The sequence below is a fragment of the Electrona antarctica genome (assembly GCF_951216825.1).
Source record: "Electrona antarctica genome assembly, chromosome: 22".
In the NCBI taxonomy this organism is placed as follows: domain Eukaryota; kingdom Metazoa; phylum Chordata; class Actinopteri; order Myctophiformes; family Myctophidae; genus Electrona; species Electrona antarctica.
In genome coordinates this window covers 20,547,568-20,818,940 of record NC_136805.1, presented here as the reverse complement: position 1 = coordinate 20,818,940, position 271,373 = coordinate 20,547,568, and the positions used below count along the sequence as shown (strand labels likewise).

General features: G+C 42.1%; 14 protein-coding genes across 16 annotated transcripts; 8 read left to right on the top strand and 6 right to left on the bottom strand.

Moving 5' to 3' along the window:
* Positions 1-1,909: 1,909 nt before the first annotated feature.
* LOC306915952 (liprin-alpha-3-like) lies at positions 1,910-30,921 on the top strand (the record flags this gene model as incomplete). Its single annotated transcript, XM_079493635.1, has 31 exons — positions 1,910-2,242; positions 6,647-6,748; positions 7,373-7,537; positions 8,000-8,074; positions 8,209-8,268; positions 8,561-8,692; positions 9,454-9,546; positions 9,918-9,970; positions 10,859-10,952; positions 11,833-11,967; positions 12,783-12,866; positions 13,372-13,503; positions 13,608-13,670; positions 14,134-14,216; positions 14,895-15,081; positions 15,263-15,450; positions 16,189-16,432; positions 17,549-17,688; positions 18,807-18,955; positions 19,766-19,862; positions 19,994-20,075; positions 20,177-20,377; positions 20,612-20,674; positions 21,127-21,153; positions 22,142-22,317; positions 23,152-23,249; positions 25,375-25,550; positions 26,649-26,717; positions 28,381-28,546; positions 29,141-29,208; positions 29,899-30,921. 30 exons carry the CDS (start codon positions 1,910-1,912, stop codon positions 29,191-29,193), a joined length of 3,720 nt encoding a protein of 1,239 aa, XP_079349761.1. The 3' UTR covers positions 29,194-29,208; positions 29,899-30,921.
* Positions 30,922-91,873: 60,952 nt separating this feature from the next.
* Positions 91,874-93,544, top strand: fgf21 (fibroblast growth factor 21; the record flags this gene model as incomplete). Its single annotated transcript, XM_079492276.1, has 4 exons — positions 91,874-92,018; positions 92,150-92,227; positions 92,842-92,945; positions 93,251-93,544. 4 exons carry the CDS (start codon positions 91,874-91,876, stop codon positions 93,542-93,544), a joined length of 621 nt encoding a protein of 206 aa, XP_079348402.1.
* An 8,298-nt stretch (positions 93,545-101,842) lies between these two features.
* Positions 101,843-107,739, bottom strand: LOC306915955 (potassium voltage-gated channel subfamily A member 1-like). The gene is made up of 3 exons (XM_079493648.1): positions 107,431-107,739; positions 105,108-105,812; positions 101,843-102,892 (listed from the first exon to the last, which is right to left on the bottom strand). Exons 2-3 carry the CDS (start codon positions 105,738-105,740, stop codon positions 102,035-102,037), a joined length of 1,491 nt encoding a protein of 496 aa, XP_079349774.1. The 5' UTR covers positions 105,741-105,812; positions 107,431-107,739; the 3' UTR covers positions 101,843-102,034.
* Positions 107,740-112,491: 4,752 nt separating this feature from the next.
* LOC306915956 (voltage-gated potassium channel KCNC1-like) lies at positions 112,492-161,339 on the bottom strand. Of its 2 annotated transcripts, XM_079493650.1 has the most exons (5): positions 160,704-161,339; positions 134,979-135,963; positions 133,009-133,218; positions 131,596-131,727; positions 112,492-116,529 (listed from the first exon to the last, which is right to left on the bottom strand). In XM_079493650.1, the coding sequence occupies exons 1-4, from the start codon at positions 161,322-161,324 to the stop codon at positions 131,606-131,608; spliced, it is 1,938 nt and encodes a 645-aa protein (XP_079349776.1). In that variant the 5' UTR covers positions 161,325-161,339; the 3' UTR covers positions 112,492-116,529; positions 131,596-131,605. The 2 variants fall into 2 exon arrangements, with proteins under 2 accessions (XP_079349776.1, XP_079349775.1); XM_079493649.1 differs by lacking the exon at positions 131,596-131,727.
* A 14,861-nt stretch (positions 161,340-176,200) lies between these two features.
* LOC306915029 (calcium channel flower homolog) lies at positions 176,201-178,785 on the top strand (the record flags this gene model as incomplete). Its single annotated transcript, XM_079492275.1, has 5 exons — positions 176,201-176,315; positions 177,266-177,338; positions 177,498-177,623; positions 177,807-177,914; positions 178,223-178,785. 5 exons carry the CDS (start codon positions 176,201-176,203, stop codon positions 178,302-178,304), a joined length of 504 nt encoding a protein of 167 aa, XP_079348401.1. The 3' UTR covers positions 178,305-178,785.
* Positions 178,786-180,545: 1,760 nt separating this feature from the next.
* rexo4 (REX4 homolog, 3'-5' exonuclease) lies at positions 180,546-184,846 on the bottom strand. The gene is made up of 8 exons (XM_079493651.1): positions 184,331-184,846; positions 183,892-184,217; positions 183,391-183,543; positions 182,761-182,954; positions 182,360-182,448; positions 182,199-182,273; positions 182,020-182,094; positions 180,546-181,624 (listed from the first exon to the last, which is right to left on the bottom strand). The coding sequence occupies exons 1-8, from the start codon at positions 184,544-184,546 to the stop codon at positions 181,484-181,486; spliced, it is 1,269 nt and encodes a 422-aa protein (XP_079349777.1). The 5' UTR covers positions 184,547-184,846; the 3' UTR covers positions 180,546-181,483.
* Positions 184,847-185,074: 228 nt separating this feature from the next.
* On the top strand, positions 185,075-187,128 carry pigp (phosphatidylinositol glycan anchor biosynthesis, class P). Its single transcript, XM_079493662.1, has 5 exons — positions 185,075-185,264; positions 185,433-185,517; positions 185,688-185,760; positions 186,267-186,385; positions 186,688-187,128. Exons 2-5 carry the CDS (start codon positions 185,433-185,435, stop codon positions 186,801-186,803), a joined length of 393 nt encoding a protein of 130 aa, XP_079349788.1. The 5' UTR covers positions 185,075-185,264; the 3' UTR covers positions 186,804-187,128.
* A 521-nt stretch (positions 187,129-187,649) lies between these two features.
* LOC306915960 (putative nuclease HARBI1) lies at positions 187,650-191,982 on the top strand. The gene is made up of 2 exons (XM_079493654.1): positions 187,650-188,542; positions 190,500-191,982. Exons 1-2 carry the CDS (start codon positions 187,774-187,776, stop codon positions 190,778-190,780), a joined length of 1,050 nt encoding a protein of 349 aa, XP_079349780.1. The 5' UTR covers positions 187,650-187,773; the 3' UTR covers positions 190,781-191,982.
* LOC306915028 (receptor-type tyrosine-protein phosphatase H-like) lies at positions 190,992-204,358 on the bottom strand (the record flags this gene model as incomplete). Its single annotated transcript, XM_079492274.1, has 18 exons — positions 190,992-192,292; positions 192,944-193,079; positions 193,430-193,590; positions 193,815-193,937; positions 197,580-197,714; positions 198,578-198,654; positions 198,881-198,971; positions 199,146-199,227; positions 199,351-199,401; positions 199,516-199,609; positions 199,787-200,071; positions 200,178-200,414; positions 200,593-200,856; positions 201,036-201,290; positions 201,951-202,208; positions 202,813-203,088; positions 203,434-203,706; positions 204,052-204,358. 18 exons carry the CDS (start codon positions 204,356-204,358, stop codon positions 192,143-192,145), a joined length of 3,255 nt encoding a protein of 1,084 aa, XP_079348400.1. The 3' UTR covers positions 190,992-192,142.
* A 7,451-nt stretch (positions 204,359-211,809) lies between these two features.
* Positions 211,810-215,620, top strand: LOC306915964 (ferritin, lower subunit). 2 transcript variants are annotated; one of them, XM_079493660.1, is made up of 5 exons: positions 211,810-212,053; positions 212,617-212,723; positions 213,360-213,506; positions 213,882-214,007; positions 215,077-215,620. In XM_079493660.1, the coding sequence occupies exons 2-5, from the start codon at positions 212,622-212,624 to the stop codon at positions 215,224-215,226; spliced, it is 525 nt and encodes a 174-aa protein (XP_079349786.1). In that variant the 5' UTR covers positions 211,810-212,053; positions 212,617-212,621; the 3' UTR covers positions 215,227-215,620. The 2 variants fall into 2 exon arrangements, with proteins under 2 accessions (XP_079349786.1, XP_079349787.1); XM_079493661.1 differs by lacking the exon at positions 211,810-212,053 and adding an exon at positions 212,219-212,363.
* Positions 215,621-216,989: 1,369 nt separating this feature from the next.
* On the top strand, positions 216,990-222,418 carry LOC306915958 (synaptotagmin-1-like). The gene is made up of 9 exons (XM_079493652.1): positions 216,990-217,144; positions 218,004-218,201; positions 219,601-219,776; positions 219,918-220,016; positions 220,284-220,451; positions 220,863-221,030; positions 221,121-221,238; positions 221,346-221,479; positions 221,597-222,418. Exons 2-9 carry the CDS (start codon positions 218,009-218,011, stop codon positions 221,804-221,806), a joined length of 1,266 nt encoding a protein of 421 aa, XP_079349778.1. The 5' UTR covers positions 216,990-217,144; positions 218,004-218,008; the 3' UTR covers positions 221,807-222,418.
* Positions 222,419-222,749: 331 nt separating this feature from the next.
* Positions 222,750-228,157, top strand: dnaaf3l (dynein axonemal assembly factor 3 like; the record flags this gene model as incomplete). The annotated part of the gene is made up of 11 exons (XM_079492273.1): positions 222,750-222,831; positions 223,305-223,411; positions 223,765-223,858; positions 225,199-225,353; positions 225,729-225,929; positions 226,267-226,389; positions 226,598-226,720; positions 226,850-226,943; positions 227,113-227,227; positions 227,556-227,630; positions 228,013-228,157. 11 exons carry the CDS (start codon positions 222,750-222,752, stop codon positions 228,155-228,157), a joined length of 1,314 nt encoding a protein of 437 aa, XP_079348399.1.
* An 863-nt stretch (positions 228,158-229,020) lies between these two features.
* LOC306915448 (troponin T, slow skeletal muscle-like) lies at positions 229,021-234,913 on the bottom strand. The gene is given in 9 exon segments (XM_079492773.1): positions 229,021-229,191; positions 229,373-229,413; positions 229,938-230,028; positions 232,091-232,200; positions 232,638-232,751; positions 234,195-234,247; positions 234,250-234,262; positions 234,639-234,755; positions 234,850-234,913. Coding segments are annotated over 9 exon segments (642 nt in total). The 5' UTR covers positions 234,907-234,913; the 3' UTR covers positions 229,021-229,145.
* A 5,005-nt stretch (positions 234,914-239,918) lies between these two features.
* On the bottom strand, positions 239,919-269,106 carry LOC306915673 (carnitine O-palmitoyltransferase 1, liver isoform-like). The gene is made up of 19 exons (XM_079493175.1): positions 268,874-269,106; positions 260,599-260,744; positions 257,327-257,466; positions 256,519-256,690; positions 255,109-255,210; positions 254,537-254,674; positions 254,043-254,120; positions 253,160-253,267; positions 252,115-252,202; positions 249,131-249,326; positions 248,478-248,666; positions 247,717-247,822; positions 246,812-246,928; positions 245,180-245,344; positions 244,922-245,050; positions 244,580-244,735; positions 244,354-244,467; positions 243,519-243,611; positions 239,919-242,626 (listed from the first exon to the last, which is right to left on the bottom strand). The coding sequence occupies exons 2-19, from the start codon at positions 260,737-260,739 to the stop codon at positions 242,501-242,503; spliced, it is 2,358 nt and encodes a 785-aa protein (XP_079349301.1). The 5' UTR covers positions 260,740-260,744; positions 268,874-269,106; the 3' UTR covers positions 239,919-242,500.
* Between the last annotated feature and the right edge of the window lie 2,267 nt (positions 269,107-271,373).

Sequence of the window (271,373 nt, the reverse complement as noted above, 5' to 3'; positions counted from 1 at the left end):
TACAGATCAGTTGCAATACGTGTTAAGGTTAACCACTTGAACCCTAGCGTATACCTATTCTCAAAATGTCATAATTTGCATTGTGACAGATGTGAGCTTGTAGTGTAGATCATCAATTGTTGGCGAAGAGATTTGGTGTAGAGGGAAAAAGTAGAGGGCCAAGTCCGGACCCCTGGGGTACCACATCAACAAAGTAGGGTATAAGTGGTTAGGTTCTAAGCTATCTTTGGCATAAATCTGTACTTTTGACTACTGTATGTCATCATAGCATCGCCTTTTCAAGTCTACCTCTTTGTTAACTTATGTTGTGATGATGGCAGATGATAATGATATGTAGCAATTGAGCAGCAGTTGATATTTCACAGAAGTTTAAAACGGCTCTCTAAACTGCATTCCCTTTCAGCATTTAAAAAGGAATATGAACGAAAGCAATACCGTCAGTCTTGCACGAGTAATTATCCATCAGGGGAAGGAAGCACGTTTATAAGTATTGAGACACTGTGAGGCTGCCAAATGCTGCCAACTTCACCAGCAATGAGGAGCTAATTCTGAACCACATCAAAGCGAGGTCGCTTTGAAACTGGACAAGGCATCTGATTCCTTTCGAGGTAGCAGTCCTTAAATTAAATCCTGGAAATCCACATGGTGTGCAAACCCTCTGCATTTTTTGTTGGCAGCTGTGGTACACTTAGTTTGTACAGAATACTTTTGATTTACAAAACGGATGATTTTGATTGGAGGAGAAAAAGTTTTTCATTGCACCACCTTGGCTTCACAAGCACAAAGAAACCCACATGGGCCACTAAATCAGACCTAGCCATTTTAAAGTAGAAAGGCCACAGCAAGCCCTTGAGTGCTATAGACTAGACAGGGAAGAATAGGGCATGAGAGAGTGGTACATCAGGGACAATAACAATAGTGGTTCTCTGAATCAGTGCAATTGTGGCCCACAACTCACAAGGTGTCCTTATACACAATGGGCTAATGAAGTATGTGCATGCCTTATATCCATTAACAAACAATAATGATTAAAAGTTGTAAAATGTTGCTTTCTGGAATCACAACAAATACATTTCAGCTCGCTAGAAAAAGACGTGGAGCTCATAATTTTCTTGATTCGTATGAGCCTGCCTTTTGGTTTGGTTGGTTTTTACTGTCATTTGTTAGACTGTCATTGACGTAGACAGGCAGTTTGAGTCTTGTTTATTTGTATTGAGTTCCATATAGCTCAGTGTTTAGGCCTCACCTTAATACCTGCACTCTACTCACTGTAGCGGAAATCCTTCTATTCGGATGTGAATATACTATACAGTATATACAGTATATATATCTCAGAAATGCACAGTGATGTTTATTGAGGTGAGTCTAATGTGATGCTTGCTCTGTTTTCCAGCTATCTCCTGGTGCGTTAAGGAGCCTGGCCTAGTGGACCAAGATTAGGAGCACCAGTTCTATTTCATCCCCTTCCGTCCCCCACAGCCCCTCACCTTCTTCCCCCTCTGCCAATCCTAAAACTTCCCCTTCCTCTTCCATGTTGACACATGACGCAAGAAGAGCATTGAGACAAGACATGGCGTGAAGACGTTGGATTTGGTAAAGCATGAAGGCAATAATAGGAGGAACCGCGAAAGACATAAACGTGACCAAATGAGTGATATTTTTTTGAAAGCCCGAAAAAATAAAGATTTATATTTTGTACATAGCACTTTTAGTAAAACGTGAAGTATCCTTGTTACAAGGACTGTTTGTTGAAGGCTGAAAACACATGCCTCTGTAACATAAAAGACCACCTTGGATCAAAGAGAATCCTTGAGCACGGAGACGAGCGCTTGGCACGTACAATCCCCCATTTAGTCATTTTTGTTTTCTATTTTTCTCACTGAACTCTGACACACGCCGCAGTTTCATGATGATGTGCGAAGTGATGCCCACTATTTCGGAGGATGGACGCAGCGGGGCCGGCGGGGGTCCCTCGTCTCCCGCTGGAGCTGGGATCAGTGGTCCGGGAGGCACCGTAGCAGGAGGGAGCTATGGCGGCAGGGAACCCAGGGTTGGGGGAGATGAGGGGGGGAGCACAGGGAACCTGGAGTCCTTGATGGTCAACATGCTGACAGAGAGGGAGAGACTGCTGGAGAGCCTGAGGGACACCCAGGACTGCCTCGGCACTGCCCAGCTTCGCCTCAGAGAGCTGGGACATGAGAAGGACTCACTTCAGAGGCAGCTCTCCATCGCTCTGCCACAGGTACAGTGTGTGTGTGTGTGTGTGTGTGTGTGTGTGTGTGTGTGTGTGTGTGTGTGTGTGTGTGTGTGTGTGTGTGTGTGTGTGTGTGTGTGTGTGTGTGTGTGTGTGTGTGTGTGTGTGTGTGTGTGTGTGTGTGTGTGTGTGTGTGTGTGTGTGTGTGTGTGTGAGATGGACATTTAGTTATGTAAATGGGGGAAGTACAATATGTGTGTTAATATAAGGTGAAATTGTTTGTGTTATGTATCCTGAAAGCATAGCACGCACGCACGCACGCACGCACGCACGCACGCACGCACACGCACACAGCAGTTACAAAGAAACATCACAATGCACCCCGCTCAGCATACTTAAGAACCTTCTACACAAATATAAGGCCTTAAGGTTTATGCCCTGTTTATGTTCATATGTATTCTGTGGTATGCTGCTGTTTTCTGTTTCATTTGGCATGCTATTCTTATAGATAACTTCACTTGTAGATTCTGTAAGATTAACAGGCACTATTTATACTAGAAGGAGGTCAGAGATGCATTGAAGTGTAAATGCATCTCCACTCCCCATAAAAAATAAGACAGAAATGGAAATTAATGTGTTTATGTGTAGAAAGTAGAAACCAATTCCAAATGTAAGTAAATTAAGTAGCCCTGGGGAACCAACGGTTCTGGAGCCATAAGACCCATAAGGTCCTGTTTCTGTAGCGTGAGCATGATAAAACAAATGTGAATTGAATTGTGAATTGAAGGCCAATATTAGTCTGAAAAAGTGCAAGGTAGGTTCACCCCTACATGACACAGGACCCTGAGTCCAACCCTTGATGCTGAGTGCCAAGCAGGGAGGCATTGGGTACGGTTTTTATAGCCTTGGCTGGGGATTGAACCCCTGGCCTCCCAATCTCATGTTGGACACTCCAATCACAAGGCTGCTGAGCTGGACCCAAGTGTAGGTACTGTAGGCTTTTATACACCAATGATAAAAAGCATATCATATCCTGGGAAATCATATTTCTAGTGGATGTGGAAATGATGCGCAGCAGTCTTCATTTGTGCGTGGGAAAATGAGTTCAATTTCAAAGTGAATGCCAGGGACACATTTTAACGGCAGGTGTAAATGCAATCCAGCTGAATAAGTCAGTACTATGTAGATAATATGAAACATTTGAGATCATTTTAAACATTAAATAATGTTGAAAACAGTACAAATTTTATAATTCAGCATTCTCATCAACAATAAGTATGTTATGTATATTTTGGTCATCATGCATGGTTGAACTGCTAAATCAGCCCCTAACCACATTTCCCATAGTCAATGGCCCGGTTTCCCAAAGGACACATGGTGTAGAGCTGTAGCCACATCTAACAGAGAGCCACGGACGTTTTCTGCTGTCTCCCAGCTTCTTTTCCGCGTGGGTGGAGCTTAATTTCCATCCACCAGCTGTCTAAAAAAACGGAAAAGAAGCTGTCCGACAGAGAAAACGTCCGTGGCTGTCTGCTCAGGTGTGGAAACCCTGTAAGAGGTATGGTGTTGCACATGCTCAGATGCCCTCTAGGCCGCACACAGAAGCCTTTGAACATAGACATTCCGTGCATAGATGTGCCACGCAATGGTAGGCCTCAGGCCTGAGGCCTGGTATGGTAGGCCTCAGGCCTCAGGCCTCAGGTCTACCATTCTGAAATTTAATTTAATAAATAATATTTGGACTGCTGGACAGCTGACAGTAGGCTCTCTTTACTCTTAAAAAAAATAATATATATATATATATATATATATATATGAGGCCTACCATTGCGTGGCACATCTATGCACGAAATGTCTATGTTCACAGGCTTCTGTGTGCGGCCTAGAGGGCATCTGATTTGATGTCCACCCTGGTAAACTCACCCAATTAGCTCCATATAAACAAATACAAGGAATATTACTTACATCATACACCTTTAATTTTATAACGCAGAGGCAAAGAAACAAAATTAATTATTGGATTAATAAAGTATCTTCTCCTCTTTTGCCCGATAACCTTTAATTTTATATTGTAACCTTAGAAAACACTCAGAAATGTGCATGGGGAGGGGCAGATTTAGCAGTTCAAACATGATTTCCAAAATCCATATCTTTTTTTTTAGAATTTAGATCACTTTTGTCTGATTGAATGCAAATAGCAGTTGGCCTGAGCGGAATTCCTCAGGTCTCTATAGTGTGCTTTCTGTTAAAAATCCCGGAAATCGTTTCACAGTATCTCTATAGTCATGTGCTCAAGACGGATCTGTCAGATATTTCATATTTCATGCTAATTGGCTTCCAAAGTTTGCAGGTCTGACCTGTTTTGAACAAAAACCCTCAAATCATGAACGCAGCGTGCAATTTACGTGAAATCCCTCAAATCATCCAATTGCCATCAAAGGTGTAAGAAGAAATGGCAGCCTTTTCACATTGGCCTATTATAGCGCCACCATGCAGGAGGCCACAATAACCTGACCTGGCCTGGTGCAGACCTGTGCCCCGAGGGGCACTCTTTCTAGTTTTCACTACATTTACGTGCATTCCACATAATATTGAGTACATGCTAATGTTTCAGCCACTATCTCAGTTTTGTTGACGTTTGTTTTACCCTCTCTTTGATTTTTCTTTTTTTAGTATTCATATTAACACCTTCCACTGTGTTTTCAAAAGAAAGATACTAGCGGTCACGGCGGTCACGGCCACACAGCCAACTCAAGGTACGGCCACGGAGCCGACTTGGGGACCCAACACAGCTCCTCCAAGGAAAACAAACAAATGAACGGAGCTGAACGTGAATCCCCCCCACCGCCCACCCCTTTTTTTCCCTCACTGTATATGTTTCTTTTCCCTTTTTACCTCCTTTATGATGAATTCCTGTTCTGTCCTTTGTCTATATAGAAGTGTCTATTTGTACGTCTCTAAATGTTTTTGATGATTTGAACATGGTGGACCCTATTGGAAACAAGTGTAATGCTTAATTGGGTCGTCCACTCACAGTTAACAGCCTTTGTATTGAGTTTGTGCTTGAAATGTACTGTAATTCTGCAAACTGTTAATACATTTTTCAATCAATCAATCAATCAAAAAGCCTACTATCATTTAGATGAATGAAGGCCTACCAGCCCACAGAGCCTTTCTTTTTTCAGAGATGAAATGGAAAAGAATCGACAAGGGAACAAAGAGAAGCCAACTGAGAAGCCGCCCTTATCCAAACAAGGAACAATCCCACAAGGCCATGAGCCAATGGACCCACTGTGTCACCATCTGTATCTGTATCTCTCTCTCTCTTCTCTCTCTTCTCTCTCTCTCTCTCTCTCTCTCTCTCTCTCTCTCTCCCCCTCCTTGCTCACAGGCCCATTATGTGAACGTATTTAGCTGTTTGTATTTGTTTTGATTATGTAGTAATGTCACTGTCATTCATAGCCAGTCAAAACAGAGTAGTTTCCTCAAACCTCAGAATCTTTTGTGTTGCTGTTCTTGTTTTTTTGTTTTGATGACTATAGATAGGCAACGATAAAACAAGAAGTGTAAGTATAAGTTAAGAGATCATGAACATGACATCCACTGAGTTGTGTGTGTGTGTGTGTGTGTGTGTGTGTGTGTGTGTGTGTGTGTCTGTCTGTCTGTCTGTCTGTCTGTCTGTCTGTCTGTCTGTCTGTCTGTCTGTCTGTCTGTCTGTCTGTCTGTCTGTCTGTCTGTCTGTCTGTCTGTCTGTCTGTCTGTCGGTCTGATTTGTATTTAGTTTTTCACAATGTAAGACGAGCTTTCCAATTTGCTCTCCATTACTGTGCACTGGTTGCAAATGCATCCGTTAGTGTTGCAAGTGACATATCGGCGCTATGCTTTCAGGCCTTCTCTTGTGTATTCTCGTGCAGTGCCATTGTGTAATGGTGTGACGTAATCTCTCCATGAATGTTGTGTTCACAGAGGAGGTTGGGCTGGAGAGTGATACGGGAAAGTGTGTCAGTGAGCTACGTGATTGTTAAGTGTGTTTACGTCAAATGTAGAGTACAGCACATCTTCCCGCACTATACGGGTCAGAAAGTGTCTTTCTGCAGCGGGATTTTGGACAAAGTACGCATGTTGTGCGTGAGTGCGTGCGTGCGTGTGCACGTGTGACAATTTCAACCTCACCTCACTATTTTGAGTATGTCATTAGATGAACATTTTCCATAATTTGGCAAAACTATTAAAAAAAAGCTATTTTGTATTTTGAATTTCAGTTTTTCATACATGAAAATAGCAGATCTACAAGCCATCTGTAGATCATGGTGAAGTATACAGGGCTTATGGGACATTTTTAGGCATAGCTACAGCAAGGCAGTGTGGTGTTCCTGAAGAACAATATCAGGTCAAATAGCTGCACCTGATGCGGAGTCACCCCTGAACGCATGTTGCATGTGTGTTCCACAGGAGTTCGCTGTGTTGACTAAGGAGCTGAACGTTTGCCGGGAGCAGCTACTGGAGAGAGAGGAGGAGATTGCTGAGCTCAAAGCAGAGAGGAACAACACACGTGTAAGATGTTATACAGTAGCGGCCATTTTGCCTATTAGCAAAAAAACCTGTCTTCCTGTCATTATCTTCCTCATCCATTGTGCTGTGACTTCGTGGGTAGGACGGCGCTCCCTTTAGTGTGTTTTTTGTTTTAACTTCCTCTCGTACCTCTTCCGTTTTCGTTTTCCTTCACGTCTCTCCCTCTATATCGCCTTTTCGTTTCTTATCTCTCCAACCATTTTGTCACTTTGTGCTACCTCATGCTCTTCTAGAAGAAAAAAATCGCAATCCTTCAAATTTGCTACACCTCTCCATCTTCTATTTTCTCCGTATCTCTAGATATCACCCACATGGTCCCTCCATTTCTCCCTCTATACCCCTGTCTTTCTATCCCCTCTCACCCCATTGTTCTCCTCTACCTCCCTCCTCCTTTGCTCTACAGTACGTCATCACTCTTTTCTTCTCTCCTCTGCCTGAATTGCTGATGCTTAATTAATGCTTCATGGAACGACAGTGTTTCAGACTAAAAATAGCAGATCTACAAGCTCATGATGTCCCGCAAGTTTGCAGATCTGGTATTTTTGCTACGCGGCACATCATGTGACGAATTATAAATCATGCTTTACGCCATCCTGCCCTCCCCAGTTACTGCTGGAACACCTGGAGTGTCTGGTGTCACGTCACGAGCGGAGCCTGAGGATGACGGTGGTGAAGCGACAGGCCCAGTCCCCAGCAGGGGTTTCCAGCGAGGTGGAAGTCCTCAAGGCCCTTAAGTCCCTGTTCGAGCACCACAAGGCGCTGGACGAAAAGGTTGGTGACATGTGTCATTTTTGTTTGCCTTGAATTTCCGTAGAGACCGTTGTCAGCAATAGAGCCTCTCGGTCTCACTGACAGACAACCGGTCCACCAGGGCTGTCCCAAAAGTGCAATTTGCACATGACATTTCCAGTTCAGGATGAGAGACGACAAATCAGTACTGCGGGGGGTGGGGGGTTGGTGTATAGAGTAGGCTACTGTATGTTTCAAATGGAGAGGTAACAGTTGTACCCTATAATGTGTTATAATCTGCGTTCTGTAGTAGAAGTAGAAGTAAAAGTACAGAAAATTGGAATCATGTCCTATTAAAAATACCTCAAAATCTCTCTCCCCCGGCGAAAGCCGAAAAAAAAAAACATTAAAAAAAAGAAGAAATTGTCGCTAAGTAGGCTATAGCACTTGAGCAAATGTACTTTTTACACCACTGGTTGCCTCCTTCCTCTGGGACCCCTGCAGGTTCGAGAGAGACTCCGCGTGGCCCTCGAGAGGGTATCTGCATTGGAGGATCAACTACAAACGTCTTCTCAAGAGGTAAAAGTCCAGTCTAGAAACTTTGCCCGTTTTCGAATGTCTGAAGAAGCACAGAACATTCAACTCAACTTAGAACAATGACAGAACATTGATGCTATTGTCTTGCTTGTCTATTTTGTCTCCGTCCTTCCCAGGTAATCTCTTTAAGAGACCAAATTAAAAGACGTCAACAAGGGTTGGACATCGGGAAAGATGTAAGGGAGGGTTTTATGCATGTTGGTTCCAGTGTGTGTGTGTGTGTGTGTGTGTGTGTGTGTGTGTGTGTATGCGTCCGTGCGTGCGTGCGTGCGTGCGTGCGTGCGTGCGTCTTAGCACCAGAACAGTCAGTAGAGTAGTACTGTAAATGTATGGGTATCATGGCGTTTTGTAACATGTGCTTACCATACCTTGCCGAAATCTCATTCATATTCACCTGCAACCTCAACTGGTTCTAATTGATTATTTTTCTCTGTTGCTCTCATTCTTTTCCCGTACGCCGCGGTGAAGCTGCGCCTTCCCAACGGCCCGTCGTCTGGCGTGGACGATGGCGAGCTCGACAGACAGAGAGAAGGAGAGATAGAACGACAGAGATCTGAGCTCTCCCAGCTGAAAGAGAGACTGGCTCTCATGTGCCGGCAGGTGTGTGAGTGAGTGAGTGAGTGAGCGAGCGTGCGTGCGTGCGTGCGTGCGTGCGTGCGTGCGTGCGTGCGTGCGTGCGTGCGTGCGTGCGTGCGTGCGTGCATGGCAACTAAATGAATATATGATAAGGTGACTTACTGTAGTAGTGCTGGGCTAAACCAGAAGTAAAGGAACTCCAAACAGCACAGCAGGGGCATTTAACAAGGAGAGCCCAGACTGGAGGAAGCTGTGTCCCCTCCTCCCTCTTGTGGCTAATTAGAATAATGCAACTGTTTTGGCAAGCCTCATTATGTAGTGCATCCTTTTAGTCATTGACCAATTATTGTGTAATCAATTCAAATTGAATAGACGGTGGATGATTGCTAACTAACTGCAGTACCTAGCTTTTTTATTTGGCTTACACAAATTCAACATTTCATAGGCAAAGGAGTGAAGGAATGAAGTTATGCTCATGAATGCTACTAATATCCTATTTCAGCATTTATACAGATTTTTGACAAAATGATATGTGCACATTTACAACGACACATACTTAGGACATAGGACAACATACACACAAAAAATACAAGAAGACAGAATCCACAACAAGAATGAATGTTTTACACGCCTCCATACTCATATTGGGCTTCTGGTGCTCTTGATGAGTTCCCAATTCAGCTTTAAATGCGAATATTCTGATCAGCCATTTCCAAAGTGCACATTTAGGATTTAGCGGTGAGTAATGACGGCTCTGTCTGTGTCGTCTTGTGGTGTCGTGTCAGGTTGGGGAAATAGAGGAACAGCTTGCGGCCGCCAGGAGGGAGGTGACGAAGTCAGAGGAGGCCAATCAAAAGCTCCAGAGGGACGTAAAAGAGGTCTGTTGGGCCGATCTGTTCCTTCCTGGCCGAGGCCCTCAGTTCTCTGGACAACATTGTCTGTTAGAACATAACATGCATCTACTTGAAAAGCACAGACGGAAAACATTTTGTTTCGTTTGAGAAATTAAATAAGAAGGGGTGACATAACGTTGCGCCCTGTTTGGGCTGTGTAGCTTGTTGTTAAATATATAACACAGCACTGTTACCTCACAAGGCAGAACATGCCACCCCACTAACAGATACGTGTCCATCAGTTACTTATACAGTGTAACATGATATGTTATGAGAGCAGAGTTGCGTGTTCAATGATACATTATATGAACGTGTTTATCGCTATGCGTCATCACAATGATTTTCTCTCCTTTCAGGCCCTGTGCCAAAGAGAGGATATGGAGGAGAGGATTACCACACTAGAACGCAGGTAACCTGATCCTGTCTCGCTGCCTTCAGAATAATATCACGATTGTAAAGATCTATTCTTACCCATGGCGATTTCTCTCTCACACAGTGTGAGACATGTATCATAATGCGTATGGGTAATGTTGGCTTGAAAGATGTTGTGAAGGCGTAATGCGTAATTTAAGCAGTCACTGGCTTTTTTCATCTGGTGACGTCTGTGCTGACGCTTCTAATTTATAATTAGTGTTTCAACTTCTGGAAAATCCGGAAAAAGCAGTAGAATTTTGCAACGACAGTATTCCTCACTCGCACGCAAGTGTGAATCCTTTTTTAATTAAATAGTGTGTGAACCCTGAATTATTAAAGTTGCTCTGTGCCGTTTTACATACTGTAAGTAGGCAATTCTTGAAACCTTTTGTAAACTAAAAAATTAAGGGATTCTTTAAGTGGGATCCCTGGCACAAGCTTGGCACAACCTCACTCCCACCACCAATGTTGAGAAAACTCGCCTTTACTGTTGGTTCACTTTTCATCAAAAAACTGTTTTTCTTTTCTTTTCTTTTCTTTTGTTGATGAGTTGAGCATTCAAATAAGTTGTAGACATCTGTCCCAAACTGTAACATTCTTGGGTAAAGACGTACCTTTCAGTTTGCCTATTGCCACACGTCATCTGTCGTACGACGTGTTGCGTGCTGAAAATAGCAGATTTACATGTTCACAATGCGTTGCATCATTGTGAGCTTGTAAAATTGGCTATTCTTGGCAGGTGACCTCCGCACGTCGAAGTACACATCAGGTTTCAGCCTTCCGCTGCAATATTCATAGTCATTCCTTCACCTCCTTAATGTACCAGACCAGCTCTGTCAATCACGCAAAATAATCTCACACTGTACCATGGTGGTGTGCGCAGGTACCTGAGTGCCCAGAGGGAGGCGACGTCTCTCCATGACACTAAAGACAAGCTGGAGAATGAACTGGCCAGCAAAGAGTCTCTGCACAGACAGGTGGGGGGGAACAGCTAAAACCACATACCGCTCTGGTTGTATTGGTATAGCTCTGATATGTGTGCCTGCATGAGCATATGGCAGTGGTTCTCAACCCGTTTCATTTCATGGCCCATTATTTAATCGGCTTTTGAGCCACGGACCACCATTTGATGAGATTTAGCCTCCCAGACCCAAAACTAAAGAATATTTTGTTGTCGTTGGATAAGATTTTGTCTACAATTACATGCTTTTGGCAAACGTTTATCAAAATAACAATTCTTCTCTAATTGTGTAGACTTCTTGTAAATGAAGTAATGCAGATGTTTAACAATAATGTAACTCTTGAGAGTTAACCAAATGAGAGAGAACCAAATTAACTGGTTTCATTTTACGCTCTCAAGAGTAAAAAATCTATAAGGGTCAATTTGGTTACCAACTCTCCATCAGTCAGCTGGGGACCACCTGGAACCCTCTCAAGGACCACTGGTGGTCCCCGGACCACTGGTTGAAAACCACTGGCATAGGGCATTAGGCTTCCATTGTGCATGAGAGCTCTATATGTGGCAGCGGTGGCCGAACGGTTTGCGGAGTGGTCTTGATACCGGAAGGTCGCCAGTTCGTATCCCCGGACCGGCACGTTAAAATTACCACCGCTGAAGTGCCCTTGAGCAAGGCATTGAACCACTACCATGAAATGTTCTATGAGCAGGGCCTGCCTGTAAACAAGTATCTGATGCTTAGTCCAGTTACCCTGGGTAAATATAGTAACTTTGCTTTGCTTTGCTTTGCTTTATAAAAGGAATATTGCAGCCACCGAGAAGGGCATTCATTATGAAATAATTATGAATGAATGAATGGTTGAGCATCAAAGTTGTGTGTTTTACCTCCCTGTGTCCAGAGTGAAGAGAAGAACCGGCTGCTCCAGGAGCGACTGGACGACGCCAAACAGAAGCTCCAGCAGACCCTCCAGAGGGCCGAGACGCTGCCCGAGATCGAGGCCCAACTCGCACAGAGGGTAGCTGCCCTCAACAAGGTACTGCTTGGACTGTTGGTAACTCACAGGTCATCCTTACCATATTACTTCATATTGTTATGCAATAATGTTTTCTAATAAACTTGAAACAAGAAGAACACAAGGACTTGACTACAACCACATATTGTGCAAGCATGTTATTAGTTCAATTCAATTCAATTGTTATTGTTATGTTATTAGTTAACGTTAGTCAACCATATATGTAGGCCTATCTCCAAATTGTCAAGCACACACAACTAGGATGTAGGAGCACAATATACACTACAGTACACTATTGTATACCCTGTACACTCAAGACACATGTTCTGACATTCCAAATGTTGATCTGACCACATCAAACCCTGTACACTCAAGACACGCTCCATATATGGCCAGTACAGAATTCATTCCATATGTTGATCTGACCCCCCATGCCAAAGCGCCAGCAGTCTGATGTCACCTATGCGGATGGGTGCACCTTTAGGGCCCTCAGGCGTCTTACTGGTACTAGGTTGGTTGTGCATCATGTTGCCAATCTACAAGTTCACAACTTGTAGATCTGCTACGTATAAACTAGGTCATAGAGTGTACAAAATAATGTAACCAAATGGACCCGTAACACTGACGATTTTAAGGTCCTCCTGGGGTCCTGAAAATAGTTTATACAAAACAGACATGCAAGAAAGTACAAGACACAGTCAAGTATAAAAACAATCCAAAAAGTAAAGCTTTAAGACCCATTAAGATATAGAAAATAAGCCAATGAAAACAGATACACCCATTTAAGAAGTTTTTATGAATACGGATGAAGTAGTGTACACTTCTCTCTTATTTAGGCGGAGGAACGCCATGGAAACTTTGAGGAGCGGCTGCGGCAGATGGATGCTCAACTCGAAGAGAAGAACCAGGAGTTACAGAGGGTAATGCTGCATGTCTCTCTCTCTACCTGGCCAGCCACATCCCCATATTTTGGCATTTTGGTCCAATTTTACACCAGGGCTACATTTAAAAATACTTGCCCACCAGCAGAGATGTAGGTTCAATTTCCAACAGCAGTTCCCCAGGCCTGTCCGGGTGCCTTGACGAACACAGTTGGCAGTATTTGTGTGTCCTCATTGCTGCATTAGCGACCCCAACATTGTGTGAAATCACTGTTGAGGAAGGAGGCCACATCACAAAAAAGTGCTGGCTCAGGCCAACATCACAATATATGCAAAGTTGCAAACAAAATTATTGGTGTCACTGCCATATATCAGCAGTTTGTGCGTACTCTGTAATAGCATGAACTTCCGCATGTTTTGTGCTCTCCCGATGAAAAAATGGCGGCTGTACACTTTCCCCAAGCCAAGGGAGGACGACAACATCATCTTTTTGTTTTTTTATATTTCTCTGCCCTGAATCCCTCTGTCATATTTTTAAATACAGGCAAGGCAGAGGGAAAAGATGAATGACGAACACAACAAACGCCTCTCAGACACAGTAGACAAACTCCTGTCAGAGTCCAACGAGAGACTGCAGCTCCATCTCAAAGAGAGAATGGCTGCCCTGGAGGATAAGGTAATGAGATATATCTCGTCAGTGCTTTGGTCTCATAAAGGTCTGTCAACTATATCAGCAAGAAAAGTACATTGCATATTCATTCTTCCCTTCTGGCACTGTAGAATTCTCTGTCAGAGGAACTATCCAATATGAAGAAAATCCAGGACGATCTTCTAGCAAACAAGGTATTTCCATAATTAATTTAATTGTTTGTTTTTATTTAGCATTTACACGTTTCAAATTTTCACACTGACACTTTTAACAGCATTATGCTGCCTCAAGTCACACATGCACCAACACGTGACACTTTTTCTAATTTGACTTCATTCCAACCGCGCCGTTTCAAAAATAGCATATGTACAAGCTTGCATCGCGTCACTTCATGCTTCACGCTGTGAGCTTGTACTGTATCTGCTATTTTTGAATATCCAACGGCTAAAATATGTTTTCCTTTGACGGTGTAATGAGATAATCCAAGACTGGAAAAAAACTATTAATGAACTAGTAAACTAGTAATGACACGTAATGACTTTGATTCAGAGACAATTTCCACAATTCTAAATTTCATTTCAAGTAAACAAACGCTGTGCTGTTTCAGAGTAATCAGTCATTTTCCTTTGACCTTCCCTCTCCATCGTTGTCCTGTAGGACCAGCTCCTGGCTGAGCTGGAGCGCATTCAAGTGGAGCTGGACCAGCTGAGAGGCCGGCCCGGCTCCTCCTCCTATTCCAGGTTAGTCACAGTGGACCTCCAAGGGTATTTATTTATATATTCCACATAAAAGGACTAAATAAACAGTCTAAACTGTCCCGGGGGAGATTTAATGCGCGCCCCTGCTCTGCAGCGCTCGCTCAGACTAGCTGACCTTTGTTTACCCCCCAATTCCCCCTTAAACCTCGAGTTCTCTTGTGATGTTGTTTTACTATGAAAACAGAGTTATTTATGTGTTGCCTGGAGGAGGAGGAGGAGTGTGGTGTGTTTGATAAAGAAACATGCACATGATCTGTCATCTGAACACAATCGTTGTTACTCTGTTTACCTTGGGACCTTGTAGCATGGTATTTCTTACACCCTTCCTTTGTCATTTTCAAGAACTGTTCCATAACACAGTGTTTCTCAAATTTGGGTATGCGGAGGTGCTACACGCGATGTGCTACATGAGAGAAAATGTATTTTACTGTTGTTTAATGATAACACATTGACAAACGTTGTGCAAAGCAGCTGTAAAGTTTTAAACCAAATAAAATCAAAAACTTGACTAGCCCAATTATTATATACTTGTTTACTTAATATACTTATTTGCCGTTATTCATACTGTAACTCAGGGAAAGGGGTACTGAAGCCAAAAAGAAAAAGTTTGAGAACCACTGCCATAACAAATGAATTCTGGATCTCACCAAACCTCCATAGGGCGGGCAGCGTGAGCTCACTTCCATCCACCCTTTTTCGAAGATCTCTTCCAGGGAGTGCCTCGGAGCTGCGGTACCCCCAGGGTGGTGGCTCACTCCCGTCCGGCTACAGCAACTCCTCTAGTGGGGTGGTGGTCAGGCGGGCACACCGTGGCCGGTGGGGGACCCCTCGGGATGACGGCAACAAGGTGCGGATCACATGTTATGACTGGGATGATGATGATGATGATGATGGTGGTGTTGATGATAATGATAATGATCATGAATTTATTCCTCTCATCTCCTCACCTCTCTCCTCCTGCCTCTCGTCTTGTCTCCCGTCTCGTTTCTTTTCTTCATTCCCCATGTGTTCGCTCCCTGTCCTTCCAGTATGGCGATTGGGACAGCGGCAACATGATGGGTCCTGGGTTCGATGGGGAGGGAGGCTGCTCTGACGACGAGGATGACAGAGAGACTATGTTTGGCTCTGAGCTTCTGTCCCCCAGCGGCCAGACGGACGTACAGACCTTGGCCATTATGCTGCAGGAGCAGCTGGAGGCCATCAATAAGGAGATCAAGTAAGTGCTAGTCTGTTCCAACTCGTTCTCACTCTCAAGTCCCAAGTCGTCACATTTTGCAGCTCTGTCAGAATGTCAAATGAAATGTCAAGTTTTGACATGACGGGACACCCTGAAACATCAAGTGTTTTGTGAAAATGTGTTGACTGTTCTGCTCCTCACAGACAAGTGCAGTTAGGGCTGCATGGTTCTGGCCAACATGAGAAACAGGGATAGACAGTGGACGGATGGAGGACTGAAATACAGCGCTTCTGAGCCAGTCCTTCCACATTCACATTGATACATAATATTATCGCTGTGTATGCGTGCGGGAATCTCCCTCATTATCAGTGCGAAATTTGAGGCAATCAATTAAATAATCATAATCCCCGCAATACACAGAAATTCAAGCCCTGAAGGTAGCAGTTTAGGGAGTGCTTGACTTGTATTGCATTGGAGCGTTTGATGGGCACAGCACTCATTTTCAATGTCAATAATCGGATGACCGTCCAATATTTGATTAATTTCTTCTATTTTTGAATATGTATGTATATTTGTATGTGCCTTTTATTTCAATGTATCTTTGTTAATGGTACAAGATACCGGGGTTGTGACTCTTTCCCAACAATTTTTGTATGCTAGTATTGACTCGTATGTGACTTGAAAAATTAATACAAAAAACTTTGATAAAAAAATAATAATAATCGGATGACCATGATTCTTTTTGTCTTTTTTGTCTCTCCTCCCCTCTCCCCTCAGGCTGATACAGGAGGAGAAGGAGAGCACGGAGCTGAGGGCGGAGGAGATCGAGAGTCGGGTCAGCAGCGTGGCCCTGGACATATGTGGTGTCTCGTCCTCGCTGGGTGGAGGTCGGGACAGTGTGGGACGGGGGTACATGACCCCCTCACTCACATCCTCCACCTTGGCTTCCCCTTCCCCGCCCAGCTCTGGACATTCCACTCCTCGCCTACCGCACTCCCCTGCCAGGGAGTCTGACAGACAGGTACCGTACAGAAATGCTCTCAGACCTGAGAGCTGGTGTTTTGCAGTAGTTTACATACAGTTATCAATGGGGGTGGGGGCGGGTACGGGGGTGGGTTGGCGAAAGGGTTTGATTGGGTTGGCGAAAGGGCCTTTCTGTGTGGAGTTTGCATGTTCTCCCCGTGTTCCCTAGGGTAGGTACCCTCACAAAAACATGCAGTAATCCTGGTCTCTAAACTACCTCCCCCTGGCCAGCCGGGGCGCCTGATGCGGAGGGGAAAGGAACTGTTCGGAATAAGGTGTTCCTTCCACACGCTACGTCCGGCCGGGGAAACTCCACAGACCTGTTGAAAACAGGTCTGTGGAGTTTCCCCGGCCGGACTTTCCCCGGCCGGCCGAAGTATTGCAAGTGGTCTCTGACCATTCATTTAGTAATGTAGGATTTGTTGATTTAAAAAAATTGCTTTTCACTAGTTGCGAAACAGTGAACTGAATGACCTGGTGACCTATGATGACCGTCCACGTCCAAGTTGGAGTTCAAGAAATTCAACGGAAAAAAGGGAGTTGGAATCTCAAGAGGGGAAGTGCACCGGATTATAGTGGGGTGTATACACATGGGATGCATAGCAAGTGTTACGAAAGCACTAATCTTAGCCCATATCCCCATCCAACACAACAGTGGTCCCCAGGTTGATTCTAAGGGGGTGGTGGTCCCTCGTTCACAATCAGTTGAAAACCCCTGCATTAGATAATTGACACAAAAAATGCGTTGCAATTCTTTTTTTAAGAAATAAAATACAGTTATTCAATGACAACAGGATATGTCATGTGATTTGTTCTGATATGATTTAACCAAGCTAGCACCAACCTAGCATCCCTATACAGTATAGGGATGCTAGGGTTCATGTGGGTAACAAATAATCATATTCAACATAGCCAAAACAGAGGTCTATTTATGTGTATAGGCTATACTTCAACAACGTATAAATGTTAGAAAAGCCTCACAAAGGCTAAGTAGGAGTTGAAGTTTTTATTGCAGGTGAAGATGACATCTTCATCACAGTCCAAGTACTGTCAGATGAGACTGGTGCTGCATGCTTATGCTAACTACATGCATCTTTTCCCCTCCTAAATGCAGAATAGCACAGAGGGCGTAGAATGCAGAGCACTAGCCCTGATTGACCCCAACCAGCCCCCTGTTCCTCGTGCCCTGCGATTGGACAGAATGACCCACACTCACCCAGGGGCGGGGCTTGATGATCACCGTGAATTCCGCAGGTACAGTATTGTGATTGCACTTTTAGCACGAAAGTCAATGAATAACTCCATAGGCTCACAAAGGAAACTATGAAGTGAACGAATAACCGGATAAGGCTCACAAAAGCACCTTTAGAACACTTTCCTGGGGGTCTTTATGTGTGTAATATGTGGTTTTAGATAGTTTTGATTTTAGCAGTGAGCCCAGTGTCTCTGATGTCATGGACACTGGGCTCACTTCCTTCCTGGACTACAATTCCCATAATGCTTTGGTGCACTGCTCCTCCTTGTGGATAGGGGGAGGGCTGTCTTACTGAGACAACATGTAGTCCAGGAAGTAAGTGAGCCCAGTGTCCATGACATCAGAGACACTGGCTCACTGCTAAAATCTAAAATATCTAAAACCACATATTACACACATAAATGTTTACATGGTCATGTTTCACCTTTGTTCTCTGGACTGGTTGATAGACTTCCGAGCTCTGCAGAGCAACCACACGAGCAACCACACGAGCCTCAACAAGTGGTAACTGTATTGTTCCCAGGTGTAACAACTCATTCGGACAGTCTGCCTTCTCAGTAAAGGGAGCAAACCTATGGAACTCTTTGCCTACGGTTCTAAAACTAGTGACGGATGGTAACGTGTTCTACAGAGGACTCAAACTATGGTTGAAATCAAATCAACTGTGTTCACATGTATAGCTTGACTGGTTACTAGAGTGATTATGTTTACTTGTGTATTTGAGATTATGTAATGGGTACTGTAATGTTGCTGTAAATATGATTAGAATGTATAATGTTTTGTATTTGATTGGGTGTTTTTTTAAACTATAGTGTCACTGTATTTTTTAGAAAAGTCTCCATGGACAAGTGGTGAAAATTAGCACATGTGCTAACACACTGTAAATGATGCATCTACAATTTGTACAACTGTGCAATGAGCAATGCAATTGTTATGTCCATATCAAATAAATAAACACACACATAAAGACCCCCAGCAAAGTGTTCTAAATCTTCTAAAAGTCATTAACATATATTTTTTTTGCAAAAAGCGTGAAGTTTCCCTTCAAGAATTGGTTTAATTCGCTTTCTATCGACATACTGTTGATTTTCCATTTTTTGGTCTATTGTCTTGTCAGTATGTCCACTGATGGAGCAATCACTGCTAGCCAGGATTCCCTCCACAAAGCCAGCAAGAAGAAAAGCATTAAGTCATCCATTGGCCGTCTCTTTGGGAAGAAGGAAAAGGGAAGAATTGGTGGGACTGGACGTGAATCTCCATCACTGGGTCAGTGAATAGACTCATACATGATTTATGTTGTACTAGTCCTTACCCGTTCCAAGATAGATCATAGCCTATTATTGATACATGCATTTTGAAGCAGGTGATCTGCAGACCCCCAAGTGGTCCATGAAGCAAGCAAAACACTGTCTCTGCCTCTCTCTCTCTCTCTCTCTCTCACACACACACACACACACACACACACACACACACTCAATGGCTAACATGTGTCGCGTCGGCACAACGCACGCATGCATGACCCGGTGCTGGACGTTGAGCTACTAATATTGCGCTGTTTTTATATCAAAAGTCTATAAAAATCCAATTTGAATTACTTCCTTTGAACGAAAACGTGCTGTGTGATGACGTGTCAAGGCTCACATGCATATTAATGAATCTTGATTAAATTCACTCATTCATTCATTCCTGCGTCATCCTCCAAACACAGGTGGTTTTGATTTCAGAACTACTCCGTTTTTAATCTCATTCAAGATGACATCCAGACAGTGTATTACTCGTTTTAAACTTAATCATCACGCTAAAATATGTATCTGAAAACATTATAGGTTAGAATCTCTAGAAGTCTCTCTCTGACTTTGTTTACAATCAATCTGCATGTGCGTGCACGCATCGCACACGTAGCAAAGCAACGTCCCATAGCCTGGAGGGATGCGACGTTCTGAAAACGCACATCTTTCCGTTTGAGAGTGAAATAAAATGCTCCAAATAGCCATTTCACCCCGTCTTTAATAAACAAACAGGGCTCATATTCTGGACAACACTCTCACTATACGTTTGTACATTTGCCCTCTTCAGCCTCCACACCCTCTGATGATTTGGGTTCAGCTGACCCCCTGGGCCTGGCCAAACTCGGGACTGGAACAGTGGAAAAAGATCGCCGCAGCAAGAAGAAGTTAGTCATCCCTTTACTCATGCAACATTCATTTTAGAACATTTACAAATTGTGTTTAATATGACATGCTCTCCCTACCCTCTCGGTCGCCATGTGTGTCTATTCTGAATCTTCTTCCATTTTCATCTCAGGCACGACTTGTTAGAGGAAGCCTGCCGTCAGGGACTGCCCTTCGCCTCATGGGACGGCCCAACTGTGGTCACGTGGCTTGAGGTAGAGCGTTAGGCAATCATTTCCAGTGATTAGGTTCAAATCGGGTCGTTCATTGCAACCCAATTAAACTATGTCCTGTGTGTCTTTCTGCGTTGCGCCAGCTGTGGGTGGGGATGCCGGCGTGGTACGTGGCAGCGTGCCGCGCCAACGTGAAAAGCGGTGCCATCATGGCCAACCTGTCGGACACAGAGATCCAGAGGGAGATCGGCATCAGCAACCCTCTCCACAGGCTGAAACTCCGCCTGGCCATCCAGGAGATGGTGTCCCTCACTAGCCCCTCTGCACCCGCAAGCACTCGCTCAGTAAGACTCGGCATCACATATACGTCTATACACGCAGTGACATGCAAACACAAATTATATACCCTACAGCAGTGGTTCCCAAACTTCATCTTTTACTTTCTCTAATAACAACCTAAAACATGAACCGTGGTTGAAAAAAACTAAAGTTGTCCTTTAACTACTTTTTTAACTAACTATTTGTGTGTTTTGTTATGCGTTTTGGTAATGAATTTCACTTGTTTTTCATCATTGCAGTCAACCAGTAACATTTGGATGACACATGCTGAGATGGAATCCCTCACTGCTGCCACCAAGCCAGTAAGTTTGGAAGTAACATTAAGAACATTTACGCCTATACAAACCAACCTTATTCATAGATAGTCATCACGGCACAACCCCCCTACGGTTCTCTGTATTTGATCACAGTGAATTCATGATTTGCCATTTATTAATATTTAAGCGATGTCATGAATATGCCGACATTGATGAACTGTTTTGTGTTTTTTTTGTTTTGTCTTCTGATTAGGCATGTATGGCTTCACCTCCCCCCTACTATTCCCTCAAAATCTGTTTTGATGTGGTGTTTCTCCAACTAATTTCTCACTCACTAACAACACTATTCCTCCTTGTATGCCTTTCCTCTTCTTCTCCCCGCCCTCCTCTGACCACTCATTTATGGTAAAACGCACACGCTCATCCTGGCAATCTTTCCCTCTTCCTTCCACCTCCTTCCCCTTTCTCTCTCTTTTCCTCTTCGCCTCAATCCAAAGGAGCAGAAGGAGTTTAGCTGGGACCAGGTGAGTTGCCGTCACCACACAGTGCTGCTTCAACTCTAAACACGGGCAACCCAGAGGCATGCATAGTACTGTAGTTGAGCCGCCAGATGCCAAACTTCAATGTATCTCAGTATCTTATGATGACACATACAGGGAAGTTGTGTGGAATGGAGTATGTGGTGTGTCAAAATAGGCCATGATGTCACATGATCATGTTCATGTCTGTAAGGTAATTACTAGTCACACACAGGTTACAGACAACCATTGAGCTAGTATCTATAAGATCATGATGGTATCATTTAGTTTCTGTAAGACCTGTTGATGAAGGTCCAGAGGGACCGAAACGTTAAGGGTGTGAAAATTATGCTAAATTCTGTGCTGAGCAAGAGCAGTGTGTAGGATTTTTCTTCATGACTTCATGACAATGAATAGTTGAGAAGTTACAGTATGTATGAGTGTTAATCAAGTGTTAATCAATAATTGGCGTTCTTCAGCTTGAACGTTGACCACCAACTTCACCATATTTCAACATAATATATATTTTTCCCAGCTTTCTGATGTGGTTTTGACAGTGTATTGAGTGAGTCAATGTAGATAAGGTACATGCATATACACAAAAAAAGACCACAGGATGAACCATGTTAACATTTTACAAAGAAGATTTATGATTCAGGCTAACTATGATACACTAACGGGAATACTTTCGCAACACATTTACTCATATTTTTTGACTCATACATCCTTCAACAGATTTATAAAACTTTTCATCTTTCCTTCTGTCCATTTTATACACCGTTGCACATTCATCTAGTGTTGCTTTATATGGATATGGACGACTTTGTTCTTACACAAATTACAAAATTACAAATCACACAAGGGTTTATCAGTATCATAGAAGAATAATGTTCTATTAGTCATGCTTCAGATACAGATTTTAGGATGTTGCACTTTGTAAAGTCTATCATCTCCTCATGTATCATTAAACAACGTCTATATCCCTTCCCTCCAGATTCTAGCCTATGGGGACATGAACCATGAGTGGGTGGGCAACGAATGGCTGCCCAGCCTGGGTCTTCCCCAGTACCGCTCCTACTTCATGGAATCTCTGGTTGACGCCCGCATGCTCGACCACCTCACCAAGAAGGAACTGAGGGGTCAACTCAAGATGGTGGACAGCTTCCACAGGTCTGACATTGGTTTTCCACTCTGTGTGTGTGTGTGTGTGTGTGTGTGTGTGTGTGTGTGTGTGTGTGTGTGTGTGTGTGTGTGTGTGTGTGTGTGTGTGTGTGTGTGTGTGTGTGTGTGTGTGTGTGTGTGTGTGTGTGTGTGTGTGTGTGTGTGTGTGTGTGTGTGTGTGTGTGTGTGTGTGTGTGTGTGTGTGTGTGCACGTGTGCGTGAGTGTTTTTTTTATTGTTTCTAAGCAGAGAACATATTGTAATAGGGAATAATCCTTGGGTGTTCTTCTCTTTCTTTATTGTCCCAGACTAAATATCCTCTGTTTACACTGGAATGTATTGATAGTATATTTTTGCACACAGGCACATATGTACACTGCACACTGTCGGTGTATACACAGTATTCCACCCTTCCACCCCTGAAAAAATACGTCTCTCCCAGAACGCCACAGTGTAATTCAAAAACTGGTTTTCATCCACATGTGTTGCAAATAAAAAGCATACAAGCATACAGCTTCATACAAATACAATGCTAAAAGGATTGAACCCATGAAAGCACTATGGCTTGTTTATGTTCAATTTCATACCCGGCATTTCCAGAAGGCGTTTACAGTGGTTCCACTCAACACATTACAAACACACATTAAGACTGGTTTAATATAATATCCTGAATAACTTCATCACTCGCCTCAGCTGAGTTGCCACTTCCTTGTATCTGTCATAAAAAGCGATGTAGCTTTTCATAAGAGGTCAAGTCATATACAAGGCTTGGCCTAGTCTTTTTCCCCCCCTAGTCCTCTGTCGAATCACATGGAAATTGTCTGACGTTTTTCTTTTCTGATAGGGTCAGTATGCACTATGGTATCATGTGCTTGAAGCGCTTGAACTATGACAGAAAGGACCTGGAGAGGAAGAGGGAGGAGAGTCAACATCAGAGCCATGGTGAGTGTAAACCTACTTTTACCAGTCCTCATAAACCTACAGTACTCCACCAGTCCTCATAGTAAGTGTAAACCTACTTTTACCAGTCCTCATAGTAAGTGTAAACCTACAGTACTCAACCAGTCCTCATGGTGAGTGTAAACCAGTGCTGTAGCCTAGGGCCTCACTCAGACCTTTACTGCATTGCTGTATGCTTGTTGGATGAATGTTGTGTAGTGCCATGGCCGCCCCAATGCATTTCCAATGGGAGTCACATGGTTTGACACAACATTTGTGTTGTATGAGGGGGAGGGGCGCAGTCGAAACACAGCCGAAAGCCATACAACAGCTTGTAGTCCAAAATGTGGACTACAAACCATGTGACTTCCATTGGAAATGCATTGGGGCGGTCATGACCCTACACAACATTCATCCAACAAGCATACAGCAATTCAGTAAAGGTCTGAGTGAGGCCTAGGTGTTTTGCAGACGGTATACCATAATTATTCCCAGCGCGACATGCACACGTATAGGCTAGACGCTCGCGCGTGTTCAATGGATGAAATTAATAGCAGACGGTATATGCTTTTCCCCAAAAAACGTTGGTACGGCATACCACGTATAATAGTGTATAATGGCGTAAACCTACTCTACCTGCTGGTGCTCCGGCATCTGCCATCAGACCTCTGGAGCTTGTTCAGAAAGCTGCGGCTCGTCTGGTGTTCAACCGCCCCAAGTTCTCCCACACAACCATCCTTCTCCGTTCTCTACACTGGCTCCCCGTAGCGGCTCGCATCCAGTTCAAAACCCTGGTGTTAGCCTATAGGGCAGTGAAAGGAACAGCTCCTTCCTACCTCCGGGCTATGGTCGATGCCTACACCCCTGCCCGACCACTTCGGTCTGCCACCTCGGGGCGACTGATTGCCTCGTCACTCAAGGGTCCTTCTGGCCGATCCACACGGTCACGACTCTTTTCTGTTCTGGCCCCACAGTGGTGGAATGAACTTCCCACTGATGTTAGGACAGCAGAGTCACTGCCCATATTTCGCCGCAGGTTGAAAACCCACCTCTTCAGGAAACACTACCCTTCCTCTCTGCCTGACCTACTTGTTGTTAACTAGTTGTACGAACGCTTGTTTTCTATTGTTGTATTGTTTATTGGATCTTGTTTAGTCGATACACTTAATTGTTTTAGCTCATGCTCATTTGATTTAGCTATTTTGTCTCATCTGTTTAAGGAAATAGGTAGCTGATATATTGCACTTTTACCTTAGCGCTAGGTATACTCTTGGTTGCTTGTTTTTGCAGAAAATGCACTAAAGACTTCTGGTGATTAGTAGTTTTTGTTCCCTACCTATGTTGAATACACTTATTGTAAGTCGCTTTGGATAAAAGCGTCTGCTAAATGACTGTAATGTAATGTAATGTAATGTACCAGTCCTCATAGTAAGTGTAACCTACAGTACTCCACCAGTCCTCATGGTGAAAGGGGAATTCTACATGATTGAATATTAGATAATAGAGCAGTGCTTCTCAAACTGGACCCCAAAATGATTTGGCTGCGGACCCCCATCTGAAAAAGGTTTTGTGCCAGGGGCCCCCAGAAGTATTTTCCTTCATGATTTTGACTTTTTATTCTTTAAAGAAATAGCAGATGTACAAGCTCACAGCGTGAGAACAGTAGAACAGTAACATACAAAGCATGCAGTACAGTACAGTACAGTACAGTACAGTACAGTACAGTACAGTACAGTACAGTACAGTACAGTACAGTACAGTACAGTACAGTACAGTACAGTACAGTACAGTACAGTACATCTATTTGTGTGTGTGTGTGTGTGTGTGTGGGGGGGGGGGGGGGGGGGGGGGGGGGGGGGGGGGGGGGATCACAATGGTATTATAGTCCTGCTGGGATTCCTGACCATGTGGGGAGGGAGTTGGCTGAGAACACAGCAGGTTCCGCTGGCAGCCTTTTGCATGAACCTGTGTTTCAGTTTCCTTTACACCTGGGTGAACAACCGGATTCTACCAAACCATCCGCACTTAGCCGTGTTTGTTCAGGAACTTCAGGGTGATATGGTGAAGTCCTTCGTCAGTGAGGTCAGTCACTTTCCAAGTGTGGTGATAACTCTGTCCCTCTCCGCAGATGTGATGGTATGGTCCAATGAGCGAGTGATGTGTTGGGTGCAGACGATTGGTCTGAAGGAGTTTGCAGACAACCTAACAGAGAGCGGGGTCCACGGGGCCCTCCTGGCGCTAGACGACACATTTGACTACACTGACCTGGCCCTCCTTCTCCAGATTCCCAATCAGAACATACAGGTAACACATCCACATTATTATTTTATCCCAGCAGCCAGATTTTGGAAGATATCCCAGATATCCCAAATGTGCTATCTGTCCCCATAAGATGTTCTAAAAACTGATTAACTAAGATTCTATGTGAATATAGTAGCCCACGTTAAATCAGTTTAGACTTGGACATATTGATGATTAAATAACGTGTGTTCCCATGCTCAATATTATTATTAAATATTATTTTCAATAACTGTCTTGGTTGATGGGGTCTGATTTGGGAATCATTTTGCCATCTGTTATTTCTCCTTTATCAGTGTGCACAGTGCAATGACATTCACATTCACAATCAGGTCATTCATAACACCTGTGGAAAAAAATACAAGATCTTCTCTATAAAGACAAGTTTGAATAACTATGTCACAATGCCAAACCAGTAGGCTGTAATAATAATTTAAAAAAACTCTGACGGAGGAGAAGCAAACCACGCCCACTTAGCTCCAACTGGGATCGATTATCTTCAGTATATTAAAAATCTTTGACTTAGATACATACCCACTCTTAACACACAGGTAATCCGTCCACATACCCAAATCACAACACTCAGGTTGTACAATACATACCCAATCAGAAGACACAATCCTATCTACATACCAAATCATAGCACAGGTATCCCTCAGGGTCTGGGCACACCTAAGATTCCATGCGCGGACAGAAGAAGCTGTCTTTTGCATCATTTCCGGGTTTTTAGACAGCAGGTGGATGGAAAAGACGGCCAGATTCCCGGAAAGGTTTGCCCCAGCGGCATTCTGCCACGTGGGTGGAGCTTCATTTCCATCCACCAGCCGTCTAAAAAGCCGGAAATGACGCAAAAGACAGCTTTCCTTTGGCCGCGCATGGAAGTTCAAGTGTGCCCAGGATGTCAGTCTTCCACAGGCACAATACGCACAAGCTACTCAACACGACATGCCGACATATCATTTAAGGGCTTATCTCACGAATGCTGTCAGAAATCCACATTACCACGCCTGCTGTTTCCCTGAATGTCGAGATTATCGCAATCTTCAACACCCTCTTAATTATCTTAATTATGATCTTAAAACACTCCATGTGTATCTGTCGCAGGCAAGACAGCTCCTGGAGAAGGAGTACAATGCTCTCATCTCCATGGGAACAGAGAGGAGGCCGGATGAGGTAAGACAACTCAGACTTGTCAGTTGAAATAAATCAATCAAGATAATCACTCCCACTACGGGCAGGAGCATCTTTAGCCTGATAGTGCCAAGGCTGAGACTTTCTCTGGATTTTAGCTTTTAAAATTATCCTTTCATGACAAAAAATTTAACTGGGGACCTCCCACCATGACAAGCACTTACAGTAGAATTGTAGGATTTGAGACATTACATTTAGTAATGTGACTTGGTTCCACAGATAAATATTGTGAAAATATCCAATCTACAGGCGAGCCTGTGAGATTGAAGATGTCTTATTTTCACAATTTTAGCGTCTTTCTTATATTATTTGACAATTTAGCTATTGTTTGACCAGTTTTATAGTAGCCTACAGTTTGTTGATTACTTTTGATGCAGTACTGGTCTTCTTTCTTTCTTTCTTTCTTTCTTTCTTTCTTTCTTTCTTTCTTTCTTTCTTTCTTTCTTTCTACTAAAAAGTATTAAAAAGGCTTAAATTGCCCTCCCCCAAATGATATGGGCCCCCCCTGGCCAGGGTCCAGAACTACAGGTTGAGAATCACTGAGCTACAGCATGAAATTAAATATGTCGTTTTTCATGTTTTTTCAAAACTGAATATTTCAACGCTTGATTTTGACCACACGAGACCTACACCATTCGATTTGGCGTGCTCCGAATAGTGGGGGAGGGCTAAAAAAACTTTTTTAAATGATGAAAATCATGCTTTTTGATGACATAATGCATGAACACTAAACTAAGTTACTATAGGTAGCCTCCCATTTGAGCAGTGTTGACTGCAAATTTAGATTTTAGTTAACAGCTACACTGTAGTCTTTTAGCCTGGGTTCCAGCCTGAATCCCTGCGTTCCCTGAATCTGTTTTGTCACTCGCTACTCAGTCTGGAAAGGGTCCTATCTTTAAGCTACTGCTGTTGCCCTGCAACGTCTCCTTTTCATTCACTAAACTCACCCCACATAGCCGTCAACCGTATTGAATCAAATTAATGTTTACTTTTTACCGCAGGTTTTTACTCTCGAGTCTCGAACTGGCACTATTTTTTTTCAACAGTGAGAAGCATGGATAGAGTGGCGCTAGCTGATGACGTATCAGCAACAACGGGGCTATGTAACAGCAGGTGATGTTAGGAAATACGAGTCTGCTGCCTGCTGGCCAGATTGAGTAGCGAAGTGACAATACAAATCCACGGAACGCAGCGAATCAGGCTGGAACACAGGCTAATAGTTTCAAATAGTTTTGAATAAAATTCCATTTAGTTTTAGTAACATTTTAGTCATCTGACATGTTTTTGTTTTGGTCTAGTTTTAAGCGACAATATCATAAGATTAAATCGACTAAATCTCAATTTTTTGTTTTGTTTTATGATGCCTTAATGGCATCGTAATGCCTATTTTTACACTTGGTTGGATGCTGAAAATAGCTGATCTACAGTAGATCTGCTATGTTCAGAGCGCAACTCTCTCTCTAACACCCAAGCACAAACAAACATAAAATGACTTGCCTTTTAAATCTACTGGATCTCTTCACCACTAGTCCCTCCCTATTACATTTTAGTCTAGTTTTTATTTGTTGACGGAACTGTCAATATAGTTAGTTAATTTTAGTTATCACATAGCTTAGTTTTAATTTAGTTTTCTGTGTGTTACCAGTTGGACGGCACCAAGACGTTCACACGCTCCCCCTCATGGAGAAAGATGTTCAGAGAGAAGGATCTCCGGGGCGTCACCTCAGATTCCTCAGAGACGTTGCCCGCCAACTTCCGTGCCTCTGCTATCTCCACCCCTTCTGTCACCCTGAGGAAAGTCCAGAGTGAAGGTACAGTATGGAGCTCGGCTGAACACTGGACACACGCAGGCACCCACAAACGCAGGCATACTCTCGCACACAATGTTTTTCAATTCAAAGGGCTTTATTGGCATGAGAAAACATACGTTTACATTGCCAACGCAAAAAGTGGAATCAAACAAATTGAAATTCAGAATCTCCAATAAATCAATTTCTATGTACCAAGATCACTCGATGCAGATAGTGGAGGAATACGCACGCACAATGATTAGTCTTTAGTGTCTCTCACACACACACACACACACACACACACACACACACACACACACACACACACACACACACACACAGCTTAAATACGCAAATACAATTACAATACATAAAAGAATGCCATGTTACACTATGCCGTCAATGTAAAAAACATTTAAAAAATGCGATGTTGCACTCTTTGTAATACGCTTTGAATAATCCAACCAATTAGGACTGAGACAGCCTTTGAATGATCTGATACCTTCCTAATAAGCCCTCATCTTTTCTTTTAGTTTTGGCACTTGTATGTGTAACATATTTCTTTCTGTTCTTGATATAATGTTTTATTTAATATTGCTCTGTCCTTTCTTTCAGTGAGCTCTGGTCCAAGGGGTGAGTCGGGGTCTGTGAGAACATATTCCTGCTAAAAGATAAGCACACAGGTGAGAAAAGCACCTGTATTTACACATTCTAAATGCAAAATGCCTAATAAGTCTTTGTTGTCAGGTGAAAAGAAGCAGCTTACAAATCCATAATGGCACTGCCGTCAGAAACCTTAAGCCAACATACATTAAAACTAATAATAATAACTGTTCCAATGGATCTAATGGAGTTATGAAATTCTTAGTAACAAGCTCTAAATCGTTTCCTTGCCTAATCACTTTCACTTAGTTACTTAGTTTTTACTTTTTAGATTTTGATTATCACAAAAAATACAGTAACCACTTCAGCCCTTTATCTTTTCAGCCATTTGAAAAGAGCCAATCTACAAGCTCACAATACGTCGTGATGTGACACATTGTGAGCTTGTAGATCTGCTATATTTGGTACTTTAAGTACATTTTCATACCAATACCTTTGCACTTTTACTCAAGTACATTTTTAATTCAAGACTTTTACTTGTAATGGAGTATTTCTATATTGTCCTCAGGCTGATAGTCAGGGTTTGCAGTGAGAGCAGGGACATGGGGAAATGGCAATGACTAAATCAGGGGGAAACATTTTTTCCCTCGATTTATCCACGTTACTGCTGTCGCAATTTTATCGCAAGCTACGTACATGCACATTAGCTTCTCATTGTGTCATCACATGAATGTTGATTTTAATTTCCGTGTTTTGTCGTCATTTTATAGAAACCCCCCTCCCCATCCGAACCCAAGAAAGAAAATGAAGATACATTTTGAAAGGGAAAAAAGTGGATCTACGTCAAGATGGACACTAGAAGATGACCAACACGATCCAGGCCAGACGTCTCAAAGAATCAAAGAGAAATGAGTGAATGATATCTGACAAGATGACAATGTAGAATAGAATGAGTGAATGTCTGTCTGTCTGTTCCCCTCTCCCTCCATGGTCCACAGTTGTGGCATGAAGCTGTATGACGCTATAGAAAGTGACTCCATCAACCCATTGTGAGTTCATCTTCGGTTCCGAGTGTGACTGTGTGAGATGGCAATATTGACACAAGGTGTCCTGATTTTTTTATTTTATTTTTCCATTGAAAAATACATTCCCCAGTCTAGAGAATGATGCCCAATCCCCCCACGTTTGTTACTATACTCTACAAAGTAACATCAGTAAAGTACGGATAGTAGGACAGAGTGAGAGGGAGGTTGCAAAGGGAGCTATTAGAGGAGAGCGTACATGGGTAGCGTGTACACGGGTGAAGTGAATTATATGTTCTTAAGCCATAACAGACACTATGAGATGCACAAATGTGAATAAGAAAGATTATGGGACAATTAGTGAAGTGCATTATGACAAAAATCCTGTTCAAACAAAAAAAAAAGTTAAGCGTTTGTGTTAATATGCATGCTAAAACAAAACCATTTTAGAGTGAAAGTCATGATGTTAATCATCTAACGATGTGGAAGCTTGGGTAAGGAATTTGTAAAATGTGTGTATTTTATTTGTATCATTTTTTATGATAACTACTATTGTATGTATGTACAGTATGTATGTGTGTGTATGTATTTGAACTGTACGTTCATTTCATACTTAGTTAAGACTGAGTGTAATTTCATTTTAGGTTGGAAAAAGTAAATATGTTTTAAATTATGAACATTTAAGATATGCTATATGTGTACATTTTGACAAAACAAATTGTGTTATGATTTAAATTAATATTATTAATGGAGAGTAGTGATGATAATTGAATATAATATAACAATAATGATGATTGTAAAAGCTGTAATTAAAAAAAAGATACCTGTACAATGCTCTCCCAGTATTTATTTCACAATTTCCCTTCATAACAGTAAATACTTAGTCTGAAGAATCACCTCTTCAGACTCCACCCTATATCCATAGCACCCCTGCTGAAAAAGAAATGAAAAAAAAACAAACAAACAGCAAAACCCAGTTTATGATGGTTGCTGGTTTTAGCTTGTCTTAGGCTGGTTTATCTGGTTTACCAGGCTGGTCAAACTGGTTGAAATGACCAGCAAAGTCAAGCTGGTAAACTGGGCCTTGCTGCCAGTCCAAAAGAACATTTCAAACACAATGGAAGACAACTTCTATACAACAAAGATGTCCCAGATAGCAACATTTGACTGGACCGCATCCGGTCCACATGCACTGTATGTACATTAGAGGTCCACCGTCCAGAACACTTTTGTTTTACTTTGCAATGTTTTGTAGTTTCTGAGTTATTTCACTTAAACGCCCAATGCATTTGGCATGCTACTAGTCCTACATACTTACACCTAGAAACCCCATTAAAACTTTAATAGGTTAATCTTACGGTGGACATGTTTGCCTGAAAAGGAATCTTCCAGTTTATTATACTCGACCATGGGCTATATATAGTCCATGGTCTCGGAGTGATTTTCGTAATTTCTTTTTTAAATCCTCGTTTTTCATCATCTATAGCCCATGGTCTCGGACACCATACTATAGCATGCCATTTTTCATAATTTTTGAGGATTTGAAAAAAGACGAAAATCACTCCGAGACCATGGACTATAGCCCATGGTCTCGGAGTGTTTTTCGTCTTTTTTTTTAATCCTCAAAAATGATGAAAAACGGCATGCTATAGAATACTATAGCATCATCATTTATAGCCCATGGTCTCGAACGCCATACTATAATAGTATGGCGTCCGAGACCATGGGCTATAAATGATGAAAAACGAGGATTCGAAGAAAAAAGAAAGACGAAAATCACTCCGAGACCATGGGCGTCCATGGTCTCGGAGTGATTTTTGTCTTTTTTCAAATCCTCAAAAATGATGAAAAACGGCATGCTATAGTATGGTGTCCGAGACCATGGGCTATAAATGATGAAAAACGAGGATTTAAAAAAGAAATGACGAAAATCACTCCGAGACCATGGACTAGGCCTATAGCCCATGGTCTCGGAGTGATTTTTGTCTCTTTTTTTTGTATCCTCAAAAATGATGAAAAACGGCATGCTAGTGTGAAGCGTGACGAAAAAGCGTGACGAAAAGCGTGACACAAGGCTACTGTACTTTATACCTCATACTTTAATGCTTAGTATGAGGTATAAAGTACAGCAGCCTTGTGTCTCAATATTTGGCCCTATATTTCTACAAAATACAAAGCCTGTCATTTCGGGGATAAACAAGGAATTGAAGGGTCAATAAAGTTGTTTTAAATATGTACTGGGCATGTTCAAATCATATACATTTATTATTCCAACCATTTTCCAAAGCATAGACTTACGTTTTGGGGATGGTAATTTAACATTGGGGTGCCCACTGGCACTAGACCTGTATCCGTCGCTGAGTGTGGCTGATGATGGGTTCCTTCCATCACCTCCAGACTCCAGAGAGTGGATTGTCACATACATCCATACAGCTGAGGGGAATGTGACGCCATGGCTGCTGCCTCCTCCTTTTCACCTTTCTCTGCTTCTGACCTCCCCATGGATGGATGCCAGGATGGATGTCCTCCAGGGCCAGGCTCCTGCTCAGCTCAATCAGCATTCAGCAGGACCACACATGACACGAATAGCCTACATTTTCTTCCAGTTCGTCGTCAGATCGTCTTGGTGCAGAGCGCCCCCTGGTGACTGTAATAATGTCTATGTTGAGACTGTAGACCACTGTTAATGAACTCAATTAGAACTTTTAATGATTTGCGAGTTCAAGGACACTAGCGCGTCGGAGCGGTCAGGCTGACCGATTTTGAAATTTTGAAGTGGATTTTCTTTGCCCATGAAGTCCTGAGAAAGTTCCCCTTGCATGACTTTTTCTAAATGTTCGATTCAAACCATCTCTGTTTTTTTTTTCATCTGAAACGTTTTGGAAATATGATTTTAGACATAATTCTACTAAAATGTCTGCTCTTTTTCGGTCCGTGGGACCGCTCTTAGAGCCCTCACCCTTTCTCCCCCACAAGCAGTGCTTTTCACACCTCCCTCCCGGCTGGAGACGGGCATTGTTCAAGCTAATGTGTCATTTGCATTCCAACTAGCCTTCCACATGTAGGCAAACTTACATTACAAACTTACATAAACTAAATGTTGTTTTAGATGTTATATTTGTTATATGCGGTGTATATAACGATGTCTGACTTTATTTCTCGAAACGGAAAAAGAAATATGGTGTGTGGTATTGTTTCCACCAAGCGCATAGCTCAATAGATATAAATACATGTTGACTATACACGCCATCTTTAGCATAATTATGTTGGAATAATAGTTTATAGCATTGTGACTATGTCGCGCATATTCATTTCATATATCAGCGCATCAAAAATATGGTGAAATATGGTGTATTGACTGACTGGCGTATTGTTTCAACCAAACGCATAGCTGAGCTCAATAGATATAAATACATGTTGACTTGACTATACACGCCATCTTTATAGCATAATTATGTAAGGTGGCGATGATAAAAATGAATCAATTATCCTGGAATAATAAAGTTTATAGCATGGTCTGTTTGACCCGACCGACATTTCCTTGGAGCGAGAATGTTCGCCGATGCGCGAATCAGCGCGATGCCAAATAAAAATGACAGTGTTTTAAATCAGTCCAACCCGATAGACGTCCCGAACTTCTAAATGTTTTGTCAGTAAGAAGAACAGTTCTGTCCGTCCTTCGTCTGTAAACTTTTCTGTACGCGACCAGTGGAACTGATTTCCACGCATCACGGCTCTCTTTTTTTCTCTCCCCCTCTCTCTCTCTCCCTCTCTCGTGGAGAGGGAGAAAATATCCAAGTAACTGACGGTGAGGTATGCGGAAGTGCATTTTAGATAACGCTGTAGCACTATTTGTGGCGGTGATGCGTCACATGACTTGATCTATCCTATGGTGTATATATAAACCGTGCTGCTGCTACGGACCTTTCTGCTGGCACAATAAATCAAATATATATAAATGACATCGATCATAGGCGGCGGGTATGTAAGGCTAGGCCAGGCTTAGCCTTCCCAAAAATTATGCTGGGTATTTTTAAAATATATATAGGCTAATATGTGCGCAGCATTATATAGAAGGCTAGCCGCTCCCAAACTCCCAACTCCTTTGTCTGTAGCCTAAACTTTTCTGATTTGCACGCACGCACGCACAGCTCTTTCCTTTTTTTGGCACAATCAATCAAATATATATTAATTACATCGATGTTTCCCCCTCTATATAAAATGACAATATATAACTATATTGTATTTCGTCTGAGCAATGTGCCTGGCTCTGGCAATAACGTGTGGTAGCCTATTGTATTGGCTCAATACAAAGTCGGACAGTGTTTGCTGCGCAAGGGTATTCAATAAAGCGCTCACACCGTCACTATAATTATAGTTTGGTAAACTGAAATAAAAAATAACTTTGAGTTGTCCTGTCTAGTTGAAACTGCTGCCTTGAATTCTTTGGAATGTAACATTTAGAAGACAATGGCAAGCCGTCAACGGGTGCAGAGAGAGGTGTGAAGATCATTAGACAGTGGGGGAGACAATGGCCAATCAAATAGCACGAAAAACACCGGTCAGCCTGACCGTTAGCCGTCATATTAGTAGTGCATTTTTTTTCAGACATCCTAGTGTTAAATGTTGTTATCTAAATTGCCTAACAAACACCAACGACAGAAACATCTAGCTGCCCTCTGAACACTAGCCACTTTACACAGAGAGTGAGCTGTAGTATAGGCCCTACATAGGAAATGCATTCATTCATTATTTGATCCCTGCGATTAAATCCAACTGGTGTCGTCAACATAGACATTATTACAGTCACCAGGGGGCGCTCTGTACCAAGACGATCTGACGACGAACTGGAAGAAAATGTATTCGTGTCATGTGTGGTCCTGCTGATTGAGCTGAGCAGGAGCCTGGAGGACATCCATCCATCCACGGGGAGGTCAGAAGCAGAGAAAGGTGAAAAGGAGGAGGCAGCAGCCATGGCGTCACATTCCCCTCAGCTGTATGGATGTATGTGACAATCCACTCTCTGGAGTCTGGAGGTGATGGAAGGAACCCATCATCAGCCACACTCAGTGACGGATACAGGTCCAGTGAATGTTAAATTACCATCCCCAAAACGTAAGTCTATGCTTTGGAAAATGGTTGGAATAATAAATGTAAAGTATATGATTTGAACATGCCCAGTACATCTTTAAAACAACTTTATTGACCCTTCAATTCCTTGTTTATCCCCGAAATGACTGCACATCACAGGTTTTGTATTTTGTAGAAATATAGGGCCAAATATTGAGACAAAGCAGCGAAAGGTCCTGAAAGATACATAACGTCAGTCTTACCCAATACCCAATCTTTCTGTTTTAGGAACACAAGGCTGCTGTACTTTATACCTCATACTAAGCATTAAAGTATGAGGTATAAAGTACAGTAGCCTTGTGTTCCTAAAATCGTCACGCTTTTTCGTCACGCTTTTTCGTCACGCTTCACACTATAGCATGCCGTTTTTCATCATTTTTGAGGATAAAAAAAAAAGACGAAAATCACTCCGAGACCATGGACTCGGAGTGATTTTCGTAAAAAAAATGTAATCCTCGTTTTTCATAATTTATTGCCCATGGTCTCGGACGCCATACTATAGCATGCCGTTATTCATCATTTTTGAGGGGGAAAAAATGACAAAAATCACTCCGAGACCATGGGCTATAGTCCATGGTCTGAGTGATTTTCGTCATTTTTTTCTTCTTCCAATCCTCGTTTTTCATCATTTATAGCCCATGGACTCGGACGCCATACTATAGCATGCCGTTTTTGATTGATTGATTGATGGTGGGTTCAAACCCCACTGAAGTCTTTACTTTCAAGACCAATTTAAAGTAGAACAAAACAAACAAAAAAGCCGCGTGAATTGTTTGGAACCAGTGGCTCGTGTTAGAAAGCTGGCCACATGATCGGGAGATGGTAAGTTCAAACCCCACTCAAGTCTTTACTTTCAAGACCGATTTGAGAAGAAGAAAACAAACAGCAGGCTTGATTATTGTAATACTCTCCTGTCTGGCTTACCCCAAAAAACTTTTGTTTTTTTGCACTACTGATTGTTACCCGTTTTCTTTCTTGTCAGTTAAAATCATCATTCATCATCCATCTTGTCCATCACCTAACCCTAACCCTAACCCCAACCCTAGTTGTCTGGTACCAGATGGTACCAGAACAAAACAAACAAAAAAGCAATGTGGATTGTCTGGAACCAGTGGGACAGTGTGTTAGAATGCTGCCACATGATCGGGAGATGGTGAGTTCAAACCCCACTCAAGTCTTTACTTTCAAGACCGATTTGAGAAGAAGAAAACAAACAGCAGGCTTGATTATTGTAATGCTCTCCTGTCTGGCTTACCCAAAAAAACTATTGTTTTTTTGCACTACTGATTGTTACCCGTTTTCTTTCTTGTCAGTTAAAATCATCATTCATCATCACTTCCATCTTGTCCATCACCCAACCCTAACCCTAACCCTAACCCTAACCCTAACCCTAACCCCAACCCTAGTTGTCTGGTACCAGATTGGTTACCAGATGGTACCAGAACAAAACAAACAAAAAAGCAATGTGGATTGTCTGGAACCAGTGGGACAGTGTGTTAGAATGCTGCCACATGATTGGGAGATGGTGAGTTCAAACCCCACTCAAGTCTTTACTTTCAAGACCGATTTGAGAAGAAGAAAACAAACAGCAGGCTTGATTATTGTAATGCTCTCCTGTCTGGCTTACCCAAAAAAACTATTGTTTTTTTGCACTACTGATTGTTACCCGTTTTCTTTCTTGTCAGTTAAAATCATCATTCATCATCACTTCCATCTTGTCCATCACCCAACCCTAACCCTAACCCTAACCCTAACCCCAACCCTAGTTGTCTGGTACCAGATTGGTTACCAGATGGTACCAGAACAAAACAAACAAAAAAGCAATGTGGATTGTCTTAAACCAGTGGGACAGTGTGTTAGAACGCTGCCACATGATCGGGAGATGGTGAGTTCAAACCCCACTCAAGTCTTTACTTTCAAGACCGATTTCAGAAGAAGAAAACCAACAAAAAAGCAGTGTGAATTGTCTGGACCCAGTGGGACAGTGTTTTAGGAAGCTGCCACATGATCGGGAGATGGTGAGTTCAAACCCCACTCAAGTCTTTACTTTCAAGACCGATTTCAGAAGAAGAAAACCAACAAAAAAGCAGTGTGAATTGTCTGGACCCAGTGGGACAGTGTGTTAGGACGCTGCCACATGATCGAGAGATGGTGAGTTCAAACCCCACTCAAGTCTTTACTTTCAAGACCGATTTCAGAAGTAGAAAACCAACAAAAAAGCAGTGTGAATTGTCTGGACCCAGTGGGACAGTGTGTTAGGACGCTGCCACATGATCGGGAGATGGTGAGTTCAAACCCCACTCAAGTCTTTACTTTCAAGACCGATTTCAGGAGAAGAAAACAAACAAAAAAGCAGTGAGAATTGTCTGGACCCAGTGGGACAGTGTGTTAGGACGTTGCCACATGATCGGGAGATGGTGAGTTCAAACCCCACTCATGTCTTTACTTTCAAGACCGATTTCAGAAGAAGAAAACCAACAAAAAAGCAGTGTGAATTGTCTGGACCCAGTGGCTCAGTGTGTTATGACGCTGCCACATGATCGGGAGATGGTGAGTTCAAACCCCACTCAAGTTCAAACCAAAAAATAAAGTTCCAGGGTGCAATCCCACCCCAGTCTTTACTGTGACACTTTGCTTTCCACACTGACATCAAGTAGCACAGAAAAGCTGTGTTGTAGTAACCAGCAGTTAGCTCAGTGAGATGAGAGCCTGTCCTTGGGAGCCACAGGTCCAGGGTTCAAATCCCACATTACTCATAACTGTGACACTTTGCTTTGCACACTGATTTCCAGAAGGACAACTTTAAAGCAGCCCAGAAATTCACCATGATTGTGTGCCGGTAAGTGGCCCAACGGATAAGTCCGATGATATCCGTAGTATACCTAGTAGAAGTGTGCCGGTTCAAACCCGACATACTCCTAGTAGGCGGTGATGGTTCAAATCACTGACACCTAGAGTAGGAGAGGCCCAGTGGATAAATCAAATGATATCCGTAGAATACCTAGTAGAAGTATGCCGGCCGACATACTCCTAGTAGGATGGTGCTAGTTCAAATCACCTACAGTAGGTAGGAGTGTGTGCAGTTAAGTGGCCTGGTGGATAAATCAGATAATATCCATTGAATACCTAGTAGAAGTCTGCGGGTTCAAACCCGACATAGGATGGTGCTGGTTCAAATCACCATCACCTAGAGTAGGTAGGACCGTGTGCCGTTAATTGGCCTGGTGGATAAATCAGATAATATCCGTAGAATACCTAGTGGGATGGTGCTCGTTCAAATCACCATCACCTAGAGTAGGTAGGACCGTGTGCCGTTAATTGGCCCGGTGGATAAGGGGGTCAGGTAAGAGAATGTAGGGGCAGAGTAGGTTGAGATGTAGATAGGGGGAGAGTAGGGGGAGGAGTATGTCAGGTGGGTCAGGTAGGGGGAGATTAGGGGGGGGGGGGGGCAGGCGAAGTGGAGAGTAGGCGAGGGGGGGCCATGCAGGGGGAGAGTAGGCGAGGGGGTGGCAGGCAGGGGGAGAGTAGGTGAGGGTGGGGGCAGGCAGGGGGAGAGTAGGAGAGGAGGGAGGCCAGGCAGTGGGAGAGGGGGAGGCCAGGCAGGGGGAGAGTAGGCGAGCGGGGAGGCCAGGCAGGGGGAGAGTAGGAGAGGGGGAGGCCAGGCAGGGGGAGAGTAGGAGAGGGGGAGGCCAGGCAGGGGGAGAGTAGGAGAGGGGGAGGCCAGGCAGGGGGAGAGTAGGTGAGGGGGTGGCAGGCAGGGGAAGAGTAGTTGAGGGCGGGGGCAGGCAGGGGAAGAGTAGTTGAGGGCGGGGGCAGGCAGGGGGAGAGTAGGAGAGGAGGGAGGCCAGCCAGGGGGAGAGTAGGAGAGGGGTAGGCAAGGCAGGGGGAGAGTAGGAGAGGGGGTGTCTAGGCAGGGGGAGAGTAGATAGGGGAGCGTCTTCCTGATTTTTATTTTATAATTACTAAATAATAAAATATTATTTTATTTTTATTTATTTTCCTAAAAAAATTAGGAATACCCCCCTATCTACTCTCCCCCTGCCTGGCATCCCCCTCTCCCTGCCTGGCCTCCCCTCTCTCCTACTCTGCCCCTGGCTGGCCTCCCTCCTCTCCTACTCTCCCCCTGCCTGGCCCCCCTTGCCTACTCTCCCCTTGCCTGCCCCCACCCTCACCTACTCTCCCCCTGCCTGCCACCCCCTCGCCTACTCTCCCCCTGCCTGCCACCCCCCTCGCCTACTCTCCACCTCACCTGCCCCCCCCCCCCCCTAATCTCCCCCTACCTGACCCCCCTCCCCCTATCTACATCTCAACCTACTCTGCCCCTACATTATCTTACCTGACCCCCTTATCCACCGGACCAATTAACGGCACACGGTCCTACCTACTCTAGGTGATCGTGATTTGAACGAGCACCATCCCACTAGGTATTCTACGGATATTATCTGATTTATCCACCGGGCCAATTAACGGCACACGGTCCTACCTACTCTAGGTGATGGTGATTTGAACCAGCACCATCCTATGTAGGGTTTGAACCAGCAGACTTCTACTAGGTATTCTATGGATATTATCTGATTTATCCACCAGGCCACTTAACTGCACACACTCCTACCTACTGTAGGTGTTGGTGATTTGAACTAGCACCATCCTACTAGGAGTATGTCGGCCGGCATACTTCTACTAGGTATTCTACGGATATCATTTGATCTATCCACTGGGCCACTCCTACTCTAGGTGTCTGTGATTTGAACCATCACCGCCTACTAGGAGTATGTCGGGTTTGAACCGGCACACTTCTACTAGGTATACTACGGATATCATCTGACTTATCCGTTGGGCCACTTACCGGCACACAATCATGGTGAATTTCTGGGCTGCTTTAAAGTTGTCCTTCTGGAAATCAGTGTGCAAAGCAAAGTGTCACAGTTATGACTAATGTGGGATTTGAACCCTGGACCTGTGGCTCCCAAGGACAGGCTCTCATCTCACTGAGCTAACTGCTGGTTACTACAATACAGCTTTTCTGTGCTACTTGATGTCAGTGTGGAAAGCAAAGTGTCACAGTAAGGACTGGGGTGGGATTGCACCCTGGAACTTTATTTTTTGGTTTGAACTTGAGTGGGGTTTGAACTCACCATCTCCCGATCATGTGGCAGCGTCCTAACACACTAAGCCACCGGGTCCAGACAATTCACACTGCTTTTTTGTTGGTTTTCTTCTTCTGAAATCGGTCTTGAAAGTAAAGACTTGAGTGGGGTTTGAACTCACCATCTCCCGATCATGTGGCAGCGTCCTAACACACTGAGCCACTGGGTCCAGACAATTCACACTGCTTTGTTGTTGGTTTTCTTCTTCTGAAATCGGTCTTGAAAGTAAAGACTTGAGTGGGGTTTGAACTCACCATCTCCCGATCATGTGGCAGCGTCCTAACACACTGTCCCATTGGGTCCAGAAAATTCACACTGCTTTTTTGTTTGTTTTCTTCTCCTGATATCGGTCTTGAAAGTAAAGACTTGAGTGGGGTTTGAACTCACCATCTCCCGATCATGTGGCAGCGTCATAACACACTGAGCAACTGGGTCCAGACAAATCACACTGCTTTTTTGTTGGTTTTCTTCTTCTGAAATCGGTCTTGAAAGTAAAGACTTGAGTGGGGTTTGAACACACCATCTCCCGATCATGTGGCAGCGTTCTAACACACTGTCCCACTGGTTCCAGACAATCCACACTGCTTTTTTGTTTGTTTTGTTCTGGTACCATCTGGTAACCAATCTGGTACCAGACAACTAGGGTTGGGGTTAGGGTTAGGGTTAGGGTTAGGGTTGGGTGATGGACAAGATGGAAGTGATGATGAATGATGATTTTAACTGACAAGAAAGAAAACGGGTAACAATCAGTAGTGCAAAAAAACAATAGTTTTTTTTGGGTAAGCCAGACAGGAGAGCATTACAATAATCAAGTCTGCTGTTTTTTTTCTTCTTCTCAAATCGGTCTTGAAAGTAAAGACTTGAGTGGGGTTTGAACTCACCATCTCCCGATCATGTGGCAGTGTCCTAACACACTGAGCCACTGGGTCCAGACACACTGCTTTTATGTTGGTTTTTTTCTTCTGAAATCGGTCTTGAAAGTAAAGACTTGAGTGGGGTTTGAACTCACCATCTCCCGATCATGTGGCCAGCTTTCTAACACGACCCACTGGTTCCAAACAATTCACACTGCTTTTTTGTTTGTTTTGTTCTACTGTAAATTGGTCTTGAAAGTATAGACTTCAGTGGGGTTTGAACCCACCATCAATCAATCAATCAATCAATCAATCAATCAATCAATCAATCAATCAATCAATCAATCAATCAATCAATCAATCAATCAATCAATCGATCAAAGCCCAAAGTGCTTTACAGAAAGAGGAAAAATATAACAAGAAAGAGCAAAAAAACGTGAAAAAACTACATGCTATAGTTCATGGTTTCGGAAGACAGACTATAGTCTGTCGTTTTTCATGATTTGAGGATTTCAAAAAAATTTAAAATCATGAAAAAACTACATGCTATAGTTCATGGTTTCGGAAGACAGACTATAGTCTGTCGTTTTTCATGATTTGAGGATTTCAAAAAAATTGAAAATCATGAAAAAACGACATGCTATAGTTCATGGTTTCGGAAGACAGACTATAGTCCATCGTTTTTCATGATTTGAGGATTTCAAAAAAAATTGAAAATCATGAAAAAACAAGTGCTATAGTTCATGGTTCCGGAAGACAGATTATAGTCTGTCGTTTTTCATAATTTGGAGGATTTAAAAAAAAATTGAAAATCATGAAAAAATGCTATGGTTTAGGAAAATCCTTGACAATGTATGCCTACTGAAAAGTATCTACACTAGTGTGCCTATTAGAGCACCAGGACCAGACTGGCTTGAAGTTTCACAGCAGTTTATTCATGTAGTTTATACAGGTGATTTGAACATGGTGAGAATGATGATGGACAAGATGGAAGTGATCTGATAATTTTAACTGACAAGAAAGGAAATGGATAACAATCAGTATAGTGCAAAAAAACAAAAACAAAGGCATAATCAGACTTATAAGCCAAACGAAGGTACAAACTAACTTAGGCATAACAATTCAAACTATAAACAAACTTAAACAAATCAAATACTAAAAAGGACGTTCTGGTAAACAAGGAGCAAACTTACGAATAATGCATCAACATCAAACATAGCTGTGGTGTCCCCCAGCACCTCTCCAGTGAGAAAAGCAAATGTTTCTGTGGCTCATACTAGGCTTATATAGCCCCAGGTGTGCCAAATTAGTATTAGCTCCACCCACCACCAAACAAGGCAAACAAGTCAATCTGCTCTCACAGACTCACACCACCACTCTCAGCTAAAGAGTGGTGGGGCTTTTTACTAACCTGCTTTCTACAGCCGCTCCATCAAATATCTACTGTATTTGATAACAAGACACAGAAAACAAACCAAAAACAAATTGCCACTGCCCCATGTCGATTTGGGGCTGGCTATACTGGCAATATCTATCCTTAGCCGCCCCATGAGAGCTCACAACCCAGGTCTGGTGGCAGAGCCACCTCGGATGAAGGTCTGGGGGCCGACCAGGGGGATGGGTCCAGTCAGGGAACCGGTGTTGGTGGGGAGTTAAGGACCACGACTGCTGCAGAGGAGGTGCTGGGTGTGCATGGATGTGCTGCAGAGATGGGGATGGCACTGGGTGCGTCTGGACGTGCAGCAGCGATGGGGGTGGTGCAGGGTGCGCTCTGTCTGGGGAGGTCTCTGGAGGCACCACTAAGAGGGTACTCAGGGGAGGCGTGGTAGGAGCCTGGAAAGGAGCTGGTTGTGGACAGGGTTGAGCAGGCACTACTTGGAGGGGAGGCATATAGGGGCACTTGGAGTGGAGGCATGGGAATGCCTGGAGACTAACCGCTGGGTAGAGAGGTGACGGAGGATGCACTGGGTACGGCTTGGCTTTAAGTCGGGCTGGGGGCTGGGCCGGGTAGCGCTGGACTGGAGGCTGTTCTCTGGGAGGAGGCCGGCTGCTGGGGCGAGGTGTAGGAGGAGGAGACTGGTGGCTGCTGGGAGGCACAGGAGGCCGGCTATAGCCCATCTCAAACGGCATACTATAGCACGCCGTTTTTCATCATTTTTGAGGATTTGAAAAAAAGAAGAAAATCACTCGAGACAATGGACTATAGCCCATGGTCTCGGAGTGATTTTCGTCTTTTTCTCAAATCCTCGTTTTTCATCATTTTTGACTATGGGCTGTAGCCCATCACAGACAGTATACTATAGCACGCTTTTTTTCATCATTTTTGAGGATTTAAAAAAATTACGAAAATCACTCGAGACAATGGACTATAGCCCATGGTTTCGGAGTGATTTTCGGAGTGATTTTCGTCTTTTTTTCAAATCCTCGTTGTAGTGGCACTCCGTCTAAATGTTCTTAAAAATGTACCACATGTTCTTAAAAAGGTTTTACTGAGAAAAAACACCAAAAGTTACAGAGTCCAATGTATGTGGAAACGTACGCGTTCATTGATCCGGGAAGCACCGGAATGTTCTGCACGGAAGCTCTGCAAAAGAAACTGAACGTTAAGGGGAAGCCAACCCAAGTACTTCTCAGCACCATGGGCCAAGACACGCCTGAAGAACAGAAACTCCTGAACAGTTGTGTGATATTGGATCTTGAAATATGTGGGCTAGAAGAGAACAAGTATATTGAGCTTCCGAAGGTGTACACCCACAGCTACATACCTGTTCACCCTGAAAACATACCGAAGAAATCTGATATCCAGAAGTGGCCGTATCTCAGCGAAGTTCACCTGCCAGAAGTAGAAGCAGACGTTGGCCTACTTATTGGAGCGAACTGTCCATGAGCAATGGAGCCATGGCACGTTATCAATGGTCAAAATGGAGGACCGTACGCTGTGAAGACTGCCATCGGCTGGGTCGTGAATGGACCTATAAGGAAGGAAATGAGCAACACAGAGATAAAACGTCCTCAATATTCATTGAACAGACTCTCTGTGGTGGAGATTGAGAAGCTACTGGTTCAAGATTTTCCAGAGCGCAACTATGACGACAAAGAGCTGTCCCAAGAGGACAAACAGGCTGTGCAGAAAACCACAATCTTTGAGAACGGACATTGCAGCATTGAATTGCTGATCAAGAAGAACGCAAAGCCTACTAACCATGTGGTTCAACCTACAGTCAGTTTGCTTAGGAAGTTCAAGAAGAAGTCTCACGGCAACGGCTTCAAGGACACCATTATTGGCAAAGACTGCACTGTTCAAGTTCCAACAGATGAACCGAGTCGTGATGACTGTACCATGATCTACATACCGCACCAAGGGGTGCATCACCCTAAAAGGAAAAGGATACGAGTGGTCTTCGACTGCACAGACTCGTTTCAACCTGTTCAACTGAAAGAAACCCTTCAAGATGATCCTGAGATCAAAGTCAAAGCTAACATGGAGCCAAGGAACGAACTGATCGAGTACTACTCAGACTGGCACAAGCTCGCCTGGATTCTAAGGCTGAAGAAAACTTTGCAGCAACTGAAAGAGAAAAGAAAGGAGTTATCACAAACAATCAGGACGCGAAGATCATCAGTGACATTTAAAAAGACCCTGCAAAGCAAAGGACGAAGATAATCCATGACTATAGACTCTGCTCTCTGTTGCAAGAAGCCAGGCCAGAAGAAAAGGACCTAACTGAGAAGAGGACAGGAAAAATGAAGATTTGATTAAAAAGAACATGTTTACGTTTTTGATTGTTTATGGACATGAACAGTAATGTGGCTCTGAATGTTTAAGTATGATAATTGCTTAGCCCCCCTGCCTAACCAATTAGGGGCCGGGTAATGTAGGTGCCAATTGTCAATGTTTTATGTTTAAGTAAATTCATGATTTAGATTAATAATTATTTTGGTTAAAAAAGGTTAAAAAGCTATGCTGGTTATTTGATTGCATTTCATGAGTGTCATGTGTGTTTAAAAAGGTCTAGCTGACCTGACCTGAGTGTGACCTATTTATCCTTTGATGTTAATGGGAGCCAATTTGGACCAGTTGGAGGCACCTGTGTGTATTTCTGTTTGATGTCACAGTCTTGTAGTCAGTTGGAGTCAGACATAGAAGGAAGCAACACAGTTTTTTGACCATACATTGCACGAAAAACACTCCTTGGGGTAAAACGGCCATGGCTGTCATCACAGCTGATGAGGTCATCACATTTGGGCAAGTGGCTGTTGTTGTTGTTGTAAAATGAGCGTATGTCCCCTTTAAGAGCTGTCTGAGCGTAAGGTATGCTGGGAGACAGACGGGTGGAGTGAGAGGAATGTTTGAGGAAGGGAACTTGAAACGTGTTTGATATTGCTAGTAGTGAAAATAAAGTACCAACCTGCCTGAAGAAACGCCTGTTCATTCACCATTGCACCACGGGAATATAAGTACTAAAAGTATACAAGTTGGGTTGTACCCCGAAGTTAATAGGCATCGACGCAAGTATTAATTTCGGCCGTGGAATTGAATGGAATTCATTTCTCCTGTGTCCACCGGTTATGATAAGTCCGGGGACGAAGACAGGAAAGGTTACACTGGGGGCTCGTCACAGGATTCTTCTCGTCTGCAACAGTGAGTGAACGGAGGAAAATAAAATTGAAGACGTTATTTTTAAAGGAGACACACTAGCCAGCGGGTGGCAGCAGCACGTTACAAACTAAATGACATGGCGACCGGCAGCTGGAACAACGTGGATGGAAGTGAAAGAAATGATCAAGCGAATGTGACCAGCTATTCAAATCCATTCATGGACATGACGCCTGCTAAGTTTGCTAACCTAATGTTAAACACACGTCCAAAATCACAGATGATGCAACAGGGGACGTATGCAAATACTGACAGTTATGAACATTCTAAAAATGCCAATCTGAATCCTTTCATGTCTGATGGTGAGGAATTCACGTTTGTCCCACCTAATTACAGCACCCCAATGTATGTGCCTTCTGTTAATTACCCATTGCCACAGCCACCAGCCTCATGCACAAACCCATTTCTACAATATGGGGGAAATGAAACTGTTAGTGGAATTGACATGCAGAATTATCATACACCCAGCTATATCTGCCCTATGGAGAATGAACCCCTGTCAGTGGGCCAACCCAACACAAACCCCTTCATGTCTGAATTGCCCACAGGCTATGCTGAGAGCACGGCAATATATCCTAATCCATTTACCCCACGCCCTGAGCCCTCCACTAACCCATTCATCCCAGTTATGCCCAGTGTGCAGCACCATTATATGCAACCTCAGATGGTGATTGGAGGTGCATGGCAGCACTCGCCTCAACATAGGCTTGATGTTACACCTCAACGTGGGCTTGATGTTACAACTCAACGTAGGCTTGATGTTACACAACAGCATGGATATGAACATTCTCCCCAGTGGCAAGACAGGCACAGCAAATATGTGCGCTACGACCCGTCCCCGGACAGTGAGGATGATATCGACCAACGTGAGCGCATCCCCACTCTGCGGCCTGGACAATACGATGGCACCACATCATGGAGAGAGTTCATACACCATTTTAAGAGCTGTGCTGTAGCTAACCATTGGTCAGAAAATACAATGGCTGTTCAGCTGAAATTCTGCCTAGTGGGCGCTGCAGGTGCTGTGGTCCACAGGAACCCCAGATCTGCTGGATGGGACTACAGTCGTATTGTGGAGGAGCTCGAGACCATCTATGGCCCCACGTCGGAGCATGCTGCTGCAGTGGGCATCGAGTTGAGGCAGCGTGTCCGTAAACGGGGTGAGCCACTACATTCTTTGAGAGATGACATATATGAAAAGGTGTCAATTGTGTATGCGAACAGAGCAGAGGAAGAACAAGATGCGATTGCAGTAGAAGTGTTCACAAATGCTATGGGAGACGCTGGCATTGTTCAAAAATTGTTAGAAGAGCGTCCCAGTACTTTGGCCCAGGCATACAAAATTGCACATAGGTTTGCAGCCACCAAAAAGGCAGCAGAGAATGTAACACAGCTCATGTTAGCCGGGGCCCGTACCATGGCAGAGCAGAGACCCAGAACTGCCACAGTGCGTGAGCATGAAGAGGAAGAATTTGAGAGCAGAGTGGCAGCCAGAGGCACACCTAGCCGGAGTCCCGAATCACCTAACTCTCGCTTTAAGCCAAACAAAAAAAAAGATAGTATCAACTGGGAGGAAGTTCGCTGCCACAATTGCTCTGGCATAGGGCACATGAAACGTAGCTGCCCCTCTCCAAGGAAGCCAACCACAGTCAGAACAGCCCTAATGCCCCAGGCCATAGAGGACCCAAATTCAACCAATGTATTGCATTTCAAGGCCCAGGACCAAGAAATGAGCATTCACATACTAATGCATGATATGGAAATTTGTGCTCTCTTAGATAGTGGGGCACGAAGAAATGTTCTCCCTGAAACACACTACAATGCTCTTGACCCTGAGGTCAGACCCCCACTTCAGCCATCCGTGGTGAGGTCGCTACAAGGAATTGGACCAGAGAGGGTGCCGGTGCTTGGAGAAGCCCACCTGCCCATCCAAGTCGCCAGTCGAACAGTCAATGTCAATTTCCTTGTCGCCAACATAGCGGATACAGAAGCCATCCTCGGTCGCCCATTCTTGGAGCAGGCACGAGCACGCCTGGATTTTGGCCGCCGAAAAATTGAGCTTTACGGGGAGCAGGTGGCCTACTTTGACCCCAACCAAAGGGGTGCCGTGCATGTGGCCAGGATAGCCCGCACTACTGTTTTGGAGCCAGGACAGGAGTATATGGTTCCAGGCAATGTACATTTCCGCAGTCATGTTCAGGGCAGCATGATGATAAGTCCCACCAAGGGCTTCGTGGAGAAACACGGAGTGTTAGTGGCACGGGCACTGGTCGAGGCTAAGCCTATGAAATATTTCCCGATCCGAATGTACAACCCCGGAAACACAGCTGTCACCATAAAGAAGGGAGCAGTGGCTGGGCTCCTGCAGTCAGCCGAGGCGATACAAACCCCCACCCCTGACACTGAACCTCATCAGCCCGTTACAGGGTGTTCCACTATACCAGAACATCTCCAGGCCCTGTATGCCCAGGGTTCAAAAGAACTCAACATGGAGCAGCAGCAGCAGCTAGAACGGCTACTGCAGGCCTACAGGGATGTATTTTCCACTGGTCCCACCGACTTGGGCCGTACTAATCTGGTCCAACATGATATTGTACTCCAGCCTGGCACCCCAGTGAAGCAACAGCCACGGCGAATGGCCTCAGAAAAGCAACAAGATGCTGACCGGCAGATACAGCAAGGCCTTGAAGCTGGCTTCGCCCGCCGCAGCCACAGCAGCTGGGCAGCTCCCATCATAATGGTCCGCAGGAAGGATGGGGCCTACCGCCTTTGTGTGGACTATCGTGCCCTGAACGAGCGCACTATAAAGGATGCCTACCCACTGCCACGCATCCAGGACACACTCGACACCCTGTCTGGCGTGAGGTGGTTCAGCACCCTGGACCTCGCATCAGGGTATTGGCAGGTCGAACTCACTCCTAGGGCACGCAGGGCAGCGGCGTTCTGCACTAGGAAGGGCCTTTTTGAGTGGAATGTCATGCCGTTTGGTCTTTGCAACGCGCCAGCGACATTCCAACGACTGATGGACCGCGTCCTGGCTGGCATGCAGTGGGAAACCTGTCTAGTGTACTTGGACGACATCATTGTACTGGGCAGAGATGTTCCGGAAATGATACAGCGCCTTGAAGGAGTGTTCGACCGGCTGCGCCAGGCCAACCTGAAGCTGAAGCCAGCCAAGTGTTGCCTCTTCCAGCATCAAGTCGCCTACTTAGGGCACATTGTGTCAGAGAAGGGTGTTGCCACAGACCCACAGAAAGTCTTACAAGTACAACAGTGGCCAACTCCAACTACGGTCACTGAGGTCCGTCAGTTTGTAGGCCTGGCCTCTTACTACAGGCGTTTTGTGAAGGACTTCGCTACTATGGCAGAGCCCCTCCACGCCCTTACTAAGAAACATGCACGTTTCCACTGGACCGAGAAGTGTGAAGAGGCATTCAAGGGACTCAAACGATCACTCACCAGCTCACCTATCCTTGGTTATCCCCTCGACAGCGGTGACCTCATATTGGATACCGACGCAAGTGATGTAGGAATTGGAGCTGTCCTCTCACAAATCCAGCATGACCATGAAAGGGTGCTGGCCTATGGAAGCCGGAAACTGTCCAAGACAGAGCAGAATTACTGCACCACAAGGAGGGAGCTTCTGGCGGTAGTGGAGTTTACTCGGCACTTCCGTCAGTACCTGTTGGGCCGAACCTTCATTGTGCGCACTGACCACAGCAGCCTCCGCTGGCTTACCAGGTTCAAAGAACCAGAGGGGCAGCTAGCCAGGTGGCTCGAGAAGTTAAGTGAGTATGATTTCACTATAATTCACCGTCCTGGCCGTCTCCACTGCAATGCTGACGGCATGTCTAGGAGGCCTTGTCGTGAGTTGTGCCCCTGTATGGTTCCTGAAATGCCCCAGTGTCACGACCAGGGAGTGCAGTGCGATTTAGACTACATTCATATATTGTCAAGCCCAGTGGGGGTAGTGGAGACTCCACTCACTGCGACGAAAGAGGCCTAGGCAGAGAAGATCTGTCTGGTCGACACTGCTACACCTGCCCTGTTCTCTGGCTGGACACTCGAACAGCTGCGCGATGCTCAGTTGGATGACCCTGATATCGCTCCCCTGAGGGGATGGTTGGAGTCAGGCGGAGAGCGTCCCGTTTGGGAAGAGGTTTCATCATTCAGCCCCGCTACAAAGACGTACTGGGGTCAGTGGAAACGAATATACTTTAAGGATGGCATCTTGGTGAGACGTTTTTACTGCACAGACGATAGTTTGTTCTACCCACAGATTGTGCTTCCCCGTGCATTCAAGTCAGATGTGCTAAAACAGACGATGGACCTGTTGGTGGCCACTTTGGGGTCGAACGTACCCTAACCCGCATACAAAACCGCTACTACTGGTACCAGATGCGAGAAGATGTCACTCTCTGGTGCCGTACCTGTACCAGTTGTGCCGCTAAGGCCAGGCCAGCCAAGACACCCCAAGCCCCAATGGGAACTGTCCGAGTTGGGACCCCTATGGAACGGGTTGCCCTGGACATCATGGGGCCATGGAATGAGACAGAGCGCCACAACCAATATGTGCTAGTAGTACAGGACTATTTTAGTAAGTGGGTGGAGGCCTACCCCTTACCGGATCAGAAGGCGGTGACAGTGGCTACGGTGTTCACCACGGAGTGGGTGTGTCGTTATGGAGCAGCATATACTCTTCACAGTGACCAGGGTGCAAACTTTGAGTCAGAGGTCTTCCAGAAGATGTGTGAGACACTTGGAATTGAAAAGACACATACAACATCTTTTAGGCCGCAGTCCGATGGCCAAGTCGAACGTTTCAATGCAACTCTTCAGAAAATCTTGGCCACCACAGCAGAGCGTTGCCACTGGGATTGGGACCTCATGATCCCCTACGCGGTCATGGCTTACAGAGCGACACGGCACAGCACAACTAGTTTCACCCCTAATATGATGCTGTTCGGGAGGGAGGTAACAGAGCCCATTGACCTCGTGGCTGGCCTGCCCCCAGACTCTGACAGTACCGATGACCCTCCACAGTACGTCACTAAGCTTCGTGAGCGATTGGAACTCGCTCATCAGATAGCAAGAGAGGCCATTCGTCAATCCGTCACTCGGGCGAAGAAACAGTACGACAAGAATGTCTGCCGCAACAGATACAGCATTGGTGATGCTGTCTGGCATCTTGTTAAGGGGACGAAGAGAGTCAGGAACAAGGTGAGGAAGTTACTGCCTTCATATGAAGGGCCCTACTTCGTCCTGGGGCAACTGGACGACCTGGTGTATCGCATCCAACAAGGGCCCCGGACAAGGGTGAAGGTGGTTCACCATGATAAGCTCAAACCATACCGGTCCCGCACCCCGCTGGACAACAGCTGGGTCTTCAAACGGGCACAAGCCTGGAATCCTGTGGAGGTTTCACCGCCGGATGTGGACACAGATGGAGCCGAGCCTGACCTAGGAGTGTCCGGCCTGTTCTCGGACACCTCTGCTGGGGAACACGACAGCCAGCGACCAACAGCCGAGCCTGACCTAGGAGTGTCCGGCCTGTTCTCGGACACATCTGCTGGGGAACACGACAGCCAGCAACCAACAGCCGAGCCTGACCTAGGAGTGTCCGGCTTGTTCTCGGACACATCTGCTGGGGAACACGACAGCCAGCGACCAACAGAGCCGGACTTAGACACTTCTTCCTTCTCAACCCCCCCTTCCCCTGCTTCTCCGCACACAGACTTGTTTCCTCCAAGTAGAGGGGATTCCGGGGAGGTTCATGCCAGTGGGGGTAGGGCAGCGCAACCAGGACAAGAAGGGACTATTGTAGATTCAGTGCAGTGCCAAATACCCACCACTAGGCCCAGCCGAAGAAAGAGGGCCCCTAACAGGTACGGGGAGTGGGTGACACACTGACATGGACTGTTTAAAAAAGAAGAAAAAAAAAAGAGGGAAAAAAAAGAAAGGCCTTGTGTTGGAATTATTTGTTATTGATGTTCAGCTATTTTGGTTGGTGATTATTACAGAAGGGATTGCACAGATTGTACATACAAATGCTTATTAAACATGAGCAGTGTTATTTGTAGCCTGTGTTGCTTGAAATTGGTGGTGGCGAAACGAGGTGCAGCATGCCTATCCAGTATCGGTTCAGTACCCGCTGGTGTTAGTTGTGTTATTGTTGATTCATATGCCACTTTACTAAGTTTACCAATGAAGCAGTAAAACAAATTTAAAAAAAAGATCTACCATGTTATCTACTGAGATGTTGATGATGTACTGCATTGATGATGGAGTGGAATTGTTATACATTGCCATCCATAGTGGGGGTAGTGTTGTAAAATGAGCGTATGTCCCCTTTAAGAGCTGTCTGAGCGTAAGGTATGCTGGGAGACAGACGGGTGGAGTGAGAGGAATGTTTGAGGAAGGGAACTTGAAACGTGTTTGATATTGCTAGTAGTGAAAATAAAGTACCAACCTGCCTGAAGAAACGCCTGTTCATTCACCATTGCATCACGGGAATATAAGTACTAAAAGTATACAAGTTGGGTTGTACCCCGAAGTTAATAGGCATCGACGCAAGTATTAATTTCGGCCGTGGAATTGAATGGAATTCATTTCTCCTGTGTCCACCGGTTATGATAAGTCCGGGGACGAAGACAGGAAAGGTTACATTGTGATAAGACTGCCCCCTGCGGGGAGGCAGGGTATTCTGAAATAAAGATGGCTGACTGATAACACCAGAACCGGCGTCTCTCTGAATATTGATATAATATTGCAGAGAGACGCCGGTTCTGGTGTTATCAGTCAGCCATCTTTATTTCAGAATCCCCTGCCTCCCCGCAGGGGGCAGTCTTATCACGACATGCAATATTATATCAATATTCAGAGAGACGCCGGTTCTGGTGTTATCAGTCAGCCATCTTTATTTCAGAATCCCCTGCCTCCCCGCAGGGGGCAGTCTTATCACAACACATCTTTATTTCAGAATCCCCTGCCTCCCCGCAGGGGGCAGTCTTATCACGACATGCAATATTATATCAATATTCAGAGAGACGCCGGTTCTGGTGTTATCAGTCAGCCATCTTTATTTCAGAATCCCCTGCCTCCCCGCAGGGGGCAGTCTTATCACAACAGCTATGGCCTAATTTAGCTCAAGGAGTGTTTTTCCTTTGTAGTTTCTGTAACAATAGTTTTTTTACAGGGTGGCAAACAGAAGGGGGCTAAAGAATGGATCTCGGCAAACACCTGGCAGAAAATTGAAGAGAGGAAGCAGTTGAAGGCAAAGGCTCTGAACACCAAGTCCCAACGACTCCTTGAGAAAGCCAACATGTCCTATAAAAACAAGGACAGAGAGGTGAAGAGGAGTGCCAGGAGAGACAAGAGGGTCTTTGTTGAACACCTGGCAAGTGAAGCTGAGCGGGCTGCAGCCTATGGAAACCTTGGCACAGTGTACAAGATCACCAAGCGACTCTGTGGCAAATGCACAAACCAAACTGCCCATGTTATGGACAAGAATGGCAACATCTGTGCAACAGAGCACGAGCAAGCAGCCAGATGGGTTCAACACTTCCAGGAAGTACTCAATCTCCCTGAGCCAGAACAACCAGCCAATATCACAACAACAGACAATATACTGGAAATCAACATCGACCCCCCTGACTCTGCTGAGGTTAAAGCCGCCATTCAAACCCTGAAGAGTGGCAAAACATGTGGTATTGATGCTATTCATGCTGAGATGCTGAAGGCTGATATTCCTACATCAACACGAGTGCTGACGGACCTCTTCCAAAACATTTGGAACAGTGATACCATCCCTGAAGACTGGTCCAAAGGCCTTATTGTTAAAATCCCTAAGAAAGGCAACATCAAGAACTGCGACAACTGGCGTGGAATCACACTCCTATCGATTCCAAGCAAGGTGTTCTGCAGAGTCCTTCTCAACAGGATGGAGACAGCCATTGACAACAGGCTCAGGCAGGAGCAAGCGGGCTTCAGGAAGGGAAGAGGATGTATGGACCAAATCTTCGCACTGCGAAACATTATAGAGCAGTGCCTGGAATGGAACACACCCCTCTACATCAACTTTGTGGACTTCAGGAAGGCCTTCGACAGTGTCCACCGAAACACCCTCTGGAAGATACTACACTCCTATGGAATACCATCTAAAATAATATCCATCATAAAAACATTTTATGAACAGTTTGAGTGTAGTGTCATCATGGGAAACAGCCTCTCTGAGTGGTTTCCTGTGAAATCGGGAGTGAGACAGGGGTGCATAATTTCTCCTATTCTCTTCCTTGTCACCATTGATTGGATCACTACCAACACCACATCTGACAGGCCTAGAGGCATCCAATGGACTCTATTCTCCCAGCTGGAAGACCTCGATTTTGCTGACGATCTTGCTCTCCTATCAACCAACCACGACAACATGCAGACTAAAACTGACAGGCTTAACAATTTCGCCAGACAAGTCGGACTCAATATCAACAACTCCAAAACACAAGTGCTTTGTGTCAACTCCACCCCCACACAACCCATCATTATTGATGAGGAACCACTTGAGTTTGTGGAAGACTTCACATATCTGGGCAGCCTCCTCAGTAAGGACAGTGGGGCATCAAAGGACATAAAGGCAAGACTGGGAAAGGCTCAGGGTGCCTTCTCCCAACTCCGTTCCATCTGGAGGTCAAAGCAATACAGCCTTAAAACCAAGATGCTCATATACAACAGCAATGTAAAGTCTGTTCTGCTGTACGGCTCCGAGACCTGGCGAGTAATTAAATCAGATGTGAGGAAAATTGAAGTGTTCCACAACCGATGCCTCCGGAGAATATGCCAGATCTTTTGGCCAAATAAAATCTCTAATAATGAATTGTATAAACAAACAGGGAGCCATAGCATCACCAAGGAGATTACACATCGACGCCTGAGATGGCTAGGACATGTGCTGAGAATGAAGCAGGACCACATCACAAAGGTGGCCTTAAGATGGACACCACCAGGAAAGAGAAAACCTGGGAGGCCCAAAACCACCTGGCGCAGAACTGTGACGCAGGAACTGGAACAGATGAACCTGTCCTGGGGAGAGGCGAACCATGCTGCCAGGGATCGGATGAAATGGAGAGCGCTCATTGAAGCCTTATGTCCCATAGGGGACGAAGAGGAGTAAGTAAGTAAGTAAGTAAGTGTTTTTCCTTCGTGCAAAATGCTTGGAATTGATTCAGAATCATGAATATCCCCTAGTTTGACATGCTACTTAAAGCCTAATTAAAATGAGACATTTTTACCTTATGGTTTTTAATGGTACCCCAATTTTCAACCCCTGAATTTACCATGATCCAAACATTTTCAATCCATCAATTTTTAATATGTTATTTGGATGACCCTAAGGATGATTAAAAAAAACCTTGAACAATTACTTTTGCAATTTATTTTAGGTCACGCCCCTTTTTAGCGTAGATTGACTGGCCTAAAAAACTGCAAGCAACTAAAAGCCATGTTCATGACCTCCCACGTTTATGGGGTCAGTGGTGGAAGACGTTCAAAAAATGTAAAAAAACACAGCTCATCTGCTGAAAAAACGTAAGTAAAGGTGCTGGAGTCACAGAAGGATAATAAAAAAATTAAAGTGGATCTGTGCACAATCAATGTATTTATTTGCAAGCTTTCGGTCTACTGCCTGAAGAAGGTCAGTAATAGTATAAACCGAAAGCTTGAAAATAAATGCATGAAAATAAGTGTGCGGAGCTTCCCTTTATTTTTTTCACTTAGGTAAAACCGTAAAAGTAGCAATAGCCTACCACAATGTAGAAATACTCTGTTATAAAGGTCCTGTATAGTACAAAAAGTAAAGTAAAAGTTTTTTTTTACTTGCTCACAAGTTGTGAGCTAGTATCTGCAATGCATTGTGACTCACAACGCATTGCATCGCGATTTGTGAGCTTGTAAATCTGCTATTTCCAAATACCCAAACTTATGTTTTGTATTAATAATCTAAAAATTTAAAGTCTAACTGAGGCTGTCAAATAATTTGCAGTATTTAATAACTGAGGTGTACCGCTGCAAACCTTTAAATTATAAAATAGGAAAGTACATTTTGTACGTACCTCAAAATTGTATTTTTGTACAGTAATAGTAAATGTACTGTTACTTTCCACCATGGCCGCCTGATATGTTTGCAAGTAGTAATAAAATATTGTGATTTGTATGTCAACATGTTTGGTATGACTCCTACAGTCTGCCACTGGAACACTCTGCCAATGGAAAGCTGTGATCACGTCCTGAAAATCTGCTTGCTCTTTGTGGATACTGATAACAGTGCACTTTGATGCAGGGAAGACTGTTGTTTAACCCCAAATAACAGTTACTCTGGCTCCTAGCCGTCATTTATAGGAGGCTAATATTCTTAGCTGCTATTTTTTAGTTTGATCAGTTTATTATTTGGTATCCTATTGTGAAGCACTTGTCTTAGCATAAATAAAGCTTTGCTTTGTATTTACTTACTAACGTACTTATTTTTTTACTTAATATTGTTCCATCCATAACCTTTACTTTGCTGTGGTGCTACTACAGGGGTACTGTTGAGTGGTTAGAAAAAACAACATAGTGGCACTGCAGTCAATGGTTAGAGAAAGCAACATAGAATTAACATTATTTTTATTTTATTTTTTCTTCCCAGACGAGTCACTCTGGAACGTGGGCTGCTGTGGGGTAAGTGAATGAGGTATTTCTCATCTTTCAGTAACTGTTGTTGAAGTGCCCAGTGTTTGTGTCTAGGTAAATGTTCTCTCTAAAGTGGTCGCACAGGATGTAATAGCATGAAATAATCAGGATTTAATCTTAATACTTTATTTTTATTTTTGTGAAGATACCAGGTACCAAGGCCTACCACTATAATCTCTAGTCTTGAGTTTATTAACCCATTTAGGACTAAGGCCGATTCTAAAAACACCTTCTAAATCACAAAATTAAATAACAGAAGATGTGCTTATGGAATAAAATCTAAAGAAATATCTTTAAAAACTCCAAGGTAAATACAAATGTAAGTGAATGAGTGCCTAACATATGAGTATGAGTATCATATTTTATAATTCCAGTATTTCAGTTTGGTCCACATTTATTTACCTTTACTTCCTTCTACTGTTTCCTCATTAGACAAAGTTATCTTTAAAACATTTTATTGCCTTCTCTGACACATATAGTGGGTGTAATAAACAAGTTCAATGATATTAGGCTCTGCTGAAATATGTTGAGAAATGTAAACAAAAATGGTAGGCTTCTTTGAATAGCGCTCAGAATCTTAAAAGATAAGCTAGCTATTTTAATAAACAATTAAGTTTAAATGAATTTAACACTATATAGCTTAAGTAAATAATATAAAATCCCGTTCAGGACCCTGTGGAGGTGTTCGAAAATGCTTATCTTTCTTTAGTCACAAAGCTAATTACAAGCTTGCACTTTGACAGAGCAATACAACTGTTATGATACTTTTACTGGGCTGAGATACATTTCACAAGTGGCAGGCCATCAAAGTTACTAAGGAAGTACCAGGCGGGGCAAAGGTCTCTGTGGTTTGTACTGGGCTGAAAATGAGAAGTAACAATAAATTAGGTCTCCATGACAGACAGCCATGAATGAGAATCAGAGGTGGCAACGAGGACAAGTGGAGGTTAAAAAAATTGGCACAGGTGGACTGAAGTAAATAGTGGACTAGTGTTGATTTTTTCCATCATATGACTGTTAATAGCCCGTAGAAACCTGGAATTGTTTCTTGTTGAAGTAAATAAAGGGAGGTCAGCAAGCTTATACTGTAGTAGCCTATAGCTTAATAACTACAGAATATGTAAGATGACTAAGTCTGTATCTTACAATTTTAAATTGGCTGCCTTGCTGCTGGGCCTCTGTCTAACTCACGTTTTGGTAAGTTTTATTTATCTTACATTGATTGTCATTGGATTGCATAGTTGTACTTTCATTATCAGTTACGAAACAATAGCCGAGTGTCAAATGACAATGAAGATAATGTGTAACCCCCTTGCACAAGAAAGGGAGTAAATTAGACCCCGGCAACTACCGCCCTATTTCTATTCTTAGTTCCATCTCGAAAGTGATGGAAAAAATAGTCTATGAACAGGTTGAAAAGTATCTTGCCACTAATAAATTATTGTACGAGTTCCAATCTGGCTTCAGAACATCCCACTCCACTGACACATGCCTTCTCTATTTGAGCGACCACATCAAACAAGAGGTGGACGCTGGCAAATACTGCGGCATGGTCATGCTGGACCTCCAAAAGGCTTTTGACACCGTGAACCACTCCATACTGGTTAACAAGCTAAAAGCAATTGGTTTCGATAGCACATCAGTGAGCTGGATGCAATCCTACCTGGAGGGGAGAGAACAGATGGTGGAAGTGAACGGAACACTGTCCCCCCCCCTCCCAGTGAGCTGTGGCGTTCCACAAGGAAGCATACTAGGGCCTCTACTGTTCCTAATATATGTAAACGACATGACTTCAGCTTGTGACTGCAACTTGTTCCTGTTCGCAGATGACTCAGCACTGCTGGTCTCGGACAGGGACAAACTGCAGGTTGAAAATGCCCTCAGCTCTGAACTCGGTAGAATCTGCACCTGGCTCGCTGATAACAAACTATCTTTACACCTGGTAAAAACTGAATCCATTCTCTTTGGCTCTATTAGTAATCTCAGCAAGGCAAATGGCTTCTTGGTTAGAGTGGGTGACAATGTTATCACACGTAAAGATGAAATTACCTACCTAGGTTCCATCCTGGAGGCTAATCTTTCCGGTGATAAAATGGCCACCAACGTAATCAAAAAAGTCAACCATAGAACAAGATTCCTCTACAGGATCTCCTCACTGGTCAACAAAAACACCTTGAAGACCTTAACAGGAGCCCTTGTACAGGGTTTCTTTGACTATGCATGCACCTCCTGGTACCACAGCACCTCAAAGGCCCTTAAAACCAGGCTCCAGACTTCCCAAAACAAACTGGTCAGGCTCCTACTTGATCTAGCCCCCCGAACCCACCTCACCCCTGCCCACTTCGACAGGCTGGAATGGCTTAGGGTCGACGACAGAGTACAGCATCTTGCAATGGGTCTGGTCCACAAGATTCGATACACCACCAAGATACCCATGTACCTGTCTAGATACTTCCTTAATGTTAACGAAGTCCACACCCACAACACCAGAGGGAGTGCAACGAACCATGTACAACCCAGATTCGGCACAAACAAGGGACTAAATTATTTTCGCTCCTATGCCACCAAAATGTGGAACGCCCTACCAACTGTCATTAAGACATGCGAATCCCTTGACTCCTTCAAAACCGCTCTCAAAGGGCACCTACGGATGGCTGCAATTCGAAACTGGCCCCCGTAAAATCTGAATCCCCCCCCCGCCCCCCCCCCCTTTTTTCCCCTCACTGTATATATTTCTTTTCCCTTTTTACCTCCTTTATGATGAATTCCTGTTCTGTCTATAGAAGTGTCTATTTGTACGTCTCTAAATGTTTTGATGATTTGAACATGGTGGACCCTATTGGAAACAAGTGTAATGCTTAATTGGGTCGTCCACTCACAGTTAACAGCCTTTGTATTGAGTTTGTGCTTGAAATGTACTGTAATTCTGCAAACTGTTAATAAATTCTTCAATCAATCAATCAATCAATGATTGTGAACACATATTTTGAAAAGGGGAGTAGAATATAATTGTTGTCTGATTGTTACAATCAGGTTGTAATTGTAAGGTTTTATAGGTGAGCTATATAGGCTACTTTGAAACATGGAAATGCCTTTTTTAACGTGGTCTCCAGTAATGTGCTGTCACCAACTTCCTCATGGAAACTACAGCAGTAACATAGGAAACAACCCACTCTTAAGATAAAGGAAAATGTGCCTCAAATAATCCATTCTGTGCATACCCTAATGTAGATAGTGTGTAATTGTGTTGCTGTGTACTGCTCCATGACTTTATCTGTTAAAATAATGTGTAATGTAATGCAATAATAGAAGATGCCCATAAAAGTTATTTTAACTTAAAGTATGTTGGGGTCAAGATTAAGAAGCCCTTGTTGTGTGTAGAATCTGAAGGAAAATGTAGAGTGTAGATGACTTCATTTTATCAATATATTTAATATTTTCTCACTAGCATGTAATTACAGTGTAATAGTACAAAATAAAATAAAGTAAATCGTACCATTAGGCTCTGACGCAAAACCTGGACTGCACTATATCCTTTACATCACAATTTATCATACTATTATAATGATGATGTTTCTTGGCATCATCAATGTTAATACATATGTCTATTTGTTTTCATTACCGAGGCACTTTAGTGTCATTTGTTATTTCACTTTTTTCTTTGTGAAATTAGGTTGAGGTTAAGTAGGATCACACGAAGAGAAGGATTAAGGCAGACACAAAAAAGCCCCAAAAATACTTTTAATAAGAGATAAGAGATGTTTTTATTCAGAATTGTGGTTAATAGCTCATCAATACATACTGTAACTCATTCAGTGTGCATCATTCTACAAAATGATTGGAGATCGGCCTGTTAATAATAATATTATTAATAAGGATAAAGCATGGTTGGTAATTATCAGTTAGGGTAAGTCACGTGGCATGGTTTAGTATAGCTATTATTAACTGACAACAGAAAAAAGGAGAAATGACCCTGCTGTATCCGTACGAAAAGATTGCCTGTGTCAGTGTGAAACCACTGGGCCAATTTTCTTTTCAATCAATATCCCCAGTGTTCATTTAACTTTAAATATATGTTTTCTTGTGTCCTAACAAACTGTATGATTCGATCTTCAGTGTGAAACCGAAGCTTATTGGACACTCTCACACACATCTCTGCCACATCCAGAGACAACCGCAACAAAAGCAGAACCTGGTAAGCAACCATGATATGCATCTGTGTCAGTCTGTGGGTAGTGAGTGGTACATTGTCTGTTTACTTGATTTGGGAATTGTAATACAAGAATCGACTATTAAATCATTATTAAGGAACATGTTCAATTTTACAGCATGGCAACTTTACCAAATTTACAATCAGAATTCTTTCCTATTTGTCATTCACCACTTGTTTTCTCTCCATTAATTGCCAATTTCTTTCCTATAGCTACCGAAAATGTGCATGATGTGATGGTGTTACGTGAAAATGTTACAGGTATGGAGTCTTTTGTTACAGATTGGGGACTATATACGTATCAGATTGCTTTTTATTAGTTCCCATCTTAATATGATAAATATAAGTAAAGTTTGTTTAAAGCATTGCAATGAATTCGGCAAAAACATACAATTGAAAAAAATCACATAAACACTGACATTTATAATTCCTGCCTGTAATTTTATAATTGCATATTTTTCTTTCTTTCTTTTGCTTCAAACATCAAATTAAAATATCCTAGCCTACTGTATAACGATGACTTAAAAGAAAAAATCCCTTATCTCTTTGTCAGCTCCTCATAATGTAGATAGCAAACTGAGAACAACATAACTCTGAAATGGAGTACGGTGGATAACATTCTAACATACAGGATACAATACATTGAAAGTGGTTCCATTTGCACACTCTCAGTGTTACAGACCTGTAAGGGTCCTTTTGGAACCCACTCAATGCACGCTGAGGGTCCCTGGACCCCACACCAGAAAACAGCTTTATTTAATATTAACTATATTTGCATCTAGTGTAAATTTAACTATTGGGCTGACTGTGCAGTTGATACTCTTTGTACTATAATCTAAAAATAAACACAATTTGTACAATAACAGCATGTCTTCTAATGGTGACAATTTCTCCACACCAGCTCCTGAAAATGTACATAACGTGACGGTGTTACGGCAAAATGAGATCAGCATAACTCTGCAATGGAGCACGGTGAAGAACATTCTAACATACAAGATACAATACATTTCAAGTGGTAACATCAACCCCACTGAGGAAGAAGTCAGTGGATCAGCGGGACAAACATCAGTTGAACATGTGGTCTCAAATCTCATTAGTGGGACTACATATAAGTTCACCCTCTTCACTGTGTCTGGTAATGCCAGCAGCTCTGGATTGGACTTTACAGCTGTTACAGGTAGGGGAGCATCTAATTACCATATCTTACTATGTATGTAGTTAGAACAGTGGTTCTCAGACTTTTTAATTACAAGGACCACCATAACTCTGAGCGTGTCCATTTGGTTCCATTTGCACACTCTCAGTGTTACAGACCTGTAAGGGTCCTTTTGGAACCCACTCAAGGCACGCTGAGGGTCCCTGGACCCCACACCAGAAAACAGCTTTATTTAATATTAACTATATTTGTATCTAGTGTCAATTTAACTATTGGGCTGACTGTGCAGTTGATACTCTTTGTACTATAATCTAAAAATAAACATAATTTGTACAATAACAGCATGTCTTCTAATGGTGACAATTTCTTCTCACCAGCTCCTGAAAATGTACATAACGTGGCGGTGTTACGGCAAAATGAGACCAGTATAACTCTGCAATGGAGCACGGTGAAGAACATTCTAACATACAAGATACAATACATTGACGGTGGTTTGAATCACACGCAGAACATCACTGGGGAAGAGGGACAAACATCTATTGAGCATGTGGTCTCAAATCTCACTAACGGGGCTGTTTATAACTTCATCCTCCTCACCCTGTTCAGTTATACCACCAGCACTGGATACCCCCTTAGAGCTGTAACTGGTAAGTGACTCTTTTTTGAGACATGTGTTTCATCGACAAGAATTGATATCTAAAGAAAAAGCACGCATGAACCCTAGAAGACCCTAGTGTCTGTCCCACGAACAAAAAAACCCCAATCTAAATTGGCTATTTTCAGCAAAGATATTTAGTATAAAAGGAGGAAACGAGGGGGTCTAATAATAATATGCCGGGGGGGACTCTGTTGTAAGTAAAGTTAAGGCCTATATACTTTGTCGTATACAAACTATGTGTTGTAAGCTTGTAGTTATATTAACTTTTTTTAAGACTTTATAATGAAACAAAATATGGACACCAATGTGGTTAAAGTTTTGAAATATGAATTTGTAATCTAATCAATACATCTGTAAGTGCAATATCCAGTGGTTGGGTTTTTTGTATGTTTCCTTACTTTCTTAGATTTAATGTAGTCCTACCGGTATGTACTTATGGGTCATAAATCATGTAACATATGACTAACCTAACTGTTTATTGTCTTATCATAATGTATTTGTATTTGTATTTTGTATAATGCAAATATCTTATTAGACTGACTAACCATCTGTTTCCATTCCAGCTCCTTGCAATGCACTGGATTTCAAAGCAGTTGACCAAAACGAGACCAGCATAACGCTGCAGTGGAGCAAAGTGAACAACATCAGTAATTATGTACTTAAGTTCAATGGAAATGAAACAGCTGTCAACGCATCAGGCGGAAGTGAAAGTGTGAAACTCCCTGTCTCGTCACTCATGATTGGAACTCTGTATAACTTCACTCTCTTGACTGTGTTTGAAGACGTCAACAGCAGTGGAGAAAACATTAGTGCAGCCACTGGTAAGATATCTTATTAAGTAGTTATATATTCCACGATTTCTAGTATCACAGTGAGTATTATTACTATTAGTAATAATTAGTTTTAAAGGTGCTGTAAGTGATATTTTATGGTTAAGATTGAAAGTAGAAAGTTAAAGCTCTATATTCTGACAGTAATTGGATCGATATACACAGACATTTTATTATATGAATTGGCCTTGAATTAAACTTTTAGTGTGTGCCTCTGACACACTTTAATGGACAGATTTTCATGTGATGAAATACTGTACACCATTTCAAAATGCACAGTATGCTGAACCTGTCCATCCATCAGGTCTAAAGTATTACTTGCTTTATTAGGGAAATTTACATGTAAGCTACTTCAGCTTATTATGGTAGGACTATTATTATCACTTTGTATTCTATGATTAGGGATACTATCTCTCTCTCTCTCTCTCTCTCTCTCTCTCTCTCTCTCTCTATATATATATATATATATATATATATATATATATATATATATATATATATATATATATATATAAAATAATTTCTAAATACAGACCTCAGACTAATGGCCATGGCCATGTGTGCAATACAATATAATACTACCCTTTTCCTAATTTCCCTTTTTACTTCTATAGCTCCACGCATGGTAGATCAATTCAAAGCAGTTGGGCAAAATGAGACCAGTATCACTCTACAGTGGAGAAAAGTGAACAAGAGCGACTATGTACTTGACTTTAATGGAAGTGAGACATACCTCACTGCAGAAGATGAAAGTGAACTATTTACATACACTGTGTCACCTCTACATGCTACAAATGAATATGATTTCACTGTCGTCACTGTGCTGAACAATGTTAACAGCACTGGGCAAACCATCTCAGCAGTCACAGGTAAGTAAGATGTGGTTCTCATTTTCTTGTCAAGGAACCCAAAGCGATATGTAATTGGCCATGAACTGAACCCCTATTTGAAGACATGTTCCGTGGCCATGTACTTATGAAAGTGAATTGAAAGCTTGCGATTACTTTAGTTCAGTTAATGACTTCAGACTTTCCTTATTCTCCTACCAGCTCCCTCAAATGTGCCTCGTGTCTCCACAAAACGCTTTTTGACCAATGTGACCCTGCAGTGGAATAAGGTCCATGAAAACACCACTTACATACTAGAGATTAATGGGAGCAGTATACCCATACCCAATCAGAGCTCAGTTGTGACCAGTGGTGAGCTGACATACACAGTCAAGCATCTCAAGCCTGGAACAGAATATAATTACACTCTCTACACTGTGTTCAAAGATGTCAACAGCAGTGGCTTTGAAGATGTCACAGTCACAGGTATAGTACTCATAATTATTTGTATATAATATAGGATATTGATTATGTTGCGACTAGCGTTTTGTTTAGGCGTGAAAGGATTACTCTGAATGTCTCATGTCATGTTCACAGTAGATGGTCATCAGTTCAAGTCTTATTACACGTACAAATGTTTTTATTTATTTACCACTCTTCATAGTCATAGACTGTACCGCATCACATTGGATTTCTGACAACTCATCAATCAAAGCAACGATTGAGGGTGTATTCTCATATGGAAACGCCACTAATGGATCAGGAACGCATCTGAGTCCAGGAGGTAGCAATGTGTCCTTTACTGGCTTGTACCCTGGCTCTACCTATGAGGTGGCTCTGTGGTACAAAGCGGAGGGACTTTCAGAATCATATCTACAGTGTGAACACAGCATAACCATAAGTGAGTCTAACTCTAAAATATCAAATTAATTTGTCCACATTATACGCTGTTTTAGAAGTTAGTACTGACATGAGCCTATTAAGGACAGTCGACTTGTTTTGTTCAGTTCCCCCAGATATTCAAGTACACTGTGACCAAGGGGCTGCTGCTTATGCTATTTTTCTGAGCTGGGATGTGCCGGAAGGGCGGTGGACCCAAGTGGAGGTGAATGTGACCGGAGATCATTACACTGTGGGACAGAACAACGAGCTCACAGCAACTATTACTAGGTTACAACCTGCCAAGACCTACAAAGTGTCTGCAGTGTTTGCAGTGCAGTTCACAGATTCTGGGATCTTGCGGAAGTTGCAGAGTAAAGTCGCGGAGACGACTTGCTCCACTTATAAAGGAGGTGCGTGACAGACAGACCTATTGCATTACATTATTTTCTGTCATCAGTTTAGACTAAAATCACACCCTCACTTTATCTTTTATAATTTCTGAAATTAGATGAATATAGTACATCAACTTAGTATTTTATGCAAATCTCAACGCAGAGCACCCCTAAACCAAGATTCATTTCTTGTAGGGGTCATAGCAGGATCTGTGATGGCCGTGCTGCTATTCTGTCTCCTGGTTTGTTTGGCTGTCTTCATTTGGCGCCGGAAACCAGATATTTTCAGGTTAATAATAGTTCATAGTTCATAGTTAATAATAATAAAAATAAAAACACCTCAAATATACTCTGAGAGAATACATAAATGGTTAATTGTCTCCACCAGGCCGAAGGCATGGGGAGAGAGTATGTTTTGCACTCCGTCCGTGTGTCCGTCCGTCCTTCCTTCCGTCCGTCTGTGTACAGCTAATCTCCGCCACCGTTAACCCGGTCGATGCCAAACTTTGCACACACACTCCCTGGATGCCAACGATGAACCTCTGCCCCACATTTTCCAGAACGGCCTGTTATAGCGCCACCATGAGGCAGCTTTTCACATTTTTTACCTAAAACTGCACAGATCTGCGTGAAACGTTGCATGCACACTCCCTAGAGGCCAAGGACAAACCTTTGACCTGCATTTTCCGCATCTGCCTTTTATAGCGCCACCAGGAGGCCGACTTTTGTAAAACACATTTTTTTATATTACTCCTCCAGATTCTGTCCAAAAATCTCACAAATCGTTACACAGTATCTCTATGGTCATGTGCTCAAGTCGGATCTGTCTGATATTTCATATTCCATCCTAATTGGCTATAATTGGCTTTCACAGTTTGCAAGATTGCCCCGTTTTGAACAATAGCCTCAAATCATGAACGCAGCATGCAATTTACGTGAAATCTTTCACACATTTTCTTACTAGGCTGAGGAATATATCCCACCCTTTTCACATTGGCCTGTTATAGCGCCACCAACAGGTTGATTTTTGCAAAACACATTTTTGGACAAAATGCCTCAAATCATCCAATTGCCATCAAAGGCGTATGAAGAAATGGCAATCGGTACACATGATCTCTGTAGTCATGTGATCAAGACGAGTCTGTTGGATTTCTCAGATTGTACACTGATTGGCTAAGATTGCCTTCCAAAGTTTTCAGGAGTGGCCCGTTTTGTACAAAATGCTGCACATGTCTTGCTCATCCAGAATTCTATCCTCAGAGATGCTATGAGTGATCTGGCTCTGCATTTCCTCAACAAAATGAAGCAAATTGTTGCAAAAACAAATACAAAAAAACATCCTCCTAAACATTTTGCCAAACATCACACACACTCCTATCCTCCTGGTGGAGACCTGTGCCCGGAAGGGCACTTTTTCTAGTTCATATTGTTTCCTTCTCCCTCCGCAGGAAGGAATCATCATACATGGGCAGTTCCAAACGATCTAGTGTAAAATTCAAGTATGTATATGTATGCATGAGAATCAACGCTTTCAGTGTGGTGGAAAACACAAAAGCAGGGAAAGGCCTATGTAAGTCAGGGATACAAATTCACAAAAAATGATCCATCCATTGTTTTTCCAGTGATATTCCTGTGGAGAAGTTTCCGGATTACTTCTATGAAATGAGTAGGGATGAAGACAGAGCATTCAGCGAGGAATACGAGGTACTGTTCTGGACGCTGGTAATATAATACAGCCAGGTGACTCTGTTTGCTTACTGTATTTCTTCCATGTGTACATTTTGCTGTTGGGTGTACAGTTGATCTGTCTTTTGTATGTAGATTTAAATGCTAATTGCTAAATATATATTTCAATTATTATTTTCATGCAGAGGTTCATTCCAGTGGGAACGGAGCAGACACAGAAAACAGCAGATCTCCCAGAGAACAAGTCAAAGAATCGCTTCACCAATGTGCTGCCATGTAAGTCGGTCACATGAATGCTTGCTACATCATTCTATCAGCACTGCAGCTATATGAAGGCTTATAATGTTTTTGTCTGGTTTTAAAAGTGACTTCCTACTACTATGTAACCAAATAGTGTATTATGCCATTTGACTACACACACCCTACTTAGCCTGGTTCTTCATTTGTCCCACAATGCAATGCTGGACTTTGATTAAACCAAACTATTGGTTTCTCATTCTAGATGACTGGTCTCGGGTGAAGTTATCTACAATGCAACATGATGAGACCTCTGACTACGTCAATGCTTGTTATATGCCAGTAGGTGGTGGAACTTGACATCTGATCTGTTCGCTTAACCTTAAACTCTCTAAAAGTGCATTGTCCCATGATCTTATTTCCAGTTTATCTGTAAGAGAGCTAAATTAATGTCTATTTACTATCGGCCAGTTTGCCAGTAAGATAGGGTTTTCCATCCAGAGATGAAAGATCATAATGACCACTGTGTGAATGTGGCTAATTAGTTCAACTGCCGTTGTCAGTAAATTACCAATAATAGTATATGCTCGCATTCTAGATATTATCGTTGCTGTCGGGCAGAAACTTTATTGTAAGGGAAAATAACCAATCTACAAGCTTGCAATGCATTGTATCACATTACGTTGTCAGCTTATAGGATCTGCAATTTTCAGTGTTTATGAACATAAATGTGAGTTTTTAGAGCTTGTGACAAAATCATAAATAACTACTTCCATTGGAGCAGTTTTTTTTTCCTTTTTCCTTTTCTGAAAAGTAACAGTTTACAAGATTTCTGCCCGACAGCAATAATATGTGCATATGACTTTAGATGTTTTTTGTTCTTAGGGTTATGGCAGTACCAGACAGTACATTGATGTGTTTTGTTCTTAGGGTTATGGCAGTACCAGACAGTACATTGATGTTTTTTGTTCTTAGGGTTATGGCAGTACCAGACAGTACATTGATGTTTTTTGTTCTTAGGGTTATGGCAGTACCAGACAGTACATTGATGTGTTTTGTTCTTAGGGTTATGGCAGTACCAGACAGTACATTGATGTGTTTTGTTCTTAGGGTTATGGCAGTACCAGACAGTACATTGATGTTTGTTGTTCTTAGGGTTATGGCAGTACCAGACAGTACATTGATGTGTTTTGTTCTTAGGGTTATGGCAGTACCAGACAGTACATTGCTGCTCAGGGTCCTCTACCCTCCACAGTCAATGAATTCTGGAGGATGATATGGGAGCAAAGCGTGAAGGGCGTGGTCATGGTAACCAACTGCACTGAGGGGGGACGGGTGAGTTTTCAAGGAATGTCAGATAGTCCTATATTGTCACATTTATATCAAGAAAGTAAAGATTAAAAACTCAATAATCCATTGAAAATAATCGGTGCTCATGTTGTATTAGCTGACATGGAATGTTTTACATTTTTAAAATAATCAAGACTTTCTGGTTGGCTTTTAAAATCAATTTTTTTCACCCAGTGTTGGTAGGACACTGGGTGAAAAGTAACTGAAGTTAATTTGCAATTATCTCCCCTGAACACTCGTTCAGTGGTAGAAATGTAGTCTGTCATGCAGCTGGGATTCAGATCTCAGATAGGACATACAGTAAAAGTTTATTACAAAAATAACAGCTCACTGAAATGTTGTAGGCTGGATTACCTATCTCAGTCAAGCCAAGCTGATTTTCATACATAGAAATGAATTGAATCTAATGGCTTCATTGAAAATAAAATGGAAAAACAACTATAGCTTTGGGAAATGGTCGCGAGTAATGTCAAGTATACCATCAGTTGTACACTACAGTCAATGGGCTAAACACAGCGGTGTGTTGTACCTTTATACGCTATATACATAGTATGCTGTGCCAAAGTTTGAAAAAAAGCATATACCGTCTGTTTCATCCATCCACGTGCCACGTATAGCCTATATGTGCGCATGTCGCACAGGGAATAATTATGGTATACCGCCTGAACAAAACTAGGTTACAGCATTGGCAAAACATGCCATACCATCGTTATGTTCCTTGGTTCGTTATAGTGTTGGTACCCAGATTTTGACTTTTAAATCAGTTTATAGCTTAGTTCATAGCTGCTTGGTCACATTTTATTCCACACATTGATGTCACTTGTTATAATATTCCTAATAATTTCAAAAACAACTTAATTATGTTACGTGGTGTGAACGCATAATTCTGAATCTGCAAATGAATATATACTAAACATGTTAATTAGATGATGAAATCATAATTTTCTGTTTGTTCACCCACCAGAAATGAACAGTGCTGAACAACAGTGTCAGCATTATGTTATATTCATATTCAATATTGTCCATCGTGCTTTTTGAATCCTACAAGTGAAGCCACAGTGGACAACTAGAAAGGTCGCAATTTAAAAAAATTGCAAAGTGTGGTTGCCGCAGTCGCTTACATAGTCCAACTCAAAAATACTTGAGTTGGACTTTTAGATCTTCCCATCTTAAGTGAATGGGGAAAATGAATTTACTAATTAATTAATATCAATTAAACTATACAACATTTCTCTTAGCAATGAGCAAGCACACCATTCCCGATGAAGTCGTCGATTTGACATATGCCTCAAGTGCGTACAGTCAAAACTGTGGGAGGAGTAGCGTTTCAAAAAAAGTCTTACTCCAGTAAAAATAAAGTGTTACAATTACAATAGTCTGGCAACCACACTAATAATAAATAAAGTGTTACAATTACAATAGTCTGGTTGCCCACACTAATGAATGAAAAGAAAAGGTAAGGGGAACAATAGTATGCCCATAGGCAACCACACTAATAAAGTGTTACAATTACAATAGTCTGGTTGCCCTTTGGGCAACCACACTAATAATAATACTAATAATAATAAAGTGTTACAATTACAATAGTCTGGTTGCACTAACTAGCTTTGGGGATGCGTCAGAGCTGGATTCCTGAATGGGAAATTCTGGGCACAAGCCCTGCAGGGCCCAAAGAGCAGGGTGGCACTGTAGAAAATTAGGCCAATTAAGTCAGAGGCATTCACCCTGGAAATCTTAATTATAGCGGCTCTCATATAATGTTATGTATTGTTACATATACAAATAATAAAGTGGTGAAAGAACATAACCAGCTGATCAGTCAGTCTATCATATGATTCTAAAGTAAAGGGCCCCAGCACGAAAAGCTACTATAGTGTACCCACATACGGCCTGTTTTGAAACCGAATATACAAAAGATATTTTGACACTACTTTTCTTTCACTTAAAGGAGGAAACTGATGACAAAAAGATACAAAAAGAGAGAACTATGACTCATTTCGACTTCATGTTGACATATCCATGGTGCAGTAGATCATATCATGGAGATGCGGTCCGGTACGCTCTTAACCCATTTAGACCTGAAGACGTTTCTGCAAATGTCTTCTAAATCCTGACAGTTTTCTGAAAAGCCTATGTTTCTATGTCAGTCGTTCTTAAAGTTTTTCATGTCAAGGACCCCAAAAATATATGTAATTGGCCGCCGACCCCATCTGAAAATATGTTGTTCCAGGGATCCCCCATGAAGCAAAGATTGAGTTAAAAACGATCGCTCTGACAGAATATATATTCAAAGATTTGCACCACATTTTCTCGATTTTTCAAAAATAGCAGATCTACAAGCTCGTAGCGCGGCACTCAGTGCCGCGCTATGAGCTTGTAGATCTGCTATTTTTCAATAGCTAAAGTATAACATACAATTTGATAGCATACAGTAGATCACCCAGGTTTTATGGTTTTTCAATCCCCACACGTGTATGTATAAGTGTTGCAACACTTAAAATGCAGAATATGAAATTTTAACGGTAATATCGATATCGCATCGATATCGCAATATTTGGCATAAATACAGAGATATGAAATGTTGTCCCATAGAGTAGACAGAGTTACGACAACTCCGTTCACTTCATGGGGCCAGTCCTCTTCTACATAGACTTCTATTGGCGAATAGGGACACCGGAAGTTTACAGAATCTATTGTAGTCGATAGGGCTCGCGCGAGTACATGAACCACGTGACCGGGCTGTTTTCTGCCCCCTCAATGTCGCAACTCTGTCTATACTCTATGGCTCTGTTGTAATCCAAACGTACATGCGTGTGGGGATAGGGTGGCCTGGCTGGGTGTATGACTTGACTACCGCGGCCTGAATGATTCAGCCCTGCAGCCCTGGTGTGAGATATGATCTGGACAACAGATGTCAATATGAAGTTGAGGATAACATTGACAACTTCTGTGTCTTAGTCATACTTCTCTCTCCTTTCTTTCGTAATCTTTTTTGTCAGACGGACAGCTTGGTCAAATACTTCTCTCTTTGTTGACGTTTTGTTAACTCATCCTCCTGCCGTTAACCCAGTGGTGGAAAGTAACTTTACTTTAAGTACATTTACTCAAATACTGTACTTAAGTACAATTTTGAGGTATTTGTACTTTACTGTACTTTACTTGGACTGTATTCCATTTGAAAATAGCTGCTCTACAAGCTCACAATGCGTCGCGATGCGATGCATTGTGTGCGACCTCTCTTTTCTATTCAAATATGAATATAAACTGAAAAAGTGTAAAGTGTGGTTTCCGCAGTCGCTTACATAGGCCCATCCCACTAATATTGCCAGCCAATTACAATGTCGCGTCACCCCTGTGATCATGTGTAAGTAATTCGAGGGGATTTATGCCCCCAAAAATCATGTTTTTTAAATTTTTCGCATTTGTGGCGCCCCCTATGGATGAAAATGGAATTGCTTTTGGCTTTTGGTTGATTAAACCACCCACGACATTTGATTCAAATTTGGAGTTGATTGGACGTTTGGTTCGTGATTTGTGGCATTCTTTGTAAAATAGGCCCCTCCCACTAACTTCGGAAGCCGATTACGGCCGAACGATACGCACTATCAAAATTCCGCCTATGGTGTTTTCATCGGAACAGTCCAGAGATTTGGGCAAAATCTGTAGGAGAAGAAGCAAAAAGTGTGTTTTGGAGAAAATTCTAAATGGCGGAAAATCTATCATGACGCAAATGGGCGTGGCCTATATGGGGAGATGCGTCATGACCCAAGAAAGCCAGGGAAAATATAATTTTGATTTTACGACCTACGGTTCAAGAGTTATAAGCCAAAACGTAAAGTGGGCTGTTATAGCGCCACCATGAGGCCGACCGATAACATTATAAGTTGATTAATTTTAGTAATTATTATGAACCTACCCTCCAAGTTTTGTAACTATAGTGATTACAGTCTCTGAGGAAAAAATACTTGAATGTGAGAAAATGCAAAAAATCGCATTTTCCCATTCATGTCAATGGGGAAATTGAATTCACTAATAAATTAATATCAATTAAACTATACAACATTTCTCTTCAAAAAATACAAGCACATCCTTCCCGATGAAGCCGGTCAATTTGAGATATGGCTCAAGTGCGTGCTGCCAAAACTGTGGGAGGAGTAGTGTATCAGAAAAAAGGTTACTCTAGTGGAATAAAGAAAGTGTTACAATTGCAATAGTCTGGTTGCCCTTTGGGCAACCACACTAATAAAGTTTCTATTTTATTCTGTTTCCAACATTTCCATCTCCCAGGTCAAATGTGATCAGTACTGGCCACTGGATTCCACTCCTTGCCGATACGGAGACTTAATTGTCACCATCAATTCTGAGCACAGGGGAACCAACTGGACAATCAGAGAATTTGGAGTGAAACATGTAAGAGACATCTCAAACACTATTGAGCAGATGGTGACATTATGACACAAAAATATGCTATTGTTACAGACAGAATGAATGAAAGTTGCAAACATCTACTGTCATAGTCAAAATGTTTGGATTTGTTTCAACACTTTATTCTGCTGGTATCGGATACTGCCGTTATTGCTGTGGTAGCATTAAACAGGAACTTGTGAATGTGTGTGTGGGATTCTTCATCACAGATGGAAACCTCAGAGGAACGCACAGTGAAACAATTCCACTTCACAGCCTGGCCAGACCATGGAGTCCCAGAGGGAACAGAAGCTCTAATCCAGTTCAGGGGGCTGGTCAGGCAGCACATAGAGAGCGAGGGGGCCAGGGCACCAACCGTGGTTCACAGCAGGTACACTACATTGACTACAACACTGATATTCCTGTTGAGGGCATAGCCATCATTTTCCAAGAAGACCAGGACAAGGAGCCTATATGTATAACAATCTGTGTGAAGTCAGTGGTGCAATGAGTGAGTGAGTGAATTTTAAATGCTGGAAATGCAAATGTGAAACAGTACCAATGTATAATTTGGCATTCTCGTAATGCTAAATATGTTATACATTTTCAGTCCAGCCCACCCCAATATTCGCAAAATCTAGTAAATAATCTTGTGTCATGTCAGGAGTGGAAGAGGTCCACCCTGGTAAACTGCTCCAAGCTCTGGCTAAACAAATACAAATCATTCTGTCTCTCTGTCAGTGCTGGAGTGGGGAGGACCGGTACCATTATTGCCCTGGATGTGCTTCTCCAGCAGCTAGAGCAGGAGGGGAAAGTGGGTGTAGCTTCCTTTGTTCACAAGATGAGACTGAGTCGGCCACTCATGGTGCAGACAGAGGTAAGACTTTAACCACTAAGACCCTTGCTTAGTAAAACCTTGAAAATGACAGAACACGCTTACCGTCGCCGAAAAGTGTCTGTGCCCCAAGATTGTGTTAATAGTTGTCTCGATAGTTATAGATCACCAATTTTAACATGCTCAGGGACTATAAATGCAAATTAGCTTTTTTGCAATTCTCTCTGGCTCATTTACATTGATGTGTGAAATGTTGATTTTGCACAATCCCTGTTAAAAAAGGACGCTGGAGTTCAAGTGGTTAACAGAGCTGTGCGAAATGACTTAATCACAATTATTTCAAACTTTTCCCTCTATTACGATTAATTAATTATTTAATTGAAAATAGCAGATCTACAAGTTAACAGTGCATCGCACTGTGGCCTTGTGAGCTTGTAGATCAGCTGTTTTGACTTTGTACACCACCATTGTATGACATATAAAACTAGTTTAAATGGTCAATCATGATTTGTCAATTCATCCATATAAGAAATACAATATATACACCTGCTTTTCAATTCTTAATCTACAAGCAATATTAAGTTATTGGTTCTAAATATATATTCACATATACCATGAGCTATGTATACACTTGATGCCCAGGTGAAGCTTATACAAGATTTCTAGTAACTCGGGTCTATTCTTCCTTTCAGTCTCAGTATACATTCCTGCACCAATGCATCTTGAATTTCCTGGAGTCAAAGTCAAGACCTGAAGAACCCCTATATGAGAACGCAGAGATGATATATGAGAACGCAGAGATGATATATGAAAATGCAACAGCACTTAAAGAGTTTCATCAATCGACCAAGACAAATGTTTGATCATTAAGTAATAAACTCTACATTCAGATATGGTACCACTGTATCAAGTTAACTATAATGTAATTCACATCTGTATAAACTATTGTTAATATTGCTTTTGTAAGTATCATTCTAATATAATTTGAATTTTAAGTATTCTATAATATTTTGTGAGCGTATACTCAGGGAAATCATGGCACTTTTTTATTTACAATAAAATGTAAATTACATGAGAATAAATAATTGTATGAAAAAACAAAAAACATTTTTGGACAAACTTTTCCCCCCACAAAACCTGCAAAGGAGATGAAACATTCCATCTCTTGATACATTTCAGTTTAGCATACCTCTGTGGCCTACTGGCAGTGTTCATACAAAGGTTAGTGCTGATCTGTCCAGCACTTTGCAAGATTATCTCCGTGCACACACCGGCCCACCATGGCAGGACCAATGCCATTGGTTCCCAAGGCTATTTACACACACCAAGCCTCTGACAGCTAGCCTCCTGCAAAGCCACACCATAAAAACCTACACAGTGGAAAAACGGCTCTCTGTATCTCTGATACATGATCAATTAACTTGATGGCTTCTATTCCAAAGCCTCAGTGTTGAGGGCCACTCTGAAACAACCTTTGAGGGTGCATACGGCATAGACTGGTTGTGTTTTAAAATCCCGAGTTCAGTACTGTAGTTGATGAACTGCCTGAAGACTAAATAGTCCCAATATTTCGCTACAATTTACAAACCTAGGCACCGGAAGTTCAACTCCCAAGAAAATTCAGAGAATACAAGGTATATATATATATATATATATATATATATATATATATATATATATATATATATGTATGTATGTATGTATGTACATATATTTATATGTATAAATGTATGTGCAGAGCAACTGAGTCAGAAAATGACATCATTACTGCTGTGACTAACCCTGTATACTATTGGACTTTTGGTGTTTTTTCTCAGTAAAACCTTTTTAAGAAAAGTTATTTTTGTCTTGTCGTTTGCGTACAACTACTGTTTTGTGTTTTTGTGAGGTCTACTCCACAAAGTGGTACATTTTTAAGAACATTTAGACGGAGTGCCACTACACTCGTTTTTCATAATTTTTGACCATTGGCTATAGCCCATCTCAGACGGCATACTATAGCACGCCGTTTTTCATCATTTTTGAGGATTCGAAAAAAAGACGAAAATCACTTGAGACAATGGACTATAGCCCATGGTCTCGGAGTGATTTTCGCCTTTTTTTCAATTCCTCGTTTTTCATCATTTTTGACCATGGGCTATAGCCCATCTCAGACGGCATACTATAGAATGCCGTTTTTCATCATTTTTGAGGATTTGAAAAAATGACGAAAATCACTCGAGACAATGGACTATAGCCCATGGTCTCGGAGCTATTTTCGTCTTTTTTTCAAATCCTCGTTTTTCATAATTTTTGACCATGGGCTGTAGCCCATCTCAGACGGCATACTATAGCACGCTGTTTTTCATCATTTTTGAGGATTTAAAAAAATGACCAAAATCACTCGAGACAATGTACTATAGCCCATGGTCTCGGAGCTATTTTCGTCTTTTTTTCAAATCCTCGTTTTTCATCATTTTTGACCATGGGCTGTAGCCCATCTCAGACGGCATACTATATAGCACGCTGTTTTTCATCATTTTTGAGGATTTAAAAAAATTACCAAAATCACTCGAGACAATGTACTATAGCCCATGGTTTCGGAGTGATTTTCGTCTTTTTTTCAAATCCTCGTTTTTCATAATTTTTGACCATGGGCTATAGCCTATCTCAGTTGGCATACTATAGAACGCCGTTTTCATCATTTTTGAGGATTTGAAAAAAAAGGAGAAAATCACTCGAGACAATGGACTATAGCCCATGGTCTTGGAGTGATTTCCGTCTTTTTTTCAAATCCTCGTTTTTCATCATTTTTGATGGCCCATGGTCTCGGGCGGCATACTATAGCATGCTGTTTTTCATCATTTTTGAGGATTTGAAAAAATCCCATCATAATACACATAAGTAAAACAGTATATAAATAACGATACTAAGTCTAAAAGTTTTAAAAAGTTTAAAAGAACTAAAAGAGTTAATCAAAAATCAATCAATCAATCAATCAATCAATCAATCAATCATAGCAAAAATAGTTGAAGTGAACAGCGCCAATGTTGTCCAGTTGAAAATGAACTACGCCGACACGCCACCCATACGACGTTGATACGCCGTCTCTCTCTGGACGGCGTATCAACGTCCGCTCACGCCGTCGGACTGTTTTTGTCCAAAAACTGTTTTTTGTGTGATTTCAGACAGTTGAAAGTGAGCTGAAAATGAACTACGCCGACACGCCGTGCACACGACGTTGATACGCCGTCTCTCTCTTGGACCGCGTAGTAACGTATGGACGTCCGCTCACGCCGGAAATGTAAGAGATTTTCTCAGTGATAGAATGAATAAGTTACAGCTATATCTTTAATGGATTTAACAGATGGAATGAATTATTACAACTAGGCCTAGTCTTTAGTGGATTTATATGGGCTATAGTCCATGGTCTCGGAGTGATTTTCGTCGGCGTGAGCGGACGTCCATACGTTACTACACGGTCCAAGAGAGAGACGGCGTATCAACGTCGTGTGCACGGCGTGTCGGCGTAGTTCATTTTCAGTTCACTTTCAACTGTCATACGCCGTTGATACGCCATCCAGAGAGAGGTTGGCGTATCAACGTCGTATGGATGGAGTGTCGGCGTAGTTCATTTTCAACTGGACAACGTTGGCGCTGTTCACTTTCAACTCTTTTTGCTATGATAGAGTTGTAATTTATTCATTCTGTCACTGAGGAAATAAATGCATACATCCATGCAGCTGACCTCCCCATTGGTGGATGTGATCCTGGCAGCCAGCCCAGGTGTTGGCTCCTGCTCAGCTCAATCAACGGGACCAGAACACACACTCGTTACTTTTCTTCCAGTTTATTATACTCGTCGTCAGACCGTCTTGGTACTACAGACTACTACAGAGCGCCCTTGTGACTGTGGATAAACGTGTTCTTCTTCTATGATGTTGGATTTCAGGGATCAAATAATGAATGCATGTGTAGTGGGTTGAGCTTCACCAGTTGCCCCTAGCAACGCAACGCAGCGCAACGCCCTCATCATCATGTTAATTAATAGGAGCCGTGCGCAGCTGGCATGTAGCTGGCATTGTTTGTCTGTCTGTGCAGGGTGGTTGCATGCGGGAGCGTCTCGTGATTAAGGTGCTCTCCGTAAACCCCCGCTTACCTGTTTGCCGTGCCGTGGGCACGTCTGCCCTATATGTTTGTACTGTTTGACTGAGAGAGCTATGTGGTCCATGCCGGGTGTCATCTGCCTAACCTATATGAGTGTGTAACCTTCGATAGAGGCGAAGCCCTGGTTTGCCTTGCTGCTGCTGTTTTTGTCCTCCTTTATTTTGGTTATGATTTCGTTTTGTTTTGGTTTATTTTGTTTGGTGCAAACCTATACTCTCATGAATTGATGCCATAAGGCTTGAACATAACGTTATATTGGGCTCTGCCTCAGTTTATAGTAGTGCCAGTAGCTAAGGGTGCTGTAGTTGTAGTCCCGACAGGTGGTGGGTCACGTGGTCCTGTAGGCTGTCTTGGGGTTTTAGCTATAGTGCATGATTGTTTAATGTGAGACCAGTGATGTGTGTATAATTGTATTCTCTTTTCTTGCAGTGTTTTATGTGAAGTGTGCGCTCTTTTGGTGGCGGTGACCCTTCCCCTCACTCCCTCACTCCCTGCCTTCCTCCTGTCAGCAAGGACACCTTGGCACCCCCTGACTACTGGTAGTTTTATGATATTAGGCTCTGCCTTTTTTAGATCCTTTTGATAATGACCTGTGATAATAAAGTCACTTTTAAATAGCATTTTGTATTAACTTACAACATAATTAAATAAAACCATATATTACTTTAAACTGGAACTGCACGTCTCTGCTCCCATTCTTATATCTGCCCAGTGGGCTTGAAATCTGTATTGTGTATTATATTCTCTGGGTGAAATTCCCATTGTGGCGTAGTCTGGCTCTGTTTCCGGGCCTTAGTGCCCAGGTTACAATTGGCGTATGTCGGCAGGACGAACTAACTGTAAAGCAGAGACGTGTCATTCCAGTCATTTCAGTTGGTTTGCACTTTGTTTTGTTTTTCTTTTGATTATATATGTTTATGAGTTTATTTAAAGGTAACCATTGTTAGTTTAAAGGACAAAAACAGCAGTTGGCTTTGGCTAGGAGCCACCTGTGGATATCGGCCTGGTCATCATGAGCGACGAACAGGAGCTGCGGGACCTGGTGATACAGCTCAGGGCCGACAGGGAGAACCTTGTACAGGAGCTTGTGTCTGTTAGAGCTGTGAACTCTACCTCTGCTCCAGCAAATGGGGACTCCAGCCCTTCTGGCCGCCCTGACCCACCTGTTGTGGTCCCTGACCGTCTGCTCTATGCGCCCAGAGAAAGGAAGTGCCCCATGTTTCGCGGGACAATGGGGATAGGTATAGTAGAGTGGATCGAAGAGGTCCGTGCTAGCATGCGGGCCCGACGTCTAGCCCCAGTAGATCAGGCCTACTTCATTTATGACCATTTGGAGGGGCCTGCCAAAGACGAGATTAAGTATAGGCCTAAACAAGATCGTGAGGATCCGGAAAAAGTCTTATCTATTTTGCAGGAAGTGTATGGATGTGCTTTGTCTTATGTTGCCCTGCAGAAAGATTTCTTTTCTAGAAAACAGCTTGATGGTGAGTCACTGCAGGAGTACTCTCATGCTTTATTTTAACTTATGGAAAAAATCATGAGGAATGCACCTCAGGCCATACCTAACTCATCTGTCTTATTGAGAGATCAATTCGTTGAGCATGTTAATGACCCTGATCTCCGCAGGACTCTAAAGCAGTTGGTCCGTGCCAAACCAACAGCTACGCTCCTGGATGTACGAGGTGAGGCCATCAGATGGGAGAGGGAAGGTACACTGCCAGAAGGTAGGCCACGTAGCTTTTCAGTCCCCACAATTTGTGCCACCCATACAACTCGGGTGTTTGACAAAGCTAATGTGCCACCTCAAAATGAGCTGGCTGAGATAAAATAAATGTTTAGAAAACAACAGGAACAACTCAATCAATTCTCTGAGCGCCTTCTGCAGTTACAGAACCCTCCCAGATGGTCTCAGTCTCAGAATAATGGACCTGTGATTTGTAGACGGTGCCAGAAACCAGGCCATTTCGCTCGTGATTGTGACAACGAAAGGGCCCCTTCTCAGGGACCACGCCCCCAGTATCGTCCGGTGCAACAGTTTGCCTCAACCAACCAGCCATCGGAAAACTAACGCCTTCTGTTTTACAGAGCCACAATTCAGAAGGGGGCATTACAGGCTCAGATGAACCGGTCGTTTCTCAACTTGTACGTCCATGTCCACATGTCACTGTAGATATGGTGGGAATAGAGGTAAAATGCCTCCTTGACACAGGGTCTATGGTCTCTACTATCAGAGAGTCCTTTTTCCGTGAGCACTTTAGCAACTCTACTCACAGCTGCCAGTGGTTGCAGTTGACAGCAGCCAATGGACTTAGCATTCCATATGTTGGCTATGTAGAACTTGATGTTTGTGTACTGGGTATAGGCATTCCTAAGAGGGGCATCTTGGTTGTAAAGGACCCCCCTGGGTCCTCTGAAAGGGATGTCCCTGGTGTACTAGGCATGAACGTAGTCCATGAATGCTATGCTGAACTGTTTGGTAAACATACTTCCTCCTTGTTCGACATTCCACTGGTGAAAGAAGCTCCAGAAATATGGCAGAAAGCCCTACAGCAGTGCCATGAAGCACAAGACCAACCAGCAGCACGTGACAGCGGAGTTGCTAGGGTGAGAAGGAGACGGCCAGTGTACATACCAGGGGGGACAGTTAAGTTGGTAGCAACAACTTGTACTCAAAAATGCTTCCCCTTTCCTCATGCTCTGTTTGAACCCTTCACTAATTATGACACCCTCCCCTCAGGCGTATTAGTATCTCCTACCATGGTCACAGTGCATCGTGGTACTGCATATATTCCAGTGATAAATGTTGGAACCACTGCTGCTAAACTTTACCCCCGTTCTGCCCTAGGAATGCTGGTCCACGCCCAGATAGTGAGTTTACCTGCAGGCATCAGCGAGGCCCCCCAGGTGCCAGAAGGGTTGCGTACTGAGGTCACCATGAGTTCTCAGGCAGGGCAGGTGAGCAAAATATCAGATACCATACAGTCCCTTGAGTTAACAAACGTCCCAGAGGCAGAGCAGGTTAAGGTCAGGTCCCTGTTAACCACATATCAGTCTGTCTTTTCAACTGGGGATGGGGATTTGGGGTGTACAGACCTTATAGAACATGAAATACCACTGCTAGATGAGGTGCCAATGCGACAGCGCTTTAGGAGAATCCCCCCCTCAGATTATGATTCTGTGAAGGCCCACATTAACCAGCTGTTAGAGGCCCAGGTGATCCGGGAGAGTTGCAGCCCATATGCGTCCCCCATAGTCCTGGTCAAGAAGAAGGACGGCAGCCGGATGTGTGTAGACTACCGTCAGCTCAACAGTAAGACCCGCAGAGATGCATTCCCACTACCTCGGATAGATGAATCCCTGGATGCCCTGTCTGGTGCACGGTGGTTTTCAACACTGGATCTGGCGAGCGGCTATAACCAGGTACCCGTAGCAGAGAAGGACAAGTCAAAAACAGCCTTTTGTACTCCCTTCGGCCTGTTCGAATTCAACCGCATGCCCTTCGGTCTCTGTAATGCACCAGGTACATTTCAGAGGCTGATGGAGCGCATCTTCGGTGCCCAACACTTTCAGACTCTCCTATTGTACCTAGATGACATCATTGTTTTTTCATCCTCAGTAGACGAACATCTGGAGCGCCTGGAGTTGGTGCTGTCCCGTCTACAGCATGAGCAGTTGAAGGTAAAACTGGAGAAATGTTGCTTCTTCCAAACGGAGGTAAACTATCTGGGACATGTGATTTCAAACGAAGGGGTGGCCACAGACCCAAAGAAGATTGCAGCAGTAAAAGAGTGGCCAAGGCCCTCTAGTGTGAAGGAATTGTCCTCATTCTTGGGATTCTGTGGCTACTATCGCCGATATGTAGATGGCTTTGCCAAAATTACAGCCCCCCTCAACCGTGTAAAAGCAGAACTTACAGACCCCCACACAAAGAGACCATCTCGCAGGTTAATTGGAGAACTGTGGGACGAACAATGCGAGAAAAGCTTCCAGGAACTTAAGTCCAGATTAGTTAGTGCCCCTGTGTTGGCCTATGCTAACTTCTCACTGCCCTTTATTCTGGAAGTAGATGCCAGTTTTAGTGGCTTGGGAGCAGTGCTCTCCCAAGAACAGGAGGGGAAAGTAAGGCCTGTAGCCTATGCCAGCAGATCTCTGAGTCCCTCAGAAAGAAACATGTCGAACTACAGTTCAATGAAACTTGAGTTTCTCGCCTTAAAATGGGCCATGACGGAAAAGTTCAGGGAGTATTTGATAGGTCAAAAATGTGTGGTATGGACCGACAATAACCCACTCAGTCATCTGAACAGTGCAAAGTTGGGTGCAGTAGAACAGAGGTGGGCCTCAGAACTGGCAGTGTTCGACTTTTCTATCCGCTACCGCTCAGGCCGTTCTAATACTAACGCTGACTCTCTCTCCAGGCAGCACCCCAGCACTCTTCCAACTCTCTGGACCGCTCTCCCTGATTCCCTGAGGTGCCGAGACACTGAAAGGCCATTACAGGTGACCCAGAAGTCGATATCTGTCCTCCCCTCTCACTCCCCTGACCATCTGATGTCTCTCCAGCATGCAGACCCAGTGCTGGGGGCCTTCCTCCCATTTTGGCGCCGTGGCAGTGTCCCAGATAGGAGTGAACACCAGGCCCTTTCAAAACCAGCACGGGAATTAGTACGGCAGTGGAAGCGGCTGGTTGAGAGGGAAGGGCTCCTGTACCGCCGTGTCTGGCGTCCGGATGGTGGCGAAGAAGTCTACCAGCTGCTGTTACCCATATCCCTGAGAGAGGAGGTCCTCCAGCAATTACATCAGGGCCATGGACATCAGGGAGTGGAGAGAACGACTGCCCTGGTGAGAGAACGGTGCTTCTGGCCGGGTTTGTACCAAGATGTGAAGGACTGGTGTAAACGGTGTGACAGATGCACTTTAGCTAAACCTACACACCCGACTGTGAGAACACCGATGGGACACCTGTTGGCTTCCAGACCAAATCAGATTCTGGCCATAGATTTCTCCTTGTTAGAACGTCCCCGTGATGGAAGAGAACAAGTCCTCGTAATGACTGACGTATTCTCCAAATTCACACAGACGGTACCTACCCGGGATCAGCGTGCATCCACAGTAGCAGGGGTACTGGTCCGGGAGTGGTTTTACCGGTTCGGCGTCCCGTCCCGCATACACTCAGATCAGGGCCGTAACTTTGAAAGTATGCTGATCCAACAGTTATGTAGTGTATACGGTATCCAGAAGACCCACACCACCCCGTATCACCCCCAGGGTAATGGCCAGTGTGAGAGGTTTAACAGGACATTGCATGGACTGCTGCAAACACTCCCACCTGACAAGAAGCTGGATTGGCCCAAATACCTCCCACATGTCACCTTCTGCTACAATACCACCATCCATCAAACTACTGGTGAGTCACCACACTTGCTGATGTTCGGTCAAGAACCCTCACTACCTGTCGATTTCCTCCTTGGCAGAATCCGGGAACCAGCTGGTGGTGCCGTTAACGACTGGCTGCGGGAACATCAAGCACGTCTACAAACTGCCTTTGATGGTGCTAGGGAGCGGATCCAAACGGCGGCTCGCCATCGGAAGGAGCGGCATGACCAGCATGTGTCCGGTGGCAGTTTGGCAGAAGGCGAAGTAGTCTATCTGCGAGACAATACTGTGCGAGGAAGAGTGAAGATCCAAGACACCTGGGGCCCCCTGAAGTATCGGGTCATTAAGGCTCCTCTTGATGGGGGAGCAGTGTACTCCATTGCCCCGACGGATAACCCAGCAAAGGTCAAACATGTCCACCGAATCCACCTGCGGCATGCCCCTCAACCTGCTTCTCCCGATGAGGTCGACCCGATGGAGCCAGAGACAGCCCCCCCTAGAGAGGAGGGTGAAGACCAGAGTGGAGAGTGGTGGATTGCTCCCCAACCGACCATGGAAACCGTGACCCCAGTAGCCCCTGATCCCCCGGTTGTCTCCCCTCAGCTACGTACACCAGCAGGGCCGGCCGCCGTAGCCACCCCGTCTGAAAGCACGGATGCTGATCCCATGGAAGGCTCCAGTGGCATAGGACCGAGTGCAGTACGAAGAAGTCAACGTGAGACAGCTGGGAGGCATGCTAACCCTCACCATCTCCCTGTAGCGGCAGGCCAAAGATGGACGACAGCTGCAACCTCTCGGGTCCCTGGGTCTGGTAGTATGCACTCTATGTTTAGGTCCTGGAAGTAAATGCCTTTAGATTATCGTTGGGACACCGATAAGAAGTAGGGGGTAGATTGTAGTGGGTTGAGCTTCACCAGTTGCCCCTAGCAACGCAACGCAGCGCAACGCCCTCATCATCATGTTAATTAATAGGAGCCGTGCGCAGCTGGCATGTAGCTGGCATTGTTTGTCTGTCTGTGCAGGGTGGTTGCATGCGGGAGCGTCTCGTGATTAAGGTGCTCTCCGTAAACCCCCGCTTACCTGTTTGCCGTGCCGTGGGCACGTCTGCCCTATGTGTTTGTACTGTTTGACTGAGAGAGCTATGTGGTCCATGCCGGGTGTCATCTGCCTAACCTATATGAGTGTGTAACCTTCGATAGAGGCGAAGCCCTGGTTTGCCTTGCTGCTGCTGTTTTTGTCCTCCTTTATTTTGGTTATGATTTCGTTTTGTTTTGGTTTATTTTGTTTGGTGCAAACCTATACTCTCATGAATTGATGCCATAAGGCTTGAACATAACGTTATATTGGGCTCTGCCTCAGTTTATAGTAGTGCCAGTAGCTAAGGGTGCTGTAGTTGTAGTCCCGACAGGTGGTGGGTCACGTGGTCCTGTAGGCTGTCTTGGGGTTTTAGCTATAGTGCATGATTGTTTAATGTGAGACCAGTGATGTGTGTATAATTGTATTCTCTTTTCTTGCAGTGTTTTATGTGAAGTGTGCGCTCTTTTGGTGGCGGTGACCCTTCCCCTCACTCCCTCACTCCCTGCCTTCCTCCTGTCAGCAAGGACACCTTGGCACCCCCTGACTACTGGTAGTTTTATGATATTAGGCTCTGCCTTTTTTAGATCCTTTTGATAATGACCTGTGATAATAAAGTCACTTTTAAATAGCATTTTGTATTAACTTACAACATAATTAAATAAAACCATATATTACTTTAAACTGGAACTGCACGTCTCTGCTCCCATTCTTATATCTGCCCAGTGGGCTTGAAATCTGTATTGTGTATTATATTCTCTGGGTGAAATTCCCATTGTGGCGTAGTCTGGCTCTGTTTCCGGGCCTTAGTGCCCAGGTTACACATGCATTTCTTTTGCCTACCACTCGCTGACCAGTGTTGTTCAGAGCGCAGATGCTTCTATCGTTTTAGCCTGTATAGTTAGGTTGTCGTTAGGCATTCCGCATTTTAGATAACAAGATTTAACTTGAACTCTCAAAATCATTAAAAGTTCTTCCTAAACAACGGGTGTTGGCGTGGTTTCAACCCCTTTTGCTATTTTGCTTTTGATTGCTTATTTTATTTTTGTGTCCTGCACACAGTGCCCAACCCTCATTAGGTATAAGACACCATTTTACATGAACGTTGCGTGGCCATCTGCTAATTGTGCAGAGAGAATATTAACTTATCTGTGCAATTTATACATGCACTTTACTAGAAATATATAGCCTATATTTCAAAGTTCTCCAGAATTGAACTAGAAGACATGGGAATCTGGGACTTGAACATGGAACATCTGTGTGGAACATCTGCCTGATCATCAGACCAGTACACCATCTCTCATAGTTGTTGAAGTGTTCTTTTGTATTTTAGCCTTCAGTTAGGTAAAGTTACTTGAAAATCATAAGTGTATGAGAGGACTGGGATTTGAACATGAAATATCTGTGATGAGAGTCCGATCATTAGACGACTACACCATATCATTCATTCAGTAGCCTACTGTTGAAGTCTTTTGTATGTTAGCCTTCAGTTAGTAAAGGGAATTTGAAATACTCCAGCATTGAACTATAGGAGCACACATTTTGGCATGCTACTAGTCCTACAAACTTACACCTAGAAATATCAAACCTATTTAGGTTCATCTTAAGGTGGACATGTTTGCCTGAAAATAAATCTTTGAAATGTTTCATAGTTTTAGAAATATAGTTAATTTGAGAAATTTAGAATGTAGGGGTCAATGGCAGATTTTGGCACAAAACTCACTTTCACCTAGAAACTCCATTCACTTTTTATAATTCAGCTTACTGTGGGCACACATGCTGGAACTTTTTACTTTGAAATGTTTGTAGTTTCTGAGTTATTTAACTTAAACGCCCAATGCATTCTCAATGGCACAAACTTTGGCATGCTACTAGTCCTACATACTTACACCTAGAAACCCCATTCAAACCTATTTAGGTTCATCTTACGGGGACATGTTTGCCTGAAAAGGAATTTTTGAAATGTTTCATAGTTTTAGAAATATAGTGCTTTCAAATTTGAGACATTTACAATGGGGCTCAATGGCAGATATAGGCACGTCAAAAAGTCACTTTCACCTAGAAACTCCATTCACACTTTTTTAATGGAAATTGGAAATACTCAAGTAAAGTACAAATACCTCAAAATTGTACGTAAGTACATTACTTAAGTAAAAGTACTTAGTTACTTTCCACCACTGCATACATCCATGCAGCTGACCTCCCCATTGGTGGATGTGATCCTGGCAGCCAGCCCAGGTGTGTTCTGGTCCTGTTGATTGAGCTGAGCAGGACCTAGAAACCTGGCTCCTGCTCAGCTCAATCAACAGGACCAGAACACACACTCGTTACTTCTTCCAGTTTATTATACTCATCGTCACGCTACTAGTCCTACATACTTACACCTAGAAACCCCATTCAAACCTACTTAGGTTCATCTTACGGTGGACATGTTTGCCTGAAAAGGAATCTTTGAAATGTTTCATAGTTTTAGAAATAAAGACAACCTTGAACCTTGAAATAGTGCTTTCAAATTTGAGAAATTCATAATGGGGCTCAATGGCAGCTATTGGCACGTAAAAAAATCACTTTCACCTAGAAACTCCATTCACACTTTATATAATTCAGCTTACTGTGGAGACACATGCTGGAACTTTATACTTTGAAATGTTTTGTAGTTTGAGTGATTTTCGTCTTTTTTTCGAATCCTCAAAAATGAAAAACGGCATTGCATAGTATGCCGTCCGAGGCCATGGGCTATAAATGAAAAACGAGGATTTGGAAAAAAAAAGACGAAAATCACTCCGAGACCATGGGCTATAGTCCATGGTCTCGGAGTGATTTTCGTCTTTTTTCAAATCCTCAAAAATTATGAAAAACGGCATGCTATAGTATGCCGTCCGAGACCATGGGCTATAGTCCATGGTCTGAGTGATTTTCGTCTTTTTTTCAAATCCTCAAAAATGATGAAAAACGGCATGCCATAGTATGCCGTCCGAGGCCATGGGCTGAACTTGAACCCACGACCTGTGGCTCACAGACAGCAGCTTATCACAGAGTGCCACCATGCTCTCTGAGAATCTCCTCAGCTATCCATCTCTTTCTAGTGTTCTTCTGGATGTTATTATCCAAAACATGCTGCAGAGTGAAAGGAGGAGGAACTCAGCTGGATTTTAACTCACAATCTCTGGCTCACATGGACTTCATCTTAACAAGGGTGCCACTAGCTCTGTGATTTTAAGTTGTTCTTCTTGGTGTCACTTTTCAAATGGGGCCATGGGATCATGTACAGAGCATTTGAATGGTGCTGTGCATCAAAGGTGTCTTTAGTGCTTTTAAGTGTTATCGTGGATGTTAATCAGATAATACAGAGGAGAAACCATGACAGGACACAGAGAGACTGGTAGCGCAATGTGTTAAGTGGCTGTCCACATGATCCAGATGTTGTGGGTTCAAATCCCACTTGGTCTTTACTATGATACTTTACTTTGAAGAAAGATAAAAGCCCCCGGAAGTCTCACTCAGTCAGGCTATAAGGTAGTGATGGTGAAGTTGGTAAAGAAAATCACTTTCACCTAGAAACTCCATTCACCCTTTTTATAATTCAACTTACTGTGGAGACACTTTTTACTTTGAAATGTTTTGTAGTTTGAGTTATTTAACTTAAACGCCCAATGCATTCTCAATGGTGTTACAACCCGGCCTAGGGGTCACCAGGGGTAACACAAAAATGGTCTCCCTCCTACCTGGTTCCCAAATATAGTCATATGTGCATGTCTTTGTACCTTTTTCATGTATCCCAAATATAGTCAGCCAAAACCAGTGGAAAAGCCAAAGTACAGTGATTTATTTTACAAGTTATACAGTCACATCAGATACATGGGATAAATTACCTCAGGGTGGGCACCTGTACAGAACCTTTCTCAACTAAAAGAAAACATATGCTTACCTTCTCCTAACACAAAACAAACACAGGTAGCTTACCTAACAAACTAAAGAAACAAATGATTAACAATGAAACCAATGTTGACAGTGAAACTTCCTAAAATACTGGTATGGCTAACTAAAAGCACTCAAAACACCAGACTGCCTGGTGTTGTGGGGAGACTGGCATGGAGGAAGACATCTGAAGATCTGAAGGTAGGCAGCTTTATACTCCAGACCAAAAAGCCAGCAGCCAATCACCTGTGAGGTTCCACCAATCAGCCAGTCACACTCAGCCACCACTTAATCACCATTCACACAAGCTGGTAGTCAGTCACTCACTCAATCAGTCTCTCACACACACACACACACACACACACACACACACACACACACACACACACACACACACACACACGCACACACACACAAAGAGGGAAGAAACCTACACATATGACCCAGGGTCATAACAATAGCAATAGCACAAACTTTGTCATGCTACTAGTCCTACATACTTGCACCTAGAAACCCCATTCAAACTTTAATAGGTTCATCTTACGGTGGACATGTCCACCTGAGAATGCATCTTTGAAATGCTTAATCGTTTTAGAAATATATTGCTTTCAAATTTTATAAATTTAGAATGGGGGTCAATGGCACCACAGCACCCTCCTACGGAGTGTGTTGGGTTTGAACCAGCACAATTCTACTAGGAATTCTACAGATATCATCCTATTTATCCGCTGGGCCACTTAGCAGCACACAGTTCAGCTGGAATTTCCAGGCTACTTGATGTCAGTGTGGAAAGGAAAACTTCACAGTAGAGTCGAGTGGGGTTTGAACCCACGACCTCCAGATAATGGTGCCAGCCCCATATCAGTGACGCGTTATTATTTATCCCACCGCAGTTCTAGGAAAGCCCTGCTGTGATTGGCCAGTAGTCGTTGTGATTGACAGTTCTCGTTTTTGCGACCAGTCATTAGTCTTACAACTACAACCTATCTCAAACCCTCACCCTAAACCTAACCCCCCACGGGGCAGCACACCTAAACCTAACCTTAACCCATGTCTAACCAATGACTAGTCTAGCCCAACCTCAGTAAAACTATGCCTTCCCGGGAGCCAATCAGACACATGGTGAGGCGGGTCTACCCTAGAACATTGGTGGGATTCATAATCACACATCAGTGACCTACTTGCCACCTGCCACAACACAGTCTTCCTTTGCCTGTGAGTTAGAGTTTGGAGTTTGCCTGATTTTCATTTTTTTAAATCCTCCAAAATCATGGAAAACGACATACTATAATTATAGTATGTCTTCCGAACCCATGAACTAGGCCTATAGTATGTTGGGTTTTTTCATGATTATCATAATTTTTTTTTAATCCTCCAAAATCTTGAAAAACGACATACTAAAGTATGTCTTCCGAAACCCATGAACTATAGTATGTTGTTTTTTACGATTTTCATTTTTTTAATCGTTCGAAATCATGTAAAAAACGACATACAATAGTATGTCTTCTGAAACCATGAACTACAGTCGTTTATTTTCATGATTTTCATAATTTTTTTGAAATCCTCCAAAATCATGAAAAACTTCCATTGTCATTTTTTTCATAGTTTTATAGTGCTTTCAAATTTGGGAAATGTATAATGGGGATCAATGGCAGATTTTGGCACTTCAAAAAATCACTTTCACCTAAACTCCATTCACACTTTTTATAATTCAGCTTACTGTGGACACAAGCTGGAACTTTTTTACTTTTTTTACTACATGATTATCATGTTTTGTAGTTTCTGAGTTATTTAACTTAAACGCCCAATGCCTTCTCAATGGCAATAGCAGCAATAACTTTGTCATGCTACTAGTCCTACATACTAGAAACCCCATTCAAACTTTAATAGGTTCATTATATGGTGGACTTTGAAATTAGTTTTTGAGGGGTGCTAGCCCCTCCTATATCCAGCTTTTAGTGTATGTTCACAAACTTTGTCCTACACAAACATAAAGTTCCCATTGACAATGAATGGAAAATTGTACGTCATGGTGTCTGAGCAATTTTACGTCATGATGTACGATGATAAAAGCGCCCCTCACTTCACACATGTGTGATTTTCTTTTATAACCTTGAAAATGTCACAGTATTCCAGCATTGAACTATAAGACAACTGGGATTTGAACATGGAACCACTGTGCTGAGAGTCTGATCATCATTATACCAATCAGTCACCTGGAGCAGATGTCTTACATATTATGTTGTTTTTTGTGGTTTTCGCATTCGGCTAAAAAAACATGATTCTGACCATGATTATCATCATATACACTTCCCGTGTATTTTTGTCATCCCGAGTTGTCAAGCGACAACCTACGTACTTAGGTCTTGTTAGTGAGACTACACAGCTGCGGTCAAATAAACAACTCTGATGCTTACTGTATCATTCTGTGTCATTCTATAAACATAACTCACTTACAATTTACAATGTTTACACCAGCAAGGACGACGTTACTGAGATGAAAAGCTTTGTGCCGGATGTTGTTGCAGTTTTGAAATTACCCTTACTTGGCGTGTATGTACCACACACTTTAAAACACGTAACTATTTGTCACGGCAGGCAGTTTAGAAGAGTTAGCTACATATAGGCTACTGAAATGAAAGTTGAAATAAACAAAATAAGATTTGTAAAAACAATAGCTAAAATAAAATGGACTTACACTACAAATGTGGTTGATTCATATTGCTTAGCCTTGGAGGAATGGGAAGTGGGAACTTTCCAATTACCAGACAACCAACGTTACCTCCTAGGCCACTGTCATGTCAAGTATGTGCATCTTTTGAATGCAAGGCAATAATAACATTAGGAAATGATAAACCTTTGTCCATTTGTTTTATTATACTCATTACAGAGACTATTTCATCTTAGTGAGGACAGCCAGGCACCCTCAAAGACCCTAGCCTATGTTGAAAACAATTTCCGTAACTAGAGCAGGAAAAAGCCCATACATGGCATGTATCCAGTGAAATCACAAACTTTTTCTAGGAAATCATCTGACTCATCTCTCTGCTACTCCCATTGAGTGAGACTCAGCTGGCTCTGTACTTTCCAGCCTTTTCCGCACTCCTTTAAAAAGGGGCCAAATCCTGGCCTGAGATCACAATCACAAAAGCAGCTTGCTCACAGCTGTATATTATTGACCATTCATATATTAATTTATAAGTTATTTATTTAATATTTATTTATTTATTTGTCTAAAATGTGCACATTTTCCCACATATCCTCCTTCTGCTCTGCTTTTCTCTTTGTCTTCCACCTTCCACCGTCTCTGTCTTTTTACATCCCTGACTCCAGCCCTCTTCTGTCGCTCAGCGATCAAGTAAGAGAGAGGCATCTTTACACAGGTACTCACAACAGTATACAATGTAGGGCAGGCTATATACAATGTAAATAACAATATTGCTAAAATACTGTCAATCGTGTTTACTTCTTTAAGATGCTTAATGTTGTCTTTTTGTTGTTTTCTTTTTTGCAGAGAATCACAGAAGAGGAATATATCTGGAGTTATCCCCAGATGGGAGAGTCTCAGGGATCCGTGCTCAGACCCACCATAGTGAGTGTGATATAAAGAAAACAGCATATAAATAAGAAAGAAAGAAAGAAAGAAAGAAAGAAAGAAAGAACCAAACTCGTAATGTGGCCTCAAATATTTATTTTAATACTGCATTGTGTCAATATGTATATAACAACCAATAGTCTGTTTTGTGTCCATGTGTGCAAGCATGCGTGTTTGTCACGTTTAACTTGAGCCATGACTCTGACTTCAAATAACTTGATACTTCACTTGACCAAACACTTAAAAACAGCTCTGCAGACATGTGAGTCCATTATGAGAGCAATGTGCAGGAACAGGATGTTTCCCATATTTGGGTCGCAGACCCACTTTTGTATTGGTCGCGATTAAATACCCCCATCAGAAGAATTTCAGACATTTAAAAAGAAATGACCAAATTCAATAAAAGTGAGAAACTTTTAGGAAACAGTGAGAATAGCGGATCTACAAGCTCACAGGCCTTTTCACTTATTAAATATGGCTTAAGTCTTTTTGTACGTTTGAGTCCCGGCGGAGATACATTTTGGGAGGTTTCGCTGAAAAGGTTTAGGGAAGCAATGGCCTACCCTACAGTATACAGTACGTTGACCCGAGATCTGTTTGTGTGTCTCCAGGTGTTTTGGAGCTCAGGTCGGTGGGAGTCGGCCAGACAGTCATCAAGGGAGTGTCCTCTTCTCTCTACCTCTGTATAGACAGTGAAGGCCATCTGAGGGGACAGGTAAGCAAGAAGCACACCATACAGCTAAACACTAAGATTGTATTCATAATATAACACTAATATAAAACAGAGTGTTTGTGTGTTGAATTGATATTGCAATTTTTGTATTTGATAGATTGCACTGCGGAAACTATTATGTATATCCAATTCTCCATAGTAAAGTTTTGTTTTTTATGTCACAAATGAAAAAATAATTTTCATATTTGTGATTCAGCTAAATAGTTTACTATTTTCAAGTGGACCCTGATCCATAAATGTTTGTGAAGCACTGCTTTATATCCATACATGCTTTTCTGTTTCCTCAGAGCCACTACACAGAGGCTGACTGCACATTCAGAGAGCTGCTGCTAGCTGATGGATACACCCGTTTTGTGTCTTCACACCATGGACTTCCTGTGTCCCTCGCATCAAACCATTCCCCAGAACGACTCCACCTCCCCTTCACTCGTTTCTTACCCATGAGGAACAGGCTGACCACGGAGAGTGTGCCTGAACATCAACCACAAAATCATCAAGAACATTTAAACATGGACATGGGCGATCCTCTAGGAATGAGTTTGAACTCCATGGCCAGTCCTCTGTTCTCAGTGGATAAATAACATAATGTGTGACCAACTCCTTTTTTTCTTCTTTTTTTATATTTTTGGGGCTTTTTGCCTTTTATTGATAGATATAGGCCTACATTATGTTGACAGGAAATGGGGAGAGAGATGGGGCGGAGGAAGACACGCAGCAAAGGTCATTGGGATCGGGACTCGAACCCGCGACACGCTGTCAGGCTGGATTACCAGCCTAGGTGCCCAGACTGCTAGGCCAGCCCGGACCGTGACGAACTCTTTACATTAACTTTTTCCCCCCCTATATAAGTACATACTGCTGAGGTTCCACATTCCACAACATGCCTAATGCGTGGCCCAATGCATTGCATCAGACTTCAATGTCTTGTTTGAAAATATGGACCTATACTCCAGTCTGGATTTGAGTTGTCCAGTTGTGTTATAATAGGAGTTGATTCATGTAAGTCACCCACTATGAATTATATATCAGGTCATGTTTAGCCTCGGGAACCCAAGAGTTTTGGTTGACAATTCACTGGGACATTGATGAGTACAGCTGAATGTAATCAGATTGTTGGTGTTGTAGCCTACAGTTAATCTCATGCATCAATCAGTCAACTTTCTGTGTTTACCTGTTAAAATGATTTTAGTGACTTCGTACTTTGATCTATTTATATTTAATAACTTATTTAATGTGTGTTTTTTATGTTGAATGTAAATTATATGAACTATTGTTTATTTTTCTATTGAATATTTCATAAACTTATATTTTGTTTAATGTTGAAACAGTCTAGTAGTCTCTATAAGAGGACATAATGCAATTTGAGAGCACATTGCTCTGTCTAACCGTGGACAAAACCAGAAGCTTCCCTCGTGTTGAAGAATATTGCACTGTAGCCTAGCTACCAACAGCTCTGTCACTGATGTGTGACAGGGAGGGAGGGGGTGAAGATGTACCAGTAAATCTATATTCTGAATCTGAACACTGGAGTGCCCTCTAGTGGATAGATGAGTAGTAGTGAGTATATATCAGAATCCCCCATGCTTCCCTGCATGCATGCATGGGCAACTGGCGTCTCAGGGGCCTCACCTTCGCTTAATGCGGCCCGCAGGTTAATATCGGAATACTGATATATTATTGATTTCAGCCTTGATATTATTGATTTAGTATTTATGTTCATAAAGTTAACATAAATGTGATGAAACATGCAGTGTGCATCTGTATACTGACCTGACGAAGATCAAACCCTCACCCTAAACCTAACCTCCCACGGGGCACACCTAAACCTAACCTTAACCCATGTCTAACCAATGACTAGTCTAAACTATAAGTAGGCCTATGCACCCCAGATCGGGTAAAAGTTGTCGTTTATTCAATAGTCATTCTTTACCAAAAGAATGGTGTGCGGGCCCTACCTCCATCCATAAAGTTAACATAAGCATAACTAAATGCATTTGAAATTTGATAAAAATGTTACTTTTCAGGATTCCAATTCAAAAATAGCAAAAATAGCAGATCGACAAGCTCAAAACACGTCGCAATGCGACGTGTTTTGAGCTTTTAGATCAGCTATTTTTGCTATTTTTGTGTGACATAGAATGACAAAGTTGGGCATTCATTTACAAAAAAAGTTAAAATACAGAGATAAGAGGTTTCTGCCCGACAGTATATGCAACGTGGCCCCCTGGAATGAGTTTGGAAATATAGTGGCCCTCTCCACTACTGTATGTGCTTCTGCTTCCTATGATGATACTTCCCTCTCATCTATGGTGCTTCCTAAGCCTGCGGTGACGCGAGGTTAGGTGCTCCCCTGCTGGGGGTCCGACCCACAATTTGAGAAGCACTGCCATGTAGAAGACAAAAAATAGAATCTGATTCTCAGGACTTGTCCCATGCATACTGTACCTAACTAAGTGCACACATAATATCCTGCACAAGAGAGGGATCGAAGATAGGCTATTTGTGACAATTAAATTACTTATAGTCACAGGATATTATAATGAAATCTGGAAATAAATTCCTTACCAATACATTTCTTCGCCAATGTTTACTTTGTGAGATGTTTTACTAAGTAACACATCTCACAATGATTGAAATTCAGTTTTCCTATAGGGGAATCTGTGACAGCTGTTGAAAGTTGGGATACCACAACCTAACTAGGGGTTTTTCATTATTCTGAATCCATTGCAAGCATTTGTGCACAAAAAACACTCCTTGGGCTAAAAACGTCCATAGCCACGTTTCTAAATGTCATCACATTTGTGATGACAGCTATGGCTGTTTGGTGGTCCAGCCCTGGAACCGGAGACCTATCATGAAATCACAACCACTGAGTGACTGTGTGTCTGAGTACTGCAGTCAGTGGCTAGAAGCCTACACCCTCTATGTGCACCATGGATTCTATAGGGTATGCACTATGCAGTGACAAGTCTCTGCAACAGCTTTTTGGTAGCAGCTGCCGCTGGGGTCCTGAAGCACACTATCCAAAACACCACGTATGTCATGTCTATCTATGTCCATCATGTCATTACAGTTCTCAGATAGCAATGGCATCCATACTCACTCAAAATCAGAAACCTATACTGAAATGCCTCACACACTCTCTTCTCCTCCAGGCTAGCGTGCATATACAGCTTTCTGGCCAAAAACTACATAGGCCTATGTGTGGTGGGGGGCTCAGAGTGTGTCCACTAAGGAAAGTAGGCTTTCTAATTACACAACCCGTCTTTGTATTGGTGATGTGAGTAGGTAAAACGTTCCCGCTACAGAAGAGAGGCTGGTCTGCATTTCATGCGAGAGCTAGATGCGATCGGTCCCATAGCCTTAATGCAGGGCAGAATTAGCATTAGGGCTATGGACCAGAGCTACAACATTTAGAACTATTAGAAGTTATTCGTGTCAGCTGGTTATGGTAGAAATAGTGAAATCCCAGCTCCAAACACACCATTACCGCCTACTGCCTATTATATATTCCTACTGGAATATATATTTGACCATTTCACAGTGCAATTCCCATTTCCCAAATCCCAACCTGTATATATATTACAGGCCCATTTTGTCTGAGTTGCTGTGAAAAACAGTATATCCTCACCAACACTGTAACACATGCCACGCCACGTACGTTATGAGCTTGTTGCATATTTTTTAAGAATGTTCTTCTATAATGACATGTAATAATATAGCCATTTCATTTTAACCAAAGAAAATCACTTATTGAATGTCATACCGTTTATTCAATTTCAATCATAGCTCTTAAGCAACCATGGGACACAACAATTATAATTTTAATTCTATCTTGCCAGCTGATGTGATTGTACATGCTGTGCTGTGCTGTGCTGTGCTGTGCTGTGTTGTGTTGTGTTGTGCTGCGCTGTGCTGTGTTGCGCTGCGCTGTGCTGTTCTGTGCTATGCCAACAGCATTATTGCACTCAGTCTGTGCTATGCCAGCACCATTGTTGCATTCAGTCCCCCTTGGCATTGAACGACCTATACAGAGTACAGACCAGACAAATTGGCTTTGAAAATTCCCCTGAGAAGTTTCAAAAGGATCACCTCATATGTACTCTCCGACATTTGTACATGTTCGGACGTGTACTGGCCTCTGTGTAGGCTTATATATTTATTTCTGTACATATTGTACATTTTTGTATCTATAGTAAAAATATAATAAAGTCTGTGGCTCTCTCTCAGACGAGCCCTCCATTGTCGCTTCCAGTCATCCCGGTTCTCCATACATCTGGCCAGCTCGTTGGTGCTTTGCACTCCTGTGTCATGTTGTTCCTGAGTACATTCACATATGTTAATGTTGGACATCCTTGTGACCAGTGCCTGTGTGTTGGTCCCCACAGCATGACAGCACTAGTTTGCTGACTGGGAGCTCTTGGTGTCTTATTTGGCAGTGTCCTGCTAGTGTCATTCTCCTGGCTGCTATTTTCTGGCTCACCCTAGGCAATAGGCATTCCATAATACAGATTCTTGTTGGTAACATGTTGCTGATATTAAGTACTGCACCGTGAGAGCCCATGCAAGTGCCTTCCTCACTTAAAGGGACACTTCACCCTTTTTGCAAAAAAAAATAAATGTTAATGACGTTTAGAAGATTTTGAACACTTTCCTGGGAGTCTTTATGTGTGTAATATGTGGCTTTAGATATTTTAGATTTTAGCAGTGAGCCCAGTGTCTCTGATGTCATGGACAATGGGCTCACTTATTACTTCCTGGACTACATGTTGTCTCAGTAAGACAGCCCTCCCCCTATCCACAAGGAAGAGCAGTGCACCAAAGCATTATGGGAATTGTATTCCAGCAAGGAAGTGAGCCCAGTGTCCATGACATCAGAGACACTGGGCTCAATGCTCAAATCTAAAATATCTAAAACCACATATTACACACATAAAGACTCCCAGGAAACTGTTCAAAATCTTCTAAACATCAACAACATCTTGCTCTATTGAGTTGACCCATGACCCCAGGTACTTGACTCTGATTTATATTGTTCGGTTTATATTTTGATATAGTACACTAGAGTACAGTCTGTGATGTGTATTTTTGGCCTCTTTGGATGAATTAGTAGGCTACTTTATAGTGTCATTTCATGCTTGTTAACCATATGAGTAGAATAAAATGCTTTGAGTAAACATTACTTTACGACCCAGGATGACATCTAAAGAAAGAATAGAACTGGCACATCAACTGGATGGCAGGTGCAGGACCAACAGAGGAAAAAATAGAAGTCTACACGCTGTAACTTTGTAAAGCTCCCAGTCAAGGCTTTATTGATTCACGTTTCATCTTCAAACGTCTTCATCAGAACATGCTTAGCCCGACACTTGTTTCACTAGCGATTCAGGGACTGGAGCCAGGCTATATGGTGAGTGGTGACATCATGACTTCAGTACTAAAAGCTATAGCATTAGGTTATGTTACAAACTGATACTATACCATGTTCTTCAAAAATAAAATAATAATAATAATAATAAATGATAGTGTAATTTATTATTATTATTATATCACCCAAAAATGAGAAGAGGCATACATACAGTATACGGCACTACAGTAGATCTACCATATCGCAATAAACTACAATAATCAACAAACAACCGTGGATCTTTGTTGGTGACAACAGATCTGAGATTATGAATTCACAAAATGTGAAAACTATTCACACTGTCCGGCCTGCTTCAACAAAACAGGATCTGAATGTCCCGAGGGCACTTGCCTGGAATTCCTTGCATGGGATGAGGAGAGTGTGGAAATCTGACATGGAAGATGACATCAAGAGGCGGCTGTTAGCCACGGTGGAGTCAGTGCTACTGTACGGGGCCGAGACATTGGCGTTCACAGCACAGCAGGAAAATGCCATGGATGCACATGGCGTCTACACAACAATGCTACATATGGCACTTAATTATATCACATGGGTGGACCACGTACATCAGACACATGGACCTCTGAGTCTGGGGCACTGTCGCACTGATAGCCAACTGCTTTAGGCGTGTACCCCACAACAGGCTTTGATGTCTGACATCGTATCCTGGGTTTGATTTCCGAGTCCAGCAGCGGATTTGCTGCATGTCACCCCACACACCAAATTCACAAGTGGGTTTTTTACCAATATATTGTATGTCAAAGAACAAAACGTGAAAATGTGTTGACCTCAGACCTTTTTTGGTTTTCAGACATTTAGCACAAAAAAAATATTGAGACGTTGAGAGAGAGAACCATGAAGTGCAAAATGCTAACTCGTTTCCTGGTTTGGGACTACAAACGTTGCTTTATTACACTCCCATAAAACACTTCTCTCTTTTAAGTTTCAGCCTTTCATTTTTATTCAATTACATGCCAACTTGATGTATGATTCATATGGTTTCGTGAGTCAGTTTACCAGTGAACCCTGCCAACATTATATGAATTTTTGGCTCTGTTTCAGTACGTGTGGTGACTGTCTACCCGTCTCGCAGTCCACCTGTCTGTCCATTTGTCCCTGTCAGCAAGTATATGTCCACTAAACAATGGCTGTTTTGGTCAGCTCATGTTTTATACTAAGTCATAAAGCACAACCCGAGGACGATATGAAAAGGGAATAAACGGATATTTATAGCTTGATGTTGAAATGTGCATTTGTGCAATTTGTAAATTATAGATACTACATGGTACTAGATGGTAGTGTCCTCAAATCTAACCTTTTACCTATGATTTGCAGTGGCAGGTCAGTGACCGTGTTTATTAATAAAGTCAGGTAATGTGTCCAAGGGCTAAGACTATAAATATAGCCCTTGAGATATCTGGAGAGAAACATGAGACTACCTTAGTTACACCACACCCCATATCATCTCCCTCTATGCTGTTGCATGGTGATCATGGACAGCACCAATCCCTGAGCTTGACACTGCCTTGGATGGGACCTGCAGGTTGCAGTAGTTTCCTGGAAGACTCCTCACGAGAAGGCAGTGAGACCGAGCATAAAGGAATGTGTTAACATGGATACAAGGTTCTTCCGTTTCATGCATGACCTTGAGTCTTCAGGCCTGAGCTCACCTTTTGCCTGTGTTTTTGGTCATGTTTTTGTGACCTTTGCTTAATACATTCAACTGACTCCTTCAACCCGTTTTTATTTGGATTTCATTCACACAATTTTGACACATTTTGCAACCTCTATGCCTCCACAATCTTACCCAATAGTATCACATTTAACAGTCGCCTAAAATAATCATTCCGTCTGTCGTTCCTTCTTTGTCACTCTCTCCATGCAGTCTGCTTCTAGATATTTTGACTGTTACAGTTGGGTGCCACCGATATTGTCCCTTATCATTTGACCCATTTAGGCCTGACCTCAAAATTTTAAAAAATCCTTCTAAATCCTCCAGTTTTCTGAAATAAATATTTTCACGATTTTTCAAAAATAGCAGACCTACAAGCTCGTAGCGCGCCACTCGGTGGCGCGCTACGAGCTTGTAGATCTGCTATTTTTCAATAGCTAAATTATAACATAATGTTTAAAACACCAAAAGGGGTTCCCGCCCAAAATGGGTTAACTGTCCTTTTGCGCAGATCACGCAAACCTCAGCAAAAAGAAAAGGACAATATCGATGGCCTCCAACTGTAGGTGTCTCTACATCAATATTGTTTTTCCTCCTCGCAGTGCTCGCACCCTGTAGTACATACCATGGGACTGTGTTTAAAATACAGTTGACCTGAGCCAGTTTATACATCATCTGACCCACTTCACACTGGCGGGTATATTGCTGAATGGAGAAGACTCAAGGAAGTGCAGTCGCTTGTGATTTCGATCGGATAAGCGGTCTTCCAGGATTTTCAGTCAGAAAAGGCTTTTCTCTTGGATATCTAAATGACAATAATCTAGTCTAATTTGACACAATAAAGTTTAATTGCATAGTACAATATGAGTCATATTATTAAAAATAGAAATTATGATCCTGAATAGTCGCGCATAAAAAAATATAGGATAGAAAAATATGATAAATAAATAAAATGAAACAATGTTAAACAATAGAGACTCTCCCCTGACAGAATTACAGTAATATTATAATACAATCAACGAGGAAAGACGGTTTGTCATAGGTGGCAAACTCAGCATTCAAACATTAGCCCATTTTCTCCAAGGACCGTAGACCTTGACAGGATTCACACGCAAAGAACTGGCTGATATAGAACAACATACAACAATTATATCATGATCAAACCACAAACCACCACCTAGCCTACCTTGTGTCAGATGAAAAAGGACACTGTGCGTGTTCACACACAAACCCCAAGACACATGCACAGGATATTCACTTTGCAGCTTATTTATTTCCTACACATAAACAATGAACTGGCTGCATATTACCTGCTGTTAATACAGCCTGCCCAGAGTGCTGCCCCTCTCTTCTCTTTCTCATTCACATTCAGTTAATTCTTTACCTTCACAGTGCCTTTCTTTCTGGAGAAATCAGCAGCAAAGTTTTTTTTTTTCCACCTCCCCTGTCACTGCTACTAAGACATTACTGTTATAAGGCATAAACATTATGAAAACTTGTTTCAAGTTAAACTCAAGTTAATAGGATTAATAATTGACAGCCCATGAGTTCATTCATATCATGCCCTTAACCCATTAAGGACGGGAACCCCTTTTGGGGTTTTTATTTTTCAAGACGGGACATTTTTGGGTACAGTACAGTATACAGTATATATATATATATATATATATATATATATATATATATATATATATATATAGAGAGAGAGAGAGAGAGAGAGAGAGAGAGAGAGAGATATTGTGATATATATATATCACATATCAGTATATGATTTTCAGAAAACGTAGGTCAGGATTTAGAAGGCGAAAAATAAATTAACAAAATCACCATTAAAAAACAACAACAGACAACAATGGCTCTTGTCTGTTTGCAGACAGACTTACAATACCCACTCTCTATGGTCTTTCTCTAATCTTGTATTTATTACAGTTTCTATTTCTCTTTACCCCCAACCTTCCATCGTGTCCCTTCTTTGTGCCACCAAAACAATGGCTACACCTGGGTCACCAGAGGTTCCAATGGGTACACGTTCCCATTCAGGGGGCTGCACATGCCTTCCATGGCATAGTAGTATATCTCTCCATCCCTGTCTCGATCTTCATCAGCCTCCTCGGCCTCCTCTTCTTCTGTATCGTCATTCTCTTCCCACAGCGTGGTCTGCACGTGGACATGCTGGGTGTCGGGGTCCCAGCACACCGTCTCGCGGTGGTAGAAGTAGCTGAAGTTGGACACGATGACGGGCACGGGCAGCGAGATGGTGAGAACTCCGGCGATGGCGCACATGGAACCCACCAGCTTGCCCCACACGCTCACCGGGGTCATGTCGCCGTAGCCCACCGTGGTCATGGTGACCACCGCCCACCAGAAGGCGTGCGGGATGCTGACGAAGCATGTGTCAGTGTAGTCAGCCTCAGCAAAGTAGATGGAGCTGGAGAAGATGATGACGCCAATGAAGAGGAAGAAAATGAGAAGGGCTAGCTCGCGCATGCTTGCCTTCAGTGTCTGGCCCAGGATCTGGAGGCCTTTGGAGTGACGGGACAGCTTAAATATCCTGAACACCCTCACCAACCGGATGATCCTGATGATAGCCAGCGACGGGCCCGGGGCCTCGTCATCTTCCTTCGCCAGGTCCGTGCCGAGTGTGATGAAGTACGGCAGAATGGCACAACAATCAATGATGTTCATGACATCCTTGAAGAAAACAAACTTGCTGGGGCAGCTGGCGAAGCGCAAGATGAACTCGGAACAGAACCAGCAGATGCACACGGTCTCCACCACGAAGAATGGGTCCTGGAACAGGCTGGCATGTGGGGCCACGTCTCCAGACACATTCTTTCCATAGGAGGCCGCCTGGAAGGGAGGCGAGATGACAAACATAACTGAGATGTTCATATTGTATGTATTATGTAAAGTAAACTATAACCAAAGGGGAGAGTTGCAGCTGTTATTGCAAGTCACCATATTTAATGGCAAAATATTAAATATATATTTATTAGTATTGGTATAAACAGATGTTTGATTAGGCTTTCAGACACAATAAGACCGGCTACAGATTAGGGCGGGGGTGCACTAGTTACATGAAAACTTGGTATAGTGAATCATGGCTTGTAGGTCAATTTACCAAGAAGCATAATCATACTGTATGAACAATAATATAAATTAATTATGTCCTTCAGTCCACCTGTCTATTTGTACCTGAACCAGAAATAGTGATTTGTTTATAATAATAATAATAAAAAAACAGCTGTTATGATTAATGTCAAGTCATAAAGCACGATCCAACAACAAGATGTAAGAGGAAGTATAAGATATTAATAGCTTGACGTTTAAATGTGCAGCGTTAATCATAGCAAATACATGCTAGTGTCCTCAAAACTAACCTTTGAGTCGCTTCAGCAGTTCAGTGACCATGTTTATTAATAAAGATGTGAATATGTGTATCGACGGCTCTCCTAAGACGGCTCTCCTAAGACGGCTCTCCTAAAACTATAAATTTAGCCCCTTTAGATCTCTGAGAAACATGAGACTGCCTCCTTACGCCACTCCCCATGCATTTCTCCATCTCCCGCTGTGCTGTTGCAATGTGGACATTGATAGTAGGTACATGGACCCTGGGACTGATGCAACTTGGAGGGGCCATGCGATGTACAGTATAGTAGTTGTCTGGCAGACCCCTCAAACTGGCATGCATAGGCAGCAACACCTACAGCAGTGTAATCATTTGTGTGAATGTTGCTTAACACATTCAACTAATTACTGCAGCCTTTGTCCCCTTCATTACCGGTATATTTTATTCACTCACTTTTTGTACCTTTTACACCCTCTACATCACAGACAAGGTCGCAATGTATCATGATAAACAATTCCTGAAGCAGGAATGTGCATACTTGTTTTCCAGATTTGTAATAAGCTAATATGCTGACCATTCGGGCTCCCTTCACTGCTGTATTTCTTTTACTGCTGTGTACCTTCACCCATAAGCTTATGGTTATAACGTTAAGAGAATTGCATAGTACAGTGTATCCCAAACATAGGTTTGGGACCATATTTTGGTTTTGGGTCATCATCACACTGGACCCATGGCGATTAGCATAGCGCCAAAACAGATCACAAAATGGCTCTTCACACTGCCCTTTCTCACCTGGAGGCAAAGAGCAGCTGTGCATGAATGTTATTTGTGGACTACCGCTTGGCATTCAACACAAAAGTTCCTGCCAAGCTCGACACCTAAAGTTAGAGATCTGGGCCTGCAGGGCCTGCACCCGACCATGTACAGGCTACAGCTCATTGGGCTCTCGCCAGGTGGTGAATGGGCACATTAGAATCACTGACTCTCAACCCAGGACACCCCTCAGGGCTGCATGCTGGGGCCTCTCCTCTACTCCCTGTACACATACGCCTGCATGGCCACACATTACAGCTCCAACGTCATCTTCAAGTATGCTGATGACAAGACATCAACAATGACAAGATGGCCTACAGGGACATGGTTAGATCACTGACTGAGAATGATGTCATGAGAACAACCTCGCGTTTTATTTAACGCCAAGAAGACCAAAGACTTGATCGTAGACTAAGAACATATAATATGCAAATATGTCTTCCCTGTGTATTTTTGGTTTCTTCCTGAACGCTGAAAGCCTTTGAGTCAAAAGGCCCAGTCGAAATACACCACTTTAGTGACATCATAAAATCATCCCCTCCCCTAACCCCTCCTCCATTATCATACAACAACAGCTGTGGGCAAGGCTTAAGTTCAGGTGGGTGGTGCTAAGGTGAAAACCAGGTATACATGAAGGTGGGTATACATGAAGGTGGGTGTAGCCACATAAAACTATTTGAATACTTTCTGTACAAGCTTTTTTGAAAAACATCTTCCTCCTAGAATAATCAAAGTACCTGATGATACAGATGATCAGGGGGAAAAAAATCACGGCACTCCATCTTTAAAACCTGTCAGCACTACATGTTACGATAAGGAAATTATTCGGTGCATAATCATAGTTAAGTCATAGTTATCTTATCTATGCTTATCTTTGTTATGATTGTGCTTATGATACCTTACTTCTCGCATTTCCTTATCTAGCCTGAAGACGGGCAGGGTCTCCAGGCAGAAGATGAGGATGGACAATATGGTGACCATGACGCTGATGATGGCGACGACACGTGCTGCTGACGAGGACTCGGGATTCTCAAAGAGCATCCATAAACATCTCTGAACTCTGTTAGTCGGCAATGGCAACTCCTCCTGTTTAGGGAAGCCTTCCTCTTCTTTGAAGCGGTCCATGATGTCATCACTGAACTCGTAGAATTTCAGCTCATCTATGAAGACGTCTAGCGGCACGTGGGCGGGCCTCCGGAGCCTCCCGCCCGACTGGTAGAAGTACAAGATGGCGTCGAAGCAGGCCCTGTTGCGGTCCAAGAAAAGCTCGTTTCGCAGGGGATCAAAGTATCGTAGCCGCCGATGGGGGTCCCCGAGCAAGGAGTCTGGGAACTGGGACAAGGTCCGAAGCTGGGTCTCATAGTGCATGCCTGACACGTTGATGCGAAGCCGTTCACTCAGAGACCATCCCCTGCACAGTGTCCCAGAGCGCCTCCGGCACTTCTCTTTGCTGTTGAACTGGTTCTTTAAGTGCTTGTCTTTCTCTCCATCATCACCTTTAGTTATTTCTCTGCCTCCACTATCGCTGCTCTCCATCCCTGCTTGTGTCTCAGGTCTCTCTCTCTCGCTCCTGGTTAATTTGGACTTGGTTTTAAAGAGGATGTCAGCCTGAAAGCAGAGTGATACTTCCATGAGTATTAATTATAATAATAATAATAATAATAATAATACATACTTTTTATATAGTGCTTTTCAAGGTACTCAAAGTCGCTTTACAGTTTACCAAGGAGCATATTTAGGAGCTTTACAGTTTATGTAGGGAAAGCAAGTCTGAAAAGGTGGGTTTTGAGTGTGCTTTTGAACGTGCTTTTGTCGCCTTGTGGGTTTCCAGGAGGTTGGCAGTGCTTGACCTGAGGGCTGAGGGAGTGTAATGTAATGGTGTAATGGTGTTGGTGAGTATGTTGAAGTCAATTCTGTACTTGACTGGGAGCCAGTGGAATTCACGGAGCGGATGAGTGGATTCATAAACAGTTTGTTTATGGACTTCATATGGTGGAAACATTATAGATGACATTAATAGAAGCAGGGGGTGGAAAGGAAGATACCACAGCAGTCTGGTAGTTGCGACCTGAAGCGACCTAAGGTCTCAGTTAACTATGGAATCACGCATTTCCCGTCAGTTTGTGTGTTAGTCGGGCACGTGCCATCACGTGACATCATCAGGGATTCTGCTCCAGGCTTTTTCATGTTTTCTTTACCACTGTCACCTGACCAAACATACTCAGGGGGGAAACATCAGTGTCTTGAGGATGCTTGTGATTTGACACTATAATACAATAACATTGAATTGAATAGTGTGAGAATACATATACTTAATATATGAGCATTGAAACTGGTGACAACCAGTCCATCCACCGCAGCTTGCCAACTCGGCAACCAACGTGTGTGCTTGTCAAAGCACCATGGCTGCTCTGCGCTGGCACTAGTTACTAGTGGCTCGCTCGGTGTTGGCCTGCCTGCCTTGTTTACAAGTGATGTAAAAGGTCACATATGTCAAACTATTCTTTATTCAGTTGAGAAGAGTGACAAAAAACAAGCGTGCCCCCATCCCTCACCTCAGAGCCAAAAGATTCCCTGGTCTACTAGTGAGTTTGAAAACTCCCTGGTTTTCTAAATTCACTGTCTGTGACATGTTTTTTTCATCAGACAAATAAAGGTCTTTAAAGCCCCAAAATCTATCATTACAAACATGCATATTAATGGTTTTTGTTCTGAATCCTCCTGTTGACATCTTGTTGTCAGGAAAAGTGAGGGGTGCACTTCACTGTAAACAAACATGGTACTCTATGTTTGTTGAAAGTGCTCTAAACAAACATTGAAAAAGTCAATAGACTTGGCTGCCATATGACGTAATTCCGAAAGCCAGACGTTGGAAGGTCTAGAGCCCCTCAAAAATCAGTGAGGGGCACCTTTGGGGGCACGCACAAACATGACGTCACAGGGGGCACGCACAAAAGCAAACATAAAAGGTCCAGACTTGGCTGCCACATGATGTCACAGGGGGGGGCATACTTAAAGCAAACATAAAAAGTCCATAGACTTGGCTGCAACATGACATCATGGGGGGCACACACAAAGCCCAGGCCTTGGAGGGGCAATCGCCTAGCGTCCCCTCAAAAGGTTTAATGTGGAAATAGCCTAAAGTCATAGCAACACACCCAAATGTATTCAAACACATAATACACACTGTTAGCACACATTTAGCAAGATGAAAACAACCACTTACCAAGTATTATAGGACAGCTGCTGACACACTATCAGAAGTATGAAAAGTCACATAGTTCGTCTCCAGTGGCACATCAGGTCATCTGTCTTTTTCTCTGTCACCGTGCTTGCCTGTCCCAAACACGCACATTTGTCTGGCTGTCCACTCCACAGTCCTCCTGGTGGACGTACACTCCGCAGGCGTCCCCCTGCCACGGCTGTATGCTGCCCTCAGAACACATTCCAAGGCATATAAGTCCAAATGTGCTGACCCTGTGTGTGTGGGACATCCACACCACAGTCTTGTCTGGTCCTTTGGGTCGCACGTCCTAACCTCACATATTGTGAATGTTGTGCATGCTGTCCTGTTGAAATCCAATCCCTGTGAGTCCCTCTCCAAACCCCTCCCAGCCCTGCCGCTCTGGCATTAAGGCCACATTAAGTCAACTTAATTCAACCTTCGCCCTGAATGTCACCCTACCCACTTACCCAGCACTTTGTTCAAGGTACCTGTAACCCCTCTAATAAGCATGGATACTCCCACCAAAGGAGCCACACACAAAAAAACAGTGCTGTATAAGATATAAAACATTTCTATATTACAAATTATTTTCTTAATCTCACTGTTTTGTATCACTCAATAATAGGCTATATGAGTGATTCAGTAGGGTGAACACAGTATGCAAGTATACTATTACTTTTAAGTAAGGCTACTTATAATTTAAGTATATTGAAGTAACAATTAGGCCTACTATGTTTATTTATGTACGGTGAAAGGGCCAATGGTGCCCCCTGACTATAAAAGCAATAAACCATAACCATTTAAATAGCGATAAACCATACTGTACATACATTTAATTTAATGTAAAAATATATCATTGTTATTTAACTATTTATGGTAACAATCAATCCTTCTCCATTTACTATACTATATGTGTCAAATGCACAGTGCGATCAGGTCAGGATCATGTTCTAACACCAGAGGGCAGCAAAGTATTGGATCAGTGCTCACTGGACTGCAGCATTCCACATTGTATTGATACGGTCATTCACTGGTTCTCAACATCGGGTCTGGGAATCACTAGTGGTCCAAATCGGCACTTTGAGGGTCTGAGTCAGAGGTTATCTCTGGGACTGGGACCCTAATCTACACTGTAAAATCTGCAGTGTTCATTTAACTCTGAGAGTGCACAAATTGAACCAAATGTCCATTTGGACACTCTCAGAGTCAGATTTACAAACTCATAAGGGTCCATTTAGACGCCCTGGTGGTCCCTGGATAGCCTGGGATGCCAGACTGCTTGCTACGTTCTGTGTTTTAGCGAATCAGGCTGCATGAATTCCAGGCTAGTCCCCAGAGACTGAGAAACAGTGCATTACTTGACATAATTTAGCCTAGTCATTATAAGTCACTAACCACCATTTTTGGTCTCATCGCTTTGTATGTCTCTCTGTTGTAGGCCCAAGTTTGCCTTAGTTAAGGCTTCAGCAGATGTTTCTAATACACTGCGGTTGACGGTCGGGAAGTAAAGTAATGATTTGTCTGTGTCCTCAGGAAGGTTATGGCATATATAGGCAGTATCTTGTGTCAAAGTCATGAAACCTTTACAAGATAGGTCAGCCATAGCTAGGCTACTTGATCTTGCACTGAGCTGCAGTGGAAGCACATAGTGTTACCTCATCACTCTTAACATGTCACGTGACAGGAACCCAGTTGAGCTCCAAAATATGCACTGCTTTGATAGTGCAGATCTATATTTGATGGGCCTCAAATGGCTTCCCAAATGTAGGTCTGTAACATCAAGGCTCTTGCTTGGCTAAGGTAGTAAGGCGGGTGAGGACTTTATGCATTTACACTTTTCTCACGTGAAAGTGGCTCTCAAAGTGGGTTCTAAGTGACCCCAAGGGGTCCTTGAGGGGGTTTCAGGGGGACCCCCTCCCCCCAACAATGAGGAACAGTTTACTGTGTTTATTAATTTTTTCATCTGGTTGGAAGTTAGCCCAATAAGAGAAGTATAGAGGAGATGACACCTATTTATACAATGGTCATCTTGTGAGGTTTGCCACTATTACAAAATGAAATGAAATTAAATGATTACTATATTTACCCAGGGTATCTGGGCTAAGCTCAAGAACTTGTTTCCAGCCAGGCCCTGCTCATAGAACATTTCATCGTAGTGGTTCAATGCCTTGTTCAAGGGCACTTCAGCGGTGGTAATTTTAACGTGTCGGACCGCTGATTCGAACTGGCGACCTTCCGGTATCAAGACCGCTCCGCAATCCGTTCGGCCACCGCCGCCAACAACACGTTTACGTCACATTCTCTTTGTTGATGACTATATTCAGATCATAGAGGTTTCACCCTCTCCACTGTTATCTCCCCAAGGGCACCTAGTATATAGACAGTTTGTATAATGATGTATACTAAATCTAACAACAAAATTGTTTTATAGGTGTCTCTGACACTAAATCTTTTCAAATTGAGGTCTGTATCAATGCGGGGGGCCTTGACATGAAAGCCTTTGAGAACCACTGCAGTATACAATAGCTTCATGTCTCCCTGACCTGGTGGGTGAATGTGAATGTCATCTTTCAATCCTTGGTGAAAAAAACTAACCAAACAAAACATGCTTGTTTGTAAAACAGCATGAATGTTTGTTTGTTTTTGTTTTTACATGAAATCAACTTAATTCACCTACAGTACCTTGTATTTGAAGAAAATATATTGAGGCCTTTCCTGGCAGTAGCTACAATTAGCACTTCATTTCTACGGGAACATCATCACAGAAGAAGATGACACATTTATATCAGTCAGAAAGCTAACACAAACTGCACTTCTTTGATATAACCTTTTTCTCATTTATTTTAAGTTCATTTCAATGATATTAAGCAATTTTCATGTCTTTGTAAAAGCATCTCATGACTGTTAATCGGTTAATGATCATTCAAGCTGTTATGGAGATTGATTCACATTAGATCTCATTGACATTCATACATTTTAAGTCTCATTAGTCGACATATGTTCAATTATGACGCTTTATTGATATGTTTATATTCTTTTCTTGAAAATATAAAAAGATAGATCATGAACATTCCATTGAAATATACTTTATACAGTTCTTGATGAGTTAGTTGTTCTTTGTGTTCCGTTTCAAAAATAAAATCCGGCATTATCCGGCAAATACTTCAGTGACCACCATCTTCTCCCTTAATGTATTCTCCTCCTATGACCACAGTACAATGAAATAGTACCTAAGTCTGTTTTATGAAGCATGATGGCATGTAAGATGGACCTAAAACATCATTTTTTCTTTCATCTTTGGAATGCATGATGCATGTGTAAATCATATTGGGAAAAGTGTACAGTATATGTGTATAATCTATTTGCTAACATATGATGTTAAGTAAGAATCTTTAAAAAAAATATCTATCCACTATGATAATGGTATCTGTTTTGAAAACAATTTCCATCGTTTTGTTAGTATTCAAAAAGTTAGTAATCATTTTTAGTTAGCCTCGTATTCAAATTTGGTGCAGTTAATGGTTACTAAGTCAGTTTATAGCAAGTCATAAAGCCACTAGAGATGTGGTTTCAATCATCTGAGCTGATGACAGAACATCAGAAACTCTGAGATTGTACGTGAATTATGCCGAGTTGTGTGTGGTGGTCGTGCACCAAAGATAGCCGAACTACAAGATCACAACACGCCGCTGGTTTGTAGATCTGTTATTTGCGATGCGCGACAGCACGCAACCTAGTATGAATCAAAGAGGCAGTCATCATTGGCATTAGCGGTGCAGATTGCATATCCTCAGTTCAAACAAAGAAAACCAAAAAGGAAATCATGATATGTTTTGGCTTCAAAATGGCAGGCACACAAAGTAAAGGAGTAGGGCTTGTGGAGGTATACCATGACAGATAAAGACCACATAACACTTTCTCAACTACAGCATCAGGCCATAGTACTGTGGAAACTATACACACCAATATTGAGGTTAACAGTGGCAATTTCTGACCACATAAAGTATATAGGCCTATATTTTGTTTGTTTCATTTGGTTATGTGAGACTTATGCAGCCAATGGTGACTCCTTTGCCATTAACCTTAATTTATACTTCATCGTACAACCGGGTTGAAAGACGTAGTCGCATAATGTCAAAGCATAAACGAGGTTGAATGGTTCAGAAGCAGTCTTAAAAGGATAAAACAGACTTAGCACTCCGACATTGTATCTCATTCCGTTCAACGTGACACAAATCAAATGGCAGTATTACGCAATAGGAAAGGAAAGACATCTTTTTCAGCCTGGCGTGAGGATGAGAAACCACAATGTACAGAATGAAGCAATGGCAAACTCAAGAATCAGTGATGGGGAAACAAAATCAAACAGCAATACTGTAGCTAAAATCCTCAAACTGCTGGGTGACGCACAGTTTTGCAAGCATGCACACCATTCCGTGTTATAAAGCCCCGTTGTAGTACTTGGTTGCTGTTATGCACAGAAAATAGCCGATCTACAAGCTCACAAGCTTTGAGCTTGTAGATCTGCAATTTCCGGTGCACAGCACATTGCACAACAAAGTAAAAATCTGATTATGAGCCTCTGAAATATTCATAAACCCCTCACTTCGTGACCCACAAAACCAATGTGTCTTACTGCCTTTTAAAATAGGAACAGACATTTCTTTAAAAGGTAAAGGGGAACAAAAAAAGAATCCTGCCGCTGACCATTTTTTGCAAGTAGACACAAAGTTCTAGACCCTGTAAAACCAATGCAGACCCAACAAAACCCTTGAATTGTCTCTTGTCTATATCACGCTACTGAGTCTTGTCTACTGGTAATCCTCAAATTCTAAAGCAACCAGGTACTGTACATTTAACAGCTGCCTTAGTGCTAACATACGTTGCTGTGCGACCCTGTCACTTATATCAGGTTTCCAATCCAACTGAAAAACGTTAAGGTCGTAGTCGTTACGACAAAGTAAAAATTAGGCTTTAGATTAGCCCTGGACCAGCCAGGGTGTTCAAACACTCTCATTGATTACCAACCACGGACGAGATACTCGGAGAGCCACCATGTACGACCCGACCTGCTCAACAGTGGGAAGTCTTGATACATATATTTCTACGCTACCCTTTCATTTCCACTCGGGTGGCCACTGGCATCTGTCAACCAATTTCTTCCTCTTTCTATTTATAAAGTACTTCAATGACATCAGTTTGGAAGCTCTGGGTCTTTATATATGGGGGATACCCCGCATGACTTTGTCGAGTGCTGCGGCGAGCTGCCAACGAGCCAATGGGACGACGGCAACACCATGAGGTTAATGGCGGATGCAAGACCTGACCACCTAAAAACCACAAATACGAGCTACCTCTACACACCCATGCTGACACTGTTAGAGTGTGCGTAGTGTTCAGTTGTCTCTCGAAGGAAGACGTTTGCTGCTCTACAACACGGCACAGTGTTTAGTTATATCGGGACTGGAGTCATGAGTAACAACGAAAGGGAGTTTAAGGGGTACGTTATGTCTAGACTGCCCCCCTCCACACTCAAGAGTGACAATCAAATCATAATGCATGCGTTTTTATACACATCACTGTGAGGTGTTCACATTATCTTTATCTATATAGTAGACTTTCTATTATGGAAGAAAAATAAATTAGCAAACCACCTACATCCACACACACCGTCAACACACCTGAGTCCTCTATAAGACACACAAACTTTGGGAATGGCAGTTGGTTCCATCCTATACTCTAAGGTTCCATCATGCAAACCTGAAATCTCTCTTGACTATTGGCCATTACAGTATCTCTCTTGAACAATCAGTGGATTTTGATTGGATAACTCCAACTTTGACTCCCACCACGTCCCTCCCGAGGAGCAGTGGAAGAGGACTGCCTATCTCAGCAAAACAACCCTGCCACGGGTCATCCAAAGACTTTACGAATCTCTAGACATTTAGGCATAGGAGATAGCCACGTGGAGCTCCGTTTGCCCTGCTACAATCATATGACAGTTCATGTATATTATTGCCAAAGGAAAAAAGCAAGCTTTTTATAATTATCGACCAACAGTGGTGGAGAGTAGATCTACTTGAGTACTGTACTTAAGTACAGTTTCTGAGGATCTGTACTTTAGTTGAGTGTTTACATTTTGTCTGAAATAGCACATTATGAATTAATCACTTATGCCCTATTTCTAAATCAGATCTACAAGCTCACAACTCGTGGTGTGAGCTAGATGATGTCTCAATCCATCTAAAAGATTAATGTCTAAAATATCATTTTTTTAAATTATTTTTAAAGCATGTGCTTTTGAATACTGAAGCATATTTATAAGAAAGTACTGCACTACTTTAACTCGAGTACAACGTTGACAGAGCAACTTTAAGGTGTAGTTGAGTCATATTTGATCAGGAGTATCTATACTTTGACTCAAGTACTTTGTCCACCACTGATAATTGTCGACCAGTAAAGCCGCTGTACAGAGAGCTGATGGTGTACAAGTGCTGCTGCTACGACAGTTGTGCAAATGAATCAAGGGAGGAGAACATGTAGTTTACAGGTGAGAACAGAGGGGAACATCTCCAGTCCTAATGGTATGCGGTTGGCTAGGTCTTCTGATTGAACACATGGTAGTGGTGAAAATACGCTGCTCAATGCATAAGTATAACGCAACGCAATAGATGAAAACCAATGGCAATGGCAAGGGTCCAAAAGGTTGGAATGAGGGCAGGATTGCGGGGCAGTAGTAACAGAGAGATTTCATCAAACTAAACATAGTTCAGGGTGTACTTTGCAAACATAGGTTTTCAATATTCACATTTTTTTTTCAACTTTTCAAAACAAAATATAGCTCTTCTCTGTCATTATAATCTTTTTTTAAACATTAATTGCATATAACATTTTTTAAATTCCTTTTTATATATATTTTTTGTATCTCTAGCACCCTTGTCTTCAACTAAGGGCTTGCAGAAAAGACAGTCATGCAGAGTAGTCATGCTGGTAAACAAAGTTACAAAAAAAATGCATTCTTCTTTTTTTTTCTTCTTCATTTGTTTATCCCAGCGTCCATCTTTAGTAGACCCGCATGTCTTTCTTTGCAGACATGAGTCTGTCATTGCTTGGCTTTCTAAATAACAAACACGCTTTCCAGTGCTCGAGGGGATGATGACTCTCACACCCGTCGCAAAACCTCTTTTCCCCTATGACGTTGAGTCCCTTCCGGGTTCCCAAATTCACACTCTGCATCAGATTTCTTTTCCTTCCCTCACAATCCGGCCTCTTTCTTCCAATGAACTTCCTCTGAAGCCATTCATAGTTGATTTGTTTATCAAAATATAGATTTGTTCTCTTTGTACACTTCCTACTCCCACGACCACACACTTGTGGTCCTGTAGGTCCATTTCTTCTGGGTTGCCTGTGTAGCTCATGGTCTCCTCTGTGGGCCATCCTCATCTTGACGTAGGCTAGACGTGCCCTTGAAGCAGTCGTTGGCAGCACGAGCGGACAAGAGAGGAATGGGGCAGTATATACGGAGGGTTTCTCGTGCCTGATTGGCAGTGTAGGCCTTTTGTGTCTTGGGGATTTCTTGCCCGATTGGTCCCTTTCAAAATCGCAGGCTAGGAGGGTAGCAGGCTAATTGGACACTTCAAGAATATCCTTGTGGTAGAGGCATCCTGTGCACTGTAATTTAAGCAGACCCATGGCCCTCTTTATTAGCCAAAGAGGGATAGTGGTCTCTGGGCTTTGAGCTTTGTCTCGCTCTGGCAGGCGGTGTGCCGTTTATGATTGATGTGAGCAGAATGTCAGTCACTCTCTCACACATGACGTGGATTTTCTTTCTTTTTTCATGTGCATAAGGAAAGGGGTTAACTAGAGGCAGTTTAAGGACTTACTATTCACTTCTGTAAGAGGAATTACATTTTCTATTTCGTACCAAACAGAAGCAATGGCAGTATCAAGAAGTGTGTTCAAACCTTAAAATGGAATATTTCTCCTAATCTATATTACATCACACAAAGCTCATTCAGCAAGTGCATGCCACTGGACATTTTTGGTGTCTCACATCGATTTTAGGGGAAAGTACACATTGGTACATGAGAGACATAATGAACAAGGCTTTGCCCACCATTTTGCTTTATAGTGAATGCTCCTGTATCTGATCATGAATCTGATCTTGGTCTGAGCTGATGCTACTGTACATGTGCTTTTTGTTGATGGTCACAAGTGCTTTTGATGATCTTGATTAAGTGTGGAAGTAAAGATGGCAGAATTCTTAACCTCATGGAAGTAAATGGAAGACTTAGGTTTAATGAACTGTAACTGCTCTACAAGTTACAAAATTGGAGGATGGCTATTATAATGATCCGCATGTGCATGTTAAGTCAATGACTGTATATTGTTCTTTCACAGAATCTGACGCAACTTTTGGAATGTTACAGGTTTTGATGAGAAAGACTAATCCATTGTCTCTCATGTAGCCTATTACTGTATATGCTAAGGAATCCAAGAGGAGAGATGACATCTAAAAAAACATCCTTTCAATGCATAAATTCCTTTCTTCAAACTGTTGATGGAAAAGTCAAGTTATTTCCCAGCCAACAAATGCTACAGTATGTTAGCAGAGATGCTACATTGTTCATCCAGTCCTGTGCGGAGCCATGTGGTTGTTCGGAATCTTTGCTCAGCTGATCAGCACGACAGATGGTGGTTGATCATCGTACAAGATGACAAACATAACAATGTCATCTGGAATGTGTTATTTGGAGTCCATTTCTCTCCAAAGTGTGTCAGTGCAATGCTCAGTCAGTTTGTCAAGAAAAACAAAAGACAGAATTGGTCAGACGGTTGTCAAAAGGTGTGGCCAGAGTTCTGAGAGGCTGCTTTGGTAACAACGTAAGGAGCAGACCACATTTTCTTTTTTTCCTTTTGTTTTGTTGGGGTTTCTTTCCTTCATGATTACCTTCTGGTGTCTCTCTTGTCACGCCATAGATCTCCTTTAAACTGTAGATCCGTGTCACATGTCACTTATGTGGCTCCACGCCGCTAATTTGTGATTACCGGTAACTGACTCTTCTTTAGAGAAAAGGGGCGATTTCTAGAAACTTAACACTGTGAAGACAAGAACAGAATTCCATTAATATTCAATTCATAGCGATTAGACAAATCATGTCAACCTAAATATTATTGACAATCACTGATTAGCAGTTAGCATTCATGTTTAGGTTGATTTATAGCAGTGTTCAACTAATATAAACCAATCTTTCACATCAATTAGACAGTTATTTCAATTTCAATTCATTTAAAAAAATAGAATCTAGCCAGTTACATGAATGTCCATCAAATTATTTCAATATGGGGTTTTTTCTGCTTCAATGTTACCAATACAAAATGGACAATAGGGAAATAATTGGGGATTAGCATTACCTGTGCACTGCTGCTTAACTGTGCATGTGAGAATGAAATGCATAATTTTGAATTGCATTGACATTTCTACTACAACTACAGTAAAAGGCTACCCGCAACATAATGATCCATGGTAGGCACATCAAGTATCTCACACACAGGTCAAATCAATCACAGCAGTGTCAAGCCTGATTCATACCTTGCCTCACGCTGAGAATTCGCCTACCTACAAGCTCACGGTGTGCCGCGGATGCGGCGTGCTGTGAGCTTATAGGTCAGCTGTTCTCGGCTGGTCTCGGAGTGCAAGACCATCACGTGACAAAGAATAAATTCGACTTTATCTGTGACATAAAGCTGAATGTGAACATTGTTTCGTTCACCAACCAACCACCCAACACCATGTTCTCCACTCTCCAACCAATCTAAATGAATACATACTGTAAGTAATGTTTATTTGAACTATGGAAAAGCTTGTACTAAACAGGAACTTTTGATCCATGAAAATAATTGATAGAAAACCAAGTGTTGAATAGTTAGTCATTACAGTGTGTGCGTGCGTGCGTGCGTGCGTGCGTGCGTGCGTGCGTGCGTGCGTGCGTGCGTGTGCGTGCGTGCGTGTGCGTGCGTGCGTGCAAATATCTGCATTTGTTTGAGATATGTAGAGTATGGGACAACAGCTTAATGATAGACACACATGCAGTACACTGTACACACAACCCATCTACCCATGAACGCTTCACACACCCCAAAGAAGAATTACTGTACTGCACAAAGCATAGTAGAACACTGCCATACAATGACACCATCTTAAGTGAGCGCACAGTGGCAACCCTAATAATTAGTATTGCACTGCATGTACAGTAAGTGCAAGTCCATTCAGGCAAATACTTGTCACGTACAGTTGACCAAAGTTTCAATTGCATACAGGTACGGCAAATAATTCTCGCAGCATGTGCTGGGTACGCAATGGGTATGGGTTAGGTTAAACACTTCTAATGCAGTCCAGTGAATGTGGAGCACACAACAACCCTAGAAGGAAAAAAAAGAGAAAACAGTGCTTTTCATTTCTATTATTTCATCTCTTCTCAACTGTGCTTCCATTCAGGTCCCACTTCATTTGTCATTGTCCAATGTAAAAGATATGTAAAGAGAAAGGCTTCTGTAATGCAGAGAAACATGCTCAACAAAATTCAAGAAAAATAAGAGATATCATTACATCTCTGTGAAACTTATGTTTCACAGAGATGATAAAAGAATGTGACTTCAGCACATTTGTACTCCACGTGCATTTGGTTAAGTTTATTTATCACTGCACTTTGTATACCGGTAATTATAATGTATGACTGCATGTTCAAACCAGAGTGAATGAAACCAAAACAAACTCATAGCACATGTAACCAAAACACAGAATAACTGCTTGTATTTATGTATTCATATATACTGTATATACTTGACTCCATAGTGTAAATTGTTACCCAAATAAACAAGTCAGAACCATAAGCTGAAAAAAAACAATCATTTCTATTTCTTTAAGTTATTACAAGATCAATAAAGGTATGTCATAATCATCAGTCAATATGATCAAATAAAAAAATAAAAAAGCTACAGTATCTGAAAACAATAGATCACAAAATACTTTTTTGAATAGGTATGCCTATTTACATTAGCCCATGTTGCAGTTTTTATGAAATAGTCAACATCCAGCCATCTGCCTTTTAAAAGGACAAAGAGAACAGTGGATCATTTTAGAATCGACATGAACCCCAAGCCCCCACTGACAAAGTATACATCAAAAATGTATTTCATATGAGTTTAATATATTCACATGTAGATACAGATATGTACATGTTCAGTTTTAACTATTGACTTATCAAGCACCACTTTGAATGTGGAGCTAGGTAAATCTAGCTACTTTGCATGAGTTCCTTAACACCGACTTGTACTTGGTTGTGCGCCGGTGTCGACATGGCAGAGACCGCATGCCTAATAGCATGCAGTGTGGCAGATTGAGAGCTTGTAAATCGACTATTTTCAGTATAGGACACTGTAGGACACTGTTTGCTAATAGCATGCAGTGTGGCAGATTGAGAGCTTGTAAATCGACTATTTTCAGTGTAGGACACTGTAGGACACGGTTTGCTAATAGCATGCAGTGTGGCAGATTGAGAGCTTGTAAATCGACTATGTTCAGTGTAGGACACCGGCGCGCAACCAAGTAAAAATTACCCTTCAATTGACTTTGCAGCCTACAGGGGCCTCATAGAGGCACTTTCAACATCAGATTATTTTTGTTTCTTTAAACAATGTATATTTCAAAGTGTCCGAGGTGAATTTCATTGGGCACAACAATGTGAAATATCTACAGAAACAAAATTCTTCTCGCCGCTTTTGATACATTAAATTGCTAACATGAAGACATACAGTATTTTCATGTTGTGAATGCGATGCAACTGATCATTATCAATCATTTGACATTTTCCTTGATTTCAACAACAAGAAAAGAACATGGTATTAGTATAGTCCAAGTATACTGGCATACCAGTAGCATTCAAACAGTATCATCCACATTGCACTTAAGATCAAACAGCATCCATGTGCATTCAAAAAGTCGAAGGAGGTTTTGAACACTGAGAGAACTGATGCTACCAAGAATGTGAAGAATGTTAACTTTATGCTGAGACAACAATTTCCATCAGCTTTATGAAGCAACTCCAATATTGTGTACAATCTAGAATCCTGATATGTTGTGCAATATCTTCAAAAAGCACAAAATATGATACTAGTAAATATTGCATTGGGGCTTTATAAATCTGACAGAAATTATTCTCTCAATTAATGACTCAATATTTCACTATGAGCAAGCATTATGTCATCTAGTGTTAGCATAGGATATGATCTACTCTTACTGAGATAACCATAACTTGACCCTTTATAAACATGTAAATTCATTGTCGTACATTATTTGTCACATTCATTAATATTCAAGTCAGGTCCTGGCTTATATCCTAAATCTTGATACTGCATACCTAAATTCAGGTCCTCTGGAAGCACAAAGGGTTTGTGACAAAACACTTTTCTGATTGTATAATGAACTGCTAGATTAAGGATACTGGAATGGATTAACCCAACAGATTACGTTTCTCTTTTACAAAGTATGAAAGTACTAAGTATATATACTTTTAAAGAATTGTTTGTTAGTTCTAAAGCACTTACAACTGTTTTGCCCATGGTTGGGGGACAGTTAAGTCGATCTACACATAGAGAATTTAGTAACAGAGAAATAGAACAGACCTTTGTTGACAAATGTTTGTTTAAATAGACATTGGTACAGAAAGATTCATTCCTCACAATGAAATACACTTTACCAATACACATGCAAATATAAAACGATTACAAAACTAAAATATTACTGTTATAAAATTAAAAAATGGCAGCTACAGTACAACATAAAAAAAAAAACTTTAAGACCAGTAAGACAAGACCGACTTGAATCAGAACAAGACAAATGGCTCATGTCATTGTAATACTGTCAAGACATTTAGACTGTGAACATCTAAATTAAAGATAATAGGTGGATCGCCTATTAAATCTGTGCACATTCAAGATTAAAAATAGATTTGCATATTTACATATGTATGTGCACAACATGTTTCCAGCATTAATGTAATATTGCATGTATATTGCATATATGAGTATGTGTAATATGTATGTATTTCACTTTTTTGCTTTCATGACATAATGATCTATTTTTTATGACAATAAAATAAATAATGAATTGCAATCTGAGAGAAGATTGGGGGAGGGGCGGGTGAATTGAAATGAATAAAAGTACTTTGTGGTTTATTTATTCAGCTAACTTTCAGCTAACTTTGTTTTAGTCTATATCAAAATGATAGAGCAGGGGTGAAAAGCTATGAAATGGTGTTTTCTTTTCTTAAATCATACAAAAGGTGACAAAAGCAGCAGAACAGATATTTAGAAAAACTAAACATCTATTGTTAGAAAAGGTTTTTGATGAATGGTCAGCTGGGTTAAAATTACCTGCAGTTTGTTTGAAAATAGGTAATGTTTATGTTTTGTACTATGGATCATGTCTTACGTAGAATCCACACAGGCAAGCTCATTGTTTTAAAGCTAGCAAAGAAACAACTGTTAGTAAAGTGCTTGTATTGGTATTAACTAATACAATATACAGTATCGACAAAGACAAATCGTTTTAAGCCCAATTAATACTGTGTATGCCTGTGGCACGTGCTGAAAACACCTGATCTACAAGCTTGCAGTGAGCTTGTAGATCTGTTCTTTTTTGCCACCAACGTAGCATAAATTAATAATCTCTAGAATGGTGCAGCGAAAGATTACAGCGGTTTGAGTTACCCCTAAAAGCATGGAATCATGACATCATGATAGAGGGCAGTTTGTTTTGTACCAACCATTATTTTTTCTGCATTGTTTTGCGCTGACATTGCTACTACCGATCAACACAATCATGTTGCATGGTATTACATTGAAAGTGGTAAAAAGTTTAAGTTGAAGGTACAGTAGTTGTTAATGTCGAGCTCAATTCCAGGGACACATGGCCTGGTTATGTTTCCTATGAGTTGAAGAGGAATACCAGAATGGTGTCTATACTGTATATAAATATTCACAGATGAAAGAAAAAAGAAGAAAAATAAGATCGTCACTAGAGCCTACAATATATTTTGTTCTTTGGCTAAATGAATCCATGTCATTATCATATATCTGGACAGCATTCAGTGTGAATTCAGTGTGATTTGGTCCAGAAAGCACAAAAACAGATGTCAATCTACACACTTAATGCTAAGTTTTAAAACCTAACTGTGCACACATGTTTTCATAATGTTCTCATTACTTAGCTTTAACGATGTCCTATTTCTTTTTCCTACCCATTTCAAATATGTATCTTATTTATATATATATTTCTCTTAGGAATTCAAAGTAAATGTATATTTCTTTTTCAAGCTAAACTTTTTATGTGACCCCATCAGCTAACCTGGTGCATGCATCATAAACCACTGTATTCACAAGACAAGAGGTCATTCTCTCTACATTCAAGATCATGTTGAGTTATTGCTATTGCTGTCGCGCATCATGTTTTCGTGTACAACTCTAATGGAGGTATGAGTGCTTTCTGTCCATAGCTAATCCACTGGATCTTTCAACATCCTATTAGTGAACCTCCGTTTAGCTACAAAATGGAGGGGATGGGGGATCGGCATCTGCGCAGTTGTCCTGGAGTCTCATAGGTTTCAAAGGGCGCGCTAGTGATGGGAGTGAGGCGCAGGGACGACCCAGCCATTCCCGATATGTTATTCAAACTGCGAGATTTCTCATAGCCAGTCGCTTCAGGGAGTAAGAGTTAAACATTGGATTGAGCCGTGGGATTAGGGGGGTGGGATTTTTTGCGTACAGTTAGAAATATTATTGTATATCATAAAATGAATTAGAAAAAGAAAATCATAAGTTTTTATGTTTAATGACAATATAGCCAGAGGGGGTGGATTGATGTTGATTGTGTGTTAAATGGTTGTATAGATAGTATTGAAACATGAACATGAGCATGTTATTAGATATTAGATGGTGTTCAAATTAAGAGAGTATGTTGTCAGAGAATAGAACAATTTGAGTGTAAAACATTTTGAATGTTGTAAAATCATAACATGTTCAAGACATTTAAAGGACAGACAAGGACAGACATAGAGACAAGACAGGACAGGACAGGACAAAACAAGAAAATGCGAGTTATGATTTATGTCATTCATTTCTGTTGTTCTTCTCAAAACAGAAAAGCAAACGGTTTTCAAGATATTAAGGATTTAAACACCCAGATGGCCAGTTGAATAAAACACCCAACATTTTACAATATGAACTGATACAAATACTACGTACAGTATGTGCAGGTGTTTTAGACAACTATTTGGCCAGAAGCATACAGTATTAGACAACACAGTATAGCAAATACGGTACACCATGTTTAGATCTGACTGACAATCGTTGACCAAATGAAGTTTGACCGGTAATTAGCCTAATTACATACCATTTACGAAGGTTAGTTTATTTTTATTTATTTAAAATTGTGTTCAATTTGTTTTGATTTGAAGTTGATTTCATGTATTGTTTTGATTTTTAAATTGTGTTCAATTTGATATGAAGTTGATTTCATGTATTTGTAAGTTGAAATATGGAGATAAAACACATCTGATAGGCAGTGATGACATACTGGTCATTACTGGACATGTTTTTTGTTTTTTTTATTTGTTTGTTTTTTGGTTAAGCTATTGCGGTTCTTGACAACTTCATATGGCCAACACAAAAACAACCTCCCTGCCACATCCAATATCACTTCTTGTTGCCGGTAATCATATCCTGAAATGGAGATCAGTTCACTGTTTTATATACAGTGGGAAACGACACACAGTCAAACAGGGTGCTTCACTGAAAATATCCTAGTCTGCAAGTGATTCTGAAGCTAAATGAATTATGCATACGAGGACATACGGCAATACACTTACCGGTTATACGTATAGAGTTTAGAGTTTTATTAGGATCCCCATTAGCTGGTGCATAGCAGCAGCTAATCTTCCTGGGGTCCACACAGAACACGTATGTGTCATTTCCCTCTGTATATTTACGGGTGTAACACGGGACAAAGCATGCAAACTTGGAACTCCCCCTGTATCAGTGGCCAGATGTTGTAGTGCCGTGGTGAAGTGCTGTTGAGTCAAGTGTAGTAGGAAACACCATTGGTAGGTAGAATTTGCTGCCCTAACAATGGCGAACCAAGCAAGAATGGGTGGAGTAGCACGGTGTGTGTTAACCACTTAAACCCTAGTCTTAGAGAAACGACCAGAGTTGCAACTGCACTTGGACCGCTTTTTTCCGCTTACACCAAATCTCTCCCCCCAAAAGAGCCGATCTACAAGCTCACTGTGATCTGCTATTTTTGGCGAATGTGCACCACAGAATAGAGATGCTGTGGTTAAAGTGGTTAACAATGTGTTAGCAGATCAATAACATAAATTGCTTGTGGTATAACGAATCACCAGGTCATAGAGTGTATTTATGGCCAAACTCCAACCATCTTAAGGAACACAGTCACAGACAGACGACATCAAAACTACACCAATCAGTACAATACAATGACCGTTGCGCCTTCTTGCTGAAATGGAAAACTATAGAAACGTTGTGGTGCACAGTGGTGGTGCAACTTCACCACTGTGCATAAAACGTCACCATAAATAAAGGTCCTCTCTTTTTATTCTGACTGGCTCAGGCACATTAGTCCTGTAGGCAACTCTGTGAAATATTGATGAATACATTTTCTCTGGTTTTGCGTAGAAGCAGCATGCCACAAAAAGATTTCTACAACACTGCGTGGACAAGCTGAGCTGCTGTTCCAGTGCTAAAGTTCAGCTACAGTAGTTTCCCATTCAGAGAAAACCTGAATATTCCTATACCTGTATATGTTTATCCATTTGATTATTTTTGCTGCCTTGTGGAATACTATATTCTGATCGGTCAATCAAGGCACTTGTGCGGTCTGTTATTTCCTGATAGCAGACCAGCCGTTCTCAATAACAGACCGCTGCTATCTGAGAAAAGCGTGTAAGCTAATATATAATCATTTTAAATCAATATTCCATGTCAAATTATTGATTTTGTTCATAAGTAGCCATGTAATAAGTGGCATAACGTACAGTGAGGAAGTCGTTATTGGAAAATGAATCCCTCCAGGGTGAAGCAGGACCTCTGCTTTGCATCAGTTCCGTTTCAATAACGACCACCTCACTGTACATTATCCCATATACAGTATATTGTCGCTGTCAGCTGGAAACCTTGTACTGTATGTCCAAAATTATTGGACATAAAAAATGTATTGTTATTTGTTTAACCCATTAAGACATGAGACCGATTCTACAAATGCCTTCCAAATCACTAGTTCACACTAGTTCGCAACATCAACATTTTAAATATGGAGATACAAGGTTTCTTAACTTTCTTCCCTGCAGCAACAATATAAATCACCTCACAAGACTGAAAGATGCTCGGGTCGCACTCAACCCAACCATATTCATTATTCAATAGCCGATCATGTTGATAGATCGGCTATTTTTGGCAAAGATATTTAGTTCAGAGTGAAGACAGGATGGAGCCTATCCGATCAACTAAGTAGCCTAATAAGGTTTAAGTGGTTAAGAGTATATAAATAAGGAATCTGATTCTTTGAAACTATCTTATCGGTGATTTAAGATAATATTTACCGTTAGTGACAAACATTTTAGCAACATACTGTAGGACCGCAATGATAATTTTTTGATCATATTTTACAATATTTTCCTGTGTATTGTATAATTATTACAGTCAATGTACTTTTTCATTTATATTTACCAAAAGTTGAAGTTGAATATACTGACATTTCACTTTGAGAAAGAAATATGCTAATTTACTGTTAAAACTGCTTTTAAAAGGACCTAAGTGACAACTACAGTAGTAACTTCATCTTTTAAACGTGTTGGAGCCGGTAAGGCCTTATTCACATTAGAACATTGGCAGAGTGTTGTTAATGTAAATTACTTTTAAACTGTTTCAAGGTCTTAATCAATGAAAATGAACAATCTTCTTAAGCACCAACACTTCAGCACTTTAGGCTTGGAAGGATGGCCCAAATGGTTCCAATAATTCAATACAGTGTTGTTTCCAAACTGTTCTGTTAATGTTCCGACAGCTCATTTGAGAGTAATTGAAAAGTTACAAATTACTTTCAGCTGATGGAATCAATACAGTCTTGGACAGGATTAATTGTCACCAATGTTGTTTATCAGCTTTTGGTTCCCTTTCAGCACTAAGAGTATTGAGGATTTGTTGTGCAACTACCTTTGACTAATGATGAAGAATGCCCTCTGGGTTTAGAGTATGTATCAGACATAGCAGTGCTCAAAAACCAGGGCTGGGGAACCCTTCTATCAAGCATACACCAATACTGTAGCATTTTATACTACCCAGCAATTCCTTTGGATCTTCTCTCGGTGCTAAGCAGAAATCAGCATGCAGCATGCAAAATATGAGAGAGGAAGGGAGAAAGAGGAAGAGAAAAGGAAAACACAGCTCACTTCCAAAGAAAGCTCAAAGCTCAAATCTATAGAACATAATATGGTCGTGTGAATATTATTCACATGGCCATTTTTCTCTGATGTTACATTCAGGTGGTGGAAAGACATAAGAAGAAAATGGCCACCATATGATCAATGATGCACTATGGTTCGTCTAAAGACTAAAATCCAAAATAAAAATAAAAATATAATGTAAGAGAGCATAAATCTGGCTTAGGTTATTTGATTTTGATTTGATATACTTTATTGTCCCTTAGTTTGGTGAAATTCCTCCTCTGTATTTGATCCATACTAGGGAGCACTGAGCAGCTGCACAGTGAAGCGCTCGGGGAGGCCCTGTTCCTTTTAACATACTGTAAGTCTTTTTATATCCAAAATATAGGCCTTATTGCTTAGAGTGTTTAACACTCCGATTGCCCAGAGTTATTTAATCCATTAAATCATAGCGCCCAGCGATTTATAGCAGTGGAGCACTTTTACCGACGGACCGGATGTTATCCCGGTGTGGATGTAGCAGCTAAATGTAGCCAAAACACTCTACAACCTTGTTGGTCGAAACATGTTGGCAGTTGCCTTTTTAATTTAATAAAGGCTTTCCTCATTTTTAACTTTGAGTGCCCGGATCCTCTCTTTTTAACTGTGTCTTTATTGTAGTTCATTAGTAGACATTGCCGCAATTAGGCTACCTTTCTCCATTGGGACAGACATTAAACGTACAGACTCTAGCTTTAAGCAACCGAGTCTGCTGCAGAGATAACATAAATACTGTACCAAGCAGACTTGAATTAAATTGAGACTTGATGAGCCTACGAGAGGGTCTGCTCACTACTTCACAGCAAAATCACCAGAAGGCTTGGCGTTGAGCAAGTGCGCTCTGGGATTCCCCATCAGGGAAACGCGCAAGTCTCCCCGTCAACTGTGGTTGATGTTGACATAATATTACCTACCTAAATTCACACTTAATTTACACTCTGGAGGGTGTAAGTACCTACCTACTGTCAGACTTTTGTTACATTTGCACTGCACTCGCGGCCTGGGAATGGGATGGAGAATGAGTGTTAATCACAGAGGGGATAAATGGTCTGAGGGGAAAACACACACACACCCACACACAGAGGGACTGAGATAAAAGGAGAAGTGCAAATGTTCTGGCCAGATTTCTCACCAAGAAAATACACATTCTGGAAAATGTACAGGTCTGATTATGGAAACACAGGACAGAATTTGAAGAGTGTGTCTGTGTGTGTCTCTGTGTGTGTCTGTGTGTGCCTGTGTGTGTCTGTGTGTGTGTGCGTGCGTGCGTGCGTGACTTTGTAAATTAATATACTGTAAGCAGTGTTCTGAATGACTTTAGTGCATGTCCAGGAATTGCCAAAGCATTCCAATGCTATCCTTGAAGCCAGAAGGTTATGGTGTCATACTATATCATATTCATACATGAGATGATCAGCAACTTGTTAAAGATGCCGCAAGCTCCGATTACATTAGATCTATTGATCGCTTCTGGACCACGACAGAAGCCACAATGTTCTACATGCCTGCATGTATGAATGCAATGTATGAATGAATGAACCATTGTAAAGCGCTTTGAGCACTTGGAAAAGCGCTATAAAAATGCCATTCATTATTATTATTATTTATTATGCCATTTCAACTTGTACATGCCTGGGATGTATTTTGAATGTTCTTGTAAATTACATCTAAGTTATTAAATATTTTACAAATGTATATACACTATATCATTTTTTTATCCGAATTATGGTAAGAATCTGGCCACGGTTGACTTTTTGCAGTGTTGTCATGAAGAGACACTGTGAAAAGTACAAAGTGAACACTGGTTAGTACATGCATGCACAGGGAAAACACTACAGGAAACAACACGGAAGACAATGAAACACAGGTTGACGATGTTGACAACTGTTGATATGATATGAAACGAAGGCCCTAGTTTAAATGTAATCTGCTGCTTCCTTTTGCAATCACTCTGGAAGACTGACTGTAGTGGCTAGGAAGTGAGATCTCTCCAACAGAATGTCTCTGCACTATACACCGGATTAAAAACGTGATATGATTTCTACTAAGTCTGGTGTTGTAATTAAAAAAATGGCCTCAGTGAAATTGTATTAATTGTGGGCATGCATACTGATATGGATAATAATTAGAGCCTACAATCCATAATACGTATGTGAGTATTGAGTATTAGGTCATGAATGAGTGAACCAGTGAGATTTCTGTCATTCTTTCCAAAGAAAATTAACTGTTCTGGCATATTTAGCCCATTGAACTCACCGTACATTCAACATTACTGCTGACCTTTTTTTTTTAAAGAATGTGGAAAAATAAAGATATTTTGGCATTCTTCTTTCTTTCAGCTCATAAACCCACCATCAAATTCTCTGTTTCTGCTGCTGATTCTGTTTGCATTAAAAAATAAAAGACACTTGAATTGTTTTTCCGGGGACTATTTTCAGTAAGTCTTGTCAAATCATTCTGCACTTTAGCATGCATTAATATTTAATAAACCGACTATGACCAAATAAATGTTGCAGAATCTCATGTCTAAGTTTCACTAGACTGAAATTAATGGAACTGAGTGGCCTACCCACAAATAAATCAAACCAAGGAATGCTTTGGGAAATGGTCATCAGTAAGACTGGGAATCATAGTGAATGAGCTAAACATTCCAGAACAACTGGCATCTATTCCAATGTTTTGCTGGTAATTTCCTTCCCACCTTTATCATTCCAATTCTTCAAAGAAGGACAAGGGATGATGGTAGAACTGAAAGTAGAGAGAACTAACTGTACCGAAAAAAACACAAAAAGACAAAGACAATCAAAAACACCTACGCAAAACACATAAAAGACTAACAAGAAAATATATACATAATAATGCACAAAATAACGTTGGCAAAGGTTCACACAAATGAAAAGAATGAAAAGACCACACACATAATAACACACACCTAAAACAACACTGATGCAGAAAACCCACTTCACAAACACTATAGAGATATGTCAGAATACATAGGACAGACATTAATATGTACAGAAAAAAGAAGGGGAAAAAAACTAGGCACTCGTAAACACAAAAACAAACACAAAGAACAAAACGGAGAGAGAAAGAGAGAGAGAGAGAGAGAGAGAGAGAGAGAGAGAGAGAGAGAGAGAGAGAGGATGCAGAAATAGAGGGAGTTCCCAAAGAGAAAGAGCTTATTGAACAAGGTCTAAACAGTGATAGAGAGCAGACAATCAGAGGGCTAATTGACTGCTTGACCTTACTGAGCCATGCATATTTCATTTTGTGCGTAAGAGGTCAAAATGGACAAAAAATCAAAGAGAGGAGACGGATCATAAATTGGCAACAACTTCTTAAGTATGTACTATCTACAACACCCCAAGACTGTGGAACCACTAACAGAAGTGAGGAGTGCTAATGTATAGCTGCCCAAAAACATGCACACTGCCTTTAAAAAACCTGATTAGAACTTGGAATATGACTGCCACCAATGCAGCTTTTTGAAAGCAAGACTTCTATTTTATTTTAAAGGACTTATTCTGGCACTTGTGTTTTTTATATATATAAGAAAGAACCGTTGAATCAGAAAACTGAAGGAATATCAAGGATCTTTGTGTGTAGGGCTTTGACAGCTCAATGCATGCTTACCTTAAGGCAGCATCGAGACAGTTTTCAAGCAAGTCTGTCATTGAGTCTGTCTGTCTGGTCAGTCGGTGTGTATACGTGCTTCAGTCGCCAAGTGCAGTTTTGTGAACAAATATTATTTGGACTATCATCGAGGTCTGCACCGTACAAATACAGTACATGAAGTCTTGATCTTTGAACCACACTAGGCACTGAAAACACAGTTACGCGATCAGGGGAATAGCACTTCAGTTCAGACCCATAACACGCCCACAATGCCACATACTGGAAGCCAGCTTTGTAATGCATTACTTTCGTAAAATTAAATTGGGACTGTCTGGCTCAATGAAAGCCAGCAACCAAAATGTGCTCTGTGTTTCGGCGCGGTATGTGTCATAGTGTACTATCCAGTGACCTTTAACAGCTCCCTGCTGACCCCAGTGACCTTACGCCCCATTGTTCTACACTGCATTCAGTGTCACAAACGTGACAATCAAGGCAGGCCAATTGATCTATAGAAAACACTTGATATGTACATATTAAGTATGTATATTCTTGTGCACGTTCGGCACTGTATTCCAGATAGTACTTTACTTACTTTTAGCTGAAATTAATATTCAATGATGACTTAAGTTCAGCGCATGACAACGTATTGTATTTTCAGAATTCCTTCAAGAAGGAAAGTCCTAAAAAAGAATGCAGTGAATGTCGCCAGGGTTTAGGTCTGTGAGGTCGAGAGAGTGACACAAAAAATAACGACACAATAAAAACAAAATACACGAAAGGAAAATAAAAGAAAGCCACACGACGAAACACGAACACAACACTCAGACGGCATTGAGAAGGACAGGGACACGGTGTATAAGGAACATGTAAGAATGAATAAGCCCACATACAAACGCGTGATATGACACAACCTGAAGGGAGAAAACAACAACACACAGGCACATCAGACAACAACAGGACCCACGACTGGTCTCTTCTTCTTCTTCACTGCTTTGTTTTTGTTGTCGTTTTGTTATTAGTAGTTATTATTAATTCGTTAACACAAAACACTCACTGTAAACCGCACAAGCTCTTATACACAAACACACACCCAGGCATGCTTGCACTAACACACACACACACAGACACACGCACACACACACTGCTGCATTGGTTGACCGCTATGCATTAAGCGGTCTGAATCTGCCCACAAGGGCGTACTCAAGAACATGCTGCTTGAAGTGCCTGCACAGTAAAATTGTCAGTCTTAATGTAACTCTGAGCAAGCAACTGCAAATGTAACCTACTGTACATTTGCACGCTCAGAGTTACATTAACACTCAGACTGTGTATTCATTTACACGTGAACACCCGGGCCTAACCATTACGGACGCTGTAATGTAGTCCCTGATTAGTTTCCCCATAACTCTATTTTCCATCTTGTACATTTTGTATGAGTAAGTGTTAAGCAAGCATAATGGATGTTCAGTTAATTGCAAGATTATCGTTGAGTTCATAAAACTGTTAGCCCATAGAAGTTGGATGGTTTGGCTGGATAAAATATCTTGCTAATTACAACGATGGGACTGTAAAATATATAAAACAAAGTGCTATACCCAACCTTAGCACAGCTGTCGTTATCGACTACCTAATGTAAAGTAATACTTTAAATTCTCACATAATTATCACATTCACACTTTCAGTCAGTCACATAGAAGACACGTCAGAGATGATATTTAAAACGCCACTGAACATAGAGACACAACACAGTGGACACAGTGGCGTATGTTTGTGATTTGGAACTATGCACGCACAGTGTGCGCGAATGCAGGTGTCAGTGTTCAAGTGTTGGTGTCAAAATGTGTATGTCACCGGCGAAAACCCTATTTTCCAAGTGAGCAGCTGCAAAACATGCTACGGTATCTCATGTTAGTAGGATGACATATTTTCCTGTAGGTTTTGATAAAGGTTCGACTAGGCTAAGGGCTCTCTCATTAAATTGTTTTGGTGTTACCTCTGTTGGCCTATGGTTTGATCCAGGAGGAGGTGGAGTTTGCATTGAGGTCCTGCTGTAACAGAGACCCTTCCAGTTTATACCAATCCTCAGTCAGAGGGGAGTCTGGGCTGGTTGCCAGGGCCGCTGCCTCTAGTTTGTTAACAAGGGGGGTTTTGGAAGTTTGGAAGGTGTGAGGGAGTGTTTTAGTGCAGGTAGTTGGTGGTGGTGGTTGGATTGCAACAGTACAAAACAAAGAAAACAAACAGAACGGTTTAAAAAAATGAATTGCGGTTGCCAGGTTTTCAGAAATAAGCGGGAGATAATAAGAACAGACCCAGGGTAAAACAATAAATAAAGGCAAAGGACGGAGGGAATGAGGTGCACCACAAAGGAAAAGAGGAGGGGAAGGAAGATATGGATTCAAAGACGGGGCAGAGAAGAAAAGGAGCAGGGAGGTGTGGATTTAGGGCAGGGGAGGGAGTATCATCATGGGGGGGGGGGGGGGGGTGGGAGGGGGTACAAGACAAAACAAAAGTTAGGCAGGAGGAAGGGGAGAGAGAGATAGAGAGAGATAGAGAGAGAAAGAGAGAGCGAGAGAGGGGAACAGGGAGAGAAAGAAAACATAAGTGACAAGAAGTCAAATTAATGCATGGTTAACTGTCTTGACTGATTCAGAAGACAGAGAGATGTGAGATCATTTATGAGCATGAATGAATGTGTGCAGACGAGACACATAAAAAACCCCAAACAAATCCAGACTGCATGGAGAGATGGACAAATAAACACTCTGAGACAGAGCTGAGAGATATGTAGACGGGTAGAGGGACAGAAAACCTGTGACAATTGTCCCATATCAACATGGCAGCCATTTTGCTCTTACGTCATACCTGAGTACGACATAAGAACAACATGTCCGCCATGTGAATATGGAACAACAGAAATCAAAAAAGATGATACCGAGCTGTGATGGAAACAGAGACAACGTGGATGTGAAGAGGTGGAAACAAACAGAGCAGAGCAGAAGAGCTAAAATGTACTGTGTGCGTGTGTGTGTGTGTGCATGTGCGTGTGCGTGTGTGTGTGTGAGAATACGCATGAATGTTTCATCGTTAGCTGTGAATGGGGCCTCCTGTCACATAAGCATAGCTGCGGCTCCCACAGTTCTTATGTTAGATCTATAGGCTCTCATGTCTATCTGATTAGTTGACAAAATGTTCCTCTCTCACCACGGATGAGGAAATAATGAAAGTGTATCTCATACTATGCAGTGCACTTATCTATCCCGGTTGCACAAGCCTGTTTAGTGCATACATTAACTGAACAGAGGGGGCCAGTATGGTCCCATATTGTCTCTGACGTCTTTTGCTGTGTGGCTCGTGTTGTGCGTAAGCAGTGCGTGTTCATACATCTATCCCCTGGTGGGAAACGTACCTTTCCGCACATTCCCATCTGTGGCGCGGAATTCCCTGGGGTTGAGCAGGAAGCAGGCCCGGTCCTGCTGGTAGCGTTCCCGGGTAAGACCGGCGCTGCCGCCTCCTCTCCCCGCGGGGCTCCTCTCGTCTGGGCTCAGCACCTGGTCGATGGTGGGGCAGTCCTCGTTAGCCAGGGCCGCGGAAGCTGCGTCGCCGTTCTGCTTGGAGTCTGGAGGTGGCGGAGACAGCGGGGAAGCACATAGCAGAAACACAGCCAGCATGAAGGGACATGGAGAAACACTTAGGGCTGTCAACCATTATGAAATTGTGTTTTTGTTTCATTAAACACTGGGAACATAATGGATAAAAAAAAAAGTACAGTTCTGTTTTGGCTCTTAGGCTTTGAAGTTGCACATCAGGGCAGATGTGACAATTTTAATAACTTTATACTTAAATAAGTATAAATAGACGATCTTTTCAGATCTGAAAATGTCTGAAAATATATGAATTTTTATTCGATTATTCAACGATCTCAAATAATTGCGATTAGACGATTATGTAATAATTGTGACAGACCTATAGAAACACCTTTGTAAAACTATAATAAATCAGCGCAAATTATCTTCTTTGAGCGCAACTTTGAGAAACAAAGCAGTGTGGTTCGATTATAATGATGACACTTTATTGTCCATTAAAAGAAAATCCCTGGGGCGTGTATATTGTGTTTGCAATGTGCAATTTCCGGAAGGACTAATTATTAATTAAACACTTGAACTCTAACCTCCCTATTTGAAAATGTCTTTAACCAAAGTCTGGTGTGGGTTTTATCAATATTGAACCAAACATATATACGTATATTCAATCAACTATATCATTTATATTAAATGAATGTACATAATACCGTATATTCAAATGTATATTCATTCATATGCTCACTGTACATTTATGTTTATTAGACTGTTCACTCATTTCAGGTTTAATACAAGGTAACCAAGCAAACAAATCCATTTGTGAATAGACATTTTGGTGGGACACTGCAATTACTGAATTTCCATCTTCTTGTTTTTGACCACATATTTGCATACCACTGCATAATTGTTAGTACAAAGTGACTATTTTGGCATGTAGCCTCGATTAAAAAAATATGTCACAGTTACTTATGACATTTGATTCTCCAACATTTTGGCACGGTGACATTTAATGTTTATAGACTTTTGGGACAACTGTTTCAGAGATCATGAACACATCTTGACATTGTGGTAAGCTGGTGCGTTCAGAGCAGAGAGAGTTGGTGAAGGACGTGAAGGCTGCAGGGTGACTAGACTTAGGCCCAGCTGTCATATCTAATATATGACATGAGCTCCTGCTCCAGAAATCTACACGCACAACCTTTATGGAGGAAGTGTGGAGGAACGCCAGACAGGGAGGGATGTTCAAAGTGCTTATGTAATAAAACCCCATTATTACTGGCTCTCTGATGACTTAAGATAGTAAAAAAAACACATTAAATGTACATTATGGCCGTTAGTGAAGCCTGGAGTTCGGGCATGGAAAATGCAAGCAGAGAGCCAAATCATCCTCCTAATTTCAGTCACAAAGAATATGTGAAGTCAACCCGAGCTAAGATGCATTAGTCTGTTTTAACAGATAATTGAGTTCATTTTCACTGGCGTGGTGTTTGTTCGTCACTGCCAGATGGGTGCCTCAAGGCGACTGTGGGCCAACAGTTGATCATAAATTACACATGACTTGGGCCAGCAAGAGTGGCTCCTCCAGAAGAAACAGTGCATCACTTCTTGACTGCGCTACAGTAACTCCACCACCTGTCTCTGCATTTCCAGCCATAATATCCAGTCACCACTTACCTCGCAGAAGAAGCCTGGCACACTTCAGAAAGGCCTACATTTGGGTTGATAACAAACTTAGGCAATGTCACTCACATACCTCTATTTACTCAAAATAATTCAGCTGTTAATGTAAATAGCTCACCTCTGTTGATCTCTATGATCTCCTCTTGGGCGAGAGGGCAGTCACCCCCTAAACCTCCAGACACACCGATCACACCGCCTAGGACATTTCCCAGAATCCTTTGTGGCGATGCGGTAGCCATTGCCAGGGCATCCGGTTTACAGTAGTTGGGGGAGCCAGGTTGAGGCGCTCTCGGGATGTGTTTGTTCTTCTTCTTGGGAAGCTTCTGCTTGGCCATGGCCAGGGAGTAGTACATGCCGAAGTTGTTGACAATGACTGGCACGGGCATGGCGATAGTCAGCACACCGGCCAAGGCACACAGAGCGCCCACCAACATGCCTGACCACGTCTCGGGGTACATGTCTCCGTAGCCCAGTGTAGTCATGGTGACCACGGCCCACCAGAAACCAATAGGGATGTTCTTGAAGTTAGTGTGGGCACTGGCCGTGGGGTCATCGGGGTCGGCGCCAATGCGCTCAGCATAGTAGATCATCGTGGCGAAGATGAGGACACCGAGGGCTAAGAAGATGATGAGCAGGAGGAACTCATTGGTGCTGGCTCGGAGGGTGTGACCCAGGACACGGAGGCCGACAAAGTGGCGGGTCAGTTTGAAGATACGGAGGATACGGACGAATCGGACCACGCGGAGGAACCCCAGGACGTCCTTGGCAGCTTTGGAGGACAGACCACTGAGACCCACCTCCAGGTAGAAGGGCATGATGGCGATGAAGTCGATGATGTTCAGGTAGCTCCTGAAGAACTCGCTCTTGCTCGGGCAGAAGGTGACGCGGAGAATGACCTCGATGGTGAACCAGATGACGCACATGCCCTCGACATAAGTCAGCCAGCTGTCGGTCACCACTTCATACACGATCTCCTCGCGGGTCACGTTGCCCACCGTGACGTTCTCCGTGTGGTTGTAGATTGTGTTGAAGGCCTCGTGCGTCTCCATGCAGAATGTGGAGATGGAGATGAGGATGAAGAGTAGGGAGCCAAATGCCACATACTGTTGGGAAGGAAGCAGAAGGAGAGACGGGGCGTGACAGAGGACGGGGAGGGTTGGGAGAGAGAAACAGATGTAGCAAGAAAAAGATGATGAATCAGCGACAAATGCAAGTACAATGCAAGCACAATTTCAGTGACCTTACACTAACCAGACAGCACCAACTGGTGGATGTTCAACAATGAGTTTCAGCCACTGGAGGGGATTTCTCTGTGGAATAGAGATACATACGGACTTGCATGACGCCGGATTACATGCTTAAGTGACTTAATTGTTGACCTTCAGGCTAACCTAGTGGCCTGTAAGGCTGTAATGTTTGTCATTGTCATCTATACCCAGTGGTTCTCAAAGTGGTCTCCGGGGACCCCCCAGGGGTCCTTGGGGGGGGGTTTCCATGGCAAAATATAGAACAGTTTAAGGTCACTTTATTTCACAGGCTAGAAGTTAGCCCAATGAGAGAACGCATACGAATGACTATCATTTACTTCCTGCATCATTCGCCACATCTCCCCACCATGTAGAATAGCATATTGTGAACTAAATCTAATCTAACAACAAAAATCTTCAGTTGTGGTTTTTACCAGACATATGGTGATCTGTGGCCTAATATAGCCTATATCAATTTGTCCTTTACATACTGTACAGCCCAAGGATTGGGACACTTTTCGTGTCTTCTTAGCGTGTTATATTCCCATGTCTTTACACAGTGGGTAACACAATAAGACAACATGTATTATAAACCTGCAGATGCCAAACGCAAATGGGAGACGTTGCCTGGGCAGGGTGAGACCTACTGACCATATTGATACTGCAGTGCCAGAGAGAAATGAAGGAAAGGAAAGGGAGTGTAAGGATAAGCCAGATGAATTATAGATACATAAGAGTGTAAGACATAGTGCAGCAGAGCACATGCTCAAAGGCTCTAACAATCTGATGCAGTATTTCATGCAGTATACTGCATATCTGTGTTAGCAGTGTTCAAATGTAACTCATTTCGGTTGTTCTTCTAACTATAGAATAATTTGCATGGTCCAAGTGCATGATGTTTAAGTCTGCAACAAGAAGCAAAATCATGGGGAAGTGCCAATGAAATGCAGATAATAGTATCTGTGTCCATACTGTTTGTCAGCCATAGATTCCATCACTGTCTGAATTACCCACACCGCCATCACTTTAAGTAATTAACAATCCCTTCCTCCCCTACAGAGTATTGTGGTCGGCTGCATAATACCCATACTAGGATCTGTTAGTGTCAAGCTGCCAAAACTATCTCCTTAGGGCAAAATATCTTGGATGGAAAACAAAACAAAGTATACCAATATACCAACAGTGATCTGCATTCTGCCTGGACAGTTCAGTCACTGAGATGAAGAGTGACCGCCCCTCTCCTGTTATTATCTTTACCGTCAATCTTAAAAGACATGCTCACTTTTTGGGGTCATTCACAAATCAGTGTGAGACTGGGTATACAGTAATCTTCATTTCGCTGTGAATTCCCATCAGGGGTCGCCGGAGTGGATCATCGGTTTCCATCCATTTTCTATTCTCTGCATTTTCCTATGGTCACTCCAGCCACCTGCATACTGTGTGCTCTCTCACTGCATCCATAAACCTCCCCTTTTGGCCTCCTTCCTCTTGCCTGGCAGCTCCATCTTCAGCATCCTTCTTCCAGTACTCCATATACACCTCATCCCTCCACCGCACATGTATAAACCCTCTCAACATCAGCGTTCTTGTTTATCCCCAACTATTCCAACCTGGACTGATCCTCCAATATTTTGAATATATAGGTAGGCCTACTTCTTCCACCATTGGCATGCTGATAAAAACCAGTTAACTTGGCTACGGCTGCTGCACAGTTGCTGCTCTACTCCGTCTGCCCTGTAGTGGATATTTATAGATGCAGTATACTTTGTGCATTACCAAATAAATAATAAAGCACAGACATAGCCAGAGGAGGAAAAGGGAGAGGTAATTCATACTTGAGTGGAGGCTATATACAGTATGTAGGATGTCTGAGTGCCCTCAGTGTATTGTGCGTGTCTATATGCATATTTCCAGTGTTATGCACAAACATAATATCAAGAGCTATACAACACAGTGACGCAAAACTGAAAGAAAGGAGTGCTGGTGTGATTCTTCTTTCAGGGCCTATGCAGTGCCTTCATGACAGACCTTGCATGAGTATTATATTTCATTGTTTTAACCAATCTGTATGGTAGAGGATGTGTATACATTACAATATAATTATATAACACATCTGCAGTGGCTGGAGGTGGTCTCCCTACTCTTCAATTGAGATAATTGTGACACTGGTGTCGGATAGGACACCTAATGGTAAACAATTATATAATAAATGCAGGGAATCGCCGTACAAATCGCCACGTGCGTTGCAGACGACCCGATGGGAGTGCAGTGCCCGGCATCCAGTAAGCAAATATTGTAAATATTGTATTATCAATCAAACCTGAAAGGTTGCAAACCCCTGGATTAGGTGCAAAAGTAGTACCTTCCAGGAAAGGCAATATGAGGTTCTACCATACAGAGAACTTATGGTGTTAAACTGGCCTGGCATGTTATGTTATGCTGTGATATTCTGTAACATGAACCTCCAGTTACACTACTCTGCAATAATCATATTTTTGGTTCACAAAACATTTGGTGCTTGGGAGTAAGTAGCCTATCTATATCTACTTCAGGATCAATAATTGTCTATGTACAGTATCTATCTAGAGTATTTACAGCTAATAACTCAGTGTTAGTCTCACTTCAAGAGTGTAAATTATTATTACACTCAAATGAACACATGTGCATCATGTCTGTTGCAGGTTTTGTTTTCCTCTTTTCCAGCTGGTCTCAACTCCCCTGATACTCTCATTATCTCGCTTTATTTCACACACACACACACACACACACACACACACACACACACACACACACACACACACACACACACACACACACACACACACACACACACACACACACAATTTTATGAATGCCATATTGACCCTTTTTGGGGACCATTTCTAAGCCTAACCCTAAGGTATACTTAGATGCAACATCACCGCACAAATAAGTCGGCATAACTTAACCTAACCTAACCTAACCATAACCGAAGCCTGGATCTTTTAAACTCACAATGTGTCGTGTCGTGACGTGTTGTGAGCTTGTAGATATGCTTTTTATTTTTTTTAAATGTTTTTTTGTGGCTTTCGCCTTTGTTCTACATTTCCCATGGAGGGACAGACAGTAGGCCGACAGGAAACGGGGAGAGAGACGGGGGGATGACATGCAGCAAAGGCCGTCGGGATCGGGAGTCGAACCCACGGCACACTGCCAGACTGGATTGCCAGCCAAGGTGCCTGGACCGCTGAGCCATGGCCCAGGCCAGATATGCTTTTTCGACTAAGAGATTTGGTGTAGATGGAAAAAGGTAGGGGACCAGAACCTAGTATATCCCCTGGATGAACATAAACATAATGTTTTTTGTGGTAAACTTTACATTTTGAATTTGTGTTTTTATCAAGTTTTCTTTTCTTAGTTGTGTTATTGCTATTACAGCACCTGCTGTTCCCCTTCATGTAAAACATATTCTGGAATAACAAGAAAATATCTTTCTATATCTTCTCTCTTTCCCTACCTCTTTTCTCCTCATTGCTAGTCGGGTGTCTGACCTACTTTCCTCCGATTATGGCAGTGCTCTCCTCCTCTGTATCGCGAACATGCGCGCACGCACGCATGCACACACACACACACACACACGCATGTGCGCGACTGTCGTTCAGCCACCCAGCCACCCACCCCTCCACCCCCACAAGAGCTCCCGTCGGTCCCACGGAAGCAGGATAGCACCGGAGGGACCTGCTCTAGAAGACGCTCCCTCATTGGCGGAGAACGGCGGAGAGAGCCTTTGTGATCACGAATCAGGGGCTTTGCCCGGTGGCGTTATGTTGTTCCTTGTGTTTAATGGTGCCGGTGGTGTTATGTTGTTCCTTGTGTTTAATGGTGCCGGTGGTGTTATGTTGTTCCTTGTGTTTAATGGTGCCGTCGGTTTCTTTGTGTTGTTTACAGTGGTGTGTTCATGATAAGAAGTGTAAGGGAGAAAGAAAGAGAGTTTGGCGGTAATGAGGTATGGGGGCCTGGGAAGGTTGGAGGTAGCTGAGGTATGGGGGCCTGGGAAGGTTGGAGGTAGCTGAGGTATGGGGGCCTGGGAAGGTTGGAGGTAGCTGAGGTATGGGGGCCTGGGAAGGTTGGAGGTAATGAGGTATGGGGGCCTGGGAAGGTTGGAGGTAGCTGAGGTATGGGGGCCTGGGAAGGTTGGAGGTAGCTGAGGTATGGGGGCCTGGGAAGGTTGGAGGTAATGAGGTATGGGGGCCTGGGAAGGTTGGAGGTAATGAGGTATGGGGGCCTGGGAAGGTTGGAGGTAGCTGAGGTATGGGGGCCTGGGAAGGTTGGAGGTAGCTGAGGTATGGGGGCCTGGGAAGGTTGGAGGTAGCTGAGGTATGGGGGCCTGGGAAGGTTGGAGGTAATGAGGTATGGGGGCCTGGGAAGGTTGGAGGTATGGGGGCCTGGGAAGGTTGGAGGTAATGAGGTATGGGGGCCTGGGAAGGTTGGAGGTAGCTGAGGTATGGGGGCCTGGGAAGGTTGGAGGTAATGAGGTATGGGGGCCTGGGAAGGTTGGAGGTATAGCTGAGGTATGGGGGCCTGGGAAGGTTGGAGGTAGCTGCATGTTATCGTTCACTAGTGGTTCCCAAACTTGTTCATTAAGGACCACCAAATTGATATGTCTTTGGCCAAAAACTTATAAATGGATAAAGCTGTTAAAATTATTGTAATGCTGTATGAATACATTTTGCAGGGGACCCCCAGTGTTTTGTTAGGGCTCTGTGAATCCACCCTGCATGTGGGCCGCCAAATGACTGGCAAAACACTAAGATCTTACTGATTATATAACATAACATACTGCAATCCTTGAAAATTGTGTTTGCTTTGTGATGCCAATAAGTAGGAACGTTAGTTCCATTGATCCAAGCCGGAACACAATCGATTGATTATTAAAATAAACGTGCATTTTCAAATAAAAATGAAAATGCACAGGGTCCACCCATATGAGCACTTAACACAAGTGGTCAGATGGGGGGCTGCGAACACTTTGGAGATTTTCAAGTAGGCCCTGCTCCAGAAAAGGTTGCCATCCATCCAAGCACTGCTAGCACATCACTAGTTTTCATCAACTCCCTCCGACATTGTCTCACTGACGTATACACTCTGAGCGTGAACACGCGCACTGTACGCACGCACGCACGCACGCACGCACGCACACACAAATACAGTCACTTCATATCTACACAGGTGGACACACAGCAAGGGGGGCTCATGACAAGTGGAAGGGAGGCAGAGCAAACACAGAGAACACCACATGATATGGAAGGTCACTGTAAAATCCTGAGGTTCATTTAACTCACGTGGGTCCATCTTCCCGCTCTCAAGAGTTAAAGGTGCAGTGATGTTTTTATGTTTCAGAATAAGATCGTGGACATACAGTAAGTGGCCAAAATTAGTTTTCTCACGGCTGGTTGGCCCCTCCCTTATATTAGAGATAGGGTGAGAATTTCAGTCATCTGAGTGAGTAGAATCACTGCCCCTTGACTTGGAAAGGAGCCAGCTTACAGTAGGTAGTTCGGGCTTCTAGTACGGAGGCCTCCCAAGCATCTCCCAAGGGAGGTCCTGGCTGCACATCCCACTGAGATGAGACCCCCTGGCAGACCAATTAAGGACCAGATGGGGGGATTATATTCCCATACTAGCCATGGAACGCCTTGGGCTCTCCCAGGAGGAACTTGCTAATAATGCTCTGGAAAGGCAAGTCCGGAGCTCTCTATTGGAACTGTTACCCCCACAACCTGATTCCGGATAAGCAGTTGAAGGATGGATGGATGGATGTTAAAATATGTTTTCTAATATGCTGTTTGTTCAGTAATAGGGGTCTCCCTGTCTCTCCAGCTCTATAGTAAGCAGAAAATACATTTTCAGGTCAGGATACCAATTTTATCCAAACTCATATAGGACACAGGATAAACAAGTGAAATTGGAAGTGATGACACAATTAATTGAGCAAACACAATTGAAACTGGAACGCTATGCAACTGAAGCTGCTAAATGGGTATCCTTTCCTGACTGGCTGAAATTGGCAACCCACTTGAAAATGTATTGTCTGTATATTAAACATCTGGAGAGACGGCGAGACCCCTGTTATTGAATAAACACTCTATAGCAATGATAACTATATCAGAATATAGAGCTTTGACCACAAAATACTTTTAATTTCGACCAAAGCAAATATCACTTACACTACATTAACACTGATTGGAGTTTGCCGTGGAGTGGACAAGAGAAAACACTCAAGGGGTTTAAACTGACTGGGGACAGAGTGCAATAAAGACGATAACAAATAATACAGGTCCCACAAGACGGGACAATCCAAACACGGCTGTAACCTTTCATTTTTAGAATGACAGAATGGAGCGTGGTTAGGCCAGGCCAGCTCATCAGTCTGATCATACAGAAGTGACCTGACCATGTCAAGTCAGGAGAGCTTCCAAAAAGACAACGAGGAGGAAGAGCTGAGACATCGCTGGTGGAATTATAGTGGGAAGAAGGAAATGAAAGGGGAAAGAGAGAGAGAAAGACACAAAGAAAGACAGAGAGAGACAGACAGAGACAGAGGAAAGTTCTCAAAGTTCTCAAAGGTTATGGGGTAATGTTAACAGCAAATGTTAATGGTAACCCTAACCCTAACGGGGAAGGCGAAAGCAAGTTCTTAGCATATGTCGCACGGGTCTGAATGAAAATTAATGTCACATTTGACCTATAGAGGTGTAATTACTTTGGTCACATTTAGTCACTTCAGAGGCTCAGGGCTGGGAATCGGAAGGTTCCCATGAGCGCTGTGTCATAGTGTCCTTAAGCAAGACACTGATCTCCTTACTGCTGGTGACAAGTAGGTTGGTTCCTTGCATGACTGCCTCTGCCATCAGTGTGTGAAATGTGTATGAATGAGTGTGTGAGGCATACATTGTAACGGCACTGCGGCTTAGTGTACGGGAGACTAGAGAAGCACTGTGTAAAGTGCAGTCTGATGGCTTCAGCATTTTCCAAATGTCAAAACAAATGTGACTGAGCCTTTGCTGTCATTGCTGCTACACTCTGGAAATGCCCTGCCAGCAGAAATCAGCGTCTCCTTTTGAATCTCTGCTTAAAACACAATTGAAAAAAAACAAAACACAAACTAGATAGATCGTCTTCATGTCCATGTTTCTCTTGACTGTATATATACAGGTATGTTTGTATAGGAGGAAGGAAGGAGGATACTATAATTGTTTCACTTCCTTTGTTTAATTTAGAGCCAGTATGACGATTATTCTTTATCATTTATCATCTGACAGGATAATTAAGTTGTGTTTAGCCAAAATGTATATCACGTGTGTTTGAAATCTAAGGCGTCAGAGAGCTATTAACCATAATCCCGTCTGTAAGTGAATGCAACAGTAATTCAAGTGATGTGGCAGAATGCAATGAATGCAACTGTAAGATCTGGACACCACATCGATAATGGATCAATCCATCACAACAGCCAATGCATTCTGACTCTACAGTGGCGCCGAGCGCAGATCCATTGTGTGAGAGAGAACCTAGACAGGGCCACTGCAACGCCATTAATGAAATGCACTTGAAGCTATTCATCAAGTCTTTGTGTACCGACATGTACGCTGTGTGAGTGTGATAAGTGTGTCTGCTGCGTGTACCCTTCTTTACCATTATTATGTGTTACATGCACTGCGCACATATACTGTGCACGGTGAGATTACATGTGTAGGCTACACGTGCACCTGTGTGTGTGTGTGTGTGTGTGTGTGTGTGTGTGTGTGTGTGTGTGTGTGTGTGTGTGTGTGTGTGTGTGTGTGTGTGTGTGTGTGTGTGTGTGCGTGTATGGATGAACATGTGTTCGCGTATACTAAGTACCTGCCTGGTGCACGTGTGTGCGGACATGACTCGCAAGCAGATTGAGACAAACAGCCTATAGGCGCAGGAGGTGTGTGCCCGCTGGCCGATCGCAGATAGCCAGTGACTGTTACCTACTGTACATGAACACTGCATTGAGGCAACATTGAAGAATGGACAGACAGACAGAGAACGAGCGAAAGTGAGAGAGGGACAGAGATAGAGAGAGAGAGATAGAGAGGGGGCGTGGACGAGGACGATGAAGTAGAGTATCATTCTGTCACTTTGCACTTATTTATCTCCTGTCCTATGGCACTTTCTCTCTGTTGTCTTCCCTTCAGTCATAGTGACAACAGTACACTGCAATGCACTGATAGTGTAACACAATACAATACAATACAATACAATGCAATGCACAATACCCCCCGAGGATAGTAAGACCAGAAATGATCGACCCATGCGGGGAAATTCTTCTGATCCCCATGAGGGAACAGGTCATTTGTATTCGAGTTAGGGTTCTAAAGATAATATTCAGGTTGGGGTATGTGTGTGTGTGTGTGTGTCAGTGTGTGTGTGTGTGTGTGTGTGTGTGTGTGTGTGTGTGTGTGTGTGTGTGTGTGTGTGTGTGTGTGTGTGCGTGTGTACTGTATGTATGTGTTTTTGCTCTGAAAAGCCCGTATATGAGCACACCATTTTAGTATAGTACTATGTATTCAAACAGAGGAGCCGGTGTGGCAGAGGCAGCACATGGCATGCACTAAATGTAAGCAGCCCCAATGACCTTCAAGCACCAACTAGATCTCTGGGCACTGAAATCCAATTTGGAAATATCATCAACATGAATATAAAAGAGAGGGGACAGGGGGGTATAAGGTGTGTGTGTGTGTGTGTGTGTGTGTGTGTGTGTGTGTGTGTGTGTGTGTGTGTGTGTGTGTGTGTGTGTGTGTGTGTGTGTGTGTGTGTGGTGGTGGGGGGGGGGGGGGCAATGAGACAATGTTGGAAGGGAGTTGATGAAAAAGTGATAATAAAGAAAGAGAGAGAGAGTAGGGGGGTGATAATAAAGAAAGAGAGAGAGAGAGTAGGGGGGTGATAATAAAGAAAGAGAGAGAGTAGGGGGGTGATAATAAAGAAAGAGAAAGAGAGAGTAGGGGGTGATAATAAAGAAAGAGAGAGAGTAGGGTGTGATAATAAAGAAAGAGAGAGAGAGAGTAGGGGGTGATAATAAAGAAAGAGAGAGAGAGAGTAGGGGGGTGATAATAAAGAAAGAGAGAGAGAGAGTAGGGGGTGATAATAAAGAAAGAGAGAGAGAGTAGGGGGGTGATAATAAAGAAAGAGAGAGAGTAGGGTGTGATAATAAAGAAAGAGAGAGAGAGAGTAGGGGGTGATAATAAAGAAAGAGAGAGAGAGAGTAGGGGGGTGATAATAAAGAAAGAGAGAGAGAGAGAGTAGGGGGGTGATAATAAAGAAAGAGAGAGAGAGAGTAGGGGGGTGATAATAAAGAAAGAGAGAGAGTAGGGGGGTGATAATAAAGAAAGAGAGAGAGAGAGTAGGGGGGTGATAATAAAGAAAGAGAGAGAGAGAGTAGGGGGGTGATAATAAAGAAAGAGAGAGAGAGTAGGGGGGTGATAATAAAGAAAGAGAGAGAGTAGGGGGTGATAATAAAGAAAGAGAGAGAGAGTAGGGGGGTGATAATAAAGAAAGAGAGAGAGAGTAGGGGGTGATAATAAAGAAAGAGAGAGAGAGAGTAGGGGGGTGATAATAAAGAAAGAGAGAGAGAGTATAGGGGGTGATAATAAAGAAAGAGAGAGAGAGAGTATAGGGGGTGATAATAAAGAAAGAGAGAGAGAGAGAGTAGGGGGGTGATAATAAAGAAAGAGAGAGAGAGAGTATGGGGGTGATAATAAAGAAAGAGAGAGAGAGAGTAGGGGGGTGATAATAAAGAAAGAGAGAGAGAGAGTAGGGGGGTGATAATAAAGAAAGAGAGAGAGAGTAGGGGGGTGATAATAAAGAAAGAGAGAGAGAGTAGGGGGGTGATAATAAAGAAAGAGAGAGAGAGTAGGGGGGTGATAATAAAGAAAGAGAGAGAGAGTAGGGGGGTGATAATAAAGAAAGAGAATAGAGTATGATACCATAAAAGAGAGGGAAGGAACAGGTGGTGTGTAGAGAGAGAGAAACGGATGAAGAAAAGGAAAGGGTCAGTGATCAATGGAATGTAAATTATATAACCACCGAACGACGGTCGGGAACCATGTTAGCACTACAGGCGGTTTTGCATGCGCGGCCGCACGCTGCGCTCTTCTCTAACGGGACCCAAGTGGCGCTGTGTTTACTGCGGCACAATCCAGAAGAGCTTTATCATTACAGTATTACCAGCAGCAGCCCTCCCTGGCTGTCTCTCTCTCTCTCTCTGTCGCCATGACAACCACTGCGTTAGCCTCTGCTTTCAGGCACCAAGGACAGGGCTCCGCCAAATACTGCTCTCTATACTAACTGCCATACATACCCCCCCACCCCCCCATCCCAAACTGTGATCATCATCGGCATTGGGGTTGCTAGATGTTTTAGAAAAAGACAACTGTGCTGTACCTGTTGTTTTCAGGTAGAATGATGCTGATGACCTTCATCCTGACATGTATGTAACAATTATGGGTGTTGTTGACCACGTGAACCTCAGCATCCCAATTCTCAGGGGAACATTCGCCAGAAATAGCGGATCTACAAGCTCACACAACGTGTCGCAATAATGTGAGCTTGCCGATCTGCTATTTGTGGCGAATGCATTTGGTAGACGGGAAGTAAATCCCGTCTCGGACCAATACTCGGACCGAGTTAGTCCCTGGGGTCCCTATTTTGGGCACGTCATTATAGGCAAAATTGTTCAAATTATTTAAAACATTTTCTTTTTCCACAATTTGTTTATTGAAGATTTCCATTTTACACAGAGGGCATAAAGGTGAAAGTGATCAAGAAACTGTATAATCAACAGCATTAGGCAAGACTTCCACAAGGACAAGACAAAATACTATAGACACAAAAATGAAAGACAAGACAAAAATGAAGGGAAACAACCTAAAGCAAAAGAAATTACAGAATGTAAAATAATAATTTAAAAAAAACATAATAGTGATAATGATAAATTACTGGTAAATTATATGAATATTAGTCGATCCCCGCCATCTGACATGCCACCTATTCTATAAATGACAATCAGTCAGTCTGAGATATCAGGGAGTCTAATTATAGTCTAAAAAAAGGGTCCCACATTTTAGTGAACTTTTTCAGGGAGCCACCCAGCAAACATCTGATTCTTTCCAATTTGACATAGTTAAGTATATCCTTTATCCACAAAGTGTGTGATGGGGGTGTGACTTTAGACAGAAAGATCTATTTAAAACATTTTCAAAGGTTTCCAAAGATTTTCAGAAATGTTCACACATTTTCAAAAACTGTCGAGCACACCGAAAATAACAGAACTGCAACATAAAAACGTAAAGTGTAAAAAACACTCCAATATCAGTTTCATACGGTGATATTGGATCAGGGTCTCAGTATAACAATACAGCAGCCGATTAGATTCAGTGCGTGGAATCCTTCCCAGAGGGCAAAGCAAATGAGCGACCACTATCGCAGAGTCAGCAGTGATAAGGAGACACTGAAAGGTGATCTGAAAATCTGGACGTGGACAAGGGCTGTGGAATGGAAGTTAGTTTAGCGATGTGGAGTAGAGAGCCGCCCATGAAGGGCAAACTGACTGAGCACACAAACGTGACATATATGGTACGTCTGGAAGTCATTTGTCAAAAGAGGGGAAGTGTGCGGCATGGACAGAGACTTTCTCAATCCAGATTGAAATCAGATTGTTTTTCAAATCTGAACAGCAAGGAGCCACATGGAAACAGATTTTTGATAATAAGATTTGAACCACATTTCTAGGTGGTTTGAAGATGTGCCTGAGTCTGTACACGATTTATAAGTACTTGTACGACGATGTCGCTCCACGAAATAGCCCATCTATTATACATCTGCTAGATTTTAGCAATGTTCAGCAATGTCTGAATACATAAATACAACATCTTTAGGACAGTCAGTCCTAAAGATCAGATTTGAGAAACAAATGGGATTTGCCTGCAGTCTGAACAAAAGTGATGCACATGCAGAGAGTTCACGAGAGAGAGAGAGAGAGAGAGAGAGAGAGAGAGAGAGAGAGAGAGAGAGAGAGAGAGAGAGAGAGAGAGACGGTCATGTCATTTCTTCAGCGATGTCTATTCTCTCAATGCTGAATTATGAATTATCACTGGAGCTTTTAGCAGCTTACAACCTCCCAACCTCAAAGCTGCTCAAGTAAGCCTAAATTATGCTGGCATATAACACTGCACAATGTATCAACGAATATCACGGCCACCACAGTATCGTGTATCTTGTACTGGGCTTACTATATTGCAGCGGCCCTACCTCAGCATCTTTCTGGCCATAATCACAGCAGTGATCAACCCAAGGAGAGCTGGGCTCGATGGGTTTGTGTGTGGTGGCCCTACCATTAAGGAATAATGTGGTACATTGATCCAGCGGGTCGTAGACATGCTTCAAAACGGCAGATCGCTGACCCCTGTAAATCACAGACATACAATAGCCGGAACACAATGAGGGAGGACAGGGCAGATAGGGAACCATCACAAGTTATCTACCATCTAAGGGCCCTCCTTCCTCTCAGAAGCACCGGTGGGGTGGGGGGGCTATCTGATGTCTACCCGAAGGAAGGGACCGATATCAAAAAAAAGTGCCAGGCGAAGCGCCACATAAGATGCAGTATGTCTGTCAGAGGAGTGGTGGAAAAAGTGCTCACATATCTTAAAGTATCAAAAGTGCATTGTAGAAATACTACCAAAATATAAGTACAAGTCTGTAATTGAATGCCACAGACGAAAAACAGTCTAAATGTATTTGAAAATAGCAAGCTCACATTGCATCTCATCAAGCTTGTAGATCGGCTATTTTCAAATGGCCAACATGTATAGAGGGCTGAAGTTGTATAATGTATGTTTTCATTGTTTTGTAATAATAATCATAAAAAGTAACTAATAACTAAAGTTGTCAAATAATTGTAGGTACAGTATTTGAGTAGCCTAAATGTACTTTACACCACCACATAAGATCCAGTAGAGAGAGGTGTTCAGAGCACAGTCTATGGTTCAGAGTAGCGCCAGTCATGTCAGCACCCCAGGGCACTAAAGGCGACATGGTGCGATGGGGGGACGAGTCGGTGGGCCCCATGCCAAGAGAAGGGGAGATGGTGTGAGACATAGAGCCCCAACTAGGGATCACCCTACACGTGAACACCGTATGTGAGATATAGTGAAGGACAAGGATGGAACAACACGTGCAAGTGTGAATTTGGAAAGTGTGCATTTGCATTCCATGAGTAACATGTGCATTGTGCAACCATCTGTCCTGTATGTACTGTGTATGAACGCCATGTGGGCAACACTTGATGGTGGGATGAGCTATACGGACTGCCATTAACCTATAGTGTGCTAATCAGCTGATCTGTCAGCCATCAAACTGCATTTTCAGATACTGAATCTTCTAGCTCAGCACAATTATTTATTAAAAAAAAGATTATGGGAAATTTCGATCGCAACACTTCTGTTTCAGTGATTCCCCGGATGACTCAACTCCCCGACAGGCGACACGCTATACTGTGTTGAATCGGTGAGCTCTCCTACACACACATGCGCGCGCATGTGCACACTGCACAGAGCCACAGACACACACGCGGGCAGGTGCGCACACACACACACACACACACACACACACACACACACACACACATACACACACACATCTCTCTGGCTGACGCGTCACAGTGTCGTATCTGCTCTGCAGCCCTATGTTCCCTCCATTTCATTCCCACTGCAGTCCTGTCAAACATTTCGAGACAAGCAAACAGTGCGGAGGTGAACGTCTCTGCTGCTTTCTCCTTGTCCTCTCGTCTGCTTTGTATTCGATTCAGATCACTGCAGCTATGTGCGTTTGTCCTTGCGACACATACACATACACACACACACTCACGTACATGCATGCCCCCCCCCCCCCCCCCCCCCCACACACACACACCCACCCATACACACACACCCACACACACACACACACCTGCTCAGCTACCCCCACCCTGTAATCCCGCCCTCCGTCCCTCTGCCGTCGCTCCATCCGTCCCACCTCCTCTCATGTCCCCCCCCCCCTGTCCGGCTTATATCGTCTGAAAGGCTGAAAGCTAGTTTGGCAATGATGCTCCTAGTCTATTAGCTGTGATGACAGAATGCCTGCCTGACCACCTACATCTCCTCCTCCTCCGTTCTACTCCTCCTCCTTTTTCTTGTCCCCCTTTTGTCTCTCCCTCTCCTTCTCTCCCTCCCTCCCTCCCTCTACCCATCCCTCTGCATCTACTGTACCACTGTCCTTAATCTAACTGGGAGCTTTGTTACCAGAAATAAATAAATCAATGCATCGTAAGAAGAAAAGGAAAGTCACAGGGGTGACACGACTGCATGTGAAACGCTACACAGTAGCCCCTACTCTGCCTGTGAGGCTGCCCTAATCTGACAAACACATCTGGGGTTCCAAAACCCCCTCCCCCAAAGAGACAATTGAAAGAGTGCTCCATTCACTGCATTGCCCCTTGCATTGGTCATTCATTTGGTGTGTGCCCTCTCTGCCTCCACTCCGTTGCCACTTGGACTAATCACGACGAAGCAGATGGTCACACAGGACCACATACACGATCCAATGTCATTTTCCAAGGGAATGAGCAGGGATCCTGCTTGACTGTTTAAGTGCCACGGGGCGAGGGCAGAAGCAAAGCAATGGCACGTGTCCAGCCATGCATGCAACACTTGCAAAGCCTTTAACCAGATACATACAGTAAGAGCCATGGCATTGTTATCAAAATGGTTTGGTTAAAGTGAAGGGTATTTTGAAGCAGAACAAATGTATTGTGAAAAATCCCCAATCCCATCATGCAGATGACATGATCGGTTACAGACACAAATAGATATACACTTTATTTACTAAAGCTTCTTTAGATCGAAGCGGATAGCTGATTCCGAAGGTTCAATCATTATCTGTTGATTACTTCTTGGCCATTCACATTGCAGGCCCGCTGCATGTGGCCGCGTTGTCCACGTGCCGCCATGATATTGAGGTTGGGATCGTGACACACATATATGGGGGAACTCAATGGGTGCTTATGGGTTACTGTATGTGTGGAGGTGTGTCACATGTAGTGATTTATGGCTATTCTGTTAAGTGCCCAGCAGAATGCTTTATGGGCGGCTACACATACAGAGTAAAGGCCAATGTGTCTGTGTGAATGCAGCGTGAGGGATTTATATTCACTCACACGTGTCTTAAAGAGTGTAAGGTATACTGCATCTAAGTGCGATATTTCTATACCATGTTGAGTCTTTGTTTATTTACAGTGTCTGTTGAAAGTGCTCGTGATTTATTTAGGACTCTGCCGTTTTTGGTGCAAAGCGAAGAGCGAATCTTCTACCTTAGGGTAGAAGATTGTGTCGAGGCGTGCATGCAACAGAAAAGGATTGTGCAGGGAAATAATATGCACGCGCCAGTTCCTACGCTATATGCATTTGAATGTGTGCAAGTGTATGTGATGAGGCTGCGTGGGCTGTGCGTGTGCGTGAGAATACATCACACACTTCTCTTCGCCAGACCCTGCCGAGTTTCCGTTCCTCGTGTGTTTTGACTGGATGATGCCCCAGTTAGAGGATTCAGACACCCGGCCGCCACCATAACTGACCCATGGCGCCACGCAAGGCAAGCCTTCCAGCCATGCACGCCAGTGTTCCAAAAACATTTTAAAATGTAAAGTGCAAGGCGGAAGGTACGCAGGGGTGACCACAGGTTATAACTAATTGACCAGCGGCCACACACAGCGGCACCGGGCGCTGACTCAGCACATTAATGAGGAGGGTCAAATGGAGAGAAGAGTAAGATAGCGGAAAGGGAGTGAAGGGGAGAGAGAGAGTGAGAGAGAGAGAGAGAGAGAGGAAGGCTTTGGGATGGGATGCAGGAAGCCTGTTTAGCAGCAGAGGCATTGTGATCAATGCACAACCGGCTAATTGCTCCTGTTTTTAATGCAACACTTCCTATAGCAGGTGAAGAAGAATGTTCCGTATGGGTGTGTCACATATACTGTCATATTATTTGATTTACTGTATACCCTGAAATATTGAATAAACAAAACTGTGGGGGGAAAAAAGAGGCGGATAGTTATTCTGACAACCATGACTCAATTTTGTTTGTCTTTAAAGGCATCACTGTGGGTCAATACAATGGCTGTGTGTTCTGCACTGTATGCATAGTAAAATATCACCAACAGACGGTGGTCACATTACAGAAAACATTTCTAGGGATATGAACACAACGCGAAGAAGGCCAGGGGCCAAAAGACTTGCATCACAGAAAACTGAAAAAGAATACGATGGATTTCACAAAAATGGTTGGGGGGTCGGCACAGGAAAGGCAATTTGGCTAATCATTTGTAATGCCCTTCCCATGAGCCCTGTCCTGACAAAAGATGCTGGACCGTCATAAACTTGTTGAGCACTTAAGAGTGTGTCCTCCTCATCTCTGTAAAAGGCCGGTGGTGGTGCGGGGGTGGGGATGGGGGTCTAACCGGACAGGCCCAGACAAAAGCCACCGCAGAGGTGGCAGATGGCTATTTTCAGACCTGTGTTGTTTACGTGCTGTACACAGTAAAACCCCCAGTGTTCATTTCACTCTAAGGGCGTAAAAGATGCCATTTTTACAGCCATAGTTGAATGAACACTGAGGATTTGACTGTGTGGTACAAGCACACATTCTCATCCTCTCCCTAGACTGTGACTGTGTATGGTACAAGAACACATTCTCATCCTCTCCCTAGTGATGAGGGGATTCATTTACCACCAAACAGATGAGATATGGACTCCAATTTCGTCACCGCTAAACACCTTATCCCTAAACTTCTTTGCCTTTTTTTACTATTTTGAAAAACATTTTTGAATAGATCAACTAGCCAATCTACATTGACACGTTGTGAGCTTTTAGACTGGCCATTTTAACTATTCCAAAAAAAATTGCAAAATAAAAAAGGTCAACCCACTGGGAAGAGGAACACTGTGAAATAGGCCTTCATTAGAGGCTAGGTTTGAATGAAGACAGTTCAGAACAGGGAGTGCCAAAATCTTAATTGTTCACTCTTGCGCCATTCAAATCCTATATACTTTGTTGTATGTCAAATCGCGAGAATAGCCGGCTATAGCTGATCTACCAGCTGAGCTTAGATCAACTATTTTCACCAAATGTTCACCTATTTTCATCGACCGTTTTCTGACATCACTTTCTAAATAGACAAAGCCGAAATGGCTGATCATGGATGACTGCACCTTCACCAGGTGATCTCATCAAGTACGATAAGAGCTTTTTTGTTTTGATTTAAGCTGAGAGAGGCATCCCTTTAACCACGAAAACCCTCTAGACTTACAAATCTTTTTGTATTTACATTCTCCATAAATGAAACAAGTTGTGATTGGTCGAAAAATATCGTATCCGGGGGAAATACATCTGACTGATGTTCCGGCCCGACACTTCCGGCTATGCACTCTCTGCCTTAGGTTGTGACCAGGCTTTTCTCTTTGCAGATGAATAAGGCTGGGCCTGAGGCTAGTAAACTGGACCTGTGTTTGCGTTGGAACGTCTTGTGATCTTGTAGATCTGCTATTTTTGGCTAATATTCTGGGGGGAACACCCAGAATATGGACGCTGCGGCTCAAGTGGTTAACGCATAGAGTATATATATAATAGAGACTGAACTGGCGCGAAGCTCCGCCCCCCCAGCTATTCATGTCAGTGGAAGTTGCTCAGTGGCGTTTTGAAGCACCCGGAAGACTGCCGGAAGTCCCTCCCAGGACCTCAACTTTGAGGTCCTGAGTGACGTAGGGCAACCGAGCGCTCAACGTTAAAGCCCAGCTGCACGGGGTTTCCCGGTCATGAATCCACGGGTCCGCCTGTAGTCCCTCCTCCTACCACTAGGACCCAGAGCTTCAACGTTGAATAGCCTCACTGCCCCCTTGGGTTAACGTGAGAAAAATCACATCTAGCTCTTTGATGATGACAGCTGTGCTGTCACTGAGAACACAGCACGCAGTGAACCTCGGGGGCATGCACCAATCACGGAACTGAAAGGGGGGGAGAGAGGTAGAGGCCAGCCATGATTGGTTGGGAACTCGTTCCACACACTATCGACAGTCACCTTCGACACGAATCTCAAAGAACTCCCACCAGACTTGTGGGGTCAGGTGGCGTTACTCAACTCTGGTGCAAAATAAACGGTTGATGTGGAGAAAGAAACTTGCAAGGCTATGCCAAATTAGAAGTGACCCAGGAGTTGACACTAACGGTTGGCCGACTGCCCGTGGCAAGTAAATAAAACGTTCAGGCAAGTGGAGTTTGACCTTTGGACAAGTAGAAAATGACGTGTACTTGCCCGACAGGCAAGTGCCTCTGACACCTTAGGTCAACCCCTGTGACCTATGTATAATGGAAAGATCCCACCCGTGTGAAGTGAGGGGTGCTAATATATTAAAGTCTAACTCAAGTTGATTAGGTGATGTAATGGTGATGTAAAACAAACGGTGCAAACACAAACATTAAACGCCATTAACAATAAAGAGACAATATGACATAATGAGGCACATTATGACGTAAATTTTCCCTTCATTGTCAATGGCGTTTACAAAACAAACATTGAACTAAAGACAAACATTAAACCTGTGTATAGGAGGTTACATTTAGGAGGACAGTATGTTGTTATCTTACATGAAATGTTAGAGCCGTCTAAAACAGGTATTCTCTGCATATTTGTGATCTCTTTTTTCCATGAACTAACTGTTATCCGTTAATAGGCAACGTGCAACGTGCATTACACAGGACTGGAGTCAATTTTGTCAACAAGGTGCGACGACGCTGCAAGTTGATTTATTCACTCTTTTACTTCCAAACATAAATAAAGAGAGCTGGTAGCCTAATGGAGTCTGCTTTAGTCTGTTTACGGTTAGCAGGTGTGGGGGAAGGGGGCGGGGCAACCAACCGGATGATTTTAATGTCCACGTGACGTGTCTCCAGGGAGTGTCTGACAATCGAATCAATTCACACAATATATTTGTGTCTAGGTACTGGAATCTTGAGTAACAATTCACCAAATACACTTCTCCCCAGACCTTCTGGCACGTTCATATGCTTGCCTTGCCTCTGTCCACAGTCATGTCTGTATTCAGTATTGTTCGTTGTTCACTTCCCATTGTTGTTGACGCTCTGTTGTTTTTTATCTCTTTACTTGTATTTTATTTCCTTGTTTTATTGTGAATATTTGTAAATGTATACGAATTTGTTTGTGTGTATATAATATATATATATATATATATATTCTATGAAAGTGTGAAACAGCTGAGGTTGTGTGAAAAAAAGCAGTTGTAAGAAATATGTATGTTATAATTCTGTGAAGTTGCCCAAACTGAAATAAAAACAAATCAAATTTAAGAAAGAGAAGAGAAATGTAATGTACACAATTTTAAATCTATGGGGATCCTTGGTCTGATTTCTATTTTCTGTCCAGCGCAGTGCCTCTCTACCCAGAGAGAGACAACCTGACCATGGGGTACAACAGCCGGTGCTTTCCAGGACTCAACACAGCGGAGAAGAACAACAAACAGTGAACCACAAAGTATGACCTTCAGAGGGACTCTGGTCTGGACAGCCAGGCCTGGGCACAGAGCTTCAACTCCCCAAAAACAGCAATAGACCAAAACAGAATAACACTAGTCCGATGTGGGAGGACCGGGGCGGGGGTGGACATGTTGTACATGCTGAGCTACAAATGGTGCTTTGTCAGGAGATATGCTGACTGGGGCAGTTATTTCCTCTTTGGATGCTATAGAGTGGCCAAAAATGACTACACCTGTGACACAGTGGGACGACATTAAGCAACAGCGAATAAAAGAAAACACAGCTTGCAGCTCTGAAATAAACAGAGCTACAAGTTGTGTGCGGATGTTTTCTTGTCTTGGCGACAATTGGATGTGCACAACATGGCTTTAAACTAGCCTACATTAAGCAAGATGGATACAAGGATAATTCATATTGATTCACACCTTAGCATAGAAGCACGCTAATTGTGGGGTGGGGAGACAATTTATCAAATTTTGTACAACGATATTGTCCGTACTGACAAAAATGTTAAAAGTATTACTATATCCAGACATTGGTACAAATGAACAATTTAATCAGGTGATTATTAAAATGTTCCGTGTCTATGGTTGTGCTTCAATACTACGCAATGTTCCAATTCTTATTTAACATGCACGCTAAACGCTTTAACCATTTTCAATTTCAAGGCCCTATTTTGGGCGTGTCATTATAGTTATAGTAACTATATATAATATATAATAAGTATATAATATTATTATTATATTGTTAAAACAAAAATGTTCACTGATTTTGAAACAGGGCTTGAAATAGGGCTTGTGGTTAACCTGGTGATTCACTATTACTTCAATAATCAGAAAACCTTGTCTCGTATTGATCATATTCACGTGGTCAATAAAACCCCCCATCATGTTAGAACAGTAACGTATAGCCAGTGTGACAACTGACAAGTGATGAGATCAAATTAGATTAGCTCTAGTGCACTAGTAACAACACATTGACGTGGCTATCAGTAAATCCTTTGTTATTTAATTAGGCTCATTCCTGTTTGGAAGTTATATGAATTGAAAACCTCTGTTCAAAACTATGGATGTCCAAGCCAAAGTACTAGCCTTACTGTGCTGCTAACTGGTCAGATGTGATCAGAATTTGTCACACGTGTGACGACTCATGTGACAGGTTTATATACTCCAGGCGATCATCCGAGTCTCCATTGCCGCTCATGCAAATTGCGGTGCAATCCATTAAGAAATTAGAAGTGAAAACAAAACCATGCATTGTAGCACATCATTTTAAAACAGAGATGCATGCATGTGTAAATCATGCCCGAGTCTGGGTTAACGGCAATGTTATCATACAATCCAGCTGGTCAAATCCCCCTTTAAGCCTAATCACCCCCTTTAATGGGTGAAGAAGAGAGCTGGAGAGAAAGGATTGGCTTAACATTTTCTAAACAAATCAAGTTTAATATTTTTTTAAATTATGTGAAAAATGTACTTGAAAAGGGACTGTCGCTGATCGGTCCAGCGGTTTGTGAGATTAGCTCCGGACAATCAAACACACACAGAGACCCTGTCACAGACGGCTAGCCTCTTGCAGAGCCATGTCGTAAAAAAAGACAAAAAGAGAAGATAATCAATAAAATATCAATCAATAGGCAGGCAGCAGGGACATGGAAGTAAGATTGGATGGCTAGAGCCTTCATATAGCTGATCGAAGATGCCAAGACAAGGGTCCCCACCCCCATCATCCAATGTCTCTCTCTCTCCACTGCTGCCTGGTTTTCGACTCACTCCCCTTTATCTCACAACACCCCACAGCACGCACGCACGCACGCACGCACGCACGCACACGCACACGCACGCACTCCTTTCTCTGTCCTACTCTTTCACTCTCCTTTCCTCTGTTGCTTTCACTCTCCTTTCCCCCCATTTCTCTCTCTTTCACTATCTCCCTTGCTCTGCCCCACACACACACACACACACACACACACACACACACACACACACACACACACACACACACACACACACACACACACACACACACACACACACACACACACACACACACACACACACACACACACACACACACACACCTTTCTCTATCTCTCTCTCTAGCGCTCCCCCTCCTCTCGCTCCCCATGTCTGCTGCAGCAGAAAAGCCTGCACAGACACCAGCATAGCGTGTCTCTGTGTGTGTGCGTGCACTATACACTATGTCCACGAGCGAACCCCACAATATCATGCCAAGGGGGGTTAGGGGGTGGAGAGGAGGATCAGAAAAACACGAGCCCTTCATGTGGAGCGAAAATTTGAATAACATCACTGATCGGTACATTGATTGCTGATGCATTACATCACACACATACAAACAAAACCCCTTAAATCATTAGAGGAAGCTCTCTCGCTCTCTCCTTTTATTTACCCTACCATCCCATTCTTCTACTCCATCTCTGCCTCTCTTATCTGTCCCATTGTATTTGTATAGCAATGCCTCATCTCTCCCTCTCTCTCCCCAGCTTTTTCTCATCCATCTGGCTCACTCTCTCTTAACCCTCCTCTTCATATGCAGACCCCCTCCACTCTCTCTCTCTGTCTGTCTCTCACTCCCCCCCCCCCATATAAGGTACATCACGCAGGCATACCACGCACGGTAGGTTCTGCCTTGATGGACTGGGATACCTTTAGAAAGGCAGACAAAGAGGGGTGTAAAAAAAAATACCAGAAAAAGCCCCCGAGCGATCTGGGTCACAGCGCCGTTCGATGTACGGTATAGCGTTGGCATTTTACACCTACAGGGAGAAGCGGGGCTGCCTTCACCCCACAAATAGAGCTGGGTGCCGAGTGCGTAGCCATGGCGATGAGTCCCACCTACAGTATTACCTGCTATGTGCTCTACTGTACATGCCCCCCCCCCCCAGTCACAAAAAAATGAGACAGTGGTCACTGCAAACCAGCAAGTGTTGTGTACTGTACATTATATAATTCGTTGCTGCCTTAGTTGGCGATGAGGCGATGGGGGCAGCAGCTAGATTGACCTGTTTGCAAGTGATGGGAACGGCACCTGAATGTGCAGTTAATTTAGGTAAAGCAGTCGATTCACTGTCCAACGCCCCAGTCCATGCTTCTTGGTCCACACAGCGTTTCTCTTAAACATGCATGTTTGAAGCACTGAGCAGCAGACACTCTAATCTTTTCCCGTTTGGCTATCGGTCTTCCATTTTGAGAAAGCTATGATGTGGTTCCTACCAAAGCGGCTCCAATAAACACCATCAAGTCAAAAAATCTCTAGACCTCTTTCAGCACACATGTGAAGTGAACATTGTGATATAGGTGAAATCAGGGGGGTTTATTAATTGATCCCATCGGCGGAGTTCCGTCCGATGGGGCGAGGAGGATGACACTCGGACGGGCTACATCCTGCCACCTGATCCTATGTCCTATGAGAGATCATGAGAACAGATCAAGTTGCCTAATCCAGACTATCTGTCTGTCCATCACTGCTTGACACTTTGCTTTTCCTCTAGGGAGACCACAGTCCTGGTATGTGGGCTCATGCAGTAGTACCACGAGTGAATATGTGTCTGAGTGCTAAAAGAAAAAGAGCGACAGAGCATGTGTTTGCAGCCCATGTTGCCATCTATGATGTAACTGAATGCATGCTGTGTACACAACAACACAGTGCCTGTTGCTGAGTATGCAACAATTGCAACACGAACATACAATATCTGTTTGTTTTTTTACATGATGGCATGTTAATCTGACCACTGCAGGTTGTCTGGCTTTGAATAAAGTAGTGTGTATCCTTTCCCAGTATCTATAGATTATTACACTCCTTATGCAGAGGGAAAAGACCTGTTAACGCCACCAGAATGTAGAAAGAAACATATGGTAATCACCATTATGTCTTCACCAAAAAGCAGGCATTAAATGCATTTAACATGCATAAAACAGAGATCAGATATAGATAGACTGTATCGAGTTTGTTAAAATAGTACTGTATTTGATATTATTCTCTAAAACTTGTTCATTCTGTGATGTCCTTCTTTATGTTGAGGCCTCCAATTTGAGCCACTTGTTAGTTTTGCATATTTGTTTGGAGGCCATAACACTCATCAAGAGGGAAAACGATCAAACGTCAAACATCAAAGTGATTCAACTATTTGCATGAGTAATATTTCAATAAAGCACTCGTTTGTGAAAAGACATTTGGGATGTGACTGACTGAGACAGGAGACTGACAATGAAAACAGCCCATCACACAGAGCAGTATCACTATCAAGGGCAAATGGGGAAGGAGACATGTACTTCAACACAGGGGCTTCTGGGTCTCATGAGCCTCCTCTGTGAAGCGCTTCAATAAATAAAGACTAACATGAAATACGGCATGCTTATGCGCATCATAAACAGACAAATACAGCCTAATGAAGGCATTTGGATGCAGGAGATGCAGCCGATGCTGCTTTTCGAAGCATATATATATTAAATCTGTTCTGGCAACATACAAGTATAGCCTATTGGAATTATGATAGCCATAACAAAAAGCATTCACTGTGCAACTATAAGCTCATCTAATATGAAATATGTACATGTACACGAGTATGAAATGAAAGTGATGCATTTGACAAAAAACTAATTTGGAATCAACTGGTACCGATCTACCATTAGGTTTACTGGCCATACCATTTTCCTTTTTCCCCTTATGCTATCAACATCAATTATTCAATATCCTTGAGTCTATATATCCTGCCATTTAATATAGAATAAAGTGATGGATGACATAGGTAGCTTTATAAGTGGTCTGCAGTTGATTGTGAAGGGAAATGGAGCCTATTCAACATATGGGCGGATACATTTTTCACAAAGTTTTTGAAACTCACCACTTTAACGGTGACCACATTATATGAAGTGAGGGGCTATGATGAAATGGTGAAAAAACAAGCTCCCTTTAGAAAGACCATGGGAGTAACTCACCCGGGCATATTTGGAGGAATATGGGTCTTCAAAAAGAGCCCAAATTCTAGGCCGCCAGGTTTTCCACCAGCCTGCTCTCCTCGCTTCCTCCGCCATGCACAGTCTTTTCAGGTCCCCATCCGCGCCGCACAGAGCGGGGTCGTCGTCCGGGTCCTCCGGCTCGGGGTTCTCAAAGCTGTCCAGCGCCTCCTCAGCATCCCTGTGCTGCCGGTAGTTCATCCAGCAGCACGCCTCCACGTCCGTCTCATCGATGCCCCAGAAGGCGAGCTCCTCCTCGAACAGCGGTCCGCACACGTCGTTCGGACAGTGCAATTTCCCCGTGCGGTAATAGTTGAGGATGAAGGAAAAAACGGACGGGTGCCGGTCGAAGAAGAACTCGTCCAATTTGGGGTCGTAGTCGAAGTTGCTGAAGGCGTCCGGATCGGTGAGCCACGATAGGCGCGTGCCGGGCAACGTTTTTAGGGTGCTCCGGTAAGTCTCATGCCGCACTCCGCCGCAGTTTATCACAATTTTCTCGCTTTCCGACGGACAAGTCATGTCTGCGCTGTAACATGCTTTGTTGGACGACTTGTTCCCACCCTTGCGCCCTTTAAAAGAAGATACACACACCGAACTGAGCATAGAGGACCGGGGGGAGGGGGGGAAGAGGATGAGAGAAACCGAAGGGAGGAGGAGGGAGGAGTCTGCAGGAGAGAGAGAAGGACAGAATTTTAGCAGAAGCCGAAGATGTGGATAAAAACATCAACATTTCGTTGTAAACTGAGAATTACTTGCATACAGGAGATATGCAGTTCACGTGTATAGGATAATCATTTGCAGAGAGAGTGGCACAAAATGACCTTGTCTGGGTTGACAGATATGAGAAAGATTGGTTTTGAAGTCATTATCAGAAGACCACACCTGTTTAAACAGTCATTTTGAGCAGGTGGCTTCTAGTCAATTTATATAACTCAACAGGAAACACCACAATTCTTAAAGCTATAGTCAAATGAACCACAGTCACCATGAACAAACAGCATAAAGTCATTGTTGCGTGATACAACCTCCAAGCACAATGTTCAGTCCCTTAAAAGGACTGAATCATCATTTAACCATTAATGTTTCCTATGTGTCATTGAACCATGTAGGTCCCATTGTTATTGCTGTGAGCATTGATCCAGATTCAATTTAGTTCATTCAAAATCCTCTCCCTATAATTAGGCCACTGTGAGCCTTGGAAGAGGGGGTGAGACTAGTATATGGCACTGTGTGTGTGTGTGGTGTGTGTGTGTGTGTGTGTGTGTGTGTGTGTGTGTGTGTGTGTGTGTGTGTGTGTGTGTGTGTGTGTGTGTGTTGCACGTGAGTATGTGTCAGGACTCGGGAGGAATTGGGGGGTGGCGGGTAGCAATAAAAGTGAGGGGAATGAAAGTGAGAGAAAGGGGAGAACGAAAGTGGGTATTAAATTGGAGATATGCCTCCCTCCAGCTCCCCTGCCTCCTGTCCAAAGAGTGCCTTCTTGTGTGTGTGTGTGTGTGTGTGTGTGTGTGTGTGTGTGTGTGTGTGTGTGTGTGTGTGCGCATGCGTGCGTGCGTGCGTGCACATGTGTTAATTGCCTCCCAAGAGTGCGGCGTCCCTGCTAATGCTGGATCTTCTCAATCAGTCTACGAGCATGCTAAACACTACACTGCAGCGCTCTCTCCACTGCCTCCCACTGCCTTAACATTCACACCATGCCACTGTCACACACTGCACTGTAATGCCTAATTTAGGCTCCATCGTACGATGGTGTGGTGCATCAAAAATAGCCAGTATACATGAAGCTTGCAGCAGAGACTGTCTGTTTTCTGCAAGTGACACCGACGTATGACGAGGTGTAAACCAGGCAGGCTCAACACATATCGGTGTGTGTGTGTGTGTGTGTGTGTGTGCGTGTGTGCGTGCGTGCGTGCGTGCGTGCGTGCGTGCGTGCGTGCGTGCGTGTGTGGACAGAGAGAAAGAGGGGAAGGTAGAAGGGAGGTGAAAGTCATGGGTGTGACTGAGACAGAGAGAGAGGGGAGGGTACGCCATAAATCTGGCTTTTTAAATGGAGGGATGACAGAGGACGGACTAAATTGCAAACTGGAAAGCAAGCCAGGCAGAGGCATATTCCTGGGAATGGGGAGTAACAGAGAGAGAGAGAGAGAGAGAGAGAGAGGCAGAGAGAGGAGAAAGAGAAAGCTGTGATGGTGATAAATAGGCAGTCGGACACTCGGAAAACGAAAGGGTTAAACAAAAAAAAGGGTGAATGCACTTAGTCCCTCGCCGCGGGCGGTTACGACAAACAGCTAGTGACTCTTCCCCAGTAATGGAGATGAGGAGGGGGGAGGCCCCCCCTTGGGAGAAGGGAAAGCAGTGAGGGAGACGAGGGGGGTTGGCATTGGGAAGGAGAGAGCACAGAGTAAAAGTGAATGCATTCCGCTGCAGCAAAAAATACAGTTATTTCCTTGCTGGAAACCTTGTATGTCAATACCGCTCCTTTTTCATTCTTATTTTAAAAACATTTAGATTTAGATGATGAACAAGCTCACTGTGTGCTTGTGTATAGAGCTCATTATTATTTCACTCATTTTGTGCGACACTCGGATGATAAAGCAGGGCATTATTTGACGAAAAAACAAAAGGTTGAAAGATACAAGGTTTCTCCCCCCCCTACCCCCCCAAAGAACCCCCGCTTTGCACCCGGTGTGCCGTGTTCCCACGGCTCGTGCACGGCGCTCTAGAGAGAAGCCACACTTACAGATGACGACCCTCGGTCTCCACATCCACTGTACCGTACCTGTGTTGTTAACCTTTTTTTCCTCCGTTCACAAAATACGCCACTCTCGTCCTCTACACCCCCTCCCCCCGCTCTCCTGAGCTCTCGCTTTCTCCAGCCCTCCCCCATCTCTCTCTCTCTCTCTCTCTCTCCGGCGCTCTTCGTCTACCCTCCTCCTCTCTCTCTCTCTCTCTCTCCCTCCCTCTCTGTATTGCACTCTCTCCCTTTCTTTCTCGCTCTCTCTCATATTCCGCATAAAGGAATCACATTTCATTGAGGAGAATCGAGGCTTCACTTTTCCTTCACCTCCTCTTGCTCACACAACACGCTCCTCTCTGTCCTCTCCTGGTCCCCGCTCTCTCTCATGCTTTCTCCTCTGCACGCCAACTACTTCTGTCCTCTTCCTCTACCCGTGTGTGCATTCTTTCTTTCCTAATTTGCTCCCTCTTTGCTGTACCATGTTTCAACCTCACCATTCTTGTCCCTTCCCAAAGTAATCCTCTCTTACTTCGGTTCAACTTCTGTTCTCTCACTCTCTTGGAGTCTATCATAATGCAGTATTTTTTTTACCCGTGTCTTTCTTCTGACAGTTCCTTTGTTTTGTCTGTTTAAGTGTACTTGTTATGTTTCTGAAAACTTTTTTGTCATGTGAAACTTGGTCTCTCTTCAAATCTTATTTTGAAGTTCCTTTTCTTGTTCTTCAAATTGATTTTGTAACTTTTCTTAATTTCTTTTCTTTTTTATCTTTTTTTTTCTCAGTTGAATGTATTTTTCTCGAGGACCCCAGAGACACGCAGCACTCAGGTAAGATTTATTCAGAACTGCATGGGAATGAAATCACAATTTGGAAACAGATCTGAGACCAGTAGTGCTAGACATCCAGATCACAAAATCAGTGTCCTCAGTGTCCTAAGAGTTCATGCCACTTTTACGTCAACACTTCAGTCTTTGCTGCAGTAACCCCAATTCTTCTTTTGCAAGTGCATACAAGTGCATGGAAATGGAAACAAATAGGGTGCATTTAGTTCCATTTTTACACTCTTCAGAGTTAAATGAATACCGCGATTATACACCATGTGTATTTAATCTAGCAATTGATATCAAGACACTTATTAAGTGGTCATTTTTAGGCACCAATCATCCAATAATAATGGATGAAAGTTGAGACAGTGAATAGGGATCCGTACAGACTGTTCTCTTCGTCCTGCGGGGCATTCTTCCAAGCAAGAGAGTGCTTGTGTTGTGGGATGGTTTTCAGGACCATGGACAGCTCTGCACTGTAAAGCACAGGACAGGACGGGGCGGTCCGAGTGCTTCCATGACTGCTACTCCTATAACTTCTGAGGAGCAGCTTTTATCATATAGTGTCTGGTATTTACCACTTAGATGACCCTTTGACTGGAAATCCCGGCAACTACTTCATATAAGTAGCTTGTAGGTCATTACTGAGCTACTTAATATTTTATATGTGGACAGCCGCAAGTCTCTAACTGCTTTTTGTTCACATTGCAGTCAGAATGAGGGGGGGGGGGGGGGGGGGGGGCACATATTGATTGCATAAATGCGCTTAAGTGTTCATTTATGCAGCAAAATGATTTGGAGGTTAGCTGGGGTAGAATGCCATCCCATGGGTCCTTACACACAGGAATCTGTTTCACATCCCTCTGAGATTTCAAAATGAAATGTCCACGTGACAAATTAAAAGTTGTCGTCAACACAATGCCAGATAAAAGAGCTTATTGAGTTCAAGGCTTATGAGATTAAATACCTCCTAGTTTCATCTGCCTTCAATGCTGCCTTCAGTCCGAGGTTTTTTCGGCTCAGAAGGCTCTTTAAGAGCTGGCCTCAGCACTTTGATCACAGGCAGCAATGCGACTGCTCCAAAAACATGAGGAGGGGGCTAAAGGCAGAGGAAGGTGAGAGTGGGGTTTAAAATGGAGGAAAGATCTCAACATCCAATGAGGATTGAGAAAACAAGAGAAGGGGCAAAGAGAGAGGGAGTTTGGATGCTTCAGGAAGCGGAAAAACGAGAGAATAGCAAAGAAGAGGAGAGAACATGGTGAGAGGTAGAAGAGCAGAACAATTCCTCTCTCTTTTCCCTTCTCTCTCTCTATGTCTCTCTATCCCTTTCTCTCTCTCTCCTGCAGCATTTCCTGACTTGGCCACCGTGTCCTGCGACACCCTGCTACTACTGCCGTTACACACACACACACACAAGAACGCACACGCGCATGTGCATGCACACACACACACACACACACACACACACACACACACACACACACACACACACACACACACACACACACACACACACACACACACACACACACACACACACACACACACACACACAGAAAGAGAGATGGGGGAAACTAGAGAGAGAGCCTCACACACTCTCACCTGGTGGCGAGTGCTGCATACATGCAGGGCAAATGCAGCTTAATGATACTCAGCCTGGGGGGGAATGTGCATTTCTGCAACAGATAGAGGAGATATTGGGGCAGAGAAAGAAGTAGAGAGTGCACGGTACCGATGACGGCTGCACTGACGCTAATATATATTAGCAGAAACACTGCAGCAAGAGGGGGAGGGTGTGGGATCATGGGACGCATTGACTGTGAGGTACCAGCAGTAACAGGGGGGAGGGGAGGAGAGTGAAGAGGGAGAGAGCGGTAGAGACTAGAGTAACAAGGAGAGAGAGAGAGAGACGCAGAGAGAGAGAGAGACAGACAGACACAGAGAGAGAGAGAGACACACAGTGAGAGAGAGCTGCAGAGAGAGACAAAGAGAGAAGGAGGGACAGAGGGAGAGAGACTGACAGAGAGCGAGACACAGAGAGAGAGAGTGCAGAGGCAGAGAGGAATTTGGAGGAGTGCTGCTGACTATGCGGAACATATACCCACCAGTTGGCAGAGAAAGCAAAAAAAACCTTTACCAATCACAGAGAGAGAGACAGAAAGGTTGAGAGTGAGAGAGAGAGAGAGAGAGAGAGAGAAGAGGAGGGGTGTTGTTAGGGGAAAGGGAAAAAAATAAGGCAGGGGAAGGAGAGGTGACGTGACGTGAAGTGTGTGTATGGGGGGGATTATATGAACAATTATGGGAAAAATGAAAGAGGGGCAATACAAAAAAATCAGGGTTGGGGATTCAATGGCTTTGACGAGGATGCAAAATGCAGAGGGGACACACACGAAGGGGTGATGTGAAAAAGGTGAGGGTTGGTGAGCGAGAAAGACACGGTGAGGGAGGGAGGGAGGGAGTGAGTTGGAGAGAGATCTTGCAGTGGTTCAGGATAGTGCCGTTTGATGCACCTGAATGGAATTGGAGGGATGAAGGTAGAAGATGGAGGCTGCATGGGGGACAAAACACGAGAGAGAGGGGCTGAGAATAGAAATAGACACATGCATGTGTGTGTGTGTGTGTGTGTGTGTGTGTGTGTGTGTGTGTGTGTGTGTGAATGCACCATTGGGGGAAGAATTGTGTGCTTTCTAATGCATATATAAGCACGTGTGTCCACACACATGCAAGTATATGTGTGTGTTTGTGCCGCAAGCCCACCCCCCCCACCCCTCGCTTCCTCATCATCAAAGGATGTAAGCACAAGGTTTCATGCTGTTCCCTGCACATCACTACTCTCCCTCCCTTCCTGCACCGCAGCACAGCTTCAGTGCTACCTTATCTCCCTCTGCTCTTGCATTTACTCCCCAGTGTTGAGGAGACCCCATCAGGAGAAACTGTGGCACTGCATCGCCGGCGAATCACTGCGGTCACCTCCCCCTTTTTTGAGCGGCGTGGTGTCACTGCATGGTGTCTCTCTCTCTCTCTCTCTCTCTCTCTCTCTCTCTCTCTCTCTCTCTCTATCGCTCTCTCTCTCTGTGTGTGCAGTGCACGTCTTTGGTAAAAGGTACTGGTGGAGATGGGCGGGTTGGTGCAGTGTGTGCAATGAGAATACCGGAAAGGGCTTGAATGGAAAGAGAAAATCACAGCTTTGCCTAGAGACTGTGTGTGAGTGCATGCAGTTGTACAGTATATGGAGACAGGGGGAAGATGGTACCATGACAGAAACAGAGCGAAAAGCAGAGTGATATATACAGTATTGAGAGAGAGAGACCCTCAGTTACAGCACGCAGACAAGAGGCGGGGGGTTGGTGGGACAGAACATCTCTTGGCATAATAAAGCTCACCAACAGGCAAATCCCTGAATGCGAATTGAATAGCCAATCAATTAAGCAAGCAGAAAGGGAAATAGCAATCTACCGGAGGCAGTAAAAGCTTATCTATGCCGTGCCACCGGTGGGGTGGCTGTGCCTCCTACTATGCGACCAATCCGCATGTACTGCAACATCATCAGCCTCCCCGGGGGTCTTGTCATTGTGCATATTGTTCAATCACTGCCTATAAGCTACTGCTGCTTCGGAGTCAACTCTCGGGAGAGAGGCTCGTGCTCTCAGACGTCTCCTCTTAGCTGCCACTAGGGATGATTAATACACAAGGCCAAAGTCTAATATATGCTCTGTCGCACGGCAGTGTCGCACACTGACAATAGCAGGCGACAGACGTGCAAGCTCACATGTCATTTGCACGACAAAGTGTGGTGAGCTTGTAGGTTGGTTACGTGCACACAGTTGTGCAGCAAAGTATGAATCAGGCTTGAGCCTGCTAGAAATGTGGTTTTAAAATAACTGGAAAAGTATGCATCAGGCTTAAGCCTGCTAGCAATTTAGAGTTTTTATTTATTTTTTACTATAGTAAGTATTTATCACCATGTCGTGTAGTGTGTGAGACTTTACTAGCCAAATGTGAAAGGCAAGACATTGTGCTTGTAGAGAGTTGTGAGAATGTAATAGTATGTTGCAGGGCAGGACAATAGAGAAGAGGAGACACTATAGCACCCCTTTGTGGGTGAAATAATAAGGAAACTACAAGCAGTCCAGCAGAGGTAGAAAGATCCTCATGCTCGACTGAATGGCTGGCAGGAAAGAGCCATGGGATAAGGTATCCAGACGGGAAGTGATTCTATTTTGGGGCACAAGCATATCTGAGCTAATTACAGATAAGTGGCTATCCAAGCCCACAAATAAATAAATAAATACATGTCAGGGTCTCTGAGAGAATTTGCATCAGGACCAAAGGTCTTTAACACCACATGTCCCATCATTGTTTTGCAAGTCCTTTAAATCCGTCCAGTCCTAATTAACGATGCTGCCCTTCCTGAATGATTAAGAGGCAGCGGTGGAACTGGAATGATATACCAAAGGGGATGCGGGAGAAAGTATTACTGCACAGATCTCTGACCTGTGAACTGGACACCAATTAAACCGAGGGGAGGGGCTCTTAGGGGAGTGACAGATTAGACGAGGAATTAGACGAGCAGTCCAGGAGAAGACAAAGGATTTTAAATGAAAACACGTTAAAGGAAATGAAAGCAAAGGCAGGGGGGAACAGAATAGTAGAAGAGGAGTGAGGAAAGGAAAGGATGAGATGTAAATTAAGTTATCCATCAAGACATACACAGTATGTGAGATTTGTTTGAGGTAAGCCTGAAGGTCAAACGCCTGAGACTTGGAGGGTTTAAATTTAAAAGGTTAACTTGATCAGAGAATTAATTAGTTCCCGGAACAAGAAAGGTGTCTCCATAGACACATTATAGGTGAGAAAGAGGACATCTCTGGATAACAGGACTTGTGTTGCAGGACACAGGATGGCAGGGTGCAGGGACAGAAGCCATCACTACGAGGGAAGGGTCAGAGGCAAGAGCACGACACAGATAATTCAATCACATTCTTAAAATAGATTTATACCCCCCCATATCACACAGTACACCATACCTCTCTGCCCCCATCACTGCTCCACCAATCAACAGCCACTGGCAGCCTCCTTCTGTCTGGGGGGGGGGGGGGGGGGGGGGGGTGGCGTGTGGGGGTTGTAGGGATTTTTCTCTCTCAAATAGAAGGGGTATTTTCTGGGTTACCCTGAAGTCTAAAAATAGCATCAACTGCAGATTTATAATGCAGGGTTGAGAAAAGCACAGCATAGTACACGACAGAAGGGACACCACCGTGAGATCCCAGTAAGGTGGAGGGAAATAAGGGTTGAGTGCTGCCCCGTCAAGTCAATTTAAAAAGAAAATGCTGGGGTATATTTATTGATCATGTAAGAGGAGCACGTCTAGACTTTTAACTGCCTCCGTTGATGTCCTGTATGTGAGATGTCGATGACACCGTGTCCTTCCTATGTGTGCTTCCACTGAGGTACTACCCCCCCCCCCCGCCCCCTCACACACACACACACACACACACACACACACACACACACACACACACACACACACACACACACACTCTCTCTCTCTCGGCCCATTCCATCACACCTAGTTCTCTGTATATGTCTGTGAGCCCCCCCCCTCCTCCTCCTCCCTCCTCCCCCCACTCCACCTCCAATGGTTCAAATCAACCTTCCATTTCAGGCCTTGACACTCTCGCTACCACAATAAATACTACAACAATACACACACACACCCATGAACACATAACACAGAAGACAGGTCAACACACAGTCAGATGCCTATAGACAACAATTCATACACTGCACACGGATACCACGCGAACACACACATGATGATACACAAACTAACACACAATATGATGTTGATGAAAGCATATATAGGGACATGAAACTGCTGTGATCTATTCTGGATGGGGAAACACCCACCCTTTGTGCAATAGGATTTAGGGAATACAGTGTGAAATATCGGTCGCCATAATCAGTGCGTGTGCAATTAAATCGGAATATCGGACTGTGTCGGAGTTATTATTGTCATTGTAGGAAATAACAGCTATAGGCTACACTGGTGGGCTTTGAGACAAATCGACCAATTGGTACAGTATTGGCCTGAGTGCTCACGATATTGATTAAAACACATTTCACTGAGGTTACATGAAAATGTTGCACTTAGCGCAGATATACTTGTTGAATGTAGGGTTGCGTTGGCCTACACGGTGTTTTTTCTTTCTTCTTTTCTTTAAAGCAGGCCCAAAAAAAAGAGCTTTAATTGTGCATTGATTGGAGGTTGTATAAACGCAGAATAATGCCACCAAAAATACAGACATATACACCAGACACGGTTAATACTCACTTGCTTTTGGTTCGGGTTCGTTTCGTGCGCGTGCAAAAACACGCACATTAACCCAAAAGAACAATCAAAATGTAGCTTTCTTTCTTTAAATTGTTCTTATGATTTCAGAGAGAGTATCCAGTTTCTCGCAGGCATTCAGGAGATCTTTCCCCCCCGATTATAATACATCAAAATAGGATTGCGCGCGCCTGTTGAAAAGCAGGTGTTTCTTTTATTGCCGATTATTACTTATAGCTTATATGGTCATGCTGATGATGGCAAGGAATGAGTCTCTTGTATGAAATGAAGCAGATGTCCCTCTGAATCTATTTTCCTCGATACCAGACCAGTGCAGTGCCCCTCTTTCTCCCACCTCACGTTATTGCCAGAAAAATAAATAAATGCCAGCCCTTTTTTTTCTTTTAATGTCTCTACGCTTCCAGGCGCAGGGTGTAGCTACCATTCAAGCCTTCCTCTATCTCCCCCTCCCAAATGTTTCAATGGAGATATAGCTCTCTGGTGATGGAGACACTGTGCACCCAGTATTTCTTCACGCACACGTTTCCCTCTCTCGCTGTCTCTCCCTGTTGCTTTGGAGGAGCGTCACCTTCTGCACTATTTCCCCCCCTCAGACGATACATGTGGGCGGATTATATTGGACAAATATATAGAGGGTGGGAGGGAGGAGGACCCCACTGAATAATATGCAGGCTAATTTCTGATATGGTGTTGTTGAACTTGATTACTAAATAAATAATCAATACCAAATAGCCACACCCACACCCTGGGATAGTGATTGTGTTGTTGAATATTGTTATTCATTTCATTTTTCTTGCAGGGGCAATGCTGTTGCACACAAATAATCTGCCTGCTCAAACGAACGCAAACACCATCTTGACCATCTGAGGTTACCATCCTTGGCTGCTGACATCGACAGACCGGTACCATGAAGCAGTTTACAAATGTATAGAATGTGTACATTTTAGACATCCTCTCTGGAAAGAATATGACCTTCAATCAGTGAATTAAGATTGTGGTGATTAGCCTAGTTAGTATTCCCATGATGATGATGCGATTAGTAGTAGCCTAGGCCTAAATTAGTAGCTTGTAGAATCATGTGTTTACTTCTGTTTCAGTAAAAGGCCCAGTTTTTTGTTCAGATAGCAGCCAAACATTCTCTAATCTTATTCTCTTTTCTAAATAATAATAAAATAAAAATAATAAAGTAGCCTATACCCGTCTTTAACCACTTCAAAAATATAGTGAACACATGGCTATCTGATCTACAAGCTCATGTAGGAGCTTGTAACCTGCTATATATATTTTTTTTTCTTTTGGAATGTGCTTTGACATGCCCAAAATAGCCATGCCAGGTTGAAAGTGGTTAAGACGTGGCTGTTAAAGAGTGCCAAAGAAACTGTAAGATGTGATGTCCCAGATGTTATATTGCAGCTTATAGCCGACACTGCTGCGTCTCTTTCTATAACTTGTTGCTCAGTGCATATTTCTTTTGGAGCAATTATAGATCCAAAAGGTATTGCAATAGCATCTGACAATGATGGGAAGAATCTTGATATTCTTCCCATCATTGTCAGATGCTATCCATTATAGCCTTAGTGTCTGACTATAACTTGTGCTGCTGTTTACATTTCTGACTAATAAAGTATTTAATGTCACAAATACCATTGTTGCTCCTGGAATTTTAATCATTTTACACATGGACAGATCACAGCTGCATCGGAAAACTGAAGGGGATCATCCTGATTCTATGAATAGTTCATGTAAATAATGCATAATTGGTAGACTGGTGCAGACGGTTCACTAAGAAAGTCTGATGTTTTTCCACCCCTTCAAAATGCCTATATATTAAACTATATACTATAGTTGACTTGCATCCTGCTTCACCAAACATAAACCGATAAGATAAGAACCTCTTCCTCTTCCATACACTGCTTCATCAAAAATAGCAGTCTACATTCTGATTTTGTCAACCTGCATGGCAGAAATAATGAATGTGGCATATATATTATTCATTTAACTCTTCACACTAAAAACTGAACAGTCATCAGAGACATCCAATTTTAGCCTCTTGGTGGCAGCGTTGAATAGCACATGCACACAGAGGTCCTCAGGCTTCAGACCTGGGGAGACATCATGTGGCCAAGAAAAGGGTTGCAGCCATTTATGGGGAGGGGCAGACTGCCATGGACAATGACTTGTTATTGTGAACGTATACTATCCTTGCCTTTAATATTAATTAATAAGGAATGGTGTGAAGGTGTCAAGCAAAACAAATGGCTTCATAGCAGAAAATCTATAGTTTAAAAAGATGTAACGTGATTTAAGGGTAAATAATGTGCAATGATTATCATCTATTACTTTCCAATATATGAGTAATAGCATTTGGATTAAGCCAATATTCAGCTAAGAATAATATCTGTTGGATGCATGGAAAACCAATGGGATCAATATACTTCAAATTAATAGAATGTGACCCAGTAGTTCATTATTAAGAGCAAGTCCTTTTGCATGTCATATGTTACAGCAGGTTATGTTACAGTATATGTTGTACTACTGCATGTTATTATATGTATACAGTTGTTACTTGTTAAGAGGGGCTCCTCTAGGTAGGCCTATATAAGGCTATGAAAGAAGCTTCAGAAAAGTAATCACACAGAAAGCCCACAGGAGAAAGGATTGCTGGCCATGAGGTGATTGATTGATTGATTGATTGAGGCTGATTGCAAAAGAAGAAATGGTGGTTTGATTACTTGCCCGGACGTCCATCTTAGTCAAGCCACTGAGCAAGGCACCTAACCTGGACTGTTCAAAACACAGAGCTGAGCTACTGTATAATGTACTCCAAACATCTGTTCTGGGACAAATAAATAAATACAAATAATACAAATAATTGCAACCGAAGGTCGCTAATAACTATGAAACCTTGCGTTTTTGTGACATCACTCACAACAATTCCCGTCACTCTGACACGTTACCTAACTCATATCCCCGTCACTCACCCCAGGCAAGCCCCCAGGTCATCGTGACATCAGCCCCCTGGTCACCCCAGGCAAGCCCCCAGGTCATTGTGACATCAGCCCCCTGGTCACTCCAGGCAAGCCCCCAGGTGACATCAGTGCTGGATATCGCTGTTGTCTCCATAGTTATAGGTTGTCTCCATACATGGAGTTATAGGTTGTCTCCATACATGGAGTTATAGGTTGTCTCCATATATGGAGCTCTAGGTGAAATAACGAAGGCTTTCACCTAACTGCTGGGTGCCAGCGCTCGCCCAGCAGTCTGCCGTCAACGAAGCGGATGCGTGCTTCTCGCCCCCAGGCGTCTTACTGGTAATAATATTTAAAAAATAAAATGTTTACACACACACACACACACACACACACACAGGACCATATTTTGGGGTCATGAGTAAATATCACATTTTGTTTTAAGTTTCCTATATCTGACAATACATTTTATAAGAAATTGTGAAAATGGCAGATCTACAAGCTCGCATTGTGAGATGGTAGCTCTGCTATAATGCTTGTGGATCTGCTATAATGATCTACAGATCTACTGTACATCACTATTTGCACCGTTATATTGTGTTATATTCGGGGAAACACATTTTGGAAACCCCTTCACAACATTAAACATCAATTCATTGAACCATTATGGTTCAAATAATGCAGTATAAAGTCATCAGTTTTAAACAAACAATACTGTGGTGTCAAACTCAAACCTCATTTATGCAAAGCCATTTTTGGTATATGTATGAAGTATGAAATCAAGCTTTAACAGAAATGTTTAGATCAGTGGTGCAACAGTGGTCCAGGCACCTTGGCTGGCAATGCAGTCTGGCATTGTGCCGCGTGTTCGACTCCCGATGGCCTTTACTGCATGTCTTCCACCCATCTCTCTCCCCATTTCCTGTCAGCTTACTGTCTGTCCCTCCATAAAAAATATAAAATAAAGGCGAAAGCCACAAAAAACATTAAAAAAAATAAGAAGAAATGTTTAGATAAATTCTTCCAGCTTGTACACCTGTCAGACATCGCCTACTTGTTCTTCATCCCATTCATTTACATGTGGTTCAATTGGAAGATTTGCATCTACTGTACGCAGTACATGCCCCAAAATATAGATGCCAGGGTTCAAGTGGTTAAATGAACACAGAGGAAGTTTACTGTAGTTGGCACACAAGTAGAAATTTCCCATCATTCATCCTCTGGACTTTCAGACCTATCTGTATACAGTAAATTGGGTCATATAAAGTTTTGATTTGCCCTGCCAGGAACTGTAGTCGAGTTTTGCACTTCCTTTTAGAATGAAACTGCATCATGTGCACTAAACTAGAGGGGGAGACTACAGATTAAAAATGGTAATCATTCACTAAGCACCAGTCAGAGTTTGATATACATAAGGTATAGGCCATGCAGAAAAATTATATTGTTACAAAAAAAAAGAAGAAAGAAAAATAACCTGGTCTTTGAAACAGCACCTTATATTGTACCTGCTGTTCCTTTTTGTTCCACCTGCATGCTAATGTTTCAAAATAACACACCTGCATATATGCAAACATATCTGCTTTCACATATGCCAACAGTATTTATCTTTATTTGTTCTTTTTAACCTTTTTTATCTCGTTACCTCTACTGTCATTCTCATTCTCATTCAACACCCAATGCTTTACACCTATAAAACTGTGATGTGACAAGAAAAAAGGATTCTAATTATAAAATGATGTATGCCAAATTCAAGTAATAAAATAGTGTAGTGAATAGAAAAGAAACATGAAACCTTCACCAGAAAGAGAATGGGAACACTGCTAGATTCTTCCGTTATGTATTTGTACTTTCCAAAGAGTGCCTTAATTGATTACTGTGTACTCCAATGTAATCAATACTGAAGCTCTGTCCTGTCCTGTCCAGTCAAGTCAATCAACATTCAATCGAGCTACAGAATGTTTGGGCTCGTGAAATGCTACCTCCATTTGTCTGTGTTATTATCCTCTACATGGGGGACTCCCTCAGGGACCTATCAGTACTGCACTATAATGGTCAAGGCCAGATCTGGGTTGTGTCAAAAAACAAAACAAAAAAACAACTTGTTTGGGTATTAACTTACTTGCATTAGGGCTGTGTGACACAAATCAAATAAATATTCATGACCAAGTACATCGATATTGATATCCTGACAATGACCATTGGCTTCACAAACTATTTATACAATGATACTTTTGATAAATAATCATCAGAAATTAATTATAATAACTAAGTGGGTTGAACAACTAGAAACAGCCATATGAATTCAGGAAATTACATACTGTAAAGCAGCCTCTAATATCCAGAAGACAACATTTATACCATATCATGATATGAATCCCAGACGATATCTCGTCTCATATCACAATATTGATGTTGAAATATTGCCCAGCCCTAACTTTCTTCTACTGTACCATTACTGCTGTTTTTGCACATAGTGATATAACTGCTAAATAACCTAAGATGAAGTTCACTGGATTATTGCAAACAAGTATTTGTGGTTAGGTGGGCACTGGGCTGTGACACATCTAAATGATGCATGAAGGCAACTAGGTAGCCAGACACAATGAGCACCGACGAGGCTACTGCTGCGCCGACCAAAACTTCCCCGGAGGAAGGAGAAGACATATCATGGTGGTACCGATGTCTCTGCAAAATCGCTGGGGTTATTGGAGGAATATGTAAGTCGCTGATAGTTAATTGTTTGTAGGGAATAATGACAGATCTGCTTACCACACCTTCTGGACACGCCTGCGTGATCATGATAAGCGTAATGGTCAGCTCTGTGGACCTAAACCTGAGTGGAAATGCCACTTAAAAGTTACATTTAGCATGCTATTTAGCTGTAATTTGAAGTTAATGTAGCAGATATGACTGACACTACCTTCCTTACAGGTTGTATTAAAAATTGGCCATGATTCTGAGGCACACTGTTCTTTCCATAATTCACCTAGTGGGCCTTTGAACTGCAATGAAAGGAAAGGGGAAAGCAGTGGGAAGTGATAGATACAACACCTAGGTTCTGACACTGCTGGGCCAGACCAGCATTGGAGTTGTTCCCCATCACTTTCCATCTAGTTAGAAGATCTATGTGAGCTCAGTGTTTAGTGTAAGTCTTAATTTTATGTAAACCTGTGTGTTCCAGGAAGGATTTATTGACTCAGACAATACTGAGAGTGATATTTTGCAGTTTACTGCTGGCCTCCTCCCTTCCCCCACCCATCCTTCTCTCTGTCACATTAGGTAGCCTACTATGTCACCAGAGTAAATGGGTCTGTATCACATTCAGCCATTGGAACGTTGCATATTCAATGGGCTCTGTATTATTCAGGATGCATGTGTGTTGGGACAGCAGACCAAATAGGCAACTGGCACGATACTCTTTTCTGTTTGGGGTTCCAGCTGATATCTATTTGACCACGCTGGGCTGTCCTAATTAATTCGAGGAGAAAATTACAAAAAAAAGCACAGAAAACAAGCCCATTTCTGTCTGTCACAACAACCTTTTCATTCCATCATGAATTATATTTCACATGTGCAACCTTCCCCACAGGCAAGTCATTGTGTAATTTCCCTATGCTGTAGTAATTATTCTTCTCATTATTAACACAGTTTCCTTTCCGTCTCATAGCCTGTGCCACCCTAGGGATATGGAACTGTGTTACTGTGCATCCATTAAGCATTATTGCTGGAGTCTGGATGATGTAAGTCTTAAGCTACTAAGCAACAACTGTATGTGGACCAATAATCGTTTTGATTATCACTTTCAAGGCCTGTTTATTTGTTATCAATGTATAAAAGGTATGCAAATTGTATGCACAAGATAATTTACTGCTGCTTTTCCTCACCTCCTGTCTCTCAAGGTTGAATGCCTTTCTGCTGTTCCTTTGTGAAGTACCATTTTGCTGTCAGTTTGTAGAGTATTCTAACGTAATAGCAACACGGGCCAATAAACTCAAGTCCTGGCAGAAAGGTGTCTTCTACTGTGGGTGAGAAAAATAATAAGGCCTTTTGTATTTGCCTTTAGTAGATCACAGTGGCATTATAAAACAGAATTACTTCTCAAAACTGAGTTGCAACACCTAATTTTAGGTCTAGTTAATTGATCTACAATGTACTTAAAATGTCTCGCATCAACTGATTTAATGTTTCCATTCATTTCTAATCTACAGAATGGCTCTGGTTCCCATATTCATCAGTTTCTCTATTACCACGTTGTTTGGAAATGCTGTTGCATTTGCTGCAGGTGTTCTGTATGGCCTCGCCTCTCTGGGCAAAAGGTAAGACCCATCAAACGTTCAAGGAAAAAGCCATAGGCAAAATGCCTTGAGAAATCACTAGACTAGAGAAATAATTACAGTGGAGTTTTGACAGAAGCAAATCAGATAAGCGATTTTTGGAACAATGTGCATCTCTTTGGGATGAATTAGAATATTTGTTACGCTTTAAGGTTGTAGCCCACCTATGTTATTCATACATGTCATGTTTTGAGTAAACCCCTCTGGTCATACAGTACAGTATGAGCTGTCTTTGCACTACCTTCTTGTCTTCATATTTGTCCTCTTTTTATTTTCTCCCTCCCTCACAGGGGAGATCAACAGGCCTACGCCACACTGCAGAAACAGGAGGAGGAACAGAAGATGGCAGGGACAACAGAGGGGGCTCCTTAATTCAGTGGTTTTCAATTGTTTTCATATCAAGGTCCATTATTTATTCTATTTAGAATATTTTGTTATCGTTGGATATGATTTTGTCCACAATAGGAGAGATAACAGGCAAATGATCAAAAGAACAATCATTGTGTAGACTTCTTGTAAATTAAGTAATGCAATGTTTACCAATAATTTAACTCTTGAGCGTGTACAATGAAACTAAATGTTACCCACGTAAGGGTCCATTTGGTTTCAATTTACATGATCTATAAATGTACCGACATAAGGGCCCATTTGGTTACCAACTCTGCATCATTTAGCTAGGAACCACCTTAGATAGATAAATGTTTTTGACTTACTTATTGAAACCATTGCTTTATTGTAGATTTGGCAAAGCATTATTAGATATTAGATGAGCCACTGTATCATATCATATGGTGATGTGTAATGTGTGAACTGGAAACAAATAATGATCAATAATCAATCAAAATAAAGTGAATACAATCTAATTGTTGTGGATTGTGGCCAAATAATTACAAATTCAGTACACACCACACTTCTAGATGTTTGTCTTAACTTTTGATGAACATTTAGCAAAATTATGCATACACTAATAAAATAATCAAACCCCTAATTGATGTGAATGTTTGAATTTCATAATTTATCATGGATGGTAGTCATTAAGTTCCTCTATCTTATGTCTGCTGAATTAAATTGCTGATAAGATCTTCGGAACATGTGGCAGTTTCTTCCCGACTATGAGCTAACCAGCACAGTGACCTTGTGGTTAGAATGTCCGCCCTGGGACTGGGAGGTTGGGGTTCGATCCCCGGCCAGGGATATGTCCCTGCGACATACTAGAGTCATGTCCAGGACTCCAGGGGAGATAGGCTCAAGGCTTACTAATATGAGCTAATCTGAACAGAAACTGAGCAACACCACAGGTGTTGATGCTTTCATGGGAAACAAACCATAGATATTTAAAAAATAGATGCCTCATTGGCCGCTGCAGTTCATTGGAGCCATGTGTGTCGACGGGAGGGCGGATGAATTTACACTGGGGGAGGAAGGACGCCGCAAGAGTGGAAGGCATGCTATGTCACGCTGCCACTCAAGTGACTACTGGCCAATCACAGCACATCTTTATAACAGTCAGTACATGCGCTCTGTGACACACACTCATGCTTCCACGGTGCTTCGCAAGGAATCTCGGGAAGTTTTTGCCCTCCCTTGAGCACATACGCACCACAGCTGAAAGGGGCGTCTACCTTTATATGTCTATGAGCCAAACGAAGCCAAACTACACCCGGAAGTTCAGCAGAATGCACTGGAGTCATGAGAGCTCAGTGACCAGCTCATGAACAAACACTATTTCTGAATGACAGACCTTATGTAAAGGAATCGCTTCTGGAAAACAACAGAAGACATATAACACATTGTCTGCTGTGTTCACTGTAATTTTTATAGAGGTATGGTATCTAAAGAGCACAAAGTACCTTTCTGAACGTACCAAGTATCGCGAGACTTCCCACCGTTTCCTGTCTGGCAGCCAAATATCGCGATACCTCCGAGCCAGAAACGATACCTCCTGCTGTTTAGATCCTCAGATAAAATTATATACTGTGCACATCGAAAAGCAAGTGATTAGAAAACAACCTGTGATTTGTCTTCGTTTATATTCTTGAACCGATTATATGACAAAGGTCTCAATTGTTCAGAAATGATGTTTGTTATGAGCTGGTCCAGCCGGCTCCATTCACTGCCATGTATTCATTGAACTTCCGGTGTGAGTTTTGCTCCCATGAAAATGTCCATGGCATGAAGGTGTCATGGCACAGCCCAGTCACGTGACCATTTCCTTTCCTTCTCAAAGCTTCCTTGTGATAACCAAGGAAGCTTAGAGAAGGAATGGACATGGTCACGTGACTGGGCTGCATAACTACTTTTGTGAATTTAATAGTTTTATGACATTAATAATGCTAAATGTTTGTAACCGTTTTAGAAAAGTAAGCCACGTGAGGTCCCAGCCTACCGGGTATTTTATAATGGCTGGCAGGGTAGGAGACCCTCCGCTATCACGTCGGGTCTCACTACGCCGCTCAGCCATTATAAAATACCCGGTAACCTGACACCTCTCGCTTTAACAATCTGTGTAGTGATGTGAATTTGGTTTGTTTTTGTCTTCGATATGTAATCTGGAGATTGGACAATCAAGCACTGATGTTTCTAGAATTGCTTTCATCTTAACTCTTTATGCAAAATTGTTCCGTTTCCATACCTTGAAAAATAAATTGTTGATTTCTCTTACATTTTTATTCATGAATCATGATAGTTTCCAGAAGTCAGCACCTGCTCCAAACCAAAAGGATTGAGATACAAAACCATGGTGTGGGAGACAATTCTTCAACGTACAATATATAAAATATACCTGAAACACAGCTCAAAACTAAATTGTCATGGGCTAATTAATCTTTAATAAGATTGCTGGTCCATGTGTACAAGTTTGGCCTAATTTGACCACAGCATACCATTTTAAAACAGATCTTAAACTAGTCTGGGTATCCTGCATTTTCAGTAAATTACTTTACTGGCAGGCATTTCCATTTTCCAAACGATTTTAATTTCTGATTGTGTTGTCTTAGTGAGTGTAAAGCTCTTTATGGCCTTTTAAAACAAAGTTTATTATTATTACATCCTCACCAAGGACAACTGCATATGCTGACAGTGTGCATATCATGGCTTTGCCTACTGCAAACAAACTCATCATCTTGGGTCCTTGACCCCTTGGTCCAGTAGCAACATCTCTCTTCTTGCAGACTGGTTCCCTTTTAAAGAACCATACCAGTGTTACTACATAAGGCCACATTGACCCCAAATTGCTTTCGTTTTTAGAGATTGTGTTTGGTTTGTTTTCAATAAATTTTACAGAATGTACTTGAACATTTCTGTCAGTGTTATCTCACTGTATTGTTTAAAGCTAAAAATGTCAGTTTGAAATGCAGCGAATGTGTAAGGAACTCTTTTTTGAATTACCAATACCTAAAAACCTTAGAGACGCATACTGATTTTCAACACCGTTTCAAAATCAAGGGCAGTGAATGACAGTTTAAATATAGTGTGAGATCTACTACACTGATACACTTGGGTTAGAAGTCAAAATTAGACTGGTATGGTCCTTCCAGGGCCAGGTGAGATGGTTAAACGTGTTCACCAGGGACTGGGGCTTCCTTTTTATGTTCTTTGTATGATTCTCTTTTCCTATATTTATCTCTTATGTCTGCTTCCCACCTTTTCTTCACAATTGTGTACAGCCTCATGGTGGCCTGGGCATCTTGGACCTAGAAATCAATGGAATAGATAGAGTAATGACATCACAGTTTGAAGTAAGTTCACATACCACAATGTGATGTGGTGCATTGCTCTCAGTCACAATAGAAGAAAAATAGCAGATGAGAGAAAAATATGTATAAATCAATTAAAGATTATAGGGTAGTTATATTAATATGCAGTTCATTACATTCCAATTCATGCAGTGATGTTCATCGTAACTGTAGTACAGAAAGACAATGGTTAGCGTTAGCCTCAAAGATCATTTTACATGAGACTTCTCATGAGAAAGCTGAGCAAATAATGAATAATAATTCAATATAAAGGCTGTATGGGTGGCCAATATCACAATTAATTTGGAAAAGTATAGGAATGTCAAAGAGGACTGTTTTTGAGGTTAACTTACGGATGAATGTTCCCCCTTTTGGACATCCACATTAAGTATTTTCTTGCTGAGGAGTTTCAGCGAGGGTCGACTACTCTAAAAGAGAGAAAAACAAAACATCCCATTACTCAGTCAGAACAAATCATCTCAGGAGCCGAAACACAAAATCCTCTGCAGCAAGTAGGGTAATATTTCAGTACCTTCACTTCCTTCTTAAAAGGCTTATATTTCTGGGTGTCTCTAATGTTCTTTTTGGGGTGATCCAAGAGTAAAATCTGAAAGAGAATTTAGAGTTGGTTCATCACTGCTAAAAACAACAACTGAAGCTGGTCTGGTCACGGCCATTAGGCAGCAGGCTAACCTTTATGTCATTGTGTACAGCATGGCCCACCAGAACTCTACCCTTCAGGATATCAGCAACCTCCTTCTGGACAGTAAGCACTTCCTCCCCTACAGCACAGAATGACATGGAAGACGCATGTATACCAACTCAGAACATAGTGTATTAGGAAAGAAATCACACTTGTGTGAGTGAGGGGTGAGCTTATCATCATACATAACATTCCATGCTCAGCCAATCAGCTGAGTACATTCCGTGCTAAACGGACAGACACACATACGCACAATAAGCTGTGCATAGGAGCTTAAAAATATGAAGCAATATTGACCTAAAAGGAAAACGTGACCACAGAGTGACAAAAAGGTCTTGGCATTTGTGTCAAGTGAATTTCAGAAGCACAAATATGAACGTTGTCAAATTACCATTTACTATGTCCTCTGGTCGGATGCCACTGAACGGCGTCCTGTAGTCTATGACTTCCTCTGTGGGCTTGACGTATTTGTCGTAGATGCACTTCCCGAACTGGTTGACGAGGGACACGCGTGCCACTATGCTGTCCTCTCCATCAGGCCCCACTCCCACCATCTCACAGTCCATGGCCACTGCTCTTGTGATGCTGATGGTTGCCATAGTAGACAACAGAAGATAAAAAAGTGCCTTGATCACTACCGTTTTGTTATCCCAATGCCTTGTATGTGTGAGGAGCTTAGATGGTAAGGGCCTCGTATTAATCCTAATGTATCTGCTCTTGTGATTTATCTCTTAAAAGATACATTTTTAAATCTCACAAAGTCTCTATGTGGTTAAATAAGGGTTAATTTATGAATAAAAAAGGCTATTGTCTTCTGTTTCAGGGGCAAGACAATAATAGACAGTTAGTACTGGTAGTACTAGTAATAGCAGTTACTACTGATACAAAAAAGTAAATCCCTTTGTATTTTTAGTTTTTCCGCTTTCAATATTAGTGTTTCTAAAGAATACAGCACAGTAGAACATCACATGCCCATGGCATAGTATTATTTTAATGTAGCTGACAGTGTGCTGTAACTCACCCCTCGAATGCTCTTTCTTTGACCAGGGCACTTTCTGTGTCCTTGGAGGAGGACTTCTGAATGCCTTTCTTCTTCCTCATAATGTCTGCCGCCTCTGCTCCAAACGCCTCCTCGACGTCATCAGGGTCAACGTCGTCAAACCAAAGGTCCGCTCTACGGCACAGCGGAAAAGAGTGCGTCAGTGACAGAAGCTGCCGGAAATGTTTCTTAGCTTCACAGTTAGCTCAACAGTTCATTTATATTGTGCTGCACGGTAATAAAAAAGTTATTTCGTTGAAAATAACTGCTTTCCAAGAATGATGCAGGACAAGTTGTAGCAGTTAGTTTTGCCATATTATTTATTATTGTGAGCTTGTAGATCTGCTATTTTTGCTGAATGTTCATACATAAATTTTGGCTCACATCTTTTGAGATGCCGGTCAGGGATGTTGGGGTTCATGAAATGTGACATGTTATTGCAGCTTTATAGCAAAATATATGAATTTAGAGCTGTATACTTACTCTGTGGGCTTCTTCTCTTCCGGTGCAACTTTCTTTTTCTTGGTTGTGTGATCCGAAAATGTTTTTCCACCCTCCTGTTTCCTTTTGATGGCTTTAGATTGCGGTTGATTTGAGGCAGCTGGACCATTGACATTCACTTGTGAGTCCTCTGGCACGAGTTTGTTAGGAATAGATGCATTTTCCCCTGTTTTTATAGTCTTTGATTGTGTGTGAGTGGTGTGGTTCTTAGAGGTATCTTTTGGGGGGTTTGTCAGTGGCCCTGCTGTTTTTAAAGCAGGACTCTGCTTCATGGGCTCCTTCTTCTCTGGTGGATTGTCCTTAAGCAGCTGCAGGAAATAGGAAATAACATTCAGAACAAGTACAGTAAATGATTGAAATAATACTGTTATGGTGGTGAAACAACCAAAGATTAAAATATGACAGCTGTCCAAACCCTTACCCCTAACAACTGCTTCCAGTTGGCAGAGAACTCCTGGGCATCCTTGGGAGGTATGTTAGGCTTCCCTGGGTCCTTGGGGGGTGGCTTATTCTTTTTAGCGTAGTGTTTATTTTGCATCCAGGATCGCTTTCTCTCCTTGGCGTTGCCTTTCTTTCCAGATTGCCCTGCTTTAGCTGTGGCAGCAGAGGCTGATTTGTTTGGCTTTACATTTGACATGATCGTCTCTGAGGTTTGTTTTTGTATCTTTTTGGTTCTAGAGTAACGTTGCACACCGCTTGCATGCAGACTTGCTAACTTGTAACTATAGCTACCTCCACGTTTCAAGCCACGCAAAACTAGTCACTCAGTTCTGTCACACTTTATTTTTCTTAGACTCTAAAATCTACTCAATTCCGATAACAATAACTGAGTTATTTTTTCCCAACATGTTGTCGAAGTTACTGTAGTACTCTATTAGTCTACTTACTTACTTGCTGCTGAGTGCTGAAACAAGCGTGCCATGCTGTGTTGTGTACTTCCGTGGTGTGTGTTACATCAAGACGTGCTCGTCGGAATCATTTGTAGTAACATGCGATAACAAATACTAGTATTTATTCTCACGTACACAGCAAGTCAACAATTACCCATGTTTAAAATTATTGAATTACTTATTTTATATACATCCTATATACATAGTAGACATAAATAGGCAACCGTATTTATTAGCATAATATGGAACTGCCATTGTGACCAACGTACGTTGCATTACGAGCATAATATCGCATTGGACCAGTGGGAGGGTCTTTGACATAGATGTTATTTCCTTATTTTAAACTCTGGTTAGATCCTTGGTTGGTCGTTTTTCAGAAATGTAAACCGTTTAGTAAAGCTAGCTATATATCTATTAACTTGGATCTTGGATAAATATCTTGGAATATATTGAGAAGAGTTGAGGGTGAGTAGCTGTTTGGCAAGGGCCAAATGAGAGCTTTTCTTTGTTTTTGTCCCTCTGGTGTCTGACATTTTGTTTTAAAATGCAAATGTTGGTCATGGCCCATGGGTGGTATCCTGGCTGACTTGGAAGTATTAAAATTGTGTTATTCAGTCTTTATTGTTGTTTCAGATGATGGTGGCGAATTCTCCCTCTCCCCTACCCGAGAGGGCCATCTATGGCTTTGTTCTGTATCTTGGTTCCCAGTTTGGTTTCTGTAAGTCAGTCATGTATTTTTCTATAAAAGGTACTGACAAATATGTTGTAGCTTGCTTTAATCCATCTGTGTTCTTGTGAACTTTCATTATTTACAATAGATCAGCCACACCTATGTTCAGTTACATTCAATATATATAAATTAATAAACATGTCACTCTTACTCTGCAGTTGTGTATTGTCTATGGGCGTACATTCCAGATGAGTGGCTTCATTCAGTAGGGCTTACATACTGGCCTCAAAAGTAAGTATGGCTATGGGAATTGGGAAATACCGGTATGTGACTTCGCTTTAAAACAAATTGATAAAATATTGTATTACTATATGGAAAGTGCCTCATCACATGCTGCAATGTGATTTATTTGTATGTTTATGATTCAGCTTTATTTTGTATTTAATAGGAACTACGTGGACATCTTTTGTATTATATGTTATAGGTACTTTGAGGTGTATCAAATTCATGGTCTGTTCTGTAATTTGTCATCTACGATGCCGCATTGAAGTGTAATTTTATTTCTGCCTCTTGGCTAGTTCCCACTTGAAAAAGAGATCTTAATCCATGTGTTCCATTTTCAGTAACCATTAAAACTGAGAAAGCATCTATGTAATTTTAGAATTTTCATTGAATATTTTTGAACTTTTTTGAAGAATCTTGAAAGTGTGAGAACTACTGATTCAGAAGAATTTGTAGAATCAGCCTCAAGTCTTTAATGGGTTATGGTGATACATCTTGATTTGCATGTTGTGTAGATACTGGGCCCTTGCTGTTCCAATCTACTTGCTGGTTGCATTAACCGTGGCTGTGGTGCTGTTGTTTGGGATCAACATGTGCAATACTGCTCCACTCGACTCAGTGGACAACATCACAGGTTAGTTATGCCTGTGAATCATAATGAGCATTATTGTCATCATATTTCATATCGGGTTTTTTTAGTACAGGCATTTGCATTTTTTCAGGTAGTGGGAGGAGGAAAGGAATGGCGATTATAAGGAACAGCAAGCAAACAAACAGTCAAGCAATCAAATGTTCTGAGACATACATATGGCATAATTATAGTAGCAGTTGTGTACATGAGGTTAAAAATAGAACAAGATTGTGGGCAGGAGTTTCTTGCGTTCTAATATTTCCCTCCCAGCCTAAACTCTTGTATTTGTCTCTGGATCATGACAGATACCTATGCCAAAGCACAGAGGATGGATGACTGCCAGAAAGGGGGGATACCCAGGCTAAAGGATGTTGACATCAGTGAAGTCAACAAAATGTTTTACTTGTCTCCAAAGTTATAGTCTCGTGTAGCCAGACAACTATTCGGAAATTGCAAGAGGCAACAGTCTGGTAACGCAAGACTACCAAAGTCATAACTTAGCTGACCAATGTATTGGTCGGCTAATATTGAGCTATCACAGATATAGTTCTATTTGTGTTTTATTTATTTATAGCCTAGTTATTTATAATCATGAAATTCTCCATGAAGTTTACTGTTTCAGTGCACTGATGTCCTTTGACAATAACGTTTATTGCTCTTGTAAATTATTTTTGCCTCCATTACATGTTATCTTTATCACAAGTGCTTTTTGAAGGACCACTATAAAAAAGGAAATCAAAGTTGAATTTGTTGAATTGCTCATGGGTTACATTATTTCCAGCTGAAAAAGTTGAATGACATTTGTCTTATAAAAGATGTTCGCCAGTAGGCCTAAATCAGACAAATGTAGGCTTCATGACTGTGTGTACCAGAGTTAGCCTGGCTAATAAGCCAGACTAATATCACAAACCAGGCTATACCAGAGTGTGCATCCAATGAATGAATAAAGTATATGGTTGGTTCTATGCTGTATGCTTATATTATTTAATCTGATTAAATTGGTCTGTCATTCAACCAAATAGTGATTATGGCAATGATGGGAAATGTAAAAAAAAAAATAAAAAAAATCAATACACCTTGGTTGGACTTGATTATATTTACACAATACATGATAGGCATAGGCTCAACAAATGTGGCTACTTTTGAAAACATGTAACAAAAGAAGCGTTATTTAGTTATATATCACATTTAATCCTTGCCTGTACCAATCGTAAAAAAAACATTCCAATCAATCAAAACTTAAATTAAAGCTGCTAAATTTAACAGAGTAGAAGTGCATCCGCCCGCCGTACAGCGGTGTCGCCAACAAATAACTGATCTACAAGCTAACAAAGCTCAGCTGGTCGGCTTGTAGATTAGTTATTTTCGTGGCAATCACTTCCGTTGAACACATGTACTTCCGGTGTCTTCCTCTTTCCTCACTACTTTTTTACGATAGACGGAACAACAACAGAACAATGGCCTTTTTTAATCCCACCATTTGGCTGATGGTTCAGAATGAACTAATGGAGAGCAGCGGTGTTGTGGATGATGGTGACTCGACATCGGAGGTCAGCTTCGATGACTTCGACGACGAGGCTTTATTCCAGACGTTTCACCTCAACAGAGCCTGCATCTCGTTCATCGCTGACAACATTCGTGGCCGCACGCAGCGGGAGATCCAAATGACCAAACCCGGGGTGTCCGCGGACGGCATGATCATGATCACGCTCAACTACTACGCACATGGCGTTTTGTCGCTCGCAATTCAAGAAAAAACCGGCACGAAACGGGTCGATTGCGCCGATGTCATCCGCATCGTGTCTGAAGTCATTTCGGGGATGGCCGATCACTTTATCGCGTTCCCTTTCGGTGGCGAAGACCGAGCCAACGTTGCGTCCGAAATGGAGCGATTCTGTGGGATACCGAAGGTGCTGGGCGTCCTGGAGTGTGCGCAATTCAAGGTCAAAACATCGGACACGGCAGCCCTGCAAGTTTTTCAGAACAACTTCGGTCACTCAACAGTCGCAATCCAAATGATATGCGACTGCGATGGAAACCTACTGAGCGTGGAAGAGAACTGCCGTGCGGGAAGTACCCCACCACAAGACATCTGGGATTCATCTCTTAGGAAAATTGAATTGGAGGGAGACGTGGATGGAGATTTATACCGGGTTATTGGTAAATTAACACGCACATGATAGGCTACATCACAGCTTTCCAACATTGCAGCTGTAGGGCAATCTGCAAAGTGTTTGTTTTCATGAGCTACTTTCTGTGAAGAAATTCTGTGCAGGTGAAGTGTTGGAGTTTGAAAGAGCTTGTAGTCACTGACTGAACGGCCTTGACTAGCCCGTCTCCGGACCCCCCGGGTTGAGCTCCTTTGGACCCCTACCCCGTAGGGTCCGGTATCTCCGGCTTCAAGCGACATGGGATGCAATCTGACTTTCCCTGATTTACCCCTGTGCTGCGCTGTCGGTGTGACGCTGACATATTCCAAAAGCAGCATATGAACGCTATAGGAGACAACGAACCCTCTCACCCCCCGCGAACGGCTCAGAAGCCGTTAAGTATTTTTAATGTTTGTACGACCGTTTTGGCAGCTCTGAAATTCTCTCTTGACTTCCTTATTGACATCCCATTGTCCCGCCTCCAGCGCCAACGCGCAGATAGCCAGTTCCGGCGCTGGAGGCAGGACAATGGGATGTCAATAAGGAAGAATTTCAGAGCTGCCAAAACGGTCGTACAAACATTAAAAATACTTAACGGCTTCTGAGCCGTTCGTGGGGGGGGTGAGAGGGTTCGTTGTCTCCTATAGCGTTCATATGCTGCTTTTGGAATATGTCAGCGTCACACCGACAGCGCAGCACAGGGGTAAATCAGGGAAAGTCAGATTGCATCCCATGTCGCTTGAAGCCGGAGATACCGGACCCTACGGGGTAGGGGTCCAAAGGAGCTCAACCCGGGGGGTCCGGAGACGGGCTAGGCCTTGACTTGCATACCACCTGATTTGATTTGCACATAATGCAGAAGGCAGCAGCACGAGCCGTTAATAAAAACGAGTGCGTCCAAATCCCAACACAAAAAGAATCACACCTGTGAAGTGAGCGGTGGAACTATACTGTAATGGAATTGCTATGCAATCGTGCATTTCCCGTCAGTGTGTGTGTTGGTTGACCCCTCGGGGTGAGAGAGCATGTGACATCAGGGATGGATCACGTGACATCAGGGATGGAGATCCCTGATGATATTGGCCAGCAACTCTACATCTGACCTCAAACCCTTAGATCTCCATATATGGAGCTGACCCCCCCCCCCCATTCCAAAGCGCCAGCGCTCGCCCAGCAGTCTGCTGTCACCCAGGCAGATATGTTGATCTGACCCCCCATTCCAAAGTGCCAGCGTTCGCCCAGCAGTCTGCTGTCACCCAGGCAGATGCATGCACTCGCCCTCAGGCGTCTTACTGTACTGAACTCCTGTACAGACAAACACAGAGACACTCATGCTGAAAAAGACTGGTGTTACACTAAAAACTCAGCTTCCCATCATGAACCTGTGCACAGTGTGAAGCTCAACAACGCCACTTTCTCACCTGTTGGTACTCTAAACATAGAGACAGACAGACACACAAAGCTACATGTTGGAGACATGTTGTGCCCATCGCTCAAAAATATCACACCACTGAATTTATTAGCAGAAACTCCAGAAAGTAGCTCATAACATGTCTACGGTGGATTTTTATGTAACAACCGCTTTGCAGATTGAAAATTCGATTTGGATCAATGAGCTGTCAATGGAGGGTATTGCAACTCTAGATTCACCCCATTATTAAAAAAATCTAGTGTTGTAAATTGCGGCTATCCTCACTGTAGTGTGAGATAGGCCTAGTCCAGTCCAGCCCTAGTCAAAGCCACACAAACAATTTTACTTTGCTCATTGGACAGAACTGAGCTCGCATGATTTAGGATGGAGGTTGTCTAGTTGCATAACGCAGAAATACAACATTCATTTTTATTGCTTTGTTATGTCAAGTGCAAAGAATAGTTAACATTATCCACAGCACTAAACTGTCTGATTCAATAACCCTGCTTTGCTTTCCACAGAGTATTATTAACTCCTTCCTCTTTATCTTTTAAAGCTGGGAAGGACTATGCCTTGAGTAAACACGTCCTGCCTCCTGTTGTACAACCCTTAAATGAAGATGACAAGTCCTTCAACGTTGCTCATGCCAAACTTCACAGTGTCATGCAGAAGACTCTGTATTCCTTGAAGAGGCGTTTTGGGTGCCTTTTGAAGCTGGGCTTTGCCAAAGAAAGTGCTTTGGACAAAAAGGTTTTGGTCATCAAGGCATGTTGTGTCTTGCACAATATTGCTAAGAAGTTCTCTGTTCCTGCCCCGCCTTCGGACCGACGAAACTGAGGTTGTCTCAAAAGGGTCATTGAACTGGATTTCGGTAAATTACTGGGTTATTGAATGAATGAACTTTAGTAACAGGATTCCAAGGCTGCATGCATACTGACTTGACATCAGCAACATAGCTAACCTGGATGGCTCAGGCTCACTATGTTATAGTCTTAAGTCTATAGAATACTGTGTAAAGTATTTTAATATTATGTAGACCAAACAATACTTATATCAATCAATGCTTTATTTCAGACCCAGGGAGATCCATATCACAGAAGAGTAAAATACATAGAAAACAGTACACATCAGAAATCACACAAGTACAGTACAAAAAAATAAAATACAGTTTTTCAATGTCTAGCATGCAGACAAGCCTGCCAGTGCTTCCACAATTTGGAAGAGAATCTATACAAGCTGTATACAGGGTTAGTCACAGCAGTAATGATGTCATTTTCTGACTCAGTTGCTCTGCACATACATTTATACATATAAATATATGTACATACATATATATATATATATATATATATATATATATATATATATATATATATACAATTTATACCTTGTATTCTCTGAATTTTCTTGGGAGTTGAACTTCCGGTGCCTAGGTTTGTAAATTGTAGCGAAATATTGGGACTATTTAGTCTTCAGGCAGTTCATCAACTACAGTACTGAACTCGGGATTTTAAAACACAATCAGTCTATGCCGTATGCACCCTCAAAGGTTGTTTCAGAGTGGCCATCAACACTGAGGCTTTGGAATAGAAGCCATCAAGTTCATTGATCATGTATCAGAGATACAGAGAGCCGTTTTTCCACTGTGTAGGTTTTTATGGTGTGGCTTTGCAGGAGGCTAGCTGTCAGAGGGTTTGTGTGTAAATAGCCTTGGGAACCAATGGCATTGGTCCTGCCATGGTGTGCCGGTGTGTGCACGGAGATAATCTTGCAAAGTGCTGGACAGATCAGCACTAACCTTTGTATGAACACTCACTGCCAGTAGGCCACAGAGGTATGCTAAACTGAAATGTATCAAGAGATGGAATGTTTCATCTCCTTTGCAGGTTTTGTGGGGGGAAAAGTTTGTCCAAAAATGTTTTTTGTTTTTTCATACAATTATTTATTCTCATGTAATTTACATTTTATTGTAAATAAAGGAAAAAGGCAATAGTCCCCCCCCCCCCCCCCCTAAAAAAAAGTGCCATGATTTCCCTGAGTATACGCTCACAAAATATTATAGAATACTTAAAATTCAAATTATATTAGAATGATACTTACAAAAGCAATAGTAACAATAGTTTATACAGATGTGAATTACATTATAGTTAACTTGATACAGTGGTACCATATCTGAATGTAGAGTTTATTACTTAATGATCAAACATTTGTCTTGGTCGATTGATGAAACTCTTTAAGTGCTGTTGCATTTTCATATATCATCTCTGCGTTCTCATATAGGGGTTCTTCAGGTGTTGACTTTGACTCCAGGAAATTCAAGATGCATTGGTGCAGGAATGTATACTGAGACTGAAAGGAAGAATAGACCCGAGTTACTAGAAATCTTGTATAAGCTTCACCTGGGCATCAAGTGTATACATAGCTCATGGTATATGTGAATATATATTTAGAACCAATAACTTAATATTGCTTGTAGATTAAGAATTGAAAAGCAGGTGTATATATTTTATTTCTTATATGGATGAATTGACAAATCATGATTGACCATTTAAACTAGTTTTATATGTCATACAATGGTGGTGTACAAAGTCAAAATAGCTGATCTACAAGCTCACAAGGCCACAGTGCGATGCACTGTTAACTTGTATATCTGCTATTTTCAATTAAATAATTAATTAATCGTAATAGAGGGAAAAGTTTGAAATAATTGTGATTAAGTCATTTCGCACAGCTCTGTTAACCACTTGAACTCCAGCGTCCTTTTTTAACAGGGATTGTGCAAAATCAACATTTCACACAGCAATGTAAATGAGCCAGAGAGAATTGCAAAAAAGCTAATTTGCATTTATAGTCCCTGAGCATGTTAAAATTGGTGATCTATAACTATCGAGACAACTATTAACACAATCTTGGGGCACAGACACTTTTCGGCGACGGTAAGCGTGTTCTGTCATTTTCAAGGTTTTACTAAGCAAGGGTCTTTAGTGGTTAAAGTCTTACCTCTGTCTGCACCATGAGTGGCCGACTCAGTCTCATCTTGTGAACAAAGGAAGCTACACCCACTTTCCCCTCCTGCTCTAGCTGCTGGAGTAGCACATCCAGGGCAATAATGGTACCGGTCCTCCCCACTCCAGCACTGACAGAGAGACAGAATGATTTGTATTTGTTTAGCCAGAGCTTGGAGCAGTTTACCAGGGTGGACTTCTTCCACTCCTGACATGACACAAGATTATTTACTAGATTTTGCGAATATTGGGGTGGGCTGGACTGAAAATGTATAACATATTTAGCATTACGAGAATGCCAAATTATACATTGGTACTGTTTCACATTTGCATTTCCAGCATTTAAAATTCACTCACTCACTCATTGCACCACTCACTTCACACAGATTGTTATACATATAGGCTCCTTGTCCTGGTCTTCTTGGAAAATGATGGCTATGCCCTCAACAGGAATATCAGTGTTGTAGTCAATGTAGTGTACCTGCAGTGAACCACGGTTGGTGCCCTGGCCCCCTCGCTCTCTATGTGCTGCCTGACCAGCCCCCTGAACTGGATTAGAGCTTCTGTTCCCTCTGGGACTCCATGGTCTGGCCAGGCTGTGAAGTGGAATTGTTTCACTGTGCGTTCCTCTGAGGTTTCCATCTGTGATGAAGAATCCCACACACACATTCACAAGTTCCTGTTTAATGCTACCACAGCAATAACGGCAGTATCCGATACCAGCAGAATAAAGTGTTGAAACAAATCCAAACATTTTGACTATGACAGTAGATGTTTGCAACTTTCATTCATTCTGTCTGTAACAATAGCATATTTTTGTGTCATAATGTCACCATCTGCTCAATAGTGTTTGAGATGTCTCTTACATGTTTCACTCCAAATTCTCTGATTGTCCAGTTGGTTCCCCTGTGCTCAGAATTGATGGTGACAATTAAGTCTCCGTATCGGCAAGGAGTGGAATCCAGTGGCCAGTACTGATCACATTTGACCTGGGAGATGGAAATGTTGGAAACAGAATAAAATAGAAACTTTATTAGTGTGGTTGCCCAAAGGGCAACCAGACTATTGCAATTGTAACACTTTCTTTATTCCACTAGAGTAACCTTTTTTTTGATACACTACTCCTCCCACAGTTTTGGCAGCACGCACTTGAGCCATATCTCAAATTGACCGGCTTCATCGGGAAGGATGTGCTTGTATTTTTTGAAGAGAAATGTTGTATAGTTTAATTGATATTAATTTATTAGTGAATTAAATTTCCCCATTGACATGAATGGGAAAATGCGATTTTCGCATTTTCTCACATTCAAGTATTTTTTCCTATTAGTGGGAGGGGCCTATGTAAGCGACTGCGGCAACCACACTTTGCACTTTTTCAGTTTATATTCATATTTGAATAGAAAAGAGAGGTCGCACACAATGCATCGCATCGCGACGCATTGTGAGCTTGTAGAGCAGCTATTTTCAAATGGAATACAGTCCAAGTAAAGTACAGTAAAGTACAAATACCTCAAAATTGTACTTAAGTACAGTATTTGAGTAAATGTACTTAAAGTAAAGTTACTTTCCACCACTGGGTTAACGGCAGGAGGATGAGTTAACAAAACGTCAACAAAGAGAGAAGTATATGACCAAGCTGTCCGTCTGACAAAAAAAGATTACGAAAGAAAGGAGAGAGAAGTATGACTAAGACACAGAAGTGGTCAATGTTATCCTCAACTTCATATTGACATCTGTTGTCCAGATCATATCTCACACCAGGGCTGCAGGGCTGAATCATTCAGGCCGCGGTAGTCAAGTCATACACCCAGCCAGGCCACCCTATCCCCACACGCATGTACGTTTGGATTACAACAGAGCCATAGAGTATAGACAGAGTTGCGACATTGAGGGGGCAGAAAACAGCCCGGTCACGTGGTTCATGTACTCGCGCGAGCCCTATCGACTACAATAGATTCTGTAAACTTCCGGTGTCCCTATTCGCCAATAGAAGTCTATGTAGAAGAGGACTGGCCCCATGAAGTGAACGGAGTTGTCGTAACTCTGTCTACTCTATGGGACAAAATTTCATATCTCTGTATTTATGCCAAATATTGCGATATCGATACGATATACGATATTACCGTTAAAATTTCATATTCTGCATTTTAAGTGTTGCAACACTTATACATACACGTGTGGGGATTGAAAAACCATAAAACCTGGGTGATCTACTGTATGCTATCAAATTGTATGTTATACTTTAGCTATTGAAAAATAGCAGATCTACAAGCTCATAGCGCGGCACTGAGTGCCGCGCTACGAGCTTGTAGGTCTGCTATTTTTGAAAAATCGAGAAAATGTGGTGCAAATCTTTGAATATATATTCTGTCAGAGTCGTTTTTAACTCAATCTTTGCTTCATGGGGGATCCCTGGAACAACATATTTTCAGATGGGGTCGGCGGCCAATTACATATATTTTTGGGGTCCTTGACATGAAAAACTTTAAGAACGACTGACATAGAAACATAGGCTTTTCAGAAAACTGTCAGGATTTAGAAGACATTTGCAGAAACGTCTTCAGGTCTAAATGGGTTAAGAGCGTACCGGACCGCATCTCCATGATATGATCTACTGCACCATGGATATGTCAACATGAAGTCGAAATGAGTCATAGTTCTCTCTTTTTGTATCTTTTTGTCATCAGTTTCCTCCTTTAAGTGAAAGAAAAGTAGTGTCAAAATATCTTTTGTATATTCGGTTTCAAAACAGGCCGTATGTGGGTACACTATAGTAGCTTTTCGTGCTGGGGCCCTTTACTTTAGAATCATATGATAGACTGACTGATCAGCTGGTTATGTTCTTTCACCACTTTATTATTTGTATATGTAACAATACATAACATTATATGAGAGCCGCTATAATTAAGATTTCCAGGGTGAATGCCTCTGACTTAATTGGCCTAATTTTCTACAGTGCCACCCTGCTCTTTGGGCCCTGCAGGGCTTGTGCCCAGAATTTCCCATTCAGGAATCCAGCTCTGACGCATCCCCAAAGCTAGTTAGTGCAACCAGACTATTGTAATTGTAACACTTTATTATTATTATTATTATTATTAGTGTGGTTGCCCAAAGGGCAACCAGACTATTGTAATTGTAACACTGTATTAGTGTGGTTGCCTATGGGCCCTTACCTTTTCTTTTCATTCATTAGTGTGGGCAACCAGACTATTGTAATTGTAACACTTTATTTATTATTAGTGTGGTTGCCAGACTATTGTAATTGTAACACTTTATTTTTACTAGAGTAAGACTTTTTTTGAAACGCTACTCCTCCCACAGTTTTGACTGTACGCACTTGAGGCATATGTCAAATCGACGACTTCATCGGGAATGGTGTGCTTGCTCATTGCTAAGAGAAATGTTGTATAGTTTAATTGATATTAATTAATTAGTAAATTAATTTTCCCCATTCACTTAAGATGGGAAGATCTAAAAGTCCAACTCAAGTATTTTTGAGTTGGACTATGTAAGCGACTGCGGCAACCACACTTTGCAATTTTTTAAAATTGCGACCTTTCTAGTTGTCCACTGTGGCTTCACTTGTAGGATTCAAAAAGCACGATGGACAATATTGAATATGAATATAACATAATGCTGACACTGTTGTTCAGCACTGTTCATTTCTGGTGGGTGAACAAACAGAAAATTATGATTTCATCATCTAATTAACATGTTTAGTATATATTCATTTGCAGATTTAGAATTATGCGTTCACACCACGTAACATAATTAAGTTGTTTTTGAAATTATTAGGAATATTATAACAAGTGACATCAATGTGTGGAATAAAATGTGACCAAGCAGCTATGAACTAAGCTATAAACTGATTTAAAAGTCAAAATCTGGGTACCAACACTATAACGAACCAAGGAACATAACGATGGTATGGCATGTTTAGCCAATGCTGTAGCCTAGTTTTGTTCAGGCGGTATACCATAATTATTCCCTGTGCGACATGCGCACATATAGGCTATACGTGGCACGTGGATGGATGAAACAGACGGTATATGCTTTTTTTCAAACTTCGGCACAGCATACTATGTATATAGCGTATAAAGGTACAACACACCGCTGTGTTTAGCCCATTGACTGTAGTGTACAACTGATGGTATACTTGACATTACTCGCGAATTTCCCAAAGCTATAGTTGTTTTTCCATTTTATTTTCAATGAAGCCATTAGATTCAATTCATTTCTATGTATGAAAATCAGCTTGGCTTGACTGAGATAGGTAATCCAGCCTACAACATTTCAGTGAGCTGTTATTTTTGTAATAAACTTTTACTGTATGTCCTATCTGAGATCTGAATCCCAGCTGCATGACAGACTACATTTCTACCACTGAACGAGTGTTCAGGGGAGATAATTGCAAATTAACTTCAGTTACTTTTCACCCAGTGTCCTACCAACACTGGGTGAAAAAAAAGCCAACCAGAAAGTCTTGATTATTTTAAAAATGTAAAACATTCCATGTCAGCTAATACAACATGAGCACCGATTATTTTCAATGGATTATTGAGTTTTTAATCTTTACTTTCTTGATATAAATGTGACAATATAGGACTATCTGACATTCCTTGAAAACTCACCCGTCCCCCCTCAGTGCAGTTGGTTACCATGACCACGCCCTTCACGCTTTGCTCCCATATCATCCTCCAGAATTCATTGACTGTGGAGGGTAGAGGACCCTGAGCAGCAATGTACTGTCTGGTACTGCCATAACCCTAAGAACAAAACACATCAATGTACTGTCTGGTACTGCCATAACCCTAAGAACAACAAACATCAATGTACTGTCTGGTACTGCCATAACCCTAAGAACAAAACACATCAATGTACTGTCTGGTACTGCCATAACCCTAAGAACAAAACACATCAATGTACTGTCTGGTACTGCCATAACCCTAAGAACAAAAAACATCAATGTACTGTCTGGTACTGCCATAACCCTAAGAACAAAAAACATCAATGTACTGTCTGGTACTGCCATAACCCTAAGAACAAAAAACATCAATGTACTTTCTGGTACTGCCATAACCCTAAGAACAAAAAACATCTAAAGTCATATGCACATATTATTGCTGTCGGGCAGAAATCTTGTAAACTGTTACTTTTCAGAAAAGGAAAAAGGAAAAGAAACTGCTCCAATGGAAGTAGTTATTTATGATTTTGTCACAAGCTCTAAAAACTCACATTTATGTTCATAAACACTGAAAATTGCAGATCCTATAAGCTGACAACGTAATGTGATACAATGCATTGCAAGCTTGTAGATTGGTTATTTTCCCTTACAATAAAGTTTCTGCCCGACAGCAACGATAATATCTAGAATGCGAGCATATACTATTATTGGTAATTTACTGACAACGGCAGTTGAACTAATTAGCCACATTCACACAGTGGTCATTATGATCTTTCATCTCTGGATGGAAAACCCTATCTTACTGGCAAACTGGTCGATAGTAAATACAAATAGACATTAATTTAGCTCTCTTACAGATAAACTGGAAATAAGATCATGGGACAATGCACTTTTAGAGAGTTTAAGGTTAAGCGAACAGATCAGATGTCAAGTTCCACCACCTACTGGCATATAACAAGCATTGACGTAGTCAGAGGTCTCATCATGTTGCATTGTAGATAACTTCACCCGAGACCAGTCATCTAGAATGAGAAACCAATAGTTTGGTTTAATCAAAGTCCAGCATTGCATTGTGGGACAAATGAAGAACCAGGCTAAGTAGGGTGTGTGTAGTCAAATGGCATAATACACTATTTGGTTACATAGTAGTAGGAAGTCACTTTTAAAACCAGACAAAAACATTATAAGCCTTCATATAGCTGCAGTGCTGATAGAATGATGTAGCAAGCATTCATGTGACCGACTTACATGGCAGCACATTGGTGAAGCGATTCTTTGACTTGTTCTCTGGGAGATCTGCTGTTTTCTGTGTCTGCTCCGTTCCCACTGGAATGAACCTCTGCATGAAAATAATAATTGAAATATATATTTAGCAATTAGCATTTAAATCTACAATCAACATACAAAAGACAGATCAACTGTACACCCAACAGCAAAATGTACACATGGAAGAAATACAGTAAGCAAACAGAGTCACCTGGCTGTATTATATTACCAGCGTCCAGAACAGTACCTCGTATTCCTCGCTGAATGCTCTGTCTTCATCCCTACTCATTTCATAGAAGTAATCCGGAAACTTCTCCACAGGAATATCACTGGAAAAACAATGGATGGATCATTTTTTGTGAATTTGTATCCCTGACTTACATAGGCCTTTCCCTGCTTTTGTGTTTTCCACCACACTGAAAGCGTTGATTCTCATGCATACATATACATACTTGAATTTTACACTAGATCGTTTGGAACTGCCCATGTATGATGATTCCTTCCTGCGGAGGGAGAAGGAAACAATATGAATGAACCATTTATGTATTCTCTCAGAGTATATTTGAGGTGTTTTTATTTTTATTATTATTAACTATGAACTATGAACTATTATTAACCTGAAAATATCTGGTTTCCGGCGCCAAATGAAGACAGCCAAACAAACCAGGAGACAGAATAGCAGCACGGCCATCACAGATCCTGCTATGACCCCTACAAGAAATGAATCTTGGTTTAGGGGTGCTCTGCGTTGAGATTTGCATAAAATACTAAGTTGATGTACTATATTCATCTAATTTCAGAAATTATAAAAGATAAAGTGAGGGTGTGATTTTAGTCTAAACTGATGACAGAAAATAATGTAATGCAATAGGTCTGTCTGTCACGCACCTCCTTTATAAGTGGAGCAAGTCGTCTCCGCGACTTTACTCTGCAACTTCCGCAAGATCCCAGACTCTGTGAACTGCACTGCAAACACTGCAGACACTTTGTAGGTCTTGGCAGGTTGTAACCTAGTAATAGTTGCTGTGAGCTCGTTGTTCTCTCCCACAGTGTAATGATCTCCGGTCACATTCACCTCCACTTGGGTCCACCGCCCTTCCGGCACATCCCAGCTCAGAAAAATAGCATAAGCAGCAGCCCCTTGGTCACAGTGTACTTGAATATCTGGGGGAACTGAACAAAACAAGTCGACTGTCCTTAATAGGCTCATGTCAGTACTAACTTCTAAAACAGCGTATAATGTGGACAAATTAATTTGATATTTTAGAGTTAGACTCACTTATGGTTATGCTGTGTTCACACTGTAGATATGATTCTGAAAGTCCCTCCACTTTGTACCACAGAGCCACCTCATAGGTAGAGCCAGGGTACAAGCCAGTAAAGGACACATTGCTACCTCCTGGACTCAGATGCGTTCCTGATCCATTAGTGGCGTTTCCATATGAGAATACACCCTCAATCGTTGCTTTGATTGATGAGTTGTCAGAAATCCAATGTGATGCGGTACAGTCTATGACTATGAAGAGTGGTAAATAAATAAAAACATTTGTACGTGTAATAAGACTTGAACTGATGACCATCTACTGTGAACATGACATGAGACATTCAGAGTAATCCTTTCACGCCTAAACAAAACGCTAGTCGCAACATAATCAATATCCTATATTATATACAAATAATTATGAGTACTATACCTGTGACTGTGACATCTTCAAAGCCACTGCTGTTGACATCTTTGAACACAGTGTAGAGAGTGTAATTATATTCTGTTCCAGGCTTGAGATGCTTGACTGTGTATGTCAGCTCACCACTGGTCACAACTGAGCTCTGATTGGGTATGAGTATACTGCTCCCATTAATCTCTAGTATGTAAGTGGTGTTTTCATGGACCTTATTCCACTGCAGGGTCACATTGGTCAAAAAGCGTTTTGTGGAGACACGAGGCACATTTGAGGGAGCTGGTAGGAGAATAAGGAAAGTCTGAAGTCATTAACTGAACTAAAGTAATCGCAAGCTTTCAATTCACTTTCATAGTACATGGCCACGGAACATGTCTTCAAATAGGGGTTCAGTTCATGGCCAATTACATATCGCTTTGGGTTCCTTGACAAGAAAATGAGAACCACATCTTACTTACCTGTGACTGCTGAGATGGTTTGCCCAGTGCTGTTAACATTGTTCAGCACAGTGACGACAGTGAAATTATATTCATTTGTAGCATGTAGAGGTGACACAGTGTATGTAAATGGTTCACTTTCATCTTCTGCAGTGAGGTATGTCTCACTTCCATTAAAGTCAAGTACATAGTCGCTCTTGTTCACTTTTCTCCACTGTAGAGTGATACTGGTCTCATTTTGCCCAACTGCTTTGAATTGATCTACCATGCGTGGAGCTATAGAAGTAAAAAGGGAAATTAGGAAAAGGGTAGTATTATATTGTATTGCACACATGGCCATTAGTCTGAGGTCTGTATTTAGAAATTATTTTATATATATATATATATATATATATATATATATATATATATATATATATATATATATATATATATATATATATATATATAGAGAGAGAGAGAGAGAGAGAGAGAGAGAGAGAGAGAGAGAGAGAGAGAGAGAGAGAGAGAGAGAGAGAGATAGTATCCCTAATCATAGAATACAAAGTGATAATAGTCCTACCATAATAAGCTGAAGTAGCTTACATGTAAATTTCCCTAATAAAGCAAGTAATACTTTAGACCTGATGGATGGACAGGTTCAGCATACTGTGCATTTTGAAATGGTGTACAGTATTTCATCACATGAAAATCTGTCCATTAAAGTGTGTCAGAGGCACACACTAAAAGTTTAATTCAAGGCCAATTCATATAATAAAATGTCTGTGTATATCGATCCAATTACTGTCAGAATATAGAGCTTTAACTTTCTACTTTCAATCTTAACCATAAAATATCACTTACAGCACCTTTAAAACTAATTATTACTAATAGTAATAATACTCACTGTGATACTAGAAATCGTGGAATATATAACTACTTAATAAGATATCTTACCAGTGGCTGCACTAATGTTTTCTCCACTGCTGTTGACGTCTTCAAACACAGTCAAGAGAGTGAAGTTATACAGAGTTCCAATCATGAGTGACGAGACAGGGAGTTTCACACTTTCACTTCCGCCTGATGCGTTGACAACTGTTTCATTTCCATTGAACTTAAGTACATAATTACTGATGTTGTTCACTTTGCTCCACTGCAGCGTTATGCTGGTCTCGTTTTGGTCAACTGCTTTGAAATACAGTGCATTGCAAGGAGCTGGAATGGAAACAGATGGTTAGTCAGTCTATTAAGATATTTGTATTATAAGCAGCAAAATACAAATACAAATACATTATGATAAGACAATAAACAGTTAGGTTAGTCATATGTCACATGATTTATGACCCATAAATACATACCGGTAGGACTACATTAAATCTAAGAAAGTAAGGAAACATACAAAAAACCCAACCACTGGATATTGCACTTACAGATTTATTGATTAGATTACAAATTCATATTTCAAAACTTTAACCACATTAGTGTCCATATTTCGTTTCATTATAAAGTCTTTAAAAAAGTTAATATAACTACAAGCTTACAACACATAGTTTGTATACGACAAAGTATATAGGGCTTAACTTTACTTACAACAGAGTCCCCCCGGCATATTATTATTAGACCCCCTCGTTTCCTCCTTTTATACTAAATATCTTTGCTGAAAATAGCCAATCTAGATTGGGTTTTTTATGTTCGTGGGACAGACACTAGGGTCTTCTAGGGTTCATGCTTTTTCTTTAGATATCAATTCTTGTCGATGAAACACACGTCTCAATTATTTGTAGCCTATAACAGAAGTAAAGGAACCAGAGTCACTTACCAGTTACAGCTCTAAGGGGGTATCCAGTGCTGGTGGTATAACTGAACAGGGTGAGGAGGATGAAGTTATAAACAGTCCCGTTAGTGAGATTTAAGACCACATGATCAAATGATGTTTGTCCCGCTGATCCATTGACTTCTTCCTCAGTGGGGTTGATGTTACCACTTTCATTGTATTGTATCTTGTATGTTAGAATGTTCTTCACCGTGCTCCATTGCAGAGTTATACTGGTCTCATTTTGCCGTAACACCGTCACGTTATGTACATTTTCAGGAGCTGGTGTGGAGAAATTGTCACCATTAGAAGACATGCTGTTATTGTACAAATTATGTTTATTTTTAGATTATAGTACAAAGAGTATCAACTGCACAGTCAGCCCAATAGTTAAATTGACACTAGATACAAATATAGTTAATATTAAATAAAGCTGTTTTCTGGTGTGGGGTCCAGGGACCTTGAGTGGGTTCCAAAAGGACCCTTACAGGTCTGTAACACTGAGAGTGTGCAAATGGAACCAAATGGACACGCTCAGAGTTATGGTGGTCCTTGTAATTAAAAAGTCTGAGAACCACTGTTCTAACTACATACATAGTAAGATATGGTAATTAGATGCTCCCCTACCTGTAACAGCTGTAAAGTCAAATCCAGAGCTGCTGACATTACCAGACACAGTGAAGAGGGTGAAGTTATATGTAGTCCCACTAGTGAGATTTAAGACCACATGTTCAACTGTTTGTCCCGCTGATCCATTGACTTCTTCCTCAGTGGGGTTGATGTTACCACTTTCATTGTATTGTATCTTGTATGTTAGAATGTTATCCACCTTGCTCCATTGCAGAGTTATACTGGTCTCATTTTGCCATAACACCGTCACGTGATGTACATTTTCAGGAGCTGGTGTGGAGAAATTGTCACCATTAGAAGACATGCTGTTATTGTACAAATTATGTTTATTTTTAGATTATAGTACAAAGAGTATCAACTGCACAGTCAGCCCAATAGTTAAATTGACACTAGATACAAATATAGTTAATATTAAATAAAGCTGTTTTCTGGTGTGGGGTCCAGGGACCTTGAGTGGGTTCCAAAAGGACCCTTACAGGTCTGTAACACTGAGAGTGTGCAAATGGAACCAAATGGACACGCTCAGAGTTATGGTGGTCCTTGTAATTAAAAAGTCTGAGAACCACTGTTCTAACTACATACATAGTAAGATATGGTAATTAGATGCTCCCCTACCTGTAACAGCTGTAAAGTCAAATCCAGAGCTGCTGACATTACCAGACACAGTGAAGAGGGTGAAGTTATATGTAGTCCCACTAGTGAGATTTAAGACCACATGTTCAACTGTTTGTCCCGCTGATCCATTGACTTCTTCCTCAGTGGGGTTGATGTTACCACTTTCATTGTATTGTATCTTGTATGTTAGAATGTTATCCACCTTGCTCCATTGCAGAGTTATACTGGTCTCATTTTGCCATAACACCGTCACGTGATGTACATTTTCAGGAGCTGGTGTGGAGAAATTGTCACCATTAGAAGACATGCTGTTATTGTACAAATTATGTTTATTTTTAGATTATAGTACAAAGAGTATCAACTGCACAGTCAGCCCAATAGTTAAATTTACACTAGATGCAAATATAGTTAATATTAAATAAAGCTGTTTTCTGGTGTGGGGTCCAGGGACCCTCAGCGTGCCTTGAGTGGGTTCCAAAAGGACCCTTACAGGTCTGTAACACTGAGAGTGTGCAAATGGAACCACTTTCAATGTATTGTATCCTGTATGTTAGAATGTTATCCACCGTACTCCATTTCAGAGTTATGTTGTTCTCAGTTTGCTATCTACATTATGAGGAGCTGACAAAGAGATAAGGGATTTTTTCTTTTTTAAGTCATCGTTATACAGTAGGCTAGGATATTTTAATTTGATGTTTGAAGCAAAAGAAAGAAAGAAAAATATGCAATTATAAAATGACAGGCAGGAATTATAAATGTCAGTGTTTATGTGATTTTTTTCAATTGTATGTTTTTGCCGAATTCATTGCAATGCTTTAAACAAACTTTACTTATATTTCTCATATTAAGATGGGAACTAATAAAAAGCAATCTGATACGTATATAGTCCCCAATCTGTAACAAAAGACTCCATACCTGTACCATTTTCACGTAACACCATCACATCATGCACATTTTCGGTAGCTATAGGAAAGAAATTGGCAATCATTAATGGAGAGAAAACAAGTGGTGAATGACAAATAGGAAAGAATTCTGATTGTAAATTTGGTATAAGTGCCATGCTGTAAAATTGAACATGTTCCTTAATAATGATTTAATAGTCGATTCTTGTATTACAATTCCCAAATCAAGTAAACAGAAAATGTACCACTCACTACCCACAGATTGACACAGATGCATATCATGGTTGCTTACCAGGTTCTGCTTTTGTTGCGGTTGTCTCTGGATGTGGCAGAGATGTGTGTGAGAGTGTCGAACTTTCATAAGCTTCGGTTTCACACTGAAGATCGAATCATACAGTTTGTTAGGACACAAGAAAAATATATTTAAAGTTAAATGAACACTGGGGATATTGATGTGTAAATGTGATTTGAAAAGAAAATGGCCCAGTGGTTCCACACTGACACAGGCAATCTTTTCGTGCAGATACAGCAGGGTCATTTCTCCTTTTTTCTGTTGTCAGTTAATAATAGCTATACTAAACCATGCCACGTGACTTACCCCAACTGATAATTACCAACCATGCTTTATCCTTATTAATAATATTATTATTAACAGGCCTATCTCCAATCATTTTGTAGAATGATGCACACTGAATGAGTGACAGTATGTATTGATGAGCTATTAACCACAATTCTGAATAAAAATATCTCTTATCTCTTATTAAAAGTCTTTTTGGGGCTTTTTTGTGTCTGCCTTAATCCTTCTCTTTGTGTGATCCTACTTAACCTCAACCTAATTTCACAAAGAAAAAAGTGAAATAACAAATGACACTAAAGTGCCTCGGTAATGAAAACAAATAGACATATGTATTAACATTGATGATGCCAAGAAACATCATCATTATAATAGTATGATAACTTGTGATGTAAAGGATATAGTGCAGTCCAGGTTTTGCGTCAGAGCCTAATGGTATGATTTACTTTATTTTATTTTGTACTATTACACTGTAATTACATGTTAGTGAGAAAATATTAAATATATTGATAAAATGAAGTCATCTACACTCGACATTTTCCTTCAGATTCTACACACAACAAGGGCTTCTGAATCTTGACCCCAACATACTTTAAGTTAAAATAACTTTTATGGGCTATATTACATCTTCTATTATTGCACTACATTACACATTATTTTAACAGATAAAGTCATGGAGCAGTACACAGCAACACAATTACACACTATCTACATTAGGGTATGCACAGAATGGATTATTTGAGGCACATTTTCCTTTATCTTAAGAGTGGGTTGTTTCCTATGTTACTGCTGTAGTTTCCATGAGGAAGTTGGTGACAGCACATTACTGGAGACCACGTTAAAAAAGGCATTTCCATGTTTCAAAGTAGCCTATATAGCTCACCTATAAAACCTTATGATTACAACCTGATTGTAACAATCAGACAACAATTATATTCTACTCTCCTTTTCAAAATATGTGTTCACAATCACACATTATCTTCATTGTCATTTGACACTCGGCTATTGTTTCGTAACTGATAATGAAAGTACAACTATGCAATCCAATGACAATCAATGTAAGATAAATAAAACTTACCAAAACGTGAGTTAGACAGAGGCCCAGCAGCAAGGCAGCCAATTTAAAATTGTAAGATACAGACTTAGTCATCTTACATATTCTGTAGTTATTAAGCTATAGGCTACTACAGTATAAGCTTGCTGACCTCCCTTTATTTACTTCAACAAGAAACAATTCCAGGTTTCTACGGGCTATTAACAGTCATATGATGGAAAAAATCAACACTAGTCCACTATTTACTTCAGTCCACCTGTGCCAATTTTTTTAACCTCCACTTGTCCTCGTTGCCACCTCTGATTCTCATTCATGGCTGTCAGAGACCTAATTTATTGTTACTTCTCATTTTCAGCCCAGTACAAACCACAGAGACCTTTGCCCCGCCTGGTACTTCCTTAGTAACTTTGATGGCCTGCCACTTGTGAAATGTATCTCAGCCCAGTAAAATTATCATAAGAGTTGTGTCAACAAATGTATTGCTCTGTCAAAGTGCAAGCTTGTAATTAGCTTTGTGACTAAAGAAAGATAAGCATTTTCGAACACCTCCACAGGGTCCTGAACGGGATTTTATATTATTTACTTAAGCTATATAGTGTTAAATTCATTTAAACTTAATTGTTTATTAAAATAGCTAGCTTATCTTTTAAGATTCTGAGCGCTATTCAAAGAAGCCTACCATTTTTGTTTACATTTCTCAACATATTTCAGCAGAGCCTAATATCATTGAACTTGTTTATTACACCCACTATATGTGTCAGAGAAGGCAATAAAATGTTTTAAAGATAACTTTGTCTAATGAGGAAACAGTAGAAGGAAGTAAAGGTAAATAAATGTGGACCAAACTGAAATACTGGAATTATAAAATATGATACTCATACTCATATGTTAGGCACTCATTCACTTACATTTGTATTTACCTTGGAGTTTTTAAAGATATTTCTTTAGATTTTATTCCATAAGCACATCTTCTGTTATTTAATTTTGTGATTTAGAAGGTGTTTTTAGAATCGGCCTTAGTCCTAAATGGGTTAATAAGCTCAAGACTAGAGATTATAGTGGTAGGCCTTGGTACCTGGTATCTTCACAAAAATAAAAATAAAGTATTAAGATTAAATCCTGATTATTTCATGCTATTACATCCTGTGCGACCACTTTAGAGAGAACATTTACCTAGACACAAACACTGGGCACTTCAACAACAGTTACTGAAAGATTAGAAATACCTCATTTACTTACCCCACAGCAGCCCACGTTCCAGAGTGACTGGTCTGGGAAGAAAAAATAAAATAAAAATAATGTTAATTCTATGTTGCTTTCTCTAACCATTTGACTGCAGTGCCACTATGTTGTTTTTTCTAACCACTCAACAGTACCCCTGTAGTAGCACCACAGCAAAGTAAAGGTTATGGATGGAACAATATTAAGTAAAAAAATAAGTACGTTAGTAAGTAAATACAAAGCAAAGCTTTATTTATGCTAAGACAAGTGCTTCACAATAGGATACCAAATAATAAACTGATCAAACTAAAAAATAGCAGCTAAGAATATTAGCCTCCTATAAATGACGGCTAGGAGCCAGAGTAACTGTTATTTGGGGTTAAACAACAGTCTTCCCTGCATCAAAGTGCACTGTTATCAGTATCCACAAAGAGCAAGCAGATTTTCAGGACGTGATCACAGCTTTCCATTGGCAGAGTTTTCCAGTGGCAGACTGTAGGAGTCATACCAAACATGTTGACATACAAATCACAATATTTTATTACTACTTGCAAACATATCAGGCGGCCATGGTGGAAAGTAACAGTACATTTACTATTACTGTACAAAAATACAATTTTGAGGTACATACAAAATGTACTTTCCTATTTTATAATTTAAAGTTTGCAAGCGGCACACCTCAGTTATTGAATACTGCAAATTATTTGACAGCCTCATTTAGACTTTTAACTTTTAGATTATTAATACAAAAAGGGTATTCGGAAATAGCAGATTTACAAGTTCACACATCGCGATGCAATGCGTTGTGAGTCACAATGCATTGCAGATACTTGCTCACAACTTGTGAGCAAGTAAAAAAAAACTTTTACTTTTTTGTTTTTTTTGTATACAGGACCTTTATAACAGAGTATTTCTACATTGTGGTAGGCTATTGCTACTTTTACCTAAGTGAAAAAAATAAAGGGAAGCTCCGCACACTCAGATTTGTGCACAATCAATGCATTTATTTTCAAGCTTTCGGTTTATACTATTACTGACCTTCTTCAAGCAGTATAGAGTATAGACCGAAAGCTTGCAAATAAATACATTGATTGTGCACAGATCCACTTACATTTTTTCATTATCCTTCTGTGACTCCAGCACCTTTACTTATGTTTTTTCAGCAGATGAGCTGTGTTTTTTTACATTTTTACTTTTACCTAAGTAAAAGAAGAACGTCTTCCACCACTGACCCCATAAACGTGGGAGGTCATGAACATGGTTTTTAGTTGCTTGCAGCTTTTTAGGCCAGTCAATCTACGCTAAAAAGGGGCGTGACCTAAAATAAATTGCAAAAGTAATCGGTCAAGGTTTTTTTTAATCATCCTTAGGGTCATCCAAATAACATATTAAAAATTGATGGATTGAAAATGTTTGGATCATGGTAAATTCAGGGGTTGAAAATTGGGGTACCATTAAAAACCTATAAGGTTTATAAGGTGTCTAATTTTAATTAGGCTTTAAGTAGCATGTGACGTGTCAAACTAGGGGATATTCATGATTCTGAATCAATTCCAAGCATTTTGCACGAAAAACACTCCTTGAGGCTATGGCCTAAATTAGGCCATAGCCACTTGCCCAAATGTGATGACCTCATCAGCTGTGATGACAGCCATGGCCGTTTTACCCCAAAGAGTGTTTTTCGTGCAAAACGAATGCTTGCAATGGATTCAGAATCATGAATAACGTCCCCTAGTTTGACACGTCACATGCTACTTAAAGCATAATTACAATTAGAAATGTTTGCCTTATAGGTTTTTAATGGCACCCCAACTTTCAACCCCTGAATTTACCATGATCCAAAAAATAATAAATCCATCCATTTTTAATGTGTTATTTGGATGACCCTGAGGATCATAAAAAACTTTTGAACGATTACTATTGCAATTTATTTTGGGCCAAATTAAATCTTAGACTGACTGGCCTATGTATGCAGCACAGCACCCTCTCCTAGGGTTGCCACCCGTCCCTTAAAATACAGAATCATCCCTTATTGGAGAATTAAATGATGCGTCCCTTATTGAACCAATAAGGAACACAGTTTGTTCCTTATTTTCCTAAATAGCCTCTACACGTCAACACTGAATTTAACAATAATGAACAAAACAAAACACAGGAAATATTAAAGTCAGCACAATTGTTCTAGCAGGAGGCACACACACAGTACCTAAAGTAGCCTAAACCAGTGGTTCCCAAAGTGGGGTCCGGGGACCCCCAGGGGTCTTTGAGGGAGTTCCAGGGGGTCCCCAGCTAAATGATAGTTTGGAACCAAATGGACCCTTATGGGTCTGTAACTCTGAGAGTGTACAAATGGAACCAAATGGACCCTCAGAGTTAAATTAACATTGATTTTACAATATGAATTGGGGCCCAGAGATAGAAATGCCATTAAATGGGGGTCCGTAGACTAATGCATGTCAAACTGGTACTTGAAATTAAATGGGTTGAGAATCACTGCGTAAAAATCCTCTCTTTTTGCTGGCATATATTTTCTAATGGGGGTCTGCGGGCTCCTAGTATAGAGTCCTGTAGCCATTCCAGCCAGGTGGGTTCGGGGAGTGAGGCCAAGTAGTAGCCTGACCAGTTTGTTTTGGGAAGTCTGGAACCTTGTTTTAAGGGCCTTTGAGGTGCTGTGGTACCGTCCAGGAGGTGCATGCATAGTCGAGGAAACCTTGTACGAGGGCTCCTTTTAGGGTCTTCAAGGTGTTTTTGTTGACCAGTGAGGAGATCCTGTATAGGAATCTTGTTCTTTGGTTGACTTTTTTTATTACGTTGGTGGCCATTTTATCACCGGAAAGATTTGACTCCATGATGGAACCTAGGTAGGTAATTTCATCTTTTCGTGTTCTTCATGTTCAGTTCATTTTCAGTTCTTCATGGCCCAAACATCCAGTAAGGGCGAAATCCATTTGACATTTGACAAACATCTCCTGAGATCGATTCGGTATGGGACCTTATATTATTTATCATCTTATTTATCCGTGTTTTTACAAGATGACATGTCAGTAGTATTTCTAATACCTGCCCAATAGCCCACATCTTGGCTGCTGATGTGGGGATAGGTTAGCCTGCTATTTCAGTAGACTATTATAGTTGATTGTTTAATAATGTTGAGTTTTAAAGTCTAATATAAATATAAATCAATATAATTAAATATTGTGCCCATTTAAAGAACCACTCGGATTCACAATCAGAACTCTTTATGTTGTTATGCTCATTTGGAAAACAAAATTCTACTTCAAAAGTTGTGGATAGCATTAACAATAAGTTGAAGGGAAACTTCAACGTATTGCTTCAACGTATTGCTTCAACTTATTGCTTCAACCTATTGCTTCAACCTATTGCTTCAACCTATTGCTTCAACTTATTGCTTCAACCTATTGCTTCAACTTATTGCTTCAATTTATTGCTTCAACCTATTGCTTCAACCTATTGCTTCAACTTATTGCTTCAACCTATTGCTTCAACCTATTGCTTCAACCTATTGCTTCAACTTATTGCTTCAACCTATTGCTTCAACTTATTGCTTCAACCTATTGCTTCAACCTATTGCTTCAACTTATTGCTTCAACCTTGCCGCACACGCCTGTGCCGCAAGGCCGTGGCAGGCGTAAAGAGTGTCCCTTATTTCAAGATCTCAAAGGTGGCAACCCTACTCTCCAGTCCACCTCATCCACCTCCATCAGGAGTCTAAACAGTGCCAGAAAGATGCTATACATCTTCAATACTGCAGATGGCGTCAAATATCTCTTTATAATAAGATCACGCTGGTTTATATAACAAGGTCTAGTCATATATAATACCCTATATATATACTCTATGTATAATACTCTAAGGTCTAGTCACTGATGTCACTGCCATGCGGAAGTTATTCCGACGGACGAATATTCAAGTCACAAGTCCAAAGTAATATATTTATAAATACAGGTATATAACTTTATATACCGGTAGCTGCCTTGGACACGCAAATGCACCGCCGGTGAGTCCACCGGGCCCGCATTATGTTTGTGACGTCAGGTTCCTAACCTATGCATTTTTATGCTATTCGCTACTACTTCCAGCTAGCTTAGCAAGCTAGTCGGACTGTTGATGCAGCTTCTTGGTTTTAATAATAATAAAACAAATATCGTGGTTCGACGACAAATCAGACATTTAGGTATCCAGCCTGCAACAACACTGTCACGGCAGATTGCTTTCTTGGGACCAAAGCAAGTAAGTGACTAGAAGCTAAATTCGATTAGCAGAGACAACCAAGACAGGACATACACATTGCATTGTTGTTTTTTAACACAACAATCACCACACTAATAATGCGATATTGTAAAGAGTAGGAAATTGGTTTGCGTACTGTGATTAGACACAACCCACCCTGAACCCATTCACCCTAAAACTAGTGACGCTCTGTTCTGTTCTTGAAGCTGTTATAAACAGTGTGTGTGTCGCATAAAAGGTGTCGTTATCACACTTGAGTGCAGACAGACATCAACATCACAACACAGAACACACACAGCAGTGTTTAACGGTATTCTTCTTTCACTGTTGCTTATCACCAATGAGGCTTATAACCACTTCAACCCTGGCGTCGCAAAATGTGTCAACTTACTTCCTAAAATGTTCACGTTATCAATGTTCTGCTATTTAGTAGTATAACATTAAAATAGGATAACCTGGCTGGCTGATGCAGTGTTTCACGGGGATCGAACCGTTTTGTTTGGTATAGCTGCTCTCCTTATGCTTTGTGTTCAACATCTGAACTGTTTTTTTTCCCTCTTTAGAAATCATGCAGTCCACGGTGAAGCAAAACTTCCACTCCGAATGTGAAGAAGACATCAACAAACTCATCAACCGCAAGTTGACTGCATCCTACACCTACCTTTCTCTGGTATGATAACTCAATTTCTTATAAGAGAATCATTTACCATGATGCAATGCATTTGAGTGTGTTACAATCCCTGGCCTAAAGTTCTATATAAAAGGTTAATAGACTGGTTAAATCGATAGCCTACCATCAGCATCATTGACATTTTAACCAATAATGTCTGCGAAACCTGGTGTGCTTATGCGTAATATGCAATATTCGTTTTTAAAAGGCTTAAATGTACTTACACCACACACTTTGTAAATAAAATATACTATTACTAGGGATTTCAGAGGTGACTGCAAAAGGTGCTTTTAATTTTGAGCATTGCATAGTTGGACAAGTCAGATGGATAGTTTGACATCCTTCCAACTGACTAGAGAATCTTTAAAAGCTTGGCAATTCATTGAAATCATTTATGTCAGCAATGTTTAATAATGCTTATATATTTGTGCAGTCCTTTGGGACATGTATGGGTTTGCTTTTATGTAATCTATGTGCTTTGTAATATTGTGTTCTGAATGTCTTTTTTCCCCTTTTCTTTTTAACCTTTTAACATCAACCTGCCAAGGGACAGCTAATTAAAATGATTCGTACAGAAATTGCTTTGTTGCGACAGGCTGGCTGTCATCAGTGTATTTTCTCCCAACTCTCCTGTAGGGGATGTATTTCGACAGGGATGATGTTGCCCTGTCGAATTTCTCCAGTTTTTTCCTGGAGCGGTCGGTGAAGGAGAGGGAGCAAGCAGAGAAGCTACTGGAGTATCAGAATATGAGAGGTGGCCGGATTCTACTGAATACAATCCTGGTTAGTCAGTCGGCCATCATCACGTCTCCATTTTTCAGAGCGTCCTGGTTAGCCCCCATGAGCCATGACTCCCTGTGTCAATCCATCCTGGTTTGGCTTCCTACACACAAGTATGGAAAGTATTGAATTTGATTTGAATCTCCAGGTCTGGAGAAAAGAGAGCATGGATTTTTTTCATTCCAGACTATTACTCATATACGCAATATCCAAATTATAATATTCAGAATAAATTGGCCATACATGCAGATGGGGGACCCTGGTCAACCAAGTATATGGTGTTTTAAGTGTTCAAGGCCATCTCTTCTGACCTTTTTCTCACCTTTTCGTCTCATGTATTTCTGGTGTTGATTGAAGTTTCAACTTATTTTATTGTAGGAACCAAGCAGACAGGATTGGAGAGGTGGTCTGGATGCGCTGTCCTTCTCTCTGGACTACCAGAAGTCTCTTAACACGGTTATCCTCGAGGTGCACCGCAGAGCTGGTAACCACGGTGACGCTCATGTAAGTCCAAGCTATTGTATTTTACACCTATTTTAGAAAATAATAGGCATGTAATGATTCACTGAACTCACAATACAATTCCAATCACGGTACTACGTTCACAATACGATTTTTCACGATTTCTTTTTAAAGACTAAATTGACAAATAATCGAAGAATCTTACACAAATCCAGTATTTTCTTTCTCTTTTAATTTTCTTCTCTTCTCTTTTCAATACAGTAGCAAATGGCTGAAAACCTTTTTTTAATCAATTCTCTTACAAAGATCCTGTATTTTCTTCTTTTCTTACTTTTCTCTACTGTTTGCATCACGATTCAAATTGCAATCAGTTTGATCAATTTTAATTGATTTACAATATATCGTTAACTTACATGCCTAGAAAATAACATGTGATATAATGTAACTGTTGCAATGCTTATTGTTGTCCCTGTGTGACCGATTTGTGAGAACATAAACTGGTTAGATATTAACATACTTGAAAGCGTGGTATTCATTGGACCTGCTTATCACTACATTCAGATGCTCTACAGCAGTGGTTCTCAAAGTGGTGTCTGAGGCCTTGACGGGGTTCCGGTGGGTCCCCAGAAAAACGCGTTGCGATGCAAAGCATTATGAGCTTGTAGATCTAGCCTGGGCCGTGGCTCAGCAGTCCAGGCACCTTGGCTGGTAATCCAGTCTGGCAGTGTGCCGCGGGTTCGACTCCCGATCCCGACGGCCTTTACTGCATGTCACCCCCCCATCTCTCTCCCCATTTCCTGTCAGCCTACTGTCTGTCCCTCCATAAAAAATATAAAATAAAGACGAAAGCCACAAAAAAAAACATAAAAAAAGAGCTTGTAGATCTGTCATTTAAAAGAAAAAAAAACATTGGAATATTTTGGATGGGAGGTCCCTGTCACACATTTATTTTCTGATGGGGGTCCACGGCTATATATTAATTCATTTGTGGGTCCTTGACATGAAAAGGTTTGAGAACCACTGCTCTACAGTACATGCTTACAGTACTTACTGCACTTGTAGTGTTTTGGATCACATTAACTGTATGCCATGTCTTCTTTTTTTTCGGCAGTTGTGTGACTTCCTCGAGGATAAATTCCTTGACGACAGCCATGACACCATCAAGAAACTGGGAGACTACGTCGGCAGTTTGACCCGTCTCACCTCCTCTGAGTCCCAAGGTGCTATGGGAGAATACCTGTTTGACAAACACACTCTGTAAGACCCATAGGAAGACGGGAATCATCCACTTTGTTTCAAGGCATCACGTCCGTCCCCTGACTGAGCACAGTAGCATAAACTAAGTATGTCAAGTACTAAAGTAATATTAAATACCTCAACAGTTAAAATGACCTCATTAGTCCGGTGCTAAACCTTTTTAAGCTATTAACAAGTGACTCTTTACAGATCTGCAGATCACCTTGTATTTTACATTCCAGCATGATTTCAAATCATTTTTGTCATCATAGTCAATCACAGTTTGTTAATCTACCGTACTTTGGTTACTACAGTGCTACTGGAATTTGGATCAATTGAAATTCTTTGAAGAGTTTGACATTTTCAGATCAAACAGAAGAAAGTACAATTGAATTGATTAAAATAAGATTATATTAAGACTTGTTTTGACTTTTGTGTGCATCTAAATCTTGTATTACCAGTTGTGCTACACTCAAGACACCATGAGCCAAACAGAAACGGTCATCTCAACTGTCTACTCTATACATATACACACACACCCTATAATCTCATGTATGCACATATAGGACATCATATAGATAACGCTGGGACTTTGGGACTAGAAAAATGCTTTGTCATCATAGCTGGGTGGCCAGTGGGTGCTTAATATTTAACATGAGTCGTCTGGATACTATACTATAGCCTACAGTCTGCTGTTTTTCAGTAAATTGCAGGTTACAAGGGCAAGCTTCACCTGCATAGCGGTGTGCATCGCAGTAAGACCAATGCTCTAATCTTCTGTTTCAGTTTTTCTACTGATGTACAACTGTACAAAGTTGACTTTTCATACTGTGTGAACAACATATGGGATAATGATATAAATACTTGGCTCATATTTCATGTTATCTGATCAAGTCCTTGTTTATGGAACATGACTGGCATAATTTGAAAGCACGTCTTCTGGTGTTGCTTGCTCACCTTATTATTACAGAGGACAATCCCTTAATAGGACTAAACCACATACTTGGTTACTAACAGGAATGTGAGGTTCAGGGTGTTTGAAATACTTGCAAAACTTGCATACAGTTTGCACAAAATGGAATTGATAGATCACCATGAAAGTATTTAAAAATCCACTTTCGTATTTTGTCTTATAAGGAGGTTTTTCATTTCCATTTGCTCTGTTAGTTTATCTATTTTTAACTGAATTATTTTGATTATTGCAAAAACATACATTAACAAATTCAGCCCTATATTTTGGTGCCGATACTTTTACTTTACTCAAGTAAACTCTGAATACCAGACTTACTTGTAACAGAGTATTTCTACATTGTGGTATTGATACTTTTACTCAAAAATAAAGTGTGTACTTCTTCCACCACTGTAAGGATCTGTGTTTAGTAGTACAGGGACATGCTATAAGCCAAAGGATGGAATGTCCAGTGAAAGCAGTGTGTAAATACAATGACCACACCAACCAGGACAGCTACGCCAAGAGGATTAGCAAGAGATGGAGAGACGGACGCACTTCAATCTCACTGCAACCGCAACAACAGTGCCTCATCAGTTAAATGAGTGAGCAGTCACTCCTGGATCTCAACAAGGAGGATCCTTGAACTGGTCAGTTAGGCTGAGGTCCTTTAAAAAAAAGAATAAAAGCTGTAGAAATAAAGGAAGTTATTGCCTTGTAGCCGAAGCAACAGATGTGATTTTGACATGAGTCCATGTTGGAGGGTGGTGGTGGGTAGGGGTGGGGATTAAATCCCAACGCTGCTTTAGTGATTTGCCAGTGCTTTAACTTGGTCAGGGAGGGAGATATGGTCGGTGGCAGGTTGATGAACAAGGAGACAATGGGTGTGTAAGGACTCCAAACAAGACGGGGGAAACCAAAAAATACTTTGACATTAAAGTCATTCCAACATATTTGTCAATATATAGAGGAATTTAAAGGAATAGGTTACCAGGTAAGGTAAATATTGTATTTTGAATGAAATATGTATTTGCCTTGTGAATAAACGGCAGACAGTTGCATCATAATGTGAGCTAAAAGATATTGGTATTGTTTTGTTTGTTTCTGTAAAACGGTCCAGAAATGAGAACAGCATATTAAATACAATGTTATTTGATTTACAATTTAGGCATTTAGCAGACGCTCTTAATCCAGAGCGATTTACATTAAGCAAGAACAAAGAATTAAAAAAGCATGGTAATACATCAAATACATACAAAGTAGTTATCATGAATCATATGTAAGCTAAGAGCTTGATTATTAAATCCATGCCAACCTGATATATTCAACTCTTCATCAAATTCTTTGAATATTTTTCCTTTGCAAAAATGTTGGGACTATTGTGATGTAACTGTAGTTTTGCTACAGCTGGAATACCTCCTCAGTTTCGGTGGCGTAAATGGATGGAGGAAGCCATATTCATTCTTTATTTAAGGGTCAATGAATATGGATTAATGTCAAAGCAACAACATTCACTCCAATTACATGCTGATAAGGTGAAAATGCAGAAATAAAGGAGGCAAATGGGTATGGGAGATATGGAAGAGGTTAGACATGGTGGGTTATGGGTGGGGTGCAAAAACAGAGGGATTAAGGTCAGCCATGTTGAGCATCTGGCTTAGAGATGTCCTGTGCTGTATGAAGCCATGGTACTAGACATGACGCATAAGCATGTACGGATTATGCAATTCAGTTAACTTTTCTTTCACACTACCGAAGAATTGAGCCTATAACTAATGTACAGAATCTGAGTAACTGCACTCAGCCTGTTACTTATTAACACCAAATAACTCAGATATTCTGCTGTTTTACAGCTGTCATGAGGTTGGCTAGTGTCGGGGTGCGTGCCCGGCGGGCCGTAGAAGAGCACTCAGAATCAGAGCCGAAGGAGGCAACACCAGAACCTGTTCACCACCATGACCACACGGTCCACACCCAAACAGAGCACCACTCACACCATGAGTATGACCACATGAAGAACAAGTTCATGAATGAGATAGAAAGACTGCCACGTGAGTCTTTGCTTCTTCTTTTTTCTCAATTCAGTTGTTATATGTCAATTCCCCCCCATGTGTATATAGTCCATGTCACTGCCAAGCCCTACTGTTGGTCTTGGGGAGGGTTAAGGGTGCATGCCACTGGTTCTCAAAGTGGGGTCCGGGGAACCTCAGGAGTCATTGAGGGGGTTCCAGGGAGGCCTAAGTAAATAGTAACACATGAGCTCAATTGTATTTATTTTTAATTGTATTCGGCGAAAATAACCGCTCTACAAGCTCACCCATTGAGATGGGATGCGCTATCCCTCCTGCCTGCTGAACAGGCAGCTATAGTGCAGCAATAGAGACCACCCTCAATAATATACTGTGCATAACTGTAGTCCTGGGTTCTTGAAAGTGGCATACAGTACCATTTCCTGTTCCAGTGACTTTTCCCATAGCTGTGTTTGATATAGCTCCACAGAAAATATGAACCGGCGGAAACACATATGAAGGTGTCTTGTGCAAGTAGGAAGAGTCAATTGTATAGGATGGCTTAGGGACATTCCTAGTTTAAATAAGATTTGGCTTAACATTACCAGAACACTTTTTTATGGCTGTGAAATCTGTATGAGGAAACAGAATGAGTAAATGTCTCCTCTCCATCAACAACTAGCATCAACTTATCCCCACTACTTGAGCAGTTACTTAGTTGAAGACAGCAGAAGACTGTTTATAGTGGACAGCTCCTGGGTGTGATTATGTAATTATATGAACGTGAAGCAGAATGTTGCTGGAGACGTTCATATATGCAAACAAAGTTCAGGTGTAAAAGCAGAAATAAACATTTTGTCCACAGCATTCACAAATCATTCACGTCATTTGAGCTGATCCGAGTTTGTGTCCCTCGAATATCACAGCTTACTTATAAGACCTTAGAACTGGAGCTTTGGAAATGCAATTTATTTTCACGGATATTGATTAAAGAGTAAAGCATACTGTAGAAATACTGTAGAAATACTGTAGAAATAATAATAATAATAATAATAATAATAATAATAAAGTAATCTCAAGACAGAGATTGTAATCCCCTTGGAAATCTGGATGTTTTATTTAAATTTTGTAAATATTTAATGTAGAGAAGCAAAAATAGCATAATTTTGATTGCTCTGTCTGGTTTAGGATGTTGGGGGGATGTTGGGGGGATAAAAAAGGATTATTGGTAAGTACAGTACTAGCTGTGCTGGGCATGTTGCTTCATGATATTCTTCTTCATTCTTCCACTGTATAAGTATATAATCATAGTTCAGATCTTATGTTCCCTCTGTTCATATCACATGTAGTCAATTGTGAATAATGCAATGATGAGACTTGCCACGTCGACTGTAACAAACATGTAATGCTCCCATCTTTAGCGACTGTTTCTTTTCCACAGTCCCCATGTGGGCGGTGGGTGCCATTATCACCTTGGTACTGGCCTTGGTGGGGTGCTGCATATTCTGTTTTTTCAAGAAATGCTTTGGGAAAAAGAAGAAGGTCAAAAAAGTGAGAGAGACAAAGGGTGGTCGCCGGAGAAAGGCGAAGGAAGGGGAAGGAGAGGGTGGAGAAAAGGTATGAGGAAAATCTATGTTTCACTCACAACAAACCAGGTATAATCATAGCAACTTTCTTTCGGCACGATAATTATCACAATTATAGTGTAAGTGTACTGTATGTGGAACCGTGTTGCTCAGATGTTGATCTATCATGTAGGGAGAGGGAGAGGAGAAGAAGGAAGGCGGGGAAGAGGAGGATAAGGAGAAACTGGGTAAACTGGAGTTCTCATTGGACTACAATTTCACAGACACCCAGGTAGGCCTGAAGCTAGGATGTCCCTCTATTCCCCTAGAACTCCATGAGCCATGACTTACACATTATAATAACATAAATATGAATTCGCACAAGAATCGATTGAAAAATAAGTATTTACACATTTTTAACATTTTAAATTTATACCCGAACTGAACTTAATTCGGCATGCTGACCTCTGGCTGTTCATGCAATGCATTGTGGGAAGTAATAACGTCTGTCTTTCACTGGCTACACTCAAAATGTTCTCTTGTTTTGTTCTACTCAAAGCTCATCGTAGGAATCCTCCAGGCTCAGGACCTTGCTGCCATGGATATGGGGGGTACCTCTGATCCTTACGTCAAAGTCTTCCTATTACCAGATAAGAAGAAGAAGTATGAAACCAAGGTGCAGCGCAAGAACTTGTGCCCAGTTTTTAACGAAACCTTTATCTTCAAGGTACGACGCTCTCTGTCAGTGTGACATTGTTTATTTGATATCGTCTGGCTTTGGTTGGTTGTCTCCCTTTGTCGTTGTGTCTCTGTCTACTTGTGTCGATATTCCAGATTGTTCGGCAGAGGTTTGGCCCATGTCTCAACTCCCCTTCGTCTTTAGTCTCTCATTCCTTGTCAAGGTACCTCTCTGCCTCCCACTGTCATCCCACCCAAGGAAACAAATGCAGAGTGATAAAATTATGCATTTGTATCTCCTGTTTGTACAGTCACTAAATGTCCTTTATTTGTTAAACTATGTGAAAACGTAATTGCCATTGTAATTGACATTGTTTTCTTTGACATCATGTATGTATTTAATAATTGAATTCTGTATACTGTATACCCCCCTCCCTTTTTTAACTACTTACCTTTCCAGTTGCCATATGCAGAGTTGGGAGGGAAGACCTTGGTGTTGCAAGTCTTTGACTTTGACCGTTTCTCCAAACATGACATGATTGGGATTATTAATATCCCCATGAACAGTGTGGACTTGGGTCAGCCAATGCAGACATGGAGAGACTTGGAGAGTGGTGAGAAGGAAGAGGTATGATGACACTTTTTGCACACACGCATGCACACATCACACAGTCTAAAATGCAGCTGTGATATTACCATCCAAATGTGTCCCTTACAGCAAGAACTACTGGGTGACATTTGCATCTCGCTGCGCTATGTACCCACACATGGCAAACTGACTGTCAACATCATGGAGGCAAAGAACCTTAAGAAGATGGATGTCGGTGGTTTATCAGGTAAACAATATCTTACCTTGAATGCCTTGTTTCGTGCTTCATTCCTCGTCACCCAATGTGTAATTTCACCAAAACGCAGTGAAACATCTCCTATACTCTTCCATCAGATCCATTTGTGAAGATTGTTCTGCAGCAAAATGGGAAGAAAATCAAGAAAAAGAAGACCACAGTCAAGAAGAACACGCTCAATCCATACTTTAATGAGAGTTTCAGCTTCGAGGTGCCCTTTGAGCAGATACAGGTCAGCTAATTTCATCACCCCAATCATCACTTTGAGATGATTGAAAAAATTGTTGTGTGCAGTGGTCTTAGTTCTTATTTCCTGCAAAGTATAAATCAGGTTTTATTCCTTCTTCAGAAAGTGCAGGTGGTCATAACAGTGTTCGACTACGACAAGCTGGGGAGCAACGACCCCATCGGCAAGACCTTCATGGGCTATGGAGCCACGGGAGTGGGCCTTCGCCACTGGTCGGACATGCTGGCCAATCCCAGACGTCCGGTAGCCCAGTGGCACACTCTGCTTCTAATGGAGGAGGTGGACGAAGCTCTGAAGGCTAAACCTCGCTAGGACGCTGTCCTCTGACATTTCAATATCCACAAAAATGCATTGTTCCAATGTATCCATCCTAATGTTTGTTCATCCTAATGTTTACTCAGTTCACATGTTATGTTGCCATAGCCTTTGCTCTGTTCTTTGGCCAGGTTTGGTATGGAGTGTGTGTGCGTGTGCGTGTGTGTGTGTGTGTGTGTGTGTGTGTGTGTGTGTGTGTGTGTGTGTGTGTGTGTGTGTGCGTGTGTGTACCCCTGAGAACGGCTGTAATATGTTTTGTATTGTGAAGACCAAAGCCACTGGTCCATGTGTGAATGCACCTTCAGTAGGCCTAATAGTCTGTATCCTAGTGTGTACATAAATAAATTCTAAATATGATTTTGACATTTGGGTGTTTAAAAACGTTTAAATGTATAACAGAAGAAAATATATATATCTGCATACCTAGTTCCTATGTATAATTATGAAGGATTAATGGAAGAAGGGATTGATAGTTCCTCAATTGACAACTATTTAATTTGACCTGCATGTGTTGTGATGCTGTAATCAATTGTGGTAAATACAGTATTACTGTTGTACTATTTCACAAATGGTCTCAATAAATAACTTGATAATAAACCAAAACTTCAATACACTGCTTTTTACTTGATACATCTGTATGGAACAGACATGATAGACCCCCACAGACAGGGGGCGCACGTTGTCCTTTTTGTTTTTGGGAAGCTATTGCCTAGCAACACATTCCAAACTTTGAGGTTATTCTGTTCTCCAGGCTAGGGATTTGTGAGCAACTAACGAAAACACTCACTCAACACAAACGAGGCATGTCTTTTAATGTTTCTGGAAGATCCATCGAAAACAATAACTTGCATTAATTAAATCAGGAGTTTTACACGATCAACAGCAGCTACTTTCACCGTAGGCTAGGGTATTTTTCCCTTTTTTCCCCCCAGTCTGCAGAATGAGCGCAGGACAAACTCTAGATGGCCCCGGCTGTGTGACCTGGTGGGGCTTTAGCCCTGCACGAGACATGCTGAATACAGGTGAGATTAACGTGCACGTACTAAAATGCGATCTTTATTCAGGAAATTATATTTGCTTTCTTTTTTATAATGATGCTGGATTGGATTGCGTTTTCTAAATAACTGAATGATATGTGGGAGATGTAAGTTGATATTTTAGTGCCACAATGGACCACAATTCAATCAATCAATCAATCAATCAGTGTATAGGCTGTGTAGCAGCCTACAAATCCTTAAATATATATAGTCAAGTGCTAGCTGCAACAGCCAGTAGCCACCCTCTAAATGTATTATTGGCATGGCATTGATGGCAAACATTCATTGCCAAAGCAAGTGAAGTGCATGGAGAAAAAAAAGGACAATTAATAATAGGACTACTAGAATAATGAAATGTGTCTAAAGAACTATGTGTAGGCCTACCATTGCAACTTTGCAATCAAATGTATACAGGTGCGGTGCAGTACACTCTCTTTCTCTCACTCTCCCCCATATAGGTTCTGAGAGACAGGAGGGGGAGTTCAACATCTTGCTGGTTGGCAGCGCAGACCCACGTCACATTCTGAAGACCATTGCCGGTTTGAGGGACACCGATACCCTTAATGTGAGCCTATTGTACTCATTGTTTATCTACTGACGATAGACAGGTGTCTGGCTAATCTAATGCAGTTTTAATTTAACATTTTAATTTCATGGAACACAATGAGGTATACATTAGGCCACGACTCTCAAATGGAACCAAATGGACTGGTAAGCTCCATTTGGTTCCATTGTGTACACTCTCTGAGTTACAGACCTGATAGTTATAGGGTCCATTTGGTTCCTAACTATCAATCATTTATCTATGGACCCTTGTAACCCACTCAAGGAGTCGGACCCTTGGGGATCCACGGACACTACTTTGAGAACCACTGGCCTGATGTACAATAGTGTGTGACCTTTCTGTTTCCCCTCTAGATATGGGTCATAGAAAACAGTATGGAGGTGGTTGCCCGTCAATTGCTGCTCGTCTATCTGGCTCTTACGCCTCTAGAAAGCATGGGACCTCATGGTGAGTCCACATTGCAAATGAGTGTCAATTAAGGGTCTGGCAGTCTGTGTTTACAGTGACTACACACTGGTATTTATAATTCATCCTTTACACAACCAAAAACAGTACTAACCATGTAATTTATTCAAGATAAGTACAGTTAGAAGTCATGCCCAATTGTTTGGTTTCCTAATACCTTGTTATTGCTAGAGTTGGTCAAGGCCCTTACTATAATTAATATACTGTACATATAACTCCAGTATTAGCCGCACTACACTGGCTTCCTATTAAAGCCAGAATTGATTTTAAAATACTTTTAAAGCTCTACATGGGCTGGCCTCGCTGTATATTGTCGACCTCTCAGGTCCTCCAACAAAGGTCTTCTAAAAATACCCGCATCCAAGCTGAAAACAAAGGGTGACCAGGCATTCGCTGTGGTAGCTCCTACCCTATGGAATGCCTTGCCTCTGGCGTTAAAAAATGCTGAGTCAGTTGACGGTTTTAAGAGACTCCTAAAGACTCATTTATTCAGTAAATTTTTCTCCCATGTACCTTTGACCTGATCCATTTTTATAGCCCTATGTCTTTGTTCTGCCTTGTTTTTTTTGTTCTGTTTGAATTGATCTTTCTTCAGTATTAAGACTAGGACTTTGTAACTTTGTATCAATAAGTGCTCTATGAAATTGTCACAAAGTGGGGTTGTGAATGCCTGGGAACCAAGTCAGTAAAAAAATCTAAATGGAACAGACCTGGTGAACTTGCAGAAAAAGGCTTAAGTTGATTCAGGCCAAGACAACAAAAATGGCAAAATGTGCAACCAAAGAAACCACAATTCAAAAAACTTAAATTATTGGAGTAGGCAAAGTGTCAACCTCTCCCCATGACAGCCTACAGTACTCCTACTGAGCAGTTTCCTTTATATACTCTGCAGACTCCACCCTTACATTTCTAATCAACCAACCACATTATGAATAGAAATCCACCGAAGATGCTCCCCATGTTCTATCAGTTCAATCAGTTAACAGGATTAACAGGCAGTCAGGCACCCCTTAATCAGACTTTCAGGCACCAATCCCCTAGCCTCGGAAACCCAGACGTTTTATTTCCAGGGATCCCCAAACACAGCTAGGCCCATAACAGCATCTTCCTGTGCAGATAAACAAAAAGCTATTAAAGAGATTCCAGTCACGACAGAATGAATGCACACCTTCTCTGTGGGAATCTAAGCATAACACACATTTTAATATGAATGTGTACTGCTGAACTTAGACATAATGGGGCCAATGTGTCTACAAGAGAGACTGCTCAGTGAAAGTATTATCATACTAACAGTATGCCAACACGGCATGATTTAATCACAGAGAAGACTGAGATTTTCCTGGAGGTGTTTGGAAACAGTGAGATCCGCAGCCAGACAGAGGAGACACTGAAGCACGTTGCATCCCAGCTCTCTCTGTCTGTCAGCGACATGCAGGAAACAGCCTCACATCCCTGTCTTGACACAACTGTGCTGAAGGTAAATAGAACATCCTGGAATACATACTGTACTGTGTATAGTGATCCACCGCTTTCCATTTGTGTAAGCTTTCAAACGTTGTTTTCAAACATGCTTACACTACACATTTAAAGAGCCTGATCTGTGCCAGAATGTTTGGGACAATTTTCCTCCTGGCCCACCGATTTCGGAAACCTTCAAACATATAAGCTCATTGCTCGTTGTGAGCTTGTAGATCTGCTACTTTTGAAAACATTTGAAAATCGATCTGGCTGATGACACATCATTCAGTTAATTTATTGTCACCATGAATTGCACTGATAATCGTAATCGTAATTGCTACACAAAGATATCAGTAAAAGGCCACCATTCCATTTTATTTGCACCTCTACACAGTATAAGGAACGCGACGAGCTGGTCAGGATATTCAAGCTGTGGATCCAGCCTCCACCATCATCAGCATCCTCTGGCCGTGATGCCCCCGTCTCCATAACCAAGGCCTGGGATGGCCGGGTCAGGAAGCACCTGGGAAAGCGCTATGACTCCAGTCAGGGCTGCTTTGACTGGGACCTCACCATGAAGCTGCATCAGAGAGGGGTACCACTGAATCCAATTTCTATGTTGGTAGAAAGATTGGCGTCGAATCTTTAGAATTTGAATGTTCCACCTCCGCAATATGTAGACACAGTGGTGGGCATACATACAGTATGTAACACGTGTCTTATGATACTGGTTCTCAAAGTATGGTCTGGGGACCCTCAGGGGCGATCCAGGGGGTGCCCACTTAGGCTCTATTTTATTTTCCGGCTATTCGAAAATAGACAATCTATACTAGCTCTTAACGCATTGCAATGTGATGCTTTGTGAGTTTATCAGCTATTTTTGAAAATGTTGACAAAGGGGTCTCTGGTAACTCCTTGTTATCTATGTTTAGTGCAGCGTTATCAACAAACAGCAGTACATTCAGTGGAGGAAAAAGGGCTTGGCATTTGAGATGAGGGAAGGAATCTACCAAACAGCCAATCCAACCTTGCTCTCCACACGCCTATTCAGTCATGTAAGTAAATGTACGTACATGTGTGTATTATGAGACAGTGCCTGATGCTGTGATGTCATACCACGGAAATACATACCTTCAATGACTCTGTGTGTGTGTGTGTGTGTGTGTGTGTGTGTGTGTGTGTGTGTGTGTGTGTGTGTGTGTGTGTGTGTGTGTGTGTGTGTGTGTGTGTGTGTGTGTGTGTGTGTGCGCGTGCATGTGTTAGAGGGGTGACAGAGTGGCAGCTAGGGGCTACTGGGGAGACATTGTGTCTAGTCCTTACCTCTCCTTTGGCATTGAGACCGATGACAAGACTCTATTACAGACGCAGAACGGGCAACATGTCAAGGTAAAATGTAATAACTGCACGTCTGCACCGCTGTCACTTATTTCAGTAGTTTGCTAAGCTGTTACATTTCAATACAACTGAACCGTGTTGAGTGTGAATTTCTTGTGTTTTTGCCTCCATAATGCACAGACAGCCCAGGATATCTCCTGTGCAAATGTGCAGGTGTTGTTCCATTCCCTGTCCTGTAGAGGGAGTCGCTCCACTATTTCCCAGCCACACACAGGTAGTGAGTTGGCAAAGGAGTCATTAATGCAGCCAGAGGCTCACCACCATACCACCAACATTCATACGTACTACCAAAAGCACATTGCATAAAATTCATAAAACAGTAACACCCAATGCCTTAGTTCAATTTGTCTTCATTGAACCTGACCCAAATTTGTTTGTACCAGATCTGATGCATCTGAATGGGGTCTCAGTGACGTTCTTGCCTTTGGATTCGCTCTCGAAACTGCCAGGGAAGCAGAAATACTCCCAGTTCTTCAACACTATCTACATTTCCGCCAGGTGTGCTACATTTTGCAGGGCTATAGGTCTGAGTACATCATTTGTACATACGGTAAACAGCTAGTGGTTCTCAAAGTAACGTTTGTTTCAGAAGATCCGCAGCAAAATGAGAAGCAGTTTTTATTTTACCACTTTAACCTTAATTTGGGGGTCATTGGCATAAAACATGTGAGTAAATGTGTCAGGACAGTATTTTCATTGGTACTCCTCCACTCTGCAGACTACTGTGATTACTTTGATTCATTCGTACTCCTCCACTCTGCAGACTACTGTGATTACTTTGATTCCCATCACCACGCGTTCATTGCCTGTGTGTTTTTCATTGTAGCTTGGTGCACCAGTTGGACCCTACGTTGAGACAGATTGCAGCACCGGGAGCTGTGCTTATCGTGGAACTGGCCAAGTGAGGGTTTTTATAGTAACACCGTCTTGTTACCATGGTGACAATTCAGTCACCTGTAATACAGACATCCAAATAGCTTTCTGTTATAGGCCTACATGACAAATACACAAGACACATTTTATGGCATTTGTTGTCTTTGGTCAACCATTCAATAATGTTGTCATGTTGAGTTAAACAGAGATCTTCCTTCTTCCTAGTTTCTTTTAGGCACTACATTGTTCTCTCTACTCATGTGACTATTTACTGTTTGCTGACTATTAGGGTTCATGTTTACATTGCTTACTCTGATTTCCCACTTGCGAGTTGGTCTGCATAAGAGCATCTGCTAAAAAAATGCCTAGGTCGTACAATAAACTAACCCGTTTTACTGTGTACATCTCAGTTACCTACTGGACCTGACCAAACAGCAAGTGGCGGGTTTTGCAGAGAGAGTGGTGGACATGGCTAAAGATGCTGGATTTGCACCAACGAGGGAGCAGACGGAGCGTGATGACGTCCATGCAACCTTCACACTGCAGACTGAGTAACGCTGACTGAATCCTGGCACAGGCACAGCTCTAAATATACTGCGTGGGCTCTCAAATCACCAGCATCTCCAGCAGTACCTTACAACATACAGTAGAGTTGTTCCGATACCGATACCTGTATCGTAAAAATACATGCCGGTACTGCCTAAAATGCTGGTATCGGCATCGGCGAGTATACCAGTCTATGCTATTCCGATACCACGTAACACATCACATGATGATATTTCATTTACAGTCATATTTGGATTGCTTCAGTTGATGTTGCACGAGTCACGACTGTTTTATACATTTGATTTTTACTAACTTGTAGCTACACATGAACAAATATTATTGGAATTAATATTTATTCCTAGCTCAAGTCGTTCTCAAACCTTTTCATTTCAAGGACCCCCATCAGTTCTAGATGTGTTTAAATTACACACTGGTATCGTATCGGTACTCCGATATGTAAGTTTAAAAATTGAATCGTACATCTCTAACATTCAAGAAAGACACAATAAACTATGAAAGGATTTCACTGTGAAGGGACAGAGCTGGTCAAATAACAAAGAGCATTATTTGTAGAAATGAAACTGTCTGAGAGTAAAGCTGATATTTATTCAGAGCTCTTTACACAACAGTTTTTCTTATTATTGCACATGAATGTTTTGTTTCTTCATACTCTTTTTGATTGTTTGTATTTAAAAAATGATATTTTACTTTTGTACAATCCCCCATATTTTATGAATTCTCCATTGAATTGACAATCATTGAATCATGTTTGTTCTATTTTAATATCAGTTATAACTTTTTGTGAATATCACATGGCAAAAGGTTGTATCTTGTAGTAGTTGAAGGTCTGATGATGATGGTGTGTGTGTGTGTGTGTGTGTGTGTGTGTGTGTGTGTGTGTGTGTGTGTGTGTGTGTGTGTGTGTGTGTGTGTGTGTGTGTGTGTGTGTGTGTGTGTGTGTGTGTGTGTGTGTGTGTGTGTGTGTGTGTAAGCGCGTTCACTTCCAGCGTCCTCCAACCTTGCCCTTTCCATGAACTTTTTTGCTGTATAGAGAAAATGGATAGAAAGGTGGGAGCTGGAGCAGAATATATTAACAAATATCACATTCAATGCTTAGCAATGTCTATCAATACATCATAATATAGCGTAATGATTGTGGTTTTGCATTCATTCATGTTTTTATGGTTTATGTCTAAAAACGGAGAATGTAGGACATCAACTCACAATTTTTGAGCGTGTTGAATTCTGTTCAGGAGGACATTGATCTGAAAGCATAAAAAGTCACTGTATGTTATATTCTCCCAGGCTTTGCCCTTAAAATGTAAGTTATTTTAATATCAACAGTAACTAACTCGGAGCTAGATCAACGAAGATTTGACTGTATAGAAACCAAAAATCACACCCGTGTGAAGTGAGTGGTGCAACTCCGTGTGGGGGTTCCTGGGGGGGGGGGGTGCGTTCCCACAGGAACGCACCCAGGGTGCCGGCCCGGTTCCGGCGAGCCGCCCCGCGTCCGAAACGGTTGAGAAATGACAGAGTTACCGTGTGTCGGTACCTCTACTGTACCCTCTACTGTACTGTACTGTACTGTCACTGTACTGTACTGTACTGGCACACCCAAAATCATCATATATACAGTTAATATGTGCGTGTGTGTTTGTTAGGTTGCACACAGGTGGTGAAAAACAACCATGCTGTTTTCGTGCTCATACCCAGCCAGGCAGGCACCCACCCACACACATAACTCCATAAGGGAGTGGTTGCACCACTCAAAAATCAATGTACTCACTTCATACTTCTGTCCCTTCATCTCCTCGGCCAGGTCAAACTTCTCAGACTCCAGCTGGTTGATCCATTCCCACATCTCCATGGCTCGCTCCCTTTTGGATACACAGTCACACACACAGCATCAGCAGAGAACTATAGGCTTCCATTATCTCCTTAGTGCTTATTCTATCCATTACTTTTTCATGAAGCCTATATCATTTGAACCTTATTTGATACTTTCAGAAATAGTGGAGTCTACAAGCTTTTTGACAAATGTAGAAAAAATACATTTATTATTATTGTCACACTATCAATATTGATATTTGGTCAGAAATATTGTGATATTTGGTTTTGTATGGTATGAAACACAACTTGCAGAGACCTGAAACGTGTTTGAGACAGATATTCCAAAGTTAAAAAGAACAAAGCAGTCGCACAACTTGTAGTCACGGTGCAAAGTGAGTTTTAATAAACAAATTCCAACATTTTGAAATTCAACCGGCCTCAAAAAGGTATGCTCCGTTTCTACACGGCCGGCCATCATTAAAATCCATCCTCACCGGTACCGCATCCATCATCATCTGGTTGACTGCATCTACTGACAAGGACAGGTGCACATGCACTGCTGCGGTCCAGTGGATCAGGCGGGCAGCCGAAAGGGTCAGTGGCAGCCAGAGTTTTAACTAAAACTAAGATGTCACTACATTGGCTCCCGGTTGTTTTTAGGATTGATTTTAAATTTCTTTTACTTGTTTACAAAGTTCTCGGGACCGAGACAGAAAAGATGATCTGCATCTGTTTTTACAGTGGGCAGTGGGCATTATATTACTTCCAAAAAGCTACAGGAGGTGATTCTTCCCTGATGCCATGGGAAACATTTCTTCCCTGTGGCACCTGTAACTTACTGTAAGGCCCACAAACAAGCCCACTGCTCCACACTGATACATCCCTGAGACTAAGGAACCCCACCCCACCCCACCCACACACCTATACACTGCCCGCCAGGACCATACAGGATGCATATAATGGTGCATGTACTATGCTAGGTGCAATACCATCAACCATTTCATGACTACAGGTTTCTTCCCAAGGCGGTAGAGTAGAGCTTATTAAGAAGACCACTGCCCCTCGTGAACAGATATCTGGAATTGTGGAGGAAAAAATCAAAAAAATCAAAAGAAATATTATTAGTGAAAGAGGTTGATTGTCTATTGACTGAAATATGAACACATACTGTAATTATGTAATATAACCAACATCACAAATATGAAAGTTAAAGAAAATGAATTGCATTATAAAAAAAATCAGCAACAAATTACCTTTTGGATTAAGGGGAAGGCCATGGGGTCAAAATCCATAAGATTTATTCTCCAGGGAGCATGATTGTCCTCAGAAGGTTTCATGGCAATATGGGTAGTAGATTTTTGAAATATCTTGTGCACAAATGTACAGTAAATCCACCCTCATCGCTTGGAGAGCATGAATGTGCACAACAAATTCCATGGCATTCCAGACAATAGTTATGATGTTTCCTTCCTTGAGCCCGGCTGTCTCTAGCAAGGCTACTGTACAAATATGGAAATTGGGTAAAAACAACTATACAACACAGGTATTCTATTGTCCTTTAAACACTTAAAACCCTATACCGTTGCTATACCTGGTCCCATACTTTTTTATATCCCTTCGGAAAAGATACCTGATATACAGGTTCACAAGTTCACAAAGCAAAGCAAAGCAAAGCAAAGTTACTATATTTACCCAGGGTAACTGGACTAAGCATCAGATACTTGTTTACAGCCAGGCCCTGCTCATAGAACATTTCATGGTAGTGGTTCAATGCCTTGCTCAAGGGCACTTCAGCAGTGGTAATTTTAACGTGCCGGTCCGGGGATACGAACTGGCGACCTTCCGGTATCAAGACCGCTCCGCAAACCGTTCGGTCACCGCTGCCACAACATATCACAACACCTATTTTCGATAGGCCTATTATGACATGCCCAGAATTGGGACGCTCTAGAGTTCATTTGGTCAAGCCCAATTTAAACCTGTAATGGAGATCAGTTTACTGATAGCCCAGGGTAGGGTGTAATAGGTTATTTACAGTTTCCGCCACATCTGTCAGCTGGAAAAAGAGTTAACAGGGATCTGAGGTCTGTCGAGGCCTCTCTAACTGACCTCAGCCCATCCTCTCTCAGATTGTCAAGGTCCAGTGGCTTGCGTCTTTCTCCCAGAGTTTTCCTCTTAATCTCTCTCCCTGTCTGCTTCTTCCCTTTCCTCTGCTCTACCTGCAGAACACAATGAAACTGAGATGAACAATGAGAAACCAGCAACATCACTCAACAAACTGAGCCGAGGTTAATTAGCCCTTCACTAAGTCCCTCCCCAACCCATCCTTGTCCAATAGGCACGTTAGCAGCGAAGAAAGCTTGACCTGCATAGCAACCGTTGCTAAACTATTTGGATTGGCATTGGACAATCAGGGTCACAATTTTACAACTAGATCCTCACTGGGACCCAACTTTCAATATGTTATAATAATTAATGACCCAATAGTCCTCAATTAGACTTATTCTTGGTCCACAACCCTTCCAGAATATCTTATGACTAATCTTTCAGGTCTTGACATCCTATGTTCAATATAGTCAAAGTAGGTAGAAATGAAAATCTGGCCACAATTTCAATATTTCTTTGACTACCACCCCTGTATGAGTGCAACACTGACCTTAGCCAGGAAGCCTCCAAAATGAGCGCCCATGTTTGACAGCACTTTCTTCTTCTTTGCATCATCATCTGCTCTTTTCCTTGCCTCTTCATCCTCTTTCCTCTGTCGCTCCTCCTAAAGAAAAAAAATGAGTTATATGAATGAATAATACTTATAAATACTTTACTTGAGCTGCATGTCATGTCATGAAAGGTGCTATACAAATAAAGTTTTATTATTATTATTTATTACTTAATAAATAAGGGGGACTGGATGAAAAAAAAATGCAGGCAGGTTGAATGTAGGTGGGGCCTACCAACAACAGTTGAAGGTCTTAACCCGGTCGGTGCCAAATTTTGCACGCACACTCCCTGGATGCCAACGATGAACCTCTGCTCCAAATTTTCAACGACCTGTTATAGCGCCACCAGAAGGCCGACTTTGGAAAAACATTTTTTTTATATTACTCCTCCAGATTCTGTACAAAAATCCCACAAATCGTTACACACTATCTCTATAGTCATGTGTTCAAGACGGATCTGTCTGATATTTCATATTCCATCCTCATTGGCTAACATTGGCTTTCAAAGTTTGCAGGATTGGCCCGTTTTGAACAAAAAGCCTCAAATTGTGCAATTTACGTGAAATCTTTCACAGACTTTCCTACTAGGCTGATGAATATATCCCACCCTTTTCACATTGGCCTGTTATAGCGCCACCAACAGGTGGATTTTTGCAAAACACATTTTTGGAACAAAATGCCTCAAATCATCCAATTGCCATCCAAGGCGTAAGAAGAAATGGCACCCTTTTCACATTGGCCTATTATAGCATCACAAGGAGGCCTGTGCCCAGAGGGGCACTTTATCTAGTTTGTATCTATTATTTCATGATTGATTGAATTTATCCCTGGTCTTGAAGCAACGCAACGGTCAGGTGGCGCTCAGCTAATTCAGCTGAAAAAGTTTGTATTATGGCCTTATCCTACAGGCCAAAAGCATTCCTAACTGGATGCATCACGGCCTGGCATGGGAACTGTCTGCACTGCAACCACAAACTGCTGCAGATGGACACGAGGACAGCGCAGCACATCAGTGGATGTGAGCTTCCCTCCATCCAGGATATAGTAGGCTACCAGAGAATGTGTCGGTAAACCCATAGTATTATCAAAGACCCCAGACATCCCAACCATTTACTGTTTCAGCTGCGGGCTCCAGGATAGCTTTTCCACAAGACAACCAGACTTATTATGACTCTGAGCAATATACACTACACACTAATGACCTGTCTGCCAGCTACACACATATGTTAGAGGCAGCTGTGCACATGCAAATTACACACAAGCAGGCAACACAACCACATACATTTAAGTAAGACCTGCATAGTGCCACAACACCACACATTTAAAGCAATTAATATTAAAGTAGGACTTTCAAATTATTTTGTTAATATTTGATATTGTCACTTTTAAATTAGGCTACACTTAATTCAATTCATTAATTATGTTATGACTGGATGATTTTAGCATTTTGTAATGTGGTTAATTACCCATGCAGCTTTTGCTGCTAAGTTAATTACCGCAATTCTTGTCTGTCTGTCACGTTCTTTTTCAGCCCGGACTCGCTGCTGTCCGCTCGACGGTTTTCCTAGAATAGAAAGCCCATACGTTGTTGTCAGAACACCAGTGTAACCTCACACCCCTGTGGTCTCTAGGCCAGTGGTCCAGTGGTCCGGGACCCCCAGTCATCCTCCAGGGGGTCCCCAGCCACATGAGTAGATATGACTAGCCTATTCTATTTTGCAATATCACCACTTTGATTCAATTTCTATTCATGGCATTTGCACAATTTAATTGAATCTAAAATATCTTTTCATATCAGGGTCTCTATCAATGGGTCCATGGCCTAATGAGCGTCAAATTGGGTGACTGTGAGACAAAAAACATCCTGATCTAGGTAGAAGCTAAGAAAGAATGACAGCATTATAGAATTTTGTTAAAAAGAGGGAAATAAATGATCCTACGATCCTATATTTCAGTCCAATCAGTTCCTCTTCCTCTTTCTTCCTCTGGTCAAAGTGAACATCTATCAGAGTCTGCAACTCCGAAAGATCCTTCTCCATCCTCTTCCTGTGGATGTCCTGTGTGAGAATGTAGGAATCAAGGACAACTGTTGTCAACAATCATGATACACCAGTTGATTTTAAAATCTCTGTAGTAAGGGTTGAAACATACGTCAAAATCTACCCTGTCCCCCTCAGGGATTTTAGGAGCACAATGCTGGGAAACCATGGGTCTGCAAAGGAGCATAAAACATGTGTTGTAAATAGCTCATTGAGGGCAGAAACAGACGTATCAAAGTTGTCTTTATTTCTAGTTGCCAAGTAACGTGCTGCATGCTGGGAAACCATGGGTCTGCAAAGGAGCATACAACATGTGTTGTAAATAGCTCATTGAGGGCAGAAACAGACGTATCAAAGTTGTCTTTATTTCTAGTTGCCAAGTAACGTGCTGCATGTCTGATTTATACATTGTTCTCCTCTGTATTAAGGCAGTGTTGCATGCCAAAAATTGTCTATTTCTGACATGCAGCATCATCTTACAACAGAGGGTAAATTAGGAATGAGAAAGCCACATAAGATATGATAACAACCTGTCATGACAGATGCTCTGCATGGCTGATTTATCCTGTGTGCTTGATGCAAAACAGGTGTGTATAGACACCTAGCTCAGAGTCCAATTAGTGTGAGGCCAGCTTAAACCAACCATCATCCATCACCCACCACTCATCATCATGTTCTTCATCGTGTAAACATTCTTTCATACACTATACCTGTGACTGTATCTACGGCGCTCATCTTCTTTGTGCCAAGTTGGGAGTAAGGTTAGAAAGCACAACATTAAGGTTAATATAAGGAAAACTATAACTGAGACAGACATATCAATAAGTGGTACAAGCTACACTAGAAAGAAATGGTCATCAAAGCCAAGGTTGCACAATTATCATAACGTTGCTGTCCGGAGAAAACCTCATAACTCCATTTTTGAGGTTTTTGATTCCCCCCCCATAAATCAGTAAATCAGTGCTATTGAACACCCTTTACGTCTGTGTGTCGTTTCGAAAATATTGAATCAATGGAAAGTAGTAAAAAACGCATTGGACAAAACCTCTTAACTCCATTGAACCCTCAAACTGTCTGCTAAAACACAGCACCAAATTTGATGAGGCAGTATTGCATCGTTTATAAAAAATATTTCCTTAAAAATGTATATTTTTCATTTCCTGAAAAATGAACATTATGGAGTTATGAGGTTTCCTCCGGACAGCAGAGATAACTAGAGCGGTGCCCGTTGGGCACTGGCCTACTTGGAACGATGCAAGTTGGAAATGAATGCCCCACTCAGATATATGTCTGTGTCCTTTTTATACCCATATATGGAGTTCTTTGTCAGGCATGCCCAAATATGGAGTCTATGCAGATGTCAGAATGATGTTAGAACGGGCCCTGTCCACTGTACAGAGCCCGGGCAGAGGTCTTTTGGGGCGGTTCTGGACAACTGTGGGTCCGACCGACTCGACACCGGGCACTGCACCCCCTGTGGTGGGGTGGAACGTGTGTGTCGGATTTGAAGTCGGTGTGCGAACGATTCTCGAGTTACGTTGGATTACAGACGTACACACACGCAGAGACTTGGTGCATTTATAGTTAGATGTTTTTAGGTAATTCTCAAATATTTACATTATGCAAATATGAGCGTAGGAAGCCTCCCTGCATGGTACAGATTACAGTAAGCAAATCAACTATGATGAATGAATGGCTTTGAAATCTATAGAGTTGAAGATAATTCTATCACCTCCATCTCCTTGCTCATCATCTTCCTCTGCAGAAAGACAAAGAGTGCATGACAAAGTAAACAAATACATTTTGAAATGATAGATCAGCAACCAGAATTCTATAAATAATGATGCTTCTTACCCTCCTGATGTTCCCTGAAAAAGGAGAGACACAAAAGTACATGTCAGGCATATTATGGGCAATAATGTATTGTATACGATATTCATTATGAGTTTTTGTAAAATAGAGACAATAATTTTGACTGGTAAGTCAAATAACTCACTCATGCTCTGACATGCCAAGGCTAGAGAGAGACCAGAAGATACATATTATTTAGACAAATGTACAACAGGTATACTGTATACATTATCCAACGGTGCTCTAATTTAATATTAACAGAAAATTTCAAAAATAGTATTCCAATACTAACAGACTCCCATAAAAACATGGCAACCCAGATTCATATCCGAACAGTTGTAGCTGTACCTCCAATAGTGGGGCAGAACTACATAGTGTTGAACATGGGTTTTCTTGTAAGGGGGAAGTGTTAAAAGAAAGACTGTTTTTATTTTTTTTACTAATGAGCCAGGAATAGAATTGGCCATAGACTCCAGACTGGAGCAGTGTCCAGTTACCCTGAATAAGAGCTCGGTGTCAGTTGAGGAATCCTCATGGTTAAATTCAATTAGCAAGAGAGAACATGGGATGGAGAGATTAGGCTGGCCTGCAGGCCACTATTAACACCATCCATGTCAATTATTACCGTCTGATGTACTCGCTAGGATTTAAACATGAAGCAAGGAGGTCTCAGTGTAGACCGCTCCTATCAATTCAATCATGTCATCAATCATTATTTAATGTGATTCAGCACTGGAATATGGGAGAGGTTATGTTTGCTCCAGATGAGACCTTGTGAAAGCAGCAGAAGCATACAAACAATTGGACGCAACGATTGAAGATAAGAATCAGAGAACGGAACTAAAGAGGCTCTCCACCAGACACCCCAACAATGAAGACAATGTTCCAAAACACTCTTCAACACCGACAACTGGATGCCTCGTCAGAACACACTGTGTTTGAGTGCATTAACACAGTAGATCAAGAACTGAAGCCTCTTTTAGCCTTGACCTCAGCGCTTGAGCATGACAATCTGAGGCTGAGCAAACAAAGGGCTATTAAAACAAAAGGCAGATGAGGGATTTGGGCAGGAATCCATCACTTACAGCTTCATTGTTAAAGGGGTTTGTTTGACCAAATTGACAGACAGACAGACAGACAGACAGACAGACAGACAGACAGACAGACAGACAGACAGACAGACAGACAGACAGACAGACAGACAGACAGACAGACAGACAGACAGACTCAAGGGACATGACATGTTTCATGTACCAAACAAACCAATCCTGTGCAAATGAACCTAACAAGATTACACAATGATGATGTGTCAACTGGCATGCAATCGTTTCATCATCTATACGTAGGCCACTAGGCCTAGTATGTATACGTTTTTAAGGATAAAATAAGACATCATTGGCATATTTCCGCATCTCAACTTAGCTCAAAACACAGACCCAATTTACTTGTGTGTTTACACATGTAAGCAAACGTGTGTGTATATAACTCATGTTTAGCTGTCACACCCTATCAGTTACCCACATTTCATTATACAGTGCAAAAGATATATCTTATATCAACTGAAAGTTGTTGCCGGTCACTTCAGCACTTAAGTCACTTCAACTTATCAATGTATGTATTGGTGGGGGGGGGGAAGAAAAAAAGAAAAAAAGAAATAAATGTGGGAATAATAATAATTATAATTATAATTTTATATATATATATATATATATATATATATATATTCCGGGGTGTCCGGATCTTCTGTTTTCATATATATATATATATATATATATATATATTCTGTTTTCATATATATATATATATATATATATATATATATATATATGAAAACAGAAGATCCGGACACCCCGGAATTTAAAAGAGGACAACAGGCTTAATTAATTAAAATGCCAACATGTTTCAACCATACGTATGCATTGGAGCTGAAGACATGTTTCAACCATACGTATGCATTGGAGCTGAAGGCACACACACTGACTTGCAGTATGGAATGGGGCCCTTCATAATATGGAGGACTGTACAATAATGTAGGGCTGAGCTGAGCACAAATGTCTGATGCCTCACTCAGTGGTGGGTGATGTTTCAATAAATGATTGTACAACAACGGAAAACAACTGACATTGCAGTGAGGTCATGCAGCACACAGAATATAATATACCTTAGAAAGAAATAATGTACATACCTGCACAAGTGATGAAAGAAGAAAAGGACTGGTCGACACTAATGGTGGAATCCAGAGTAATGACTAGAATGGAGGCATACTGTTACTGTTGGCTATATAGGGGTATACCAAGGTGTGTGTGTGTGGTGTGTGTGTGTGTGTGTGTGTGTGTGTGTGTGTGTGTGTGTGCGCGCCTGCGTGCGTGCGTGCGTGCGTGCCTGCGTGCGTGCCTGTCATGGGTAAACAAGGACGGATTGGTTGGGAACTATAGTGAGAGGATTATTGAGGGAGCAAAATAAAGTTGACAGGCAGAATGATAATGATTGAAAGGATCACCACCACTAACACAAGAGACAAAGGGACAGGTGGTTCTCTGTTGGGAGCACAGACAGCCACAAGAGTCTTAACTAGGAAGAGAAGAAAGATAGACACAAAAACAGTGACAGTGAAGAGACACAGGCAAGCAAAAGAACTTCACAAACACTGCTGATAAGGTGAAAATACAGTTTTCAATACATCCGTCTCTTCAACTTAACTGCATGTGCCACTGCCACCTATAAAGGTTGTCAGAAGACCCACTGTCAGTTGAAGGGGAGATGAGCAGCTTGTGAAGATGAGGCCGGTGCATGTTGAGCCTCACTCAGCACACCACAAAGCACCTTGTTCAGTGGTTTGGGCCAGTAGCCATCAGGCTCCACAAACAAGCTTGAACCCCATGTGAGAAATTAAGACCTTCTGTACACTTTTTTACTGACTGCGTCCTGCATAGACTCTGGCCTACTTGCATATGGCTACTGTGCTGTATATTGCCTAACTTTGACAGATGCCTCATATTAACTCAGACTGTTGTTAGATTGCACATATTTTCATCCAGATATATACTGTATACTCACTGTAAAAGGTCTGTTGACAGACAGTACACATCCATTCATATTTTAGATACATTAATTCATAGATTGTTAATAGGTCATGCAATTATTCATATTTTTTGCAAAGTATGAATGGAGTTGTGACTCACACATCCCCAGAAGTCTCCACATATTTTGGGGTGCATGTCCCTGGGTATGAACTATAGTTCGACTCCTCTGTGATTTTAGAGATGTGGATGCACTTCCTTAGCCGTTAATCCGCCACACAAATGAACAAAAATAAACAAATACAACTGAGACGCTTTGTTTTTTTTAATAAAAAAAGTGAATTCAGCTTTTATTGTAATTTTCCTTTAAAAAAAAAAGGCTGACAATATAGGAACATAGATTAAGTAGAGAGACAAGCTTGGCTGTTCGGTGGTTGATCTGGAGTGAGGAAACTAAGAAAAGAGTCACTGTGTGTTCAGTAAGCAATGGAAAAATGTCCCAAGCATCCGTGTCACTGCCACTGGTGACATGCGCAGTGGCCTTTGAGATCAAAAGGCCCCGTGTATAGAAAGCCACTTGAAGCACTCCAGATCCAACTCACAAAGCAGCTTGATCACCTGCAAATATACTGTTCAAATATATCAGCTTGCATTGTTATGGTGTCTGTTTCATAGCATACATGAAAACCAACAGAAATATACAAAAGAGATGTCACAATGCCCAACAAAGTTGTGAAGTAACTTGATAAAACTTTGAACATTGGCAAACTTAAAGCCTGCTACAGAGTGTTGAAATACAGTTGAATACAGCACCAAACAGTTTATAGTCAATTTGAAAATAATAATCATCTCAAATAACTGACTAAATATAACAAACACAAAGTGGCCAGTGAGTTGGCAATTGGCATTGCAGTGAAAATTATGTGGATATTGATTAATTTAAATAAGAAAAGTAATTTCAGTACTGTATATAACAGCATGGCATTCTCAACAGAAAAGATATACCACAGTACAATCATATGCTACTCTAGACAGTAGAGTAAAGTATCAACATTACAGCGTGGTACAAAGTAGCAGACTTCCAAATTCCCCAATTCTTTGCTGTCACCGCTGTAGAAATGCCCATTTTAAACAGGTGGAAACAGGAAATCAATGGCCTTTAGGAAATCGTTTTCCGCTCTGTTCTGCTCCGTTAAGTCTTTCATGAGAGACTGAGCTGCACCTCAAAGAGTTCCTATGACTCAAACAACCTAGAAATGAAATTCATACTTTGTTGCATGAAAATATCAGACCTACTGTACAAGCTCACAATGTGTCTCAGACGCGACAGAGCATAAAGTAGGTTTTACTGTGCTCATGGCATCACTGGCATCACTGTATGGTGAGCCGTGTGCCCATCTTATTTTTGAGTGGTGTAAACCACTCCTACAACTGGCTTTTTGAGTGGTGTAAACCACTCCTACAACTGGCTTTGTTAGTCTGTCTGTTGCTATGGTCACCCAGTTCACACGGGTGTGATTTCATTACGTCAGACATTACGTCAGACCACAGCTGATCAGTCTATATAAGACCTTACACCACTCAGTTCACACGGGTGTGATTTTTTTTTACAAATAATTACTGTGATGACCGGCAAGTCGTGACACAGCGCAAAGTGAGGCATACTATTAAATGCCAATTTGTTGCTGTCTGGCAGAAATCTTGTATCTCCATATTTCTACTTTTTAAGTTTTTTTGGTAAATGAATACCCTACTTCACTCTTCATACAAGAGTGTCACACAAAAGTAGTGAAAATAGCACATCTACAAACTCACAACACGTATGAGCTTGTAGGTCGGCCATCTTCACCATTTTAAAAGGTTTATAAAATAATTCAAAAAAGGAACGGTTTTGGACATAAAAGGTCTCCACCCGACAACAACAATATACTTATTCACTGCTTTTATTTAAAGTATAAAAAAACTGTACCAGAATAAGAATTTAAAAAATCAAGTTTGATACATTTCAATCTTCTTTTTGAATGGTGCTATTCATGATAACAAAATGCTCAGTTGGGGTACTGTACATTTTTATCCAGAATGAAATGGATTGGATGCTGAATCAAGTAAAAAATATTAATACTTTCAAGATTAGATAAATAAATACGATTTTATATGAACCGAATTTCAATGCTGGCTACCTCCTTTTTTCACTGTACATCCCTTCATGCTGGGGACCCTTGTCCTCCTCTCACCGCTGCCAAAGGTTTTGTGGCAGTGTGTTGTGAGACATGTTTTCACATGTCATAACATGATAAACGCAAGGAGATCTCTTTAAAAAAAAAAAGAAGGTATCCCTGTATTCAAAGTACTGGAGGAGACATCTCATCTGGCATAAGGTCATAGAGTATATAAAAGGATAGAGACTGAACTGGCGCGAAGCTCCGCCCCCCCCCCAGCTATTCATGTCAGTGGAAGTTGCTCAGTGGCGTTTTGAAGCACCCGGAAGACTGCCGGAAGTACCGTCTCAGAACGTCTACTTCCGCATTTGACCACCACATTTTGGTGGTCAAATGCGGAAGTGCAACCGAGCGCTCAATGTTAAAGCCCAGCTGCACGGGGTTTCCCGGTCATGAATCCACGGGTCCGCCTGTAGTCCCTCCTCCTACCACTAGGGCCCAGCGCTTCAACGTTGAATAGCCTCACTGGCCCCTTGCATTAGGTCCTTCTCCTCCAGTACTTTGAATACCATCTGGCTGAAACATAATCTCACAACACACTGCTAATAGACATTTAGCACTTCATAACAATTCAGTTAAAAAAATAATCAATTCCACCATGCCTTTCCTTTCCCTTTTGGCAACAGTTACAGTGCATCTCTCGTCCTCCTCCTTGTGCTTTAAGTCTCTAACTCTACTGCTCTTTCTTCACCCGGGGCCGGCACGCTTCCTGTTTGCCTCCGTCCTTTGGGTCTGGAGACATTAGTCGTGCTAGGTCCAGCAAGGCCTTTTGGATCTGAGCGCCAAACTTGTGGGCACCCTTCAGGGGACACAGAGAGGGCAGAGATTAGAGTAAAACTTGTGGACACCCTTCAGGGGACACAGAGAGGGCAGAGATTAGAGTAAAACTTGTGGGCACCCTTCAGGGGACACAGAGAGGGCAGAGATTAGAGTAAAACTTGTGGGCACCCTTCAGGGGACACAGAGAGGGCAGAGATTAGAGTAAAACTTGTGGGCACCCTTCAGGGGACACAGAGAGGGCAGAGATTAGAGTAAAACTTGTGGACACCCTTCAGGGGACACAGAGAGGGCAGAGATTAGAGTAAAACTTGTGGGCACCCTTCAGGGGACACAGAGAGGGCAGAGATTAGAGTAAAACTTGTGGGCACCCTTCAGGGGACACAGAGAGGGCAGAGATTAGAGTAAAACTTGTGGACACCCTTCAGGGGACACAGAGAGGGCAGAGATTAGAGTAAAACTTGTGGGCACCCTTCAGGGGACACAGAGAAGGCAGAGATTAGAGTAAAAGTTTAGAAAAATATGAGACATGTTGATATACATTTTTAGAACAAGGTAAATAACTAGTAAACCGTACTAGTAGACGTAGTCATAGCTAAAGTAGACATTGGGCCTTATCTCTTGTCATTAGAGCATTTTAACCCGTTTTGACCTGAGATCAGATTCTAAAAATGTCTTCTACATCCTGACAGTTTTCTGAAAAAGCTATGTTTCTATGTCAGTCGTTCTTCGATTTTTCAAAAATAGCAGACCTACAAGGTTTTACGTAGATGTTATGTTAAAAATGGGCCCTTAAAGTCACCCTTTAAATGCTTTTATGAAAATATTAATATTAACTTCAGTAAAAGACGAGAGGCTCACTGGACACTGGATGCCACACCTCGGTGACACCCAGTACTTTGGGTTGTACTTACAGTGTCTGGACATGAGTGCTTGCAAGAGATGTGGAAGTTAATCATCTTTTCTCCCACAATGATGTAAGACACCCCATAACCATCGTCTGCCACCTAGCAGAGACACAGACAGTACTTAACCTCCATGACTCAAACACCTCCCAGAGACAGAACCTTTGCTACTGAGCAACACATATTAAGATGAAGTGGAAAACAATATAAAAAACAGTTACAAAAATGCATACATACTATAATACTAAATATTCTATAAAAGGCTACATTTTTTTTTACTTTTACATTGTTGTTTTTAAAGCTTGGAGAAGGAAAGGTGTGGTAGAAAATAAACTATTTCTATGTACATGACGTTATATATTCTGGGGGAAACGTTAGCCAGAAATAGCCAATATACAAGCTTGTAGATCGGCTATTTTTGGCGAAGGGATTTAGTGTAGACGGAAAAAGTGGTCCAAGTACAGTGTAACCAGGGGTCATCGCCATGTTGGCTTGTGGTGGACATTTTTGTCAACATATTGTTTTTGCCACGGACGTACAAAATGAGTGGATAATAATATTACCAGAAACACATAAATAGATAGCTCTGAATAACAGGTCTGTAACTCTGAGTGTTCAAATGGAACCAAATGGGCCCATAAGGGTCCGTTTGGTTACAGGGGACGTTGCAAATAAAACATTTGAGAACCACTAATACTAGTTGGACTCCTAATGTGCCATAGTGTCATAATAAATATGTGTACGGACATTTTGATGACCCCAGGTTGTAACTCCAGTCCAGTTCTCTAAGACTAGATGGGTTCTACTTCTAACTTAGTGGTTAGGTTGAGAGGGAGGCACTTACTGGGCCGAAGCCTCCCCCACAGGAGATGTACTCTGGGTGGTTGACCAGGTCAAACAGCTCCACCTGCTGGACTGGAGTCTGGCTGGTAGACAGCCTCCACGGCTCCGACAGTACCTGACATAGAAACACACACACACACAGGCAGTCAAAGCATTGCTTTGTTGTAGCTTTGTCAGTACAGTATTTAAAAAACGTTTACTGACATGAATAGAAATAGACCAAACACCTCTTTCAAGAAGGGAGACTCGACGCCGAGGTATTTGGAAACCACATAGAGACAGAAGAGGTGCCTGTCGATGCCAGCTCCAGTCATGGCCATGCGGTACAGGTTCTGGTGCTTCTCTGAGGCAGTGCTGAGCAAACGCCTGCACAAGTCTGACCCCTAGTGGAGAAAGGTGGGAGTGACCCCGTGGCATGAATGCTGCATTAGAAAACTGGACACCGTGGTTATCGCAAACACCATGCTTTCTTTAAAGAGGCTTTCACACTTTCACTATACAACATATTTAAAAAAATACAATACTTGCAGTACAAAGCACTGGATTGTGAATGTGAACTTATCACTGACCTCTCCTGCGTCCAGCGCTCTAATAAAGGCACAGCTCTCGTTACTGCAGGAGCGAACGGTCTCGGTTCTGCCTTCCCTGAACAGCCGGGTCATGGAGGCCTCATAGGTCAGACAGAACATCCCTCTGTCCTGAGGGACGAGAGACACAGAACCCCGACGGGAAGGACTTAGACTTCATTGTACATGGGAATATTTATTGTGGTCAACTGTGTGTGTGTGTGTGTGTGTGTGTGTGTGTGTTCGGAGAGCCAATCTCACCCTGAAGTAAGCCAACTGAAGAGCCAGCTGAATGAAGGCATCTGGACTGATTCTACACTTCTTGATCCTGCCCTTGCCAAAGTCCCGAAAAGAGAAGACGTGAAAGTCCACATCATCTGCCAGAGCCTGGGCTACCGCCAGAGACTGGGAGACCTGCTCCTGACACTGGGATGGACACAGGCGCGCGCACGCACGCACGCGCACACGCACACGCACACACACACACACACGCACACACACACACACACACACACACACACACACACACACACACACACACACACAAATGAACAAATTAGCAGATGAATACGCTCCAAAAATTGCTAAGAAAAGAAGAAGGTCTCCACCAGGAGGATAGGAGTGTGTGTGATGTTTGGCAAAATGTTTAGGAGTGATATAACATGTTTGTTTGTTTTTTGCAACAATCTTCTTCATTGTGTTGAGGAAATGCAGAGTCAGATCACTCATAGCATCTCTGAGGATAGAATTCTGGATGAGCAGGACATGTGCAACATGTTGTACAAAACGGGCCACTCCTGAAGACTTTGGAAGGCAATCTTAGCCAATCAGTGTAGAATCTGAGAAATCAAACAGACTCGTCTTGATCACATGACTACAGAGATCATGTATACAGATTTGCATGAGATTTGGATGAAATCTGTGCGACTAATATAAACAATGTGTTTTGCAGAAATCAGCCTCATGGTGGCGCTATAACCGGCAGATGTGGAGGGATGCAGGGAAAATGTTTTTCCATGCCTCTAGGGAGTACGCATACAAAGTTGTACACAGAACGATGCAGTTATAGGTAAAAACAGGAATTGCCCTGTTATAGCGCCACCATGAGGCTGGTTTGGAAAATACATTGTGTCATGTCATCCTCAGCCTAGTGGAAATGTGCGTGTATAATTTCACGGAAATTGCACACTATGTTTGTGATTTGTGGTATTTTGTTCGAAACGGACCAATCATGTGAGCTTTGGAAGCGAATCTTAGCCAATCAGGAAGGAAGATGGGAAATGGTGCAGATCCGTGTTGATCACATGACTATAGAGATAGTGTATACCGAATTGTGTGATGTATGGATAAAATGTGTACGAGTAATCTACAGAAATGTGTTTTGCCTAAATCGGCCTCATGGTGGCGCTATAACAGGTCATTGAGGAATATTTGGGGCAGAGGTTCGTCGTTGGCATCCAGAGAGTGTGTGTGCAAAGTTTGGCATGGATCGGGCCAACGGTGCCGGAGATTAGCTGGTAACAGACGGACGGAAGGAAGGAAGGACGGACGGACACACACACGGACGGAGTGCAAAACATACTCTCTCCCCATGCCTTCGGCCTGGTGGAGACAATAATCTGTGGCTAGTAGCTACATTATTATCAGTAGATTAACAGGGCTAATATTATATTTAAATTAATAGTAGATTGACAACAATCAGGGAGGACTGTTAGTGAATAATCAGACTAATCTAATGAGTCAATTATAAAAAAAATACCGTATTTAAAAAAGAAAACATGCAAAAAAACAACACGATCATTTGATTAATCTAAAAAGTAAACAATAGAGTAGTCTCTAAGAAGATCATTGATAGTTCCAAAATAAAATTAAATTAAATGATGGACCGCTAACCTCTGGGGAAATGTCCCAGTTCAGCTTCTGTGGTCGTAGTAAAGACGGATCCACGTCTCCTTTACAGTGGCCCTCCTCATTGTACCCAAGCCGGAAGCTGTCTGTGGCCAGAACATACTGGGGAGAAAAGAAAAGCTTAATTTATACTCCATCGCATGATGGTGTCGCTTGCCGAAAAGCTAGCAAATGCTTGAAAATGTGTTATTTACACACGCCACACTGAAGACAACAACGCTAGAATAAAGAAACCATGGATAAAGACACAATCCGTGTGTCGCCTATAGTGACATGGGGGTCCTGACGGAGTACTTTTGCGTTACACATCACTGACGCAACAACACTATAGAGCGTCGCAGTCCCGCCTCCTACCCTGGACCAGGAAATTAAACCCAATGCATTATTCTCATAGACATTTCTTAAAGTATTTATTTAAAGACGGTTACGCCGCGGACAAAGCCAACTTGAGTCGTGACAACTCATGACAACACAAACAATATTTTGGACCAAACAAATAATTAGAAAGAAGAAAAAAAACGGCAGGTTACAACACTTTTTTTGTTGTTTTACTTCTTTGTAATTATTTGTTTGGTCCAAAATATTGTTTGTGTTGTCATGAGTTGTCACGACTCGAGTTGGCTTTGTCCGCGGCGTAACCGTCTTTAAATAAATACTTTAAGAAATGTCTATGAGAATAATGCATTGGGTTTCATTTCCTGGTCCAGGGTAGGAGGCGGGACTGCGACGCTCTATATGTCCTTACATAATCGACTAATCGTAATTATTTGAGATAATCACAATTATTTTTGCATAATCGTCATACTCTGTTCCAGAAAGAAAGAAAATTCATACATTTTCAAAAAAATTAAAAAATTCGGCAGTAACCCATGCTCATTGGGGTCACTAACCTCCCATAGGTGTGCTACGACTGGTGCATCGGCCCACGAGTGTTCTGCGTTCAGACCGTTCTTCCCGTTCCTGTATATCACGACTGAGAAGGACTTGTCAAACCACCTGTGTGACACCGAACACAAACAAATTAGTTGGGTGAACCAATGCAGGAGAAATCCCCACATCTCTATTTTATAACTATAGTACTATACTATAGCTATATGCAAGAGAGAATGTACAGTGACCTCTTCAGATTAAAGCAGGACCAGGACGTCTGCTTTGTGTGTGCTCAATCTACTCAAAGTGGGGTCTGTCCGGGGACCTCCAGGGGTCCTTCAAGGGGTTCCAGGGGATCCCCAGGCAAATTTGTTAATATAGCATGCAAATCAGTTTAACCACTTAATTCCTATTTTATACTTTATAATTGTGAAATAGAAGAAAAACAAATGTGACAACTTTTATTTTTGTACACATATTTTCTCTTATAGGGGTCCCTGACACATTTTGGGGATTTGGGGGTTTGGGGATCCTCGACTTGAAAATGTTTGAGAACCACTGACTTCATTATCCAGCTTATTACATGGCTACTTACAAAAATAAATCAAATATTTAAATGATTCCAAAAAAACAGAGACAGATCACCGGTCTGTTATTCAGAACAACGGTCTGCTATCAGGAAATAACAGACTGTAGAATGTCCCGACTGACCAATGAGAATGGACAATTCATCAAAGTTGTTTAATAAAAGGTACCTAATACGCTTTTCACGGCTCTGTACCTGTCATAACATTTCCCATGGAGCAAGGACTTGGCGTAGCGGTCTAGACTAGCCGCCGGGTCCTCTCCCATCATTCCTTGCTCATCATCATCTAAGGTCACAAAGAAGGCAGCTCTCTCAATGCAGTCCAGCGAACGCTTATTCACCCCACTGCTGAAGTACTCCTTCCTGGCCTTGGCCCATGGAATTCTGAGAAATGAATCAGAAGAGAAACTATTACTGCTACAACAATTATTACTATTAGATAAAGCATACAATGGATGTTTTAAAGGTCTTTACAGGCCCACAATGGAAACAAAAGACACCCCTTCCCTTAGCTTAGCACCTCAATCGGGTAAAATAAAACCCTAGGCAGGTAAAGGAAGAAATCTCAGGACGGATCACAATAAAGAGGACCAGGGCGTAGACTAGAGCAATGCAATGGGTGGACAGTTTTACAGAAAACAAAGGACACAAATCCATTTGCACAGTAAGTTGACATTTTAAAGTTAGGTGACTCCTTCTTTTCCTGGATCAACAACATTACAGAAATGCTGTGCAAGAGGCAGAGTAGTAGCACTCTTGACAGTTGACAATATTCCTGAAATGAGCCGATAATACAGAACAATAGATCATATAATAGAGATGTGACTTTAGTAAGCGGTGGGACTGACCTGTCTCCGGCGGTCAGAGCTCCCAGCTTCTCCTCCCCGGCAGAAGGAGGCGCGTCGTCGTCTAGGATCCTCTGGATTTGGGATTCGATCTCCCTGGGGGACAGGAGCCGCCCCGCGTGGTACACCCACAGCCGGAAGTAACGTCCTCTGTGGTACACCACCACGTATTCACTGTCCTGCCAGTGCTGCACCGTGTCTTCACGTTGAAAGAGATGGACGGATAGGGATGAGAAAGAAAGGTCATGTAGGTGTCAGTGGAGGCGAAGGAGTTTGAACGCCTGCTGCACGTGGGAGAGGGGGGATATGGGTAAGCACTACACTGTAAAATCCTCAGTGTTTATTTAACATTACTTTACTTGATTTGTTTTGACGGGACACCGCATTAATAATCGACAATATCAATATAATGTAAATACACGGTATTTAGCAAAAATGCTAATTTACAGTCCCCACACAAAAAAAACAAGCATACGTTAGAGTACGATAGAGTACATTACATTACACAGGGAAAAGCATGAATGCAAAAACAGTGGTACACAACAGGTACAAAAGGTGCAAAGTATATCAATTTGACTAAATAGTGGTGTTTGTCAATCACAGGGCTCTGAGAGCGCAGACACTGATTAGCGCTTCCACTTTTTGGTGTATGCAATGTTTTACCATGTTTTACCAGACCAGTTCAAACCTGCAGGTGGCTCTTTTACAAAGACTGAGACAGTTGAATACTACTGTAGGTTAGGTTACAAATACTGTGTGAATATTTATCATTTAAATACATTATCTTGCGCCACTCTTCCACTGTGTGATTTATCCATTGATAATTGAATTAAAGGTGCTGTAGGCAACATTATTGCCTACAGCACAATGTCAAAAGAATATTAGTCATTTGAAGGGTGTGAGAGAACCCACAGCGTGTGTGTTATTCCATGACTCTGTATTTACTGCCCACATCGCCTGATTAATCAGGGTACCTCTATGGACTGGAACTATGTGAGGGACATGCCTGTCAATCATGATTCTCAGTCTGTAGCGGTGACTACAGACTGTAGACTGACCCCAAAATCAGGTACCGACCCACAGGTTGAAAACCACTGTGCTAAAAGTAAATGTCACATGAGAATTTGATTATAGCAAAATAATTATACTGGTCCAAAAGAGAACGATCTGCATTTGCTATAAAGGTGTCTAAAGCAAAATCATTATTGGCACTATTTAGCATTTGGTTATTACAGGCAGTGGTGGGGAAAGTAAGTAAAGTAAAAGAACCGTAATCAAACTTTACTTGAGTAAAAGTATAAAAGTATTGGCATCGAAATATACTTAAAGTACCAAAAGTAAAAGCACTCATCATATCCAGTTCACAAGTTGTCTAAAATGTATAAAAATATATAGAAAATAGCAGAGCTCACAACGCATTGCATCGCGACACATTGTGAGCTTGTAGATCGGCCATTTTCAAATAGCCAAAGTTTAAATAGGGCTGAAGTGGTTAATGTATGTTTTTTAACTAACAAATAATTGTAGTGGCGTAAAAGTACAATATTTTACTCTAAGATGTATTGTAATAGAAGCATATAGAAATGTTTTACTTAAGTAAAACATGTTCTATATACTTCAATACAATTACATTAAAGGGGAAAACCACCCATTTTCAACATTTTACTATGTCATTAATATACCTTAGAGCTGTTGTGTGGAAATAATAAAAAAGTCCCCCCATTCTGTGTTTCCTAGAACTGTAATTATGAAAAAAATCATTAACATGGTGAAACACATCTTGATGACATCATCAAGATGTGTTTCACCATGTTAATGATTTTTTTCAGACCTCTAGTTCTAGGAAACACAGAATGGGGGGGACTTTTTATTATTTCCACACAACAGCTCTAAGGTATATTAATGACATAGTAAAATGTTGAAAATGAGTGGAATGCCCCTTTAAGTTAATAATGTAATTAATAATTTAGTACAATACTTGAATACATGTTTTTAGTTACTTTACACCACTGAGAGTACAGTCAGGAATTACAGTAGAGATATGGAGCAGTGCCGTAGCGTCAGATCCTGACTTCAACTGTGCAATGCATGGAGCATATTTGACATCTCCTAAACTCTCCATGTGTGGCTCTGATCTGAAATCATGATTATTTATTGGGAATTTGGGGCTAGTCAGGCGGCAGGAAATGTAATTAATACTACCTGTCAGCGTTCCGGGGATTCGACACGAGTCGAACATCCGCTCAAACTGATAGGAACAGCAAGGAACCGAAGACCTCAACAACCACTGAGCGACAGAGACAGAGGGACCAGTGAAAAGGAAGGAAACAAGAGAAGGAAAGAATGGAGGCGACAGAGGAACCCATAAAGATGTATGAGAGAGAATAAACAAAGGGAGCAGTGGAATTAAACATTAGATGAAAAGGGAGCCAAAAGAAATTGGAGCATGTTTAGGGAGAGAGGTGGGTGAGAGAACAGCACGAGTTAGAAAGAGAAAAAGAGGTTAGTGAGAAATATAGCCTTTACAGAAACCTTGACTAACATCCCCGAGATGAGACCAAAAGAAAGATGAAGACAGATGAATTCATGGGTTGTGGGGTGAACATGTAATGACTCAGTGACTCACAGACACGGGCGCACGGGCACGGGCGCACACACACACACACACACACACACACACACAGTCACTTTGCCTTTTTTTCGTTTTCTTTACCGATTCCTGTATGTATCTTGTGTTATGTAATGTTACTGGATAAAAAAGTGTGAACTCGTTCTCTCCCCAGGCAGGTTTTGTGGCTGCGTGTTGATGGTTAATGGTGGCGTTATAGTGCATCAGCAGTGCGCACAGTGTTACTTAGGACGCTGATCGGGAATAATGCACACCTTGGTCGTATGCTAATACAACGTCTGTGTGTGTGTGTGTGTGTGTGTGTGTGTGTGTGTGTGTGTGTGTGTGTGTGTGTGTGCGTGCGTGCGTATCTGATTACCGGTCTCCTCTCCAGGAGTGCGTGTGGTGTTGAACATCCTCTCACACTGAGCAGCACACAGAGGAATGACAGTGCCTGGAACACGACTCTGGGAGAGGAGGAGAGATGGGGTCGGGGGGAGGGGGGGGGGGGGGGGGCAGAAGGAGGGGAATGCAAAACCGAGGGGGGAATAAAAGGAAAAAGGAGGAATATAAGATGAGGGACAGTAAGGAAAGGGGGGGGGGGGGGTAGGAAAGCAAGCAAAGGAAAGGTAGAAAGGGGACAAAGGGTGAGGGATGAATGTGGTATAACAAAATAAAGGGGAATGGAGATGGATACTCCATGGCTTGCAGAGGGTGCTCTCTCTCTCTCTCTCTCACACACACACACCAACCCCCCCCCCCCCCCCCAGGGTGGAAATACCAGCCCTACACATACATAAAACAAATGTGGATGGACCGATGCTCAATGCACATTAAACACACACATACAGTACACACTACATTGGAGCAGCTGGTAACAACATGAAATCTCAGATAGACAGTATAAGAGCTTTAGCTACTGTATAGGCTACTAGCTTAAGTATAGTATCGCCCCTTCAAACGGGGGGTAAACAAGAAACAGCAAAAGCAGCAAACATTAGAGATTAATATGTGAGTCTGTGGTCTGTAATGGTAGCCTGGTTAATAAACCAGACCGAATCAGCCGTTGGCAAAAAAAAAATTGCCTGCCAGCGGATTAGGGTCTGGCGAGGCTCAGTAGCACGCCTCTTTCCTACAACCGAGAACAGGTCGGGCCAATCGGGACACGGTATGCAATATGGGCGGGCTTTGGTACAGTGACGTTCAATGCTTGAGACCTTTGACTGACAGTAGCTCTGACCAATTGCGTCGAAGAGAAAATGTTTGAACCCGCCCCCCGGGAAATGAAATCCAAGTGGAGCCAGCCCAGACTAATATACCGCGACAGTGTTGTGTGATATTAGTCTGGCTTATTAGCCAGGCTACTGTAATGGTGCTGTAGCTTTCATGGTGAACATTTGAGGTGGGAAAGCAGCTGAACTCACAGGTTTGATCTCTTCTCTGTTGAGTCGGCGTCTGTAGAGAAAGAAGGCATGGATGGTGTTCCCCGCCCTGGCCGACTGGATGGGTGTGGGAGTCACATACAGGAAGTCCTAGAGAGCAAGAAAGAGACTGGATGGGTGTGGGAGTCACATACAGGAAGTCCTAGAGAGCAAGAAAGAGACTGGATGGGTGTGGGAGTCACATACAGGAAGTCCTAGAGAGCAAGAAAGAGACTGGATGGGTGTGGGAGTCACATACAGGAAGTCCTAGAGAGCAAGAAAGAGACTGGATGGGTGTGGGAGTCACATACAGGAAGTCCTAGAGAGCAAGAAAGAGACTGGATGGGTGTGGGAGTCACATACAGGAAGTCCTAGAGAGCAAGAAAGAGCCAGTGAAAGTCAGGGTCAGGTGCAAAAGTGCTCGCTAGTTAAACAAGCTACTCGGGGAGCAGACAGCTCCCAGCCCTCATCCACATAATGATGCACAGAACTCTTGTATAGACGAATCCATGGAGGGGTGCTCTGTCTGGGCACAGCCTTAGCTGAGGTGTACCATTAAGCGCAGCTTTACACCTCAGCATTGAGGCCTACACAGGGCACCTGGCCTACAGGGCACTGCTCCATGGATTCGTCGATAGCTCCAGGACCTATTGTGCAACATTATAGCTATAGGGAATTCAGAAACAGATCCAGTTTTAACTTCTGATTTGTGGTTTTGTTGTTAAATTATTGTTCGATTAACCAGACCACGTCATGCCCAGTACATAACTAAACTAAACTAAATATCAGACACTACAGTTAAATTGCAAGATGGTGTACAGTACTGTACATTACATTGTGCTGTGCCGACAGGAGGTAATATATGGGAGCAAGAGGATGGTCCTACCATGCCATAATAGTTACTGTTGACCATGAGGGGGCTGCGGCCCCGAAGGTAAATGTATTCTTCCCACCAGTCACTAACCTAGAGACACACACACACACACACACACACACACACACACACACACACACACACACACACACACACACACACACACACACACACACACACACACACACACACACACACACACACACACACACACACACACACACACACACACACACACACACACACACACACACACACACACACACACACACACACACACACACACACACACACACACACACACAGAGAGAGAGTGTAAGACAGCAACAGAAGTACCCACTGCTACATCCAATTAGAATTAATTATTCAAACTGCACTGTCGCACCAAACATCTACATAGTTAATGGGATTTTAAATGTGCTTTGGACTTCTGGAAATGTGATGTATATTTGCTGTGTGAATATTTTTGTTTAAGTGATAATAGAGCATAACAGTCGACTACTTACGTAGTTTGCGGCCCAGAGGGCTTTGAGTTTGAGGTACCACTGCAGCCGGGGAGCGAGGCTGCTCTCAAATTCCGAGGCCAGGTTCGTCATACGCTCAAACTCAGCTGATTCCATTAGTGGACGCACTGACTCCAAGTACTGAACACATGTAGACAACATGAAATGCAGCGCAGCATTCGTTTAGTCCATAACGCTACTGCTCAACAATGGTCAACTGGTAATGCCCTAGGCATCCAAAGCAAATTTATTTCTCTTTTTATGCAACAATTGATTGAGGTGTGGAGTTTCCCAACCTCCAAGTATGAGGTAAGAGCAAAATGGCTGCCACGTGAATAGTCAAAAGGAACACAAAGTAAACCAACAAATGCCAGAGCTACATATCATAGAAAAAACACATTGCCGTAAGTACAAAACGGATTTAACGTTGTGTTTGTAAATATGTATTCATGTATTATGTAATTTGAATAATTGTGTCCAGTGCACCAACACTGCCCCTCCCCCCATCACCATGTCTCCCCTTCATCACCGTGTCCAGTGCACCATCACCCCCCCTCATCATCAACATGTCTCACCCGCATCACTGTGTCCTTGATGAGAGGCAGAGGGAGATTTGGCAGGGAGCCCTGGTAGCTGTAGAGCAGCGGCTGTCTGCCCGAAAAGATCCGCACTAGCGCCTGGCATGGGTACAGTGCAGTAGAGACACACACACACATTATGTAAATGATAAATATTTAAACACACCCTGAAGCAGTATGGACTAGTAACATCATCGGTGTGTTAACCCATTTTGTGCGGGAACCCCTTTTGGTGTTGTATGTTATAATTTAGCTGTTGAAAAATAGCAGATCTACAAGCTCATAACGTGCCACCGAGTGGTGCGCTACGAGCTTGTAGGTCTGCTATTTTTGAAAAATCGAAGAACGACTGACATAGAAACATAGCTTTTTCAGAAAACTGTCAGGATGTAGAAGACATTTTTAGAATCTGATCTCAGGTCAAAATGGGTTAAAACAACACACTTTAGTTTAATGACACCCTTAAAGGCCAGTCCAGATGAAAAGAAAGAATCTAAACATTCTAAAACGACACATTTAGCTTACTATGTTTGCCTATTATGAGTATGACATGGCCCAGGATAGGGATGCTATAGGTCAGTGGTTCCCAAAGTGGGAACCCCTGGGGGTCCGCGACGCATAGCCAGGGGGTCCACGAAATAATTCAGATTTTTTTTTTTTTATGTTCTTTTTTTTTTGTCAGTGAATTATGGTATGTGTGATATGTGAGCTTACCATAATCACAGTAATCCTTAATCATATTCCACCATTCAAGGGCTTTTGGATAGAAATGAAACAGACTCCATGCAGTCACTTTCAGTTATTAGAGTGCTGCAGAGGCTGAGTGACTGACCAGCTGATGGTCGTTGACGCTTAATTGATGCATCAAGGAAGGTAATTCTTAAATAAATGTTGTGAACATGTGTTGTGACTTTGATTGAAAAGTGTTAATACAAATAGTTCCAATGGCATCTAAATGTAAGGTTGCAAATATCCTTATCGGTGTTGCGAGGATGAGGGGGTACCTGGAAAAATATCTTCCAAATTCTTGCCAAAAAGGTTTGGGAACCCCTGCTATAGGTAAAAGAAAAGAGTGGAAAATAAACTGTGTGTGCACAGGCATGCACCCTGTCTGTCTGTGTGTGTGTGTGTGTGTGTGTGTGTGTGTGTGTGTGTGTGTGTGTGTGTGTGAGAGAGACATCTCTGGCGCACTGCTGATACGCAGCAGAATTCTCTCCACTCCACTCCACTCCACTGTGTGTGTGTGTGTGTGTGTCATCTCTGGCGCACTGCTGATACGCAGCAGAATTATCTCCACTGTGTGTATGTGTATATGTGTGTGTGTGTGTGTGTGTGTGTGTGTGTGTGTGTGTGTGTGTGTGTGTGTGTGTGTGTGTGTGTGTGTGTGTGTGTGTGTGTGACACTGACCACCCAGGCTTTGGTGGTATTGGACATCTTGTTGTGCTGCTCGAAAATCCAGCGGTGATAGGAGAGGAGCTGCTTGAGGCAGAAACGCATGGTGAAGATGAGCGACAGCCACAGCATGGTGCTGAAGACCACCGCCGACACCACCGTCTGACACTGGCTACTCATAGACTGACTGAGAGAGAGAGAGAGATAGAGAGAGAGAGAGAGAGAGAGATGGGGGGGGTGGAATGGAGGGGGAGTTGGAGAGGAGCATGAGGGTAAAAGGGAAGAGCAGATGGTAAGGCGAAAGAGGCAGGGAGTGGAGGATGCAACAAAAGATAGATAATTGGGAGTAATTGGAGGAAAGGGGAAATAGAAAGAAAGGAAACACCGATGAGGAGGCGAGTGGGGGAGAGAAAGAGACAGAATGTGACATGAAGAGATGAAGACCTATCTGTCTCACCACAGTGATAGCAAAAACATCCTACTGCGTTTTTCTTCAAATACATCTCTTTTCTGCTTTTAGAATCAATCTAGGTCCCTTCAGTCATACTGTAAGTGAGCGCAAAATCTGTTTTATGGATAGAATAGTGAGGAAGAACAGATACACAGAAAGAAAGATGGGGGGGAGAGAGAGGGGGGGGGGGGGGAGTGGGAGACAGAGAGAGGTGGAATGGAAATGTAGAATGAAGAGGAAAAACACAACATAACAAGAGATAGACAAAGAATGAAAGACAGACAAATTATGAGAAAAGAGGACAGATAGCCACCAGTGCAGGAACATGAAATTAGGCCTGTTTTTGCCATATTTGGCTTTCATGAATGTTACCTGACGGGCAGGTGCTCCTGTATCTTGGCTATGAGGCCCATGGAGGGGTCGGAGCGTGTGTACATGGTAGCCAGGATGGCTATGACTACGAAAAGCCAGGAGGAAGGGCTGGCAGGATACACTCCTGTTAGCACACCATTCTGTCAAAGGGGAGAGAATATAGATTAGATTATAGTGATTTGATTTGTGTCAATTGCACAACATTTCTTTGCGGTTCCCCAGTCTTAGGCAGTGCAGCCATTGCCACCAACGGTTTGCTTTCTAAAGTGTCCAAGGGTCTTTGTTTCATTCTGTTTTGAGTATTTCTAGAAACATGCAGGGAAGCAACCTCCTATTGTTTGCTATTCCCACAACATGAGATATATCTGTCAACTAGAAAAAGTGCCCCTCGGGGCACAGGTCTCCACCAGGGTAGGTCAGGTTGTGGCCTCCTGGTGGCGCTATAATAGGCCAATGTGAAAAGGGTGCCATTTCTTCTTACGCCTTGGATGGCAATTGGATGATTTGTTTTGCAAAGTAGAAAAAAACGGCAGGTTACAACACTTTTTTTGTTGTTTTTCTTCTTTGTATGTTTGTTGTCATGATTTGTCACGACTCGAGTTGGCTTTGTACGACGCTTATAAGGTCTTTATATAAATACGTTTTGAAATGTCTATGGGAAAAACACATTGGGAATTATTTCCTGGGCCTGGCGTCGTCATGAAAGGGGGCGGAACTGCGACGCTCTATTAGGATGGAATATGAAATATCGGACAGATCCGTCTTGAACACATGACTTTAGAGATACTGTGTAACAATTTGCAGAATTTTTGGACAGAATCTGGAGGAGTAATATAAAAGAAAATGTGTTTTTCAAAAGTCTGACTGGTGGCGCTATAACAGGCCGTTCTGGAAAACTTGCAGCAGGGGTTCATTGTTGGCATCCAGGGAGTGTGTGTGCAAAATTTGGCATCGACCGGGTTAACGGTGCCGGAGATTAGCTGGTAACAGACGGACGGACGGACACACGCACACAGACGGAGTGCAAAACATACTCTCTCCCCATGCCTTCGGCCTGGTGGAGACAATAAACACTCAAATGGCCTTGTACTGTGCTCAGACAGACAAGTGATGGATTGGAGGGTATATGAAGGTATAAGCCTAATAGCCTATATCCACTTCGGTTGGAATTTTGTATTCATTTACTTCTAGTGTGCGCAGCAACAAAAAAGTTTTGAGTCGAGTTGTCACAACTGAATATTTGAAACGTTTTCAATATTCATGTGCCGCACGCACTATTGATACCAGCCGTGCATTCTCCTATGACCTTTCTTGTCCCTGCCTAGTGGAAAAGTCAAGAAAACAACATGCATTTTTCTCGCACTGCAGAGACACACAGGCCACACAAACCACGTGAGCACACACACGCACACTCATAGTACTAGCAGCCCCGCCTGCTGCACTCAGTGCTGCACTCAGCTCTCCTCACTCGACTTGACTGCTCCACTTATATATATATATATATATATATACACAAGTAGCTGCCACTGTGTCATAGTTTGCCGGTGTTAGCTTACTAAATGCAGAGCCTCTGTGAATGGTTTAGAGTGTCAAAAGTCCAATGATTGTTGTGCTTTCTCTTTCCATCTCTCCCGAGCATGATTTGGCTGAAAACAGCAGGAGCACTGTTTAGTACATCACATTTGCAAATTCAAGTCTTATATTTTAATATTTTGTAATTGTACAATTCAAGTAAATACACCATTATTCATTAGTTGTTTAAAGCATTAACTGTACATGTACAGTACACAAATCACTGGGTCACTGTGAGGATAGTATATCCCAATATATAAGTTCCTAGGACAGACGTTCAGATAAGGACAGATACGTTTCCCCCCTAGAAGAATGTCTGTGCAGTGGAATTCTCTCCAGTGTGTGTGTGTGTGTGTGTGTGTGTGTGTGTGTGTGTGTGTGTGTGTGTGTGTGTGTGTGTGTGTGTGTGTGTGTGTGTGTGTGTGTGTGTGTGACATGCATGCATGTGCCATGTGTGTAGACTCTGGGTGGGTGGATGCTACAGTGGTGGAGGTCTATTCAAAGAGTGTCCCAAACCTACATCTCTGGCGCACTGCTGATACGCAGCAGAATTCTCTCCACTCCACTGTGCGTGTGCGTACGTGCGTGCGTGCGTGCGTGCATGCAAGTTTCCTACATCTGTGGCTCACTGCTGATACACTTTACACAGCTGAGCCCTGTCACTGCAGAGAGGGGAGACAGAAATAAAGATTCCCTACCTCCCACCAGGATGGAACAGAGACAGAATGTGAGAGTGGCTTATGTGCATTCAATAATGCTCTTTGGCTTTAGTTTTAAATCATGGCATATCACAAGCATCTGTGTGCACAAGCATCAGGTTCACAGCATATTTGCGTATTAGAGAGAAGCGACAGCTAGTGCTGTCACGATGATGACAGCACTTGACAATTAATTGACAAGGACAGTAGGCATTAACGTGTTGGTGGATGAGTTAATTAGAGCGCGGCCAATATATCAGTTTGGCCGATATATCGGCCATTATTTAAAAACAAATATATCAGCAATTAAGCAGTCGAAGTGTCCCAATTGTTAACCACTTTCAATCTAGAGTCCCTATTTTGGGCATGTCATTATAGAAAAACAGCATATATCTAAAAGCTTATGCTGTGCTGTGACACGTTGTGAGCTTGTAGATCGGATAGGTTACCTATATTGACTGATTTTGGTCAAAGCAACGGTAATCAGTGGCAAGTAGTTGCCAAAAACAGGATCGACATCAGCCCCCAAAACGTGCATTGGTCAAGCTCTAGAGCTTGACCAATGCACGTCTAAACTGTGTCTAAACTGTGTGATGGTGACGGAGAGACACAGCCACTGGTGGAGGCGCTCGAGACCAAAGGTTTGACTGGGGATCTTTGTTAAGGAGTTAATAATGTACTCAATCAATACATATACTCTTTTTCCAAGTTAGTGTCTGTTTTCATTACTATGACAAATTAAATGTAGAATTTCGCCATTTGACGGTCACATTATTATTGTGTCATCTACATCTGTTAAAATAATCTGGATTATTTTGAGACCAATCCAATACCAATATGGTATTTTTATGGCCGATATGGCCGATTCCGATACGCTACCGATTATATCGTGCATCTCTAGATTTTTGCACAACATCTTGGAAAGGTAAAATAAATACTGAAAGAACTAGAGCATGCTGAGCGCGCGCCGCTCTCCATGGATTTTGGTGGTAGTGACGGTACCTTGAGTCTGATGAGGCGCTTCTTCCAGGAGCGCAGGCCAGAGAGGTATATCTGGGCGAGGGCCTGGTGAGACAGCTGCAGGTCTATGCCCTCCGGGGTGACAGTGAACTGGAAGGCCACCGCCTGGTGGGCTTCTGCCATGATCACTGGAACGAGAGAGAAAAAGTGTGTGTGAGTCGAGAACAGAAGAACAAGACAAGGATTCTAAAGGTCAGCCCCAAGAGGTCATTCTGTTCCTTAAATCCTACCAGATCTACCAAAGTGTTTTGAACAGAGCGACAGTGCAATCCTTAGAGTTTCAAGACAACACGGCCATTCGATTTTGAGAAACCTTGTGTGGAAATTGACCTTTTGGCCGAAACCTGTCAAATGGGGAGCATGAAGGTTCACAGCAATTCCATCCCAATATAGTAGTTTTCAGCATACAGTATCTGGATTTATGCGTTGAGAGTCGGACTGATCAACTGACCTACATCAATGCCATCCTTAGAGCCCTGCCACTCGCAGGGCTAAAAAGAGAAAGAGAGCAAGAGTGTTTACATTTTGGGGTCTGTATCGAGTAGGCTAACAGTCAGGGTGGGGGAGGGGGACATTTATTGTAATGAAAAAGACATATTACCACTATTGCACTGTGCTGAGATCAGCTGAAAAGCTCAGTCTGCCAGCAGCAATCATCAACACTCTTGGCATTGAGTGATGTTATCGCCTTTTTACAGCTCAGCCTTCCCCCACAGACAACATGCATAGCATGAAACCGTGTATGTCCATATAAAATGTTTTATACTTAGCAGTGTCACGTAAAAGTAGCAAAATTGTGGATCTGCAATCTCACAGCGAAGTGTGATTGCAATGTGTGATTGCAATGCTATTTTTGAAGTTTTGGGATATCTCTTTAAAATGTTGTTGATGTTTTTGCCTATAATGAAAAAACAAAATAGGGATGGGCAAGTTTAAAGTGGTTAAGTCTGTCTGCGGGTTTATAAATATTTAACGAAACTACATTCTTAACATGAGCTTGTGACTAGATAATAATTGTGGATAAATAGAAGTGGAGCACAGGTCCATTTCCTGAACATATATTTCCACCTGACAGCGATGATAGACAGACAGACAGACAGACAGACAGACAGACAGACAGACAGACGCAGGAACACTGACAGAGAAACTTCAGCTGGAGAGCCAAATTGGCCGTCAAGCTCATTTCACCTACATGGTTCATGGCAGTGTTCAAACAACACCTGTTTAAATGTTAAGAGTGGATTAGCTGCAAGGCAAACAGAGACAATAAACATCATTAAATGTTTGGTGGCAATGCCAGAGAACACCGGCATGTCTGTGACAAACAGACTTTTAATTTTTGTACTTTTTTGTTTTGCATGTGATTATGGAGTTAACAATACTAGTCTAATACAGGGGTTCTCAACCCGTGGGTAGCGGGGGTCGCCAAATCATTTGGGGGGGGGGGGGGGGGGGGGGGGGGGTTCAATTGAATGGCTGGAAAATGGGAATGAAGAGTTTACATGGTACACATAGTACATGCATACACCTCCCTAATGATTATATCTGGTTTCAGTATTTGGGGGGGTTCAATTGAATGGCTGGAAAATGGGAATGAAGAGTTTACATGGTACACATAGTACATGCATACACCTCCCTAATGATTATATCTGGTTTCAGTATTTATTTGTATTGTCTCTATTATTAAGGTTATTGTAGCAGTCAATTCATATTGGGGATCGGGAGGGGGCGGGGCAGGGGTCCCCGAGACATTGCCAAAGCATTTCCGGGGGTCCCGAGACATTGCCAAAGCATTTCCGGGGGTCCCCGGCCAAAAACGTTGAGAACCCCTGGTCTAATAGACCCCGGGTGTGGTTATAATATTCAAATATGTCTTCCCTATGTATGTTGGTTTCTTCCTGAAAGCTGAAAGCTTTTGAGTCAAAAAGCCCAATCGAAATTACACCATTTTAGTGACATCATAACCTTAACCCCTCCCACATTATCATACAACAACAGCTGTGGGCGAGGCTTAAGTTCAGGTGGGTGGTGCTAAGGTGAAAACCATGTATACTTAATGAACTGGTGGATGTGGCCACATAAAAACATAATTTTAACACTTTCTGTAAACTTTTTTGAAAGAAATCTTCCTCCTTCCCCCTCATAATACTTGATGATCAAGTTTTAGGGGTGGAATAAAGCACGGCACATCTTGTGAATTTGGTAGTACAGACAAGTGGCCATTTCTGTCCTTACACACAGTATACACTATACACAAACACTCGAAATCTGATGAAATCTGACTAAGCGAGAGGACACCATAATATATGGACAAGACCTTCTCCACAGCTACGTTTATATCGTCAAAAGGTGCCCTCGTTGATTGGAAGAGACAATAACTAAAAATAAACAAGAGAGAGTGAGTGTCACATTTGAATCAGCCCACAGTCACAGCTTGGTTTTTTGAGTTGTGACTCAAAATTCAATCAGCTACATTGCAACTAAACAGCTAAATGTAGACTGGCTCCCAAAGGTTGCAGTACGTGCTGAATAATGACTGACGGGTGGATCTAATGCACTGGGTGAGTTTGCGTCAGCATGATGATCATCTGATGCTCGGATATTAGAAGATGCTCAGGAGACACATAATAGTGTATAACTGTATATTAGTCATTGTTAGCCTGTTAACACAAAGGTCAGCATGACGTTGTTGGAGGTTGATGGGTTGGTATGTTGACTGGCTGTCTGGTTGATATTGGTTAAGCCTATTATGGCTTCCCCACACAAAGGGAATTGATTTCCCTCCACAAATAGGCTACAGATAATGCCCTGGGGTTCAGGCAGTCTGGCTGGACAGTGGACAAAACGCAACATCTAAAAATGGCAAATGACCACACAGACAATACAAGCACACTTGCATACCACACATCATGCGCATGAAAATAACACACACACACACACACACACACACACGCACACACAGGCGCGCACGCACGCCATCCTCACAGTCCTGCTCTGTGCCAAGGACTCACAGCAGTGAATTTCAGCCATGGTTAGTCCAGAGACTTTCTTTGGGTGCCAGCACAGGACAAAACAACTAAAAAAAAACAACAACTTGCGCCTTCTGTTCAGTTCAGAACTGGCGATGGATTACAAAATGTTGTTGGCCCTGGGTAGATTTTTCACACCAATATTTCAATATGTTCTGGTTGAAAATAAATACAGAATCAAGAGAGCTTTAGCAGACAGCATAGCGCTGCGTGCTAATCCCCTGACTTCTCTCTGGCAAACTCCAATTCTGCAACTCGATGTGGAGCTTACGTTCTGCTTTTCTATGGATTTTGTTATTGAAGAAAATGACAAACGTCGAGCCTGTGAGGACTTTTGTGATTAGGTTACAGGCTTAGTGCTATTTGGTACAGTAAACAACAGCGAGTACAATATGAGCCGGCTCTGGGTAGAAATAAATGCCTGTCTCAAAAGATGCGACAGGATAATCAAGTGCCTGTCTGACCATGTGACTTATACTACCCAGGTTTGACTCCATACTTTTACTTGAGGACTAATGCACAGTTTTGCCCGTGCTCCTCTCTTCTCTCTGATAAATATCCAGAGTTATGCCTGCCTGCAAACAGCAACAAGCGTTTTCAATCCATTCTTCCATCTTCGAACACTGTGTCGCATGGAAAACTACCAGGCAGAGAGCGGAATGGAACAGCAGGGAGAGAGAGCGAAGATTGCAAGCAGGAAGAAAAGAGAGGGGGGAGGGTATAAATTGGGTAAAAGGTAAGCAGCCATGGGGTGTTGGGATAAGGACAGGTACAGTAAAGGTTACAGGAACACACACCAGAGGCATGACTCAGACTTTTGACAGACACGTTCCAAGTTCCTCTTCCTACTTTCATTCAGTGAGTTCTCTGGACATAATCTTTCTAAATCTACATTTTACTGTGGTCATTTACAGTAAGTTAGACATTTGGCACATGATGTGACATCACATGAGACACACACACACACACACACACAACCAAACACACCAATTCCCATACAGCCTGACCGATAAGATGAAGGAAATAAACAGGACAAATAAATCATCATCACTATGGCAACAAGCAAGTGACTTCTTCAGGCTGCTGACCTCATGAACATGTAGAGGCATTTGCATACTGTGGCACACAAAACAGGGATTCTTCTAATGGGCAAATACCACAAGATGTCAGGGTGTGTAAGTGATATTTGTGGGTTAAAACAAAAGGTGTTTTGTGAAGAGGTTAAAGGTCTATGTTCTGATAATAATCATTGCTAGCTATCGAGCGTTCAGTAACAGGGGTTTCCGGGTCTTTCCATCTCTGAAAAAAAATCAATAAACAGGACATAGATTTTCAGATGGGTTGCCAATGTCATCCAATCAGGAGAGAGTAAGCATTTATTAGCTTCAATTTTATAGTGTTCTAGTTAAAAATTGCCTGCTCATTCCTTTGTGTCATCTCTTCTAATTGTCTCCACCAGGCCGAAGGCATGGGGAGAGAGTATGTTTTGCACTCAGTCCGTCCGTCCGTGTGTCCGTGTGTCCGTCCGTCCGTCTGTGAACAGCTAATCTCTGGCACCGTTGGCTTGATCGCAGCCATACTCTGCACACACACTCCCTGAATGCCAGAGCTGAACCTCTGCCCCAAAGTTTTCACATTGGCCTGTTATAGCGCCACCAGGAGGCCGCTTTGTGCAAAACAAATGTTTTGACAGTACACCTACAGATTTTGTCCAAACATTACGCAAATTGGTACACAGTCTCTCTAGAGCCATTGAACGAAACAGATCTTTCAGATTTTTCAGACTCCATCCTGATTGGCTAAGATTGGCTTCCAAAGTTCGCAGGAGTGCTCCGTTTCAAACAAAATGCTGCAAATCATGAACACATGGTGTGATTTCCGTAACATTTTGCACGCACATTCCCACTAGGTCGAGGAAGAAATGCCACTTGAATATTTTCAACTCAGCCTCATGGTGGCGCTATAACTGGCCGATTTGTGTTTTTACCTATAACTGCACCGATCTGTGTAAAACCATGTATGCACACTCCCTAGAGGCCAAGGAAAAACCTTTGCCTGGAATTTTTCACATCTGCTCTTTATAGCGCCACCAGGAGGCCGACATATGTAAAACACATTTTCTAATATTACTCCTTCAGATTTTATCCAAATTTCACGCAAATCGGTACACATGCTCTCCATAGTCATGTGATCATGTGATTTGATTTCTCATAATTATCCATCCTGATTGGCTACGATTGGCTTCTAAAGTTTTCACGAGTAGCCCGTTTTGTACCCCTTTTGTACAAATCGCCACAACTCCGCAAGTTGTGGAGACCTGTGCCCAGAAGGGCACTTTTTCTAGTTGCACTTGTTTATCCTGTATCCAAATTTACCTTTTAGCGTTTGCATAAGCCTGCAAGGTCATCAAGGCTAGGGCAAGTGCTACGGGCTAAGGTGGAATCTGAAGAGGTGACTCAAGATACTGTATGAAGGTGCCATACCTTTGGTTGCTTTGTATAGTGTTTTGTACTCAGGCAGTAACTGGGAGCTAATGGAGGCTCCCAATTATATTCTCTTTCCTGATTACATAAAATTAGTATCCCGACCTGAAAATGTTGCTAAAGAGAGACTGGAGAGACAGGGAGATCCCGGTTACAAATACTCTAACTCTATAGCAATGATTGCTATCAGAATATAGAGCCACTCATTGTAAGAAAATAAAACCACTTATCACTTACAGTGATAAATATGGGAATACACATCTTTTTTGCACAGTGTTACAACATCATTACTCCCATTACTCTGCTAATAAAAGAACTGTGAGCTATCAGCTGATGTCACATGAGTCTTGGTTCTCTCTCATCTCTGGGTCTGTGTAAGAGTTACACATACTGATTTGTCATAGGTCAGAAAACTAAGTGGCATTACAACTCAAGTGCAAAATCTAGACAGAAAGTAACTTTTTTAGTTTTAGTTTTACTGTAAGCTATTGCCTTTTTGTCTCCACCAGGCCGAAGGCATGGGGAGAGAGTATGTTTTGCACTCCGTCCGTCCGTGTGTCCGTGTTTCCGTCCGTGTGTCCGTCCGTCCGTCTGTGAACAGCTAATCTCCGGCACCGTTAACCCGGTCGATGCCAAATTTTGCACACACTCCCTGGATGCCGATGAACCTCTGCCCCAAAATGTCCAGAACGGCCTGTTATAGCGCCACCAGGAGGCTGCTTTGTGCAAAACAAGTTTTTGGACAGTACATCTACAGATTTTGTCCAAACATCACGCAAATTGGTACACAGTCTCTCTAGAGCCATTCAACGAAATGGGTCTTTCAGATTTCTCAGACTCGATCCTGATTGGCTAAGATTGGCTTCCAAAGTTTGCAGGAGTGCTCAGTTGCAAACAAAATGCTGCAAATCATGAACACATCGTGTGATTTCCGTGAAATTGTGCACGCACATTCCCACTAGGCCGAGGAAGAAATGTCACATGAACATTTTCAACTCAGCCTCATGGTGGCGCTATAACTGGCGGAAAAGTGTTTTTACCTCTAACTGCACGGATCTGTGGATAACTTTGTATGCCAACTCCCTAGAGGCCAAGGAAAAACCTTTGCCTGGACTTTTTCACATCTGCTCTTTATAGCGCCACCAGGAGGTCGACATATGTAAAACACATTTTCTAATATTACTCCTTCCGATTTTATCCAAATTTCACGCAAATCGGTACACATGCTCTCCATAGTCATGTGATCAAGACGGGTTTGTTTGATTTCTCATAATCCACCCTCATTGGCTACGATTGGCTTGCCACTTTTCAAATCAGCCTCATGGTGGCGCTACAACAGGCCAAGCCGCGTCTCACACACACACACACACACACACACACACACACACACACACACACACACACACACACACACACACACACACACACACACACACACACACACACACACACACACACACACACACACACACACACACACACACACACACACACACACACACACACACACACATATTGCTCCTAAACATTTTGCCAAACATCACACACTCCTATCCTCCTGGTGGAGACCTGTGCCCAGAAGGGCACTTTTTCTAGTTTGTCAATGTTTCACTTGATTTAATTAGTAATTTTAAGTGACCTATGGTCTAGCATTTATTGCAGCTCTGCTCTGTCATTATGAGAACAGAACAAGACGTCCTGCATCTGCCAGTCAGCCATTTTCCTCTGATGCTTTGCATGTCTTTATTTAGTCTAGTCTGTTCTGCAAACATCTCCAAATGCACATTCAATTCACACATTTGAGAATGGAGAACCCATCAGCGTTGCAAAGGAAATGCTCTTCTTGATGCCGACATTTAACTATAACACATTAGAGGAAACGGTGACATATTACATCCTGAGTCTGACCTGACCTATATATACAGTAGAAGTAGATTGACAGCCTGTATAGTAACTGCTCAACATAGAGTAAGAGCAATGTGGATCAAATCTAAATAAATATAGCCTACATGCACAGTGAGTCATATCGCGTAACGAAAGTCCTATGATATGGTGGCAAAACTGGTCAACTTGAAGGGATGAACTTGAGGAAGTATTCATATAATAACACAAGTTGTTCATGTTTAGTTTACCCCAAGGAAAAGGAAACACGTGCATATACTATAACTATACCATTGGCAAATGTCACCAACATCATATTTTATTATTATTTATGCTATTATTACAATTAATGTTGCCACGTTTATACCAACCAAGTCACTGCTGTTGTTGAGCCTTCCAACGGTTACGGGAAACTATGGACGCTCTTCCCACAGACACACAGATTCTTATGAATGGTTGTGATGGAAACCTACCACCATTTGATGTGTGACCACGTACTGACCACAAATACACACACATTGATTCAACTATGCTATTTCAATAAAAAGCACACAAAACATCGCGACGCGAGCCCTGCCCAATATTAAGCATGCCACTCCATTCGCCTGTATTATTATAATTATTATTATTATGATTTATATATAATAATCAATCATTACCAAGTAGGCTAGTTAGTGTTTCCATCTGTCGCGCGCCCATGCACAAACCCTACTACGACACGCTAGCATCGATGAAGCTAACCGGTGGACCGCCTCTCTCAGTCTAAACGCGTCCAACAACGCCAGAATTTCATTCCTATGCTACCTGGGATGCACAAACAACACGCCGTACATCAAGTAAAATGCTGTTTTGTCAGCAGCGTACCTGTCTAGTTTATGGACAACGAAAATTCGAGAAGTCAGTCAGACAGTCATGCAGCAACAGCAACAGCAGGGGATCATCCGTGGCCCGTGACGTCTTCTCTCTCTTGCAGCCTCCTCCTCCGGCTCCACCTCAGACTCTCCACTCTCTCCTTCCACTCCACCTCCTCTAGTGTGCTGCTGTGTGCCTTGGACCGTAACCTCACGACTGGGACCGAGGCTATCTCTGGAGTGGATAGATACCCGCGCGGCGCGCGCACTTGTTCTCAGTGGACTGTGGCTCAGGAGGTAGAGCAGGTCGTCCAATGATCCATGGGTCGGCGGTTCGAATCCCTGCTCCTCCTGTCTACATGTCGAAGTGTCTTTGAGCAAGACACTGAACCCCAAATTGATCCCCATGTGCTGGTTGGTACCTTGTATCAGTTGCATGGCTTCTGCCGCAATCGGTGTATGAATGTGTGTGTAAATGGGTGAATCTAATGTAAAGCGCCTTGGATAAAGGTGCTAGGCCTATATAAATGCACCATTTGCCATTTTATCGGGTCCGGGGACCACCAGCGGCCCAGCTGTCCAAATGGACCCTTCTGTATCTTGATGAATTGAATACACCACAATGAATGTTGTGTTATCCTTTTAGCACCATTGTTCATTGTATAGGAATCATACCATTGTAGGCCTACCAACCATTTGCAAACTGTTAATATCAATAATAAAGTAATCAATATATCTCTGACTGGGACCCCAATCTATCCAATTCTCAGTGTTAATTGAACTCTGAAAGTGCACAAATGGAACCATATTTGGTTACATTGTGGACACTCAATTACTGCAAAAGGGTCAGGGTACATTAGAGATTGGACCCCATGGTGGGCCCTGAACTCCACGTTGAGAAATAGTGATTTATAATTGGCCTACGATTGGCAGCAGCTCTACAAGCTTGCGTGCAGAAAGGTTACTTTGCTAGACTAGAGGTTCCTATTAGAAGATTTCAGCTCTAGATGCAAAAGATACATTTGTCTCAACATCAGGAGCCAAACTTACAAAACATTATGAATGTACTGTATCTAATGTACTAATGTATGTAATGGACTACAGCCAAAAATAGTGACGTATATATATAATAGCCCGTTTCTGTTGATAAGCCAAAGCTGACCCATGAAAAAGGATCCACGACCCAAAATGGGCCGCAACCCTATGTTTGGGAAACACTGTCTGTCTGTTATCACCAGCAACACAGAAGTCATAGCATATGTGTGTGAAGGACCGCCCACAAGCAGTGGGAAATAAAATAGTTCATGACTATAGAGCCACTACAGTAAAGTCACATCAAACAAACAGTAGCTTCATTATTATGCCAGTGCATGGTTCTCAAAGTGGGACACTCGTACCCCCATGTGTCCCTGGGGCGGGTTCAAAGTTGTTCCCAGTAAAATGAGATTCACTCCACTCGTTATCTCCCCACATATAGACTGCTGTAGAATCCTATACTAAATCTAATCCAACAATTTTTAAGGGATTCCTGGCATAAAATCTTAATATACAGTATATTTAGTGGACCTTGACATGAAAATCACACTGTCATAGGCTATTTATAATCTTCTGCTTCTATACCGCTTAATACTTGACATTGTTAGTTTATTTGGTCATCAATGTCATGGCACAACTTGCAACACAAAGGATATACAAACCTGTCAATTGTCCTAATTTAGTATCCCGAATCCAACCCCTGACGCCTAGAGCATAGACTAGAGCACCATTTTTAAAGTCTTCCAGACTTCCAATCTCAGGGCAGACACTCTAACCACAAGGCCACTGAGCTGGTTTATATACAAATGGCATTAAAAAACTTTGAGATAAAATAATAAAAGCACATCTATGTAACTCAGGGTGTAAATGTACACAGACATACAAGTTAAACCCTTAAATAGAACTAAATACACACAGTCACACTATTTTAAGGTTTATTATAACCATAACAATAAGGTGGATCTCTCTTTATTATGACCATCAATTCAACCATAATTGTTCTTTTTTATCACAGGCAATAGTTATAATAGTGCACTTTTTATATTTAAATTATGATACAGACATTTCTTTTTTTAACACCTTATTCTACTGACCCTTAGGAATGGAGAATAGTTTACAATCTTAGCTAGTTAGGTCAATGAATGTGGAGGTGAGGATGGTGAGGAAGAGGGCGATGAGGAGGAAAGTGGTGAGCAATGATAACGTGGGTGCAGGATGGTGAAGCTATCGACTTGGTACACTTTCTCTTGTGCTGATGGCCACACAACAGGTGAAGGCAGACTGACAGGTCAAACAGACAAGGCATCAAAAGCAAGAGATGAGGGGGGAATTAGCTAGCATTCAATGTGAGTGAGAAACGTTATGTGCACATTGGGTTTTTTGGGGTGCGCTCATGTAGGGTTTTAGCTAAACGAAGCTGGGTCAGTCTTGTTTTGAAGAGAGCTCCCTGTGTCCGTCCTTTGCTTTTAAGTCAATCA

Bases quoted from the DNA above. Each gene is read 5' to 3' on its own strand.
- LOC306915964 (XM_079493660.1), top strand. From the start codon at position 212,622: ATGCAGTCCACGGTGAAGCAAAACTTCCACTCCGAATGTGAAGAAGAC. The intron at 212,724-213,359 runs GTATGATAACTC...ACTCTCCTGTAG, and splicing joins CCTACACCTACCTTTCTCTG to GGGATGTATTTCGACAGGGA. The intron at 213,507-213,881 runs GTTAGTCAGTCG...ATTTTATTGTAG, and splicing joins TTCTACTGAATACAATCCTG to GAACCAAGCAGACAGGATTG.
- rexo4 (XM_079493651.1), bottom strand. From the start codon at position 184,546: ATGTCAAATGTAAAGCCAAACAAATCAGCCTCTGCTGCCACAGCTAAA. The intron at 184,218-184,330 runs GTAAGGGTTTGG...TATTTCCTGCAG, and splicing joins ACTGGAAGCAGTTGTTAGGG to CTGCTTAAGGACAATCCACC. The intron at 183,544-183,891 runs GTAAGTATACAG...GCTGTGCCGTAG, and splicing joins GAAGAGAAGAAGCCCACAGA to AGCGGACCTTTGGTTTGACG.
- LOC306915958 (XM_079493652.1), top strand. From the start codon at position 218,009: ATGAGGTTGGCTAGTGTCGGGGTGCGTGCCCGGCGGGCCGTAGAAGAG. The intron at 218,202-219,600 runs GTGAGTCTTTGC...TCTTTTCCACAG, and splicing joins TGAGATAGAAAGACTGCCAC to TCCCCATGTGGGCGGTGGGT. The intron at 219,777-219,917 runs GTATGAGGAAAA...TCTATCATGTAG, and splicing joins AAGGAGAGGGTGGAGAAAAG to GGAGAGGGAGAGGAGAAGAA.
- LOC306915960 (XM_079493654.1), top strand. From the start codon at position 187,774: ATGTACTTCCGGTGTCTTCCTCTTTCCTCACTACTTTTTTACGATAGA. The intron at 188,543-190,499 runs GTAAATTAACAC...TATCTTTTAAAG, and splicing joins AGATTTATACCGGGTTATTG to CTGGGAAGGACTATGCCTTG.
- LOC306915673 (XM_079493175.1), bottom strand. From the start codon at position 260,739: ATGGCAGAAGCCCACCAGGCGGTGGCCTTCCAGTTCACTGTCACCCCG. The intron at 245,345-246,811 runs GTTAGCGGTCCA...TGTCCATCCCAG, and splicing joins ACTGGGACATTTCCCCAGAG to TGTCAGGAGCAGGTCTCCCA. The intron at 244,736-244,921 runs GTCAGTGATAAG...TTTCTCCACTAG, and splicing joins GAGCGCTGGACGCAGGAGAG to GGGTCAGACTTGTGCAGGCG.
- pigp (XM_079493662.1), top strand. From the start codon at position 185,433: ATGATGGTGGCGAATTCTCCCTCTCCCCTACCCGAGAGGGCCATCTAT. The intron at 185,518-185,687 runs GTAAGTCAGTCA...CTTACTCTGCAG, and splicing joins TGGTTCCCAGTTTGGTTTCT to TTGTGTATTGTCTATGGGCG. The intron at 186,386-186,687 runs GTTAGTTATGCC...GGATCATGACAG, and splicing joins CTCAGTGGACAACATCACAG to ATACCTATGCCAAAGCACAG.
- LOC306915955 (XM_079493648.1), bottom strand. From the start codon at position 105,740: ATGGAGAGCAGCGATAGTGGAGGCAGAGAAATAACTAAAGGTGATGAT. The intron at 102,893-105,107 runs GTAAGGTATCAT...CCTCCCTTCCAG, and splicing joins TAGATAAGGAAATGCGAGAA to GCGGCCTCCTATGGAAAGAA.
- LOC306915956 (XM_079493650.1), bottom strand. From the start codon at position 161,324: ATGCTCAGTTCGGTGTGTGTATCTTCTTTTAAAGGGCGCAAGGGTGGG. The intron at 133,219-134,978 runs GTGAGCTATTTA...CGCCACCTCCAG, and splicing joins GATCATAGAGATCAACAGAG to ACTCCAAGCAGAACGGCGAC. The intron at 131,728-133,008 runs GTACGTTTCCCA...TTAACAAACTAG, and splicing joins AGATGGGAATGTGCGGAAAG to AGGCAGCGGCCCTGGCAACC.